This window comes from Lygodium microphyllum, chromosome 11 (genome assembly GCF_053477565.2).
Source record: "Lygodium microphyllum isolate KBCC chromosome 11, Lygodium_microphyllum_v1.1.10, whole genome shotgun sequence".
NCBI classification, from domain to species: Eukaryota; Viridiplantae; Streptophyta; class Polypodiopsida; order Schizaeales; family Lygodiaceae; genus Lygodium; species Lygodium microphyllum.
In genome coordinates this window covers 13,537,134-13,799,607 of record NC_141145.1, presented here as the reverse complement: position 1 = coordinate 13,799,607, position 262,474 = coordinate 13,537,134, and the positions used below count along the sequence as shown (strand labels likewise).

At 41.8% G+C, this 262,474-nt stretch overlaps 1 protein-coding gene and 2 pseudogenes across 4 annotated transcripts; 1 reads left to right on the top strand and 2 right to left on the bottom strand.

Annotated features, from left to right (window-relative positions):
• Positions 1-21,288: 21,288 nt before the first annotated feature.
• On the top strand, positions 21,289-136,571 carry LOC148028555 (Polynucleotidyl transferase, ribonuclease H fold protein with HRDC domain-containing protein). 4 transcript variants are annotated; one of them, XR_015692503.1, is made up of 14 exons: positions 21,289-21,714; positions 78,028-78,045; positions 78,453-78,694; positions 78,886-78,984; positions 109,402-109,485; positions 109,605-109,691; positions 109,773-109,884; positions 110,012-110,202; positions 110,292-110,348; positions 110,509-111,068; positions 111,205-111,694; positions 111,787-112,850; positions 129,516-129,601; positions 135,736-136,571. XR_015692503.1 is itself a non-coding variant. In XM_087688831.1 (14 exons), exons 2-14 carry the CDS (start codon positions 21,495-21,497, stop codon positions 135,806-135,808), a joined length of 3,297 nt encoding a protein of 1,098 aa, XP_087544957.1. In that variant the 5' UTR covers positions 21,292-21,331; positions 21,418-21,494; the 3' UTR covers positions 135,809-136,569. The 4 variants fall into 4 exon arrangements, 3 of the variants coding, with proteins under 3 accessions (XP_087544956.1, XP_087544958.1, XP_087544957.1); XM_087688831.1 differs by lacking the exon at positions 129,516-129,601 and having other exon boundaries at positions 21,292-21,331; positions 21,418-21,714; positions 135,736-136,569; XM_087688830.1 differs by lacking the exon at positions 129,516-129,601 and having other exon boundaries at positions 135,736-136,569.
• A 47,058-nt stretch (positions 136,572-183,629) lies between these two features.
• LOC148028554 (uncharacterized) lies at positions 183,630-188,506 on the bottom strand (annotated as a pseudogene).
• Positions 188,507-188,635: 129 nt separating this feature from the next.
• Positions 188,636-200,463, bottom strand: LOC148028553 (uncharacterized; annotated as a pseudogene).
• Positions 200,464-262,474: the final 62,011 nt, after the last annotated feature.

Here is a 262,474-nt window from a genome sequence, read left to right as displayed (position 1 = left end):
TAGAATGTTGGCTTGGCAATGAAGGCTTGCAATTCTTCAACAGTGGCAGGAACTCTACTATCCATTGATTTACTTCTTTTTCCACAGTGCCACTTCTTCCATTTTCAGCCTCTGTTTGTGCTTGTTGATGGCAGTTTTCCCCGGTTGCGCACCAAAAATATGGAGCCCCAAGAGAGATACCAAGGAAATAGGGTTTCTACTGCAAGAAAATCTATCTTGTCATCATCAACAAGCTTTTTTATTAAGTTTTATATGATCACAATGAAGAAAAGAACACCAGGCACAACAAATCTTCATGCAACATCATGTAGATCTCCCACGGATTTTATAAAATCAACCATAATCTTCATAATCTCCATCAAAAGAACAAAGAACACAATTAATACACCATCTTTGAATGGAAATAAATCACATAGTATTCATCTTCAATGTTTTCATAGTTCTCTCTCTCAATCTCTCACATACAATTACATTGTTTTGATAGAATTGACTATCTCTGACTCTCTCTCTCTCTCTCTCTCTCTCTCTCTCTCTCTCTCTCTCTCTCTCTCTCTCTCTCTCTCTCTCTCTCTCTCTCTCTCTCTCTCTCTCGCTCCATCAATAGTACATCATATCCTCACTACAATACTCAATAATCACACATAATACTCCTCTCTTAGGTCGTGGATACACCTTCCAAAACGTATGAATGGTATAAGGGGCACCATAGACTTCATAGTGTCCTGTGAGATCTGTCTTCTGTCACTGTCTTCTGTAACCTTCTGTGAATCTTTACCAGTTACTTCTTCACTTCAATTAGCTTCAATAGAGCTTCCATTCATCCTTTTCTAAGACAAAAACACTTTCCAAAATATCCACACATCCATCATAACACTCAACAGGAACAACAGAACAGAACCACAGAGCAACAGAAGTACAGAACAACATAGCTATAGAAGCTTATAGAACTTCACAGAAGATCAACAGAACCCATAAAAATCATAAAAACCAAAACAAAACCAATTCAATACTTCATAAACCTCTTCACACAACTTCAATCATCTCTTAAAACATTCATTCCACCATCTCTACTACCAAAACAGAAACAAAACAGAAGAAAACAGAAGAAAATCGGACCTTACAAAACCAAACATCCTCATCAAAAACCATCAAAAACCCTTCAAACTTAACCAAACACTTCAAAATAAACAACCATTTATCATAAAAAACAACAAAAAATCAATCCAAAAACCAACATATTTCACACTCAACATCTTCCAAGCTAGCTCTAATTTTCTCTCCAAGTTTTCAAAACTAGTCTCACCCTTGTTGGGGGTAAAGGCACCTCTACCTAGCCACCCGTGTATTACTACACTGACATTTACCGCCACTGCACATTGCAGGTGGTGGGCACCTATCACCGTCACTTTCTTCTTTATTCTTTTAGTGACAGTTTGAATAAAGGAAGGCCCAGTCACACATTGTGACTGTTGGAGTTCCCATTTCTAGTCTCTCCCTTTCTTGCTCTTGCTCTCCCGCCATAGCTCTCGAGTCCAATCTTCGATCTGTTGCTCCCTTTCAACTGGTATCAGAGCTTTGCTTTTCGACTCTTGAGCTTGGTTTGTGGCATTCTCAGCATCCCATCGACTCCCTACTTGCATTGGGTCTCCTTCCCGGCAGCCATATCCGACTCCTTCGAGCTCCCGTCACTCCCTGACTTCCCCAACACCTTCTCGGCATTGTTGGGCACCTTCAAGGCATTACATCAGAGGTATTTGATCATTTTCTTTAGGGTTTACTTCAGTTCTCAAGTCTCACAGGCTGTAAACAAGATTGGGGCAGCCACCATTGAAGCTCCCTTGCTTCATATCTCACTTGCCTTTGAACAAGACTTGCTTGAGCTTGTTTGAGACCTTCCTCGGCTTTCACCGGACCCCTCTGAAGCTTGGCCACCATTTTTTGCAGCCCCAAGATTAGCATTTACAGTTGGCAGAATCACGCAGCCCTCCCATATGTGTCTTCAGCATTTACAGTCACAACAACAGCTCTCCCCCTCCATTGGCACTTGAAAAGGCTCCATTTCGGGCATATGAACATGCTTTGATGCTTGGTTTTGATGGTTGATGTGTTGGCATAGCATTTGGACTGATTTAACACTATTTTGGGACTGTCATAACAGTCCACATGCAGTTTATGACAGTGTTACACTGACATTTGATGCTACAGCTTCTTTGGCATTGTCATTTGATGCTCGGTTGGTCCCGTTTAATGCCCGGATGTTAGGAGAATGTATGCCTATTGTTTGGCAACCATTTGGAGCTGATTTTGGTGCTGAAATTCTCACTTTTGAACAATAAATCACTGCTGTACACAGTTGGACTGAAGTCATTTTATTCATGTATACTTATGCATAGGCTTTTCAGGCTATGTTTCAAACATATATGGTGATGTATTGACACTTGGGGCTCGACATAGGGCTTGGTTTTGATTCGGGATCGTTGGTTGAGCTTGAGCTCGCTTTGCAAAGCATTTGGATGCTCCGTCTTGGATGTACTTATGGCATGTATGTTGCTTATGTCTGACCGGTCTTAACATGCTTAGCCTATGCCATTACTACATTCTAATTACATTGTTTGGAGCCTATTGCTACTGGAGCTCGGTCTTGGCTTGACCTTGGACACTTGAGCTACTTATTGGCTTGCCAAAGTTGTATCTTGGGATGTACCTGATGTCTTATATGCTTATGGATGCTACATACAGATGCTCTAGCGCATATATGTTCGGGATGTACTATTGATGTATTGTCTTGGACTTATGTCATTGGCATTGTGTCTTGCCTTGGCTTGAGCTCTTGAGCTCGTACATATGGCTTTTGTGCCAGTGGGAGCATTGTTGAATGCTTATCAGACATTGAGTAGGTGGTACTTTTATGCATTGAGCTGTTGCATGCTATTGAGCAGTTAGAGATACTTGAGACTTTGGGACTTCTTACCTTTTGGGATGATACATCATATGTCTTGGTTCACTGTATGCTTATGAGCTAAGTCTCAGTTTTGGATCCGTATATTTGTGAACTGACACCTACTTGTGTCATGTTTTGGTAGTGGCAAGAACACTTTGCCCCGTTGCTTGGGGGGTGTGCCTACTCACTAGCAGATGTTTGTATGACATACTTGGGTGTTGGTTTCATGCTTATCGACCGTCATATGCTTATGCTATGCCCACATGATGCCGGCTTTGGTCTTGGCAGTATCTAATTGCCTTGGGATCCGATTTTGGCACGATTAGCTCTCTTTTACTGAAATCTGAATTTATTACAACAAGCATATATGTATGGACTGGCATGGATTTTTCATGCTGAAACACTCTGAAATGATGTACTTTCACTAGTACTTGGTGGGCAGCAGCTTTGGTTTCACTTTCTTCGCCATTTTTCCCTGATTTTTGTGATTTTTTTGTCTTTTTTTTGCAGTAAACAACAAGCAGTTTTGAACTGTCTATAGTCTTCCAGCCTTCATTATGGCGAGTTCCTCCACTAATCATGCTATTTTCAACATCACTAAGCTTGATGGTATGAATTACTCTTATTGGAAGAGCCAGATTTGGCAGGTGTTGCTGCAGAAATCGCAGATCAAACCTTTGAGGTTAAGCGGGCATCCGCCTGCAACTATGCCAAATGAGGAATGGCTTGGCTTTGACAGTTAGAGACATGAATGATGGATATGGAAAGCATGACAGTGGTAGTGGCCGTGGACGGGATTCTTAGAAATCTCAGTCCAAGTCTCATGGGAAGTCACGTAGCAAATCCCGTGGCAGGAATGCAGATGTTACTTGTCACCATTGTGGGAAAAATGGCCATATTAGGCCACAATGCCATGAATTGCACAATGAAAGGCGCAAAGATAAGGGGAAATACAAAGTGTAGGATAAGTCTTCTGATCGTAGCATAGTACCTGCAAAGTCCAGTGTTAAAATTGAAGAGATCAATGTTATGCAGCCTGAGAATGTTGATGATGATGATTATATCCTAGCAGCTTCTTCTAGTGCTTCGCAGATGACAAAGATACACTCTATATATGTTCTGTGCACTTGGGTGATGACAGCTCTCTTGATATTGTGGGCATTGGTGATGTTAGGGTGCAGTTTCCTTCTGGTAGCAGTTTTGTTATGCAGGATGTACGTCATATACTTGCTTTGACACACAGTCTCATGTCAGCTGGATAGCTTGATGACACATGATATCATGTATGTTTTGAAAACTTTACATGGAAGATCACTCGTGGCAGACTTGTGATTGCGAGAGGTGCCAAGGCTGGCAGTCTCTACCCCTTCATTGTATCAGCTTCTTCCCTTGATCATGTTTTGTCTGTGGGTTCTATCCCACATGTATCTCTTTGGCATGCCCGTTTGGGCCATATGTCTTTGAAGGGAATGAAAATTCTTTCTGGTTTGCAGTACTTACTGCCCCTTAATTATGCATGTTTTGATTCATGTGAGCATTGTCTTTATGGCAGGTAGACTAGGTCTATGCATAAGAAGTCTGGCAGGCCACGCATGAGTGAGCCCTTGGCATTGGTACATTTGGATGTCTGTGGGCCAATGCCTTGTAGTCTATGGGTGATGCAAAGTATTTTGTTACGTTCATAGATGATTTTTCACGGAAAGTTTGGGCTTATCCCATTAAGCTGAAATCCGATGTCTTGGCTGTGTTTCAGAGATGGCTTGCATTGGTTGAGAACTAGTCTGGGTATAGGCTAAAATGCCTAAGGACAAATAATGGGGGTGAATATGTCTCACGTGCTTTTGAGCAGTTATGTGATGAGAGGGGTATTAAGCATTAGTTGACCACCCCCTACACCCCCCCAGAATGGTTTGGCTAAGCGAATGAATAGAACCATCCAGGAGCGTGTACGCAGTATGCTTAGCCATGCAGACCTACCATAGAGCTCTTGGGCTGAGGCAGTTAGTACAACTATGCATATCATAAACAGATCACCCTCTAGTGGTTTGGATTTCCAGGTTGCAGAGGAGGTATGGACTGGAAAACCTCCCTCTTATGCGTATCTCCGTGTCTTTGGACATGAGGCATTTTGCCATGTGCCTAGGGACAAGAGAAGTAAGCTGGATCCCAAGAGTGTCAAATGCATTTTCCTTGGTTATGGGGATGCGGGCAAGACGGGTTACCATCTCTGGGATCCGCAAGCGTGGAAAGTCATCTACAGTAATGATGTAATCTTCCATGAAGACAAAATGCATAGGCAGCCTAAGAGAGTTGTTGAGATCCATAGGGTCATATTTCAGGAGGAGTCGAGAGCTCCCGCACAGCTAGTTGGACAGCCTACAACTGCAGCAGATGCTCATGGTCAGGGTGTTAGACATGGAGCTGGGTAGGCAACAGAGCCTACCGTGAGAGGGTCTACTAGAGACAGACGTCCACCTGATAGATTTCAGCCCTCGAAGCATTATGTCTTGGTTACTGATGCAAGAGAGCCTTTCACCTATGATGAGGCTATGCGCAGGGGTGACAGTCACCCCTGGGAGAGGGCTATGTAGTCTGAGATAGACCCCCTGCATAAGAATGACACTTGATATTTGGTTTCCTTGCCTACGAGCACGAAGGCTTTGCCATGCAAGTGGGTGTACAAGCTAAAAAGTACCCCTGGACACTCCAAGCTGGCATACAAGGCTAGATTGGTAGCAAATGATTTTAAGCATGAGCATGGTGTGGACTTTGACGAGGTCTTTTCTCCTGTGGTTAAGATGACCACCATGCGCCTAGTCTTGGCTTTGGTTGCTCAGCTTGACTTGGATTTATAACAGATGGATGTCAAGACGGCTTTCTTACATGGGGACTTGCATGATGAGATTTATATGGAGCAACCTAAGGGCTTTGTAGAACCTGGCAACCAGCACCTAGTATGCAAATTGAAGAAAAGTCTTTATGGCTTGAAACAGGCACCTAGGGAGTGGTATCATAAGTTTGATGCATTTATGCAGTCACAGGGCTACAGCCGGAGTGCTATGGATCCATGTCTTTATACGAAGAAAGCCCATGATGGTTCTTTATTGATTTTGGTACTCTATGTGGATGATATGCTGATAGCAGGGAAAGCTCATGATGAGCTAGATGCTCTTAAGGCTCAACTCAAGAAGAGCTTTGAGATGAAAGATATGGGACAGGCCGCTCACATACTTGGTATGCGCATTAGACACGACAGGTATCAGGGACTCTTCTACTTGTCACAGAGGGAGTACATTCATAAAGTCCTTGAGCACTTCCGCATGCAGGACGTAAAGCCTATTGGTTGTCCATTGCCTTCATATGTGAAGGTATCACAGGCTGATTGTCTGCAGACAGATGAGGAGAGGGCCGAGATGGTCAAGATTCCCTATGCATCCGTAGTGGGTAGTCTTATGTATGCCATGATAGCCACTCGTCTAGATATTGCCTTTGCAGTTGGTGTTGTGGCACGCTATATGGCTACACCTGGCAAGAAGCATTGGGATACCATGAAGGGTATCATGAGGTACCTGAAGGGCACTGCATATGTGTGCATATGCTATGGTAGCCAAGATACAGGAGTCATGGGGTACACTGATTCTGATTATGCAGAACATGCAGATAGTAGGAAGTCCACTTCCGGCTATGTATTCACCTATGCTGGAGGTGCTGTTTCTTGGATGTCCAGGGTGCAGAAATGCACGGCCCTTTCTACTATAGAGGCCGAGTATGTTGTAGCCACTGAGGCTTGCAAGGAGGCCATTTGGTTGGGTCGTTTAGTTGCTGACCTTGGTATTGATGCTATCTCTACAGTGCATTCGGATTCTATGAGGTGCTATTCAGTTAGCCAAGATCTTCCATGCGAAGACGAAACACATTGAGGTGAGGTATCACTTCATACATGGGGTCATTGAGGACAAGTTTGTTGATCTTGTTAAGATCTCGACTGACCAGAATCCTGTAGATCTACTCATGAAAAGCCTCTCTATAGAGCGTTGTGCCTTCCTCAAGAGGTTGATGGGCGTGGGATGAGATGACGTCTTTCCTCATCCTGTTATACATGTGTACATGTTGTACTGTCTTTTTCTTTTTCTTTTCACTCCTCACTGGGACAGATTCGCCTTTAGGTGGGAGGTTGTTGGGGGTAAAGGCGCCTCTGCCTAGCCGCCCGTGTATTACCACACTGACAATCACCGCCACTGCACACTGCAGGTGGCGGGCGTCCGTCATCGTCACTTTATTCTATATTCTTTTAGTGATAGTTTGAATAAAGAAAGGCCCAGTCACACATTGTGACTGTTGGAGTTCCCATTTCTAGTCTCTCCCTTTCTTGCTCTTGCTCTCCTACCATAGCTCTCGAGTCCAACCTTCGATCCATCGCTCCCTTTCAACCCTGGCAAAGCCATGCATCAGAAACAACACAAGTGTGTGTGGTACCAACAGGGTGACCAATCTTTTGATGAGGAATATCTCATCCCTCAAGTGGACTACCATGCTGACCCTCCTCTTCATGTTCACATGTCTCTTTGGGCAAAGGATGTAAGCACAGCACTACCGGACTGGAGAGTCATCAGGGAGAGTGATCTCCACATACAGTGCTTGACCTTAAGCAAGCACATGCGTAGTGAGTGGCCACCACATTACAATGCCAAAATCTTAGAGAGCACCATAATGCCTGTTAAGATAAAGTTGTGGATAAGGATTAAAGTTTGGATAAGATAAGGACAAGTCAGTATGTGGACAAAATGATCTCATAGATATCCACTTTGTAAATATCTCAGATATTTAGAGATGGAGCTCACCTACCTCATTTAATGTATCATGTATATATACAACTACTAGCAATGAAATGTCCAACTGCAATTCACTCCTTTCTCTATATTGTCTCTATCTCTATCTCTTATTGTACACATTATCCTCTTATCTTTAAGCTCTTGGTTTTTACTACATGGTATTAGAGCACCAGGTCCTATCTTTCTAGCTTATCGTATTCTCCTCAACTTCACAAACTACTCGTCCTCCTTTACTCTCATTCTTCCAATGGCTCTCGTTAATGCCACCATCTCCTACAACCGACACATCAAGATTGACAAACTCAATGGCAACAACTATCAAGTGTGGAAGCTAAGGATGGAACTTTACCTATCTCAAGCAAATTTATGGAATATTATAAATGGCAAGGAAGACTGCCCTGAACAAGAAGGAGCAAACAATGAAGATTAGATGCAAAGAGATGCAGCTACAAGAATGGAAATACTTGTCCATTGTGGAGATCGACAAGCACAACTAGTGAGAACAATACCCACTGCAAAAGGCATTTGGGAATTCTTCAACAATACATATGAACACATAGATATTGTTTATCAAATGACCATGTTTAGAAAACTATCTATTGCCACTATGCATGAAGATCAATCTACTACTAAGTTCTTAGAAAAGTGGTAATATTTGCTAGATGATGAAACCATAATATCTAGTTTGGTCATCTCAGAAGAATTACAAGCCATGTTTCTACTCTCTTCTTTGGCTCTATCTTGGAGAGACTTTATTACTACTCAAACCTCCATTGATAAACTCAAGCTTCAGCCACCACTAATTAATAGAATCAAGCAAGAGCAAGTCCAAATAGATACTCTTTCTCCTTCTTCAAATCAAGAATCCAAGGCTCTACCTGTAACTACTTACAACCCAAAACATCTTCACAAAAGAGCTCAACACTTTCAACCAAAGCCCAAGTTTTCTTCTCAGTCTAACTTCAAAGGGATTCTTGGTAGTCCTCAACATAATCCCAACTCTTACCAGTCTTCTCAATCCCTATCCTTAATAAGAAACCCTCATTATCATCTCATATGTAATGCTTGCAAAAGACAATGTCATATTGAAAAGGATTGTCTTTAAAAAAATAGATACAACAAATATCAATCAAAAGGTCAGGCTCACTTTGTTAGCATCGACAATTATGACATAAAAGAGGAACGAGAAACAATCATCAGCCTAGCCACAAGTGTTTGGGCACCCTCATCAAACTCCAAAGAAGAATATACATGGTTTCTAGATTCTGGAGCTACTCATCATATGACTTTTCAAAAGGAATGGTTAGTCAACTTCAAAGAGATCCCTACTCCACTCCGTGTTACCATGGGGGACAACAGCATTCAACAAGCTCAAGGCTACGGCACAATTCAAGTGGATCTTCCCTCCAATCACATAATCAAGGTACATAGATTCTATTATGTTCCCAATCTCAAGAAAAATCTATTATTAGTGAGATCACTTCTCAATCCTCTCTCACTGCTCACTTCTACAAAGACCACTGCATCTTACAGCTGCTCTCGCCTTCTTTCAAACTTACCTACCCCAAAGTAGGTCGGCTTTATACACTTGGGTATTCACTACTACAACCTCCTTCAAATGCTTCAGCTGACTCCACTTCACTCACAAGTCTACCATAGAATGCACTCCTGTGACACTTTAGGCTCGGTCATGCCTCTCAAAATGTTCTCCAAAAATTTATTCATAAGAAGCTTGTCTGCGGCATTCCACCTTCTCTCTCTCAACTTTCATTTTTTCAAGCTTGTGCTCTCAGTAAAGCCACAAATCTTCCTTATCCCAAATCTTGCTCCATTACGACTCAACCACTTCAATTAGTACACTCCGACATTTGTGGTCCAATAAATCCTATATCTCTCACTGGAGTAAAATACTTTATGGTGATTATTGATGATTACTCAAGATGTCAAGATTGTGGGAGAGAAGGAAGGAGTCTCGCTTGAAGCTTTCTTGCTTGCACAATGGGGGAAGACACACAAGGGTGGAGGCTGAAAACAGTTTTTCTCTTCTTAGTTGTGTAAGCCAAAAGAACTCTAATACAAAAGAAATAGAAGAACCCTAGATATGGGTCTCAAAACCAAACTTAACTAACTAAGGTGGCATACTAACTGAGCCACGAACTAGAGTAGATAAGGATAGCTATCATGTAGCTATTATTCATGGGCGGTGTACCAACCGCGTCTACAACTGACAAGTCGGTGACATAAATACACAACGGTCACCCTGGCGTATCACGAGTGGAGCTCGATATCTCAACACTCCCCCTCGAGCTCAATCCCAATTTCTGCACACCAAGTAGGTCTCTGAACTTGCGCAGCTTCTCTGCGCCCAATGCCTTCGTGAATATATCAGCTACCTAATCCTCTGTGCTGACATAAACTAGATCAATAAGACCTAGTAAAACCCTCTCTCGCACATAGTGATAATGCACCTCAATGTGCTTTGTTCTAGCATGATAGACTGGGTTATTTGCCAAGTGTATACTACTCATGTTGTCACAGTAAATGATAACTGGCCCATCTGTAGACTGATGCATATCATAAAGTAGCTTATGCAACCAAGCTACCTCACATGCAGCCATTGCTGCACCCCTGTACTCAGCCTCTGTGCTCGACAAGGCAACTGTAGGCTGTTTCTTGTTGCTCCAAGTGACTGCAGCACTCCCAAAAGAGAACACATATCCACTGGTAGATCGTCTATCAGAAATACTACCAGCCCAATCAGCATCAGTGTATCCATGCAACTGTATCTGAACCCCAGTCTCATAAAATAGTCCATACTGCAATGTGGACTTCACATACCTGAGTATGCGTCTAGCCGCATCCAAATGTGGTTTCCTTGGAGCCTGCATAAACTGACTTACCAATCCAACAGCATAGCTCAAATCTGGCCTGGTAATAGTCATATAAATCAAGCTTCCTACTATGCGTCTGTACATAGTAGGGTCTTCCAGAAGCTCACCTGCATCTGTGCTCAGCTTCACATTCTGCTCCAAAGAAACTGAAATAGGCTTACAGCCTGTCATCCCATATTTGGACAGCATGTCCAATCCATACTGCCTCTGCAAGAGCTGTATCCCACTTGGTGATCTAATCACCTCAATGCCCAAGAAATAACGCAGCTCTCCCAAATCCTTCATCTCAAACTTCTGCTTCAATAGCATTTTCACATGAAGGATATCTTCATCACTGTCACCTGTCATAATCAAATCATCAACATAAATGACAAGTAGCATAATACCTTTCTCTGTTTTTCTCACATAAAGTGAGAAATCTGCCTTGGAAATCTGAAAGCCAATAGTGACAAGATACTGTCCTATCTTGTCAGACCATGCTCTAGGTGCTTGCTTCAAGCCATACAAGGCTTTCTTCAACCTGCAAACAAACTCAGGATGAACAGCATGCATATAACCTGGTGGCTGCTCCATATAGACCTCTTTTTGCAAATCACCATGCAAGAAGGCATTCTTTACATCCATCTGATGTAAAGACCATCCCTTTGATGCAGCCATAGCAATGACTGCTCTTACGGTTGCCATCCTTGCAACCGGACTGAATGTTTCTTCATAGTCAATGCCATATGTTTGTGCATACCCCTTGACCACTAATCTTGCCTTGTATCTGTTCACAGAACCATCTGCATTGTGCTTCACCTTATAAACCCACTTACAGCCAATTGCATTCTTACCTTTAGGCAAAGGTACTAACTCCCGTGTAGCATTTGCTTCCAAGGCATCCATTTCTTCATCCATGGCTTTCTCCCATTTTTCTTTTTCCATGGCTTGCTCAAAAGATGTGGGTTCTGGTTCCTGTATCACTTTGACCATATATGCATAGTGAATGGCTGTAAATCCATCATATTTCAGCCTATCCACAGGATACCTAGCTCTCGTAGACCTGCGCAAAGTAGGTTCACTCCCAGGTGCTCTCAAAACATCCCTGGTCTTCCTTACTCCAGGTGTAACAATAGAAGGGATACCCAACTCATCATCAATGCTCTGTTCTGAGCCACTGGATTCACCATCCACATAAGAGTGACCTGCATTCACATCAAACATGGGCTGATCAACCTTCTCTTTTCCTTTTCGTGATACCTGCATACCACTATCTGCATTGCTTTGAGAAGATTCTCCTGATCTCAATCTGCCTGTCCATGGCGAACAATGTGAACCATTGCTAGAGGACGCTCCAGGTCCACTAATATTTTGTGACTGCTGCTGTGAATTCTGTGCAGCATTACCATTTTGTGCATCTACATCATCAATCACATTTACTGGTTTATACCAGCTACTCATCTCATCAAAAACAACATCTCTGCTCACTGTAAACTTACGAGTAGAAGGGTTATAGCATCTATACCCTTTTTGCTGCAGAGAGTAACCAATAAAGATGCACTTCTCAGCTTTTGGATCCAACTTGGATCTTAGCTCATCTGGCACATGTACATAGGCAATGCAACCAAAAATTTTCAAATGAGAAATATCTGGTTTCCTACCAGTATACCTCTCCTCTGGAGTCATTCCATGTATCGCTGCAGTGGGAGTCCTGTTCATTATGTAGACTGCTGTAGCAACTGCTTCAGCCCAATAAAAATCTGGCAAGTCTTTTTCATTGAGCATGGCACGAGATACCTCTCCAATATGCCTGTTTTTCCTTTCTGCAATTCCATTTTGTTGTGGGGTATAACTGCATGAATATTGCTGCTTTATGCCATGCTCCTGCAAGAACTTTGCAAACTCATTTGAGAGGTACTCTCCCCCTCCATCTGACCTTAGGCATTTTATTTGCAGACCTGTTTCTTTTTCAGCCATAGCTTTAAGGGTTTTGAAATGCCCAAAAACTTCACTTTTCTTTTTCATAAAATACACCCAAACTTTTCTGCTATAGTCATCAATAAAAGTGACAAAATAATGACAGTCTCCAAGAGATGCAGCTTTAGTAGTCCACACATCAGAGTGGATTAATTCCAATGGCTTCTCACTCTCTTGAACATGTCTAGGAAATGGTTTCCTTGCCTGTTTTCCAAACTGACAGGCTTCACATACCTTATGCATTTCTGCAACCTTGAATTTCGGCAAACCTGCAACAATATTTTGGGCCTGCATTGATTTAAGTCGCTGTACATTAACATGACCAATGCGTTTATGCCAGATATCAATATCTGCAACTACACCGGTCCCATGTGCAAACATTGCTGCACTCAATTCAGACATGTCTGCATCCAACGTAAACATTCTGCCCTTCTTCTTTCCTTTTGCTATCAAGCGACCTTTATTTTTCATATCCTCAACAAAGCATCCATGAGGATTAAATCTGACCTGCAAGCCCTGCTCAACCATTTGACCAACAGAAACCAGATTCTTGGTGATATTCGGGACATGAAATACATCGGACAGGTATTTCTTTTTCCCATCCTGCATAGACAAGGGAATTTTTCCAATCTGCACAATAGGATGTGCAGTATCATCACCAGTCTCCACAAATCCTGGTTTTTCCATTTTCCTTGCATCCTCCATCCATTCTGCATGACCTGTCATGTGGTTTGATGCACCTGAGTCAACATACCATACATCATTGCTCTCTTCTGCACTTGTCACAGAATTGTTCATGTGCTGCACCATGAACAAATGCTCATTTCTGTCATCACCCTGTCTACTAGAAGATGCATAATTCCCTTGTTGCAGTTTTCCATTCATGATGTCATTCTGCTTTTTATAGCAGTCTTTAGCCATATGACCCATTTTACCACAGTAGTAGCATTCAACATTACTGTTTGCATTTTGACCTCTTTGCCATCCACCATGACCTCTTTGGCTCCCCCTGCCTCTAAAGTTACCACGTCCTCCTCCATAGGACTGGTTTTCTTGAGTTTGCTGTATATTCTGATTTCTACCACGGCCTCCAAATCGGCCTCCTCTACCTCTGCCTCTACCTCTTCCAGCATTTGAGTAGAAGACAGCTTCTTTTGAAGTTCCTCCTGAAGAAGATGCACCACCATTTCTCTGCTCCTCAGAAATTAGAAGAGCAATCAACTCCTCAAAATCAGGAAATCTTTCACGAACTGAAATGGATGTTCGAAACTGTGCATAATCCTTTCCTAGACCATTCAAGGTCACGGAAACTAAATCATCATCTTCCACTAGCGACCCAATGGAAGCAAGTGCATCTGCAATCTTCTTCACCTTCATGTGGTAGTCGTTGATGCTCATATTTTCTCTTTGCACATTGTGCAACTCTTGCTTGAGCTGCATTTTCCTGGCTTGCGTATTTGTGCTATACATTTTTGACAAAGTATCCCATGCCTCCTTTGGCGTACTTGCATCCTGAATATGCACAATCATAGAGTCTGAAATGCTGATAGACAGCCAGTACATAACTTTCCTGGCTCTCTCATGCCATGTTTTAAATGCCTGCATTTGCTGTTGATTGGGAACATCAGGAAGAACTGGTTCTTCTTCATTTCCTGCAACAAATTCCCAATATCCTTTTCCCATAAGGAAATTCGTCATTCTAAACTTCCATGCCTGGAAGTTGTTCTTGTCAAGCTATTCTGTGACAATCTGTGAAAGAGAATCAGACGCCATTACAGAATACTGCAAGAAATTATGTTACTGCAAAAAACACAGCTTCACCCTCACAAGGGCAAATCTGCAAAACTGGCGAAAGTGGTATTTGACCACACAGTCACTTCCTAGTGACGATTTTGCATAAACAGGAACCAAGGATGATTCTGAAACTCCCAATGTCTCTGCGCACAAGCATACGATGCAATTTCTACAGTAACTTTTCACCGACCTGTAGAACAGTGGCTGCACAGCATAAAACTGTGCCTTTTCCTGAGTGCGTGCAGAAAACTTCCATCTGCAAAACAGGCCCCGAAATGGCCTCAAATAAAAAAAACTAGCTCGCCTAGGACTAAAGCCCTATCCCGCAGCATATACTGCCCTCTTGCTTCACCGCGAAGGGCGTCTCAACCTGAGACAATGCACTCCTACAATTTTCGGCTGTGCTACCTGCAGAGATCTGCTCCCAAAACAGAAAATGAAAGCAACACTGCTCCTCTTACCAGACCACCGCGAGCTTGGCTTGCTTTCTTGAGCTCCTTACCACGAACAAGGCTCTGATACCATGTCAAGATTGTGGGAGAGAAGGAAGGAGTCTCGCTTGAAGCTTTCTTGCTTGCACAATGGGGGAAGACACACAAGGGTGGAGGCTGAAAACAGTTTTTCTCTTCTTAGTTGTGTAAGCCAAAAGAACTCTAGTACAAAAGAAATAGAAGAACCCTAGATATGGGTCTCAAAACCAAACTTAACTAACTAAGGTGGCATACTAACTGAGCCACGAACTAGAGTAGATAAGGATAGCTATCATGTAGCTATTATTCATGGGCGGTGTACCAACCGCGTCTACAACTGACAAGTCGGTGACATAAATACACAACGGTCACCCTGGCGTATCACGAGTGGAGCTCGATATCTCAACACAAGATATACTGTTGTATATTTTCTCAAGAGGAAGTCACAAGTCTTCTCCAAGTTCCAAGAATATAAGGAAGCAGTTGAAAATAAGCACGAGTTACGACTCAAAGCTCGTCGTACACACTTGTGACTTCCTCCAAGTTCCAACAATATAAGGAAGCAGTTGAAAATAAGCACGAGTTATGACTCAAAGCTCTTTGTACACACAATGGAGGAGAATATACTTCAAATGAATTTGAAGATTATTGCAAGGCCTTTGGCATTCAACATGAGCTTGCTAAACCACATCATCCACAGCAAAATGGAGTTGCCGAAAGAAAGAATCATACATTACTCAATGTTGCAAGAGCTATGCTATTACTAGCTCATCTGAGAAAAAACTATTAGGAGGAAGCAATTGCTATAGCAACATATCTTCAAAATAGGTTGTACTCCAACTCCCTACAAAATAATACTCCTTACGGATTTTGGTTTGGCCATCCTCCTAGCTTATCACATCTTAAAGTCTTAGGATGCATTGCATTTCTTGTCAATCAAGATCATAAATCCCAGTTTTCTCCTAGAGCCACACAACTAATTTTTACAGGATATGGAGAGCCACATGGTCATAAGGCCTATCGCTTCTATGATCCAACTGAGAAGGCCTTTATTTATGGCCAAAGTGCCATCTTTTATGAAGATAATCTTCTTCCATCCAATACAACACAATGTCCATCTTTCACACTTTTTCCCGTCAACGAATCTCTGACATTAGACATGCCTCATACAAGGCCCACCAAATCTTCACGACAGAATCCTCTCCTTCTAGTTCTAGCCACACTAGCTCTTCACATTTATCATCATCCTTATCTCATTTTAGAGGTTCAAAGTTCATTAGGTCATGTAAACAACCCTCATCTCCAAAATCTTCAAACCTTATTAAAATCTTCAAAAGCTATTAAACCTCCAGTCCGTTGAATAGTGAAAATCACGCATGCTGTCCATCCAAACGGCGCTGAATGTCAGACAACAACTTGCGTATTCAATGCCACACAGTAGCAACCATCGCCTTCATAGCATATGGACTCTTCAAACAATTCAAAGTTGCCATTTGCTCCACTCCACGCCAAGCAAGTACATGCAACTTCAATGACTACAAAACAGCAGCAACTAGTGCACCATGGCAGCTCGATCCAAACAACCAGCTTGCCACCATTTGTAATAAACACATTTACACTTAGTGCAATACTCTCTTATCTTCCTATCTCCCACAAGCTTCATTTCATCACGAAAACTCGATTCCTCTCCATGCCTCTACTCCACAATTAGCTCCATCCACTAATGAGCACAAATCTCGAAGGTCTGCTCGCATAGCAACAATGTCTTCAACATCAAGCAATACTTCACCTACGGCTCTCATTGTTACGACTCTACGGCCTCCATCTCTAGCTTCTCCATCAATGTTGATTACTCTATTCAGTACTTCCGACTCTGACACTAAAGAGGTACAATCACAATCAACTCCTTGCTTCAAAAACTTACATGATCTTCATCTTCAAGCCAACATTGCCCTTGGCCAAGCTCGAGATTCACCTCCAATCACTATTTCGAAAGCTCCAATTTTCCCTACTGTTACTCAAGCACTTCAAAGTACTGAAGCCTCTCAATAGCAAGCTACAATGGTTGATGAATACAAATCTCTACTTCACAATAACACCTGGAAATTGGTACCCCTTCCTCCTTGAGAATCTACAATAAGTTGCAAATGGGTACTTCGCAAAACGCTCAAACCGGATGGCTCCATCGACAAGTACAAAGCTCGACTTGTGGCTTGTGGTTTTGAAGAAATTGAAGGCCTCCATTACGGAAGTACATTCTCTCCTGTACTTTCTTTGTCCTCTTTATAGGTATTACTCTCCATGGTAGCTCATTTTAAATTAATTCTTCACCACGTTGATGTCAAAACTGCCTTCTTGCATGGTTACTTAGAAGAAAAAATCTATATGTCTCAACCACCAAACTTTGTTGATCCAAAATTTCCTACACATGTTTGCCTATTGCATAAAGCTCTTTATGGCCTAAAACATGCACCAAGGCTGTGGTACACTCGTATTCATTCTCACTTACTACACCATGGCTTTCGGTGGCTAGAAACAGATCACAACATTTATACTCTTCTCCAAGGAAATACTGTCATTATCTTAGGTCTCTATGTTGATGACATTCCTATTCTTGCCAACTCTCCTCACGCAATGTCCAAAGCCAAATCTATCATATCTTGACAATTTGCTATTACAGACTATGGTCCTATGTATTACTGTCTTGGCATTGAAATTGAACAATCACCCACATCCATCAAAATGCATCAATATACCTACATTGTGTCTATTCTCTCCCGTTATTCCATGCTAAAATATAATCCCATGGTCACTCCACTTGCCCAAAATCTCCAATTAAATCCATCCTCATATCATTCTCTTTCAAGTGATCACGCTCGTGAAATGGAGACTATTCCTTATATGGAAGCACTTGGATATCTTCGATATCTAATTACTTGTACCCATCTAGATTTATCTTATGCAAGACACATTCTCTCCAAAGCCATGCATCAACCCACTTATGAACATTGGAAGCAACTCAAACAGGTCTTACGATATCTAAAAGCAACATCAAATGTGGGAATTTGTTTTACAAAAGATAGCAATGATTTTATCTTACGAGCCTATTTCGATGCAGATTGGGGTGGTGATCTTGCTACCCGAAGATCTCTCATTGGTTTTATCATTACTCTAGTAGGAGTTCCCATCTCTTGGAGTACCAAACAGCAACACTCAGTTGTACTTTCTACTGTTGAAGCTGAATATGTGGCATGCAGCATGGCCGCCCAGGAAATAATTTATCTAAAGAAACTCTTGGAAGACATCAGTTTTGGGTATCAGCCTTAGCAAATTCCAATCTTCACTGACAATAAAGCATAAATCTTTGTCATTTAAGGCCCAAAATTAAGCATTAAACTCCGCCATATTGATATGAGATATCATTTTGTACGTGAATTAGTTGAAAGTTCCCATATCATCCTTCAATATGTACCACCATTTGATAATGCTGTTAATTTCCTCACTTGAAGCACAAAATTGCCGTGCAAATCCTTTGCATGATCTGATCAAGGGGGAAAAACATCTAGCTGAATTGATGAATTGAATGTTATCTTTTTTATTTCTCTACAAATACCTATGAAATCCTTTTGAGGGGGGATGTTAAGATAAAGTTGTTGATAAGGATTAAAGTTTGGATAAGATAAGGATAAGTGAGTATGTGGACAAAAGGATCTCATAGATATCCACTTTATAAATATCTCAGATATTTAGAGATGGAGCTCACCTACCTCATTTAATGTATCATGTATATATACAACTACTAGCAATGAAATGTCCTATTGCAGTTCACTCCTTTCTCTATATTATCTCTATCTCTATCTCTTATTGTGCACATTATCCTCTGATCTTTAAGCTCCTAGTTTTCACTACAATGCCATCAAACACAATGCATGGTATTGCAAAACTCTTATTGGTGAGCGATTCTCGAAGATGGCACCATCATCATGTGGCATGGATGCAATATGCTCGTCGTGGCTTTCACAGCTAGGCGGAGAAGGTAATGTCAACTACAAAAAACAATTGGAAGCACCCCTCATGAAATCATTACAAATTAATACAATTCATTGAAAGTAGAAACTGAAAGATAAATGAAACTTACAGTCCTCTTTGATCGTGTGCGTGGAGGGTCCCATTGGGGCCGAGCCTGCAAGGATTGACCCCTCATGCATGGTGCCATAACCAAGTGCCTATCAACCCTAAACCTGAACAAACATCATGATTCATATTACACAAGATAAGCGAACGATCAACCCTAAAACCCCAACAAAACCAAAGACCAAGCACAAAAGAAGAGAGGAATCAATGCTAAATCCCAATAAACCACTATCATAAACAAGAATTATAATCCATGACACACTCATGTTCGGCTGCTTTACCATCCTTAGAAGGCATACTTTCAATTTTGGGTTTACTTCTAGGTCCTAGGCAAATAAATTTCAAGCGAAAAAGGTAAAAGCTACACAACTTATAGTCATATAGTGTACTATTTAAACAAATACTACTTACATACCTTCTATAGCTTTCCTACCTCTTTCTACAAATTACTTTTCTTGTTGAAATGCTACATTCTTTAAGTTGTTTATCCTAGAGCAACAACTCATAAACATAGCAAGATCACACCCAAAGAGTTTTGAATTTGCAAAAAAGTAAAACATAGTAACTTTATACTTTGAACCATAACATAGTAACTTTGATTCTTTAAACCAAAACATACATGATTGATGTAAATAACTTGATTAGTTGAAATAGATTTCATTGAATGCCTCAAAACATAGGTGAATTATAAATGAACTTGATATAGTAAATCAAATAAATGTTCTTCCAAACAAAAACATAATGCATCAAGATTGTATAGTTGATGCATTGCACCAAGTCATGATGTTAGGTGAATGACTCTTTATGTTTTACACAATCTAGGTTCAAAAAGTTTATGAAAGTAATAGTTAAAAGGGAAACTTGATCCATATCATCAAGTTGGTTATAAATCCTTATGAGGATTTGGACTTCTTAGTACAAGTCATTGATATTACAAGAAATTTGTTATCTTTTACTATGATCTTGATGTAATGTATCATGTTAGAACAACCCAATTTACCATTCTCCAAGGAAATTTCATGTGGGTGCAACATGTTTTTAAGTAGTTTTTTAGATAGGGAATAAAAAATGTATCATGGTAATATGAAAGTTTACCATTTTTATGGAGGGAAGAGGTAAACCCAACATTTCAACCAAGTCTTAAATTAATCATGCTCCTCAAAATAGCCACTTGTTTTCATAAAGGGTATTCTTCTACTAACAAATACATCGCATATATATCACACACACACTACTCTACATAAGTAGCAATTTAGATACATTTTACATATCACATCATTTGGACACTACTCTAATTTTCACTTTCCACTTTCCCTCTTAATTTTCTAAATACATAAATCATACATGGTCACTACTCTATAAGGAAATTCCATGCTAGTCTAATGTTCTTGTACACTTGATTTCCACTTTCTCTCTTAATTTTCTAAATACATACACCATACATGGACACTACTCTATAAGGAAATTCCATGCTAGTCCAATGACAATGAAAAGTACGATAAAAAGGCTCAATGAAGATAAGTAAAACACATGATCCATAACCTCTGCTATCTGCGAGCTACGGGATCAATCTTGGACTCTTCACGAAGGACGACACAGAAGATGCCCCCCCGATTCGTAGACTGTAGTGTCACGACTGGCTTGTAGTCTCTGCCTTCACCATTTAGTGGTGCCCCTAGGCACTGGGCAGTTTGTAGGAGCATGTGACCTTGGGCAGTTTGCCAGGAGCGTGTGACCTCGAGTAGTTTACATGAGCGTGTGACCTCTTGCAGTCTGCAAGAGCATATGCATGACGAGCCTCGAGCTTGGATGGTGGACACAGGGGCATCTTGGATGATCCCAGCATGTGGACGAGCCTTTGAGCGTGGGCGAGCCTCGAGCCGCAAAGCAATCCTGCGAGTGCCAATGTGACAAAGGTGGCTAGTCTTGAGTGGGGGCGGAGATGGGGTGGAGATAGTCCTGAGCGAAGGCAAATATGGAGTTACGCGGTGCAGAGATGGGGTGAGAGGAAAAGAAATGACATGATGGAGTCTCCTCCATCTCGACCTCAACTCCAGTTCGCCCAATTCGCACATCAGTTGGTCACTTCCATGACGAGAATTACAAAGCGAGGACTTGCCAATCATGGTTAGTTAAGGCACGTTCGAAATTGCACCAGGAGTGGGGTCCACAAACGTCCGTCACTTTGCGACTGTATCTTGGGCACCTAGTTTTAAATTTGGGCACGGGGTTCTCAATTGCAATATGGGTTTACTTCTTCTCGAGGGATCAATTACCGATATCGAGGAGCATAACCGAGGTGGTTCGTGCACGGTGCACCGTTGATCCCATCTCTTGTCACTTTATGTCAAACCTTGGTATTTCAAGGAATCAATGTCATTTCAATTTTCCATTTCCAGACGTGCGACGACCGCCATTACCTCTGACTCGTTACAATTAAAATCGAGATCTGGAGTGTCTGTCCTTCCGACAAGCCATGGCAACCAGACAGCAGCAGACTGCTGCCATCTTAGGCTCGCTGGCCGCTGTGTCAGTTGCCTTCCTCTGCTACTCCTACCTCTATTACTATCGGAGGAGGCGAAGCAGGCTCTCTTCTGTTCTGTGGATAGACGACAAGCCCCAGCGCGCCTTCAAAGTGGTTCTCGCCGACAATTCGCCGCAGCCTTTCGTCCACCTGCGCCGGGGTGACACTTCAGGTTAGCTTCTGTCGACAAGAAAGAGTGCTGGAAGCAGGCCTTGTGAGTGGATAATGAGGTGCAAACATGCTTTGATAATACACTTGTGAGTCCATACATGCTAGAAACATGCTTGAATGTGTTGGAAACATGTTTTCCAAGGAAAGAGTCTTGGAAACATGTCTTTGTCCGTGAGTGCATACATGTTTAGGCGGCTGTTGAAACTTTCACATTCTCTTGAGTATGATAAGAATGGCCTTAACAACTTCCATGTGATTGCGATCAGACACATGCACATCAAACAAGATACTTGGGTTCAAAACCCCTTGGTAGGAGTGCAAGTCCTAATCAAGAGGTCCTGATTTTGACACATACTCTGATCATTTTGTAGATTGTCAATGGTATGAATGCTAACCGTAGCCTATAGGCTTTTAGTTTAGAAGATACTCTTTTAGTCATTCAATAGATCATAGTTGTCAAGTACGAAAGGTATGATACGGTACAGTACAATAAAATACGGTAGTAATTGGTACCTTATGATTTTATAAGGTACGGTACGATATTAGTACGAAAAAAATTAAGATGATTTTTTAAATAATAAAAATCATAAATCATTAAATGATAGATCATAAAATACATGTTTAAAGTGGAAATAGCCATTTCATTACAGAATAAGATGAATACATAAGAGTGACTATCGTGGTCGCATGGGCTACGCAAAACATGTGATACATCATAAAACTACAATCTAGTATATCCGACAAAAAAAAAGAGAGACCTATATCATATGAATGATGAATCTATGATGAGGCATCACTATCATCATCATCATCAGAACCATCTGAGTGCTCATCAAGAGAGTCTGAATGACTCCTCGGTATCCGATGATGAGACACACTCATACTTATCCTCATTGATGAGGTTACCATCATCATCAAATGATGGCTTCCTAGGTGGCGGCTGTGTAGGCAAGAGGGGGATGTCATCATGAGGCACAGGATGTGAGCTACTAGAGCCTTGCCTTACATATGTTTGCAAGCCACTCGAACCACCTCTTCTCGATGATGGAGGGCGTCGAATGACCATGCCCTTGCTACCACCTACTCGGACTCCTCACCCACGAGCATGCTGACTGCGAGTGTCACGAGTATCTGTTGCTATAAGCTCTCTATAGAGCTCTGCAAAAATCATCTCGTTCACCTCCTTATGTACACTCGAGAGAGTGTCGCCCATCAATTTGAATGTATCAACATTCACCTACACAATGCAGTGATGCACGTAAGATTGATCATAATTCATTGTAAATGCTAAAGTCTAAATTGTAAAGTATAAAGTTTAAACTTCAAAGTTCAAAGTTTAAAAGTTTAAACAACAAATTTTAAATATTATGGTTAAGTGTTTAAACTTTACCTGCTTCGGACTACCCATGCTCATCATAGCCCTCATCATGCATAAGTTAGTGCGGCAATAGACTAGCCGCTCTAACTGTCGTATACTAAGCCGATTGTGAATCTTTGTATGAATGAGAGAATAGGCACTCCAGTTTCTCTCACATACACCCGAAGAGCAATCCTGGGCAAGGACCCTCATGGCTAAGGGCTGAAGGGTCTCTAGTGCGTATCCAAAGTTTTGCTACCAAAATAAAGGCTTCACAAGTGACTCTCTCCTCCAACAAGTGGGAGAAGCAAAAGCCACATGCCCTCTCTGATCAGCATAGCATCCTAGCTTCTCTAGCACTGCATTGTGGTCATCAACAGGGACCACACGAGTCAAATAAGCAAGCTGGTATGAACGAAACTCTCTATCATCCATGACTGCCGGTGACTTGTAGGCTGGATGTACCAATGCGGCAAAACCATGGATGGGCTTATGCATGTATGTCCTTCTCCTCTTTGCTATCTTTAAAATATGTGCATGTTGTCTTTGTGATCACTGTACAAGCACGTGCCCCTGTCAATGCCGCTCTAAAGAAGTGAACGAGAAGGCCCATGGTGGACCCCTCGCAATTACTTATATGTAACACCTTATAAAAGGGAGTCACAACAATGACAATGACACGGACTTTTCGCCAAAACTGCTCATCAAGGCACAAGCGCTGCATGGCTTTGGTCTCCTCTGTCTCATGCTCGTTCCACTCATTCCATAGAGTGGACACCACTGTTTGGTGCAAGGCGGACCGCACCTCATAAAGGCGCTCTAGCAATAACCACATGTAAGCAAAGCGAGTTGAAGAAGGCTTCTTCAACTCCTGTGTGCTATGCTCACGATACATTGCAAGCACCTTTACCTTTATCGTGAATAATGTGACAATTGATGTAGCTTTGTGGACCACCCTCTTCACCCACTTGAGCTTCCCAATGTCCTCCATGAGCAAGTCCAAACAATGATTTGCATATGGAGTCCACACAATTGTAGGGAACTTGGCCTCAAGCAAACGGCCCATGCGCCGACAATTCGATGCATTGTCGGTAACAACTTGCACCACATTTGAGGGGCCCACCTACAACCACAATTTGCAAATTACAAGTTATGTATAAATCAAATTTCAATTATGAATCATGATATTATTGTAATGAAAGAAAGTGAAACAAATTTAAAATGCAAATTGCAATGTATACCTCAATGATAGCTTGTTGAATGTGGCGGTAGATGAATGCGCCCGTTGTTTTTCTCCCTCTCTTGCCGGTATCTACGGCCCGTAAAAAGCAAGTGCCAAGTGGACATGAGACGAGTATGTTGATGATGCCTCGTTTCTTACAATCACTCCATGTGTCAGTGAGAATGGAGCAACCATATTTTATCCATGCGGCCCGAATAGGATCAAGGGCTCTATCAATCCTCTCCTTCTCTTCATCAATCTTGCTCGTCCTCATGTTGTTGTATGTGACATCGGTCCATCCTTCACATGGACCCACATTGGCAATGGCTTTTACTATCTTATTCCATTGCTCTTGCTTTAGGACATTAAAATGCAAGATTGCACTCAATCACTGTGTGTGCAATTTCAATGTCCGCAAGTCATTGCTTTTCTCTAAGAAAGGCAACCGATCCAGATGCGGACGTGGAGCCCCCACCACCAATGGTAGAGGTCTCTCCCGCATCGGTTGAAGATACACCCACATTGGATGCTTCCTCGTTAGTAGGTATAGGGATTGGTGCCGATAAGCCACTTCCTCCTCCTCTTGTGGATCCCCCTCTCATCTTGGCGAGAATCTCCTTTGCAATGTTTTGAGGGATCTCCTTGCATGGAGCAACTTGCCCCCCCATCTTGGAAAGATGTTGGAGAACCCGAGATGCACCACTTGTATAGCGCTTCCCGCAATACTTGCATGTCTAATGGTGGGAGTTGGACTTCTTTGTGTCCCTCTCCACATGGATCGCATGCAAATTGAAGGCCTCGTGCTTCTTACAAGTCATGGTACCAATGATGAATAAAGAGGTCCGAGAGAGAGAGATAGAGAGAGATGCTTGAGTCTTGAGTCTTGAAAGTTGAAAGGAAGGGAGACTTGAGAGGCCTGAGGGTTGGGGTAAAGTTGTGGGGTAAAGTTGAAAGAGCAAGAGTAAGAGAGAAGGAATGGAAGATGAGAATGGCAAATGCTTTGATAGGGTGTGGGATAGAGGCCCGAGGGGATGGGAGATGAGATTTGAGAATGGCAAATGCTTCGATAGGGTGCAGGAAAGAGGAAGATGAGAACGGTAACTTGTAAGTGCTTGCTGAATTTGTGTGGAAGCATGGAGAGGAGTACCTTTTGTAGATGAGAGAAGGGTCAAAGTTCAAAGTTTAAACAGTCAAAGAGAGAAGGAATCCAAAGAGAGGGCTGCAAGTTGGAGCCTGGAAGGAATCCAAAGAGGAGCACCTTTTGTATGGTTGGAATTTGAAAAAGGGGGGTGGGATGAGGTATTCAAGGCTTCCCACCCTCCCAAAAAGCGCAACAGTGCAGGAAAAGTGCGAAATGCGGGACGTGGGGGCGCAGGAAACGTGGAACAAGGACGCGCAGGCCAGGTGGCTGAAAGAGCCCAGTTTTAATGTACGAAAGCGTACCGTACGGTATCGTATAGACCTTACCGTACGGACTGTTTCGTACAACGTAGAGGCAACTATGCAATAGATGGTCAATGTGAAATCTTGAGGATACTCGTTTAATTACTTTATAGATTATTATTGTTAACCCTTACATGAACAAGGTGGAGAATCCGGAGAGTCTAAAACAAAAGACAAGGCCAAGGCAAAATTGAAACGGAAGACGAAGGCACATCAAGAAAAGTCTAGAAATACAAGAAGTGTAAAAAGTCCTAAATCAAGGAGAGAGGCGCACAGGAAAAAGCGCAAGTCAATACTTTTGTAAAAGGGTGCAAGATGCACCATGATTTATTTTAAGAGTGCCGGGCTCTCATCCATGCAAATTGTAAAGGTAGATGGACAGTAGAAAGGAAGCTAGGAAGATAGGAGGACAATGGTAAAAAGGGCCTAGGCTATAGCTGGCCATGTAAAAAAATAGTAAGGGGATGACCATTCAAAAGGGATTTATGATTTTGTATATAAAGTTGAAAAGTGAATGCCATGTAAAAAAAAATGGTAAGGGGATGACTGTCCAAAAGGAATTTATGGTTTTGTATATAAAGTTGAAAAGTGAATGAGAAGCTCATTCTTGTGTGTGGCCAAAAGTAGCTCTTCTCTTCTTCTTCTTCTTCTTCTTCTTCTTGTTCTTGCTTGCTTAAGCTTGTGCTTGAGAGAGGGAGTGTGAGAGTGTGAGGGTGAGGGACCGTGGTGGAGAAGCTCTTCATCTTCTCCTCTTTTTTTCTCTTCTTTGCTCTTGTCTTGTCTTGCTCTCGGCAATGGAGCTTGGAGCGTAGAGCTTGAGGATCGAGCTCTCTTGAAGCTTGCACTTGGATTGAGTAGCTACTGGAGTGCTCGGGAGAGGAGGCTACTCGATCGGGCATGGAGGTACACTTGTAGAGAGAGAGCGTGTCGGCTATATGAGATGTAGCCATTAGTGCTCGGCTTGAAACACTTAAAAGAATAAGCGATCCGTAGGTCTTGGCGGTTGAGCTTGAGCTCGCCTCTACAATCATTGTGAAATTTTGAAGAATCTAGTTTAGTCATTTTGTAGATACCCTTCATCAATAGTTTAATGGTTCATCCATGATGGGCTACTAGAGCTAAAGTCAATTGAATAGAAATGGTGGTGGAAGCGAATATCTCTAGATAGTCACTTGTTGCTTGCTATGCATAGCCCTTGGATATAAGCTAAGCCTTTTAGCTCTGTAAGGTATCATTTGAACAACCTTGACTATGTAGAGGAGGTTAATGTACTTGTTATTGGGTACATGATCTTCTCATGTGTTAGAGTGACATTGTTGAACCAATGATGATGGTTGCATTGTGTATATATGACAGGTGGCACCATTATAATTGCTCTCTAACATGATGGATGTTGTACAAGGTATGGTGGGCTTTCTTTATAGGCAATGTTTGGAAATCCATATCTAAAAGGACTCAACAATATCGATGTTAGAGGAATACGAGCATAGTAACATGGAATGGGGGGTGAAAACATGAAGAGAACGGGGTTGGGGACAAGGGATGGCTAAAAGCAGGGAATAGGGATAGGGGAGGGGAGGACATACATGAATAGCATTTAAAAATGTATGCATGTGATGTGGTGGGTGGATGCTCTGATACCATGTCAAAATAAGTGACGGTGTAAAGAGACAGTAGGGTTTGTAGGGAGCAACATAGAGTATGTACGGCAAACACTGAGAGAGACAGTAGGGTTTGTAGGGAGCAACATAGAGTATGTACAACAAACACTGAGAGAGAGGAGAAACTTCAAAACATAGAAGAACACGGTGATGATGCATTGAACTATGCTATGAGAAGAAAGGCTGATACAATGGAGCCGAAGCTCAAAAGATAACTGCATTGTCTTGTTCGAATTAGGCGGTAGTACCTGTGGGAATTTGCACAGTGAAGGGAGTGAAATGCAGTACTCCTGGTAGTGGGCTATTAAAGTAATCAGTGGAAGGTGAAGGACATTTGTTGAGGGAGTGAACCGCAGTTGTCTAATGCTGTCGGAGATGTGGTAGATGATTACCAGCTACTATCAAGGGAGCGAATTGCAATCCTTTGATGCGAGGGAGTGACGTGGGTATCAAAATGCAAATCCTAGAGTGCCAGAGTTGCCAAAGTTCAAAGGTAGGGATAATAGCCTTGTTTTTTTTTTGCAAATAAAGTGTGGCTAATTATATTACTTTAGAAAAAATTGAATACAAAGAAGTGCTCATGCTCAACAGCCTAGTTGGAGATGATGTAGGGTCACAGATATATCAAGTATATAAGCTGCTTAGGGTGGTCTAGGGGGGATGGGGCAAGAAGCCATGGACGGGGGATGTATCGCCAACTGGGGCTGCTTGCCTGCATCATGAAAAACATGGCCGCCCCAAGTGTGCATGAAATGAAAACGGAGCTCCTGACGAGCTCGAGACTCACCCTGCACTTGGTCCCATCGACTGCGGAGGGAGTGGATGATGGAGGTTTAGAGCTTTGCCAAAATCGCCTGTATTGAAAGTCTCTCCCTGCCAAAAATTTCCTGACACCGCGCCTTTTAGATGTGCCATCCGGTAAGACTCCCTATGATCTCCCATATCTCAAAACGGTCTATTGTGGGCTTCAGTACCTGGCGGATGGGTAGAGCCTCCAAATTGACCACTGTGCAAGACCCATCCTCAATGATGATCGTGTCGTGCATCCTGGCCTCATACAAAAGGTGACGGCTCTAGCTGACTGCTTGCCAGCAGAAAGCTTCCCATGAGATACATCCCAGGCTGGGTGCTATATGATGGAGAATGCGGCACGCTCCTCTCCACACAAGCTGCTCTGCCTCACACGACCAAAGGCAGTGCTTTGGAGTTTCCAGAACTTGTCGTGTGCAGCATTTACAACCTCCATCCTTCTGCATCTGGGCTAACCAACTCCCCACCGCCAGGCCTCCATGTGCCAATAGCCACAATAAATATGACACCCTTCTCGGCCTCTAGCTGTCCCATAGGCGGCGCCAGAAAGTTCACCGGAAAGCATTCGTGATGCTGTGCTTCGCCCAGTACCTGTTGCGCAAAGGCACCCAGTCCATGTTTTCTTGCATCATTACGTGTACCAATCCTGGCTGTGTACTCCAAGAACCTTGGTGGCTTCTTGGCGACTGTAGTGGCCGGCCATAACCACTCTCTAGGGTCCCACTCTAGGTCATCGAGTGGTTTGCCCTTCCAATCCAGAGGCGCCACTCCCAGAGCTCCTTCCAGAACACATAAGGGTCCAGATGCCATGACTTTCCCTAAAGGCCAACCACCCGAATCCTCCTCCACGAAAGGACACATAACCTCTCATCCTGCTGCCCTCTGTCAAGGACTAGACGCCCCTCCTCCTGTATGGTGAAGAAAGTCCCATGTGGGGTGCCGCCTACTCTATTTGCCACCTGTAGGGGGATGCCGGTTGGTGAAAATCTAGTGGCCCATACCTCACCGGGCTCTACCGGCTCTCGTATCGGGGGGTCAAGCTACTCCTAAGGTATGGCTGCGTCGATCTCCCTTCTCCTCAACTCAACTCCTCTTTGGCAACCTGATGCCCGCTGCAACACCTCTTGGTCCGCCATCTTGTACCTCCTACATTTTGATGGTACGAGTTAGGCTGGCCTCCCAACCAACCCATTGGATGTGGGGGCGCTTGCCAATCTATACCTCCTTTGATCTCTGACATGGGGGTTTTAGATCACCAGCTGGTGGTCTATCTCCTCCTGGCAACTTGGGGGGCTTTGAATGAGGGTCTTACGGAGGCCCTGCCACACCCAAAGTAGGCTGCCGAGAAAGGAGGATTTGGGGGGTGTGATCTATGCCATCGTGAAGATCCACCTCAAGAACGGCCTCCGATCACCACCAAGCCTCGGTCTGCACTCTTGGAGGCCCTCTTGCAATAGGACCTTCCATGTTTGCCTACTTGGTGTGAGACCGCGGACTACTAGCTTGCCCAAAAGGGCGAGACTCTGATACTCTGGGTCTATGATCCCAAGCCCTCCCTCCGACTGATGCCATATGATGGTCAGCCACGCCACCTTGGCCCGGGAGTCCCTGGAACTGTCGGACCCGGCCTAGAGAAAATTCCGCACAAGGCAGTGAAGCTGCACTACATAGGATGCAGAGAAATACTAATACGAGGCAATGTACCAAGCTGTCGCTAGGACCTGGTTAACCACTAGGGCTCGGCCCGCTAGGGAAAGGCGAGCAGTACTCCAATAAGTTAGCTTCCTCCGAATAGAGTCGGGGATTAGAAGAAATTGTTGGGCAAGAGTGATGTCGAGTTCCACCTGGAACCCTAAGTAATGGATAGTTTGCCCTCTGCACACCCACCTGAATCCCAAGTGGACACCCCACTCCGTGCTAGAGTCTAGGTCCGTAAGGAAACCAACCGACTTTCGCTAGTTGATTTTCGCTCCTGCTGGAATACAAAACACCTCGAGAGCTAGTCTCACTCTCTCCAACATTAGCTCATCGTCCTCTATGTATAGTGGTGTATCATTTGCATCCTCTGAGTCTAGTAGCTCCGTCTCCTCTCTCACTGGAAGTGGGAGGCTACGTAACCCGCTCACACGGGACTTGAGGAACTAAGACCGCCTCTGCAAAGAGTAGGAACAGATATGAGGCCAGAGGGCAGCCTTGCTGGACTGATCTCTCCAGCCAAAACTCCTCCCTTCGCCTGCCACCTATTAAAACCCTGCTAGTAGCCGATCTATAAAGTGCCGAGACCTTGTGGATCCATGTGTGGGGGAAGCCTAACCTCACCATGGTGCCCTCTAAGAAGTCCCAATCAACCCTGTCATAGGCTTTCTTGAAGTCTAGGAGTAGTATCGCCAGTCCCTGACCACTGTGTTGGGCCCACTCTGTCGCCTCAAAGAAGGTGAAGATGTTGTCAAGGATGCTCCTATCCTAGACAAAGCCTGTCTGTGTGTCATGAATGATGTTTGGAAGTATAGGGTGGAGTCGCTTACCAATCATCTTGGCTAGTGCCTTATAGGCCACTGACAATAGGGTGATTGGTCTCCACTGGGAAAGTTCCAACCGGTCTCTCCCTTTGGGTAGGAGACTGATAAGACTTGCTGATAGACTCCCTGGCATTCGGCCTGAGCTGAAGATCTCCTGGAAGGCTAGAACTAGGGGTCTTCACCACCTCCCAAAAGGTAGTGAAGAAGGCCTTGGAAAGGCCATCCTCTCTCGGGCATTTTTGCCCATCCTGTGTGTGGAAAGCCTCCTCTAGTTCCTTCTCTGTGAATGGGGCGAAGGGAGTGCTCCATCTCTGTGACGAGGGACAGGATGTGGTCCCAGACCTGCTGTTTGCATCGCTGTCCTTTGGCTGAGACTGTCTCCTGCTGAAAAAGGCGTCTGTAGTAGTCAGTGGCAATCTCCATCACCTCATTTGGGCTAGAGCAAATCCTCCCATATTGGTCCCAGAGGCTGTAAATCTGCTCTCCAAAGGTGTGAGGCTGATGCACTTGGAAGAACTCCCTGTACATCATGTCCCCCTTCTGTGCCCAAAAGGCTGTTGAGGTGCGGAAAGAAAACTCGGAGCACTTGTCCTCTAGGCTAGCTAGGGCCACTCATATGCGCACCTCCTGTGCGTGGAGGATGGGATCCCTTGGCGCCTCCTGTAGGAGTCTCTATGTGGCTACTAGGTCCCGTCGGAATGCTCTCTCCTCCTCCCAGCTTTGCTACCTGGCTTGTAGGGTTGCCTCTTGGTAGGTACTGCTCGACTTGACTAGGGCCTCTGCAACCTCCTCTGCGATGTGATCTCTCTTGCCCCATTTCTAGTCCAAATTTGCTCAATCTCTCTCTTCACCTCCTCCCTCCTGTAGATTGAGTCGTCAAAGATCTGGCAAGATCATGCGTTTAGGGCAGAGGCTGGGGGATCAAGTGTGAGGAGAACCAGGCAGTGATCAAACAAAGTGGTGCCTGCCAACTGCCCTACCTAGCCTCCACGAGAGCATCCCTACTCTCCCACATAAAACCTGTCTAGCCTCTCCAACAAAACTCTGCCTAGCTGCCTATATCCCCAAGAGAAATCTAGCGACCTCTCCCTTCTGTGAAAGGCAGGGTCTCTCCAAGCATCATGTGCTTCTACTGCTAGTAGGAAGACCTCCGATGCCTCCTGCTCCTCCCTAGCTATACCCTGGTAGTTTCTGCCTCTGCCTTGCTGGTCCTCTAAGGCCTCTAGGTTGTTGAAGTCTCCTCCAACGATCCACGAGTCCACCTCTGGGAGTCCTGCTACGATCTCCACTCAAAACTTGCTGCGTGCCCTAACCTCAGTAGGGGCATATACATTGAGGACTCCAAGGCATGAGTCCCCTATGTCCAATCTAATCCATAGAACTCTTCTTGCCACAATCATCGCATGATCCCGTACACAGGCGGTGAGGCTCGGGCAAATAGAGGTGCATATGCCTCCACTCTTGCCGTGGGCACCGATGGCGTGCTCCCAATATGTGTGTGAACTGCTTGGGAGTACCTTCCCAACCCGTTGGGACTGGGCGGGAGTGAGCTTGTGCTCCTTAGAAGTAGGATGCCAATCCGTCCGGCGAGGGCAAGCCTCAGCTCTTGTCGAACAATCAACTTCCTAGAACCAGGTGCCCCGCTATAGTGGAGGCTGTTCACATTCCAAGATGCAAGGTGTAAACTCATAGGGAAACCCGCGGCTGATCGAACAAGCATCTGTTCGGTGTGGAAGCTGTTGATGAGGAGGAAGAGCTATGAGGTATGGGATACGCTTTGCTGCAGGCTTGGACGGTAAACTCCATTCCCCCATGGTAGCCCTTGGCTAGACCATGGGGGTGATAGATGCACCTGGTGGTACCACTAGGGCATCTATTAGCTAGGCTGAGAGGTGTGATGCTGTACATTGGTAGAAACAGGCCGCCGGTGCCACGGGCCACTCGATCACATACATCGGAGCTCTCCATTGTGGAGGGGCTCGAAAGATAATGCTCAGATGTGGAACCTCAGCCCCGGCCCACCAATTTATGTCCATCATACAACCTGACCACTGTTGGGAGAAGAGTGCTAATCCTCCTTCTCCCATCCATTGGGAGATGTGGTTTGCCACATGATTCTTCACCTCCTCCTCTATCTGTGTCATCGTCTAGTCTCTTGTATGAGAGGTCTGAAGGAAGAATGCATAGTTTGGTCCATCCGATGGTGCTAGTAGATGGACCTTGTTGCTCCTTGACTTGCGTACCACGAAGATTTCCACCTCTAGAGGTAGTGGGAACTCTCCACGCTCCACAACTCTCAGGTAAGACACGGACCACTGCGAAAAAACTCATGTGGTAGCAGCTATGTCTGTCTCAGAAAAGTGCGACGGGCGGTATGGACCGATGAGCTGGTGGCTATGTGGGGAGGTGGGGGGCTAGCTGCTGGTGAGTGGAGGATGTCGGTGATGGGGATTCTCACCTCTTGGGGGGGGGGGGGGGGGATGGGTTGGGGGGGTCACCTGTACTGGGTGGGGATCAGGGGGATTGATCGGCAGGGAGGGATGGTTGGGGGGGGGGGGGGGGAGTATCGAGGGATGGTGGGGGGGGTCGGTGACACAAGGCGGGTGTGGAGGGGAGCCAGTGGCTCTGGAGGGGGAGGGGTTGTGGGCTAGAGTTGGGGGGGGGGCCGTGGGAGGGAGGGGAGGGGGGGTGTGGGGGATGTGGGCTCTGGGGTGAGGTGGCTTGTGACGCCTCCGTGGGGGTTGGGTGTGGAGGCATGTGGTCCTATCGGGTGGGATGAGGAGGGGGGGGCTGCGTGGTGTTCTTTCGGGGGGGACGCTCGCCCTCTTGCTTCATGCTGCCATGGTTGTGTCCAAGGGACTGACTGCAGCCCCCCCTGCCATCTCCCTCTTTGTCGTCTTTGGACACTTGTAAAGCCATTCTCGTCCACCTGTGGGCCTGTCAGCAACGCTGCCTTGGCTTCAAAGCGTGTACAGTTTGCTGACTGATGCCCAAAGTCATGGCAACGGAGGCACTGCCCTGGTTACCCAGTCACAGTAACCTGCTGCCTAAAAGAGTGTCTGCGCCTGCCCCGATCTCCAAAAACTGTGGTATATTCTCTCTCTTTCATTGCCACCCATACCTTCGGGACTCTTGTTGTTGTCACTGCGTCCGTGAAGGAAGCGAGGACAGTACCGAAGAGCCATCCAAAGTCCTCAACTAACTGGCGATACTCTACCGCCAGTCCAGGGAAGAGTAGGGTGACCGCATGTCTGAAGAACCTGTTGTGGAGCGTGAATGCCTCCACTGTGAAGCCACTGTACTAGGGGACCATGTAGATGGCCCCCTTTGTGGAAGCATAGGGTGAATTGGCCACTAGCTCACGAGCTGCGTCTGCCGAGGTGAGTCGTACCATGAAGATCCCTTGCCCCATGAGAATTGCCTCCACGATTTGTGCCGTACCAATGTGCAGCATGGAGTGAAGCCAATCCGAAAGTTGAGCCTTGGATGGGGAGTGTCCTATGACCTGACCAAAGATCTTTGTTTCTTTTAGCTTGGCACGGACTGCTAAGAGCTGTTTCTCAGAGGACGATGCGCAAGGTATTTGACTGGGAGGCACTCGCAAAATGCACCGGCATCTGACTAGAGGTTTCCATTGCGTGTCCCTACTGAGAATCTACCGACCACATTTCTGTATTGCCAGAGGGGGAGTGTTGCTGCAAGTGGAGGAAGCAACTGGAGGGGGAGGGAAGGGTCTATTTTCTGATGGCGGTGGAGGCACCGAGCGCCGCGGGTGATTACGTCAGATTGGAGCTGCACAGGTGGGGGGCGTGGAGCCGTAGGATGAAGGATAGCGGGTGCTTGGGGTGTTAGACTAGAGCTGTGGAGGCTGGTGGGTCTGAATCGTCTGACACTTGGGGCAGCGCGGGGGAGATACCAGGGCCGGGGGGGGGGGGGGGTTTAGCGCGAATGGGGTATAGGCGGGAGGGTCCACAGGAGGCGGCATGAGCCACAGGGCAGGGGGGGCGCACGATGGCGAGGAGAGGGAGGTGTAGCGTGATGGCGAGAAGGGAGAGGCGTAGTGTGATGGCGAGAAGGGGGGGGGGCAATGTGATGGTGAGGAGACAAGTGAGAGGAACCCCGGGGGGGGGGAGGGGGGGGAAATGGCCAGTTAGCGGGGGTGCTGTTCGATGGCTATTCGATGGCGGAGGCAAGGGCAGCAGCGCATTGGTAGGAGCAGATTCATTTTTCAACCTTGTAGGGAGAGTAGCCTAGATATTGATGCCAAGTGGATAATGATGATGCCATATGATGGAGGATGAGTTGGACTGCAAAAACGTAGGTCCTAGCAGCCCCTCTCATAGACAAATGATGCTAGGTGATGGAGGATGTGTGAGTCTGGGCTATGTTTGATATTACTGGATAATTTAGGTATTTTATAGTGGTCATTTTAGTGATTATTTAGGCATTTATTACTGGCCGATCAGCATTAAATGTTGGCTGACTAGCTGCCATATTTGGCATATTTTGGGTCTATTTATTTTGTGAATCCCCCTCCTCTCATTTAGTCATTATCATTCTTTAGATGGTCTTTTTGTTGGAGAGAGGAGCCAGTCCGGTGCCCATGCAGCCAGTGACTCACTGTTGTACGCGTCATTCTCATGTTTGGTATATGAATTCCATTTCCCGAGCATATCTTTGAGTTCTCTTCCTTCACAATGTTCTTTTGTTCTTTTGTTCTTTTGTTTCCTTTCTCTTTTATCTTGTGTTCAACAGTTTATTTCAGCACTTGTCTATGCTTTCATTGCTGCATCACTTTTGACATGGTATCAGATTGCAGGATCTAGGTTCTTGCTATGATTTTTTTGTTGATTATAGGTCTTTCTTTCCCCTATTGATTAGGCTTGCGTTTTTCAGACCAGCAACCTGTGTTTTCAGTCTACCCTTGGAGTTCAGCTTGCAATCGTCAGCTTGTGGCATTAAATGCTCCACCAGCCTGCATTTTTCGTTTTTTGCCCCTAACCATGGCTGGGGTGATTGTTTGTATAGGCCGTTTTTGCTGTTTTTGACTAGTTTTTCTTCATTTTGCATCAGTTGACCTTCGTTTTAATGAGAGTTTTGGTTGCACTGCATTTGAGCTCTCATTTTGTGAAGTATTTGCTGTTGGTTTGGCTGTATTCCCTCTCCGTATACTCTCTATCTTCTATCTTCTCATCTTCTCTCCAAATGGCTCCTCCGTACACTTCTATAGATGATAAGTTACATGGGCTTGACTATCTTACATGGAATGTTGTGATGAAAGCTTGGTTTGTGCAGAAGTGGCTTTGGTACATTATATGTGGAGCTATTCCTCGTCCTTAGCGTCCTTTTCCTCTTCTCGACGATTTTAATGAGGACAACCATGAGAAAGCTGTGCTTACATGGGATTCGGACGATGCATGTGTGTATTCTACACTACTTTGGTGTATCTCTAAAGAAGTTTTACCATAGAAACAGGAAATAGCCGTTCCAGCTTGTAGGAATGGCCTAATGCGTTCCAGACCCTTGGAGAAGGTGAAACGGCCAGGGAATGTTCCTTGCTGTTTCCAAGGCCGTTCCTTGTTGTTCCCCCTGCCGTTCCATGTTTGGAAAAGCTGTTCCAGGCCTGTTGACAAAAAATTTACGTTTTTTCATGGTTTTTCTTATTGCTTGTATCATACTCCTACCACATGTTCACCCATCTCCATCACCTAATGTGCACACACTAATCTCTCTCTCTCTCTCTCTCTCTCACACACACACACACACACACACACACACACACACACAGAGAATATTCAAAGTGTCAAGACAACCCACAAGCTAATCAGGAGTCCATGCAAAGTTCAAATTTGATGCATTATAGACTTGCAAATCACAATCAAATTTCAGCCTATTCTTCTCAATTCCAAGGTAATCATCTGTTTATATTGTCTAATTTCAAGGGAAATTGGGATAATTGGGGCAATTTTGAGCAATTTGGAGCTATGGGGTTAATCAAGTCAATAATGAGACACTTGGGTCGATTTGGAGAATGAGGGGTATTGGGACAATTAGAGGGACATTCTTTGGGGCAACTTGGGTCATGCAGAGTATATTTGGGGCACTTAAGACATGTGCCATTCCCCGCGTTCTCGTTCCCCCACCTTGGACGCTCCCCCTTGTCACAACTCTATAGAAACAGATTTTGTATTCTTTTTCATTAATTTGTCTGTATAATGATTTATTAAATTTGTTTCCTTTGCACTAATTAGATATAAAGAAAAGTGCATTGGAGCTGGCCACTGATGAGTGGTCACAGGTTATGGTGGACCCACGCGGTGGGTTAGAGAAAAGATAGTTCACACTTCCACCTATATGGCCCGATTAGGCGCCTATGACCAGAACTCACGCATATCACGGTTAGACTCGCACACAGAAAGGATTGATGCCTTGAAGTGTGGGCTAGATCCACCAGAACAGACAGTTACAATCAACAAGATGGCATGATCATGAAATGCTTGTACAATGTGCACGTGTGGGCTGAAAGCTTGAAATGCACATTTCTTTGCATAGGAAAGTCACATGAAGATTTTGATACCGTTTTTGCGATGTACACGGAAAAAGCTTTCATATGACACCCATATTGGGGGGTCCCTAAAATTTAAAAGGTCTCTAAATTTTAGGAGCCTCGAATTAGCCTAAAAATGCTAGTTCTAAAAAATAGGAATGTCATTCTAAAAATAGTAAATTCTGTACTCCGACTGTGCTTACTAAATTTGGTTGTTTCTATTCTTGACAGTATTCAGCCCAAAAAGGAAGGCCATAGAGAAGAGACAAGTGTCAAGACACTTGTCACACAAGTTTCCAAGTGTCCCACCACTTGTCACATCTCATGACATGTGGCTGGACACTTGTCTTGTGCTACTCCACTTTCTCCTTTTGTACTAGCTCTTCCCTCTCCTATAAATAAGATCTCGTTTTTCTTCATTCAGCATCATTTTTCTTTGCTGTAAACTCATGTACAACACCCACAGATAGCCAGAAATTGGCCCCATCCATCCCCATCATCATCCCCCACTTCTCCATTATCAAATTCCTTCATATTCCCTTTTCTATCATTGTTGTTTTACAGGACAGCAAGCCTGAATTCCTTACAGCACCTCCTTCTCGAGCTCTTCCTTCCATTTTAACGATGGAGAAAGGCTGATTTCCCCTCTTTCTTCTCTCATACTGTAAAGAAATCAGTTCTTATCATTGCATAATAGATAATGCACGTGTGTTTGTACATCTTTGCATGATCTTGTGAGAGTGAGAATTACTTCTCCTCACTCTCAGATTGATTGTAACTGAGCTCTTCCCTAAGGGACTTGGGTTGAGCAGAAATACATTCCTTCCGGGGGGGGTTGCCCATCTTCAACCCTCAATCTTGTCTCCATTACTTTTACATTTTCATGGCTGTAATTTTGTGAGTAATTTTCATTTTCAGCTTTAAGTGTTCATTCTCTTTTATATTAAATCTCGAAAACAAGCGAATATCATAATTGTTAAGCATACTACGTTGTTCGGGGCGTTTACAGTGGTATCAGAGCTTTGGCTCGGTCCTCACCCCAACAGTGGTAGTGCTTACAATTATAAGTTTGTTTGTTTTCAGCCCTTGGATTGACTGCTTGAGCATATTTTTCTTAGAGTCTCAATGGATCAGTCGAGTGCTATCCTGCAAGCCATTCAAAGTCTTAGAGAGGAGAATCAGCAAATTCGTGAGCAACTTCTCAAACTAGAAATAGTTGAGAATCCCAAAGAATTCAAGGAAAGAAGCCCATTTGCTTCAAGGAGACAAAGCCATACCAATGAAAGGAGCCGATCAAGAAATCCAACTATTTCTAAGAGGCAGTCCCATTCTACTTCAAGACAAAGAAAGAGATCGCGTCGAAGCTCATCCTCTTCTTCAAAGTCATCTGGCGCCTACTTTGATGGGCTCTCTTCTAGTGACGAAGAGTCACACCCTTTTCGTGAAAGACCTCATCATCGTCAAAGGTGTTGACATTCTTCACCCTCGTCTCCATCTTCATCCCCATCAAGCACTTCATCATCTTCAACCTCAAGATTCGGGCATGGACGAAGGCATAAGAAGAAGAAGAAAACTAAGTCACTATCTCAACTTGAAAAGAAAATTAAGTTCAGTATGTATGATGGTTTCCAAAATCCTGATCTTCTTCTGAAGTTTATTCGTCAATTTCAAATTTTGTATGGTCGTGACAAGTATAAAGAAAAAGAAAAGATTAAGTTTGCAGCTTTCCATTTGACCGACTTAGCCCATACTTGGTGGATGGGGTTGGAATATGATCATGCTGTCCCAAAATCATGGCGGTCCTTTGTTCGCATGATACAAAGCCAATTTTTTCCTGTTCATTTTAAAAGAGATGTAAAAATGGAATGGGATCGGCTTTGGCAAAGGAAAAATGAGTCACTTGGTGACTATACCAAGAGATTTTGGGAGCTACTTTTGAAGGTTCAACATTTCAAGAAGATCAGCAGTTCGCAAAAGCTTAGGAAGTTTCAAGGAGGTTTGCATTTTAAACGTCATACTGCTCTTAATCATTATCATTGTTCTAGTCTCAGGGAACTCATTGACCATGCTGAGACATGGAAAATGGAGCACAAAAAGCAACAAATCATTCCAAAAGAATGATAAGAAGAGAGTAGCTGATAATGAGGAGTATTCAGCCCCAAATGAAGAACAAAAACAACGGCTAAAGCAGCCATTAAATCAAAAGAAGATGAAGCCCTATGCACCTCCTAATGCTCCTCATTTTCACTCCAATCTATATCCACAAGCAAAGCAACTTTCCGAAGAAGAAAAGCAACGCTTCATGAAAGAAGGGAAGTGCTTTAAATGTGGACAAATAGGCCACATAGCGAAACAATGTCCAAACAAAAGACAAAGCAAGGTTTTTGACAACAAGCCTAAGTCGCCAGTGAAAATCAATGCTATCAGTGATGTAGTTGCAAACACAACTCACACTCCAGAGATGCGCAAATCATTAAAAGCTTGGGAACAGCTGCAAGGTAAGCAAGCACTATTCTTGATAGATCTTGGGGCGAATGAAAATGTCATTTCCTTGCAATTAGCTAAAGAGCTTGGATTAAAGAATGAAGAGATGGACACTCCGGCAGAAGTGCGCCAAGCTTTAAATGCCGATGAAGGCGACACAGTGAAGACTGTGACACCCTACATTGGCAAGCTCAAGTTTCAAATTCAAGGCTACAGTGACGAAGATACCTTCTGTATCGGAGACCTTGATGGTTGCGATGTGATTCTTGGCATGCCCTGGAATCATAGAGTAGATTCAACCATCTTCTCTCAGAAAAAGAAGGTAGAACTCACCAACAAAGGCAAGAAGTACGAGATCCAAGCTGGAGTTTTTGGAGACACCATACCTATGGTAAGCCATATGCAAGTCTCTAGAGTAATTAAGGATTGTGTTCAATGTTGTTTGCTTTATGTCATTGATGTAAAAGATAATATGAATGCTGAAAACCAAGAGCGACGTCAGCTCTTGGAAAAGTAAAAAGATTGTTTTTCGAAAGATCTTCCTTATCAGCTTCCCCCAGAAAGGCCAGAAGACCATCATATTGATATTATTCCAGGCAGTTCTCCTCCTAATATAGCACCATACCGTGTGAGTTGTCCTCAACAAGAAGAAATTAGAAAGCAAGTCGAAGACCTACTCAACCGTGGGCTAATTAGGCCAAGTAGCTCACCATTTTGTTCATCGGTTCTTCTTGTTCAAAAGAAAGATGGCACATTCAGGATGTGCATTGATTATCGAGCCCTCAACAAAATCACCATGAAGAATTGGTTTCCTATTCCCACAATTGACGACATTTTGGATCGTCTAGGAGGCTCAAAGGTTTTCAGTCGCATTGATCTAAAGAGTGGTTATCATCAAATTAGGGTAATACCACAAGATGTACACAAAACTGCTTTCCGCACTTCATACGGTCTTTATGAAGTCTTGGTGGTTACTTTCGGATTAATCAATGCACCAGCCACCTTTAATCGAACGATGGAGCGCATCTTTAGAGAGTATCGACAATATGTCTGTACTTTCTTTGATGATATTCTTGTCTTTAGCATGAATGAAGAGGAGCATCATCAGCACTTGGAGATTGTTCTACAATTACTTTAACAAAATCAACTCTTGGTAAATGGTAAAAAGAGTGAAATTTTCATGCATAAAATAAATTACCTTGGGCATGTCATCTCTTTTGAATTGATTTAGATGGATCTTGAAAAGATCAAGATAATCCAAGAATGGCCTCATCTTCATGATGTACATGAGGTGCGATCGTTTCTTGGCTTATGCTCTTATTACCGCCGCTTCATTAAGCATTTTGCACATATGGCTTCTTCACTTCATGACCTTACAAAGAAGAAGACCTCTTTCCAATGGAAGGAAAAAGAGAAGGCAGCCTTCACAAGACTAAAAATAGCTCTTACTTCTGGACCTGTTCTTGTCATTCCAGATTTGGTAAAACCATTTGTGGTGGAAGCAGATGCTTACAGAGATTGTATTGGCGCAGTGCTAAATCAAGAAGGCCATGCCGTAGCCTTTGAAAGCCGCCGTCTAAATGACGTGGAGAAAAGGTATGACATTTATGAAAAGGAGCTCTTAGCAGTGGTTCATGCTTTGAAGATATGGAAACATTATCTTTTAGGCAATGAATTCCTTATTAAAACTGATCATCAGAGCTTGAAGTATTTCAAGACTCAAAAGCATTTGCAGGAGAAATATGCAAGATGGGAAAATTTCTTGTCTATGTTTCATTTTCAAATTATGTACACTCCAGGGAAACAAAATGTAGTTGTTGATGCACTTTTTAGAGTGCCTCGCATTGCAACTATTACAGTGGCTCATCATGAAGATTTTCAGACGATGAAGAATACTTATGATGAAGATACCGATTTTGCAGCAATTTGGTCAAATTTACAGCAAGGAGGTTCTCATCCAGATTATTCCATCAAAGACGGTTACCTTCTTATGAACAATTGCCTTTGTGTCACTCTTCCTGTTCGACAAAAGGTGCTTAAAGAAAGTCTTGAACCCCCTTATGCAAGGCATAGATGGAGGGCAGCTACTCTAAGTGCAATTGAGCGCTACTTTTATTGGCCAACATTACGAAGAGATACACATAACTTCATTGAGGCTTGTCTAGTATGCCAAAAATCCAAGTATGATAGGTAGAAGACTCCAGGATTGTTGCAACCTCTTCCAGTGCCCAAAGATCCATGGGAATCTATCACAATGGATTTCATCTTAGGTATTCCAAGAACACCTCAAGGTCATGATATGATTTGGGTCATAATTGATCGATTCAGCAAGCAATCACATTTTATTTCATGTCATAAAACATTGAAATCCGCACAAGCTGCAAGACTTTTCATTCAACATATCTTCAGATTACATGGTATGCCTTCTGAGATCATTTCAGATAGAGACTCCAAATTCACAAGTAACTTTTGGTGTGCTTTATTTGAGAATTTGGAAACCACTTTAAAGTTCTCCTCAGCTTTTCATCCTCAAACTAACGGCTAAATAGAGGTGATGAATCTCACTCTTTTGGATATGTTGAAAGCTTATGTTAGTGAACATAAGTCACAATGGGAGAAATATCTTCCATTATTGAAGTTTGCTTACAACAATATAGTGCACTCATCCACAGGTAAAGCTCCAAATGAAATAGTACAGGGTAAAGTGATTCCTCCTCCAATTATTCGCACTAAAGATAAGATTTTTGCTGCTGATGAGTTTGCTTCAGATTTAAAAGCCGCAATGGATCAAGTTCGAGCCACTATCAAAGTTGCCCAAGATCGACAAAAGAAGTAAGCAGATAAACGAAGAAGACCTTTGGCTTTTGAAAAAGGTCAATATGTCTTGCTAAAGTTTGATAAAAGCAAGCTCAAACAAGGTTCCAGTCAAAATTCATCTTTTCCAAAGCTCTCCAATAGATACTTTGGACCCTTCAAAATGATTGAGAAAATAAATGAAGTTTCTTATCGACTTGAGCTTCCTGCTCATTGGAAAATACACAATGCTTTTCATGTAAGTTTGCTAAAACCTTACATAGGACCAGAACCAAAGGAACCCATTACTGAAGATCCCCCAGAAGTTGAAGAAACAGAGCAACTCTTGGAACTTGAACAGATTTTGTTTCACAAGGATCGAACCACGAGAAGTGGCCTTGTGACACGAAAATTCTTACTAAAATTCAAGAATCTACCCACAACAGATGCACAGTGGGTAGATGAAAAATTCATGAAGAATTACCCAGACATTCTTCAGCCATATCAAGAAGCTTTTCAGCTGAGGATAGCTGAATAAAAGCCAGAGGGCTGTCACAACTCTATAGAAACAGAATTTGTATCCTTTTTCATTAATTTGTCTATATAATGATTCATTAAATTTGTTTCCTTTGCACTAATTAGAGATAAAGAAAAGTGCATTGGAGCTGGCCATTGATGAGTGGTCACAGGTTATGGTGGACCCACGCGGTGGGTTAGAGAAAAGATAGTTCACACTTCCACCTATATGGCCCGATTGGGCTCCTGTGACCAGAACTCACGCATATCAGGGTTAGACTCGCACACAGAAAGGATTGATGCCTAGAAGTGTGGGCTGAAAGCTTGAAATGCACATTTCTTTGCATAGGAAAGTCACATGAAGATTCTGATACCGTTTTTGCGATGTACACGGAAAAAGCTTTCATATGATACCTATATTGGGGGGTCCCTAAATTTTAGGAGGTCCCTAAATTTTAGGAGCCTCGAATTAACCTTAAAATGCTAGTCCTAAAAAATAGGGATGTCATTCTAAAAATAGTAAATTCTGTACTCCGACTGTGCTTACTAAATTTGGTTGTTTCTATTCTTGACAGTATTTAGTCCAAAAAGGAAGGCCATAGAGAAGAGACAAGTGTCAAGACACTTGTCACACAAGTTTCCAAGTGCCCACCACTTGTCACATCTCATGACATGTGGCTGGACACTTGTCTTGTGCTACTCCACTTTCTCCTTTTGTACTAGCTCTTCCCTCTCCTATAAATAAGATCTCGTTTTTCTTCATTTAGCATCATTTTTCTTTGCTGTAAACTCATGTACAGCACCCACAGATAGCCAGAAACTGGCCCCATCCATCCCCATCATCATCCCCCACTTCTCCATTATCAAATTCCTCCATATTCCATTTTCTATCACTGCTGTTTTACAGGATAGCAAGCCTGTAAATTCATTACAGCACCTCCTTCTCAAGTTTTTTCTTCCATTTTAGCAACAAGAAGCAAGTCCTATCCATGTACTGCTAATCAACGATGGAGAAAGGCTGATTTCCCCTCTTTCTTTTCTCATACTGTAAAGAAATCAGTTCTTATCATTGCATAATAGATAATGCATGTGTGTTTGCACATCTTTGCATGATCTTGTGAGAGTGAGAATTACTTCTCCTCACTCTCAGGTTGATTGTAACTGAGCTCTTCCCTAAGTGACTTGGGTTGAGCAGAAATACATTCCTTTGGGGGGGGGGGGAGGGGGATTTGCCCATCTTCAACCCTCAATCTTGTCTCCATTACTTTTACATTTTCATGGCTGTAATTTTGTGAGTAATTTTCATTTTTAGCTTCAAGTGTTCATTCTCTTTTATATTAAATCTTGAAAACAAGCGAATATCATAATTATTAAGCATACTACGTTGTTCGGGGCGTTTACACCCCTATTCTAGGGGGTCCCCTTTCTCCTGTTTCAGGGATTCCCGTTTCCGTTCCCGTTCCCATTCCCCATTTCAAGTAACTATGTGTTCTACTGATAGTTACCTCTTGTAGAACATCCCTAGAGGTCTAGTCGAAGCTTCAGATGTTGTACGAAGCATCTTTCCCTATGCGTGTTGTGACCCTTTATGGACAGCTTCAAGAGATGAAGTTTGAGTCCAAGAACACCATTTAGTCATTCTTGGTTCGTATTATACAGATACAGGATTAGCTTCGACACATGCAATTTGCCCTTCTAGAGGCACATCTAGTGGGCAAGCTTCCCTCCAAGTTTGATGGAGTGGCGAATGCTTTGAGCGTAGACATTCTCTATACTTGTGAGCTTTACACATATCCTCGACGCTGCTTGAGCATGAGACATCTTTGCATTTACAGGGATGGCTCTCATCTCATTATAGCAGATCCAGTGAGGCCTTTACAGCTTTAGAGAGGGGTGATAGGAAGAAGAAGTCAAAGGCCCAGTGCTAGCACTGTGGTAAGAAGGGTCACTTGTGGAAGGACTGCAAGGAGTTAGTAGCCTTACGGAGGAAGAAAAAGAAACGGGATGCGGCCTCCTCTGATACGTCATTCTCTTTCTTAGACTCTGATTCCGATCCTCTGGCCAAGACGGAGTCTGTGGCATAGAAGGGATGTAGTTCTTCAAATCGCGGGAAGGGCTTGATTGCCCCTTCCTCAACTGCTTTTTAATCTAGGTGGTGCGGTTATTTCTCACAAGGATGTTCTTGACGCATTGACTGAAGTGTGATAAGTTCAAATCTTGGAGTTGGGATTGACATCTAGGCTCATGATGAGCTGTTTATTTGATAGAGAGCGGGCTTGGCTTCTAGTCTTGAGTTCACATGAGGGGACAGTTTGGCGGTCTTGGCCAAAGGCAAGGCATCCATGGTCCATATGTTTAGAGGCATTTTTGACAGCCTCATGACTCTCTGGTGCTAGAGAGAGTGTGTGAGAGGGTGGTGTGATGGGGTCGATCGCCCTCATCTATACAGGTATACAGGTGTATAGGTTCCAAAGAGGGATGTCCTTGATGCATCGACCTTCTCATAACCTATAGAAAGCACCTTTCTCGATCCATGATCGAGAATCCTGAAAGAATGTGCATCAAACTCAATCAATAGGCCAAAAGTACAAATCTTGTGCACGAAAAGCAAATGGTAACCCAAGCCTGGCACATAAAGCACCTTGAGAGGATGAGTACCATCTTGTCCATCTAGAATCAGTTGCATGTCACCCCTACCTTGGATGGAAATAGAAGAGCTATCTCCTATGAGAATTTGCCCATGCGAAGGCCGCAAATGGGCAATATCTGCAGAAGAAGGGGTCATGTGCCAAGAGGCACCACTGTCAACAATCCATTTGTGGGTGTGTGGGGCTGTCAATGCAGTAGTAGAAGCCTTTGGGCTTGATGCCTAAACCACCTACAAATGGAGGAAAGTAGCTGATGAGGAAGCAACCACTGCTCCAAAATCCTTTGAAGCCTTCTCCTTCTTGGTGTCCTTATCCTTGTCGAGGCAATCCTTCTTTCAGTGACCTATCTTGCCACGGATGTGACAAGTAGATTCCTTCTCTTTGTCCTTCTTTGGTTTGTTGTTGTTGTTCTTCTTCTTGTCCTTTCCCTTTTTTTGAGAAGATTGACTTGTCAAATGCCTCTATCTTGGAAGCATTCTACCCTTTAAATTGTTCCTTTGGTCCAAGACCATAGGAAACAACTCCTCCTAGATTCCCGTCCTGAAGCAATTAAGGCAGAGTAAAAGGCACCAAACCTAGGTGGTAATAGTGACAGAAGAGTTATTGCCATGTCTTCGGATGTGATCACCTTCCTTGCATTTTAAACTTGCATTTCAAGTTGCCATAGCTTGTTCATATGTTTCTATATAGAAGATGATTTGTTAGGGTTCAACATCCTCATGTGTACCTCCAAAGATACCTGTTTCATAACAGTCATTCGGTTGTACATCTAATCCATGTCTTCGGATGTGATCACCTTCCTTGCATTTTGAACTTGCATTTCAAGTTGCCATAGCTTGTTCACATGTTTCTGCATAGAAGATGACTTGTTAGGGTTCAACATCCTCATGTGTACCTCCAAAGATACCTGTTTCATAATAGTCATTCGGTTGTATATCTAATCAAGCTTGAGCCATATGTGCCTAGCCACTATCAAGTACTCAATATGGACAATCACGGCTTTAGTACATGAAAGGAAGAGGAAATAGTGGATGTAGGCATTCAGTTTATCCCAACACGTTTGAGCTTGTGCCAACAACGCCTTATCTTTTACAGATAGTTTGGATTCATCCTGCGATGGACGGTCAATAGCCTCCATGACAAGCTCCACCAAATCATAAGACTCCAGGATGGTGAGCATCATAACTCGTTAGATGTGGTAGTTCTCACCATCCAGCTTTTGATCTATAGGAAGAGTTGGTAGGACGGGATCCATGATCATCTGAAATTGTGGATCGGTGTCAGAAGACATCTTCACTTGCTATGTTTGCAAAAACATGACGGTAGGCCCCTTTGACTCTAGAATGCAGCTTGCTAGGGGTCTTCTCCGCTTGTCGCGCATCTTCTTCACCTGTTGGAGGCGATGAAAAGGTAAAATCTGCAATTGAAGGCTCAAAATGCAGCCTTCCTCCCTCCCGAACAGCAAAAACTCGTGGTAGCATCAGCAACTTTGCTTCTTTCTGGCACACCCATGCTCACCTCAGCCTTGTTCCAATGCATAGTCCTCTTGCTTGCCCTTGAACACTAATAAGGCAGCCTTGTGTTGCGCTGAAAACTCCTCTTTAGGTCTGCTCACGATCAATTAGTCTTTGCGCTGCTTTGATACCATGTCAGTGTGCAATAGTGGGGAAGCGTATGACCGAGATTGAGAGATAGAGTGAACATGTAGAGAAGAGAGAGAGAAAGAGACAAAAGAACACATATCTGCAATATGAAGAATGCTGAATAAGGAATGTAGAGATGTACACGGGCGCAGTGCATATGTCTGCGTATCTCCTCTCGATGATGTCACCCTGCTGTACACCTCGAAGTCTGCTGCAATCTCCACGATCTAGCTTGGAAATCTGCGATCTGAAGTACTTGAGTGTGTGCAGGTAGGCAAATATATATAGGCCCAATATTTGGTGCAGATCGGCTGCATTAAATGCAGCTGATTGTGCAAAAAACTGATCGATTGTGCAGACAGACTGTTTGACTGCTGACGTGGCATCTTGCGCTAACTGCCACGTGTGACAATGCCTTGTGCTGCCACATGGCACTCCAACAATAAATGCGATGATTGTACAGGCTATACAAACTGCCACGTGGGACCTGCAGCTCACAAACCGTGACAAACTTCTCTTGGATGCTTGTTTGACATGAAAATACATGAACATTGCCTAATCTCTAGGGGATGACCATATCTCTAACACATTTTCCAATGGTATCCATAGACTGAAACATTGATCCATCCCCAAAATAACATGGATGAGTGGATAGTTGAGGAATTGTTTGCTTTCCACGAGGAATATGCTGCACATTATTCCCTAATGGACAATCATCCTGATGAACTGGAGTTCCTTGGGCATTGAACATTAGAGGTGCTTGTGTATGAAATACTTTTGGTTGAAAAGATTGCCCATGAGCCTCGCTTGTTTGTTTAGAATGCAAAGCAACCTTTTTCCCTTCAACATCAGGAATTGACTGCATAAATTCAGCAAATTGGGGTTGCTGAATTAATTGCTGCAAGTTGACAACAACACTTGCCAACTGTGCCTTGAACATTGCATTTGCTTCTTGAGCACCTCGGACTTGTGGAGTTACATGTGATTGAGTTGATGCTCACCGATCACATTTGTTGCTCACTGTCCTGAAGCATTTTCAGCATTCAATGGCCCAAAATGCATGCATTTGCTCCTCGAGACGACCACAAGCTCACCTCCTTCAAAACGATGGTGATGTTTGTCACGAAGATGTGTATTTTTAATGCTTACCTTTGGCATTATTAAGTTGTGCACATGTGAAATGCAATTTAGTTAAGTGACAGTGAGACTTTAGTAAACCCGGTGTTCAGCGTGGGCAACAACATTGGCAAAAGTTGTACAGAGTTATATCAGACACGTACTTGTGGGTGCCTAATGTTAGTTTGGGTCTAGGCCATTAATTGGGTTATTAAACGTCTAGTGGTGATGTTAGAGGGACAAATAATCAATTAATTGATTTTCAGATTAATTAAAGCTGGAAATCACTTTTGGAAAGTTGACAAGTGGCAAAATAGGCTGCTACTTGTTAGAACTTCCCATGCAAACTACAAGAGGGTTGTTTGGGGCCTGGCTGAGGGTCATTCCAGTATTTAGAGGTTAAAGGTGGATGTTAGCCAGTCATTTCCTGGACAGTCAGTGCCATGTCAGCACAGTACGGCAGAGGAGGTGCCACATCATCAGTGCCACGTCAGCAGTGCAGTCGGACTGCACAATTGGCCAGATTTCTGCTGTCGGCTGCATTTAATGCAGCCGAGCTGATGCTGTTTTTTAATTATTTCTTGGCTATTTATAGCTGGTTCCTGTGGCACACTTGATTATTCACTCTTTAGTGATTTCAGATTTTGAACTTGAAGATCTGTTGGCTGAGACAGACTGTGCTCAGGCTGACGGAGATCGAGGTCATCAAGTTGGAGACATACGCAGATATTTCCTCTGCCCCCTTGTGTATTTTTGCACTCTTATACAGCATACTACACCGCAAATTTTCTGTTTTTACACTGTCTCGTTCTCTCTCTCTCTCTCTCTCTCTCTCTCTCTCTCCTCTCTGTGTTTACTCTCTCTCAGTCTTTGTCCTACGCTTCCGCATCGCTGCACTTTGATATGGTATCAGAGCGGTGAAGATGGACTGACTGAGGGCTAAACCTATCTAAAGAGGAGATTTCAGCGTGACACAAGGCTGCGTTTCCAGGTTTCGAGGGCGAGCGGGAGGGCTGCGCATCGGATCAAGGCTGAAGCGAGTGTGGGCATGCGGGAAAGGAGTCTAATTGGTGAATTTGTTGTAGGTTATTGTTGTTCGAAGGGGAGGAAGGCTGCGTTTAAGGCCTTCCATTGCAGATTTTACCTTTTCATCACCTCCGGCGGGTGAAGAAGGTTTGGGCAGCGGAGGAATCAGTTCTAGAAGGCTGCTTTTCACAGAGGGTGCTGCTTTTGCGTTTGTGCAGGTATTGCAGGTTAACATGTCTACAAAGACTGATTTGGAGTTCCAAGCGATCATGGACAGGAAGGTGCTTGGAGGAGATTAACAGGCCCTCGGTGAGGGATGAGTCCAAGCTCTCTTCCAATGCTCGTGCAAAGTTGACCAAGGCCTAGTCTCATTGGGACAAATTGAATGCCAGGATTCGATCTTTTCTGTTTCAGTCTTGCACCACAACCGTGATAGCTCACATCGAGCACTTGATGATGGTTCGTGAGATATGGCTTGAGCTCGACCAGATGTACAACCGGATGACCTTGATGAAGAGGGTTTCTTTGGAGATGCAGATGCGGACTTTGTTCGTGAATAAGTCTTCTTTGCTTCGGGAATACATAACAAGCTTCGGCAGCTTCAGATACAGGTTCAAAATGCGTGGAAGTCTATTTCCTCCGAAGACATGGCGATCACTTTACTATCCCAGTTGCTGCCACGATTCTGTACTTTTTATTCCACTCTTGTTGCTTCAGGGCGGGAGTCGACTCTTCGGTGGGAAGAGTTGGTTCCTATGGTCTTGGACCAGGAGGAACAATTGAAGGGACAGAATGCTTCCAAATCGGAGGCATTGGTTAGTCAAGCCTCTCAGAAGAAGGGGAAGGACCAAAAGAAGAAGAAGGAGGACAACAAATCCAAGAAGGACAAGGAGAAGGAATCATCTTGCCATATTTGTGGAAAGACTGGTCACTGGAAGAAAGATTGCCCCAACAGAGACAAGAAGGATACCAAGAAGAAGGACACGAAGGACTCTGGAGCGGTGGCTGCACCCTCATCAGCTGCTTTTCTACACTAAGTAGTCATTGAGAACTCTACACCGACAACTTCTGATTCTGTGATGATAGCTCCCCAGGCTCGAGAGTGGATTGTGGACAGTGGTGCCTTACGGCACATGACTCCTTCCGTTGGTGTTGCCCATTTGCGAGTGTCTATTGCTGCGCGGGGTGAGATGCAACTTATTCCAGATGGACGTGGTGGTACCCACACCTCTGAGGTGTTGCATGTGCCAGGATTGGGATATCATTTACTTTCAGTTCATAAGATTTATGCTCTTGGCCTCTTGGTGGAGTTTGATAGTAATATTGTTCGAGTCCTTGATCGTGGATCGAGGAAGGTTCTCTCTGCAGGATATGAGGAGAATGGAGTCTACAAATTGAAGTCTTCTTCAGCTCTTACTTCTCTTCTTCTTACTTCTTAGACATAGTCCGAGCTATGGCATGCTCGATTTGGCCACCTGAACTACGAGTACCTTCGGAAGGCGTCGCGAGGGTCGTTTGTCCGAGGCTTGCTGGACATAGTGGTGAGCCATCAGCCATGTGTCTCCTGCATTCGTGGGAAACTACATCGGGATGCGATTTTCAACAAAGCTTCTAGGCGGTCTACTTCACCCATGGAGCTTGTATCTACGGATCTTTGTGGCATGATGAGGACCGAGTCCGTGAAGGGGAGCTTGTACTTCATGTTGATCGTAGATGACTACAGCAGGATGATTTGGGCCTATTTCTTGACTTTGAAGTCGGAGGCTTTTTCTTATTTCAAGGATTGGCTTCTTTTTAAGGAGAACCGTTCTGGTCGGCGACTGAAGGCCTTGTGTTCAGACAAGGGAGGTGAATTTATGTCTAATGAGTTTGCTCGTTTTTGTGCAGATAGGGGCATTCACCAGGAGTTTGCTAACACCAACACTCCCCAAGAGAATGGCATTTTGGAGCGGAAGAACCGAAGTGTGATCGAGATGGCATGCACCATGATGGAGCACTGACAGACATCTCAGTTTCAGTGGGCTGAGGTAGTGGCTATTGCAGTTCACATCCTTAATCGATCTCCCACTTCGGCCGTTGATAGGATGACACCTTTTGAGGCTTACTTCTGGACTAAGCCTGATGTCTCTTATTTTAGGATCTTTGGGTTTGACGCTTATGTGCACATTCCGAAGACGCAACGTGATAAGTTCGAGGCGGCTTCCTAACGATAGGTTTTTGTTGGCTATAGCTCCCAATCCCAAGGTTATCGTTTGTTCGATCCCGTTAAGCGGGATGTCTACATGAGCCGAGATGTGCGGTTTGTGGAAGTACCGGCCACAGAGGGGGGTGAGGAGCATCCCGTCCTTGGAGATCTAGGGGAGAGTTGGGCTCTCGAGACAGTTTCTTTGGAGCCAGAGCCTCTTGAAGGAGATTCTTTTTCGGATTCAGAGTCTTCTTTTCCACCAACCACCCCCGAGAAGCTTTCGCTGGTGGATGTTCCTGAGTCTTCAGCAGATGGAGAGCGCCAGGGAGAGGTTTGTCCTCCTCCTTGTTGGGCCCGTGACACCCTCCGAGATTCAGGGATCGAGGGGGTCCCTGAGGAGTGGGAACCGCAGGATAGACCGCGGAGGTCACAGAGGAACCAGGCACATTGTTCGGAGCTTGTTTGTTCCAACTAGTGTTTGCTGACCCATGTTATGCAAGATCAAGAGCCCGCTTTAGTGAAGGAGACTTTGCAGTCTAATCATTGGCGGAAGGCTATGGAAGTTGAGTTGGAGGCTATTGAGAGGAATGGCACTTGGTCTCTTGTGCCTCGTCCCTCTCACAAGAAGGTGATTGGTGTCAAGTGGGTCTTCAAGACCAAGTACCTTAGTGATGGTTCTTTGGGCAAGCACAAGGCTCGCCTTGTTGCTAAAGGTTTTGCTCAGCGCCCAGGCATTGATTTCCATGATACTTTTGCCCCCATTGCTCGTATGGCGACTATTCGAGCTGTTCTTGCCTTGGCTGACCATAGGAGATGGCTTGTTTATTAGTTGGATGTGAAGTCGGCCTTTCTGAATGGTGACTTGCAGGAGGAGATCTATGTTGAGCAGCCTCCTGGATTTGGCTTCTCGGATGGGAAAGTTTACAGGTTGAAGAAGGCCTTGTATGGCCTCAAGCAAGCTCAGCGTGCATGGAACGAGAAGATTGACTCGTTTCTTCAGTCGAAGTTGGGATATCGGCGCTCCAAGGCCGATTCGCAGCTTTATGTGCACACTTCCAAGGTTGGTCGTGTGTTGTTTGTGTTGTATGTTGATGATTTGATTTTGACAGGGGATCATGGACAAAAGGTCCAAGAGACCAAGACAGCTTTACATCAGACATTCGAGATGACGGATTTGGGGCTTCTTCATTTCTTCTTGGGTCACGAGATTTATTAGTCTCGGAGGGGGATTTTCATCTCTCAGTAGAGGTACATTCAAGAGCTCTTGGTGACTTTTGAGATGGAGACTTGTTGGCCCATTACTATTCCTATGGATTCAAATTGGAAGGCCACTTCACACTCAGATTCTCCTGTGATGGATGCTTCACTCTACCTTTAGTTGATTGGATCCTTGATTTGGCTTCTCAACACTTGTGTTGATCTTTGTTTTGCTGTGGGTCTTTTGGCAGGGTTCATGACGGAACCCAAACAGGTGCATTGGCAGGCTGCCCTGAGGATCCTTCGGTATTTGAGGGGGACCTCTGACCCAGGGATTTCTTATCCTGTAGGTATAGATGCTTTAGATCTAGTTCTTATAGGTTGGAGTGACTTGGATTGGGCTGGCAATGTGAACCACCACCGGTCTACTACAAGCTACTGTTTTCTCTTGGGTACAGGTGTTATCTCTTGGAATAGCAAGAAGCAGCCTGCGGTCACCCTTTCTTCTACTAAGGCGGAGTATCGGGCTACGTATTCCACCACATGTGAGGTAGTGTGGCTTTGGAGATTGTTGGAGGAGCTTAGCTACCCCCAGACTCGTCCTACTCTTTTGCAGTGCGATAATGAGAGTTGCATTGCCTTGGTACAGAATCCAATATTCCATGCTCGGATGAAGCACATTGAAATCCAATATCACCTCATCCGGGAGAAGCTTTTGGATGGGACCATTGATGTGGAGTATTGCAAGACAGAGGATAATCTTGTAGATTTGTTTACAAAGATGCTTCCCCAGGCTCTTCTTCGGCAACATTCCAGATCCCTCAGTCTTTTCACCTGTCCAGGATCTGAGAGGGGGTGTTAGCCAGTCATTTCCTGGATAGTCAGTGCCATGTTAGCACAGTACGACAGAGGAGGTGCCACGTCATCAGTGCCACGTCAGTAGTGCAGTTGGACTGCACAGCCGGCCGGATTTCTGCTGTCGGCTGCATTTAATGCAGCCGACTTGATGCTTTTTTATTATTATTTCTTGGCTATTTATAGCCGATTCCTGTGGCACACTTGATTATTCACTCTTTAGTGATTTCAGATTCTGATCTTGAAGATTTGTTGGCTGAGATAGACTGTGCTTAGGCTGACGGAGATCGAGGTCATCAAGTTGGAGACATACGTAGATATTTCCTTTGCCCCCTTGTGTATTTCTGCACTCTTATACATCATACTACACCACAGATTTTCTGCGTTTACATTGTCTCCTTTTCTCTCTCTCTCTCCTCTCTGTGTTTACTCTCTTAGTCTTTGTCCTACGCTTCCGCATCGTTGCACTCTGACAGTGGAAGGAGCTTGCTAGTATGACAAGATAGGGGCAGTAGGTTTCCTTCTCTGCCTCAGTGTGAGAGGCGGTGGTAGAAGCAGAGAGCTTGCTAGTTGCACCAGAGTTTTACCCCCTTTTGAAATTGGTGACACCATCAAAATTGCCATTAGAGGTACCCGTCAAAAGATACTCTTTTCAGCTAATTTTCTCTCTTCTTTACCAATTAGTCATCTTAGCAGTTCTTAGCCAATTTCAGCTCGGGGTGAAGAGCAATTGCAAAAATTGTTGTTGAAACTGGAATTTACAATAGAAATTAGGGTTCCAAGAGCTACATTGAGAATCATGCCTAATTACCGAAGACCCAGCACGTGTGTTGCAGCTCAAGGCAAAGAGATTTGCAGTAGGGGTAGCCCATTTACCAATTATTGTGGTCCACATGCAAGAGATTGTGACCCAATTTGAGCTTGGATTGTTGTATCATCAAGGGGCAAATAGTGTGCAAGTAGTGTTGGCCATTTTATGAGAGCCAATATATTGAGAATTGAAGGAGATCAACTTATATTTCATTGTACCTCAACCTTAGAGCAATACAAGATAAATAAATACTGCAACAAGGGGCACCAATTGTTGGGGCTAATTAGGTGTCGATTGTCCAAGATTAAGTGGTAAAGTGTATATTTTCAGATTTGTCTATTTATTGGTTACTATAATTTTGAGTTAAATCAGATTATAACCACTCTTGCCAAGAAGGAAGGCTGGTTTCAATATCGTAGCAACGGAATCGTGTAATTGGCCTTTGGAAGCCCAAAGGGCAGTAGACCACATATAGCAAACACTAAATTCAACAAGAAAAGTCTCCACACAGTTGAAGCTAGAATGCTCTTGCACCATAGATGACTCCTATTGGCTCTAAAGCTTGGCACCCTTGTTTGGTAATTGTTTAGATTACTGATATATGGTTGAAATTGGTTACAAATGGCTATATTGCAGCCATTACTCACAACACAATTGTTCCATAGGTCCATGACCTTGTCACCTTCAATGTTGGGCTCCAACCAACTATAGAGTGTTAAAAAATGTGAACGGACACTTCAACTTGCCAAACCCTAAAAATTATAGCTAATATTTGAACTCAATGTTGTGGAGCATTCACCTAGACAATTGTCCTACATAATTTCCATGCTATCCCATGTTGTCCCTCTCATAAATAGAGGGATTTTTTGTGATGAAACTGTGGGAACGTTGCTTTCTTCGTGACAAACTTACCCATAAAGTGCACTAGACTCGAGGTCTTAAGAGGAGAAGAGAGGATCTTAACTTGTAGTGCCGTAATAACCTGTTTTTTTGATATTTAGTTCAAAAACAGCAGCATATCTTGTTGTATATGTAGTTATAAGAGTGCCCAATGGAATCTACATGCCAAGAGGCAAAGATTGCCTATCGTCCACACTCCATTTATGTTGTTAGCTCATATTTCATGGCTGAAATCTGCAATTTTTGTAGCAAAGAAGAGAAGAATGGCCGTGTTCAAACTTGGGTTGCTCAAATTGAGAGTGGAGGACCTCGAAATAGTTAATATAAGCTCTCCAAGTGAGTAACCAATTGCTCCTTAATTAGATCTCGTTTTTTTATTAAGGGCTAATTAATAACTTGGTCATTGATCATAAGTGAGTTGTACATTGAATGGAACTTTGGCTCAGGACTTGCTTAATAACTTAAGCACCTTAAGTGAGTTACTTACTAGGTGAAACTTTCAATATGACTCTATTTTAAGGTGCAAGCTTTCAATTTAATGAAAGTTTCACATTGCACCTTGCTAATTTTCCCTTGCTCTTGTACCGTATAGCTTGTACACTTGTCCATTGGATGCCCAGTGTCAAATTCTTTATTGTTTATGCAATAGATGTCATGCCAAGAGCTAGGGATATCGGAATTAAAGTTCATTTTAATGAAAAATCTTCGTGAAGTTTAATTAAATCATTGGGTTCATTTCTCATTTTGGTGAGACTCTACCACCACATCACACCCCCCCATCCCCTCTAGTCCTCTTCCATCAGTTGAGAAACCCATTTGGTTTCACAATTATAGCCCCAAAAGGCTAGGCACTCTTATTCTGGAGTGCTACCCTAGATAGTCTAGTACCTATAAATAGGGCAGAGACTTCATTCATCAATACATCCTACACAAACTTCATTCATATTCTTTCTTCATGAGATTCACTTTTTCTTCTCCATCTCTCCTTGTCACAACTCTATAGAAACAGAATTTGTATCCTTTTTCATTAATTTGTCTATATAATGATTTATTAAATTTATTTCCTTTGAACTAATTAGATATAAAGAAAAGTGCATTGGAGCTGGCCACTGATGAGTGGTCACAGGTTATGGTGGATCCACGCGGTGGGTTAGAGAAAAGATAGTTCACACTTCCACCTATATGGTCCGATTGGGTGCTTGTAATCAGAACTCATACATATCAGGGTTAGACTCGCACACAGAAAAGATTGATGGCTTGAAGTGTGGGCTAGATCCACCAGAACAGACAGTTACAATCAACAAGATGGCATGATCATGAAATGCTTGTATAATGTGCATGTGTGGGTTGAAAGCTTGAAATGCACATTTCTTTGCATAGGAAAGTCACATGAAGATTCTGATACCGTTTTTGCGATGTACACGGAAAAAGCTTTCATATAACACCCATATTGGGGGGGGTCCCTAAATTTTAGGAGCCTCGAATGAGCCTAAAAATGCTAGTTCTAAAAAATAGGGATGTCATTCTAAAAATAGTAAGTTCTGTACTCTGACTGTGCTTACTAAATTTGGTTGTTTCTATTCTTGACAGTATTCAGCCCAAAAAGGAAGGCCATAGAGAAGAGACAAGTGTTCAAGACACTTGTCTCACAAGTTTCCAAGTGTCCCACCACTTGTCACATCTCATGACATGTGGCTGGACACTTGTCTTGTGCTACTCCACTTTGCCCTTTTGTACTAGCTCTTCCCTCTCCTATAAATAAGAGCTCGTTTTTCTTTATTCAGCATCATTTTTCTTTGCTGTAAACTGATGTACAGCACCCATAGATAGCCAGACACTGGCCCCATCCATCCCCATCATCATCCCCCACTTCTCCATTATCAAATTCCTCCATATTCCCTCTTCTATCACTGCTGTTTTACAGGACAGCAAGCCTGTAAATTCATTACAGCACCTCCTTCTCAAGTTCTTTCTTCCATTTTAGCGACAGGAAGCAAGTCCTATCCATGTACTACTGTTCAACGATGGAGAAAGGCTGATTTCCCCTCTTTCTTCTCTCGTACTGTAAAGAAATCAGTTCTTATCATTGCATAATAGATAATGCATGTGTGTTTGTACATCTTTGCATGATCTTGTGAGAGTGAGAATTACTTCTCCTCACTCTCAGGTTCATTGTAACTGAGCTCTTCCCTAAGGGACTTGGGTTGAGCAGAAATATATTCCTTCGGGGGGGGGGGGGGTTGCCCATCTTCAACCCTCAATCTTGTCTCCATTACTTTTACATTTTCATGGCTGTAATTTTGTGAGTAATTTTCATTTTCAGCTTTAAGTGTTCATTCTCTTTTATATTAAATCTCCAAACAAGCGAATATCATAATTGTTAAGTATACTACGTTGTTCGGGGCGTTTACACTTCTATGCACGGTGGATGTTTCTCATAGGAGTGGTTTGAGTGTTGCCGTTTGGAGCTTTCTACTTGCTACCCATTGCATTTGGAGTTGTCGCCATTATCAGTTGGCCGTTTACACTTCTATGCACGGTGGATGTTTCTCATAGGAGTGGTTTGAGTGTTGCCGTTTGGAGCTTTCTACTTGCTACCCATTGCATTTGGAGTTGTCGCCATTATCAGTTGGCTATCGCCCAGCCTGCCACACTATTCAGGACTGCTGCCCACATGTGTTGACATTATTAACACCTACGTTTTCCTCTTCAGCTCGGGCAGATTTGTGATTTGCTGTCCTGCCCCTTCTTGGCTTCGCTCTTGGTTCCCTTTCACAGTTTTCAAACTGGGCAGATTTGGGTTTTACTGCAGCAGACCTCCTATTGTTGTGCTTGCTGTCATAGCAAGCTGCCCAACTGTTTTGCACCTCTTGGAGCAGGTTGTGATTGTTGGTCATCATCTATTCCACTCCGATAGCCCTTGACAACTGTGTTTCGCTTCCTCTAGAGCTGGATATCCTTCCTTCTACAACGTTTGCTTCAATATCCTACTGCCCGGAGGATTGTTCCCTTCACAATGCGGATTCCCTACAGGTGCTAGTTCGCCTAATTAGCTAGGATAGTGTAGTCATCTTAAAGCTTTGCTCCATTGTGTCAGCATGATTTATTCAACATGATTCATTGTTCATTATTCTTCACTCTTCTTCTTCTCCTGTGTTTTTGAGTGTCTTTGTTAGAGTGCTTGCCGTACACTCTGTGTTTCTCCTTGTAGACCTTGCTATTTTTCTATACACATCCATTTCCCCCGCTCCTCTTTTTTCCTCCTTCAATATATGATGGAAGGCCTTTTTAACATAGATTTACAATGATAATTGTAAAGAGGTGGTTTTATGACAATATTCCAATGCATTCAAAAGCTTGAACAAAGTTGGCTTCTTTCTCCTTGACTCAGTAGAATTTGTCAGCAGTCGTGTGTCATGTATGGTGATCTCTTGCTTGTGAACCTTAGTTTGTGGTGTTTCTATCATTTCCATGCAAGTATTTATTGCTAGATGTAGGATGCATTTATTAGGCACAAGGAGCATTTTAATGCATTGCATCTGGCATTTTTAATGCATTAAATGCATCTTTTGCATCTCGTGCCGCTTGGGTGCCGTCCCTGATGCTTTGAGCTGCTTGCATGGTTGGCGGAGATCGGTCTTGTATCATTTAAATTTATGTCAATTTTGTTCCTTGCATTCCTTATATCTCCTCCTCTCGCTATGTGTTCATTGTTCCTTTCCGTTGTGCACCCTCACAAGGTATCATTCATCTAGGAGCCGAAGCTCACTTAGGAGTCTTCTTCGGAGTTGCATTTTTCTGGGTGGCATCAATAGCATGCTGAAGCGTGGGCGGCCATTCAAATTGCTGATTCTTCATCATACGAGTGTGGAAAAGCTGCGTTTACAGCATGGTGGCCGTTTTCCCATGCTAAATGGATCAGTTTTGGTCTTTAGAAGGTTGTATTTTCTGTCCAAGCCATCTTCTCCCCCCTGTGTTTTGCAGCTAAGCAGCTACATTTTGACTAATCAGCTTGGATATCAGATTTCTGCTATATAGCAGCCAGACGGGGCCCGGATAAGTCAACGTCATCCTTACTAGGTTGTCTACACCAACAGCAGCCCTTGCATTTTACAAGTTTTCTTGAAGGACGCAGATGGCAGACGAGCATAGCTTGTAGGATCACATGGATCAAGACCGCCAAAGCGATGATGGAGACCGAGAAGATTGGTGTTCAAACCACCATGACCATGAGGATTGTTGCGATGGACATAGAGATTGAGATAGAGATTGTAGCATGGATTGATAGGTAGGTTGTGACTAGGTTCCCTCCTAACCACTTGTATGTCATTCTCTCCTTGTCCACCTTACATGGCAGTCCATGATTGGCTATTATGTCACCAATTGTATAGGTGCCTATCCTACCCTCTCTTCTTGCTTTTGAAAAGCTGGATTGTATTCTTGATACTTTTGACCTATAGGAGTTCATCACAGTTCCTCATCATTGACCTACTAAAGATCCTCAAGTTGCAGTGACCTTGGATTTGATAGCTTTATGAGATCAACTCAATGCTAGAGCTCTCTCATTTCTCTTTTTGAGTTATATAGATTTTATACTTGTGCATGTGAGAGACGTGTATTGTTGTAGAGATCTGGATTTGATTGGTGTCCTTATTTCAAGTTTGGACATTTGGGCATCAGATGACCCTTGAGTTGAAGCTATGACGTCTCTATGTTACAAACTTCTCTACAATAAAGGACCACATTAATTGGAAGGAGGGGGTTTTGTGAAACCAACCTTCCTTTCATGGATGGGTGGTAATTCCCTAATTACAACTTAGTTACAATAGTAACATTTATTACAAAATTGAGAAATGCAAAATAACTTACAATCTTGGACAATGGACAACCCGTTGGCCCCAAAACTGGCGTTGCTTTCGGTATTTCTTTAACTTAATTGAAGAAGAAGTTGATGTACAATGGGATTCTTCCAATCCCCTTGCTATCCAAAATGACCAGTAAGTCTTCAATTTGATTTGCCTCTTGATTTGGGTAGTCAATTGACCTTCACCCGCTTTTGTGGAGATGGAAAATGCCCCAAATTCATTGATTTGCTGGTCCCTCCACTTGAATTTGACTGAAAACAACTTCATTCTTATTGAATTCAAGTCTTGGAGCTTTTAATTTTTGGCACACTTCTCGAGGTTGTTGCGAAACCCTAATCTTTGCTACAAATTAGGCTTTACAGTAGATAAATCTAAAATTTCTCAACCTTTGGTGATCTTAATGTTGTAATCTTTGGAGCAAGGCTGTGGAAAGTTGGGAGATGTGAGAGAATGTTGAGGAGAGAGAAAATTTAGACTTTCTTCGCGAATAATTGAAGAAAATCAGTCATTTATTGCTGGTATCTCTTCTCAACAACTTGTAGATGCAAAGAATTGAAGAAAATTAGTCATTTACTGCTGCTGCCCTGTCTCAATAACCTGTAGATGCTGTCACCTGTGCTACTGTTGATTGGTCTTCTCCTGCCTCTGGCTGCCTCAAAAGGTTCTTCAATAGCTGCAAATCAGACCAGCAACATCTCTTCACTCTCTCTTGCAGGCATAATGCACTAAAATGCCTCTCTCCAGCCTTTAAAGACGTTTTTAAGTGTTGCATGGGCATTTTTGACAAGTGGCAGCCTTTCCAAAAGGTTTTTCATTTTGTGCTAGGTTTCTTCCTTCTGCTTGTTGTTTGGATCTATACATAGTAGCATTTGATCAAGGACTTGATTTGCTTCTCTTTGTCTTCTAATTCTGTCAAAAATATACTCATCAATATGATAGAAAGCAACTTTATAGTCATGATCGGACCACTCAGGAAACATGAGCTCAAGATATTCAAACAATTCTTTAGCAGTATCTCCTGGTTGTAAGGAAGGCTAAAACAAACTAGGTTGTTGAATAGTAGTTTCACCTTTCAAGACAGACATAAGAGAAGGGCAATAAACCTGTTGTATCTCGTTAAAGCTTCCATTTGGATCCTCATCAGACTCATTAGAGTCTTGCCATTCGAGATTCAAGTCAGGCACAGAATAAGAAGTAGAAGGCATATCATGTGTTCCTTCACGAATTTTACTAGTGCCTTAGCGACAGTAAGCATTTTACTTTTTCCTTTAGCGGACACAGTGATAACGTGATGAATATCAAGGGAGCCTGGTGAAGGAGAAGAAAAGTATGAACTCCAGTCTTTTTGTAATCTCTTAGTAGAGAAAGAATTCCAATTAGGAGTAGGAGTGAGGGACAACAAGTTGAATGGAGAAGGATTAGTAGAAGAAGAAGCACTGCAAGGTACTGACGAAAATTGAACTTGTGCTTTGACTAACTACTGACATAAGACAACAATATTGTCATAGATTTGTTGTAGATTATTGACCTTCTCAATTAGACCTGTAAGTGCAAGGTGTGTCCAATTAGAAGCTTGTAATCCTGCTGTCCAAGAAGCAAAATCCTGTGGCCTTAAGTACGGAGCAACCTTGTACTTATTATTCTCATACTCAAACTCTTGGATGACATTGACAATGGAGGAGGAGACCTGTTCAATGAGTTTCTTACAATGTTGGCAAATTCCATGTATGATGTGAGCATGATCACATGGCTGGGTGTGAAATTTTAACACATTTGCTCTTTGTGATGGGGATACTTTGAGCTGCGGCTGACTTTAGATAGACAATTTTGGTAGAGCTTTCTCTTCTGTAGTTTGAGGAGTCATGTGCTGTGGAAGATGAAGGGTTTGACCTTTGATATTTTGTACTTTTATAACTCTAGGGGGTAGGAGTTTTTTTTTCTTGAGGGAAGAGATGTCCAATTGCCAGTCATGGGGTAGCTCAATCTCCGACCAATTCACACAATCAAGAAGAAAGCGTTGAGTACTTGTTGGGATGTAAAGGTCCTTTATTCACCTCCGTGTATTTTACACGTGTATTGTTATGTTGTACATGTGAATGCACCCTTACAGGCCCTAAGTATAAATACATTTTATTCTTTGTGTACCAACACATTGTTGGTACACCCAAATCTGTTCGTCACTCTTACTCTCACTCTCACTCACCTGTTCACTTCCTTTGCTGCAAATCTACACGCTTCCGCTACCCGCGCACTCCAACAATTGGTATCAGAGCTTCGGTTAAGGTGCTCGCGCTCCTCGGAGTCCGGGTGAGACATCTCTAGTGTTTCGCTCGCGCGAAATCAACAGGTCGTTTTTTGACCAGGCGACAGCAGATTCAGTCAGGTGACAGGTCGTTTTTGACCTGGCAGGCAGGGACAAGTCGTTTTTTGACCTGGCGGCAGCAAGACAGGTCGTTTTTGACAGGCGACAGTAGATTCAGTCAGGTGATAGGTCATTTTTGACCTGGCAGGCAGGGACAGGTCGTTTTTTGATCAGGCGGCAGTCAAACAGGTCACGAGCAGCCAGGCGCAGGCTGCACAGGTCAACGCTGGTCACAAAACTGCAGCGACAAGCTGTGTGGCATCAGGCGCAGGCTGCACAGTCATGCGATGCAGTTTCGTCACGTTTTTTGAGCAGGCGACAGCTCACGCAAGGCTGCGTGTCATCTGACGGGCAGCGCAGGTCAACGGTTGTAGTTCGACACATTTTTCCTTCCAGAAAATTTTAAAATTTTTCTAAGGTTTACTGCAAGCAACCCCTTTGCCACTGACGGGAGTTCGCACGCGCAAGCACAGTTCTCAGATTTGGTCAAATTTGAACCTAGAAATTTGGGGCTTTTCCCAGATTTGATGCTGTTTATGCTTGACAGTGACATCTGTGTCAGAAATTGCAGACATTGTGCGCATTGACCTCAATTAATTTGGGGATTTTTCAAAATTTGTTGGAATTTTGCTCATCCGAGTAAAATTTCTTGGCATTGGACCAAGAAAAATTGGGGCTTTTCATGTACATTGTGCGCATTGACCTCAATTAATTTGGGGATTTTTCAAAATTTGTTGGAATTTTGCTCATCCGAGTAAAATTTCTCGGCATTGGACCAAGAAAAATTGGGGCTTTTCATGTATTGATGTAATTTTGCCCAGCGGAGTCAGTTTGGCTGACATTTGTGCACATTTGGATCTGGAAATTTGGGATTTTGTGCAGAATTTGATAAATTTCTGCATTATTTGCCTGTGCAGTGGCTGGTTTATGTCAAAACAGCAGAGGATTATTGCTGGTTATGCAAGAACAGCAGTGTATTTGCTGATTTAGCTTGTGCTCTTGCAGTTCAGTGCTTTTATACTTGTACTTGTGAAAAATGGCTGCAACTTCTTCCAGTTCTGACATTAAAAGTTTGATGGAAATCAAGTGATTTGATGGTCAGGGCTTTGATCTTTGGAAAGATCGTATGCAAGGCATACTGTTCCTAAAGGATTGTGAGGATGCTTTGCAAATGGATAAACCCGCACAAATGTCTGAGGCGGATTGGGCCAAAGTCAATAAAAGGGCTGTGGCTTATATAAAGATGGGTGTCACTGATGACATTTTGATAGACATTAAGGGTTTAGACACTGGTTATGCAATATGGGAGAAGTTGAAGACTACCTATGAGATCACCACACTTGTTAATCAGGTGCATTTAATACGCAAGTTGGTGAATATGTGGCTGGATGAGTCCAAGCCTGCAGCTGAGCACTTGAGTGCATTTACTGGCATTTTAAATAAGCTCAAGGATGCAAGTTTGGATTTTGATGATAAGTTGAGGGCGATCTTTTTGATCATGACATTGCCTGACTCTTGGGAGACTTTGGTTGTTTCTCTTAGCAATAACCCCAATCTCACATATGATGGTGTGAGGGGTTCGATCTTGAATGAAGAAATTAGACGTAAGTGTAGTGGAGAAGGCAGCAACTGAGCTTATAATGTTAGAGGCAGGGCTGAAAAGAAAAATGCAAATGCTGGACAGAGAAGCAGGAGCAAGAGCAAAGGAAAAGTAAAGAGTGATGTTACATGCTATTAGTGTGGTCGGAAGGGCCACAAGAAGCCTGATTGCAGGTATTACAAGAAGGAACAAGAGAGAAAGAAGAATGCAGGAGACAAAAAGAAGAAAGAGGAAAAGACAGATGCATCTGAGGCAGGTAAAGGCAAGGAAAAGGCCAATGCGGCCTCTAGTGTTGTCATAGAGGAGCTCTCAGATGCAGAGGTTGATGTATTATGTGCAGTGGATTATGATGCCCTTGTATGTCACATGCAGGATATGCAGATCACCAAGGCTAATGTGATTGATGCACTTTTGTCAGTTGATGATTGTGTCACTCAGACTTGGATTGTAGACTCAGGTGTCTCTTTCCATGTGACTCCATGCTTGGAGTGTTTTGCTACTTTTGATGCAGGCTGTTATAGCAAGGTTTACCTTGGAAATAATCATGCTTGCAGCATTGATGGGATTGGCACCGTACACTTGTCTTTGGATAATGGGCAAGAACTTGTGTTGAATGATGTCAGATATGTGCCTGGCATCAAGAAGAGTTTACTATCTGTTGGACAGCTTGACTTGCATGGTTACACCACACTGTTTGGTGGTGGTTTGTGGAAATTAAAAAGGGGTTCCATGCTGATTGCTAAAGGAACCAAGAAGGGCACTCTGTATTGTCTGCATTGTAAAGCTTTGAATGGCAAGTTTCTTGCAGTTGCTGAAATTGGCTGTCATTTGGAGTTATGGCATAAGAGATTAGGTCATATGAGCCAGAAAGGTCTTGACGTTCTTACCTCTTTGAAGAGGGTTGATGGAAAAGGCTCTAAACTTGATTTTTGTAATGACTGTCAGTTTGGAAAGCAAATGAAAAATTCCTTTTACTCTGGTGTCTCCCGTAAGTCAAATGTATTGGACTTAGTGCATTCTGATGTATGTAGCATGCCTTTGAAATCGTTGGGTGGTGTTGCATACTTTGCCTCTTTTATTGATGATTGTTCCAGGAAGATTTGGGTTTATTTGTTGAAAAAGAAAAGTGAAGTGTTTGCTGTTTTAAAAACTTTTCATGCATTCGTGACCACTCAGACAGGTAGAAAGTTGAAATGTTTGAGAACTGATAATGGGGGTGAGTTCACGTCTAATGAATTTAAGTCCTTTTGTGACTTGCATGGGATCAAGAGGGAGCTTACAGCCCCTTACAGCCCTTCTTCAAATGGTGTGGCTGAAAGATACAATAGGACTCTATGTGAGAGAGTGCGGTGCATGCTGTCCAGTGCTAATCTCCCTCATGAATTTTGGGGAGAGGCACTTAAAACCGCGGTTCACATTTGCAACCGCTTTCCAAACAGGTCCCTAAATAATGGCATTCCTGAGGAGGTTTGGTCTGGCAAACCGGCCTCATATGACCATTTACGAATATTTGGCTGTGATGCTTTTGTGCATGTTAGAAATGAGCTGAGGAATAAACTTGACCCGAAATCCACCAAAGGCATTTTCATGGGCTATGGTGATGAGGGTGAATTTGTCAGAAGTGGAGCAGCAGTGGAAGCATAAACATGTGCTGAAATAAATTGCTGAAACACAAGACAAAAAGAGAAAAGAAAGAACACGATACAGATGAGAACTCAGATGTATGCACGGGAAATGGAATCCATATATCTGAACACGAGACAGTCGCATACAACAGTGAGTCACTGGCTGTGTGGGCACTGGCACTGGCTCCTCTCTCCATAGAGTCTGCAGATGGTGAAGATGAAGTGACTGACTGAGGAGGAGCCACTGAGTATAAATAGGCTGAAAAAGTGGGGAGCAATAATGCTGGTCGGACAGCATTAAAGCTGGCCGACTGGTGCATAAAATGCTCCACTGGCATAAAATGCCACACCAAAAAAATACCTAAAATACCTAATAAAAATGCCACAGCCCAGATCAAGCTCAGACTCACACATGAGCTGACAAATACTCTGCTAACACCCTCTCTCAGATCATGAGTGATCTGATACAATACAAAAAGGGATCAGAAACTATACAACATAGAACCACCAAGTAGAACCATGGATACCCAAGCAGTGGGTGATCAAGCCACCACCAAGGTGCCTCGGAGAGAACCTGATGTTGATGTCGATCGTACCAAACACTTGAAAATAAAGAAGATCATAGCATGTCTCTGTGTCCATCACCAATGTCTCGCAGTAGCATACAAGACCATCCTGTCAAACATGCCGCTGAACATATGTGACCATGGATTCTCCGCCTTTGGCCAGACCGCCAAAGTGTCCCCTCATGTGAGCTCTAGACGAAAGCTTCCCGCTCTTTGTCAGAGAACCAGCTCATCATGAACCTGGATGTCAATCCCAGCTCCAGGATTTGATTCCGCCAGACGAAAGTCGATGCGTCAGGGATGTCCCTCTCTGGAACCTGTGCACCTGTATAAAAGTATAGATGAGGCGCGGCTGCCCCATCTGAACACCCGCTCACACTCCCTCTCTGGCACAAGAGAGTCGTGAGGGATGACCTCATCACCATCACTAGAAAGAAGCCGAGGAAGGGGCCACCAAGCCCTTCCCGCGATCCAAAGAAGAGGATCCCTTCCGCACCTTGGACTTCTCCTTGGGTGGAGGATCGGAGTCGGAGTCTGATGAAGGAGAGGACTCATCGGTAGAGTCAGCATCCCGCTTCGTCTTCTGCTCCTTCTTCCTGGAAGCCGCTAACTTCTTGCAGTCCTTCCGCAAATGTCCCTTCTTGCCACAGTGGTAACACTGGGCCTTCGTCTTCTTCTTCCCGTCACCCCTTGCTGAAGCTACATAAGCCTCACCTCCATAATGTGCCGGAAGCCACCCCTGTGAACTCAAGGATGTCTCATGGTTGTCCTCATCAAAGTCTTCAGGAAGAGGAAAAGGACAGAAAGGTCGAGGAATAGCTCCACAGACGATGTACCATAGCCGCTGCTGCACAAACCAAGCTTTCATGACAGCACTCCATGTGAGATAATCAGGTCCATGTAACTTATCATCAGGGGAAGTGCACGGAGGAGCCATATGGAAGGTAGAGAGGAAACACAGCCAAAACACATGCACAGACTACAGAAAAGGAGAGTTCACATGCAATATAACCCAAAATCTGATCAATAGAAGACAAAATCTGCTGCAGAAAGTCAAAAAATCAGTCAAAAACTGCCAAAAACAGCCAAAACGGCCTGAAGTAACAGTCACCCAGCCACGAGAGATGCTGAATCAGCAAAACGCAGGCTGTAAATTGGAGAAAAACAGGTAGAAAACTGTCGCCAGCAGCTGTAGATGAAAAACGCAGGCAACAGAGGGTGTGTAGGCAGCAGGCAATGGTAAGACTGCAAAAAACGCAGGCTGAAAACAGCCCCAAAACAGGTCACCTAGCTGCGACAGCAGTCGTCTGATTAGTAGGGGTACAAAACAGTCCTGAAATCAGCAAGAAAACACAGCAGAAACACAAATCCTGAAAACTGATACCATGTCAGAAGTGGAGCAGCAGTGGAAGCATAAACATGTGCTGAAATAAACTGCTGAAACACAAGACAAAAAGAGAAAAGAAAGAACACGATACAGATGAGAACTCAGATGTATGCACGGGAAATGGAATCCATATATCTGAACACGAGACAGTCGCATACAACAGTGAGTCACTGGCTGCGTGGGTGCTGGCACTGGCTCCTCTCTCCACAGAGTCTGCAGATGGTGAAGATGAAGTGACTGACTGAGGAGGAGCCATTGAGTATAAATAGGCTGAAAAAGTGGGGAGCAATAATGCTGTTCGGACAGCATTAAAGCTGGCCGACTGGTGCATAAAATGCTCCACTGGCATAAAATGCCACACCAAAAAAATACCTAAAATACCTAATAAAAATGCCACAGCCCAGATGAAGCTCAGACTCACACATGAGCTGACAAATACTCTGCTAATAGAATTTGGCTATAGAGTGTGGCTACCTCAGTCCAAGAAAATTTTTCGCAACCGTAATGTTATGTTTAATGAGGCAAAGTTGTTGAAAAGTACTTTAGCCTCTGATGAAGACATGAAAAAGGTCAAATTTCAGAATTCGCAGCCACCTATTACTTCAAATGATGAGCCTCATGGTGCTGTACCACAGGCTGAAACTGATGATCAGCCGGTTATCTTTGAGCCAGATGATGATGGACAGTAAATAGAAGCACAGGGAGGTCATGGACAGCAAGATAGACTTGCTGATTATGAAAATGCAGGTGCTGGAAATGAAAATGAAGGTGCTGTACAGCATGAACAACATGCTGAAAATGGCTTACAGCAGCCAATAAATGCTGAAAATAACATGCCTCCAGATGTAGATCCGATTCCTGAGAATGTAGATCATTGGGTATGCAGGTCTACACGTCCAAGAAGGCAGCCACATGTAGATCATTGGGTACGCAGGTCTACACGCCCAAGAAGGCAGCCACATAGGTATGACCCCTCTTTGCATTATGTGATGCTTACTGATGAGGGTGAGCCTCTGACATATAAAGAGGCTAAGTCATGCAAATTCAGCAATAAGTGGGAGCTAGCTATGCAGGAAGAGATTAAATCTCTGTATGCTAATGATACTTGGGATCTTGTGTCGTTGCCCAAAGGAAGAAAGCCTCTTCCAAACAAATGGGTTTACAAAGTAAAGACAGTTGATGGGAAACCCAAGTACAAGGCAAGATTGGCTGCCAAAGGGTATGCACAGAAGGAAGGGATTGACTTCCAGGAGGTCTTCTCACCTGTCGTGAAGATGACCACACTACGTGTGCTTTTTGCTCTCACTGCTGTATTGGATTTAGAGCTGTACCAAATGGATGTGAAAACAATTTTTCTGTATGGTGACATTGATGAGGAGATCTACATGAAACAACCCGAGGGTTTTGTAGTTCCTGGAAAAGAGCAGTTGGTGTGTAAACTAAAACGCAGCTTATATGGGCTGAAACAAGCACCATGGCAGTGGTACACAAAGTTTGACACTTTTATGCTCTCACATGGGTTTACACGCAGCCATGCAGATCATTGTTTGTATATGAAAAAGGATACAGATGGCAGCCCTATCATACTTGTTTTGTATGTGGATGATATGTTGTTAGCTGGGAAGAGAAAGACTAGCTTGGATGCTCTCAAAGATCAGCTGAAATCAACTTTTTCCATGAAAGATTTGGGGAATGCAGAGCATATATTGGGCATGAGGATTCGTAGGGATAGAACGCAGAAATTGCTGTTCTTATCTCAAGAAAAGTACATTGAAAAGGTACTGGACAGATTTAACATGGCTGAAGCTAAGCCTCTCAGAGTACCCTTACCTCCATACCTTAAGCTTAGTAAAGCCAACAGCCCAAAAGATGACATGGAAGCCAATGCTATGAAGGGAGTCCCTTATGCATCAGCTTGTGGCTCTCTTATGTATGCTATGGTGGCTACTCGTCCAGACATTGCTCATGCAGTGGGAGTTGTCAGCAGGTTTATGTCAAATCCTGGCAAACCACATTGGGAGGTTGTCAAGAGTATTCTTAGATATCTGAAGGGTACACAAAGAAAGTGTATTTACTATGGGCAGGGTGCACTTAATCTGCAGGGTTATTGTGATGCAGACATGGCAGGTGACTTAGACACTCGCAGGTCCACTAGCGGGTATGTCTTTACAGTTGCTGGAGGGGTCGTCTCTTGGTGCTCCAGGTTGCAGAAGATCGTCGCATTGAGTACTATAGAAGTTGAATACATATCAGCTACTGAAGTTTCTAAAGAAGCTATTTGGTTGAGCAGACTCGCAGAGGATCTCGGCATGTCTATAAGTACTCCAGTGTTGGGATGTGATAGGCAGAGTGCTGTGTTTCTGGCTAAAAATGCCATGTATCATTCACACACAAAGCATATTGATGTGCGATATCACTTTATCGGACAGATTCTAGAGGATGGTCTAATCACATTGACCAAGATCAAAACACAGGACAACCCTGCAGATGTTCTCACTAAAAGTCTAGGCAAGGCTCAGCATGAGCATTGCATACGACTAGTGGGAGTTGGTTAAAGGTTCACTCCGGACCTTTAAGTGGGAGGTTGTTGGGATGTAAAGGTCCTTTATTCACCTCCGTGTATTTTACACGCGTATTGTTATGTTGTACATGTGAATGCACCCTTACGGGCCCTAAGTATAAATACATTTTATTCTTTGTGTACCAACACATTGTTGGTACACCCAAATCTGTTCGTTACTCTTACTCTCACTCTCACTCACCTGTTCACTTCCTCTGCTGCAAATCTTCATGCTTCCGCTACCCGCGCGCTCCAACAGTACTTTCATCTGATTTCATGATTATGGTTTGCCCTCTATCTTTAGAGGAGTTAATGCCTTCTACTACTTTGGGAATAGCTAATGACATACACCTAAAGACCATTCTATATTGAATTGCTAGATGAGCGGATGAAGCTTTCATTTGTAGATCCATAGTCCTAATATGCAGCATGAGTAATTCAAGGAGGTATGGATCATCCATAGCCATAGTTGCCTTTGTACAACGTACGGAACAGTCCGTACGGTACGAATTCGTACGTTAAAACAAGCCTATTTGGGCAACCTAGCCTATGCGTCCTCAATCCCGCGTTTCTTGCGCCTTCACGTCCCGCGTTTCTTGCACTCTTGTACTTTTTGGTGGGGGGTGGGAAGCCTTGGATATCTCATCCCACCCCCTTTTCCAGCCATGCAAACGGTGCTTCTCTTTCGATTCCTTTCATCTTGCAGCCCTCTCTTTGGATTCTTTCTAGCTTGTAGCCCTCTCTTTGACCGTTGACCTCTCTCTCTTTGACTATTTGAACTTTGACCCTTCTCTTATCTACAAAAGGTGCTCCTCTCCTTCATGCTTCCACACCAATTTAACAAGCACTTACCATTCTCATCTTCCTCTCTTGGATCTTGATTCTTGAATGGACTTGTGATTTGTCATTCTTGAATCTCACCTCCCATCCCCTCTTTCCTGCACCCTATCGAAGCATTTTCCATTCTCAAATCTCATCTCCCATCCCCTCTATCCCGCACCCTATCAAAGCATTTGCCATTCTCATCTCCCATTCCCTCTCTCTCACTCTTGCTCTTTCAACTTTACCCCAACCCTCCGGCCTCTCGAGTCTTCCTCCCTTTCAACTTTGAAGACTCAAGTTTCAAGAGTCGAGATTCAAGCATCTCTCTCTCTCTCTCTCTCTCTCTCTCTCGGGCCTCTTTATTCGTCATCGGCACCATGACTCGTGAGAAGCATAAGGCCTTCAATTTGCATGCGATCCACGTGGAGAGGGACACAAAGAAGTCCAACTCCCACCATTGGACATGCAAGTATTACGGAAAGCGCTATACAAGTGGTGCAACTCGGCTTCTCCAATATCTTTCCAAGACGGGGGGGCAAGTTGCTTCATGTAAGGAGATCCCTCAAAACACCGCGGAGGAGATTCTTGCCAAGATTAGAGGGGGATCCACAAGAGGAGGAGGAAGTGGCTTATCGGCACCAACTCCTATGCCTACTAACGATGAAGCATCAAATGTGGGCGTATCTTTAACCGATGCGGGAGAGGCCTCTACCATTGGTGGTGGGGGCTCCACATCCGCATTCGGCTCTAGTAAAAGACAAAGAGTGGAGGCTCATGTGGTGCCGGAGAGACAATTCTCTCTCTCTCAAGCTCCTGGTCATGTGCATGGATCGGTTGCCTTTCTTAGAGAAAGGCAACGACTTGCGGACATTGAAATTGCATGCACAGTGATTGAGTGCAATCTTGCATTCAATGTTCTAAAGCAAGAGCAATGGAAGAAGATGGTAAAAGCCATTGCCAATGTGGGCCCATGTGAAGGATGGACCGGTGCTACATACAATGACATGAGGGGAAAAAGATTGATGAAGAGAAGGAGAGGATTGATAGAGTCCTTGATCTTATTCGGGCCGCATGGATAAAATATGGTTGCTTCATTCTCACCGACGGATGGAGTGATCGTAAGAAACGGGGCATCATTAACATACTCATCTCATGTCTACTCGACACTTACTTTTTGCAGGCTGTAGATACCGGCAAGAGGGGGAGGAAAACGACGGGGGCATTCATCTACCGCCACATTCGACAAGCTATCATTGAGATATACATTGCAATTTGGGTCTTAAATTTGTTTCACTTTGTTTCATTATGATAATATCATGATTCATAATTAAAATTTGATTTATGCATAACTATCTATGTCCCTATTCCAATAATTAATTTCTTTGGAGTATCTATGATCTATCTTGATTCTCTCTTTCCCCTTGGGCTACAAGGCCCCCAATCCTCGAGCCCCATCCCTCTTCATTCTTGAATCTTGAAAGTTGAAACTTGAAAGGCTCAAATTTCAACTCTCTCTAGACTCTTTCTCTCTCTAATCTCCAATTTCCAAGTATTGCTAGTAATAAGTGTATTTAAGTCTTACTTGTAATTTGTAAATTGTGGTTGTAGGTGGGCCCCCCAAATGTGGTGCAAGTTGTTACCGACAATGCATCGACTTGTTGGCGCATGGGACGTTTGCTTGAGGCTGAGTTGCCTACGATTGTGTGGACTCCATGTGCAAGTCATTGTTTGGACCTGCTCATGGAGGACATTGGGAAGCTTAAGTGGGTGAAGAGGGTTGTCCACAAAGCTACATTCATTGTCACATTCTTTATGGTAAAGGTAAAGGTGCTTGCGATGTATCGTAAGCATAGCACACTGGATTTGAAGAAGCCTTTTTCGACTTGCTTCGCTTACATGTGGTTATTGCTGGAGCGCCTTTATGAGGTGCGGTCTGCCTTGTGCGAGATAGTGGTGTCCATTCTATGGAATGAGTGGGATGAGCATGAGACAGAGGAGGCCAAAGCCATGCAGTGCTTGTGCCTTAATGAGCAGTTTTGGGAAAAGGTCCGTGCCATTGGCATTGTCGTGTCTTCCTTTTATAGGATGTTACATATGAGTGATTGTGAGGGGTCCACTATGGGCCTTCTCATTCACTTCTTTAGAGCGGCATTGGTGGAGGCACGTGCTTGTACAGTGATCACAGAGACACAGCATGCACAGGTTTTAGAGATAGTAGAGAGGAGATGGGTGTGGATGCATAAGCCTATCCATGGTTTTGCCGCATTGATACGTCCGGCCTACAAGTCACCGGCGGTCATGGATGATAGAGAGTTCCGTTCAGACGAGCTTGCTTATTTGACTTGTGTGGTCCCTTTTGGATGATCACAATGTAGTGCTAGAGGAGCTAGGATGCTATGCAGATCAGAGAGAGCATGTGGCTTTTGCCTCTTCCACTTGCTGGATGAGAGAGTCACTTGTGAAGCCTTTATTTTGGTGGCAAAACTTTGGATACGCACTGGAGACCCTTCAGCCCTTAGCCTTCAGGGTCCTTGCCCATTATTGCTCTTCGGGTGTATGTGAGAGACACTAGAGTACCTATTCTCTCATTCACACAAAGATTTGCAATTGGCTTAGCACATGACAGTTAGAGCAGCTAGTCTATTGCCGCACTAACTTATGCATTATGAGGGCTATGATGAGCATGGGTAGTCCGAAGCAGGTAAAGTTTAAACACTTAACCATAACATTTAAAATTTGTTGTTTTAACTTTTAAACTTTGAACTTTGAAGTTTATACTTTATAATTTAGACTTTAGTATTTACAATGATCAATCTTACGTGCATCACTGCGTTGTATAGGTGAATGTTGATACATTCAAGTTGACGGGCAACACTCTTTCGAGTATACATAAGGAGGTGGATGAGGAGGAGTAGATGATTTTTGCAGAGCTCTATAGAGAGCTTATAACGGTAGATACTCGTGACACTCGCAGTCAGCGTGCTTGTGGGCGAAGAGTTCGAGTAGGTGGTAGCAGGGGCATGGTCATTCGACGCTCTCCATCATCGAGAAGAGGTGGTTTAAGTGGCTTGTAGACATATGTAAGGCGGGGCTCTAGTAGCTCATATCCTGTGCCTCATGATGACATCCCCCCCTTGCCTACACAGCCGCCACCTAGGGAGCCATCATTTGATGATGATGGTAATCTCATCAGTGGAATGAGTATGAGCGTGTCTCATCATTAGATGCCGAGGAGTCATCTTCAGACTGTCTTGATGAGCACTCGATGGTTTTGATGATGATGATGATAATGATAGTGATGCCTTATCGTAGATTCATAGGTCTCTCTTTTTTTTGTATTAGCTATATCATATACTAGATTGTAGTTGTATCATATGTTTTGTGCAGCCTATGCGACCATGATGGTCACACCCATGTATTCATCTTATTCTGTAATAAAATGGCTATTTTCACTTTAAACATGTATTCTATGATCTATCGTTTAATGATTTATGGTTTTTGTTATTTTAAAAAATTATTTTAATTTTTTTGGTACTAATATCGTACCATACCTTATAAAATCATAAGGTACCATTTAGTATCGTATTTTATCGTACCGTATCATATCGTACCTTTCGTACCTGACAACTATGTCCATATCTATAGCATAATTAGGGCGAAGCTCAAAGAAAATGGGACCGTTTGACAAAGGTGACACAACAGCCCCTACAATCATATCCATCAGTTCTACATGTCTAGTATCTGACATTGCAGCCATACATGAGACATTAAGACCTCTACGGAACAAAGGGATAACACCTATAGCGATATACCCTAAATGCAAATAAGGATAATCTTTCTTCTGTTGATGTTTTTGTATTTTGGGAAGGACTAGTGACAATAGATTAACATGTTGGTCTTTTGCTAATGTATCTCCCACCATAAGAATTTCTTGATCTTCTATATAAACTGTGGAAGCCTTGAACTTGAAAAGTTGATTCTCACCGTAAATATGTGTAGCACCAATGTCTGGTAAATCCATTTGGAACTGGGATGTGCTTCGTCCACAATGATAGTAGAATTTCCCAATGAGTTGTAGCGCTTGGATAGGGTCTTGAACGTAGAGCTGAACACATTGCCACTGGTCTTGGAGGAAGCCCATGAGGATTAATTGGACTTTTGAGGGCAAAACACTCAAACAACGGCACAACAAGCTGACTGCCTAACAACGAGCAAAACCTTACACGTCACTAATAACCTTACTTCTCTCAGATGGCGTTATGTTAATTGCTCTGATACCAAACATAGAGCGGTGTGGCGGAAACGGGAATACAGTGGAAAGGATGGCACAAAACACAGAGAGTACATGCTTCTGGGTATAGTGGAGATGAGAAATGAGACTTATATTAGCTTGCTGAGAGTTACAAGGCTTATAAGAAAGCTTGAGAGAGGATACAAAGCTTGAGTATTGAATGCTCTTGTTGCTTTCTTGTCTCAAATGAGTTACAAGGGATGTATTTATAGGCTCTGGTAGTGGAAACAATCATTGATGTTAGTGGGCTGTGAGTGCGTGCTTGCTGGCACATAGTGCGCATGGAATACTGTACAATAAGAAAAAGACTACAAAGTAGGTGGGTCAAGTGGTTGGCGTGACAAAAGGTCTGCCATGGTGTTGTGTATGTCCGGAATATGTTGAAAAGTTATATCAAGGGCATAAAAAAAGAGGGACCACCTTAGCAATCTCTTATTGCCGATCTTATTTGGTGTTTTTTTCGTGAGATAACTTGGCACATGTTGGAGATCTGTCCGCCGTATGGTGAAAGGGACAATGGTTTTAGTCATTGCCAAGATTTCTCTCTGATAGGATGGGTAGTTTTGCTGGGTTTTGTTGAATACACCTAATGCATATTGGCAATGTGCAGTGAAGGTGAAGTAGAAGGATTTTCTTCACATAAGCAAGTACTCTACCCGGAATTTGAGGCATCTGTGTAGAGGATAAGAGGTAATCCAATTAGTAGCCGAAGAGATGGTAAATGGCAAATTAAATTTTTAATATTTTGTACAACTACTATATGGAGAGGTTTCCATTGAAATTGATCTTTTCGCAGGAGAGGATATAGGTCTTTGGAGTAAAGGGCCAAATTTGGTTTGGCCGAGTTGATCCAATTTAGACACCCAAGTAGTTGTGTAATTGTTTCACACTTGTCAGTTCATCTGGCATGTCTAAAACCTCTGTCAATACATGTTTTTGTAGCTTGAGAGTACCATCATGTTGAATTTCTAAGCCTAAAAATTCAACTGTAGTGGTGAACATGATAGACTTTGTTGGGGGGAGTACCATTCCTGCGTCTTCCACTGCCTTGATAAACTGATATAGATGATCTATGTGTTCCTTAATAGTTTCAATGAACACTAAAATATCATCAATATATGCTAAACATAATGGAAATTTAGAAAAAACTGAATTAGTCCATCCCTGGAAGTATGTTGGAGCAGTTTTAATACCAAATGGCAGCACCATCCATTGATAGTGCCCTTGAGGGACACAAAAACCTATTTTATACCTGTCGTCTTTCTTCAGAGGAAGTTGCCAAAAGCCTGATTTTAAATCAAATTTGTTGAAAATATTGGCTTTTTTGAGCTTCTTAATTAGGAGGTCCTTCAGTGGAATAGGGTGACCATGGCCAATGAGATAAATGCTCGTAGTTGATCACCATTCTCTTTTTTCCTCTCTTTTGTTCAGAGTGTTTATTTACATAGAAGGCTTGGTATGCCCAAGGTGAGTTAGTGGGTTCTATCAATCCTTTATCTAGAGGAGTTTGAATTTCCTCTTTACATAGAAGTAAATCTTCTTCCTTCATTCTAGAATGGACGGCTTTGGTTGGGACGCCATTGGGTTTTAAAGGAAGGGGAATAGCATAAGAGACTCTTTTTTCTTTATACATAAGGGGGTCTTCATGCATAAAAGATTTGAGATGGTGTATTACCTTTTGAATTTCTTGGGAATATTTCTGTTTTTTTGTGTTAATCCATTGTTCTCTGGCAGCAATCTTTTGTTGAGAAGGGAGTTCTGAGATAGAGTAGTCCTGTTTATTTGAGTGGATCCTCGTGAATTAGGATTTGGCATATGGGACATAGAGACTCTTGGAAAGTTCGGTAATAATTAAGTTTTAGGGCTGTAATAAAGAGCTAATTAGTGTATAATGCATTTTTAGCTCAATAATTGTAGTGCTCTACAGGTGTTGTTTTCATGTGGCAGCCTCGTTTCTTCGTTTTTGAGCTTCTATCCCTTGCCACTTGCATACCCATTCTATGGCCCTTGGTCCTTGTTGCTCTTTCATGGTAGGTTACAGTGCCTTTGATAGCTCCTTGCTGTCGTTTCTCAGTGGGGTTATAGACTTGCCTCACCCATTTCTGACTTGATATCCCTAGAGTGATCCATTCGAGGCCTCTCCACTCCCAATGTTCTATGGTGGCTTGTGGTGGCCTCCTATCAGATTGGGCTTTCATCTAGGGAGGGGGTCTTACTCCTTGGCTGGCATTTTTCATCAATGGACCTCATGAGTCATTGGTAGTGGCACTCCTTATGCCATGCTCAGATTCATTTCATCTCCAAGATTTGAGGGGGGAGTTAGTAGTCCTTTGTGTTATGTATTGTCATCTCCCACTTGTGAGCCTCAGTTTGAGTTAGATGAGGACATTAGGAGCTCTTATAGTGTATTTGTCTATCAGTTTATTTGTCCAAACATTTTAGGTGGACATTTGTACCTGTGTTTGTCACTTGACAGCTTGTATTTGTCATTTCTAAATTCTAGGTACATTTATTGCTAGAGGTGAGAGACATTTTATTCAGCTAGATCTTACATGCTACAGGTAATGCAATGCAAGGTAGCATTGTTGAAGTTAAAATAGGCAATGGGATTGTACAATTCAGTTCGTAGTGATAAAGATAGTGGTTAATATGGATCAAAAGAATAAAGATCAGGTTGCCAGTTCTTCTTCTTTCCTTTTTTCTTCTTTTGGGTACGAGTTCAGATTCAATCAGATCTTTAATTGTACATGCAAATCTGAAATTAAACAAGTCTGAAACGGAATGGAAAAACATTTATCTTGTTTCTCGGAAATCTCTGGGCAAGGGAATTATTTGGATTCAATATTCACACATGCAAGCCTAAATTATGTGAACCAAACTGGAAGACTCGCAGTGGATGTTTGTGTAATCTTTGTTACATTACAACAGAGTCAACGCATCTGCATCCTTACCAATATGAAATAAGCAATTTGCTGGAGAATATTGAGACTGCACCTGTAATGATATCCACAGAATCAGGGCCACCACCTTTGACTGATTCTTATTCCTGGATTGAGACACGAGATCAGCTTATAGAACTTGCCCAAAATTTGAGTCAAGAAAATGAGTTTGCAGTGGATACAGAGCAGCACAATGTACGATCATTTTTGGGATTTACTGCTCTTCTCCAGGTATCCATCTTGTCTAGCCTATTTGTCATCCATAAATTTTTAGTTGAAATGGCAATATAGTGTATGATCATTTTTGGGATTTACTGCTCTTCTCCAGGTATTCATATTGTTTAGCCTATTTGTCATCCATAAATTTATAGTTGAAATGGCAATATTGTCACCTTGTGTATGATGGCTTTTTGTGCTTCTAGGTATCAACATGCAAGCAGGACTATTTGATAGATACTATTGCACTACATGATGACATGCACATCTTGCGGAATATTTTTGCTGACCCCAATATTCGCAAGGTACATTCACATTTTCTAGCTTCAGATTAGTACATTCAAGCCTTTTCATTTATTTCAAATTTCAGAAGTTTTTCTCATCTATCAATGGTGTAATACCAAGTTGACAAAAATATCCACACTTGGATTTGCTTGCATTAAAATTAGAATGTTATTTGCAGGACTTGATTAATTTCATAGCAGTGATGAAACTTTAAACGATCATTTTTGGCTTTATCATGCATTCTATAAAGAATAAAATGTTGCATCCTTATTGTGAAGCAATGATTGGCATGCAAGTGAAAATACAGATGAAGAGTGCACACAATGGGCAGCAGACCTCCATGTCATATGATGGGTATGGGTTTTCACTACTGATAGAATTACAATATTTTTTGTATGTACCAGCACTGAATGAACAACAGAATCAAAATAGAAAGGAGCAGAGATTGCACTCCTGGTGAATTACAAACAGAGACTAATACTTTTTGGGCAATTTGAACACTATGGGATTGCTTATTTTCTGAATAAGAAAAATGAGACTGTGTTTCCCCCGCCCCCTCTAGAGCACCCACACCCACCCACCCCCACCCACCCACACACCACCCCGCACACACACACACACAAAAAAAAAAGCACCTTGGTAAAAGCTCCCCAAGGTAATATACAAAGTACAAAATAGCTACATGAAGGATTCTAGGTACATTAGAACTATAATGGCTGGGTAAACAACTAGTCTGACGTGTTATGCCAGACCATATGTGGCTCAAAGTGGAAGAAGTGCAAGAGCCCATGTGTGAATAAAGATATTCCTCCTCCTCATATGCTCAGAGTCACCTGCAGCCTCTCCTGAGTCCCATCTTCCATAGATAATAGATTGTGTGCTAGATCTTTATCCAGATCCTAGAGAAAGCCAAAATGTTACATCTGAAAAGTCAGAGAATCTCCGAAGTCCCAAAATAGCTGTCATCTAATGCTACGATTAACTAAATAGAAAATAAACAGTAAACAATACATAGCTGATGAGTACAAAATGATGTCTAAGCTAGATACAATGTGGAACTGCTCACGAGGCACTCTCATCCCAGGATATCTCTCATGGGTCTATGTAGGGAAGAGGGAGACAAGAAAGAACTAGGGAATGAAGGAATGGGACTGAAATGATCTGAAAATGAATGCTGAATACAAGGCTGGGTGTTGGAACAAGTAGATAGAGGAAGAACAACAAGCTAAAAAAGAGAGTGCTGGCAACAGCTGAGAATCATAGTAGACTGATGAGGGAGAGGAAAAATTGACTGACCTGATTCTGGGCACATAAAATTGGCCGACCGTGCTGCCAATACTGCCCAGCCTGCCATGTGGCACAACTGAAATGCTTTCAGCCCCAGAGGTGTGAACACGGCTACAGATTGACCAACAACGCTGACAATGGAAATACAAATGCACTGAAGGCTGTTAGAGCTGCTTTGCCTTTGTTAGACTCTAACAAAGCTCTCAACTAGGAGATGGTATGGGTTTGTGCACTAACTTTGTGAGAATATATTTCCTTGTGATGTGCGTCTTGCTCAAGCACCATAGGGCCTAACTGCTTCAATGTGATGGAATCCTGTGTACAAGAGGTGAGAAGACTTGTATAGATAATAGAAGACATGATACTTGTTGAGCTAAAATATGCATTACTTGCTGATTAGCCTCTTAAACAGCCCCAAAACACACTAAAAATGCTATTTTAGAGTAAAACCCTAAAACGGGGAGCGGTTCGAGAGAGTTTAGTGGAAACCCTAAAACGGGTAGCGGTTCGAGAAAGTCCTTATTAGTGCAAACCCTAGCAATCTTTTTAACATGGTATGAGAGCCAGTGCTCTTGTAAAGAGTATCCTGCGGATATTGTTGAGAGCTAGTCTTTGTGCGAGGCAGATAATACGACTCCTAACTGAATCACAATGTCCCAGACACCTTCTTCTCCAGTTCCTATGATGTCTTATTAGGCTTCTCCATCAATGGAGGCCCTGAGATGGCATTATGGACTCGGTGAGGAGGACGACACTCCACCTTCACCAGATTTCACTAACATGACAGAGGAGGACTTTGAGGAGTACTATCGCAACAAGTACGGTGATGTTTACACCCCTCCTACCGATTTTGCTACCACATCCGGACGGGTTGGTGAGGCTGGCCACCTCTCCGATCGTGGAGGACATACGACATTCGGAACGTCTGGCGATCCATCTTCATCATCTTAGCCAGGTCCAATGTCACGTTTGTACAATTTTTTTGTATTGCATGAATCAAAACCTTCATGTGCTTCTTCTTTTGAGGTACAGGATCCGGATGGCTTTGCGTATGTGAACTTCAATAGAGGGGGGCTCATGAAGCAGACGGAATTTAGGTACATCTACAGCTTCTGTTTCATTTGAGCATGTCACACACACTTCTCACTTCCCTCCCATCCCACCCTCTTCTATATCACACCTTGATCATCTCTCATCATCTTTCCAAAATCTTGGATTACACTCCACATTTGCTTCACCCCATTCTCTATCTCTTTGCACCATGGTACTTCGTTGGGGGGAATGCCACCCTTTAACACAGTGCCTCTAGCCTTTCAGCAAATGAGCACATCCATAACTTTTGGGTGGACGGTGATGGGCATCTCCCTCACTATCCCCAGCTTCACATCTCCCATGACCACTCATACGCAGGGGTTTTCATCCTCGGCTTATGGTGCGTTTTCACACTCTCCTTGGGTTACACCTTTGTAGGGATTCCTATCTTCTGCTCCCAGTGTTCCCATCCCATCTCGTTGGGTTCCTCATGTGGCTATCATACCCATGCCTAGTCAGCCCATCCCTATCTATGGATCCACCTTGCACACTACCCGCATGCCTGGTGGGCACTCTAGGGCCCATTCCCAAGTGTACTTCACTCCCCTATCCTACCCCCACTACACTTTTTCACACTATTCATCTCCGAGCACTACCACTCTTGTTGCAACGGCCAAGAATGCCTTCACGGATAAGACACGTTTTAACGGGTCAAATTTCAATACTTGGTTGAATTTTATGCAACAAGTGCTTGAGTCTTAGGGTCTTTGGGACCTCATCATTGGTCTAGAGCCAGTTCTTAGTTTGAGTGCCAGTTTTTGTGTTACGCAAGGCTACATGATCAAGTCCACAAGAAATCCTCATCACAGCCTTATTCAGAGCAGAGGGGGTTAGTTGCCTCTTCTTCGGGAGGGAAAACCACCAATGGTAAGAACTTGCTAGATGCAAAGGCAAGCCAATCAAAGGGTGACTCCTTTTCCTCAAATGGAATCAAAGAATCATGATCTCTCTGGTATTCCCTAAGAAAAACCGGTTTTGCACACACTGCCAGAGAGCAGGCCATGTGGATGAGGAGTGTTGCTCTAAGGCCCAAGGTCTTCCACCTAAAAAGCCTCAGCAGACCGCTGCGACTTCACAGTCCAGTGGGGCTACGCCTTCCGCTGTTGCCCCATCTGCTCCTCCAGCCCCCATAGCGACTGTTGGACATGTGGCACCCGGACAGCCTCAGCGGCCATCCTTCTCTACTCCTGAAGGATTGGTTGATTGGTCTGTAGGTTTCGATCCCGTTGCACTTCATGCATCTATCTCACTTTCCTCTTGTTGAGATATCGAGCTCCACTCGTGATACGCCAGGGTGACCATTGTGTATTTATGTCACCGACTTGTCAGTTGTAGACGCGGTTGGTATACCGCCCATGAATAATAGCTACATGACAGCTATCCTTATCTGCTCTAGTTCGTGGCTCAGTTAGTATGCCACCTTAGTTAGTTGAGTTTGGTTTAAGACCCATATATAGGGTTCTTCTATTTCTTTGTATGAGAGTTCTTTTGGCTTATACAACTAAGAGGAGGAAAACTGTTTTCAGCCTCCCACCTTGTGTGTATTCCCCCATTGTGCAAGCAAGAAAGCTTCAAGTGAGACTCCTTCCTTCTCTCTCACAATCTTGACATGGTATCAGAGCCTTGTTCGTGGTAAGGAGCTCAAGAAAGCAAGCCAAGCTCGCGGTGTTCTGGTAAGAGGAGCAGTGTTGCTTTCATTTTCTGTTTTGGGAGCAGATCTCTGCAGGTAGTACAGCCGGAAAGTGCAGGAGTGCATTGTCTCAGGTTGAGACGCCCTTCGCGGTGAAGCAAGAGGGCAGTATATGCTGCGGGAAGAGGCTTTAGCCCTCGGCGACCTTGTTTTTTTTATTTGAGGCCATTTCGGGGCCTGTTTTGGAGGCGGAAGTTTTCTGCACGCACTCAGGAAAAGGCCCAGTTTTATGCTGTGGAGCCACTGTTCTACAGGTCGGTGAAAAGTTACTGTAGAAATTGCATCGTATGCTTGTGCGCAGAGACATTGGGAGTTACAGAATCATCCCTGTTGCCTGTTGATGCAAAATCGTCACTAGGAAGTGACTGTGTGGTCAAATATCACTTTCGCCAGTTTTGCAGATTTTCCCTTGTGAGGGTGAAGCTGTGTTTTTTGCAGTGACAGAATTTTTTGCAGTGTTCTGTAATGGTATCTGATTCTCTTTCACAGATTGTCATTGAAAAGCTTGACAAGAACAAGTTCCAAGCATGGAAGTTTAGAATGAGGAATTTCCTTATGGGAAAAGGATATTGGGAATTTGTTGCAGGAAATGAAGAAGAACCGGTTCTTCCCGATGTTTCCAATCAACAGCAAATGCAGGCATTTAAAGCATGGCATGAGAGAGGCAGGAAAGCTATGTACTGGCTGTCTATGAGCATTTCAGACTCTATGATTGTGCATATTCAAGATGCAAGTACGCCAAAGGAGGCATGGGATACTTTGTCAAAAATGTATAGTACAAATACGCAAGCCAGGAAAATGTAGCTCAAGCAAGAGTTGCACAATGTGCAAAGAGAAAGTATGAGCATCAATGACTACCACATGAAGGTGAAGAAGATTGCAGATGCACTTGCTTCCATTGGGTCGCCAGTGGAAGATGATGATTTAGTCTCAGTAACCTTGAATGGTCTAGGAAAGGATTATGCACAGTTCCGAACGTCCATTTCCGTCCGTGAAAGATTTCATGATTTTGAGGAGTTGATTGCTCTTCTAATTTCTGAGGAGCAGAGAAATGGTGGTGCATCTTCTTTAGGAGGAACTTCAAAAGAAACTGTCTTCTACTCAAATGCTGGAAGAGGTAGAGGCAAAGGTAGAGGAGGCCGATTTGGAGACCGTGGTAGAAATCAAAATATGCAGCAAACTCAAGAAAACCAGTCCTATGGAAGAGGACGTGGTAACTCTAGAGGCAGGGGGAGCCAAAGAGGTCGTGGTGGATGGCAAAGAGGCCAAAATGCAAACAGTAATGTTGAATGCTACTACTGTGGTAAAATGGGTCATATGGCTAAAGACTTATAAAAAGCAGAATGACATCATGAATGGAAAACTGCAATATGGGAATTATGCATCTTCTAGTAGACAGGGTGATGACAGAAATGAACATTTGTTTATGGTGCAGCACATGAATAATTCTGTGACAAATGCAGAAGAAACCAACGATGTATGGTATGTTGACTCAGGTGCGTCAAACCATATGACAGGTCATGCAGAATGGATGGAGGATACAAGGAAAATGGAAAAACCAGGATTTGTGGAGACTGGTGATGATATTGCACATCCTATTGTGCAGATTGGAAAAATTCCTTTGTCTATGCAGGATGGGAAAAAGAAATACTTGTCAGATGTATTTCATGTCACGAATATCACCAAGAATCTGGTTTCTGTTGGTCAAATGGTCAAATGGATGCTTTGTTGAGGATATGAAAAATAAAGGTCGCTTGATAGCAAAAGGACAGAAGAAGGGCAGAATGTTTACGTTGGATGCAGACATGTTTGAATTGAGTGCAGCAATGTTTGCACATGGGACCGGTGTAGTTGCAGATATTGATATTTGACATAAACGCATTGGTCATGTTAATGTACAGCGACTTAAATCAATGCAAGCCCAAAATATTGTTGCAGGATTGCCAAAATTCAAGGTTGTAGAAATGCATAAGGTATGTGAAGCATGTTAGTTTGGAAAACAGGCAAGGAAACCATTTCCTAGACATGTTCAAGAGAGTAAGAAGCCATTGGAATTAATCCACTCTGATGTGTGGACTACTAAAGCTGCATCTCTTGGAGGTTGTCATTATTTTGTCAGTTTTATTGATAACTATAGCAGAAAAGTTTGGGTGTATTTTATGAAAAAGAAAAGTGAAGTTTTTGGGCATTTCAAAACCCTTAAAGCTATGGTTGAAAAAGAAACAGGCCTGCAAATAAAATGCCTAAGGTCAGATGGAGGGGGAGAGTATCTCTCAAATGAGTTTGCAAGGTTCCTACAGGAGCATGGCATAAAGCAGCAATATTCATGCAGTCATATCCCACAACAAAATGGAATTGCAGAAAGGAAAAACTGGCATATTGGAGAGGTATCTCGTGCCATGCTCAATGAAAAAGACTTGTCAGATTTTTATTGGGTTGAAGCAGTTGCTACAGCAGTCTACATAATGAACAGGACTCCCACTGCAGCAATACATGGAATGACTCCAGAGGAGAGGTATACTGGTAGGAGAGGTATACAGGAGCATGGCATAAAGCAGCAATATTCATGCAGTCATACCCCACAACAAAATGGAATTGCAGAAAGGAAAAACAGGCATATTGGAGAGGTATCTCGTGCCATGCTCAATGAAAAAGACTTGTCAGATTTTTATTGGGTTGAAGGAGTTGCTACAGCAGTCTACATAATGAACAGGACTCCCACTGCAGCAATACATGGAATGACTCCAGAGGAGAGGTATACTGGTAGGAAACCAGATATTTCTCATTTGAAAATTTTTGGTTGCATTGCCTATGTACATGTGTCAGATGAGTTGAGATCCAAGTTGGATCCAAAAGCTGAGAAGTGCATCTTTATTGGTTACTCTCTGCAGCAAAAAGGGTATAGATGCTATAACCCTTCTACTCGTAAGTTTACAGTGAGCAGAAATGTTGTTTTTGATGAGATGAGTAGCTGGTATAAACCAGTAAATGTGATTGATGATGTAGATGCACAAAATGGTAATGCTGCACAGAATTCACAGCAGCAGTCACAAAATATTAGTGGACTTGGAGCGTCCTCTAGCAGTGGTTCACATTCTTTGCCATGGACAGGCAGATTGAGGTCAGGAGAATCTTCTGAAAGTAATGCAGATAGTGGTATGCAGGTATCATAAAAAGGAAAAGAGAAGGTTGATCAGCCTATGTTTGATGTGAATGCAGGTCACTCTTATGTGGATGGTGAATCCAATGGCTCAGAACAGAGCATTGATGATGAGTTGGGTATTCCTTCTATTGTTACACCTGGAGTAAGGAAGACCAGGGATGTTTTGAGAGCACCTGGGAGTGAACCTACTTGCGCAGTCGCAGGTCTACGAGAGCTAGGTATCCTGTGGATAGGCTGAAATATGATGGATTTACAGCCATTCACTATGCATATATGGTCAAAGTAATACAGGAACTAGAACCCACTTCTTTTGAGCAAGCCATGGGAAAAGAAAAATGGGAGAAAGCCATGGATGAAGAAATGGATGCCTTGGAAGCAAATGCTACATGGGAATTGGTACCTTTGCCTAAAGGTAAAAATGCAATTGGCTGTAAGTGGGTTTATAAGGTGAAGCACAATGCAGATGGTTCTGTGAACAGATACAAGGCAAGATTAGTAGTCAAGGGGTATGCACAAACATATGGCATTGACTATGAAGAAACATTCAGTCCGGTTGCAAGGATGGCAACCATAAGAGCAGTCATTGCTATGGTTGCATCAAAGGGATGGTCTTTACATCAGATGGATGTAAAGAATGCCTTCTTGCATGGTGATTTGCAAGAAGAGGTCTATATGGAGCAGCCACCAGGTTATGTGCATGCTGTTCATTCTGAGTTTGTTTGCAGGTTGAAGAAAGCCTTTTATGGCTTGAAGCAAGCATCTAGAGCATGGTCTGATAAGATAGGACAGTACCTTGTCACTATTGGCTTTCAGATTTCCAAGGCAGATTTCTCACTTTATGTGAGAAAAACAGAAAAAGGTATTATGCTACTTGTCATTTATGTTGATGATTTGATTGTGACAGGTGACAGTGATGAAGATATCCTTCATTTGAAAATGCTATTGAAGCAGAAGTTTGAGATGAAGGATTTGGGAGAGCTGCGTTATTTCTTGGACATTGAGGTGATTAGATCACTAAGTGGGATACAGCTCTTGCAGAGGCAGTATGGATTGGACATGCTGTCCAAATATGGGATGACAGGCTGTAAGCCTATTTCAGTTCCTTTGGAGCAGAATGTGAAGCTGAGCACAGATGCAGGTGAGCTTCTGGAAGACCCTACTATATACAGACGCATAGTAGGAAGTTTGATTTATATGACTATTATCAGGCCAGATTTGAGCTATGCTGTTGGATTGGTAAGTCAGTTTATGCAGGCTCCAAGGAAACCACATTTGGATGCGGCTAGACGCATACTCAGGTATGTGAAGTCCACATTGCAGTATGGACTATTTTATGAGACTGGGATTCAGATACAGCTGCATGGATACACTGATGCTAATTGGGCTGGTAGTATTTCTGATAGACGATCTACCAGTGGATATGTGTTCTCTTTTGGGAGTGCTGCAGTCACTTGGAGCAGCAAGAAACAGCCTACAGTTGCCTTGTCGAGGACAGAGGCCGAGTACAGGGGTGCAACAATGGCTGCATGTGAGGTAGCTTGGTTGCATAAGCTACTTTATGATATGCATCAGCCTACAGATGGGCCAGTTGTCATTTATTGTGACAACATGAGTAGTATACACTTGGCAAATAACCCAGTCTATCATGCTAGAACAAAGCACGTTGAGGTGCATTATCACTATGTGCGAGAGAGGGTTTTACTAAGTCTTATTGATCTAGTTTATGTCAGCACAGAGGATCAGGTAGCTGACATATTCACGAAGGCATTGGGCGCAGAGAAGCTGCACAAGTTCAGAGACCTGCTTGGTGTGCAGGAATTGGGATTGAGCTGGAGGGGGAGTGTTGAGATATCGAGCTCCACTCGTGATACGCCAGGGTGACCGTTGTGTATTTATGTCACCGACTTGTCAGTTGTAGACGCGGTTGGTATACCGCCCATGAATAATAGCTACATGACAGCTATCCTTATCTACTCTAGTTCGTGGCTCAGTTAGTATGCCACCTTAGTTAGTTGAGTTTGGTTTAATACACATATATAGGGTTCTTCTATTTCTTTGTATGAGAGTTCTTTTGGCTTACACAACTAAGAAGAGGAAAACTATTTTCAGCCTCCACCCTTGTGTGTATTCCCCCATTGTGCAAGCAAGAAAGCTTCAAGTGAGACTCCTTCCTTCTCTCCCACAATCTTGACACCTCCCCACCTCGTCAGGCGTTTCCTTGGCAGAGCCCTTCTACTGGACGTACGCGATGTTGGCCACCTTCTTAGACTAGCATGTCTCTAGGTCCTTTCAGATACCCTAGGTCAGTCTAGCATTCATTTTTCGCACTCTTAGAGTCGGCACCATAGGATTTTTGTCTCTACATTTTAAGTCTTCTGTTGCATTTACTCACACACACATACACATTTGTATCTTTGCACTTGTTCCTTCAGTTAGCTTTTCATTTTAGTTTAGTTTTGTTTTTGGAGCATCTCACTATTGACCTGTGTGATTGAAGGCTTTGATATTTTTTGCAGGCTTTGTTTTTAGTGTAGGGCTAACATGCAGGTTTGCCCAGTCCTACCTGGGCTGGAGACTTGGGATGTGCGCCGTTCCTTCATGTTGGGGGTAAAGGCGCCTCCGCCTAGCTGCCCGTGTATTACTACACTGACAGTCACCGTCACTGCACACTGCAGGTGGCGGGCGCCCGTCATCGTCACTTTATTTTTTATTCTTTTAGTGACAGTTTGAATAAAGGAAGGCCCAGTCACACATTGTGACTGTAAGAGTTCCCATTTTTTGTCTCTCTCTTTCTTGCTTTTGCTCTCCCACCATAGCTCTCGAGTGCAAGCTTCGATCCTTCTCACCTTTCAACTGGTATTAGAGCACGGCTTCCGACTCTTGAGCTTGGCTCGTGGCATTCTCAGCTTCCCATCGACTCCCCACTCGCATTGGGTCTCCTTCCCGGCAGCTATAGCTTATTCTCTTGAGCTCTCGTCACTCCCTGGCTTCCCGAGCTTCTTCCTGGCCTATTGAGGCACCATCAGGGCATTGACATTGAGGTATTGCTTTATTATTTTTGAGTTTTACTTCAGTCCATAGGTCTAGGTGTTTTTGTTGGGAATAAAGGGCCATCATGCCTTTTATATGTGCACGGGTGTGAACGCACCCTTAGCACACTTGTACTTTCATATATATCTATCTAAAAACCTAAAGTGGTACACACTCCAATTGTACCCAAGAACATCTTGCATCTCTCGCTCTCACTCGCTGCTGTTGCTCACGTGTTTGCTCTTTACCTGACATTTCATCGCCGGACATTGCATCTCTGCAGCGCATCACTCACTTCAAACTGGTATCAGAGCTTCGGCTAAGGTGTTCGCGCTTCTCGCAGTCCGTGCAGAGCTTCGGTTAAGGTGTTCGTGCTTCTCGCAGTCCACAGGTCACGTTTTTCAGCCAGGCGACATTTCCCAGGTTGCGCACAGGTCAGTCAGTCATTTTCTGGTCAGCTCGTCACTGTTCTTGGACAGTGTGCAGTCAGGCGTGCAGTTCCAGGCAGCGTGCAGGTCAGGCGCAGGTCAGAAGTGACGTGTTTTGCACAGGCGCTGGTCACGCAGGTCACGCCAGGTCAGTTCGTGACTTTCCAGGCCACGTGCAGCTGGCGGCAGGTCAAAACGCTGGCGGCAGGTCAAAACGCAGCAATCGTCACGTTACGGGACAGTTTTCGTCAAATTTCTCTTGCAAATTTTTTTTAAATTTTCAAAGGTTTACTGCAAGCTGCCCCCTTTGCCCACTGACGGGAGTTCGCGCGTGTGAGCACAGTTCTGTGTTTTGGGCAGATTTGAGCCACAAATTTGGGGATTTGTCCGGATTTGACACGAGCAAGACACACAGTGAGATTCTGTCTCAGAAATTGCAGGAATTTGTGACTTTTTGCCTCCGAAATTTGGGGCTTTTCATGTACATGTTAAAATTGGGCTGAAATTGACCCAATTTCTTGACATTGATGCACATTGGACCCTGTGCAAAATTTGTGCGCAAATTGGTCATTTTATGTACATGCGGGTTTAATTTCATGCAATTTGGACGCCCGACACTTGAAAAATTTGGGGGTTTTGCTGAAATTGCTTCATTTTGGCAAAATTGGTCTACTCTATGCACGTCAGAGACAGTGCAGATGTATGGTTGATGTTTTGAGCACAAAACTTTGGGGCTTTTGACCGTGCGGGTCAAATTTTATGCCCGTGGGTGCATTTACAACAGAAATTGCAGCTAAAATTTGGGACTTCTCATGTAATGTGATGTATTTGTCCTTGGAACAGCTGTCATCAGTTGTGGAGTGCTGTAGCACAACATTTGGTGCTTCTGAAAATTGATTTGCAGATCTGAAATTTTTGTTTTTAACTGGTACTTATTGCTGGTTGGTACTTGTTTGTACCTTGGTCACTTGTTTGACAGTTTGGGCCTGCATTTGCTGAATTTGTGGTCATATTTTGGACTGAAAATCATGGCTGGCAGCAGCGATAGCAGCCATCTTATGCACATCAAGAAACTTGAGGGTGCAAATAATTTTGCAGTGTGGCAAAAGCAATGCTACAATATCCTGTTGCAGAAGAAGCGGGCTAAGCCGATCAAGGCCAAAGGGGTAAAGCCCACAGATGTGGAACAAGGTGACTGGGATGAGTTGAACGAGCTTGCACGCTCGACCATTGAGCTATCTGTCTCTGATGCTCTGCTGTTTAACATAGAGGGTTTGGACACTGCCTATGCCATTTGGACTAGACTGGAGGAATTGTATGCTTAGAAGAGTGCAGCTAGTAAGGTGTATTGGCTAAAAAAGCTTATGGATTTGCGGATGAAAGAAGGAACTGCTATGTCAAATCATTTGAGTGAATTCAACTCAATTTTCAGCCAGCTGGTTGCTTTGAAGTTTGTCATTAATGACGAGTTTAAAGCTACCTTTCTGCTTTGCACTCTACCAGAGAGTTGGGATACATTCAGGACTACCTTGAGTAACTCGAATGCTATGCTTATGTATTCTGACGTGGAAAGCTCTTTGCTTATGGAAGAGATGAATAGGCAAAATAATGCATCAAGTAAGTCGTCTAGTGCCTTGCACCCCAGGGGCAGATCGCAGCAGAAGGGAAAATCTGATGGCAAGGGTCGCAGCATGTCTCGCGGCAAGAATGTGGAATGCCACCACTGTGGCAAGAAAGGTCACTTCAAACGTGACTGTTACAAGTGGAAGAAAGAGAAAGGGAAAGGCAAGAAGACAGAGGACAGCAAGGAAGAGAAGAAAGAGAGCCAGCCCAAGAAGAGTAGTGTCAAGATCGAAGAGGTGAATGTAGTCACTCAGGACAGTGACAGTGGGAACGATGTACTCTTCGTGTCTTCATGTTTTGATGCCCATGCGTTGGTTGCCGATTCGGCTGATGACATGCATACCTGGATTTTAGATTCGGGTGCCTCCTTTCATATCACCCCTTACAGAGATTGGTTTTCCGATTATACAGGCGGTCGACATGGTGTTGTCCATCTCGGGGACAACTCAGCATGTGATATTGCAGGCATTGGCAGTGTGCAGCTTCAGTTTCAGCATGGTTCTGTCTTTACTCTTCAGAATGTTCGTCATGTACCTGAGCTCAAGAAGAGCTTAATCAGTACTGGGCAGCTAGATGATGATGGTTATCATACCACATTTGGCGATGGAAAATGGAAGATCAGTATAGGATCTAGAGTCATTGCCAGGGGTTCAAAGAGTGATACTCTGTATCCTCTTCATGTATCTAGTGTGCGTGACCATGTTGTCGCAGTAACCGAGCAGCCAAGTGTTTCTTTGTGGCATGGCCGGTTAGGACACATGAGTCAAACAGGAATGAAAGTTCTTTCTCGTTTGGGTTACTTGCCTTGTCTCCGTTATGCTGATTTTGAGCATTGTGATCATTATGTCTATGGTAAGCATGCGCAGACATCTCATAAGAAATCTCTTTCTTTGAAATCTTCACCTCTAGAGTTAGTACATTCAGATGTATGTCAGATGCCAGGATTGTCTTTGGGGGGGAAGAAGTACTTTGTCACCTTTGTCGATGATGCTACACGGAAGGTATGGGTTTACCCCATTCGTAGCAAGGATGAAGTACTTGACAAGTTTAAAAACTTCTTGGCATTGGTTGAAAATCAGATTGATAAGATACTTAAGTGTCTTCGCTCTAACAATGGTGGGGAATATGTGTCCAAGGCCTTTCAGGCATTTTGTGACAGCAAAGGGATAAAAAGGGAGCTCACTGCCCCTCATAATCCACCCCAGAATGGAGTTGCAGAGTGTATGAATAGGACTATACAGGATAAAGTCCGTACTATGCTGTCTCATGCTGCATTACCCCATGGTTTTTGGGCAGAGGCTGTTATGACAGCCGCTCACTTGATCAATCGGTCACCAAACAGGTCTTTGGGGGGGGGAGTCCCTCAGGAAGCGTGGTCGGGCAAGCCACCTTCTTATGCTCATTTACGAGTGTTTGGCTGCGAGGCTTTTGTGCACATTCGTAAGGAAGACCGTAGCAAACTTGAGCCAAAGTCCTGTAAATGCATATTCCTAGGATATGGTGACGAGGGTGAAATGGGGTATAGATTGTGGGATCCCGTGAAAAGGAAAACAGTGCGCAGCAATGATGTTATCTTCCGGGAAGGTCGCATGCATAAACAGCCCGAAAAGACTGAGGAGGTTCGTAGGGTTGTATTCCGGGAAGAAGTACCTTTTGGACAGCAAAATGTGCCCGCTGTACAGCAGCAAATACCTGCTGTAAATGAACCTGCGAATGCAGAAAATGATGCTGGAAATGATCAGCCAGCCATTGCCCATAATGATGAGCCACTAAATGTGCAGGAACAGCCAGGACAGCAAGCTGTTAATGTTGATTTGCAGGCTGAAATGCCAGGACAGCAAGCTGTAAATGATAATATGCAGGCTGAACAGCCAGCAAACAATGATCATTGGGTTAGGAGATCGTCTAGGGCTACTAGACAGCCCGAAAGATTCGTTCCTGGTGCAAATAATGTGGCTGATTATGTCATGATCACTGACTGTGGTGAGCCGTCATGCTTCAAGGAAGCAATGGACAGACAGGACAGCAAGAAATGGTATAAAGCCATGCTGTCAGAGATGGAATCTCTTGAGAAAAACGGCACTTGGGACTTGGTGCAGTTGCCTAAAGGGCAGAAAACGCTTCCATGCAAATGGGTTTATAAGATGAAGGTCACTTCTGGTTCCTCGCCAAAGTACAAAGCCAGATTGGTTGCTAAGGGGTACAAGCAGGAACATGGAGTTGATTTTGATGAGATCTTCTCTCCTGTAGTCAAAATGACTACATTGAGAACCATTTTGGGCTTGGTTGCAGCTGAAGATATGGAGCTCATACAGATGGATATAAAGACTGCATTTTTACATGGTGATCTGCATGAAGACATATATATGCAGCAGCCTGAAGGGTTTGTGGCTAAAGGCAAAGAGAAGATGGTATGTAAGCTCAAACGGAGTTTGTATGGGCTGAAGCAAGCACCAAGAGAATGGTATCATAAGTTTGATACATTTATGCAGTCTCAAGGTTTTCAAAGAAGTCAAGTGGATCGCTGCTTGTACACCAAGAAGGCCGCAGATGGCAGCCTAATTATCTTGGTTCTGTATGTTGATGACATGCTGATTGCTGGCAGGGATACTCATGCCTTGGATTCGTTGAAGCAAAGTCTTCATGGCAGCTTTGACATGAAGGATCTTGGTGATGCAAATCACATTCTTGGCATGCGAATACTCAGAGATAGGTCCAAAGGATTACTCTTTCTATCTCAACAGGAGTATGTCTCTAAGGTTTTGCAGCGTTTCAATATGGAGGGGGGGAAACCAATTGGTGTTCCATTGCCTCCATATGTGAAACTCAGTGCAGAGGACAGCCCTACATCTGCTAACCACTCTCACTGCAAAGGCAATGTCAGGACGTGTAGCAACCATAGCATACATCAAGCTGCCAACAGCTGAAGCATATGGAATCTTGGCCATTTCAGCCTTCTCATTGCCTTTGCAGTGGGAGTGGTTAGCAGATATATGGCAAACCCTGGCAAAAAGCATTGGAAAGCAGTGAAAGGTATTATGAGATACCTCAAAGGCACAAGTGATTTGTGCATCTGCTTTGGAAAGCAGAAGGCATCTGTCGTTGGCTTTACGGATGCAGACTATGCTGGTCATGCGGACTGTAGAAAGTCCACTTCTGGGTATGTGTTTACCTTCACAGGAGGAGCAGTCTCTTGGATCTCCAGGCTACAGAAGTGTGTTGCATTGTCTACTACAGAGGCAGAGTATGTGGCTGCTAATGAGGCATGCAAGGAGGCTTTATGGCTTTCACGTCTGGTGGGAGATCTTGGCATTACAGAGTTACCCGTTCTTCATTGTGATAGTCAGAGTGCTATCATGCTAGCACGGAATCCCGTCTTTCATGCAAAGACGAAGCACATACAGGTGAAGTATCACTTCATCAGAGATGTACTTGACAGCAAGAGCATTGAGCTTGTCAAAGTGCAGGATAATCCTGCAGATCTTCTCACGAAGGGTCTTCCAGCAGAGCGGTTTGTGTTAGCAGAGTATTTATGAGCTCATGTGTGAGTCTGAGCTTGATCTGGGTTGGGCATTTTTATTAGGTATTTTAGGTTTTTTTTTGGTGTGGCATTTTATGCCAGTAGAGCATTTCATGCACCAGTCGACCAGCTTTAATGCTGTCCGACTAGCATTATTGCTCCCTACTTTTTCAGTCTTTATATACCTAGTGGCTCCTCCTCAGTCAGTCACTTCATTTCACCATCTGCAGACTCTGTGGAGAGAGGAGCCAGTGCCAGTGCCCACGCAGCCAGTGACTCACTGTTGTATGCGACTGTCTCGTGTTCAGATATATGGATTCCATTTCCCGTGCATACATCTGAGTTCTCATCTGTATCGTGTTCTTTTCTTTTCTCTTTTTGTCTTGTGTTTCAGCAGTTTATTTCAGCACATGTTTATGCTTCCACCGCTGCTCCACTTCTGACATGGTATCAGTTTTCAGGATTTGTGTTTCTGCTGTGTTTTCTTGCTGATTTCAGGACTGTTTTGTACCCCTGCTGATCAGACGACTGCTGTCGCAGCCAGGCGACCTGTTTTGGGGCTGTTTTCAGCCTGTGTTTTTTGCAGTTTTGCCCTCGCCTGCTGCCTACGCACCCTCTGCTTCCTGTGTTTTTCATCTGCAGCTGCTGGCGACAGTTTTCTACCTGTTTTTCTCCAGTTTACGGCCTGCATTTTGCTGATTCAGCGTCTCTCGTGGCTGGGTGACTGTTAATTCAGGCCGTTTTTGCTGTTTTTGGCAGTTTTTGACTGATTTTTTAACTTTCTGCAGCAGATTTTGTCTTCTATTGATCAGATTTTGGGTTATATTGCATGTGAATTCTCATTTTCTGTAGTCTGTGCTTGTGTTTTGGCTGTGTTTCCTCTCTAAATTCCATCTCTTCTCTACTTCTCTTCTTATCCTCTCCATATGGCTCCTCCGTGCACTTCCACTAATGATAAGTTACATGGACCTGATTATCTCACATGGAGTGCTGTCATGAAAGCTTGGTTTGTGCAGAAGCGGCTATGGTATATCGTATGTGGAGCTATTGCTCGACCTTTCCGTCCTTTTCCTCTTCCTGAAGACTTTGATCAGGACAACCATGAGACATCCTTGAGATTATAGGGGCGGCTTCCGGCACATTATGGAGGTGAGGCTTATGTAGCTTCAGCGAGGGGTGACGGGAAGAAGAAGACGAAGGCCCAGTATTACCACTGTGGCAAGAAGGGACATTTGCGGAAGGACTGCAAGAAGTTAGCGGCTTCCAGGAAGAAGGAGCAGAAGACGAAGCGGAATGCTGACTCTATCGATGAGTCCTCTCCTTCATCAGACTCCGACTCCGATCCTCCGACCAAGGTGAAGTCCAAGGCGCGGAAGGGATCCTCTTCTTTGGATCGCGGGAAGGGCTTGGTCGGCTGCTTTCTAGTGGTGGTGATGAGGTCATCCCTCACGACTCTCTTGTGCCAGAGAGGGAGTGTGAGCGGGTGTTCAGATGGGGCAGGCGCGTCTCATCTATACTTTTATACAGGTGCACAGGTTCCAGAGAGGGACGTCCCTGACGCATCGACTTTAGTCTGGCGGCATCAAATCCTGGAGCTGGGATTGACATCCAGGTTCATGCTGAGTTGGTTATCTGACAGAGAGCGGGAGGCTTTCGTCTGGAGCTCACATGAGGGGACACTTTGGCGGTCTGGCCAAAGGCAGGGACTCCATGGTCACCTATGTTCAGAGGCATTTTTGACAGGCTGGTCTTGTATGCTACTGCGAGACATTGGTGATGGACACAGAGACATGCTATGATCTTCTCTATTTTCAGGTGTTTGGTACGATCGACATCGACATCAGGTTCTCTCCGAGGCACCTTGGTGGTGGCTTGATCACCCACTGCTTGGGTATCCATGGTTCTACTTGGTGGTTCTCTGTTGTATAGTTTCTGATCCCTTTTCATTGTCCTATTGTATTGTATCAGATCACTCATGATCTGAGAGAGGGTGTTAGCAGAGTATTTGTCAGCTCATGTGTGAGTCTGAGCTTGATCTGGGTTGGGCATTTTTATTAGGTATTTTAGGTTTTTTCTGGTGTGGCATTTTATGCCAGTAGAGCATTTCATGCACCAGTCGACCAGCTTTAATGCTGTCCGACTAGCATTATTGCTCCCCACTTTTTCAGTCTTTATATACCTAGTGGCTCCTCCTCAGTCAGTCACTTCATTTCACCATCTGCAGACTCTGTGGAGAGAGGAGCCAGTGCCAGTGCCCATGCAGCCAGTGACTCATTGTTGTATGCGACTGTCTCGTGTTCAGATATATGTATTCCATTTCCCGTGCATACATCTGAGTTCTCATCTGTATCGTGTTCTTTTCTTTTCTCTTTTTGTCTTGTGTTTCAGCAGTTTATTTCAGCACATGTTTATGCTTCCACCGCTGCTCCACTTCTGACAGTTTGCTCATTGCCGACAGATGATGGGAGTTGGATAGATATATGTATTTCAGCTTTGTACATACTTAGAGTTAGCTGATTCTTTTCTCCTCTTAAGGCACATTGCCTTTAGGTGGGAGGTTGTTGGGAATAAAGGGCTATCGTGCCTTTTATATGTGCACGGGTGTGAACGCACCCTTAGCACACTTGTACTTTCATATATATCTATCTAAAAACCTAAAGTGGTACACACTCCAATTGTACCCAAGAACATCTTGCATCTCTCGCTCTCACTCGCTGCTGTTGCTCACGTGTTTGCTCTTTACCTGACATTTCATCGCCGGACATTGCATCTCTGCAGCGCATTACTCACTTCAGTTTTCACAGGTCTTGGAGCTTCCTTCACTTGGATCTTGCTTCCAGCCTATCAAGGCTTGCTGAGGCTTGGTGTAAGCCTTCTTTGGCCCCCATTTGTGCCTCCTTTGGGCCCCATTGTTGACACGTGGGATAGTAGACCCCCCCAGCTAGCTCACGTTTTTTTTGCGCCTGTTTCAAAATCTGGTAAAAAAAAAACTCTTTTTGTCAAATCTCGGGCATTCGGAATTTGATTCAGGCAAGGTAAGAGTCTAAGTTGGGATTTTGGTACTCTTCGGACGTGATAGTGATGTCGGATTTGCCAAATTTTGATGACAGAATATTCTGCAATAGATTTCAGGTTTGAGACAGCATGTATTTGTATGTCTATGCTTGTTTGGGCATGACTACATAACGAGTTTGATGCCTATTGCATCCCGATTGATTGGGGGATTGAAACTACACATAATGCTATGATTTTGGCCCGATTGTAGGGCTGGAAATACACAGTTTATAACAGTAAATGCATGCTGAATACTCTTGGGCTGAAGCTATCTTTCATGCTTTGACATATGCCTATTGGTTCCGGGTGTATGTCTTGGGTTATGCTGTGATGTATTGATCATCGAGGGACGACTTCGAGCTTGTCATTGGATCCGGATGCTTTTGGAAGCTCGAGCTTATTTCAGGCCGCACTTATTGGCATCGGTCTATGCTTGACAGTGGTCAGCGCTTTGACAGAGTTATATGCTCTTTGGGTACATGTTTATCCGACGCCTACGGCTTGATGCATTTGTCTTGGCACAGTGTACCATGTACCTGTTGAGCTTTAGTGCTCTCTGAAGACTTGGCTTGGATTCTCATTTGCTATTTCGGAATTTTGTATTGGATGTCATTTTGGTTGTCAGAGATCTTTATTGGGATGTATGTCTTGCTCATGGATGCTACCTACAGTCGCTCTCTAGCCGTCATGCTCTTGGAATGTTATTGAGGCATTGTCTTGGTTACCTATCTTTGGTACTTTGACTTGGTTTGATTGAGCTGTTGAGCTCGTTTATCCGCCTTTTGTGCTAGTGGGAGCATCTTGTATACTTGACCGACATTGAGTAGGAGGTTTATGCTATTTTGAGCATTTTGCAGATACTTGAGACTTTGGGATCTCTTACACTTAAATGTTGCATGGTTCATGCACTGATATCTTGGAGTTGCTTTTGACTTGAGCTTGGGCTTTGCACTCTAGTGAGCATACACCTACTGGTGTCAGGTCTTGCCAGTGTTATGTATACTTTGCCCTATTGTCTAGGGGGTATGCCTACTCACTGACAGATGCTTTGGTGACATGTTTGGGTATTTGCTCAGGGTCTTGATGATTGTTTGGTGTTGATTTATGCCCGTTTATGGCTGGTCATATCTTGGTTGTCATTTATTGACTTGGTGCAGTGATTTGGTCGAAAATTGACTCTCATAGTACCCTGCTGTCATTTATTATAGCAAGCATATAACTCCGGACTGACATGGATTTTTAATGCTGAAATATTCTGAAATGCTGTACTTTCACTAGTACATGGTGGGCAGTAGCTTTGATTATACTTTTCTCGTAATTTTCTCTCGATTTTGGTGATTTTTTGGTCATTTTCTATAGTAAACAGCAAGCAGTTTTGAACTGTCTATAGTCTTCCAACTTGCATTATGGCGAGTTTGTCCACTGATCATGCTATTTTCAACATCACTAACCTTGATGGTATGAATTACTCTTATTGGAAGAGCCAGATTTGGCAGGTGTTGGTGCAGAAATCGTAGATTAAACCATTGAGGTTGAGCGGGCATCCGCCTACAACTATGTCAGATGAGGAATAGCTTGAGCTTGATGAGTTATGCAAGTCCACTATTGTATTATCTCTCACAGAACAAGTTCATTACAATGGATTTGAGGAAGAACAGAGTGCATGGCAGTTGTGGGATAAAATCAAGAATCTCTATGACAAGAAAAGTCCAGCGAGTCAGATGTATTGGCTGAAGCAGCTTATGGATCCGCGCATGAAGGAGAATGTGACTATGTCTGCTCACTTGAGCCAATTCCATGCTATACTCAAGAACTTGACTCTGCAGGACATCACTTTTGCAGAGGATGTCACTCATCTTTTGTTGCTTGGTACTCTTAATGAGTCATGGGATGTATTCCGCACTGCATTATGTGCCTCTACTGCTACCTTGAAATTATCTGATGTTGAGAGTGTTCTTCTGCAGTAAGAGGTTAACCGTAATAATTTGGATGGCTCTCTGTATCGCATGCTATGATAATTAGAGGTAGGAATGATGGATATGGAAAGCATAGCAGTGGTAGTGGCCATGGACGGGATTCTTAGAAATCTCGGTCCAAGTCTCGTGAAAAGTCACGTAGCAAATCCCGTGGCAGGAATGCAGATGTTACTTGTCACCATTGTGGAAAAAAGGGCCATATTAGGTCATAATGCCATGAATTGCGCAATGAAAGGCGCAAAGATAAGGGAAAAGACAAAGTGCAGGATAAGTCTTCTGATCGCAGCATAGTGCCTGCAAAGTCCAGTGTTAAAATTGAAGAGATCAATGTTATGTAGCCTGAGGATGTTGATGATGATTATATCCTTGCAGCTTCTTCTAGTGCTTCGCAGATAATAGAGATACATTCTATGTATGCACAGTGTTGGCTCTTGGACTCAGGTGCGTCCTTTCATGTGACACCTTGCCGAGAGTGGTTTCATTCATACCGTACTGTTTTGGGTTCTGTGTCCTAGGGTGATGAAAGCTCTCTTGATATTGTGGGAATTGGTGATGTTAGGTTGCAGTTTCCTTCTGACAGCAGTTTTGTTATGCAGGATGTACGTCATGTATCTGCTTTGACACGTAGTCTCATGTCAGCTGGACAGCTTGATGACGCAGATTATCATGTATCTTTTGGAGACTCTGCATGGAATATCACTCGTGACAGACTTGTGATTGTGAGAGGTGCCAAGGCTGGCAGTCTCTATTCCTTGATTGTATCCGCTTCTTGCCTTGATCATGTTTTATTTGTGGGTTCTATCCCACATGTATCTCTTTGGCATGCCCGTTTGGGCCATATGCCTTTGAAGGGAATGAAAATGTTTTTTGGTTTGCAGTACTTACCGTCCCTTAATTATGCATATTTTGATTCATATGAGCATTGTCTTTATGGCAGGCAGACTAGGTCTATGCATAAGAAGTCTGGTAGGCCATGCATGAGTGAGCCCTTGGCATTGGTACATTCGGATGTCTGTGGGCCCATGCCTTGTCAGTCTATGGGTGGTGCCAAGTATTTTGTTACTTTCATAGATGACTTTTCACGGAAAGTTTGGGCTTATCCCATTAAGCTGAAATCTGATGTCTTGGCTATGTTTCAGAGGTGGCTTGCATTGGTTGAGAACCAGTCTGGGTATAGGCTAAAATGCCTAAGGACAGATAATGGGGATGAGTATGTCTCACGTGCTTTTGAGCAGTTATGTGATGAGAGGGGTATTAAGCGTCAGTTGACTGCCCTCTACACTCCCCCAGAATGGTTTGGTTGAGTGGATGAATAGAACCATCCAGGAGTGTATACGGAGTATGCTTAGCCATGCAGGCCTACCACAGAGCTTTTGGGCTGAGGCAGTTAGTATAGCTATGCATGTCATAAACAGATCACCTTCTAGTGGTTTGGATTTCCAGGTTGCAGAGGAGATGTGGACTGGAAAACCTCCATCTTATGCGCATCTGCGTGTCTTTGGATGTGAGGCATTTTGCTATGTGCCCAGGGACAAGAGAAGTAACCTGGATCCTAAGAGTGTCAAATGCATTTTTCTTGGTTATGGGGATGCAGGTGAGATGGGTTACCGTCGCTGGAATCTGCAGGCGCGGAAAGTCATCCGCAATCATGATGTAGTCTTCCATGAAGACAAGATGCATCGGTAGTCTGAGAGAGTTGTTGAGATCCACAGGGTCATATTTTAGGAGGAGCCGAGAGCTCCCGCACAGCCAGTTGGATAGCCTACAGCTGCAGCAGATGCTCATGGTCAGGATATTGGACAGACAGCTGGGCAGGCAGCAGAGCCTGCCATGAGACGGTCTACTAGAGATAGACGTCCACCTGATAGATTTCAGCCCTTGATTCATTACGTCTTGGTTACAGATGCAGAAGAGCCTTTCACCTATGATGAGGCTATGTGCAGGGGTGATAGTCACTCGTGGGAGAGGGCTATGCAGTCTGAGATAGACTCCCTACATAAGAATAAAACTTGGGATTTCGTTTCCTTGCCTACGGGCAAGAAGGCTTTGCCATGCAAGTGGGTGTACAAGTTGAAAAGTACCCCTGGATACCCCAAGCTGGCATACAAGGCTAGACTGGTAGCAAAATGTTTTAAGTAGAAGCATGGTGTGGACTTTGATGAGATCTTTTCTCCTGTGGTTAAGATGACCACCCTGCGCTTAGTCTTGGCTTTGGTTACTCAGCTTGACTTGGATTTATGCCAGATGGATGCCAAGATGGCTTTCTTACATGGGGACTTGCATGATGAGATTTATATGGAGCAGTCTAAGGGCTTTGCAGAACCTAGCAGGGAGCACCTAGTGTGCAAACTGAAGAAAAGTCTTTATGGCTTGAAGCAGACACCTAGGGAGTGGTATCATAAGTTTGATGCCTTTATGCAGTCACAGGGCTACAACAGGAGTGTTGTGGATCTGTATCTTTACACGAAGAAAGCCCATGATGGTTCTTTATTGATTTTGGTACTCTATGTGGATGATATACTGATCGTAGGGAAAGCTCATGATGAGCTAGATGCTCTTAAGGCTCAGCTCAAGAAGAGCTTTGAGATGAAAGATCTGGGATAGGCCGCTCACATACTTGGTATGCACATTAAACGCGACAGGCGTCAGGGACTCCTCTACTTGCACAGAGGGAGTACATTCATAAAGTCCTTGAGCGCTTCCGCATGCAGGACGTAAAGCCTATTGGCTGTCCATTGCCTTCTTATGTGAAGGTATCATAGGCTGATTGTCCACAGACAGATGAGCAGAGGGTCGAGATGGCCAAGATTTCCTATGTATCCGCAGTGGGTAGTCTTATGTATGCCATGATAGCCACTCGTCTAGATATTGCCTTTGCAGTTGATGTTGTGGCACGCTATATGGCTACACCTGGCAAGAAGCATTGGGATGCCGTGAAGGGCATCATGAGGTACCTGAAGGGCACTGTAAATATGTGCATATGCTATGGCAGCTAGGATACAGGAGTCGTGGGGTACACTACTCTGATTATGCAGGACATGCAGATAGTAGGAAGTTTACTTCCGGCTATGTATTCACCTATGTTGGAGGTGCTGTTTCTTGGATGTCCAGGGTGCAGAAATGCACGGCCCTTTCTACTACAGAGGCCGAGTATGTTGCAGCCATTGAGGCTTGCAAGGAGGCCATTTGGTTGGGTCGTTTGGTTGTTGACCTTGGTATTGATACTATCCCTACACTGCATTCGGATTCTATGAGTGCTATTCATTAGCTAAGAATCCGGTCTTCCATGTGAAGACGAAACACATTGAGGTGAGGTATCACTTCATATGTGGGGTCGTTGAGGACAAGTCTGTTGATCTTGTTAAGATCTCGACTGACTAGAATCCTGCAGATCTGCTCACGAAAAGCCTCTCTATAGAGCGCTTTGCCTTCCTCAGGAGGTTGATGGCGCGTGGGATGAGATGACGTCTTTCCTCATTCTGTTGTATATGTGTACATGTTGTACTGTCTTTTTTTTTTTCTTTTCACTTCTCACTAGGGCAGATTCGCCTTTAAGTGGGAGGTTGTTGGGGGTAAAGGCGTCTTCGCCTAGCCGCCCGTGTATTACTACACTGACAGTCACCGCCACTGCACACTACAGGTGGCGGACGCCCATCACGATCACTTTATTATTTATTCTTTTAGTGATAGTTTGAATAAAGGAAGGCCCGGTCACGCATTGTGACTGTTGGAGTTTCCATTTCTTGTCTCTCTCTTTCTTGCTCTTGCTCTCCCGCCATAGCTCTCGAGTGCAAGCTTCGATCCTTCTCACCTTTCACTTCATGGTTTTATCATCCTTGGAGTTTTGCTCTTCTACCAGCATAGAGGCTTTCCCTTCCGAGGCGGATCGTGCAACATCTCTCTTGTTGCTATCATGGCGGCGACTTCTACCTAGCTCTTTCAGCTGGGATGCTTCCTCCTCCTCTTCATTCCTTATGGTTCTCGATACCACACAAAGACCGACATCAGGCTCCTCTTCCTTCTTCGGCATCTACATCCAAGTTGAGAGGGGGTTCCTACCCTTCTTGGTATTCTACAAGCTTCAGCACTTTGTCTTCGATATCGGCTTCTTCCCCCTGTTGTATCTTACCCTTTGCATTGCATGATTTCATCATCTTTGTACTAGGGCGCTTGGGCAAGTGAACAAATTTTCCATGAGGGACACTGTCCAAGTGGCACCTGTTGCATGAGCATTCTTCAACATGTAGCATACTTTGCATCTCATTGCGCAGAGCACCACTTGAGTAGATCCTTAGCTTTTTCCATCTGCGGCTGTTGTTACCACACCACCATCCTTCTTCACCACGTGGATACCTCATCACCTACTTTTCCTCGTCATCAACACCTTGAGTGGATGGGCTAGGTTATACTGTTTTGTGATGTGCTGGGTGTACCCTCTCTACTCCCGTCTTTTGGGTCACTATTCCTTAATCGGCTGCATCCCATAAAATTTACTACACTTATTCAAAAAAAAAAAAAAAAAAACAACACACAAAAGTTCCATGTAGTTCCATCCGCCTTTGTAGGGCTTGGTAGGCCACTAGACAGCCGACGTGCACCCTTTGTCCGATGCCCTGTTCTCTTTGGGGTGACTATTTGGATTCCCTTGGCAAGATAACCATTGCCTCTGTAGTCTTGGTAGGCCACTGGGCAGGCGACGTGCACCCTTTGTCCGATGCCTTGGCTGCTTTGGGATGGGACGCCTTGGGGTACATAAATATTACTATGGTTGGTCTAACTTTTCGGCTCAGTTTTGGGCTTGAGAGGGGGTGTTGAGCTAAAATATGCATTACTTGCTGATTAGCCTCTTAAACAGCCCCAAAACACACTAAAAATGCTCTTTTAGAGTAAAACCCTAAAATGGGGAGCGGTTCGAGAGAGTTCAGTGGAAACCCTAAAATGGGGAGCGGTTCGAGAAAGTCCTCAGTGCAAACCTTAGCAGTCTTCTTAACAATACTTTGGTTATGGGACAGGTGAGAAAAGTCACAACTAGGTCCTCCTTGTGAGGAGAACGCTTTAGGGTTTGCAAAGAAAACACAAAATGTTTATGAACGTGACTAACAATTGAACTTAGAGAAAGACACAAAAAACACAAACAATGTAGGGTGAAGGAATGGCTTAATGAATTGAATGATACAATGTATGTTCAAAGAGCAGAGAAAAACTCAAACTATCGTCTATGAAAGGGCTGAGCAGAGAGAGTTGATGGAGGTGGCCTCTAGAACATCCCGAAGTAGCACATCACCAAAGCTCGGATGTCCGAGGATGGTAGACAGCTGAAGATGAAGAAAACACAGCTGTAGGTGGCCCAAAGGAGTGATCAGCAGCAAATGCAGCCTTTGGAGAAGAAAACACAGCTGTAGGAGAATTCAAGGATGCTAAGCAATAATAGAATTGAAGAAAATACAAACAATAGAGTGTCAAAGTTGATGACATCAGCCAACGTGGCTTGAATAACAACAAATACAACTATATTGGGTGCTGGAAATGCTGGACAGACAGCTGAAAACAGGTTGCCAGCTGATAGATTTTGATGTGACAGTTGGATGGCAGGAGGGTGGCCTTTTGTGTAGAAAGTACCACTTGTTTGGATGATGTGGTAACAGGTTATGGCAGTAGGTGGAGTAGTTGCTAGCAAGTGGAGGTGTAGGAGCAAGGTGATGAGTAGCAATTGTGTGGGATATAGAGTGGCTGGATGGATCCTCTATTTATAAACATGAGTCAACCAAATGTCTTGGCGGTGCTTGAGCACTCTCACTTTTGGTGCATTTAATATTTGAGTTATGGGTTTGTTTAAATGAGCTGAAAGAGGGTGATTAATGTTAATTAACCATTTGTTTTTAACACACACATCCATCCCCCCTATTATGTCCTTGAACATCCAGATTGACGCTAGTAGCATTAGTCACAGTGGTCATGAGGTGACTTAGTGCAAATGCGCTAAGGGCACCTTAGGGTTAGGGCATCTGAGTTCTATAAATAGGACTCAAGGCCCTATTGTGCACATTCATTGTGTGATCACCACTCTTGGACTCTTGGCCGGTTGGTCAGTGCATTCGTACACCGGAATAGTGTGGATTGGTAGAATGGGATACCACCCTTGGGATCTGACTGTGGCCCAGAGTGCTGCTAGCTCCTAGGCTTGGGGGTGAGCCCGTTTGGCTCTATAGCTCGAACGTGAGTTTGATATCTAGTCCCTTTTATGTTGAGTTTGGCTTGTGTCATGTCTCGTGTGTAGGTTGGATCCTATGGAGACGTTTCATTGGTATCAGAGCATCAACTTGCAATTGGGCTTGAGATTTGATGACGTGCACAAAACCACTTTTGCTCACGGAACCATGATGGTTCATGCTTGACAGGTACCCCCTTATCTCGTTAAGGGTGGTATGGGACACTGCTAGCGCGAGAGGGTGCACGGGGGGTACGTGTTGCGGGTGGTGGGTATGAGAGTAAGGTATGTTTTGTACCCTTGCTTGGGTTTTGTATTGACACAAACCCCTAAATTGGCCTATTGAAAATTGGAAATGCCATAAATGTTGACTGACCAGCATTTAATGCTGTTCATGGCATAAAAAATGCCTAGAAAATGCCAAATGACTGCCAAAAAATCTGATTGGCAAGGACAACGTCCGGCAGATGTGGACAACTTGGGAAATTGCCCACGAAAAACACACTGGAACTTGCCAAACAAAAGAAATGCACCTAAATAGCCACTCTAGAAGGAGTAGCTTTCCCCATCAAAACACATGACAAACCTGTCAAAGCTTCAAAGTCATTGTCTGATTTAGACTGAGACTCACAGGCAGGAGGTGACAAGGCATGATAAACATGATTGCTAACACACCCTCTTAAATCTTGGATGTGGTAGAAGGCCAAGGAAGAAACGGATTCTGGGGTGCCTAGAGAAATGCCACTGTCGATGAAGGATGTCAATGAAGAAGCTTCTTACGATGTTGGGAAGCCCCCTTTGAAACACTCGGGGCTAGGAAACCCACAACTGCATCACCAAGATCGTCCCCCTCTAAAAGGGATGGGGGATACGAGGGAACCACCGGAGGAGAGGGTGGGGGATGGGAAAAAACTTGTGGAAAAGATAGTGCACATGCGAGAATGGGTGTAGCAATAGATAATTGCCTCGGAGAACCCTGCATAAGAGAAGGGGAATGGGGCTTGTAAAGCCCACTCTCCTACCAACCTGTTGCGATCGCAGCCCTTGTAGAAGAATCCTCAATACAAACAGTCTGCTTGGTGAAGACAACTTGGGTACCAAACCTAGTAAGGCCATAAACTAAGAGGAGTGGAAAGGCCAAGTCCAAAACATAAAGAGCATGTGAAAGGAAGATCGATGCATGGTCGGGAAATAAAGACAAAGTGCCAATACCACAAATAGGCACTGATACATGTCACCAATAGTGATTGAATCCTCAGAAGGGCATAGATCTTGCAACAAATCACCTGGTGGAGTCATATGAGTAGAAGTTCCACTATCAACCAACCAAGGCCTCTCAGAAGATGAGGCAACCACTGAAGAAGGCTCCTCCAAGTCAACAATATGAAGGAACATTGACTCATGGGTAACTGCCTGGAGTAGAGGTAGAAGGCTTAGATGTTTTAGCTTCATCCTTCGCTCTCGGACGAAGGTGAGGGTACTTCTTCCAACATTTCTCCAAAATCAGTGTTTTGGAAATGTGGGCTGTTGCTCCTCGATGAAAACATGCTCTTCTACAAAAAATCTCAAGATTATGTCCTCACTCAGGATCTGATACCATGTGAGAGTGTGCAACAGAAGCGAAACACGAACACAAAGAGAGAGAGAGAGAGAGAGAGAGAGAGAGAGAGAGAGAGAGGAAGTAGAAGATGAGGGAAGAATACTGCATTGACTGAAGAAGAATGCCGATACAATGATGATGGACTGGTCAGTCCTTGCATGCAGCCCACAACGTCAATGAGGGCACTAGATTAGGCTAATGATGACGGCAGCAGCGGAGATGGAGGAAGATGACGGAGTTGGAGTGTGCACTTGCCAAGGAAGAAGAAAGATAATGATATGAATGATTGCCAAGTGGGGAATGGCTATAAATAGCCACAAAACCCCTAAACTAGCCTATTGAAATTTGGAAATGCCATAAATGCTGGCTGACCAGCATTAATGCTGGTAATGGCATAATAAATGCCTAGAAAATGCCAGATGGCCACCAAAAAATCTGACTGGCAAGGACAATGTCCGGTGGATGTGGACAACTTGGGAAATGTAGAAACTGCCCATGGAAAACACACTGGAACCCGACTAACAAAAGAAATGCACCCAGATAGCCACTCTAGAATGAGTAGCCTCCCCCATTAAAACACATGATAGATCTGTCTAAGCTCCAAAAGTCATTGTCTGACTCAGATTGAGGTTGACAGGCAAGAGATAACAAGGTATGATAGACATGACTGCTAACAGCTAGTAGGAGTGTCAACTCATGTGTGAGTCTGTGCATGCTTGATGGACTGGGCACATTTGTATGTATTTTGGGTACTTTATGCCAGTTGGCATTTTGTGCCAGTTGGCCAACATTTAATGCTGGCTGACCAGCTGCTGGTTATGGCCTGTTTATTGGGCTTCTCCTCCTCAGTGTTGATAGCTGAGTGAAGGCATTGCTAGGCTGTGAGAAGAGAGTACCAAGTTGGGACATCAATCAGAAGTTTTTTCAGTTCACTCATGCAAACCCTAGTTTCATGATGGCTTTGATACCATGTGAGGAGAACACTTTAGGGTTTGCAGAGAAAACACAAAATTTTTAGGAACACAACTAACAATTGAACTCAGAGAGAAACTCAGAAAGCACAAACTCCAAGAGTCCTTTGGACATGGGGATGTGAAGAAGACACTGGGTGCTGAAGGACAGCAGCAATAGGAGTAAAACGCAAACCTAAGGAGCTGTCGGTGATGAAGATGGTGAGATCAACACTCCCAAGTGTTCTCTACATGCAGATGACCAGCAAGGCAGGCTACCAAAGACAGAAACACAGCTGTAGCTAGTAGAAACAAGGCTAGCTACAAGGCCATAACCAGCAAATGCAAGGTGAGGTGATGTGGATGACTTTTAGAGGAGCCATGTAGGATGCTGGGTGGCTGCTGTGACTGCAAAACAGGGGCTGAACAGCTGCTGGTGCAGAAAATGCAGATGTTCGTGGGTTATCAAGTGGAGCAGTCACCAATAGGTGGAGAAGGCAGGGGATCGCATGTGTTTATACCGTTGTCAATTTTGAGAGGTTCATAATTTCAGCTCATTATTCTGGTGGCTATACGATTTTGTCAAAGCTTACTTTGTGGAAGAGGTTTACGTTTGGAGAGGTTAGGATTTCAGGCCACAACCTTAAAATTGATTTGAAATTGTTATCAAGATTGAAGTTTCATGTGATGTTTTAGTTAGAAACTCAAGGCACTGACATATATGATGATTTCAACTTTGTGCATGAGAATGACTTTCACACTATGGTTAACATACAGTTTATCTTTCTGTTTGACTGAGATGAGCTCCTATTCCAGGTCTTCCACGGCGCAGACAGTGATAGTCTTTGGTTGCAGAGGGATTTCCACATTTATATAGTGAACCTGTTTGATACTGCAAGAGTAAGGATACTGTTTTACCATTGGTTAAGTTTTGGATAGATATTTCAGTAAATTGCCAAACTCACGTATTTCAGTAAATTACCAAACTGACTGCCAGAGGTTAAAATCCTGGGTTACAGGCATGTGACATCCTTGGAAAGCCTCAACGGTCACTTGCTTATTTACTGCAGAACTACTGTGGTGTTTCCACAAACAAAATATTCCAGGTGGTTTCAATGTCTCAAGTCTCATGTTAAGTGCCTTTGGAAAATGAGTGGCTATTAAAAGTTAAGGCCTAATTATGACAGCGGGCTGATTGGCGATTGCGTCCTTTGCCTGAAGAAATGATTGAATATGCACGCATGGATGCACACTATCTTTTATACATTGCAGATTGCCTGCAAAATGAACTACTTCAAGGCAGGTTTGGTTACTATTGAGAAGATAATGCTAATAGGATATGGATATATTCTACCAATGAAAAAGCTAAAAGGACATGGATTGGTATTTTATATCTTCAATTATTTGACCGTTCCCTTCATGTCAGGTGAGAAAGCCATGCAAGATGCACAGAATGGAACTTCTTCTGTGGATGGTGCACTATTTGAGGAATGTCTTCGACGTTCCAATATGATCTGCTTGCAACTCTATGACAAGGATGGGAACATCACCTCACCTGCAGCAAGTGCAGCCTCTCTTATGTCACGTAATCATGGTTGTTTCGATGAGAAGCTGAAGGTAATGTAATTGTGCAAGATTTGGGCTCTTAAGTTTATGGCAACTGAAAACATGATGTTACTGTACTCATTCATGGCTCAACTCGACAGGAAGATGAAGCATTCCGTCAGAGACTATGTGCCTTATGTCAATGGAGGGATGCAATTGTATGATCATGATGTGGATAATTTCTTATACCTCGACTTACGCTATTCTGATTGCATAAAGTTTATGTTGCTAGAACTGTGTTGCTCATGTGTTTTAGAGCTACACTAAGTTCTGACGTAATGCTTGAAACAACTTAATCAATGTTTATATGATTGGCAGGCCAGGGCTGAGGATGAATCACCCCGGTTTCTGCTGTCTGATCGGTCAATTGTAGCACTTGCTGAGAATCCTCAACCAAGCATTGAGTCAATTTTAACTACAGTCGCAACAGCATATGAGGTGCAACCTATCGACAACAAATACATGACACCTTTTCCATCACCTTCTCCTGTCTTGATTCAGAATGTTAGATCCTTAGAGAATCTCTTGCAACATATGGATGTCTACAATGAAAATGATATGCAGAGTTTCATGACCTCATATTTAGGCAAGTCACATAACAAAAGAGGAATTGCAGCAAAAATACGGAGTCTGTTTGACCGTTCAAAACATGTTACATCAATAAAGGCTGTTCCAATGTATGAAGAAGCCAGGGAAAATCAGCTTGAGAAACGAGCAGAGCGTCGAACTCCTAGGAGGTGGAGAACTGGAGATTTCCAAGCCTCACGAAAACGCTTTGTGCAAAAGTTTTCTTGCAAAGCACCAGTGTACCATAACTGCAGAATATATGCTGGCGATGGTCGCTTGCTTTGCTATTGTGATCGCAAGAAGCTAGACTGGTTAGTGGAACAACCCTTCATTAAAGAGGATCATAAATGAATAGATAAACCTTTACAAGCGTAGAACTTTGTGTTGCAGCTCTGAGGGTAGTTCTTTTATATCTGTACTGACCGTGCTAAGAGGCTCATCATGTAGGTATGTGCAACGGGGATTGGCTGAATTTATGGATGAGAATCCACCAGCTGTCAAACTTCTTTTTGAGCCAAAAGGACGTCCAGAAGATGAAAATAATGATTTTTACATTCAAAGTAAGACGAATCGCTGTGTTGGATGTGGTGAAAGTAATCATTACTTACGATATAGAGTCATCCCTTCATGCTATAGGCAACATTTCCCAGAACATTTGAAAAGCCATAGGTCCCATGATATTGTCCTTCTATGCGTTGATTGCCATGAGGTTGCTCATCGTGCTGCTGAAATCCACAAAAAGCAGGTGGCACTTGACTATGGTGTTCCTTTGTTTGCCAGAAGGGTAATTGATTCCGGAATGATGGGGGAAACTGAGGCAGAGGTAGTTGATGGATTAAAGGGTGGTGTTTCACCTCTTCAGCTAAGAACAGCTGCCATGGCCTTGTTGCGTCATGGCTCGTTGATGCCAAAGGAGCGACGTGAACAGCTGGAAGAGGCAGGAATCTCTTTTTCTTTCTTATCTGGGTTGTAGAGATGCTTTTATGTCTGTCACTAATTACTAGAAAGCTTCACGATCTTGTTTGGCAGGTGGTACAAACTTATTATGGTGGCAGGAGTATCACCGAAGATGATATACAAGCAGCTCTACTTGTAGGCAAGGGGCCTCGTGAAATACGACGATTGCGTAAGAGGAAAGGTTTGGTATTTGATAAATACTTTAAAGACGGAGATTATGATTTTAGAGCAGGTGGGAACGTGGTCAAACTGTTTCAGGAAAATTTGGTGGAAGACAAACCAATTGTAAAATCTGGGCTTGGAGATGTAACAGGAGATGGTTGTAATTGGAACTCTTTGGAATCAACTGTGAATGAGAGGAAATTTGCTTTTAGGTCTGAAGATGTTGGCATGAACAAGAGCACAAACATGGACTTAGAAAGTAGCAAAGTACCAGTGGCACATGATGAGAGGCTGCTAGCAGCAGACATGGATTCTGTTGACCTTGAAGAACTAGACAAAACCAAGCTGGTAAATCTAAATATGGCTGATGGTGGCAAATCTGTTGTTACCAATTTGATAGTTGGGAATGTAGTTTCGATTTATAGGACTACTGAAGGTCCAGATGAAGACTCCATAATTGATGACGCCTTGTCACAAGATTTTCCACAATCATCTTTGGTAACCAGTAAGCCTCTACAAAATGGGGATTCCTTGGAAGAAAATGTCCCTTTGTTACGTGTGCGATTAGAGGAATCTTTTGCAGCAAATACATCTTCAGAAGGACATATAGAAGATATTTTGGTAGAGAATACCTCTTCAGAAGGACATACAGAGGATATTTTGGTAGAGAATACCTCTTCACAAGGACATGTGGATGAATCTTTGGTGGATAATACCTCTTCACAGGGTCATCCAGAAGATGATTTAGATATACTCCAAATACAAGAAAGTTCAATGAGATCTACAGAACACAGGAAGGCTTTGAATAGAGTCTCTTTACTAGGTCATGGTCCTCATGGAAGGAAAGTGGTAGAGACTTTGTTAAATCAGGAAGGAGAGGATGGAATCATGCGCTTCTGTCAAAGATGGAGGTCAGTCTTTGTTGAAGCAGTTAAACCCACTCACCTCCCTGCTGGCTGGGATGTTTCACACAGGTCTGTTGTTACTGCACCCTTTTCTGTTTACTAATAATAATTGTGAGCGTGAAAGAGAGATTAACTTAATAAAACAGAAGGTGTATTAATGGGTCATGAAGGACTTTGAGGGTGTGTGGCAATATGATTCCACATAAGATATTACATCGGCATTATGATGCTGGTGGGTCATAGAAGATTTATAACGATTGCAACATTTTCTTTTTTAGATGCGAATTTGTATTGTATCAAATAATATCCTGCATTTCTAAATAGTAAATACAGATCTGAGCTAATTAATAGCTCTGAGGATTTTAGCTAGATCTCTTTCACTAATCTACCCAGCTTACAAGATACTTTCCAAAACCATTGAACTTTGAAGGCTTCTTCTGGCTTGACATTGCCAAAGACCAATGCTGTGTGAGCTTCCCGAATTGCTTGTAATGTAAACAGCCAGGCAGGTTGAAAAGCAAACATCCTGGATTGAAGGCTTCTTCTGGCTTGACATTGCCAAAGACCAATTCTGTGTGAGCTTCCCGAATTGCTTGTAATGCAAACAGCCAGGCAGGTTGAAAAGCAAACATCCTGGATTTGCCTCTAGTTTTGCAATTCACCAAAATACCAAAAAGCATGTTTTGTTCATTGTGACATATGCAGGTGTGGCTGCTTCCAGGCTTCTTGGTCACACACCCATCCCAGAAGAGATGCAGCAGGGACTCCTTGCTTGCACAAATACACTTGCCATCTGTGATTCCTCCCTCTTATAACTTTTCACCAGATATTACTGCTCCTAATATTCTCCAAAGAAAAATTCTATCTTTGTGCAGACACTCTAGCATTCAGTTTTGCTCCAAGCAATCTCTGATGATTATTCCTCGTAATTTGAGACCCCAAAATTTACCATTATCTACTGCATCTTGATCATCTGCACACCATCCTGTGAGCACCTTGTTGGTTAGAGCCTTCAGAATCTTTTTACCCCCATGATCCAAGGCTCAAAAACGTTTACACTTATGACAACTGTTTCCCAGTGTAGCCTGAAAGAGTTGGACAGGCTCGCGGCTTCTTTTTCTTGCTTAAATGATTTTGGGCTGCCTTGTTGATTGAATCAATTGCCAAGTTTGCAGAGACCAAGCTTGCAAGTGAGATGCCTCTTCTTCCAACCATTTATGCTATGGATGGTTTAAAGATCCAAGACTAACACACATTTTCCTTTGCCTGCAGTTCAGTTGCAGGGTCCTCCCAATTAGGTTTGCTAAAAATCTTACCCAGGAATTGATCAGGCTGGCTATGTGTTCACTTGATTTTATTTTCTTCATAGCTTGCCAGGATCTCTTCAGCAGTGTTTCTCTCAGAACATCACTTCCACTTCTGGACTAAGTAGCTTCAATCTACCCTTCTCCTTGGTTTTCTTGAGGGATTGCATTGATATGGGAGCAGAATAGTTAGTCTTACATTCTCTCCTCCATAGAAATGTTCCCACCATTGAGTAAGTTGTTTTGCAAGCCCTTGTTTCAACAAATTAAGGGTAAGTAGAATGGTAAGACTGAAGTACATGAATATTTTGAGCACCTTCAGTTTGAGTGCAGCAGCCAGTTGTCAAACTCCAGCTTACGAGTTTCATCCTAATCCTCTCAAGGACCTAGTGAGATCTGTTAAGACTCTTTAACTTCTATGCCAATAGGATGCCCCAAGTACTTGAACATTCTCCCTGTATTGGTTACTTGACCTCTTCATTGTAGGCTGAGCAAGTCATCTTCAAAGACACTTATTAATGAAGATTTTTTGTTTTTTATGTTGAAGCGATTAGGAGTCATGTTTGCCATGCAGAGTTATCTCCTGCTTGTGAGCCTCATTCTAAGTTAGGTGGGACATTAAGAGCATCTTGCTTGCTCAATCAAGATGTTTTTTTTTCATGAGATCTATCACGTCTTGGGTTTATGTTATTACTATAGGAAGTATGTATGCAGGTTTGCTGAAATTGCATCTCCATTGCATGCTTTGTAGAAGAAGAATGTGCCATTTAGATGGACAACGACAGAAATTTCAGCATTTGTAAAGTTGAAGGAAAAGATGACTTCAGATCTTGTGCTTGTGTTGCCCAATCTAAGGAAGTCATTTGTGGTTCAATGTGATACATGTGGTAACACCATTGGGGCTGTTTGTATGTAGAATGGCTGAGTTGTGGCTTATGAGAGCAGAATTCTCCACGGTGCAGAGAAGAATTTGCAGGTCTATAAGAAAGAGCTCTTAGTTGTAATTCACGCATTGTCTACATGGAAACATTGCTTGTTAGGGTTTGATTTTACAATGCAGACAGACCATCAGACTTTGAGGTACTTTTTGACACAAGCAAAGTTGTCAGAGAAGCGTATGAGATAGGTAAATTTTATCTCTATGTTTTATTTTCAAATTGTATATATGGACGGTAAAAAGAATGTTGTGACTGATGCACTGTCACGTAAGTCACAAATTTCAGTCGTTAGCATGGATTATTACATTGAGTTGCCATGAAAGAGCAATATGCTGTTGATTCAGACTTTGACAATGTTTATGATCGGCTTTGCAATAGCCAGAGGTATGAGTACTTTGTGCTCAGAGATGGATTTTTGATGATGCATGGATGATTGTGTGTCATAAAGGAGTGAGGCTTAGAGTTATTACTAGAAGTCATGCCCCTCTATATCTAGGACGGAGAAGTATTGATGCCACACTCAAGACAGTTGAGCATTTTCTTTTTTAGCCAACTTTGAGGCATGATGTAGAGCTATCATGAAGACATGTATTTTTGAAACCTCACTTAACATGTGGATTAATTTTTAATCACATGGTTAAGTAAATGTTACATACATGAGGTGTAACTACAGTTAAGGTAAATTTACGAGCCTAGGATCCGAGGAAATCATGGAATGTCAAAGGTAAAAGTTGTTATAAGTTATGTCGCATAGGTACTTGGTGGTATTTGGTGTCAATTATTGACCTAGGTCATTCATTTGGCCATCAGTGTTAGTTGTCGATACTAGAGAAGTGACGTTTAATGGTACATAACGCCAATCTGATGGTCAAAGATTGTGTAGAGACACTTGGAAATGGAAGTTGCTTAGCCAATTTAATTATTGACCAATCAGATTATTTTTCAAGACACCAAAATAATTATTAGATTAATTTTCAATATTTAAAGACTAAAGATTAATATTTGATTATGGATAATGCTAGAAAAACCATTTGGGAAGGCTGTCACTTGTCAAAAATGGCCGTGCAAGGTTAAAAAACGTCTTTAGAGGTTGGAGAGGCATTTTTAGTGGATTCAGCTTGCAACAGAGAGGGAGGAGATGCTACTGGTTTGATTTGCAGCCATTGGAGGACCTTTTGAGGCAGCCAGGGATAGGAGAAGACCAATCAATAGTAGGTGACAGCATCTACAGGCTGTTGAGACAAGGCAACAACAGTAAATGATTGATTTTCTTCAGTTCTTTACATTTACAAGCTGTTGAGACAGTGCAACAACAGTTAATGACAAATTTTCTTTAGTTCTTCGCGAAGAAAGTCTGAATTTTCTCTCTCCTCAGCATTCTCTATCATCTCCTAGCCTTTTTATAACCTTACTCCAAAGATTACAACATTGAGATCACCAGAGGCTCAGAAATTTTAGATTTCTTTGCTGTAAACCCTTATTTGTAGTAGAAATTAGAATCTAGTAGCAACCTCGGGAGACATGCCAAGAATTGGAAGCTCCAAGACTTGGATTTAACAAGGCTAAAGCTATTTTTAGTCAATTTCAAGTGGAGGGACCAACAAATAATGAATTTGGAGCATTTTCCATCTCCATCAAGGCAGGCAAAGGCCGATTGGCTGCCTGAATCAAGGGGTAAATCAGATTGAAGACTTACTTCGTCATTTTGGACAGCAAGGGAAGTTGAAATACCGAAGGGGATTGGGAGAATCTCATTGTACATCAACTTCTTCTTTAATTGAGTTAAATAAATATTGAAAGGGCCATCAATTTTGGGGCCAACAGGGTGTCTCCAATGTTTAAGATTATATGGTAAAGTGTACATTTCAGTTTTGTGAATTTGTTAATTGTTGTAAATAGTGCTTAATCAGGTTATTTACCACCCTATCCGAGAAGGAAGGCTGGTTACATGGTTCCATTGCTAGGATACCACTTAATCCCTTGATTTGTGGGCCCGAGACACCTGATTGCAAGCCAAAGCTTGGTGCTAGTGTTGATTTTTACTCCCAGTTAAGAAATTACAGCAATGTCTTATAAAGTGAGATGGACTCGAGCAATGATGATGCCTCTCAGTGTCATGAGGACATGTATTTTTGAAACCTCACTTAACATGTGGATTAATTTTTAATCACATGGTTAAGTAAATATTGCAGATGTGAGCTGTAGTTGTGGTTAGAGTAAATTTTACGAGCTCGGGACCCGAGGAAATCATGGGATGTCAAAGGCAAAAGTCGCTATAAGTTATGCCGCATATGTACTTGGTGGTATCTGGTGCTAGTTGTTGGCCTAGGTGATTCATCTGGCCATAAGTGTCAGTTGGTGACACTAGAGAAGTGGCGTTTAATGGTACCTAATGTCAATATGATGGTCAAAGATGACGCAGAGATACTCAAGAATGGAAGTTGCTTAGCCAATTTAATTATTGGCTAATTAGATTATTTTTTAGGGCACAAGTTTTTTAAAAGATTAATTTTTAGTATTTAAAGGTTGAAAATTAATTCTTAGTTATGAATAATGCTGGAAAAACCATTTGGAAAGGCTGCCACTTGTCAAAAATAACCATGCAAGACTGAAAAACGTCTTTAGAGGTTGGAGAGATGCATTTTTAGTGTATTCAGCTTGCAAGAGAGAGGGAGGAGATGCTGCTGGTCTGATTTGTAGCTGTTGGAGGACCTTTTGAGGCAGCCAGGGGCAGTAGAAGACCAATCAACAGCAGGTGACAGCATGTACAGGTCGTTGAGACAGGGTGGCAGCAGTAAATGACTGATATTCTTCAATTCTTTGCATCTACAAGCTGTTGTGGCAAAGCAGTAGCTGCATTTGACTGATTCTTAGTCATTCTTCGCGACAAAACTCTGAATTTTCTTGCTCTATAGCTTTCTCTCTCATCTCCTAGCCATTTCACAGCCTTGCTCCGAAGATCTCAACATTTGGATCCTTGGAGGTTGAAAAATTGCAAATTTCTCTTCTGTAAATCCTAATTTAAAGAAGAAATTAGGGTTTAGCAGTAGCCTCAAGAAGACTGCCAAAAATAGGAAGCTCCAAGACTTAGATTTTTCAAGGTTGAAGGTGAATTTCAGCTAAATTCAAGTGGAGGACTAGCCAACCATTGAATTTGAGGCATTTCCATTGTCCATCAAAGCGGGTGAATGCCAATTAAGTGCTCAAATTAAGGGGCAAAATAGATTGAAGACTTGCTGGTCACTTTGGACAGCAAAGGGAGTTTGAATTGCGAAAGGATTGGGAGAATTCCATTTCAAATCAACTTCTTCTTCAATAAAGCTAAAGAAATACCAAAAGGGGTGCCAATTTTGGGGCTAATCGGGTGTGCATTGTCCAAGATCAGTAGGTAAATTTGTATTTTTAGATGTGCATTAATTGTTTGTTGCTGTAATTAAGTTGTAATCAGGGATTTAGCACCCATCCATGGAAGGAAGACTGGTTTCACTTAGTATGAACATTCGCATGGAAATGAAGGAAATGCGATGCCTGACCTTGGACAAGGCTTGACCATGGACATCAAGTTGAAAATGTTGCTGTTGGGCAAGATGCACGGCCGTTAGGGCATAAGGAGGCTAATGACCAGCAAAGTGAAGATGAATTTGATGACCAGTTCAAGAATAAGATGAGGACAATAGCAAATCTCTTTGCTGAATTGGCAAAGGATCCTCAATTTATTCGATTTTTGAATGCTCCATAGAAGGACAGTAAAGGCAAGAAGAAGAAGATATCTTTTACATCTTTGGGATAGCATGATATGATTTTTCATGCTATGGTTGAACAAGGACCACATACAGGAATGTATGGCATAAATCCCTATGGTATACAACAACCAATGTATGGTGTGCAAGGTCCAATGTCTTCGGGTATGGCTGGAAATATGCAAAACCCTATGTATTGCAGCATTGGCTTGATGCCTAGGGCACAAAGTAGCATGTTTGCTACTGCATTTGCACCCCCAAATGCTTATGGGGCTCAAGGAATGAATGCTGGTCATGCAAATGCTCCATTTGGCATTGGTTTTGATGTAAATTCAGCAAATGCATCCTTTTTGCAGCAGCCAATGTATGCCAACTTACCCCCAAAGGGGCAGTAAAAGACTATGATGAGGCTTCAAAAGCAGTGAAGTTTGAGTCCTTTAGTGGTGTACAAGATAGGCTGAAAGCTTTGATTTTCATTCAGCAGTTGGATGCCCCCTATTTAGGGGGGAACTTCATGGAGTCCTCGAAGGTTTAAAAGGCAACCACTTTCTTGAAAGGGAATGCATTGCAGTGGTGATCGACTCTTTTGATGTAAGTGAGAGCACTGTCAACGTGGGTACAATTCAAGCAAGTGTTTGCATCGAATTGGTTGACAAGTACCTTTGAGGTGGACATCATGACAGCTTGGAATAAGTTGAATGCCATGAAAGAGCAATATGTTGCTAATTCGGACTTTGCTAATGTCTATGATCAGCTTTGCAATGGCCAAAGGCATGGACACTTTGTGCTAAGAGATGGATTTCTAATGATGCATGGACTACTATGCGTTACAAAGCAGTTAAGGCCTAGAGTTATCACTGAAAGTCATGCTTCTTCAGAACACAAGAGGTATTGATGCCATAGTCAAGGCAGTGGAGCATTTCTTTTATTGGCTAGCTTTGAGACATGATGTAGAACAATTTGTTAAGACATCCATCATATATTAGAAGGTAAAGCATGATAGGCAAAAGATGTCGTGTTTGTTGCAGCCCTTGCCTTTTCTAGAGAGGCCTTGGCAAAGCATTTCAATGGACTTTATTTTTAGCTTCCTAAGATACCTATAGGGAATGATGGGATATGGACTATCAGTTGTAGGTTTAGCAAACAAGCCCATTTCATTCCAAGGAGGACAAAAATAAAGGTTGATTATATGGCACGATTGTTTTTGTAGCACATCTTTAAGCATCATGGTATGCTAGAGTTGATCTTTAGTGATTGAGACCCTTGGATGACCAGTTTATTTTGGAAGGGATTGTTTGAGAATATGGGTACCACATTGAAATTCTCATCATCCTTGCATTCATAGGTAGATGGTTAGTCTGAAGAAGCAAATTCTACAATATTAGATCTTTTGAGGTGCTATGTTTCAGACCACAAGACGTAGTGGAAGCAGTATTTGCCCTTGGTTGAGTTTGCTTACAACAGCATAGTGCATAGTTCTATGGGCAAAGCTCCATTTGAGGTGGTTGAGGGTGGCAAGAAGGTACTACCTATTTTGCAAACTAAGGATAAGATCTTTGAGGTTGATCGTTATGTGGAAAACTTGGATGTAGCCTATGCAAAGATAAAAGATGCACTTCAAAGATCTCAAGAAAAGCAAAAGAGAATAGGTGATTGCCACAGACGTGCTTTGCAGTTTGTAGAGGGTAATTATGTATTACTGCGTTTTGAAAAGGCAAGGTTGAAAAAGATAAAAGGAAGAGAAAGATTATATGCAAAGCTGAGTATGAGATACTATGGGCCCTTCCAGGTGTGGGAGAAGATCGGCCTGCCTATAAGTCTCTTTCGTCTAATGGTTAGGACATCATCTTTTCATGTAAAAAATACGAGTTTGATTCTTGTAGGGGATATAAAAAAGGTGAAACATTTGGGTTCGTATATAAATTTTTACCTTTACTAAGATTGATGGTTTGAACTTGCCAAAACCAACTATCAATTGCAAATCAATGATTCCATTTAACTCAACAGGCAAGGTGCAAAGAGAGCCAACAATTTTTGGCAATGAGTTTGTGATCACTTTGGGATCACATTTGCAACAGTTTGTGATTAGTTCTTAGACCAACAAGTGATTAGTTTATGATCAAATGTTGGGAATAAAGGGCCATTGTGCCTTTTATATGTGCACGGGTGTGAACACACCCTTAGCACATTGCACTTTCATATATATATATCTATCTAAAACCTAGTGGTACACTCGTCATTGTACCAAAAAACGTGCTCACACTCTATACTGCTTGCTCTCGCTCTTGCTGTGTGTGTGTGTGTGTGTGTGTGTCTCACTGCGCATACGACAATCTGCCTTGATCTCCGTGCCTAATCGATTCCTACAAACTGGTATCAGAGCCGGCAAGAGGCAGCGCGAGCAGGAATCGCTGGCGTTGCTGGCGGGAAACAGTCGGATAGAACGGGCAGTAGCAGGTGACGGGTTGCAGCTGGTCGGGGGCCTAGTCGAGCTGCGTGACAGGCGTGACGGGCTGCGACTGGTCGGGGTCCAGCGTGGACCACGGCGACTGCAACTGACGAGATAGGGTAGCGGGCAGCAGCCGGTGCGTGGCAGGCTGCAGAACGACGGGGGCTCTGCGATTGACCTGTGACAGGCGTCGTGTCCAGCGGGGCGACCAGCGCACGACTAACGGATCCGTCATCAAATTTTTCCTCTCTTCAAAATCCTTTGAAATTTCCCCCTCTAACTAAGGTGTTCGTGCATGCACGCAGTGTGCAAATTTGTGTAGATTTAAGGCCCAGAAATCTGGGGCTTTTCCTAGATTTGGGAAATTTGATGCACGACAACCAAATCTGTTTCAGAAATTGCAGGAATTTGTGACATTCTGTCCCCGAGATTTGGGCCTTTTCATGTACATGCACAAATTGGGCTGAAATTAACCCAATTTCTCGACATTGAGGCACATTGGACCCCGTGCAATTTGGGGCTTTTGCAATTTGGGCAAAATTTGTGCAGCATTTGGTCATTTTATGTACATGCAGGTTGAATTCCGTGCAATTTGGACATCAACACTTGGTGAAATTTGGGGGTTTTATTGAAATTGCTCTATTTTGCAAAATTGGACAGCCCTATGCATGACAGAGGAAATGCAGATGTGTGTTTGACGCTTTGAGCACAAAATTTTGGGGCTTTTGACCGTTCGTGTCAAATTTTATGCCTGTGGGTACATGTACAACAGAAATTGCAGCTGAAATTTTGGGATTTCTCATGTAATGTGATGCACATGCCCTTGGAACAGCTGTAATCAGTTGAATAATGCTGTAGCACTTGGTTTGGTGCTTCTGAAAACTTAATTACAGATCTGAAATCTGTACTTCTGCGTGGTCATTTATTGCTGATTGGTGCTTGTTTGTACCTTGGTCACTTGGGTGACAGTTTGGGCCTGCATTTGCTGGTTTTTTGGTCACATTTGGGCTGAAAATCAAAGCTGGCAGCAATGACAGTAGTAATTTGATGCACATAAAGAAGCTTGAAGGCGCACATAATTTTGCAGTGTGGCAAAAACAGTGCTACAATATCCTGTTACAAAAGAAGCAGACAAAGCCAATCAAAACTGAAGGGGCAAAGCCTGCGGACATGGATCGGGACGATTGGGATGAGTTGAATGAGCTTGCACGCTCAGCCATAGAGCTATTGATTTCTGATGCCTCGCTCTTCAACATTGAAGGTTTGGATTCTGCATATGCTATATGGACTAGACTGGAAGAACTGTATGCATAGAAGAGTGTTGCAAGCAAAGTGTATTGGTTGAAAAAGCTTATGGATTTGCGTATGAAAGAAGGTACAACAATGTCTACTCACTTGAGTGAGGTTAACTCCATTTTCAGTCAGCTGGTTGCCTTGAAGTTCATGATTGATGAGGAATTTAAGGCTACTTTCTTGCTTTGCACTCTACCAGAGAGTTGGGATACATTCAGGCTAATGCAATCCTTTTGTATGCTGATGTAGAGAGTGCTCTACTTATGGAAGAGATGAATAGACAGAACAATGCATCCAATAAGTCTTCCAGTGCTTTGCATACTAGGGGCAGCTCACAACAAAAGAGCAAATATGATGGCAAGGGACACAGTCAATCACGTGGCAAAGATGTTGAATGCCATCATTGTGGCAAGAAGGGTCACTTTAAACGTGACTGCTACAAATGGAAGAAAGAGAAAGGAAAATGCAAGAAGATAGATGATAGCAAGGAAGAGAAGAAGGACAATCAACCTAAGAAGAGCAGTGTAAAAATTGAAGAGGTGAATGTAGTCACTCATGACAGTGACAGTGGAAGTGACATACTCTTTGTTTCTTCACACTTTGGTGCACATGCTTTACTTGTAGATACAGATGATGACATGTATACTTGGATTTTCGATTCAGGTGCTTCCTTTCATGTCACCCCTCATTGTGAGTGGTTCTCCACCTATACAGGGGGTCGACATGGTGATCTTCATCTTGGGGACAACTATGCATGCGAGATTGCAGGTATTGGCAGTGTGCAGTTACAGTTTCAACATGGCTCTGTCTTTACACTTCAGCATGTACGGCATGTACCTCAGCTCAAGAAGAGCTTGATTAGCACAAGGCAGCTAGATGATGATGGCTTTCATATCACCTTTGGTGATGGAAAATGGAAGATCTGTAAGGGATCTAGGGTTATTGCCAGAGGTTGCAAGAGTGATACCTTGTATCCACTTCATGTATCTAGTGTGCGTGACCATGTTGTTGCCGTGACTGAGCAGCCAAGCGTTTCTTTGTGGCATGACCGGTTGGGACACATGAGTCAAATATGAATGAAAGTGCTTTCTCGTTTGGGTTACTTGCCTTGTCTTGGTTATGCTGATTTTGAGCATTGCGATCATTGTATTTATGGCAAACATGCATAGACGTCACATAAAAAGTCACTTTCTTTGAAATCTTCTCCTCTAGAGTTAGTACATTCAGATGTATGTCAAATGCCAGGATTATCTTTAGGGGGAAAGAAATATTTTGTCACCTTTGTCGATGATGCTACACGGAAAGTATGGGTTTACCCTATTCGTAGCAAGAATGAAGTGCTTGATAAGTTTAAAAAATTGTTAGAATTGGCTGAAAATCAGACAGATAAGACACTTAAGTGTCTTCGCTTTGACAATGGTGGGGAATATGTGTCTAAGGCCTTTCAGGCATTTTGTGATAGCAAAGGGATAAAGAGGGAGCTCACTGCCCCTCATAATCCGCCCCAAAATGGAGTTGCAGAGCGTATGAATCGGACCATACAGGATAAGGTCCGTACGATGCTGTCTCATGCTGCATTACCCCATGGTTTTTGGGTAGAGGCTGTTATGACAGCCGTTCACTTAATTAATTGGTCACCAAACAGGTCTTTTGGGGGAGGGGGGGAGTTTCCCAAGAAGCGTGGTCGGGCAAGCCACCTTCATATGCTCATCTGAAAGTGTTTGGCTGCGAGGCTTTTGTGCACATTCATAAAAAAAAACGCAGCAAACTTGAGCCAAAGTCTTGTAAATGCATTTTCCTAGGATATGGTGACAAGGGTGAAATGGGGTATAAATTGTGGGATCCCGAAAAAAGGAAAGTAGTACGCAGCAATGATGTTATCTTCCGGGAAGATCGCATGCACAAACAGCCCGAAAAGATTGAGGAGGTTCGTAGGGTTGTATTCCGGGAAGAAATACCTTTTGGACAGCAAAATCTGCCCGCTTTACAGCAGCAAATACGTGTTGTAAATGAACTTGTAAATGCAGGAAATGATGCTGGAAATGATTAGCCAGCTATTGCCCATGAAAATGAGCCATTACGTGTGCAGGAACAGCCAGGACAGCAAGCTGTTAATGCTGATTTGCAGGCTGAAATGCCAGGACAGCATGCTGAAAATGGAAATTTGCAGGAACAGCCAACAGACAATGACCATTGGGTTAGGAGATCGTCTAGGGCTACTAAACAACCTGACAGGTTTGTTCCTGGTGCAATTAATGTGGCTGATTATGTAATGTTGACAGACTGTGGTGAACCGTCTTGTTTCAAGGAAGCAATGGACAGACATGGCAACAAGAAATTGTATAAAGCCATGCTGTCAGAGATGGAATCTCTTGAAAAAAATGGTACTTGGGACTTGGTGCAGTTGCCTAAAGAGCAGAAAACCCTTCCATGCAAATGGGTTTACAAGGTGAAGGTCACTTCTGGTTCCTCACCAAAGTACAAAGCAATATGGGTTGCAAAAGGGTACAAGCAGGAGCATGGAATTGACTTTGATGAGATTTTCTCTCTTGTAGTCAAGATGACTACATTAAGAACCATTTTGGGCTTGGTTGCAGTTGAGGATATGAGCTTGAGGATATGGAGCTCATACAGATGGATGTAAAGATTGCGTTTTTACATGGTGATATGCATGAAGACATATATATGCACCAGCCTGAAGGGTTTGTTGAACAAGGGAAGGAAAAAATGGTATGTAAACTCCAAAGGAGTTTGCATGGGCTGAAACAAGTACTAAGAGAATGATATCATAAATTTGATACATTCATGCAGTCCCAATGCTTTCATAGAAGTCAAGTGGATCACTGTTTGTACACCAAGAAGGCAGCAGATGACAGCCTGATTATCTTGGTTTTGTATGTTGATGACATGTTGATTGCTGGCAGGGATACTCATGCCTTGGACTTACTGAAGCAAAGTCTTCATGGCAGCTTTGACATGAAGGATCTTGGTGATGCAAATCACATTCTTGGCATGCGAATACTCAGAGAAAGATAGAAAGGCTTACTCGAGTATATCTCCGAAGTTTTGCAACGTTTCAATATGGAGGGGGGGAAACAATTGCGGTTCCATTGCCTCCATATGTGAATCTTAGTGCAGAGGATAGCTCTACATCTGATGATGAGAAGGCTGAAATGGCCAAGATACCATATGCTTCAGCTGTTGGCAGTTTGATGTATGCTATGATTGCTACATGTCTTGACATTGCCTTTGTAGGAGTGGTTAGCAAATACATGGCAACCCTTGGCAAGAAGCATTGTGATGCAGTGAAAGTTATTATGAGATACCTCAAAGGCACAAATGAGTTGTGCATCTACTTTGGAAAGCAGAAGGCATCTGTTGTTGGCTTTACGGATGCAGACTATGTTGGTCATGCGGATTGTAGGAAGTCCACTTCTAAGTATGTGTTTACTTTCACAGGAGGAGCAGTCTCTTGGATCTCCAGGCTACAAAAGTGTGTTGCATTGTCTACTACAAAGGCAGAGTATGTGGCTGCCACTGAGGCATGCAAGGAGGCTTTATGGCTTTCACGTCTGGTGGGAGAGCTTGGTATCACAGAGTTATCTGTTTTCCATTGTGATAGTCGGAGTGCTATCATGCTAGCACGGAATCTTGTCTTTCATGTAAAGACAAAGTACATACAGGTGAAGTACTACTTTATTAGAGATGTACTTAATAGCAAGAGCATTGAGCTTGTCAAAGTGCATACAGATGATAATCTTGCAGACCTTCTCACCAAGGGTCTTCCAGTAGAGCGGTTTGCTCATTGCCGATAAATGATGGGAGTTGGATAGATATATTTATTTCAGCTTTGTACATACCTAGACTTAGCTGATTCTTTTCTGCTCTTAAGGCACATTGCCTTTAGGTGGGAGGTTGTTGGAAATAAAGAGCTATCGTGCCTTTTATATGTGCACGGGTGTGAACACACCCTTAGTACATTGTACTTTCATATATATATATATATATATATATATATCTAAAACCTAAAGTGATACACTTGTCATTGCACCAGAAACGTGCTCACACTCTACACTGCTTAGTCTCGCTCTCTCTCTGTCTCTCACTGCGCATATGACAGTCTGCCTCGATCTCCGTGCCTAATCGATTCCTACATCAGATTATGCTCGATTTTCAATGGTTTAGATCTGGTTTCATTGACAATAGCATATGTTATGGTGCCATTGATATTTTAGCCATGGTTTATGCTTGGTTTGCTATGCTATGGTTTGGTTTTGTCATATGAGTTGAGCTTATGAGAAACAGGCATGTCACATGATAATCTGGCAATGTTTTGAGATTCTTTGTGAGTCTTATGTTATGTCATGATTGATTGGTCGTTTTTAGCATGTGTTGAGTATATGGAATGATTGATGCCTCGTGGAAATTCCAATCAACTATTTTGCTTTTAATGCATCCGACAATGCAATCGAGGACGATTGCAAGGATTTTAAGAGGAAGGATTGTCATGAGGACATGTATTATTGAAACCTCACTTAACATGTGGATTAATTTTTAATCACATGGTTAAATAAATGTTGCACATGTAAGGTGTAACTGGGGTTGGAGTAAATTTACGAGCCCAGGACCCAAGGAAACCACGGGATGTCAAAGGTAAAAGTTGCTATAAGTTATATCGGATAGGTACTTGGTAGTATCTGGTGTCAGTTGTTGGCCTAGATCACTCATTTGACAAGAAGTGTCAGTTGGTGAGACTAGAGAAGTGGCGTTTAATAGTACCTAACACCAATTTGATGGTTAAAGATGATGCAGAGATACTTGGGAATGGAAGTTGCCTAGTCAATTTAATTATCAGCCAGTCAGATTATTTTTCAAGACACTCCGGTTGTCATGAGGACATGTATTTTTGAAACCTCACTTAAGGTGTGATTAATTTTTAATAACATGGTTAAGTAAATGTTGCACATGTGAGGTGTAACTGGGGTTAGAGAAAATTTACGAGCTGAGGACTTGAGGAAATCACGGGATGTCAAAGGCAAAAGTTGCTATAAGTTATGCTGCATAGGTACTTGGTGGTATTTGGTACGAATTGTTGGCCTAGGTCATTCATTTGGCCATAAGTGTTAGTTGGTGACACTAGAGAAGTAACATTTAATGATACTTAATGCCAATCTGATGGTCAAAGACGGCGCAAAGACACTCGAAAATGGAAGTTGCCTAGCCAATTTAATTATTGGCCAGTCAGATTATTTTTTAAGGCACTAAAATAATTATTAGATTAATTTTTCAGTCTTTAAAGACTGTAGATTAATATTTAATTATTGATAATGCTAGAAAAACCAAGGTTGCCACTTGCCAAAAATGCCTGTGTAAGACTAAAAACATCTTTATAGATTGGAGAGGCATTTTTAGTAGATTTAGCCTGCAAGAGAGAGGGATGAGATGCTGTTGGTTTGATTTGCAGCCATTGGAGGACCTTCTGAGGCAGCTAGGGGCAAGAGAATATCAATCAATAGAAGGTGATAGCATCTACAGGCTGTTGACATAGGGCAGCAATAGTAAATGTCTGATTGTCTTTACTTCTTTGCATTTACAAGTTGTTGAGATAGTGCAGCAGTAGTAAACGACAAATTTTCTTTAGTTCTTCGCGAAGAAAGTCTGAATTTTCTCTCTCCTCAATATTCTCTCTCATCTCCTAGCCTTTCTATAGCTTGGCTCTAAAAATTACATCATTGAGATTACTAGAGGCTCAGAAATTTCAGATTTCTTTGTTGTAAACCCTAATCTGTAGAGCAAAAATCAGATTTAGTAGCAACCTCGGGAAGTGTGCCAGAAATTGGAAGCTCCAAGACTTGGATTCAATAGGGCTGAAGATGTTTTTATATAAATTCAAGTGGAGGGACCAACAAATAATGAGTTTGGGACATTTTTCATCTCCATGAAAGTGGGTGAAGGCCAATTGACTGCCTGTATCGTTACTGTAGAATACACATGATTAATATCTTGGTTTCATGTTGTACTGATACTACATTGTTACATATGGTGGATGCTATAGCCCTTGGCTTAAGTGTTATTGGGGAGTGGACTTACTCCCATATCAAGAGGGCCATAGAGGAGATTGGGGACAACATGTGGTCTAAGTCATAAAGGATAATGGTTCAAATTGTGCCAAGATGGGTGAGTGTGTTGAGAGGGACTATTCCATGATTGTGTGGACTCCATGCATCTCACACTCACTTGATCTCATGATAAAGGATATGGCAACACTTTCTTAGGTAGAGCCAACCTTGGAGAAAGCCTTGCGTATAATCAATTTCATCACTCACAAATCATTGGCTTTGGCTCTATTCAGAAGTGTTTGCTACTACGACCTTGTGAAGTCGGCAAAGACATGTTTTGGCTACTTATTGCTTGTGCTTTATCGGTAAGTAATCATTTATGATTTTCATTATAAATTATAATTATTGTACGATACATCAATATGCACATTGAAACTTGACATAAAACAAATGTTTCAATTTTTCAAGTGTTTTGAGTCTTGTGTTTTGCTTTATGTGTTTAGAATGGTGCAAACAAAAGATTCTCTTTGTTGACTTGTATGTAGTGACGAGTGGAATGCATGGAGTAGAAGTCAAATAGTCAAAGCTTGAGAAATAACAACTTGCTTTTTGAGTAATGGGTTTTAATAAGGTGAAGGCTATCAAAGAAGCCATTGCATCCCTCTATTTTATCTTGCGGCTCTTTGATCATGAGAGATATATCATGAGCTTTATTATTATATATACGAGCTTTATAAGGCCATGCCATCTTGCCATACTTTATGAGTTGAGAGGTAAATACTAAATATTAATTTATACATTCATTTTGTAAAATTACTAATGAAAACTACTAATGATAGTTTTCATATAACTTATAGAGTTGGTGATCTCATTGATGTATGGAATGAGAGATGAGATCGGTTTCATAGACCAATTCACATTGTTTTATACCTCCTTCATTCTTTGTATAAGGATATAAACTATTGGTGTGATCGAAAGCTTATATCAGGTTGGACCCAGTATCCTGATCGAGTCTTTGAGTTGGAGAAAAGAGATTGGTAAGCTGTCTCTCTAGATTATAGCTTATAATTAATTGCTGTGTGTAACTTTGATCATTGGTAAATGCCTAATGGTGATCCTCAATATGTAATATATATTTTTTGTATAAACTAATTTTTAATTACTATTAGACTATGAATAGGATTGAGGATGAGGTGATTATTTTAGTCTATGATTGTGATCATTTTGTACGAGAGATTGCTTTTAGGCAAGAGAGAGGACGTCTTGTAGTGCCTTGGTGGGAAATAAATGGTCGTCTTACGTTCGAGGTGCAGTCCTTAGCTCTTCGTATGCTCTCCCAAGAGTGGAATAGCAGTGCAACAAAATGTATTTGCAACATGTGTAGATATTCATACCAACAAAAAAAACCAAGTAATTGTTTAAAAAAAAATTCATATTCGTACATTGATAAATTAAAATGCATTGTGCTTTAGTCGTGTAGATATTTATATCTAAAATCTCACAAATGTCAAAGCCTCCTTTATAAATTGAGCACATGCCAACTAGAGAAACTAGTCTATGTGAATGTCAATCTGCGCTTATTGGAGAAGTTACAAGGCCAGGATCTCGAGGGAGAATGAGTGCTTCTGTGGAAGGTAAAAGAGGTTTATGGTGAGGTTATTGCCAAGTTGGAGGAAACTTATAACGAGGAGAGGTAGTTGATCTTGTTTTTATCTAGAGATGGAAGATATTGGCTATGATTTTCTTCGAGAGGATGGTCTACGCTTCTAACGTGTGACCCGTGCCCATACACGTGCCATGGCTGCTATGACAAAGGAGTCACACTTATAAGACACTGGACAAGGCTCTTCTCCTTGTGAAGCAGATGATACACTAGCCTCCACTAGCACTGCCTGTAGATTCAAGGAGGCTCCTAGATGTCGTCGTGGCAGTGGTCGTGGCCATGGCACTTTATACATAGAGTAGGAGATGTTACCATTACCAAAGTCCTCAGATGAGATGGATCGAGCTACTTTATTTACTAGTGGCAATGATAGTGGTAGTGGTTCTTTTGATAGCTAGTAGTAGCAGCTAGTTGCTACATACATGATACTTATGACTTTATGATTGATGTCTTTTATGATTGGTCACTGGATTTTTGCTATAGTTTGTATTAGGATTCAGTTAGGAGCTTTAACTCTTAAGTCTTTGACTCTTAAGTTTTTTCTCACATTTTTTAATGTTTAAACTTTATGTTATGTTCTAACTATCTATCATCTATGTTGATATTATCATGAATCCTGACTCAATAATCTTAGTTTAATCTTTTCAGTCTTATTTTGAAGTTTGCATTATGTTAAATGGATTGTACATGTATGATCATATAAATTATAATGATTTCTTTCAAGAGGATGTGTTATTTGTGATTTTTGAATCATGAATGTCAAATTTTAAATGAGTATAATGTAGAATCCTGATGTAAGATGAAATGGATATTCATATTCTAGCCTTTTAGCTTTTAACTCTCGAGTCTAGGATGTAGGACTCAGGTTATAGCCTATAGGTACCTATAATCTATATATATTAATCAATAATTTTAATTATTATAATTAATTTTTTTCGAAACCTTGAGGTAGCTAGTAAAATGAAACGTGAAACGAGACCTTCAAATACGAAACATGATGAAACGTTTTTGGTGTCTATGGTTAGAGGTAAAGTTTCGAGGAGATACTTGGTGAAGTTTTATAGCTATTCACCAATGGATGCAAAGTGGATAGAAGAGGATGACTTGGTAGACCATCCTCAGTTGTTGCAACTTTACTTAGATGCCTTTCAATTAGAGCTGACTTCAGTTCAAGCTCAGCCAGGTTCAACACAGCTGACTTTACTTAGAGTCGACTTCAGTTCAAGCTCAGACAGGTTCAACACAGCCGACTTTACTTAGATTTCTTTCAATTAGAGCTGACTTAAGTTTAAGCTTAGTCAAGTTTAATATAGTAGGGATCCGGAGCACTACTTGATGCTGAAGGGGTAGATAGATGTCTTTCAATTAGAGCCTTCTTCAGTTCGAGCTCAGTCAGGTTCAATAGAGTAGGGGTCCGGAGCAATGCTTGATGCTGAAGGAGGAGGTAGTACTTCCATTCCACCATTTTGGACAGCTCTTGTATGTAGTGGATCTTAGATGTATTCGGTATGCATCCAAGGTACTACGGTGACAGTATGTCTACCATGAGGTCAATAATTAGTGTACTAGTTATTGTGAGATGTATGCACAAGAGTAGTAGTTTTACGCGGGTACTGAAACTATCCTTTTGCATCAGTTTATGATCAGTTTGGCATGAGTTTTTGCCTTAGTTTGGAGACAAGATTCTAATCAATTTCAGCTAAAATTTTGATCAATTTGGAGGATAGTTTATACTTACTTTTGGAATCAGTTTTGTGTCAGTTACTAATTAGTTTTTGCAATCAGTTTGGGGTCATATTTGCAGCATTTTGTGATCAGTCCTCAATCCAGCAAGTGATCAGTTTATGATCAGATTATGCTCACTTTTCAATGGATTACAGCTGGTTCCATGGACATCGGCGTGTTAGTAAATGCCATTGGCTGTTTCAGCCATGGTTTATGCTAAAAAAAATGGTTGATAGTCAGAACAATTGAGAAACATGAGTTATGGATGTATCCAATGGGTTTCTAGCAACAGCTCTAGACTATTTTTCACTTTGATCTGATGTTTATACCAACAATAAATTTTCGACAGGCCTGGGCATGTGGCATGGTTAGACAACAGTGGCCAATGTTGTGATTGTGATGCCTTACGGAAATTCTAGTATGGTATACTTTTCCTTTGGCACAATGTAGTGCAATCGATTTTATTGTAGGGATTTCCAAGGGGAGGTTTGTCATGGGGACATGAAATTTTGGGATGTTTTACTAATCAAATATGCAGTACAGTGTGTACTCAGTTGTACTATTGTTGAAACTTGACAGTGAGTCATTGTAGTGACCAGCAACTTGCAAGCCATGGCATCATCTTTGCGGGTCCCCTTGGCAACATCTTCTTGAGCTCCTACCCCTCATACCAGTGGTAGGGGTAGGAGATGCGATGATTGGTCAGGGTGGTGTGAGGTTGAGGCCGAAAGGCCAACATCAAGGGGTGGCTCAGGACATTGGAAATGTCCTTTTTGTGGCTATGAAAGAACGGGTGGGGCAAACAAAGTAAGGCCCCATTTCTTGAGAGAGTCTTGCCATTAGGTGCTCTTTTGTGAGAATGTCAGCCAAGAGAAGCAACAATTTCTTCAGCAAAAGGCTGCTGAGCAAGACGCCATTACAACACAGAGGAGAGCATCATGGCCAGTGGTAGTTGATCCACACTCATTTGGCCTTGCTACTACTACTACTACTGCTTCTAGTAGACCAGGTTCAACTAGGCCATCATCCACTGCAGCTCACACCACTAGCAAAGGTGGTGGTGCTTTTGAGATGCCTGGCTGTACATCTCCTGTAACACCTACTGTGACACATATTAGGCAGACCACCCTTGATGCACATATGGATGACAGAAAAAAGGAGAATGTAGATATGTCCGTTGCAAGATTCTTCTATGTGATGATCACATTGCATTTAATGCAGTGAGGCCAGAGTACTTTAAGCACATGTGTAAAAAGGTTGGAGAAGTTGAACTGTCCTATGTTCCACCATTCTCCGAGTCTTTGCGCACGACTCTTTTAGAGAAGGAGAGACATGTGGTGGAGATTGTTGTTGAAAACACAAGAAGTTTATGGCAATCAAATGGGGTGACTTTGATTGCAGATGGGTGGTCAAACACTTGAAGGCGATCTATTTATGGTATGGTTGCATATTCACATGGCAAGATGTATTTCATAAACTCTCATGATGCCATTGAAACTGGCAAGTCAACGAATGTACTGGCAATTGAGTGGATGAGCAGCATTGAGATGGTTGGCCCTGATTTGGTCACAAGACTTGTTGTGGATGGAGAGTCCGCAAATAGGGCTGCAGGTGATATTGTTCAACAACCAAATCTACACATTACAGTGTTGTTTTGCATGGCACATTGCTTGAATAATCTGCTAAAAGACATTGGTAAGTTGGGTTGGATTGAGCGTGTGATTGAGAAAGCAAATGCTATGGTGATGTTTGTGTTGAACTACCAGTTCATGCGTGCTGGGTTTCACAAGAGATCCAAAAGATTTTCTTGAAGTACTCAGAAACACGGTTTGCTTATAATTTTTTAATGGTTAGTCGCCTAAGCACATGCAGTGCTGATTTGCGACAGATCTTCATTAGTGACAAGTATTGTGCAAATGCACTGTTCTCCATTGCTGCAGTGATAAAATATGCTGAATGTGTAGAAGATGCCTCGTTTTGGTATGATGTGCATCGGATTGTTGCCATGATGTAGCTAGTGATGCATTTGCTGAGACTTATGGACAGTATGCAGCCATGCATTGGGAAAGTCTACGAGGCTATGGATAGAATGATTGAGAAGTTGTGTTCTTTCTTTCCTTTTGATGATGATGATGGGGATTTTAATATGGCACAGAGATATGAGAAATTACGTACTTTATGTGGTACATGATGGAATAGTTATTATTCTCCTTTGCATGCAACTGCATTTGTGTTGAATCCTAAGTTCCGTAGCTGGTGTGAGGATATATGGAGTTGTCCAATGGTGCATTGTACATGAAGAGACAGTTGTGCATCCATTTTTCTCAGGCAGATAACAAAGCCATCCGGGGATATGTGTAGAAGATTTTTTCGCTAGAAAGCCATCTACATCCTAAAATTGAAAATCCTTAGTAGGTGTCACCCATGTCCTGGCTATGTTTATCAAAATCTTGTTCAACCTGATATGCGGTTTAGCTCCTCTCAGCTGAGCTCCAAGTGAGGGCAATCCAAGCTGTATTGTAGTGGTGGGAGGTGATCCATGTAGCCATAACCATGCCTCTGTTCGAGCATACGAGCACTCAGTACCCCCCCTGTAATGCTAGCTTTCTAGATGACTCTAGTATCTATCTAGGCAAAAGGAGGGGGGAAAGGGGGGAAGGGTCATGTTGGAAGGGAGGGAAGTGGTCCAAGTCGATCCCATATCTCATGAGCCACTACTCTACATGTGCATACCATGAGCTCCCTTGTCCTTGAAGGGAGGGAACTAGTCCACGTTAGTCTCATATCCCATGAGCCAATACTCTACATGTGCATACCATGAGCTCCCATGCCCTGCCAATGCTAGCTGCCTGGAAGCCTGAAGCTCTCCTACACACACACACACTGTGACACACACACACACAGTGTGTGTATGTGTTCACTTGTCTCTAGGAAGAGAAGAATTGTTGATGCATATAATCCATGAGTTTAAAGAGAGATTTTTAGTAAGTGTTTGACTCCTTATCCAAACAAAAGAAGGATAGAATTGTTGAGCATTGTTTGCTGTGTCATTACGCGTATGGCTATAACCTTGCAACTAGGTGATGTTCTATTATGAGCAGGCGTGCTTTCTTGAGGGGGAGAGAGAGGAGGCGTGCTTTCTTGAGGGGGAGAGAGAGGTAATGCACTGCACGCTCTAGTCAAATTTAATATTATCCATGACAAGACTAAGAAGCCTAACAAGATGTAAACCAATAGCTTCTTTAGGTTAAAAGGCTAATGTTATCCATGACAAGACTAAGAAGCCTAACAAGATGTAAACCAATAGCTTCTTAAGGTTAAAAGGCTAAAGAACCCAAAGCATGAAAAAAAATACAAAACAAGTTAGGAAAACTAAATGTAGCAACGAATACACGTCAGCTTTGATGATATGCATGACTAAGTGTCAAATGTCCTAGCTTCCATCCCGATATATTTGGTAGATCATTTTCAAAGGACACAAGCTGATGAGGACCTGAAATAATGGCATTCTTTTTAAAGCTGAATGCCTTTCTTGGCATGATGTACTCCCAATGTGCAAAAGCGCTTATGTCAGACATAAGACAGGTCTAAGGCTGCAGACCCTGACAGGCTAGCATACAAGTTATGTAGTGAATGGTCATAATGAGCTTAACATGCATTGTTGACAAAAGATTTGAAGATAGAAACACGTGAGGTGTTGAAAATTGGCATGCTCACGAGTATCAGTTAATTTCTGAATTGGCCATTTCTCATATTCTGCTCTGATGCATTGTCTTTAAACAGTGGCCGCCGCGAATTTGGGGATTACAGTGTGTACAATCCTACAAAGAAGGAAGCAAAGAGCATGGCGGGATGAAAGAGCAGCTGCACCGGGAGCTGTGGGAATGCAGCTATCCAAGATTGAGCCATGTGAGCATCAAAGGTTCGGTTGTGCACAGGCCTGATTTTTGATGGATTTTGAAATATGCAAGTAGCTCATGAACTCTTGAAGGGTAACGTAGCATGTAAAAGTCTCACCAACCTTTATGAGAGACTGCCTGTCATGGTGGGATGCATGTACTTGCCCTTTCCATATGCATGCTTTTGTATAACGAGTCATATGAGACAATACCTCTGAAACGGACAATAAGCATCGCCATATTTTTCAATAATAAATGGCCACCATGCTATATCTCACAATCTTGTAATTGCGGGGAATAAGCATCGCCATAGCTGCATTCACGAACGCACACATACACACATTTTGCACGACTATACATTATTGTATGGTTATATGCCGAAAGGTGAAAGCCTACATGTCTTATAGAAGGTAGAATGGAATGCTAGGGGAAATAGTTCTAAAGCTAACTTAAAGGTTTTCTTTACCCCAGACAAAAAGCAAGTAACTGCTCTCTTGGTGATGTTTCTATGGTGACCAAGGCTCATACAAATGGACGATATAATCATGCATACATGAGCACTTTGTAGATAATGAAAGAAGCCCTTTTTTAAACTCATAAAAGTCAATTTAGTGATGGCCTTCGCCAATCACTTCCGACACACTAGGGAGGTTTATGTGTCCCTTTCTATGTGAACCAACCGGAGTCATACATTAATTTCCATCATCACATTGTTCATCATTTGTTAGCATTGCTTGTTAGAGCATGTGATTTATACTAAACAATAGTATGGTGGCTTGGTCTTGCAATACTAATCAACTTGATAAGCAACATGGAGATCAAAGCATTGCGTAAAATGCGATTGTTTTCTCTAATAAATGTGAAATGATTAACATTGTGCTTACCTTTTGCATTTTAACCTATTCTAATAATGTAGTTTCAATCTAGAATAACCATGAAGTATTTATGAAGCCCATGAGATTGAGTTTTTTGAAAAATAAGATAGTCACAAATTGCTTGATGAAAAATGTGGTAGTCTAATATGGTTCAAGGATGTTTTGCACCTTCGTTTTCTCATATCACAATGGCTCCAATGATAGGAGAAGAAAGGTATCGAAAATAATAGCTTCTCCAATTGGTCACTCACTCTCTCCTAGATATTTCTCTTTCAATCTCACTCTGTTGCTTATCCTCTTAACCTACAAAAGTTGAAGGGAAAGAAGAGGAGGAAAGCAATAAGAGAAACTTACCTTTACTTTGCAAATGCCTTGCTCAAGCCTTCATGCTCTATCACTCTCAGGCAATGGTGCACAAGAGGATAGGTAAGAAGTGAAAGAAGTGGATACTCCAAAAGTTTAAGTTCACACATTATATTAGGTTTGTCTTAGAGTTTCCACTTAAGTTAGACATCCTCGTCCTTTTTCCACCAATCTCACGATTGGTCATTTAGTTTGTATATACTTTGTCGGCAATCTTCATAGTTGTTATAGGTCTTGTAAATATAATCTTGGGTAATTATACTTTATATATGAGGGTAAGCTTGGTTCTTATTGATTAATGAATATATTGTTAGAATTTAGGGTGACATGTTCGTCGAGCAAGCTTGGAATTTCCTACCATTGATGTGCCTTGAACTTGTGAGGTGGAGAAAAAAGAGGCTAGGGTGTTAAGAGATGAAGTTGGTCGGTCAAGCCACCATGCATCCCTAATCTTGGGGATCCTTAAATATAGAGAATGTTGTGAATCTAATCTAATTGGGGTTTTTGCTCTCTTTTGATTGAATTTCTCAAGGAGAGATTGCAAAGTTATAAATAGCTATCCCTTGCTCACAAGATATTCCTTTAATGAATCTCGTATCATTATAGACCATTCTAAGGATGGACACGTGTTGCAAGCAAATCTATTGTCGACCATGTCTTCCAGTAGAGCAATGTAGTAAGTAGGACTATCGGTGATGATCAAACTTTGAGTCACGTATTGCAACATGGTCGGTTTTGATATGGACATTGAAGAAGAGTGGAGCTAGGCCGACTTCATATATGGTAGACTTTTGCTTTAATGATTTGATTAGTAATCGCAAGTGTCGTATAATAGCAATGGTTGGTTTTGGATAGTTGCTAAATTTTTGAATGAAGGTAGTAAATGAATTATTTTAGATCCCAGGTCGAAATATATATTTTTGTTTTGGATTCTCAATACAGATTTGGGATTTTTGAAAAGTTATATATGTGGTTGCCCTTAGGGTTGTAGCCTTGGGTAAGGATAGTAAAGTATGTTGGCTCTCTCTTGTGGTTAAGAGTAGTGGAATGCAAATCGAGTTTACTCATCTGCCTCTATCATAATGTAGCACCACCCAAGTTACATTCTCTACGCCTCTCATAGCTTCTTGTTGAGGTTGAATGTTTTGTTCCCTTGGAGCTGGCAAGCTTATTTGAAGGTTGTGGCATCCTATTGTTATGACCATTTCCTTGCAATGTTGGTAACCATCGTGATTGGGGCATGGATGGTATCAATGGTTAGAATTCGTCTAAACCTTGACTCTCGGGACACATTATAGTCAAATGCTACTATGAGGTTGAGTCTATTGTGCTCTTGATAATGTTGTAGTGCCTTCTCTTGATCCTCATCTCTTACTTTAGGAGGAGCTGAGAGATATATGGGTATGGGTTCCTTTGTCACTTTCTAGGTTTAGGCCAAAAGGATTTTCACCATCCAATTATAGCATTGTTGAGTGCTCATAGTATCTTTACTTGCTTATGGGGCCCTTGTGATGACTACATCCAATTCTTATGGCTTTGCATAGTCTACTAGCTGTGTTATGATTTTTGATCGTTCCAAGACTTCAATGGCTCCTCCTTCTAAGTCGTCGGATGAATACTTTGTATGGATGGTGTCTAAGACGATGTTGGTACTCAAAACCCCATTTCCTTTAACTTTTGAGTATTGCAACCAGTGAGCTTGGGATATTCACAAGTCTTTCCTTAGCTTACTTGTAAATGTGAAACTTGATTTTGTGACCAAAGTCTTGCTTTAAGTAGTCAGTAGCCTGAGTTACGCTTTCAGCTTTTCAACATTAGGTGTAGATAGTATGGAGGTAGAAAGGATTACATTTATATATTTATATAGAGCTTTTATTGTAGTAGTGTGTGCGTGTGTGTGTGACCATCTTCTTTACGGACTCCTTTCCTTCATGCACTCATTGTCTCTATTTTTGCACTCTTTGCTACCCCTATTAAGGTAGATTCTGTGACAACCTAAAGCCCTATGAAGGCTATCCTTTGCTGCCCCTATGACTATTGGTTCTCATGTATTTGCCTTGTTAACATGGCAAACATTGCCTTTTTGTGCTCTATCAAAATGCTCAACTACTCTACTAAGGGTACTCTCTCTTTTGCATATTTTCTTTGTAACTCTTCCATTTTTGTCACCTTAGCCTTCACCTCTTTTAGCTCTTTGGTTCTTTCCTCTAATCATATTAAAAAGTAGATGGTGCAACAAGTAGAATATGATTGAGATTTCACAACAAATTATAGAAGAATATAACTTTCTTTAATTTCAAATAGATTGATACAAGATGGCTCTATCTATCCATACACTAAAGCTTAGATGGAAATCTAGATAGATGATACATGAAACACTTACGGATAGTTAGTAGAACTTTGACTAGATGATCATGGCTCTAGAGAGATTCACCTTTTATACCCCGCGACAAAGGGAATCAGGTCGACATGCTTGACCTATTATATTATTAACCTTCGCTAGTTGGCTAGGGAATATTCTAGGGAATCCACAAAATAAGGTTCATGATATCTCCCACATATCGCAACTTGATGCAATATACTTGGAGCTGCTCCCATCTTAACTGCTATGTCTAATCCAAAGGCTAGATACACAAAGGTTATATTTTTGCTATCTGATTGCATAGACCTCATCTATTATATTAGTTAGGACCCAACCAATGTCCAAACTCACATGTGGTTTCTTCTCATAATGGGGGCCTTACAACTTTGAGCACCATGGATCATTGGTGAGGGTGGGGTATTGAGCATATCGAACACTATCATCATGCTTCTTGATTGCTTGGTTCTTATCTCACCAAAGCTCCTCATGGAGGCTCTCTAGAATATGTGGTTGCTCGCATGGATGCCATATTATTGGATCATTATCGTGAGTTATTGGTTGACCCAGTGGGTCATCCAATTTGTGAAGTGATTGCTTATATGGCCTTTCTTTTTTTTTCATTACATCATCCCCTCCTAAATAGATTGCACTATTGCTAGGAGCTAATAAGTCTCATTGTGAGAAACCAATGAAGGAGATTCCTCTATTGCATTTTTTTGCCCTTACTTTTGTAACAAGCGAGACATACACTGACTAGGGTTTAGACACCCAGTCACATTGATCGGGGTATATAAGGTGTAAGAGCCCCAGATTAGGGCAACCAGTTATTATCAAGATCATACTCTTCACCTTCATCTCTAGCTTCCATGGCTTCCTTCTCCCTTCTCCCCTCTTTTTTGTCTTTCTCTCTCCTCTTCTTCTTGCTCTCTTTCTCTCTCTTTAGCTCTTCCCCTCTCTCCTCTCAGCTTCATTCATTATAAGTGGTATTAGATCTTCAAGATTTGGTCCTTTTCTACTTTCTCCTTTTTTCCTTTTCAAATCCCAAAAACCCTAGTTACTTAGCTTACAGGTATAGGTACAGCAAGGACTTCAGTTAACTTTAGCTTTTCGGAGCAAGCAAAAGCTATGGCTTGAGACTCAGACATATTTGGAGGTAAAATAGTTAAAATAGTATGTTGTCACTTCTTTTTTAATGCAAATTTTAGGGGTCCCAAGGCAAGTTGGAGGTTCAGCAGTTTAGAGGAGGGGAAAACCACAGTTATTTTTTGTTCAAGACTTCTTCCTACTATAACCAGCCCTTAACCTCAACACTCAGCCACCCCACAAGCTTCTCAGGATCATTCCCTGCTTGGCAAACACCTTGGTGACCACCTTCAGCCCATCTGGGACAGCAAGCAATAGCCCGCAAAATGTGGCGCATTTTGCGCTGAGCTGCCTGCCTCCTCTAGCACTCCTGCCCTTCTCCTCCTGCTACCTTGCTACTCCCTACCACTCATGGGCATTGACTCAACACACTTCTCTCTTCCCCCTTGGAAATTTTGACCCCGGGAATTAACTCCCATGGTGGACAGCAGTTGGGACAATTTGGAATAGTTTGGGGAAGCCATGGATTCTTCAAGCTGACCCTGAGAACTCAAATCCCACAAGTCCTTCAGCTCGTGGATGATCTCTCTTGCCTGGATGAAGACATGGAGTTTAGCATGCATGGGAGCTTTGTGGACAGCCATGAAAGCTTCACTTGAAGCTTCCCATCTTTGAAGCTCAAGCTCGGGGACAAGCACGGGAGCCTTCCTCATCAGTAGGAGCATTCAAATGCTGAAATCTCCCTCCACGGATGCCTCCCAACCAACGAGACTTGATCGATGGAGCAATCGGGCATCATGATGATTTATGCTTCAAAGGTCTTCCCAAGAATTAAAGAGGTATGCCAATTTGATCTTAATCTCTCAATTTAGCCACTTGCTGAGCTTAATCCCTTGTTGGAGAGATTCAAGATTGCATAGGTTTAATAGTTCAATCCTCTTCGTGTGCATGCATCATACCTCTTCTTGAAATTCATTCTATTGACTGACATTAACCCCCATTTGGTATTGTGATCTTGGATGAGCCCAAAATGAATAATAGCCATTGTAAATTAGGTAAGTAGCAACCAGCGAGTCACTAGACTGCCAAGGTAATCCCTGCCCCAACCTTTGTCATTCCTTGTATCTCATGAAAATGCCCAATGTCTCCTTTCCAATGCATCTCATACTGATTGCTTAATAAAAATGTCTGCCATGTATACTCCAGCTGAGGAAAAAGGCCAATGCTAGGCAAGGTGGTAAGACAAAAGAGAGGTGACTCTCCCTTACCACTTAAGACCCTGAAGGGGTGCACAACCCAGCCCGCGGGGGAAACTTTGCCCAGCTCTCGGTGATCCGAGTCCGATACTTGTATGTAGGTGCAGGTACTTCCCATAAGTTCCACTCTCCCTGATGAAGTAATCCCCCTTGGACACCCCCACAATGCTAATGGCACCCATGTATGACACTTAAAGTGCATGTAATCAAAAGAGATTTATAGCAGTGAATGTACCTATGCTAATGGCACCAATGTATGACACTTGAAGTGCATGCAATCAAAAGAGATGTATAGCAGTGAATGTACTTATGCATTAATGGTAGAGCCAATGTGTTAACCCTAACACAAAGGAAGCAAAGGGAAATGAAAAAGACGCACGGCAAAGGCGGAAAAAAGGTAGCCTGACTGAAGAAAGAAGAGGAGAAAAGGCCAAAAGCGCAAGGGCAACCTTAAAAGTCCAAGGCAAATACAAAAGGGGAAAGGTGCATTTTAAAATACAAAGGCGCACAAGGAAAAGCGCAAGTCAAACTATTGTAAAAAAACGCAAGCACAAGCGTATCATGGTTTAATTCAAGGAGCGCCGGGCTCTCACCCGCCGTGCAATTTGTAAATGTAGACGGGCAATGGAAAGGAAGCTAGGAAGATAGAAGGACAATGGGAAAAAGGGCCTAGGCTACGATCGGCCATGTAAAAGAGGAAAAGGGGATGACTGCCCGGAAGGGATTTAGGGTTTTGTATATAAAGTTGAAAAGTGAATAAGAAGCTCATTCTTGTGTGTAGCCAAAAGTAGCTCTCCTCTTCTTCTTCTTCTTCTTGCTTGCTTGAGCTTGTACTTGAGAGAGGGAGTGTGAGAGTGTGAGGGAGTGAGTGTGTGAGGGTGAGGGACCGAGGAGGAGAAGCTCTCCATCTTCTCCTCTCTTTTTCTCTTCTCTTCTCTTCTCTTGTCTTGCTCACGGCAATGGAGCTTAGAGCATGGAGCTTGAGGATGGAGCTTGCTTGAAGCTTGCACTTGGATCGTGGAGCTACCGGAGTGCGTGGAAGAGGAGGTTACTCGAACGGCACGAAGGTAAGCTCACTACACCCGTAAGGTAGGCATTGCGCGTCGGTTATGTGAGAGGTAGCCATTAGTGCTCGGCTTGGAACGCTTGAAACAATAAGCGGTCTGTGGGTCTTGGCGGTTGAGTGAAAGCTCACACATTTTGGTTCCGTTGCCGGGACCAACGGATTCAAGCCTTGAGCGCTTGCGCGCTTCGAATCGAGCATTGGAGTAGGGTTTCCCCCGAACCAGTGCTTGAGATAGGTAGGGAGCGAGGGGTTTGAAGATGGTATTTGATCTCCTTGGCAAGTAGGTTTGTTGTTTTTCTTGAGATTTATGTTGTGAGATGGAGTAGTGTAGGTATTTACTTTGTGATTTGGATGCATTAGAGTAGGAGAAAACAAAGAAAACCAAAGAAAATAAGCTTTAGGGTTACTGTTGTAAAACATGACAGAAACATGGCAAGAATCGTGTAAAAGTGGTATAAAACTTACTCGTGATGCTTAAGATCGGTAAGTGAGTTATTGGGGGTGCCAATACCATACCTGGAAGAGGATATAAGGGCCAGAAGTGGCAAGAAAGGCCACATTGTGCATTGCAGGGTTTCAAGAGAGCAGGAGAGAAGAGGAAAGCTTGGCGAGGAAATCTGCTTCAATCTTGGCATCAGGGAGATCTTGGGCTAGCCCAGGTTATTCTACACCTCCCCCTACAGTAGTAGGACCAATTTGGAGTTGCGCGACAAGGGGGAAGACCCCCAGCGCCCTGCACGTCGAATTTTGCGAGCTGCGGCAAAAACATGCGCGGCGTTCAGCGCGTTCAAGTCACGTCGACTCTGGTTCGAGGCCCAGACTCGGCCCTCGGACCACCCGGTCCACTCGGCCAAACCCTAGTCGGCCTCGGGCCATCCGAGGAAAAACCCGTTTGAGACTCAAATTCGGGCCTCGGCCACGTCCCACATTTGGCCCTCGGCCCAAGTGCCTCGGCCCGGCCGAGTGACCTCGTCCGAATTCGTTCGAATCGTCCGAACTTAGCCCTCGGCCCGTGCGCCTCGGCCCGTCCGAGTGACCCACTCGGACCCTGCAATTCGGACCTGTTAGGCCGAATTTAGATTTTCTCAAATCTTAACGTGAAGACAGTGAAATTAACCGAGAAACCATATAGAGCCGAAACCATATCATAGATCCATTACCGGGCTGAAACAGAGAGTAAGTGGTTCAAATTTGGCTATAAACGGTCCTCCGAATTGTGCATGGCTTCTACCGTAACGACCCTGCGGGCCGGGGGGGACTGTCCCCCCTGGAACCCCGCAGAGGGGGCTCTGCCCCCTCCGCACCTCCCCCAAGTGGGTTGGAGAGAAACGTGCACCGTGACAGGTCCTCCAAATTGGACCCTAGTGTAGCAATGGCTCTACACGAGCATGGAGTCTCACTTGCAATAGAGTAACCAAAAGCCCATACCCGAACAGAGAGAAACAGAGACCCTAGAGCACCAACGGGCCAATCTAGCCATCAAGGGCAAAAAGGCCACACCACGAGAACACAAAGACATTGTGTTCAACCCGTGTCTAGTCAGAGCAGAATGCAACTTCAGCAAGCTACAAATGCGAGGATGACTAGACACGACACTCTTGACGAGAGATGTACCTTGAATAGCACTGCACTGACGATCCAAGAGAGCAGTGGAGAATCCACATCTGGTCGTGCAGTCGAGAACTTAAGGGCATCTGTCGGAAGGCTTAAATTTACAAGCCAAGACCTGGAAGATGAAGACATAGTACCACCGGCTTATCTTAGGGTCAAACTCACCGCGAAAAGAGAGCATACTATTGATGCTCTAATTGATGAAGGAGCAGATTTAATATATTGACCTATGAATCATGGACCCTACTAGGCCAACCAGAGCTCACACCGACTGATACAACTCTTAATCCTTACGGGGAACACCCACGAGCACTTGTAGGGAAGTGCAGAATCCTTGTAACAATTGAAACAGAAAGCTTGCCACTCCTGTTCTATGTTTCTTCCAATAGCGAGAATGGTGGAAAGGAAATCCTCCTAGGAAGGCCCTTCAAAAAGGCTACCAAGTGTGAGGCGGACTACGTAGCTCAGAGGATACGCTTGACTTTACCAGGTGTGAGGATAGTCACGACCTTTAGTAAGGGTGACCTCAACAAACCTCGAGGGAAAGGAAAGGAGGGTGCCGACGTAACATTCAATCCCATTAACGAGAACAAGGACTTGTTGGAAGAGTTAATACAAGCACAGGTCGAACAACGAGAGCCAGTGAGAGTGAGGCCATGCCTGAACCAAGAAGGTCAAGAGACAATGTCGAGGACGGGCTTTGGACTTACAAATATCGTAGAAGAGCCCAAAAGAAGCCCAAGCCTTGTAGACGCAAGCATCGATGGAGAGTTAGCACGACGCCACGATGGATATCCAAGGCGTGGCTTCGTCGGGCTCAAGGGTATTATGCAGGAAACCGATGGATTTGGGTGCCAAAACCCCTTGCTAAACCTCCGTGGTCGACTGAAGGCCAGATCGTATCAATAGCAAGGAAGCGTAGGAGGAGATCTAAGCTAAAAACCAAGTCTCGAGTCAACAACAGTGGAGGGATCGAGCCCCTCATGGTCGAAATCAAGAAACCAAACGGGACCAATCGGAGGGTAGATCCTCGGCCTAGCGTGCTTGACAAGCAGATGCCAGATGTAATAGTTGAGGATACGTCGAAGTTGCTAGTGCCCAAGGAGCCTTTGATTCCCCAAGAGGATAGCAAGCATCATAGGCACAACATTGCTCAGGGCAAGGTTGAGTGTTCAACAAAGCAAATAGCACAATCATCTAACAGCCACGAGCAAATCTCCAAGCCAGTGTCAAAGCTACTTAGGAGTCCAAAGTCTCCTACACCCTCTTCCCCTACACGGACACAGGAAGCACAATACTCGTCAGGTGCGGCTATTCAATCCCGATCTCGACCTACATCAAAGCTTCCAAATGTCCAGGAGGCAGGACACGATACCATCTGTAGCTCTCGGCCCAAGGATATGCCTATGCAACCTAAGGTGGCTAGCTCAACCGATACTCGGCCTACATGAGGGAATGCTCTAAGAGCAACGACCACTTCCGGTTGCCCTAAGGACTTGACACCGCAATCCACTAAGGGTAGCCAGCCCACTAAACTAGTTGCTACTACTTCCAATCAGGAATCACAACAGTCACAGCCCTTAGCCATGACAAGACCCCTTGCGGACGACGTCCTTAGTAGTATACTTATGGAGGAGGTGTCACAACCAACTTCCTTGAAAACTCTAGCACTTTCAGAGTGCCTAAAGCCTAGGCTAGAGGAGTTAAACTCAAGGGAGTTGGCTGAAGAGCTAGACTCTCCGAAAAGGGAGGTAATTGTGCTCTCACAACCTAGCAAGGCTATTCAGTAGGCCACGTCCATGTCCCGTAAGGACACACTAGAGGAAGAAAATGCTGAGGCCCAACCAAGCACATCAACGGTTAACCTAGTCCAGGGTCCCGAGTCGCTGTTAGATGCACCTACGTTGACTAAGAAAAAGAGGAGAAAGCAGAGAAAGCAACAACAATTGCAGGTGGTTGTGCACCCCAAGAACATTGAGACGAAGAGCGCCAGAGAGCCGATGAATAAAGCATCGAGTCCATCCACTAATGAACCCGTTAATGCCTCTCCTAATAGTGGTGAACCCTCAGACACATCCGTGTGCTCCGAAAAACCAAAGCAACCATTGCCATCAACAGTTGCTTACAACACTCTATCCACTGACAATAGAACTCGCATTGACCAATCAAGAGTGGATACAACGTCATCACAACAAGGTGACAAATCTGTACCAGCCACATCCGAGAAGAACCATGACAAAATAGCAGCAAAACCTCAGGAGAAATGTGAGAACCCCAAGAGCATAAGAAATCCTAGCGTTGACCAATCTTGCTCATCTAGGCCTGAGCCCCCAGCCATGCTAAAGCCTAAGGAAACTCTTAGAACTTTGCATGAGATAGCAACCGAGCAAGCCCTCGTTGAACATAGAAGTGTCACAGAATGCTTAACTGAGTTGGATGCTAAGCTCAAAGTGGTCCCATGTATCTACGTCCTTGCAGACATGGGCACAATCCCCAAGGAGCAGCTTGGAGATTACTTGTCCTTCCCCTTATCTTGGGAAGAATAGGAATATCTTAACGAGCACTATGACAGGCTCCTGTATGAACGCATGCAACTCATCTCTGACAAGGAAGCCAACGAGCTGCGCTTAATTGTCACGTTCAATGAAGTGCTCTGCCGACCGAATCTCGTAGACATAGAGCAACTAAAGCGACTGTTTGCAGACCAGAGTCAATTTGAGCAGCGTTGGTGCGAAAGCCGTGTCGTAATGTCTAAACTAGGGGCTCAGATCATGACGGTCTCAGAAGAGCGGTTGGCCAAATGGCGGTCTCAAAGAGACCCAACCTATGTGGCACCAACTTCCCTTCGAGTACTAACTGACATTCGGGGTATGGACTTAGCTGGAACTAGACTAGAGAGCCCTTTGATTGATAAAGTTCTCACTGAGGAGGAGTTACATATTGCCAGTAGACTTGGTCAAGGTTCCATGCTACTCGACGTGGCAAAATATCTATCGGTATTAAGTAAGCTGCCGTGAATACTAGATGCGTGTGCCATGCTCCAGTACAACCCCGACTTCTACAATTGGTTCTTATCCTTGTGAAGTGTCATGGATTCATAAATATGTCTATAAATAAACACTGATTTTTGTGTCACCATGTATAAACAATGTCAGTACACACAAGCAATGATAGTCAAGCACAGGGAGAAGAGTTGGGCCTGACAAACTAAGCTCCTCAAGTTAAAAGCCGTGTGACCATCCCCACCTGCAAGTGAAGGACATGCAACCCGCATTACCGCCATAGGAAGCCTTGACCAACAACTCTGATGGTGTAGACAGGGTGTAGTCCCTTTCTACACACCTTCTTCCCTTTTTGGTCTATCCTTCCCAAGATGTGCCCTGTACCACTCCATAACAACCAGCCCACACAAATTAGCATAAGCCAATATCTACTGATGATTGGAGGCAAGGCGAACATCATCATGGGGGCCATCCCCATACAACAAACACTGCGTGCCTCACCCCTCCCCTTCTTGTCATATGCGCTTGATGAACCACATTGAAATCCCTTCCATGCAAACAGTCGTATCCTATATCCAGGTCTAACCCTTGGATTGTATCCTTGTTGCAGGCCTCCTCTTTTGACAGAACACATGGAGAACCATGGACATCTGGCATGCAAAGACGCTCTTCACAGACGACGGGAGCATGTGGCACGTGCCCCTCCACCGGAGCGCTATGTGCCCACCCTCAAAAGGTATGCTAAGAAGCGAGGCCCTAAGCGACACCGTCCCGGACGAAGGTAGAAGAATCCTCGAGTCAAGAAAGTCGAGACTCAAAACGCGCAACAGGTGGCAACACTAGTGGCACAAACCCCCAACTCACGCTCGGGCACCAGATGCTCAAGGGCAGAAAGGGCAGCTCGAGAAAGGGAATAATTTAATGAATTGTTTATAGAAATTCTGCAAACGGTAGCGGCCCGGGACTACACCATTCATGTCTCGGCCGACATGTTCCCTGCCCAACCCCACGGGAGCCCCACACCAGCAGAGCCCCAATCACCCAGCCACCTAGACTCGTCCTGCCTTGTACAAATAGAGTAGCCCCATGTTGTACAAAGGCGTATCAAATGCTACCTGGCCATCACTTTTTGTCTTTAAATGGTTAAGTGTGACATGTTCTCGAATTGTATGAACTTTTCATATCTGCGTTTAATATATTTCACGTCTTTAGCAAGAGATAAAGCTAATCCAGTGTAGGTGATAAGTATCTAAGTCAACACCATAGAATTCAGATAAGTGATGCCTCCTTGCATTGCACTGGTTTATTATAATTGTGATATGTACCATGCATGTACTCTCATGAAGCCACAAATGAATATAGGATGAGACAGGTCTTTGGGCGAAAGTGTTCAATGCCCGAACATCGCAAAACCATCGAACCCACAAAGAGCCGCGACAAAGCCACACTGCCGACCACCCACATCACATGGCCCAAAGCACATTCATGGGTCATGCTCCCTTTTTGGGTGAAGCTCTATAGTTGGTTCACGGCAGTCATTACCTCGATCGTACCAACAACACGTGTGTCGCAAGGAAGTTGCAATATCTCAAGTGTGTCTCCCCATCTCTACAACGGCTTCTCTAACAACGAGGCTAGGGCACAATCAGCATTGTACTATCCATTTCCTGAGCCTTTGAAGCTTGACATTTTCCAACCCATTGAAAGGCTGATAGCCTCAAGATATTGTAATGGTTGTACAAAAAAAAAAAAAACGAATGAGAAAATAAGAAGCACCCACGATCACATGACAGCACCTAGGGGTCCTCAAATTAGGTTCGTCTCGTGACCTTGGTCGCCTGGCTTCGTCCCTAGTCCCCTAGCCCTCTAGCATCACCCACAATTGTTCAGGGCACATCAAGGGCAGGACATACCTAGGGCGCTTGTCTCGCCTATGGTTAGACCTGTCACCCTGACCCACTGGCACAATTCTCTCTTGCACTCTGCCTTAATACCATTGCAATCCGTTGTGGTAAGCACCGCATGATTGGCCATGAAATGTACACCGTCCTCATCAAGCAAGTCCAATAGCTTCCTGCTATACCGAAAGTGCGGTGTCCCTGTATTCAATTATGCTCCATCGTGCAGTCACAATGCAAAGGATGTCTCATATACCTTCACGTGTACTTCTTCTCAACATGGCACTTTGCTTCACCCACACGTTATGACAAACTAGCCCACGGTCTTCTAACTACGTAATATCTAAGTATGCACGAGCACTTACATAATATCTGCACCGAAGTATATACATAGTTTGGGTCCTCAAGTGCAGGACAATACTCTCAGCTTGCTTAGAGTTCGAACTGTCTCCCAAACTAATCAAATACGTCTTGTGCACGATAAGAAGACTAGCACTACCCCTTAGGGAGAGACCCCACAAGAGGTTTTCAAATTGCAGGTATTGAAGCCTCCAACGAAATTTCAGTCGCTCTTCAGCGACGCCCAACCCTGAATGCTTATCCCTTACCATCCGACAAGCCCGCAAAGAATCGACATGTGCAGAATCCCCAACAAACCAAGACTTGGGCTGGCCATCAATGCAATCCCAAACACAAATCAGCCCTATCGCCAACTCCCACAACCTTCCACCAGCCACCTTGGCCACCAATAGGCCCCAGAACCTTCTTCCACACTACCACCAACACTCCTCTACAGAAACCACTGGCGTCCTTGTTACCCACGTCTTCGGTGCATGTTATAGCTTGCTACCTACGACGGTGCATACCATGGGACTGGCACTCGTCTAGGAGGGGGGTAATGTTAACCCCAACACGAAGGAAGCAAAGGGAAATGAAAAAGACACAGGGCAAAGGCGGAAAAAAGGTAGCCCGACTGAAGAAAGAAGAGGAGAAAAGGCCAAAAGTGCAAGGGCAACCTTAAAAGTCCAAGACAAATATAAAAGGGGAAATGTGCATTTTAAAATACAAAGGCGCACAAGGAAAAGTGCAAGTCAAACTATTGTAAAAAAGCGTAAGCGCAAGCGCATCATGGTTTAAATCAAGGAGCGCCGAGCTCTCACCCGTGCAATTTGTAAATGTAGATGGGCAATGGAAAGGAAGCTAGGAAGATAGAAGGACAATGGGAAAAAGGGCCTAGGCTACGACTGGCCATGTAAAAGAGGAAAAGGGGATGACCGCCCGGAAGGGATTTAGGGTTTTGTATATAAAATTGAAAAGTGAATAGAAGCTCATTCTTGTGTGTGGCCAAAAGTAGCTCTCTTCTTCTTCTTCTTCTTGCTTGCTTGAGCTTGTGCTTGAGAGAGGGAGTGTGAGAGTGTGAGGGAGCGAGTGTGTGAGGGTGAGGGATCGAGGAGGAGAAGCTCTCCATCTTCTCCTGTCTTCTTCTATTCTCTTCTCTTCTCTTGTCTTGCTCGCGGCAATGGAGCTTGGAGCGTGGAGCTTGAGGATGGAGCTTGCTTGAAGCTTGCACTTGGATCGTGGAGCTATCGGAGTGTGCGGAAGAGGAGGTAACTCGAATGGCATGGAGGTAAGCTCACTACACCTGTAAGGTAGGCATTGTGCGTCGGTTATGTGAGAGGTAGCCATTAGTGCTCGGCTTGGAACGCTTGAAACAATAAGCGGTTCGTGGGTCTTGGCGGTTGAGTGAAAGCTCACACACAATGGGTATGCAGTGATGCTCGCGATCACGCTCAGTATTTATGCTCAGTATACTATTGATGTTGTTGATCACGTCCCTTGAACTATGCTCTATCCATGTAAGGCTTTGGCAATAAGGACAAGCAATGTTTTTGGTCACAGTCCTGCAGGACAACCACAGAGATCTTATTGCAAAAAATTATGTTTTGAATCTAGAAGTGAACCTTATAGCTCACCTTGAAGAGGGCTTTTTCACCTCTGTTTTGAATCAAAAACCTCCCCAATCGGAGCTATGGTTTGAAAGTTATGCCCATTTTTGTGCACTAGGGTCACTGTGGACAAGGTGTAGACCGCTCCAGGATAGGCACAATAAATCCATTATAGAAAATTCTGATCATTTTTTGTCACAAAGATTAATACCTCTTCTCGAAGAGGACTTTTTCCCCTCCAACTTGAGCCAAAAATCTCATCAATTGGAGTTTCCTACAAAGAGTTACGCCCCTTTTACTGACAACAGGTCCTGTGGATTGCATATAGATGGTTGACTAGAAAGGCAAAAGAAAGGCCCAAGAGGAACTACAAAGGGAGATGAGAGACTCTCGGACCTCCATGAATGAGGAGCCAAGCTCGGCATAGGATTATCATAGTGACATATAGGAGGAAATGCCTGAAACGGACCCGTACACCCTTCTCAATCACACCCTGTGTCACCATGAGCGTTGTTATATGGAATGACATAATGGCATGGTCACCAACCATTGCCAAATGATGTCCAAGTTTGATGAAGTGATCGAGCACATGGATCTCTCAAACTCGAAGACTCAACAAACCTTGGAGCAGCTCACTACTCTTGCTGCTCAATTAGTGACCGCTTCATCCTAAGAGAAGGCCAATGACTCTAGGCATGAGTCTAGATGTCCTCCACATCAGGAACCATCGTATGGCTCATAGGGTATACTTGGGGCTAAGTGAATTTCCCTTTCTACCTACGAGATTGGTGAACCCTCTCATGCACATGATGAGCCCTGTTGAATTCCCTTGTCCACCATGTAGCCAACATCCATTTGAGGCCTTCTCCCACCCTTGGTTGAATTTCCCCTGCTCTCCCTAGGAGCCCCCATGCACCCCATATGAATCAGCCCTATCAAGGAAATTATGGTATGAATGGCCAGCTTGGAAATCATGGACAGCATGGTTATAATGGACATCATGGGCTTAATGCACAACAGGGAATGTATGGATAGCAAGGCATGTATGGCCACCATGAGATGTATGGACAACAAGGGTTTCATGGGTAGCATGGTCCAAATGAATTGCGTGACAAGATCATCCTCACAAAGTACAATGGGCAATCCCCCTCACCATCTGACTTAGAGGAATGGACGTCCAAGTTGGAGTCCTACTTCAATATCTTCCCTCGTACAGATGATCAAAAAATCCTTTTTGCTTCTCTCCACTTGGAAGGAAGCCCACACATGGTGGCGCTATATTAATCAAGAGAATCAATAGTTCATTGGCTGGGATGATTTTAAAATGCATATGGTCCAAGTTTTTGTCTCTCCTGTGGAAAAAGAGCAGTTGGCAAGATGGTGGTATACCCTTGACCAACATAACCTCACTGTTATGTGAATACACAAATCAGTTCATGAACTTGACCATGTATGTGGAGAGCATTAGCGATGATACTAAATTGCACAAGTATATTTATGGATTGGAACCAAGCCTATCACAGGCACACGAGAGGCATCCAAATTCTTACGGTTAACCTCTTCCTGCAGAAGAGCACTCTCAACATCAGATAATTTCAAGGTAGCAGTAGAGGCACATAATGTAGTGCGGAATATATCCCATGACTCATTAAGAGTACCAAGCAAGAAAAGAGGAGTGGCATTCTCAGCAAAAGTGATGTCCTGCGAAGTCAAGTTCTTGAGTATAGCATGGAACTGGCTCAAGTGAGTAGACATAGTCACATTCTTCTTCATGCGCAGATCCATAAGTTGCTTCAGCCAATACGTCTGACTCGCTGGACTTTTCTTGTTATAGAGTTGTCATGGCTCAAAAACCTACCACACTATTTGATGCAATTGAATTAGCTAAGAGATATGCTAGAAAGTACCGTACAAATGAAAATTTTCAGAAAGGTGTTGGACAACTCTGCATTCCATCACAATCAGCCCCATACAGAGGTAGTTTTCACGGCACTTCTATGCCCAATACCAACCCCAAAGTACCCACTTACCCTCCCTTCCATGCTGAAAGAAAAATGGGCACTTTTGGGACAACATTTGGCTCTAATGTTGAGAATAAGTATGCTGAAAATAAATAGTCCACTGCATCACCTTCCCATGGATCTAGTAGCCAATGGTTCATCTCCCCAGATGTTGTGAAGGAACAGAAGGAAAAGGTCCTATGCTTTAAGTGTGGAGATAAGTACACTACAGATCATGCTTCCAAATGCCCGTACAAGACAGCCAAGGTCAAAGTTCATAGCATGTATGTCATGGAAGATTGGCACACTGAGGAGGATGACTTGCCCATTGACCAAGGCTGAGCCTATGGAGGATATTGATCAGCAGCAGTTCTATGACCCAGAGGATGGGTTTCCCTTCGGACCCAGGCGGTGATCCCTCACAGATACTCTATTTGACATCCCACCCACCTACCACTTCCCTTTGCTCGATCTCTTTGGATGCTTGGACGGGTTCTCGATGCCCCAGTACCCTACTCATTCAAGGTAGTATCAATGAAAAGCATGTCTTCGTCCTGGTGGATAGTGGTAGCACTCATAGTTTTGTCAATAAATCAGCCACATTGATTGGCTGAAATGCACCCCTCTGGCATTACACCACCCCTTGAAGGTCCAAGTAGCAAATGGAGAAGAAGAAACCAACACACATATATGTTGTGTAGTTCCCTTATGCTTGGCTGAAAATTATGTGGCATTGGTTAATCTGATTGCCCTAGATATGGGCCCCATTGATGTTGTCTTGGACCATGATTGACTGAAACAATTGGGAAAAATTGCTATGGACTTATCTCCGCTCTACATGGAGTTTATGATGTATGGGTAGCCTATCCACTTAGAGGGAATTCAAGATTATACTGATTTTTAGCTCATTACAGCAAAGCAACTCAAAAGGGAGTTTAAGAAATGCTCACAAATCTTTGTCTTGCAATTGAATAAGGACAACTCCAATCAACCCTCTACAGTATCTAATGATTCAGCCTTGTAGGCCTTACTTAAGGAATACAATGACCTATTTCAGATGCCTACAACCCTCCCTCCTAAGAGACAAGTGGATCCCCCACTTGACTTAGAACCCCATTCCAAGCCAGTAAACAAGCCCCCTTATAGACTCTCCAAGTGTGAGCATGAAGAGGTTGCAAAGCAAGTCAAGGAGTTATTAGAGATGGGTTTCATTGAACCAAGTTATTTCCCCTATGCATCCTCTGTCCTATTAGTAAAAAAGAAAGATGGCTCCTTTCGCATGTGCATCGACTACAGAGATTTGAACAAAATCACGGTGAAGAACCGCTACCCCATCCCAAGGATTGATGACTTGCTAGATGAGTTGAAAGGGGTATGCTTTTTCACTAAGATTGACTTGCATTCTGGCTACCATTAGACTCATATGAGGGAGGGAGATGAGATCAAAATGGCCTTCCGGACTGATCGTTGACTTTATCATTTTCTTGTGACGCCTTTTGGGTTGACTAACACCCTTGCCACATTTTAGAGCCTCATGAACAAAGTCCTACAACCCTTTCTGTTCAAGCTTGTGCTTGTTTTCTTTGATGACATCCTCATTTATAGCAAATTGTCCAAGGAGCATTTGACACATGTTAGAAAGGTGTTTGGCATATTGAGAGAGCATCGACTCTTTGCTAAGGAGAGAAAATGCACCTTCATGGAGACATCCGTGGAGTACTTGGGACACATTGTGAGCAAAAATGGCATACAGGTTGACCCGAAGAAGGTACAATGTGTTAAAGTTTGGCCCACTCCTTCCACCACCACTTCTTTGTGTGGCTTCCTTGGTCTCTCCTCATTCTATAGACACTTCATTAAGCACTATGCCACCATTGGAGCACCTTTGACTGATCGCTTAAAAAAGGAGTCATTCTTTTGCGATGCCACTATTGATCATAGCTTCAAACAATTAAGGGATGCACTCACTTTAGCCTCCATCCTTGTTTGCTGTGACTTCTCTAAGCTGTTTACCATTCATTGTGATGCCAGTGAGACCGGGGTATTGGTGCACTACTATTACAAGAGCATGGTGTGATTGCATTTGAGAGCCGCAAACTTGATGAGAAGGAGATGCAAATGAATGTATATGACCAGGAGATATTGGCCATCCTCCATGCCATCAAGAAATGACACCACTATTTGTGTGGTAGCCGCTTCTAGGTGAAAAGCGACCACCGAGTCCTCCAGTACTTCTTGACTCAGTCCACTTTGACTCCCAAGAAAAGGCGATGGGTGGGAACCTTACAGAACTATGACTTTGACATCTCACACACTCGGGGCAAGGATAATATTGTGGTTGATTCACTCTCTCGAATGTAGGCATGTACAGTATCCTCTATCTTTGAATTGCACAGTGATTGGGTTGAAGAGCTTCAAGAGGCTTACTTGTTAGATGATCACTTTAACCACATATTTTAGAAATTACAGTATGGGGTCATGGCTGAAAACTCCCAGTATCAGCTCAAGCATGGCCTTGTTTGGTCCCATGGCAAGATTGTCATCCCCCACCCTTCTCCCTTCACGCAAAAGATCATGGAAGAGATGCATTCTTTCCCCACGGATGGTCACTGGGGTGTTTTCAAAACATATGACAGGATTGCCAAGAGATTTCATTGGAAAGGATTATGGCGGGATGTCAAGGACTTTGTGACCAAATGTATTCCATGCCAACAAAACAAGGATAGTATACTTAGGCCCTCTGGCCTCTTGCAGCCTCTCCCTATCCCTAAAGGGAAACGGACTCACATCACAATGAGCTTTATCATTGACCTTCCCATGACCAAGAAAGGGTGGAATAGTATCTATGTGGTAGTTGATCGCCTCACCAAAGCTACCCACTTTATCCCCACTAAGACCCAATACACTGCCTCTCAAGTGGCCACTCAATTTATGGAAAATGTCTTCAAGTTTCATGGCCTGCCACAAGTCATAGTACATGATTGAGATGCAAAGTTTATGAGCAACTTCTGGTAGACAGTTTTCACCTCCATGGGGACCAAGCTTGCTCCATCCAGTGCATACCACCCTCAGATTGATGGCCAGACTAAAAGAGTGAACAAATGACTTGAGACATATTTGAGACACTTTTGCCATGATGTACAACACAGTTGGGATACGTGGCTCCACTTGGCTGAGTTTGCATATAATAAATCCACACACTTTAGCATTGGCGTTTCCCCTTTTGAGGCCTTATATGGGTATAAGGTTCCCCTCCCTACAGTCTTATTTAATGATAAGATCAATCCTCAAAGTTAGGTTGAGTTGGATCGCATGCAAGCCTTACTTTCGCAATGTAAAATGAACCTTTAGAAGGCCCAAACACACATGAAACTCTATGCTGACGAGAAACGAAGGCATTTAGAATTCCAAGAAGGGGAATTTGTTCTTTTGAAGGTGCCTAAGTCCCACTACTCGACTCTCAAAGAGGGCAGCAATAACAAGTTGGCCCACCGCTTCTATGGCCCATATCGGATCTTGAAGAGAGTTGGTGACTTGGTCTACTACTTAGAACTCCCCCCTACCACCAAAATCCACAATGTGTTTCATGTCAGCCAGATGAAATCCTTCGTGGACTCCTTAGTGGACTATGTGGAGGAAGAACTTCCCTCCATAGATGAAGAAGGCATCACTCAGTATATTCCTAAAGCAATCATCGGGCACCGAGATAAGCACTTAAGGTCTCGATCCATTAAATAATACCTCATCAAATGGCAAGGCCTACCCTTAGAAGAAGCGTCATAGCACCCAAAAACCATTGTCAGTCGGTGAATTCCCTTACCTCCATGAGGCCCCACAGCTGGAAGACTAGTCGGTCATGCCCCCTTTGAGCACCCTGTGCCTGCAAACTGCACACTATTTTAGAATAGGTTTGTACTTACCCAAATATCAGGCATGTGTGTCCTACATAGGCTGAAAGTACTCCTCATAAGCTCCATTTTGACATATGGTATGTCCTATTTGGAGTAGCCTATCAAAAGTTATGACCTGTTTACTTCAACAGGTTGCGGTCTTGGACAACATGCTATCCCTACTCTCTACCCACCCAATTTTCATTGTCAAAGGGCTCAGAGTAGTACTTTGCCACCCTCCCTTAGCCCACCCATCACTCCTCTCTACTTCTCCTTGTTTTTGAGGGAAAAAACCTTCAGGGTGGGGATGGATTTTAGCAAGCGGGACACACACTGACTAGGGTTTAGACACCCAGTCACACTAACCGGGGTTTATAAGGTGTAAGAGCCCTAGATTAGGAAAATCAATTATTATTCAGATCATACTCTTCACCTTTATCTCCAGCTTACATGACTTCCTCCTTCCTTCTCTCCTCTTTTAGTATTCTTTCCTCTCCTTCTTGCTCTCTTTCTCTCTCTTCAGATCTTCCACTCTCAGCTTCATTCATTACAACTTTAGAACTTTCTCCTTGTCTTACTCTATTCCGTCTCTGCTTGTTGTGTGTCAATAGATTCTTCTATCATCTTGTCTTCCTAAAAAAGGATAATTGCATGGCTATGTGAGTTTATCTTTACCCTTTTTGGAATGAGCACTATTTCTTGCTTCTATTTCTTTTCTTTACTCCTCCAATGCAACACTGAACTTTTGCTTTCTCAAATTCACTCCTAGCACAAGCCTTCTTCTTGGTTCTTATGTTCTATTCCTGGTCTTTGGTCTTGCCTTCCATAGATTTTGTTGCCTCTTCTCTTTCCCCATTCTAAGAAGATTCTCTCTATCTATTTTCCTCCTCTTCCCTCTATTATCCTCCTCCTCTTTTTAGTTGCTCACCTTCTTCTTGCTCTTGGTGACCTCCCCTCATGTTGCTCTTCTTGGTGGTTTCTCTCATGTTGTTCATCTTTCTCTTTCTCTTGGTCCAAAAAGAAGTCTTCTTCATATAACAATGATTCAAGTGGGAATCCTCTCTAATGGGAGATACAATAGTTGATTTACTATAGGCTTCATTAATGAGCCGAAGCACTCCCAAATGTGAGCATGTTATCTTTGACTTTGATTGACATTAGTACTTTGTCTTCCTTTGAACATTATCCTCTGTGTCTTGAATGTAGCATCTTGGACTAGCCCAATCCAAAGGTCATTGAGGTTTACTTTATTACATCTTAGATCTATTAGATATAATGAATATCCCTACCTTATAAGGTGCTAGCAATGATCCATGGTGCTTAAAGTTGTATGGCCCCCATTATGAGGAGAATCCATGTGTAAGAATGAATATTGGTTGAGTCTTGACTTGTATTTTGAATGAGACCTATGTGATTGGATGACCAAAAGGTGACATTTGCGGATCCAGCCTTTGGTTAGATAATGTAGTTAAGCTAGTAGCAACTCAAGGCACACTATACCTAGTTGTGGGTTATGGAAGTTTCTTAGAATCATGATCATCTAGTTAGAGTTCTTCTGGCTAGCCTTATAGTGTTCACCTATCATCTCACTAGTTTGCCATCTAAGCTTCACAGTGGAACTGCCTAGGTGGATAGAGCCATCTTTGTATCAATCAAGTTTGAAATAACAACTTTCTATTATTCTCTTATTTGTTGTGTAGTCTCTATTCTTTGCTTGGATTTTACACATTGTGCCGTGTAGTTTTTACATGGTATCAAAGTTGAGGGGGTTGTAGGGATTCAAGAGTACAAAAGAGGCAAGGGTTCAAAAGCAAAACAGAGCTATCAATATCTTCAAGCAATTTTGATATATTATGAAGCGATTTTGGTGCATCAAGGAGTGGTGCTACTATATTGAGCATTTAAACACTAAGGATTCATCCACCAACCTTCAGCGAAGGCAAGTTAGATGGCATGAGCTACACTTTGTGAAGTTTAAAAGTATAGCTATCCTTGATCCTTCTAAGCCCTTAGAGACAATACTGGGAATCAAGCCAAAACCAAAACTTAACCCTAACCTTTGAAATTTGAGTGTAATGATTTCTTAAAATGTTGATCTTCCATGAGCTTTGAAATAAAGGAATGTAAATCCATAGCGTATCTTACTTACAAGCTATTTTGATAGTCCAAGGTATAAGAGGCTTGAAATGTATTGACGAGTTAATATGAAATGAAAAACCAAATAAGGATTCATAACCTAAAGAATTAGTAGCAAAGAAATATATTGAAGGAGAGATAGGTAAAGCATTCATCACTCTGATTAATAATTTGTGTGACCTAATTTTTTGCACTGATTTTTATCAAAGATTCGCAACAAGGAGCTAACTTAATGGTGCCTTTAGATTTTTCCATCAAAGTTTGATGGACTAGTAACTACACTCAATAGTTACATAAGACCTCAAGTGTAGGAATTGTAGGAGTTGTAGCAAGCTCGAGAAGGAAGCAATAGTGGAGATGTTACATTCTTTGCCAACCTAGAAGGCGAAGGTGATTCTTCCACCAAATGTGATAGTGACAAAAAGAAAAATGGTAATAAGAAGAAGTTTCAAGGAGAGTGTTTCTTCTATAAAAAGAAATTCTTCTATAAGAAGAGATTCTTCTATAAGAAGAAATAACATGCAAGTACAGATTGTCATGTCAAGAAGGTTGATGAAAAGAACGATTCATTAAAAATTAAAGGAAAGGAGGCAATCAATATGACTGAAGCAGAGGTGAGTCCTTGGAAGAAAGAGTGTGTAAGGAACTGATCGAAATTATTCATAGCAGCAACCATTGAGGAAGTGTGCATTAGGGGAGATTTGGACTCACTTTTGGGCCTTTTAAGCTCTTTGGGATTTCAATGAATATTCCATGAGGACCAATGAGGATGAGGCTACTATTATAGAACTTCTGAGGTTACTTTTTTTTTCGGTCATGAGGCTATAACTTGAGTATATGAACTTCAAATTCTTCGAAGGTTGATGTGTTAGAATCCTCTCATCAAGATCTTTCCAATGATATATTACATGATATGATTTTGAGGTACAATGGATATACTTATCTATGGGACTCCTTTTTTTAATAGGACGATGACATGACAATTCTTACAAGGCCCAAAAGTGAGTTTCGAATCTCCATTAATGTTCCTTGATGCAAGAAGTATCTAGCCCACTGACTCATGGGTATTGGATAGCGGTGCCTCTCGTCATATGACCAACAAGAAAGATCTATACAATTCTATGTAGCATCTATAAGAACCCACCATTGTGATGATAGAAAACAATGCAAATTGTTATACTGAGGATACATGCTTTATTCTTTTATTGCTGTAAGTAGTGAAGTCAAAAATATTTTTTGAGGTGTTGTATGTTTCAGAGATGCTGAGAAATCTAATGTTAGTTTTCTCCATAACTGTTATTGGACATGAAGTTGGATTCACTAAGATAGGTATATAGATTCTTGACAATGATTGGTAGAGGAGAAACAAGAAACAAACTATATGAACTGAATACTCTTATAGCTATCATTAGAGTTGACACAAGTAAACTTTGACATGATAGATTTGGTCACATTGAATTTACAGTGTTAAGGGAGATGCACAAGTAAGGTGTGGTTGCTTAACTACTTGTAATGATTAAACTGAAGGAACCATGCGAAGCTTGTATGATGGGCAAGTAATAAAGAAATACATTTTCACAAGAAAGAAAAAATAAAGTGAACACTCCTCTAGAGTTTGTGTATGTTGACTTATGCAATAAGATGCCTATACAAGCCTTGTGAGAGCGGTTCTTGGAGCCAATTTTAAAATGCAAAAGTTGCTCGAGAGGCATAAAAGAGCAAATTTCCATGGAAAATGAAACAGTTATGGATCAAGGACCTGGAGGTTTTCTAGATGCATTTCAATGGTCGGAATCCAACGTAAGTGTCTGTTCATCAATCGGAGTCCGTTTGACCTTCCATTTAATGGCCGCAAGGTTTGGCGTTATGAAACAACTATTAGATCCAAAAGCCAGAAAGCATGTGATGGAGGCCAAACTAATAGATTTCAATGCCAAAAAGTTGCCCATCTAGTTGGATCGCAATTTTGAGCTCGTTCGCCCCCTCAACTGAGTCGGAATCACTTCCGATCAAGTGTGAACACCAAGAAATGAACTAGATAAGTTGCGATTTAATGGTAATCTTGATTAAAGAGGGAAAAAACTTAAAAAATGAAACATGATTGGGGGGGGGGGGGGGGCATTTTTTCGACGTCTCCTCAAATCCTCCAAAAATGGCATTTCGGATCTGCAACGATTTTCTCCCTACACTTGGGTCTGAGTTCCATCATTTTTTCATTCTTCATCACTTTGATTCTTGCAAAGAATGATGTAGTATTCTGCAACATTCAAAATTAGTCTTTCTCTCCCCTCTTTTTCTCTTGCCATAAACGTGGTTCATATGGGCTAAGAGAATGAGAGGGAATGGATATCAGTTCATGATGGAATGCAAGGGATAGATCGAGGAAGTGCCAAGGAAGCATCAGTGGATATACACAAGTGTCAGTGGCTTCCTGTTCTCGAATTATGAAGTGTAGGTATACGATTTTATGAGTTAGTGGGCTTCCTCTCATTTTTATGATGCATTTTGGTTTCCTATGGTTGAAATTGGTTTCTAGTGTTTGAAAATGATCTATTCTATTAGGAAATGTCAACATGAACAAGTGGATATACACAAGTGTCAGCGGCTTCCCGTTCTCGAATTATGAAGTGTAGGTATACGATTTTATGAGTTAGTGGGCTTCCTCTCGATTTTATGATGCATTTTGGTTTCCTATGGTTGAAATTGGTTTCTAGTGTTTGAAAATGATCCATTCTATCAGGAAATGTCAACATGAACAACAAGTCAATCATTTATATCCGTTATGTAAAACACATAAAACATGCAAAACATGTAAAGGTGTGGTTTTATGCTAATTATCAATTTTTTGAGTTCCATTATGGCAAATTGTGTTGGAGAGTACTGATGAATCTCAATATTCTTAAGTGTTTTATAAAAAAAGAAAAACCATAATTTTAATTACAAATAATTGTGAAAAATAGAGAAAAAAATAGATATCACACGTGAAAAATTAGGACTATGTTTGGGTAAGTATAATGGAGGTAGGGTATGAGGGTTTTCCTCAATTTACCCCCATTTGTATAATTTAGTGCGTATTTATTGCTTTTATTATTACGAAGAAACATATATGGAAACACCTCTAAACCTAGCCATCACAAGAAAAACCCTAAACAATAGGGAGAGAGGGGGTTTTATGTGCTGAATATGGTTCAAAATCTAATTTACTTGTTATACTTTTTGTATAGGTTTTGATCTTATTTTAAGTATTAAGAGGTATAGTGGCGTGGAGTAATGTGCCACTCCATTACCATTGTAGCAAAGTCATTAGTGGAGGAAAATCATGGAAAGAATAGTTGAGCACATTCACAATACTAATTTCATTTAGGTAAAATGTTTGTGCCCTCAAAGTCATTCACTTTGCATTGCATTGCATCGACATGGTATAAAGAGAACTATCTCTTCGATGCATAACACTTGTTTTCAAACTATTGATCCATGATGAGCATGAGGGTATGTATTCTATAGGTTTAGTATGTTGAGAAATGTGCAATCACATCCACCATAGCCTCTTTGTATGGGACAAACAAGGCAAAGAAACAAATTGCAAATAAAGCCTTAGACTAGGTCATGTATGCACGGTTTATTAAAACCACGGTTATTGAATACCATGGTCCCTTTCCACCTATCTCCACCTACCAATACCACCTATTGTAAGCCTATAAAAGGCACTCATCCCCACACTCATTTAGTCAGTCATTATCAATCAGTTGTACTTGCATTATGCTTGGATAATATTAGTTGTTCTTCCTTGTCAATGCTTTTGCATCATTATGATTGCCTATTTGCTCATCAGTGATCCTCCATAGCATGCATTCTCAGTATTTTAACATGGTATCAGAGCCCAGTCAGGCGTGGCACTACTTCTCCAACCTCTCTTGGTTCCTCTCAATCTTTGCCCAGCTCACATCCAGTTCAAGATTAGTGTATGACTTCATTTTTTTCAATTTCATCTTCAATTAAAGCTTGTGGCGGCCATAGCCAGATAGAACCTACTGCTGTTGGAGCTTCTTGATCTCCTTCTACAAGCCATATCTTAAGTTGATTTCTTCTACGAATATCTCCCCTAAGTTAGGGTGCTCCTCCTCATCACGACAAATCCCAACATTGGCTCTTCAACAGCTCGACATTATTGAAATTTGTTGTCCTTGCCTGTTTTGCGCCATATCCTGGTCATACAATTCATGCTGCCTCTACATGCTGTGATCTGGTCTATGACTATAGGGCATTTGAAGCTCCTAATATAAGCTCTCTCCCCACTAAGTATTGGCTTGAATTGCTGTGCTGACCGTCTGCACAAGCTGATTTAACAGTCGTTCAGAACCCTAAATAGGGACTCCATAGCCTTTGAGCTTCAAGCTCATAAACCACTTATTTTTCTTTTGCATGTTACACCTCCACCTTTTTTACCTACCCTAGACTAAGGCATTTATGCTTTATTACACCCACATCCAATTCTCCTCTATCTATAACCACTTTACCAACACAACCATACTTGTAAAAGACTTATTCCAATCAGAATCTACAAACTACTTCAGTAGTCTTTGTACTAAGAGCTCGACCTTCGGCTTGATTTGTCAAATCTTCTCATGCAAGCACAATATATGTCATATTCCATAAACCTATAGGCATAGTAGCAAAATCAACTACCCATTTGTAATGCATAGACAATGGATAAGTTGGTTGTTGCAATCCATCTCGATGCTTTACCGTGGAATACATCTGATAGACACTGCATGATTCCACATAATGCTCCATATCTTTATACATGTTTTGCCACCAATACTTCTCTTTGATCTTGGAAAATGTGCCCCAAACTCCTTTATGTCCAGTCCATAAGCTTTCATGAAACTCTTGCATCACTTGCTTTTGAGAAGCCTTATCTCCCAATATACGCACTCGAGCTCCTCTCTTTTTCTTTGCATGCTTCCATAAATATTAATCTTTCAAGAAAAATCCATAAGCTTTTCTTTTAATCCTTTTGAATTCAGCTTCAGAACACTCAACCTTCTTTGTCATGAGGCTGAGATATTAGCCTATTTTCAGCCAATCATCCCCATACAACTCTTCCAAAAATTGTGTTCTTATTGAAGCATAATACTGATTGATGATTTCTCTCATTATCCATCTCTTCTCCATGGCTGTAAGTTTTTTTCTTACTGATGAGATCATTGTTACAACGGTTGTACTTGCTGTTGTGACAATTGTACTTGCATTAATGACATATGTACTTGCTATTTTAAGATTTGTACCTATGGTAACAACAGTGCATACTCATTCCCTACTATCATAAAGTCATTTTCAGCACCTATCACATCGTCCTCTTCATCCTCCATCAACTCCTCTGCATCTTCAAACCTTGCTCCTGAAAGCATGTCAGGCCCACAGGATTTTCTCTACCTACAATATGCTGAAAATCAGGGTTAAGTGACTTTATATACTCAATCCACCATAACATGGCAATATTGGAGTTGAGCAATTTACTATTATGCCCAAAAGAGGTAGACAATCAGTCTCTACCACTACATGAGCTCCCATGAAATACTCCCTATCACACTTAACGGCTGCCACTACATCCCAAAGCTCTCTTTTGACTTGAGAATACCGCCATTACCGTTCATTGAGGACTTTTGCTCCAAACCGAATGGCATACCTATTTCCATCAGCATCATCCTGACCCACTACCCAACCAATGCCAATTGGGCTTGTATCCACGATGAGAATAATAGGTTGTCCATTCTCATAATTTGCTCTCTTTAGTGTTGGGGTTGAAATCAATAAGCTCTTTAACTTTTGAATTGCCTTCATATGCTATTTACCCCACCAAATTTTTTGCAATTTTCTTAAGAGCTGATATAAACTTTCAACCACATGAGCAAAATGCGGAATCCATATCAAGTAAAAGACACATGCACCCAAAAATCTTCTTACCTCGGATACATTTGAACATGTCTCTAGCATTCTTCTCATGGCATTGATCTTTATTGGTGAGGGATTTCTTCCATATGGTCCACACATGTACCCAACAACTAATACTTTTCTCCTTATAGAGTCAAATGCACTTCTTCAAGACGGCTCAAAATACTGTCACAATCAACAATATGATCACCCACAAACCTTCTACATCCCTGGTCCTTCAGCTCTTCATTTTTGTCATGGATATCACACCCTTTTATTATCGACACATCATCAAGAAAGGGTAAATTCAACTCAGGAATATAATCCCTCAAAACTTTATGCATAGCATTCATCATATGTGCCATTGAATTGGTTGCTCCTTGTGGAAGTGTACACATCCTAACCAATCCAAGTGGTGTCTTCATGGTAGTGATATCCCAACTTTCCAATGCAAGCTGGAAATGATCATATCCTAAATACAAATCACTTGTAGAGTAAATTGCCTTGCCTGCGAATGCTTCTACAAATTCATCCACTATCGGGCTTGATCCAACATTCCTTATGGTGACCTTATTAACTGGTTGTATATCCTGCATAAACCTCAAAGAACCATTCTTCTTTGAAATAGTAAACCACTGATTTGAATATGCAGCTAAAGGAGGCTCCAAAATCTACATTATGATCTTCTCATTCAAAAGCTCTAGCAGCTTAGGCAAATATGCTCAAGGCATTGGAATAGGCTTTAAATTCCATGGCACATGAGGTACTGTTAAGATCACCATAGGTGTAACTATGGTTGGATCAAGACATCCAATTTCATCTAGTTGAAATGCAAAGACTTTCCTATGCCTTGCAGGCGGTTCTTCCTCTGCCTCGGGTAGCGGCTCCCTGGCCACGACCAATTCCTTGGAAAGGCGCTTAGCGATGTCCTCCTCCAAGCTTGGGACATTGCCTCTTGAAATGACCGAGCTCGTTGCAGTGGAAACAACGGAGGTTTCGGCCATTGCCTTGAGTAAGGAAAAAGTTGTTGACATTATTAGTCCTTGCTTTCTTTCTTTGTCCCTGATTTTGACCTTAAACTCTCTTCATTTGAGGCCTATATGATCCTCTGTTCAGGTCATTATAAGACCAAGTTTTGTTACCTCTTGGCCTAGCCTGCACCTCCTGAATTATAGGCGTAGCTCAAATGAGTGCGTCTTGAAGATCTGATGGGTGCATAGAGTCGAGATGGGTATTCACTGGTGGGTTTAAACCAGCACAAAATTTTGACACCTGCTGTGTCATGTCCATCTGTGGCGCATACCTAAGAAGTGAGACAAATTTAGAGTAGTATGCGTCAAGAGTGAGTCCCAGCTGTTTTAGCTCGTAGAACTCATTCATTTTCTGTGTGCGATACGCAGGTGGTAAGTATCTTCCTTTCACGGCTTTCTTTAGTTTTTTCCAGGTAATGGATCCTTCCGCGATCCCTTGATCTCTGCACCATTGCTTCCACCAAAGCCTAGCTTCGCCGGTGAGCTTTAGCTTGGCGAGCATAGCTTGGTTGGCGGGTGCAGTACCGGCTGCTTCAAAATAATCCTCCATGGATTCAATCCAAATTTCAGCATCCGCTTGGACAGACCTGCCTTTCCCGTCAAATTCAGGCAGCTTAATCTACTTGAGAAGAAACTTCTTCTCCTGGATTACGACAGTATTTGATGTAGGAGGCGAACTGGGAATCTGTACCTGGGATTGTGCCTTGATAAAGGATTCTTAACGTTATAACTCGCTAATCATTATGATTTATATTACATACCCAAATTCAGCTATCAACCAAGAATCCTAGCCACTTAACTTTTTATCAATTCTCATGGACAAGAAAAACATTGATAAAAAGAAGTCTTATTGCATTCATATGGGCGTAGCCCTTTCGGAGTACAACATTTCCTGAGATGATAGGGCAACTATTACATTTAGTTTGGGGAGAATAATGTTGTATTACATTTATCTATGGGAATTAGATAATAGTATGGTTTCGGGTCATGAATCTTCAGGAATCAGTAAGTCATTGGAAGACTAGGGTATCCTTTCCTTGGGAACCCATTCTTCTCATAGCGCCCCAACACCTTGATCTTGTCGGCAGGGATTACACAGGTCACTTCCTCATATACATATGAGTTCAGCTTAACCTTTCAACCTCGAATATGTAAAGTTGAGTTTACGTGGGTCTCCACAAAAATGAAGAGCTTCACGATCTTCAGGTCTTCCAACCACTTGATCCTCTTTAGGTTGGTTTGAAGGTATGCAAACCAGTGGGCATCTATATAGTAGATTCCTCAGTCACTTGTCCATCTTCGTTTCACGTACAAAGGCGATGGATTATAGATACAATCTAGGATGTTCATCATTTCAACCCTTTGTCGATAGTCCGAGGAATGCATCACGGTCATAAACATGACTCGGAACACTAAGAACCTGTTCCATGCTTTATAATTCTGCAAGAAGACAGCATCAAAAGTAAGGAAATGTTTCGAACAACAACATTTTCTTTACTTCTTCTTATTAAGATTTCTTTAAAAAAAATCATTCGTTGGTTTGCTCTGATACCAACTGTAACGTGTCCACCTGTTCCTTTCAAGACACATCTTAGCAGTCCATCAGAAAGGAGGTCTAGAAAGCTCTGCCCAACACTCCCATGGAATGTCACGGGGTTTGCGATCTAGGACTTTCCGCGTCTGCCACGTAGCAGAAGTATTCTAGCTGTTCCCACTTAGGACCGACCTGAATCAGGGTTTTCCCTAATGGTCATTTCCTAAACGGCAACTAGCGTTGAACCCAAGCGAACTACTTTACGTAGAAACGTCAGGTCCGAAGCGGATTCACGCTGCACTTGGTTCAAGGAGAATGTGAAACGAGAGGGATGCAAAGCTCAATCTCTTTGCCATAAGGCATAGCTCCATTCCGTTCCCCTAAAACAACGTAAACCATGATTAATATAACCTAGAGTCTAGGTCAACGCCCTTGCTATTCATTTTCTTTGAAATGATCTTCTTGCTATCATTTATGATTGAGAAAAATTCCCGGCCAACTGGAACCGCCCATCCATAGGACGGACCCATGGCCACATCCATCGCACTTTTCTTAGGTTGTTTTAGTTGTCTAATTACCTACCGCATTTAGTTGGACATGCATCAAACAACTTCCTTAATTAGTCCGTTAGGCACCGGTTCCTTCACGTAATCATAGCACTTGACATAGAAAAGCAATGTCAAACAAGTTTCTTTTTCAACAGCTTATCATATTTATCTTTGGAATACATTTATAAAGTCCAGCCTGTAGGCTTATCCATAATCCGTGCCTGAAGGCTATCCAGCAATCCACAGGGATTATAATCCAAGATTCCACCCATAGACTAGTGGTCATTGGGTGGAATCTTGGATTATAATCCCACCCACAAACATTTCCAGTGGTCGTTAATTTGGCCAAACTGCTAAGGAGTGAATCCTTCTCTCCGAATGCATCCAACATTCGATCCGGGATCAATTGCGACTCAGCAAGATCCCCAAGGGTTTATTTGTTAACCCGCATGTCCTTGGGTTAGGGCCATACCCTATTAACCCAACTTAACCAATACCTTAAATTCTATTAACAGTAAGTATGTTGCTCCAAATTATTAATTGGTCCTTTGCTTCCAAGTAAATATCTAATCCCCTTGTCTTGGTCACTCAAGAAAGGTACTATATCAGGATGACTGCTCATCCTCTTGCAAGATAAACTTGCGCAAGAATCTTTCAATCTTATTCCGAGGAATTGGCCATTCTCTTGTGGTCAAACCACAAGATGATGCGACTCTGCAACTTGTTGCACAAGCGCCACATCTAATCCATGGGATTATTTTACCCATCGAACGATGTCTTCTAATCACAGAATCATGATTAGATAGGAAATAGGGTTAGGGTGTCCTCATATCCAATCCGTTTCTGATTGCACTAGGCCGACATTATCGGTCCTAGGGTTCCAATTTAAATCGAGTTTCATCCTTTTAGCGAGCGAACCTTAGGGTAAAACCCTAGATCGTTTCTCGCAAGTATGTCCTATTGTCCCTACATTCCGTGAATGTGGGCAGGTCTTTAGGGTATGAAAGTTTCAGCTTGGCAATAAGAGTGACTCGGTCACGTCCTCAATGTGATAAATCCTAGTTAGCACTTGCGATAACCACTTCTAAGCGAGTCCCTCACAGTTTAGGTGTTTAGGGTAAACCAATTTACTTGTCTATTCTTGAAGATATTTACGACACCATTCTCGTAATCACATGATTCATTGCCTACGTATGATTAGATTTACAAACCCTAACTTTTCTGGTTAAGATCAAAGCGTATATTAAGTTACGGCATAATCTTCATTGATACATTCACGACTCATGCTGCTAAGCTTTTAGGATTTATGTTAAAATGAACCATGTAGCCTTTTCTAACAACTACGCAATTGAACGAGATTTATGCCAATTGCCTAGAGTCTAATCTACTTCATGTAGCCCTAGAATCATTTCCATGCCTTGCAACTTCCTGCGGTTGTTAGCAATCTTCTTTAATGAATCATTGCAAAGAAAGAGATGTCTAATGATGCAACATGCAATTTTTATCTTTCCATGCATAATCGAAGTGTACAACAATAATCTCGACTTTGTAAAGATGATCATTAGTTGATCTCAATTCTTTACTTTGCAATGCACATAAACAACTTGCTAAGAATGCATAGACGTCTTATGTCCTTCTTTCATTCGTTTCTTCGAAAAATACAAATGATCAATTCTTCAATTATGAGTTATTTCCTTTAAAATAGTCAAAAGTGCATCCTAATTCCATAAATTATCCATGCACAATTGCAATATTTCGATGTAAACCAAAATTAGGAAAAAAACCTGGACTTGTGGATTCGGTGAAATGTCCACATGAATGTTAGGAGATGATCCTCCTGCGGTTGCGCCTTGTGCCTTTTTAGGGGCCATCGCGTATTCGACCTTCTTGTCTTGGTCGCAGACTTATGATCTTGGCCTGTCTCCCTCGCATGTGCAATTCCTTTTTGAAATAGGGATTCCTTGACCAATGCACCTTCTTGCGGAATTTGGGCTTTGGAAATGGGAGCTTGTGAACTACCCTTCTATTCGTAGAAGTTCTGGGAATACAAATTGATCTTCACGGAAAGGGGCTTAACCGTCTAGTGTGGGAATCTACGGAAAGGAAAAAAATAGCTTTGTAGTATGCAAGGGGGGAAAGGTTGCTTAAATTTCGGGGGTTATAAAGACCCCTTGGGAAGGGTTTATAAAAGTCCCCAAGAAGGGCTTTAAAAGGACTTGTGTGGGGGGAATCCACGGGAATGGCTTTGTGGAAATGCTAAGGGGAGGGATTTGAACAACCCGGCTATGGTGTCTTTTGGGGAAACCAAGGGGGGGAAAAGGGTTTAATTTTCGGAGTAAGGTGGACTTTAAGGGACTTGGGTGGAACCCCACCATGGGAAGGAGTGCTTAAATCTTGGGGGGGGGGGGGGGGGGGGTTATAAAATCTCGCTTGAGAGGGCAATAGGAAAGGTGGCTTAGAGAGCCCCCCCTTAGAAGCTTCTTGGAAGCTTCTGAACCTTTGTAACGTGGCGTGGGCTTGAGGACGGTAGCCAAACGAAGCAGGCGGCGGCGTGTAAATGGCTTCGAACATTGGCAGCGCCGCATCACATCAATGCCCTTCAGCTCCTCACCTCCACGGCCTGGTGCAGTCTAAGATCAAAGAGAGAGAAAGGCGGTGCTCTGACTGGAAACAGTGGCTCTATACGACAACTCCTCCCTCCTCACGACAGTTCGTAGCTCTCCTCTCTCACGGTCTGTCACAATCAGCACACGACTCTCTCTTTCAGCCCTCCAACTCTCCTTCCTCCACAGGGGTTTATATAGGATAGAGAGAGGAGTCCTCTCTCCCCCACGCGGCCAGTTGCATGGCCATTCTCCCTTCTATGACCTCCAGCAAGCGAGCTTACGCATCCGTGCTACACTCCCTCCCCTCCAACACGGCCTTTGCCTGGGGGGAAAGAATAATATTAAAAAAATTTACCATAAACCTAACCTTATCCACTTGACCTCCTCCCAAGAGGAGGTTCTCATGAAGATATGTGGGTTTTTATTAAACCTTAGTCTCGATTGGCCAGTGGAGATTGTACTATTTAAAGACCACATCGTCCGTGACCACAATGCCGGCATTGTCATTTGACCGAGACATCACATGGCCTCGTAATATTTTCAACAGAAATATTACAACTTCTTTGCTCAATTGGGTATTAAGTTGGCTTTAACATCATCCTACAACCCTGAAGGCAATGGAAAGAGTGAGAGAGGTCATCAACCTATTCTCAAAGCTCTAGTAAGGTCTTGTAGAGGAAAGATCAAAGAATGGCCTAAAATGCTACCTTTTGCATTATGGGTTGACTGGACTACTCACAGTTCAGTGATTGGCTATATGCCAAGTGAATTTATGCATGGACAACAACCAATTCTACCAATTGAAGAATCTGTTCTCACATGGAGTCTTCTTCCTTGGGAGGAAGGCATGAGTAGAGAAGAGTTGCTAAGTTTGTGCATATGGCAACTAGAAAGAAGGCTTGACGATGTTCAAGCAGCTATTGAGAAGCTAAAGACATCAAGACTAAAGAACAAAAGAATATTTGATAAGCGACATCGACTTTGGCCAAGAGCAATTCAAGAAAATGGCGAGGTGCATGACAATGCCACATATTCATTGGCTGAGTTGGATGGAACAAGCATGAAGATACCCATAGCCGGAAAAAGATTCAAGCTCTTCAAACGAAGAGAAAGTTCAACATATGAGCTAGAAGACTTGAATATAATTCAAGAGCATGAAGACATAAAGGAAGAAGAAGAGGCAGAAGATGAAGACATTGACATGGCAGAAGATACTTCTTCTGACACTGCAAATCCGTAAGACTTTGGCACATGCCAGAGAATGTGCAGGTTAGGAGGGGGTGAATGTCGTGCCCCTATGCGCACTATGTAAAAAAATCTAGAGTGTGGCTTCCTTTTAGATTTAGAGAGCCAATGCCACTTTAGACATTAGTATTAGTGTACATGGTTCAAAATATTAGATTTTTTTGGACAAGTTTTTAGTCATTTTTTGATATTCTAGATATTATCTCTTGTAAAGATCCATAAAACTATAGATAACTTCTCAATTAGGAGGACATGTAAAAGAAAGCATGTAGCTTTCAACCAATTTGAGAGGATTTTATGTAAAAAAAGAGATTAGCAAAATCACATGACGTGCGATCACTGTTTTCAGGCAGTGAACAGCACTCCGAAAGTGGGAGATGAAGAAGGAGTGATCTGGGAGGATTCTGGCCAGGCGTCCAAGTATTTAACCCCCCTTTCAGAGCCATTGGAAGCATCAGATTGGCGATCTGAGCAGTATAGAGGAATGTATTATTTTGTACATGTTTTTGTCTATTAGAGTTATATTTTCTCATAATGCTGAAAGAAACTGACAGGCTTCATCTCTGTTAGTATTCTTCTATATTTTCTAATTCTTTTTGGGAGTATTCTTCTACATCTTCAATCTCTTCAAACCCCTTCTCTTTCGTCTACTCCTCTCCTTGAATCTACCTATACCCTGCTGTCTCTTATCTTCAAGAACTTGGCTTGAAACCTTCAACCCTTCTCTTATCTCTACCATCTTGAAAGTCTAAGATCTTGAAACCCCATACATTCTTCTCTTGCCAAACCCCTATGGTGACCTTTAACCCTATGCGCTATGATAACGGCTTGATGGATTCCAAGAGAGCTCCTGGTCCGCTAAATCGAGCACTGATCTGAAGACATACGTGTAAAGATCTCCTATAGTTCCTCATCACTCATCCCTCGACTCATCGTCCTGATCTAAATATCCACAAAGATCACCTACACATACAAAAATTGATGTTAGCATAATCAATATAAATCAAGCAACACACGGTAATATAAATCTTTAAAAAATGATCTTACTTAAAACGCATATCTTATGTACCCTTATAAGCGATTCATCAATGAATTGAGTAGGTGGATGCTCCGAGTTTGAAGTATCCTATGGTCCCATGTCAATCTCCTGACACAACTCCACATACACTGAAAGATCAATAGACAAGTCACCACAAAAGGATGAGTCTACCTCGTTCTCAACAAAGGATTCTTGGACTCATGTATTTCCATCATTGTTACCCGATTCTTGCTCCTCTACATGCTCCAAGCTTTTGGCGGCCTCCACCCCTTGCAATATCGATGCCTCTATTTGATACTGTCCTCATGTATGTTGTTGGGAGCATTGCTTTGATCATATACTCTCGCACTTCAAGGAGCTGAAGGTATAACATACCACCATGGAGATTGTTGGGGGTTTGGATAGAAAATTACATATTCAAAATTACGTACAAGAGAGATTTAACTTTTGTGACATGTACCATGTCGTAATAAAATTTAAAAAAATATGAGTTCATGCACTTGTTCACAATGGCCTGGTAATACAAACGTGTAGCGCAAATCCATTCACCTTTTTTCGAAATCTATTTCGAGAAATCCAAATAGACCTTCTCGAACTGTTGCTCCAACTGCTTCAAGTACCACATTCAACCACTGCACATCAAATAGGATCATGGAGAAGCTACGATAATCCATCGTGATAATACTTTGCAAGTTCCCAAAATACTCCATCTCATCTATAATGGTGTTTGGATTCATTGCTCGTCGTTAGCTCTCTTGGTCAAACTTTGCCATGATACCATAATCTATTGTGGAGCGCATTTTGTCGATATGCTCCACATAGAAATACCGTCCATGTGACCACGTCGCACTATATATTTTGTACTATACATTGAAACACTCAATTAGTTGTTGTATATAAAATGTAGATACGATAAACCCTAAACATGTCGCTACCTTTGGACTACATCCCCTCGAGAATTCCCACTCCTCGGTTGAGATCTCTGCCCCTTCGTGAGATGCTACGGTCAAAGCTCCATGCAACCATTGCGTTGACATAAATCGTGGCATCTCCTCCATACTCTTGGGATATCAAATCGATCGATGGCGCATACTATGTTGAAATTTAGATTGCACTTCTTCCTAATCTTTCTTGGCTTGCTTATATCTAGCGAGCCACTTCTCCATGGAGGCATGGTGCAACATACAAAAGAAATTCACTTTCTCTTCCATTGCAACATCCACTCTTTTTTCTACCCCATTTCCAACCACCACATCTCCCATCAGTCTATCATCGTCCTTCAGTGACCATAGCATAATGTTGTCTAAATCCACCGTTGGTAGCCACTGTGAAATATGCACTAACATCTCAGACACCAACCAACCTTTAGCCATGCTACCTTTTGGCCGAGCTCATTGTCACACAAAGCCTTTCAGGGTTTTCATGAAGCACTCCAAGAAGAACATCCATCTCGTATGGACAGGTCCAACAATCTCCACTTCATCTACAAGATGCACATGAAGGTGGATTTGTATTATGAGCATGTTGATGGGTAGATATTTCTCAAAGAGATAGATCGTCTCCATTGCTCCCCGCCTTGCAAACTCAATAGAGGATGACTTGATCTCCTTCTGTGAGATCCATTGTACTAAATTTAACAACTTATAAATCACCCTGCGTATTTTTGAAGTAAGGCATTCTGCAATCGCGATTGTAGTACAAATTGCCACAAATGAAGAAGCGTTACGAACAATGACTACACTCCAAACAGCAAAATATGCAGGCCACTTATAATCCATTTGTAGTACAAACCTGTCATATCTTATGCCAATCATGGGATTTTTTCCCTGATAATTGGTTGTATTTAGAAAATGCAGACCTAAGAGAACGCATCATACTTGTCGGAGTGCGGATAGACTTGATAATTTTCTTCACAATGCGCTCTTCTTTAGTGGACAAAACCCAAGGAGTACGAGGTAGTTGCAAGCGACCATCAACACTCGATTGCAGACAAAGCGCCTCCATCTTGCCTACCTTCTTCAAATCCATTCGTGCCCTGCAGTGTCTCTCTTTCCTGTGATGTGGTCCCATAGTAAGCTGGCCACATTTTTGAAAATATATAGATCTGTAAGTGGGTCCAATACGGCAACTCGTAGAAAAGTGAGAATTGTCACATTCCGTTTGGATGTGACTTTGTGTGGACCAGTTTCAGCTCGTACAAGCTTTGGGCATTCATACATGCTAGAGGTTATCTAAGAAAACTTTCCCTCAGTTCATGACCCTCCGGTAAGAAAGCAACGTGTCCTTGATATATCATCTTCTTCATGGTTTGTGACTTTTGGGAGTCTAACTGTGGCCCACACAATGGACATCCATGATAACCTGAGGTAACCAAACTTGTCCCAATACCTCTATCGAGCTAATAAAAACTTGAATAAGCTATGATAGATATTACCAACGAGAACAGAAGCCTAATTACTTGAGCATTCCCTGAATCGTGGAAAGTCATGCATGGTCCTCATGAGAATGGCTCGAATATTGGCGGATCGTCAACCATCACGCTTTCTGATATCTTCCATGATGACCCCCTCCTCCCACAAAATCTTAAGCTCATTGACTAATGGACAAAGATACACGTCCATATTTTTGACTTTGTAGTGGCCGGGAATGAGCAAGCTAAGGATGAGGTGTCCTTTCTTTGTAGAAATCCATGGAGGAATATTGTAGTTGACAAGGACTATAGGCCACACACTATAAGAAGTTGAGCACAGACCGAATGGGTTCACGCCATCCATAACAAGACTAAGGCGAAGATTCCTTGGCTCTTGGACAAAGCCTTGAAAGGTAGAGTCAATGTGGTTCCATGCGCGTGAATCTGCTGATATTCATTGAACGACGTCTGTGGATCTATTCTGCGCATGCCACATTGTCAAGATCTCCATACCGGATGTACAAAACATGTGATTTATGCGGGGGATAAGCGAAAAGTGTCTAAGATTTTTTTGAGGGATGGTTTGCCCTTGAAAGTCCTGTCGATACCTTTGAGCACCACACTTTGGACATGTCTCCATAGTCTCGTATTCTCATCAAAACAATATGCAATCGTTGATACATGCATGGATGCTATTGTAGTCCATGCCAAGCTTTTGTAAAACATGTCACGCATCATCAAAAGACTCAGGCATGGTATTTGTAAGTGATAATATATGATACTTTAGTAGCCAAAAAAAAAATCATAAAACATCTTGAAAAAGCTCAATTGTTTTTTATGATAGTGTCAAAAAGAAATCAATGAAGCATACGTACAAGGTACCTGAATAACTCGGTCACACTCCCATCGCTCCACCTGTATTTTGCTTGCACACTTAGGAGTGCAAGCAGTGTCTTCAGGTGAGATACTCAGCACCCATCATATAATGGTATGGATGCTTTCTCTCTAAGCGGATCAGATGTCTCGACATCCATGAGTATCAATGCATCGATCATTGCCTCCATCTCAGGCTCCAAGATTATAGGAAAGTCTGGAAGGCTGCCTGTCTCCTCTAGTATTAAAGGTATAGATTGGGTAGTACCTTCCAAGTGGTGGATTGGCTCAGGCACTCCATCCATCGCGCGACCATGAACTCTTCTAACTAGCCACAAAGGGTGCACTCCTCCTTGGGATGAGACATCACCTCCTAATAAATTTTCCAGCCACATTCGATGTTTTTGTAAATGATATTCAATTAGTTTGCGAATATAATGCATGATTGATATACACTTTTCTTACCGTTTGCTTACAATCTGAGATCACCTGATCAATGATCTCTGATTGAAACTCACCGAAGTGTCATACGTATCTTGTAGACAATTGACGTTTTCATCTAATTTCCAACTTACATTGAGAGCAAGGACATGGTATACACTGATTAAGATATGCCTCGTGATCTTGAACATCATGATCTTTATTGTTTTCCATTTGGTATACATTACGACAAACAATTTGTTTTTTTATCATTCTTTTTTTCTTTCTTAAATTGTTTGAGAAGGGATTTTTTTCTCTTGTAATACAACAAAGTTAATGTATGTAAAGCCTCCACCCACCTACGAACAGATCTACAGTATGTAAAGTCTAATATGCTTTGCATGGGGACGAGGGAGTAGCTACCCTATGTCAGAGTGTTTCCCGTCTCGTGGTATTGTACCGGACCTTGCCACCTTTTTTCCTTTGTGTGTACCTTTAACAAAATCTCTCTCTCTCTCTCTCTCTCTACTACTACTACTACTATTACTACTACCACTACTATTACTAGTACTCGCCTTCCCGAAGTGTCGAACACACCCAAGAATCATCCTAAACAAAACCTCTCTCTCTCTCTTTCTCTCTCTATTACTACCACTACTACTACTAGTACTCGCCTTCTCGAACACACCAAAGGTGCACCTTTAACAAAACCTCTCTCTCTCTCTCTCTCTATGTACTACTACCACCACCACCACTCCTATTACCACCACCACCACCACCACCACCACCACCACCACCACCACCACCACCACTACTACTACTACTACTACTACTACTACTATTACTACTACTACAAATAAGAAAAGAAGAAGTTAAAGAACAAGATCTTACCCTCTCTTTGTTTTTTATCCATTCATTCTACTCTCTCCCTCCCTCCCTCTCTCTCTCTCTCTCTCTCTTTCTTTATTATGTTTTATGTTTATTCCGTTTCTCTCTCGTTCCTTTTTTTTTCTCTGTCTTCCTCTCCCTCTCTCATTTCCTTTAACAATATGTATATATATCTCTACTACTACTACTACTACTACCACCACCACCACCACCACCACCACCACCACCACCACCACCAAGAAAAGAAGAAGTTAAAGAACTACTACTACTACTACTACAAAAAACAAGAAATTAAAGAATATGATCTTACCCTTTCTTTGTTTTTTATCCATTCAAACTCCTCTCTCCCTCCCTCTCTCTCTCTTTCTCTATTTCTTTATTATATTTAATGTTTTTTCTCTTCCCCTCCCTCTCTCGTTCCTTTTTTTTTCTCTGTCTTCCTCTCCCTCTCTCATTTCCTTTAACAATATGTATATATATCTCTACTACTACTACTACTACTACTACTACTACTACTACTACTACTACCACCACCACCACCACCACCACCACCACCACCACCACCACCACCACCACCACCACCAAGAAAAGAAGAAGTTAAAGAACTACTACTACTACTACTACTACAAAAAACAAGAAATTAAAGAATATGATCTTACCCTTTCTTTGTTTTTTATCCATTCAAACTCCTCTCTCCCTCCCTCTCTCTCTCTTTCTCTCTTTCTTTATTATATTTAATGTTTTTTCTCTTCCCCTCCCTCTCTCATTTCCTCTCTTTCTCTCTCTGTACACATTATTTTTAACAAAAAAAACAAAAACAAACCAAGAGGGAACAATGCACTCACCGCAAAGGCCCGAGGATGGATTCAATGGCTCCTTTTCACAATGACGACTCTTCTCTGCCCTCCATGCACTTCCTCCTCTTCTTGGTAAACGGCGGCATCGACGGTGAGAAGCTCTCCTTCTCCCTCTTTCTCTCTTTCTCTCCCTCTCCTCTCAAACAAAAGATACAGTTCGATCTCCCTTTTGCTCCCTCTTTCACTCGTTCACGCAAAATACCACACTTGGGCTTTGGCCCACTTTTTTCCACCTGAGTACCATTGCTATTTGCATCACATTTGCGATGTAAATAGCGATGCTGCTAATTTGCGTCAGAAATGGCCGTCGCTATACTCCTATATCCTTGTAGTATGCTTCTCTCTCGCCCCCTCCATCTCTCTATTTCTCTCTTCCCCTCCCTTTCTCTCCCTCTTTGTTTCCCTTCTTCTCTTTCTCTCCCTCGTTCTCTCTTCCTCTCCCTCCCTTCTTTCCCCTCCCTTATTCTCTCTATTTCTCTCCTTCTCTTTCTCTCTCCCTCTCTCTCATTGAGACTCTCCACAAACAAAAATAATGAAAGAAAAAAAAACACAAAAATAAAGCAAGAAGAGGCAATGTGTCTACCTCAAAGGCTCGAAGATGAAACCCTTCACACCTCCCTTTTTCTTCCTCGCCTTCGTGGCTTCCTTTCCTTCTCCTTTGCACCCCTCTCCTTCTTCTTCCCATATGATGGTAGTGATAGTGGAGGCGGTGATGAGCTCTCCCTCTTTCTCTCTTTTTCTTCCTCTCCCTCTCTCTTTCTCAAAGCTTTGATCTCTCTCGCTCTCTCAGATCTTTGAGCTCTCTCGCTCTCTCTTTTGTTCTCTTTTACAAATGGTTCCTAGAAATGCCATGCTTGAATTTTTTATGCTTTTTTTTCTCAAAACACATCACTATCAGTGTCCCTATTAGCGTTGCAAATATAAATTAGCAATTTTATTTGCAACACAAATATTGACACTGATATTTTTAATAAAAAATGGGTGTGTGCTTGGGGTCCTCTTATAGGCAGCATAGGCAAGAACCCCTCCATCATTAGCTAGCGTGTTTACACATATTTGGGCAGTAGTTACCTTTGGTAGTTTGGGCACCTCTCCTGCCTCTCATATGGCATCTAACACTTGGTTATCCTTGGCACCCCAGCATTGGTTATTGGCTCTTGGCAATTGAATTTGGGCTTCCCATCTTAGCCATTAACTATGTATTTACAGTAGTTTACTATATACTACCTATGGAGGCAACAAGTATTAACATTGTCTTTACTTATGTGATGCTCTTGGGGCTTGGGGATGCTTTGGACTTCAACTGAGATCCCATTAGCTTATTTTTTACTATTATATCATTGTTGTTTATAATGGATAGCAAGCTGTTGTTTGGCAAAGATTATGCTCATTATGCTTCGATGCTACTTGAGTACCACATATTGGATGTATCGACACTTTGGCTGTCATGTACGCCCATAGACATGTTTATGTCATAGTTTTAAGCTAAGATTGGATCTTGGATGCTTTGAAATTGGCACTCATTCATTTCATTGGATGCTATGGATGCTACATTTACAGGCTTGAAAATCTTTACTAAGTTTGATGCTCTTGACCTATGCTACATGTATCTTGGATGTCTAGATGCTATTCACTTGATGTATTGGGATTGTTGCTCAATTGTAATTTGACTTTTACTTCAATGGGAGCTATTTGGCTTTATGTATTGAGCTTCTTACTTGATATTGGATGTTGTATTGCACTACCATTGGATTATAATCGAGCTTGGGCTCCTTATAGTGAGACAATGGGATCTTCACTTCATGTCTATGCTTTCTTAATGTTGTATGTATTGTAGTGGATGCCTAGTGGGTTGATCTAGCATTTGTCTTTGGGCCAGTACCTACCTCTGTCAAATCATTGTTAGTGATGCATACACCTGACATGGCTATGTATTAAGCTTCTATTACTATTGCTTAAACAATTTGCCTTTGGCAGGTCTCTTTTGTTACTCGTGAGATTTACTACATGCATGATTGTTATGCCTATGGGATATAACTCACTTTGACACTCAGAGATTGAGAGCTTTGGATATTGGTCACATGTTTGTTGATTCTTAGTTGTTTGTACATATCCTGGATTGTGTATGATATCCCTAGCAGTTACAGTTTCAAGTTTATAAATGATAGCTCATACTTGGCTTTGATTTCTCACTGTTGTACTTTGTTTATAGCATGCTATAATTACAACTCTTTGCACTATTTATGAGAGTAGTTATCTTGTCTTTATAGTCTTTTGCTTATAGTTTATGGAAAACTCATTACCTTGGTAGTATCTCTTGCCTCCCACTTGATTTAATAGTGGTTTTGGCCTAGCTAATTTGTAGGAAATTACAACATCCTAATATTTCCCTTCTGTGCACTTGCTTGGTCTCATTACGGACGGTCGGTGGTTCTTAGGATAGTGCTATCTTCAATATTGAGAAAATGGATGAGACCAACTATAGCTATTGGAAGACATATATACGTCAAATTTCAATGCAGAACTTACATGTTCGATCACTTAAAAAAGAGATGCCAAACTCGAAAATATTATGGCCAAGGATTGGTTTGAATTGGATGAGCTATGCAAGTCCACAATCATTTTATCTCACTTTAATAGGTTCACTACTATGTTGTAATTGAAAACCAGACTGCAAATGAGCTTTGGACAATCTATGTTTGCACATTTGAATGATTTTCATTCCATCATCATCGATTTAGCTTAATACATTTGAGTTCAAGGATCCTTTGCATCCTTTATTTATGCTTTGTACTCCACTTGAGTCACGGGACACATTCTATATGGTTCTATGTGCTAAGAATAGGATAAAATTATAGGATGTTGAGAGTTCCCTCTCAATAGAAGAGGTGAACAGAAATAATGTAGATGCTTCCTATACGTTGTTATGCGAGCGGTGATCAAGAACAAGTCTCACTCATAACCTGATAATGAGATGTTAAGGAGTGTTTGTTGGGAAAATTAACTTTGTCAGATGCACAATACAACACAAAAATTTAAATATTTCAACAAACACCACATGAACCACACACGAAACAAACGCCAAACAATGCCTCTTGTAGCTCAAAGCAACTTAAAACCCAAATGAAGTAGAGCATCACTCCAACACAAATTTTAAAAACACCAATAATTCAAATCAAACTAATGAAATATATTCTCCTACCTTAACAGCCTTGAGCCAAGACTTGGTGCCTTTACATCCAAATTCTTTGACTTCACAAGTTAGCACAACAAGAGTTTGCTCTCTCACATGCGACCCTCCTCTCACATCTCTCACAAGATACAAGACCAATACATAGGGAAAGAGCCCCTTTCTCTTCTCTCACCTCAGCTTATATAGTTTTTCTTCTACTCGCACACACATTAGGATTTTCAGGCTTTTTTCTTTCTTGAAAAGCCCTAGGCTTTTTAAAACATTGTTTTTCCTTCCATGTTTTTTAAAACTCCAAAAATCTGGTGCACAAATCGGACGCCGTATGCATGCATAGTGAGTGTCAGAAGGTCCCCAAGAACAAAAGAACTCTACTTTTTGCACAAAAAACAATGAAGAAAGCTTGCACGACATGAACAAGAGACCAATTGGGTGTAATCTCTCCCCATGCCTTGTGTGAGCGCTCCACAAAGCATATATTTTTATATATTATTCATCTTCAAGCTCAAAAAATAGCCCAATTTATAATTAGCACGCTTTAGCTTTTGTGTTTGCTTTTGTGCCACTAAAGAATTAAAGCTATTGGGCGCCCAAGAAGTCAGGCGGTACCCAAATACAATGTCCAATACAAATATTTAAATCATGCATCCATGTGCATAAAAAAATAATAAATAAATATCAAGCGCTTTAATAAATAAGCATGTCAAAATATGGACGCCATGCCTAAGATACACGCCCATAAAAAATTGATGATAATTTGAATATACGCTATCCTCCAATGCTTCCCACTGCCACAGTTGCTTGCTCTACACATCAACTGAAGCATTCACAATTGTTAGAAAAATAATACAATTAAACTAACAAAAGTGAATACCTAGCAGTCTTTAGCTACAAAAATAAATTGGTTAGAAATCAATCCTAACCTTAATTTATTACGAGTGCGCACTCTAAACTCATAAACGTTTATTAATTTAAATATGTATTTTGCGGAATCACCCGCTATGGAATCACCCACTTACACATTAAATTAACAAAACGCCCGAAAAGAATAGGTGTCCCCATTGACTTTTCGCATAAAGAATCCACCTTGTGTATGAGCCCCGGTAATAAAATTTTACGGAATCCACCGCAAAACCTCATGGAATCCACCGTGGAATATGCCTCTTGGCATAAAAAACTCTAGCCTTAAGGCTTTAACTAGTCAAATTGCATTTTAAAATGCCATCCCCGCCGTCTTCAAAATCAGCAATCGCCATTAAGCCTGAATGCCATTTGTGCCAATCGCCATCCTACTCAAAATTAATGGAGGTCGTTGAGGAAAATGCACATCATTTATTGTGTCATGATCGGTCAAACTCAATCCTATGCTTTGGATTATACCGCCACCATATGTGTTTCATTTACAGCCGTTTAGCTTGCATCATCCTATGTCTTCATCAACTGTTCTTATTGCTCACAGGCTGCCATCTAGAATTTATGATTTAAGATTATAACATTGAATGTTACAATCAGCCATTTCTTGCGATGTCTGCGTTTTAGCATGCCATTCAGCTCGTAATTAACATCATCATCTTGCTTAGAATTAACAGAGGTCGCCCTTTATTCGTTAGTCGAGTACGTTCAGAATGTTGACCACTGTGTCATTCGTCATCATTCAATATGTTGTCATCCTTCGACGTCAATTCTGCGATGTTGAATTTCTACCCACCGTCTGCCTACTTGAGTAGCTGTGTCAAATCAGAACCACTGTAGCCATCACACAAGCTAGCCACACGTTCAAAATCAAAATCATCCTCCACATTTTCACCTTTCAAAAAAATATGCAGTATGCTTGTCGACTCCTTCAAATCTAGCATTCCTACTTCAAAATCCTGAGGTAGTGGACGCAAGATTGCTTCATCCAAATCCATGGCCTATTGGTCGCTACAAAAACCATGACCCATGCTTTATGATCAGTGGTTGGTAAAGCCATCCCATAAAGCCATGAACTTGTCTTCATATTTGCTTAGGCTTCGTGGTCAGAAGCTCTTCACTGTCTTAGAAATCTGTCTACTTCTTCTATGAAAATGATAGAGGGTTGAAGTTTGTATGCTAGTGTAAAGACAATCGTCACCAATTTTTGTGCAATGCCAAGCCACTTGCTCCTCAGTGGTGCCTCCCTTACATTAATAAAGACTACACTAGATTTCTTTGCAATTACCTTCAGCAATAGTGTTTTTCCCATTCTAGAACGTCCATAGAGTAAAAATCCTTTTTGCAAACCCAATAGCTTCCCTTCTGTAGAGGAAGAATCACCAGGTCATGTAGTGATTGCTTTACCCCTTCAAGGCCTCCAATTGTTTCACATGTTACATTAATGTCATTAGGATTGATGACATCACAAGTAATCATATCCTTGTAGTCTTCCAAACCCCCCCAAGTCTTCAATGATTGATATTTCCTTTATATGTATCTGGATTTGTTCATGCAATGTGCCCTAATGAGTATGCTTCAAAAAATGTACGTTGTGCCCAATCTTCCACATGATTTGAAGAAGACATGCAATATAAAATTGATGCTATGCAACCATTCAAGTGATGCTTCACATGGAAATATGAATGCATAGAAGAATTGTTCCTTCCCTAACTACATGTGCTCGTGCGTCATGCATAATGCAAACAAAGTTCCTTGATTATTTGAATCCTTAACCTCAGCCCTCAACGCTCAGTAAGAAAATATGTACTTCGTTCCACCAAAATTCTCACAATCACTCAAGAAAATGATGGTCCTCAAGATGTTGGCCAGATAAGAATAACCTATCTCAAAATTTGCGGCGTCTTCATGACCCTCTATCTCACCCGACCACCTTATCCACTCATCCAGAGATTTCTAATTTTGTGATGAACATCCCAAATATAGTGCATGCAAGAAATATGTGTGCTCAATGATAGGTGCTCTCTCATGTGCATGTGCAACTAAGATTTACTACATATAGCTGCAGCAGGCCTCATGCCATGGTAGTGCTTAATGATGGTGCAAAAAGTGTATAATTTCAACCGTCATGAAAGTATTTGAACAATTTGGGAGACTACCCCTAAGTGCAGTGCATCAACAAGTGCAATGTGAAGTGTTCCTGAACCCATAAACCTTGTGATGTGCAAGAATCTCAACAAGAAAACAAACCTTGTTCCACAATGTTCAATATCTACTAACAAACTCCAGCTCCAACCTGTCCAAAAGAATACCAAGCTCGACCAAGGCTATCAAGTTTCCAAACTCAACAAACAAAAAAAAATGACAGAAACAAATCCTACGCTAGACAAATACAGAAATTCCAACTACAAAACAACAAAATAAATTGTCATGCAAACAACTAAACTAGCCAAAACCAAACCTATCTACATTTTGACTAGGGGTTTTGCATTTTCAGAAAAACACTTGACATATTTAGCCCTCCCCCTAGTCTGCAAACATTCATGTGTAGCAATTTCTATCATAAAACGATGCAATATTTATGAGCCAATCAAAGATTGGATCCAATGATCTATCCACAAGCTTCTCTACAAATTCAAATGGCACATCTCTCTCAAGCAACTCCTTTACAGATAAAGAAAACTCATCCATGAAATTCTCATCAAAATCCTTGAAGACAATCCTCACCATCTAAGGAAAATACATAATCCTCCAAATTCTTCAAATGTCAACCATAATCCAACATTTTCATACCCCTGAAATGGCTCGGGGGGGGAGGGGGGGGTGTGTGTCACTCATGAATATAAGTATATATAACGTGAGTTCAAATAAGGGGTTTTTAAAACACCATTTTTATACATTTTTTACATATAGAAGGGTGTCATATAAAGGGGTTACTTATAGATTTAATAGAAAAGGGTTGTGTTTTATTCAAGAAAAATTCACAGGTTAGGATATTTGTAAATAGGCCATGAACGCATGTTATATAGAGAATATATATATAGTGAACCCCCCGAGTCAAATGGCAACCACACTCGAAAATTTTCAAATCCCACCTATCCTCCTTAGGAAAAACCATGTTACTTCTAGAGTCTCTAAATAAAATTTTGACCCTTTCTTTGTTGCCAATCTCAAATTCATCCACTGATTTATCTATGCAATCATGAACAACTTCTCCCAAAGATACCATGCAAGGATCTCCCAACTCAATCTCCAAATCAAAGACAACATCAAAAGGAGTCAACTCTGGACTCACAATACCACAAGAACCAACAACATCCACAAATGGGGTGACTCTAGGACACCCATCCACACCACTTAACTCATCAACAATACAAGAATCCATCGAGTCTTTCACACACAAAGAGTGGTAAACACCTTCCATAGTATCCTTATAAGCAACCTCACAAGAAACTTTACAAGAAACTTTCATATCTATATCATCACAAACAACATCTTCACAATGCAACAACTTTGGGTCAATAACCTTAACCAAAGACTCCTCAACTACCAAATCCCCAACTACCTCCTCACAAATACCTTTAAGATCTAATTCCTTAATTTTGAACCTCTCATTCCTCAAATTTTCAATTCTTTTCAAAGCCTTACTCAAATTCTCTCTCACATCCTCATCAATGTCACTCTTAGGGTCCTCAAAACCCCAATCAAAGTCATCACAAACATTATCACAAACTTCAGGAGAACTCAAAGAAACCATAAGACTATCAAATGAAGTTTTCTCTTCGGCATTGTTGTCTAAACCAAGCAAACAATCATCCACATAACTATCAAGAAGCATGATGTTAGGTCTACTCAAAACCACATCAGCATCACCACAAATAGAAGCCTCTCCAGGGCTACTCAAACCATCACCAACCAACTCACAAGACTCATCAGAGTCAACAACACCAACATCAAAATCACAGTAAGAGTCAGAACCCAAAACCTCAGTACTTTCTTGATCAACAAACTCACAACAAATCTCAACAAACTCATCAGGCAACAAATTCGAACCCTCAACTTCATCTTGAAAACTTATAGTTTCTAAGCCCTCCCCCTCTTGGTCTTCTAACAAACTCAAAAATTCATAATCTATTCTCTCTTCTTCACTCAAGCACTTAGGTCCATCAATGTCCTCACTACTATCAAGGAAAAGAAGCTCACTCTCTAAATTGTTTCGAATTCTACTCTCTTCAATACTTCCAAGACTATCAGAACTTTCATCACACCTTCTCTCATCAGAAATATCAAAACTCTCTTGACTCTCATCTTCTTTCAAAGAACATGAAAACTCTTGGTCCTTAAAACAATCAGATCTCTCATTTTCTTCTTTACAACTCAATCATCTCTATAGTCCTCAAGCTCCAAAGTAATATCAATCGATCCCTCCTTATCACTAATCTCTAGACTAAAAACATCCATGGTCAATGTATATGAACTCATACTCCTAGATTCTTCACTCCAATTAGTCAAACAAGTATTTTTCTCCTCAACCACCGTAGGGAGTTTCTCCTCACAGACTTCAATTGATTCCTCGCAAGTCAACTCATCTCTCCTAAACAGAGAATATAGTATACCTCTCTCAGGATAGGCATAACTAACTCTCTTCTCCTCAAAAACTTTTCTCTCAACTTGCCTTGAACTCAACCTTTCCCTTGGTTCATCAAACCCTAACTCTTTTTTTCTTTTGGTCTTCCTCTCTTGATATTTAGCTATCTTCACCGCTTCCTCAAAAGTCTTAGGGTTCTTAACCTCCAATTTCACTCTCCAATATTCTAATTTCAACCCATTTACAAAATACATTATCTTCAACATAACTGGGGATATCTCACCTTCTAACAATGTTAAACTCCATTGATTCCACAATCTTTCAAACTCCCTAACAAAGTCCTCAATACACTGATCCTCTTTTTGAACACAAGTTTCTATTTTTGCCCATATCTCACTCTAACTTTCTCTTTTTTTAAACCTCGATAAAAGAGCATTTTTAATGGTCTCATAGTCCAAATTTTGTCTCCTAAATTTTAGGCTCTTCTCAAAGTCAAGCAACCAATTTCGTGCTTCTCCCTGCAATTGATACCTAAGAATATGGAGTTTAGCCTCAGGATTGGTCACTCTCCCTATCAAACAACATAGCTCTATTTTTTCTAAAAATCCTTCGGGATCTTCTTTACGATTACCATGGAACTCAAGAATTATCAGCCATTTTCAACAATCACAAGAAATCAAAACTAGGTCACATACAAGTAAAACAGCCAAGACAAAGTCAATTTCGGCACTTCTCGGCGAGGGCACAAAAAAAGAGATGTTATGTGAGTGGTGATCAAGAACAAGTCTCACTTACAACCCGATAACGAGATGTTAAGGAGTGCCAGTTGGGAAAGTTAACTTTGTCGGATGCACAACACAACACAAAAATTTAAATATTTTGACAAACACCACATGAACCACACACAAAACAAACACCAAACAATGCCTCTTATAGATCAAAGCAACTTAAAACCCAAATGCGATAGAGCATCACTCGAACACAAATTTTGAATGTTACAATCCGCCGTTTCTTGCGATGTCTGCGTTTTAGCATGCCATTCCGCTCATAATTAACATCGTCATCTTGCTTAATAGAATTAACGGAGGCCATCGCCACCCTTTGTTTGTTAGTCGCTTGCGTTCAAAATGCTGATCACTGTGTCATTCGTCATCACTTCAATATATCGTTATCCTCCATCGTCAATTCTGCGATGTTGAATAATTTCTACCCGCCGTCTGCCTACTTGAGTAGTTGTGTCAAATCATGAGAACCACTGTAGCCACCCATGATCACACAAGCTAGCCACGCGTTCAAAATCAAAATCATCCTCCACATTTCATCTTTCAGAAAAACCTGCAGTATGCTTGCACGCTCCTTCAAATCCGGCATAATTCCTACTTCAAAATCCCGAGGTAGTCAAATCCCAAATCCCATGGCCTATTGGTTGCTACAAAAACCATGACCTGTGCTTTTTGATCAGTGGCTGGTAAAGCCATCCCATAAAGACATGAACTTGTCTTCATATTTGCTTAGGCTTCGTGGTTTGGAGCTCTTCACTGTCTTAGAAAACTGTCTATTTCTTCTATGAAAATGATAGAGGGCCGAAGTTTGTATGCCAGTGTAAAGACAACCGTCACCAATTTTCGTGCAATGCCAAACCACCTGCTCCTCAATGTTGCCACCTTTACATTAATAAAGGCTGCATAGGATTCCTTTGCAATTACCTTGGCCAATAGTGTTTTGCCCATTCCAGAAGGTCCATAGAGTAAAACTCCTTTTTGCAAACCCAACAGCTTCCCTTCTGTAGAGGAAGAATCACCGGCTCATGTAGCGATTGCTTTACCCCTTCAAGGCCTTCAATTCTTTCAAATGTTACATCAATGTCATCAAGATTGATGACATCACAAGCAATCATATCCTTGTAGTCTTCCAACCCCCCCAAGTCTTCAATGTGACTGATATTTCTTTTATATGTATTTGGATTTGTTCATGCAATGTGCCCTAATGAATATGCTTCAAAAAATGTATGTCATGCCCAATCTTCCACATGTTTTGAAGAAGACATGCAATATAAAATCGATGCTATGCAACCATTCAAGTGATGCTTCACATGGAAATATGAATGCACGGAAGTGCTCGTGTGTCATGCATAATACAAACAAAGTTCCTTGATTATTTGAATCCTTAACCTCAGCCCTCAATGCTCAACAAGAAAAGATATCATACTCCACTCCACCCAAATTCTCACAATCACTCAAGAAAATGATGGTCCTCAAGATATTGACTAGATAAGAACAACCTATCTCACTATTGATGGTGTCCTTCATGAGCCTTTAACTCACCCAACCACCTTACCCACTCATCCAGAGGTTCTTAACTTTGTGATGAACATCCCAAATATTGTGCGTACAAGAAACGTGTGTGCTCAATGGCATGCTCTCTCATGTGCATGTGCAACTAAGATTTATTGCATATAGCTGTAGCAGGCCTCATGCCATGCCAGTGCTCAATGATGGTGCAAAGCATGTATAATTCCAACCCATGGCATGGAAGTATTTGAATAATTTAGGAGACGATCCCCGAGTACAGTGCATCAACAAGTGCAACGTGAAGTGTTTGTGAACCCATAAACCCTATAATGTTCAAGAATCTCAAGAAGAAAATAAACCTTGTTCCTCAATGTTCAACAGCTACAACTAACAAACTCTAGCTCCAACCTGTCCAAAAGAATACCAAGCTTGACCAAGGCTATCAAGTTTCCACACTCAAAAAACCAAACAAAATGACAGAAACAAATCCTAAGCTAGACAAACAAAGAAAGTCCAACTACAAAACAAAAAAAAAACTGTCATGGAAACAACTAAGCTAACAAAAACCAAACCTATCTATAGTTTGACTAGGAATTTGCATTTTCAGAAAAACTCTTGACAATGTCACATGCATTGATTGTGAAAGGTTGGCACGATGGAAATGGCTGTGGTAGAGAATCCCAAAGGTCTGTGTCTAGGACATGTGGACAATCTTGTAGTAAGTCCTATGGCTATAAGTTCGGTCTTACTTGTCATTATTTTGGGAAAGGAAGTCATATTTAACCACGGTGCCATAAAATGCACAAAGACAAGCGCAAGGAAAATGATAAAGTACATGACAAGAATGATGATTGTATCATTGTGTCTAGGAAGTTTAGCATCAAGATTGAGGATATAAATGTGGTATAGCTCTATGTATCTAATAGTCTCATGCCTCCCATGTATTAGCTACACTGACAATATCCCTACACTTGTACACTATATGTGGTGGTTGCCCATCCACTACAAGATTTAGGCCTTATACCAACGTTCAAAGCGACAAAAATGTTCATTAAAAAAATTTCCCCCGTCATCGTAAAAAACGTCGATATTAGCGACACCATAGATTATCGCTATTGCGTCGCTATCAACGTCACAAATGCGACGCTAATAGCGATGCAAATAACGACACAAACTACAACGCCACGTGCAGCTAAATTTGTGATGCTAATAGCACTATGTGCTTTATTTGGGCCATACAAAAGAGTTTCAGTAAAGTGTACAATGCTCGTCTAAATGAAGGAAAAGTGCACTTGAATCCATAAGATTGATACATAAAATAAATACAAGATCGCGTAATGAAAGCGACAGTACAATCATGGCAAGATACAAAGGATAATAATAATATAGTACATAGAAAATTCCTACATAAATCACATGACCAAAAAAGAAGAGAATCTATGCTTCGCGGATCGAAGGGTGAGCTATACATCCTCGCCATTCGAAAGCTCTTCCTGCCACCAAAGAAGCATTGAACGGACTCTACAAAAAGAGAAACAACTACACATTAGTCCACTATATAATAATGTATTTTAATTAAAATTAGTAACTATGGACAAGAAACATGAGTGACTTACTGGGCCGCCACGTCCATACAATCAGTCGATCAATGCAGTGAGACCGTCTCTCTCTACATATCGAGTCTCTAGGCCGATGGGATCGCGGTTTGTAATGGAGTGCTGCAAAGAAAACAAAGTAAAACTGTTAGAAACGTGATTGTCAATACAAGGGATATTGCGAAAAAAAAAAGAGCAAGTAGAACAAAAGAAAAACTTACAAAGTCCACAAGATAAGTTTTGTGGCCGCCGCTCCCAAAATGATGGACCACTCCTGCCTCTAGTCCTGCCCTCACCGCCTCGCGCTGGTATCTCCAACGTCCTAGAGAATTTGTAGCCTCCTCCTTGAGTCGGTGTCAGTCATCTGTGTTTAGCCACTCGAGCTTTGAGGCCCCACTCTTAAGTGCCTTGCGTACATCCGATCGTCTATGTGACATGTACGCACGCATGCACTCCATCATCTAGCCTATGGAAAACCTATCGGCTACGGTGGGTACCGAAAACTCCTCATGCAAGAATACTACTATTAGTCCTTGCTCCCCTCCTGTATGTTCTTCTAATGATCCAAGACCTTGTGCCGAAAAAGTTGTTGGCACAACTCTCTCATACGAGCCATCACCCTCCTCCCCTCATCATTCATGATGATGGCTCATGTCCTATCATCTACAAGGTTCTATACCCCTCTGGGTTTTGCCTAAGATGTGTCCTCTCCCACCTGTGACATGCTCCTGGGCATATCCAGGAGACCCTTGTACATTTGGTGTACCTACGAGGGTAGTATCTCTCAGAGTAGCACACATAGGGGTGCACCTGCAAATGGTTGAGCAAAAGTTGGAGTGACTGGAGTAGACGTTGGTAGGTGAATTGGGTAGTTGGCCTCTAACAACCCCCAAGACAACACCATAGGATAAAGACCGAGGATCTTCCCTCAACAAAACCCACGAGATGACTCCACTGAACATATGATTGAAAATTCCTGATCACTTTCTCCTTACTAAGACTTCAACTCAACACTTAAACAGTTCAAACTTTCAAGCTCAGATTTTACCACTTTTAGAGAAGATCTAATGCGGAAACAACCATGGTATAGACTTTGACAACAAGAGCTTTCAGATTCACACAACTCCTATTTTTTTGGGGACCCATGTAGCAAACTGCTCCACAAATCATGATCTCTTCAAGCAGTACAAAATCAATTGTAGACCCTCTCTGACATTCTTCCTTCAAAGCACGCATAAATACAAACCAAATACTGAGGGAATCAAAGCTTTAGATGAAAAAGTTTCATGCCCATTCAACTGCTACAAGCATTTCACAGCTATAGACATTCCATTACTATATCAAAACCATGTTTTCATTGATATATCAATGGATAATCATGATGAATTCCACGGGAAACCAAGTTGGTGTTGTAGAAGCTACTGAATCCACCTGTTTCCTCATAAAGCATGGAAATTACCTCATAAAGCACAAAAATTGCTTCATAGAGAATTACACATAGAATTGCTCATAACTTTCTAACCAGACCTCAAACCACCAAGCTTCAAGAAGGAAATTTGTAGCTCTCTTTCCAATCTACAACTGTTTAGAACAACTTAGAGTAAAATTCCTTGGTCTCATGTCCTGAAATAGCTCTGCACAGTCTGTAGTCATAAATTCATGCACGCTTTATACAACAAACACAACTTCTCTGTTCCAAAAGCACGATCTTGCATTGATGAAGAGTTGTGGGAGCTTTGAACTTTACAAACACTAATCCATCATCTTCTTCATTATCTTCTTGGCTGCAAATCCTTTCAGATTTTCCAATAACCTAAGCTCGTGTATTCAACATTCGACCATAATACATATTCCCTGTAACATACCCAGTTCCAGATATTGAGACCTTTCACTTCCATTCTTCTCTGCTTACGGGGAGCCTCACTCAATGACTAGCAAACATCACTTTCATTGTGAAAAAGAACAGCCCTCTGTTGTCTTTCACTCATATCCATACACCAGAATTGATCTGCAAACTCTCTAGCAGTAGAAGAAAACAAGACAAAAAGGAGACTCTTATTACCATCATCTGAGAATTGAGAACTCACATAAGCCCATTGACTTCAACATCTCTGCCATCCTGCTTCTCAGCTCCAATAACTTCAACTTCACGGTCTCTTTCTTTAGATAGTTTGTTTTTCTTCTTCTGAGCTTCAGATTTCTCCCTTCTTCAGTCTGCAAAATTCTTCTTCTCCCTTCCTCTCTCTCTCTCTCTCTCTCTCTCTCTCTCTCTCTCTCTCTCTCTCTCTCTCTCTCACGCTTGTTGTGTTGTATTGTGTCGAACACTTCTTTTCTCTTTTCCCCCAAAAAAAACTACTCATGTTTTTGCTTTTTCCCTTAATTTTTCAAGTTGCCCCCTGCTTCCCCTTAATTGCTAGATGGCAAACATGCCCTTTTCCATGTAAAATTCTACTTGGGGCCTCAAAATCGGAAATGAGAACACATTTTCTTCTCTTCTTGCATGAAGTGTGTGTCTCAAAACTGAAATATCTCAACCATGTGTCGAACATGCATGATACCACTTGGAATTTCCTTTTATCAACCCGACCCCCGCTATGGGTAAGTGTTAGAAAGACAAAAAATGATACTTGCATGTGTTACCCCACTTGACTTCATGGAGCATCATGTCCCTGGTTGCTCATTTTCACTCACCATGATTAGCCACCCCCCTGTTTTGGAACACAAAGTGCGAACAAATGTTTATTAAAAGATTCAAAAATATTTGACAAAGACAAACACCTTTTTCTGAAAATCTAATTCATAGAGCACATCATAGAACAGCTCATAACTTTCTAACCAAACCTTGAATCACTAAGCTTCAAAAAGAAAAGTTGTAGATCTCTTTCTAATCTACAACTCTTCAGAACAAGTCAATGTCAAATTCCTTGGTCTGTTATCCTAAAACAGCTCTGCACAGTCTATAGTCATAAATTCCTACATGCTTTCCACTTCAGACATCAACCTCCAGAGACAATAACTCTTGCATTCTTGCTTGGGTCAACACCAAACTGTTGAGATATTGAGTTCCACTCATGATATGCCAAGATGACCGTTGTACGTTTATGTCACCGACTTGTTAGCCAGATGCGGTTGGTACACTGCCCATGAATAATAGCTAGATGACAGCTATCCTTATCTACTCTAGTTCATGGTTCAGTTAATATGCCACCTTAGTTAGTTAAGTTTGGTTTGAGACCCATATATAGGGTTCTTTTATTTCTTTGTATGAGAGTTCTTTTTGGCTTACACAACTAAGAAGAGGAAAATTACTTTCAGCCTCCACCTTTGTGTGTATTCCCCCACTGTGCAAGTGAGAAATCTACAAGTGAGACTCCTTCCTTCTCTCCCACAATCTTGACAAGGTATCAGAGTCTTGTTCCTGGTAAGGAGCTCAAGAAAGTAAACCAAGTTCGCGGTGTTCTGGTAAGATTGCTTTCATTTTTCTGTTTTGGAAGCAAGTCTCTGCAGGTAGCTTAGCCGGAAAGTACAAGAGTGCATTGTCTCAGATTGAGACGCCCTTCCCGGTATAGCAAGAGGGCAGTATATGCTGCAGGATAAGGGCTTTAGCCCTTGGTTGCCCTGTTTTTTTGATTCGAGGCCATTTCGGGGCCTGTTTTGGAGGCGGAAGTTTTTCGCATGCACTTAGGAAAAGGCCCTATTTATGCTGTGCGACCACTGTTCTACAGGTCGATGAAAAGCTACCATAGAAATTGCATCGTATGCCTGTGCGCAGAGACATTGGGAGTTACAGAATCATCCTTGTTGCCTGTTGATGCAAAATCGTCACTAGGAAGTGACTGTGTGGTCAAATACCACTTTCGTCAATTTTGCATATCTGCCCTTGTGAGGCTGAAGCTGTGTTTTTTACAGTGACAGAATTTTTTGCAGTGTTCTGTAATGGCGTCTGATTCTCTTTCACAGATTGTCACTGAAAAGCTTGACAAGAACAACTTCCAAGCATGGAAGTTTAGAATGACAAATTTCCTTATGGGAAAAGGATATTGGGAATTAGTTGCAGGAAACGAAGAAGAACCAGTTCTTCTTGATGTTCCCAATCAACAACAAATGCAGGCATTTAAAGGATGGCATGAGAGAGCCAGAAAAGTTATGTACTAGCTGTCTATCAGTATTTCAGACTCTATGATTGTGCATATTCAGGATGCAAGTACGCCAAAGGAGGCATGGGATACTTTGTCAAAAATGTATAGCATAAATACGCAAGCCAGGAAAATGCAGCTCAAGCAAGAGTTGCACAATGTGCAAAGAGAAAGTATGAGCATCAATGACTACCACATGAAGGTGAAGAAGATTGCAGATGCACTTGCTTCCATTGGGTCGCCAGTGGAAGATGATGATTTAGTTTCTCTGACCTTGAATGGTCTAGGAAAGGATTATGCATAGTTCCGAACATCCATTTCCATCCGTGAAAGATTTCCTGATTTTGAGGAGTTGATTGCTCTTCTAATTTATGAGGAGCAGTGAAATGGTAGTGCATCTTCTTCAGGAGGAACTTCAAAAGAAGCTGTCTTCTACTCAAATATTGGAAGAGGTAGAGGCAGAGGTAGAGGAGGCCGATCTGGAGGCCGTGGTAGAAATCAGAATATGCAGCAAACTCAAGAAAACCAGTCCTATGGAGGAGGACGTGGTAACTCTAGAGGCAAGGGGAGCCAAAGAGGTCGTGGTGGATGGCAAAGAGGCCAAAATGCAAACAGTAATGTTGAGTGCTACTACTGTGGTAAAATGGGTCATATGGCTAAAGACTGCTATAAAAAGCAGAATGATATCATGAATGAAATATTGCATTAAGAAAATTATGCATCTTCTAGTAGACAGGGTGATGACAGAAATGAGCATTTGTTTATGGTGCAGCACATGACCAATTCTGTGACAAGTGTAGAAGAAAGCAACGAGGTATGGTATGTTGACTCAGGTGCATCAAACCACATGACAGGTCATGCAGAATGGATGCAGGATACAAGAAAAATGAAAAAACTAGGATTTGTGGAAACTGGTGATGATACTGCACATCCTATTGTGCAGATTGGAAAAATTCCTTTGTCTATGCAGGATGGGAAAAAGAAATACCTGTCAGATGTATTTCATGTCCCAAATATCACCAAGAACCTAGTTGGTCAAATGGTTGAGCAGGGCTTGCAGGTCAGATTTAATTCTCATAGATGCTTTGTTGAGAATATGAAAAATAAAGGTCGCTTGATAGCAAAAGGAAAGAAGAACGGCAGAATGTTTACGTTGGATGCAGACATGCCTGAATTGAGTGCAGCAATGTTTGCGCATGGGACTGGTGTAGTTGTAGATATTTATATCTGGCATAAACGCATTGGTCATGTTAATGTACAACGACTTAAATCAATGCAAGCCCAAAATATTGTTGCAGGATTGCCTAAATTCAAGGTTGCAGAAATGCATAAGGTATGTGAAGCCTGTCAATTTGGAAAACAGGCAAGGAAACAATTTCATAGACATGTTCAAGAGAGTAAGAGGCCATTCGAATTAATCCACTCTGATGTCTAGACTACTAAAGCTACATCTATTGGAGGCTATCATTATTTTGTCACTTTTATTGATGACTATAGTAGAAAAGTTTGGGTGTATTTTATGAAAAAGAAAAGTGAAGTGTTTGGGCATTTCAAAACTCTTAAAGCTATGGTTGAAAAAGAAACATGCTTGCAAATAAAATGCCTAAGGTCAGATGGAGGGGGAGAGTACCTCTCAAATGAGTTTGCAAGGTTCCTGCAAGAGCATGGCATAAAGTAGCAATATTCATGCAGTCATAACCCACAACAAAATGGAATTGCAGAAAGGAAAAACAGGCATATTGGAGAGGTATCTCGTGGCATGCTCAATGAAAAATACTTGCCAGATTTTTACTGGGCTGAAGCAATTGCTACAGCAGTCTACATAATGAATAGGACTCCCACTGCAGCAATACATGGGATGACTCTAGAGGAGAGGTATACTGGTAGGAAACTAGATATTTCTCATTTGAAATTTTTTGGTTACATTGCCTATGTTCATGTGCCAGATGAGTTGAGATCCAAGTTGGATCCAAAAGCTGAGAAGTGCATCTTTATTGGTTACTCTCTATAGCAACAGAAAGGGTATAGATGCTATAACACTTCTACTCGTAAGTTTATAGTGAGCAGAGATGTTATTTTTGATGAGATGAGTAGCCGGTATAAACCAGTAAATGTGATTGATAATGTAGATGCACAAAATGGTAATGCTGCACAGAATTCACAGCAGTAGTCACAAGATATTAGTGGACCTGGAGTGTCCTCTAGCAGTGGTTCACATTCTTCGCCATGGACAGGCAGATTGAGATCAGGAGAATCTTCTCAAAGAAATGTAGATAGTGGTATGTAGGTATCACGAAAAGGAAAAGAGAAGGTAGATCAGCCCATGTTTGATGTGAATGTAGGTCACTCTTATGTGGATGGTGAATCTAGTGGCTCAGAACAGAACATTGATGATGAGTTGGATATTCCTTTTATTGTTACACCTGGAGTAAGGAAGACTAGGGATGTTTTGAGAGCACTTGGGAGTGAACCTACTTTGCGCAGGACTACCAAAGCTAGGTATCTTGTGGATAGGCTGAAATATGATGGATTTATAGCCATTCACTATGCCTATATGGTCAAAGTGATACAGGAACCAGAACCCACTTCTTTTGAGCAAGCCATGGGAAAAGAAAAATGGGAGAAAGCCATGGATGAAGAAATGGATGCCTTGGAAGCAAATGCTACATGGGAATTGGTACCTTTGCCTAAAGATAAGAATGCAATTGGTTGTAAGTGGGTTTATAAGGTGAAACACAATGCAGATGGTTCTGTGAATAGATACAAGGCAAGATTAGTAGTCAAGGGGTATGCACAAACGTATGGCATTGATTATGAAGAAACATTTAGTCCAGTTGCAAGGATGGCAACCGTAAGAGCAATCATTGCTATGGCTGCATCAAAGGGATGATCTTTATATTAGATGGATGTAAAGAATGCCTTCTTGCATGGTGATTTACAAGAAGAGGTCTATATGGAGCAGCTGCTAGGTTATGTGCATGTTGTTCATCCTGAGTTTGTTTGCAGGTTGAAGAAAGCCTTGTATGGCTTGAAGCAAGCACCTAGAGCATGGTCTGACAAGATAGGACATTATCTTGTCACTATTGGCTTTCAGATTTCCAAGGCAGATTTTTCACTTTATGTGAGAAAAACAGAGAAAGGTATTATGCTACTTGTCATTTATGTTGATGATTTGATTATGACAGGTGATAGTGATGAAGATATCCTTCGTGTGAAAATGCTATTGAAGCAGAAGTTTGAGATGAAGGATTTGGGAGAGCTATGTTATTTCTTGGGCATTGAGGTGATTAGATCACCAAGTGGGATATGGCTCGTTCAGAGGTAGTATGGATTGGACATGCTGTCCAAATATGGAATTGCAAGATGTAAGCCTATTTCAGTTCCTTTGGAGCAGAATGTGAAGTTGAGTGCAGATGTAGGTGAGCTTCTCGAAGACCCTACTATGTATAGATGCATAGTAGGAAGTTTGATTTATATGACTATTACCAGGCCAGATTTGAGTTATGTTGTTGGATTGGTAAGTCAGTTTATGCAGGCTCCAAGGAAACTGCATTTGGATGCGGCTAGACGTATACTCAGGTATGTGAAGTCCACATTGTAGTATGGACTATTTTATGAGACCGGGGTTCAAATACAGTTGCATGGATACACTGATGCTAATTGGGCTGGTAGTATTTCTGATAGACGATCTACCAGTGGATATGTGTTCTCTTTTGGGAGTGGCCTCCAATGTTGATCTCCAAGTTCTCAATGACTCCCAATCATTTCACTTTTGAGCTATTTGCCATTTTAACCTTAAGCAGTGATTTCCCTATCATTTTAAGATGCATTTGCAACATTGCTTCTTCAGTGATTACACAAACTTGCGCACCACCATCAACATAAATTCGATAAATTTTCCTTCCATGTATCTATGCATCCATGACAAGTATAATGTATTTTACATCTGATAGGTATACCACTCCAACATGCCCAGCTTGGGTTTTTCCTTTCCTGATGCTAACCAAACCATGCCATTGCCTCCTCAAAAATGAGTTCATTTGCAGTAGCTGACCATATGTAACATCAGCCTTTTTACCTTTTAAATCCTCAAGTAGGTTGTAAGAAACTTGATTGACTCCCAAAGAAAAGTCCCCCATTTGAATCTTCCTTCGTTGTCTAGCTTTCCTACTAGTTCCTGGATCATCTGCAACTTGTTTTCCCTTTTTAATCCTTGCTGTCCTTTGAGTTTCAGTTTAAGTATTCCTCTCTCTGACTCTCTTATTAGCAAAAACATCTGCATTTTCCCCATCATCAGACACATTGGTTTCAATCAAATTCATACCCGATGTGCCTTCATTAGGTCTTCTTTCCAACTATTTCCTAGCTGGTTCAAGGGGTCTTTGTTCCTATTGAGGTCTAGTATCTTGCCTAGCATTCCCTTGTGGCATGGGATACATCTCCCCTCCTGTTCTTCTTGGATAAGGGTAATCAAGAGCAATATGGCCTCTCTCCCTGCAATTAAAGGATTCAAAGTTTTCCCATCTATTCCTTGGTCATCTAAATCTAGGTTGCATTTGAGGTTGCCTTGCCTGCAATAGGCTCATATTCAAATTCAAATTTTCCAATTGTTCCTATTTTTCAAATTCAAATTTTCTAATTGCATCTTCATATATATCAGGGTCTTTCATCAGAATTTTTTCTCTAATTTTAGTTTTGAGCAATGAAAAAAACTTGTCTTTTTGCAAGAACATCATGGGAGGTTGCTCCATACTTTGTGTAATTTCTATCCACTTTGCTTCAAATCTCGCTGCAAATTTAGACACTTTCTCATTTTCTCCATGAAATATCTTCTCCAAAGATTTCCATAAACTTTCAAGAGTTTTCTTAGTTGCAAACTTTGTAAGGAACTCATTTTTGACTTCATTCCAATTCACCCTTATCTCTTCATTCAGTGAGTTCCACCATAATCTTGCAGAACCTTTAAGCAGCATGCTGATCATTCGAAGCTTATTTGCATCAATGTCTCTTCGATCTTGGTAAGCCATCCACTCCAATCTCTTGATAAACTGATTAGCATCCTCATTTTCAGTATCAAAGAGGGTTCATATCCAAAAGCCGCCATGCTTGAGTTTGCGTACAGGTCGGTTTCCAAACCTTACACTTCCCAACTGATAAGATCAACAAGAGATCTTCAACATGGGAGATCCTCAACGGGGGCACTAATCTATGGTAGGTGAATTGGGTAGTTGGCCTCTAACAACCCCCAAGACAACACCACAAAGACTGAGGATCTTCCCTCAACAAAACCCACGAGATGACTCCACTGAACACATTATTGAAAATTCCTGATCACTTTCTCCTTACTAAGACTTCAACTCAACACTTAAATAGTTCAAACTTTCAAGCTCAGATTTCACCACTTTTAGAGAAGATCTAATGCGGAAACAACCATGGCATAGACTTTGACAACAAGAGCTTTCAGATTCACACAACTCCTATTTTTTTGGGGACCCATGTAGCAAACTGCTCCACAAAGCATGATCTCTTCAAGCAGTACAAAATCAATTGTAGACCCTCTCTATCATTCTTCCTTCAAAGCACGCATAAATGCAAACCAAAGACTGAGGGAATCAAAGCTTTATATGGAAAATTTTCATGCCCATTCAACTGCTACAAGCATTTCACATCTATAGACATTCCGGTGATTATTCATGCCACCCAATTTCACACATTGGAAAGATTCCCTTGTCCTTGTATGATAGCCAAACAAAGATTCTGACAGATGTATTACATGTGCCATCAATCACAAAGAATCTAGTGTCTTTTGGCCAAATTGTAGAGCAGGGGTTGTAGGTTCGATTCAATGCAAAAGGTTGTTTTGTAGAATACTTTAATGATAAGTGTAGGTTGGTCGCAAAAGGAAGTAGAGTTGGTTGCATGTTCACTTCAGATGCTGGAATTCTTGCAATGGATACTACTATGTATGCTAAAGGAAAAGGAGTAGTTGCAGATATTGAAATATGGCATAAACGTATTGGACGTGCAAATATGCAAAGGCTGAAATTAATGTAGTCCACAGGATTGGTTATAGGGTTGCCTTCTTTTAGAGTTGCAGAATTGCATAAAGTCTGAAAAGCATGTCAGTTTGGTAAGCATGCAAGACAAGCCTTCTCGCATGACAGATAAGTGAGTAGAAAAATACTTGATGTAGTGCATACAGATGTTTGGGGGCCTACATAGAATATATCTCTTGGTAGCAGCAAATACTTTGTCACATTTATTGCTGACTGTTCAAGGAAGTTATGGGTATATTTCATGAAGGAAAAGAGTGATGTGTTTGAGCACTTTAAATCTTTTAAGGCAGCTGGTTGAAATAGAAACTGGCTTAAAAGTGAAGTGCTTGAGATCAAATGGAGGGGGAGATTACCTCTCTAATGAGTTTAGTGGCTTCTTGAGCACCCATGGGATAAAGAGGCAATTTACTTACAGGTATACCCCATAGCAAAATGGGATTGCAGAAAGAAAAAATAGGCATATTGTAGAAGTTGCACGTGCATTAATGGCTGAAAAGAATACACCTAAATATTTTTGGTCTGAGGCTATCCATATTGCTGTCTACATTATGAACAGAACTCCCACAGTTGCAGTTCATGGGATGAATTCTGAAGAATGCTTTAGTGGCAAGAAGCCGGATGTATCGCACTTGAAGGCATTTGGATGTGTTGCATATGTTCATGTGCCAGATGAGCTATGGAAGAAGCTTGATCCAAAGGCAAAAAAATGAATTTTTATTGGATACTCTTTAGAGCAGAAGGGGTATCGCTGTTATAGCCTTGTCATAGGTGAGTTCAGAGTGTGTAGGGATATTATCTTTAATGAGATGGGCAGCTGGTATACACCTACTAGTGATGTATAGGATGATGATAATGATCAAGAAAGTTATGTGCAGAAAGAAAAACAAGAATCATGGAGTCTTAGTGGACCAGAAACATCATTTGGTACTATACCTACAATGAGCACTTGGTTTGGGAGACTAAGGAGTAGCCCCACATCTTCAGGTGGATCTATAAGTGTTGTTGTAGGGGAAGGACAAAGAAAAGAATAAAGTGTTGGATGGTAATGATGCATCTACCAGCCATTTCAGATTTCATGGAGATTCTAGTGGTTCGGAGAGTTTGGATGATGAGCTTGGTATTCCTTCAATCAGGACACCAGGTGTATAGAGATCTCATAGTAATGTAAAGGTTCCATTGAGTGATCAGGTGGTACGCAGATCTAGCAAGATCAGATACCCTGTTAAAAGATTTGGCTTTGAAGGCTATACAACTCACCATTATGCTTATATGGTGAAACTAGTTGAGGATGTTGAGTCCACTTGTTTTGACGATGTTGTTGGTCATGCTCATTGGGATGGAGCAATGGATGAGGAGATGGCTGCATTAGAAGCCAATAATACTTGGGATTTGGTACCCTTACCTAAGGGTAAGAAAGCTATTGGCTATAAGTGGGTTTACAAAGTCAAGCATAATGCAGATGGTTCAGTTTTAGCAGGTATAAGGCTAGGCTGGTTGCAAAAGACCATGCTCAAACACATTGCATATATTATGAAGAGACATTCAGTTCAATTGCTAGGATGGCAACTGTTAGGTGTGTGATTGCCTTGGCAATAGCCAAATGTTGGATTTTGCAACAAATGGATGTTAAGAATGCCTTCTTGCATGGTGAATTACAAGAAGAAGTGTATATGGAGTAGCTAGCAAGTTATGAGGATTTAGAGTATCCCACATATGCGTGCAGGTTAAAGAAGACACTCTATGGGCTAAAGTAAGCACATAGAGCATGGTCTGACAAGATTAACAATATTGGATTTTTTATTTATGATACTGATCACTTACTTTATGTGAGAAAGGGAGATGCAGATTTGGTCATCATAGTCATCTATGTGGATGACTTGATTATTATAGGTGACAGTGACAATGGGATTGTTGAAGTTAAGGACTTCGTGAAGAAAAAGTTTGAGATGAAAGATTTGGGTGAGCTGAGATACTTTCTTGGTATTGAGGTGAATAGATGTGATGACGCTATATGGCTATCCCAAAGGCAGTATGGCTTGGATATGTTATCCAAGTATGGTATGACAGCATGTAAGCCTCTTTCCATACCATTGGAGCACAATGTGAAGCTGAGTGCTGATGTTGGAGATGAGATAGAAGACCCTACTATGTTCACGATGATAGTAGGGAGTTTGATTTACATGACTATCCAAGGCCAGACTTGAGCTATGTTGTTGGCCTTGTTAGTCAGTTTATGCATATTCCTAGAAAGCCTCATTTGGATGTAGTTGGACATATATTGAGATATGTGAAGTTCACTTTACATTATGGTCTTTTTTATGAGGCAGGCAAGGATGTACATGTCTTTGGATACACATATGCAGATTGGGCTGGTAGCATGTTAGATAGAAGATCTACAAGTGGATTCATGTTTTCCCTTGGTAGTGCAACAACTACATGGAGCAGCAAAAAGTAACCTACAGTTGTTTTATCGAGTACAAAGACTGAGTATAGAGGTGCTGCTATGACAGGATGTGAGGTGGTATGGATGCAAAAGTTATGAGATGATTTGGATGTGCAAGGAGATGGTTCAATTGTCATTCATTGGGACAACATGAGCAGCATACAATTAGCTAGAAATCCAGTGTTCCATGCTAGAACAAAACACATTGAGGTGCATTATCACTTTGTGAGAGAGAAGGTACTTGTAGGAGAGATTGACTTGATATATCTCAGCACACAGAATCAGATAGTTGACATTTTCACAAAGGCATTGGGTGTAGAGAAGCTTCGAAAGTTTCGAAGCTTGCTTGGAGTTGCAGAGATAGAGTTGAGCTTGAGGGGGAGTGTTGAGATGGCAAGCTCAATACACGCAGACATTGATAATGGACCGCCTGGCTAGATGAGTCCGCACGTCTACACTTAGCATGTTGGTTGTCATTATGATACTCACGTGGCCACTGACTTATCACTTATTATATTTAGTTTGTTACACCTACCTACAGCTAGCAAAGATATAACACCAGTCGATGTGTACATTGTATAGTGTGTGGAAGAAGAAGAAGAAATCAGCAAGAAAATGTTTTGGCCTCCATCTCTCTTCTTGTGTTCTTGAGTGAGCTTCATTTTGTGTATATAGTGTGTATTTGACGCAGCAGCTCAAGCAAGTCTCCCTACCATGCCATTCTTGACATGTTGCACTATATATTTTATATTGTACTTTGAAACAGTTAATCAGTTGTTGTATATAAAATCTAGATATGACAAACCCTAAATACTCATCACGTTTGAATTACATTTCCTCGAGAATTCCAACTCCTCAGTTTGACAGCTTCGCCCCTTCACGAGATGCTATGGTCAAAGCTCCATGAAACCATCGCGTTGACATAAACCACGGAATCTCCTCCATGCCCTCGTGATATCAAATTGGTTGATGGCATGTACTACATCAAAATTCAGATTGCGCTTCTTCTCGATCTTTCCTGGCTTGCTCGTACCTAGCAAGCCACGTCTCCATGGAGGCATGGTGCAACATACCAAAGCGATTCACTTTCTCCTCCATTGCAGGATCCATTCTTTTTTCTATCCCATTTCCAACCACCACATCTCCAGTCAGTCTATCATCATCCTTCAACAATTTATAGCATACTGTTGTTTGAATCCACCATTGGTAGCCACCGTGAAATATGCACTAATGTCTCACACACCAACCAACCTTCAGCCTTGCTACCTTATAGCCAAGCTCATTGTCACACAAAGCCTTTTAGGATTTTCATGAAGTGATCCAAGAAGAACATCCATCCCATATGGACAGGTCAAGCAATCTCCACTTCATCTACAAGATGCACCAGAAGGTGGGTTTGTATTGTGAACATGCTGGTGGGCAGGTATTTCTCAAAGAGACAGACCATCTCCACTACTCCTCACCTTATGGATTCAATAGAGGATGTCTTGATATCCTTCTATGATATCCATTGCACTAAATTTGACAACTCATAAATTGCCCCGCATATTTCTAAAGTAAGGCATCCTGCAATTGCGATCGATAGTAAAAACTACCACAAATGAAGAAGCATTATGAACAATGACTACACTCCAAATAACAAAATACATAGGCCATTTACAATCCATTCATAGTACAAACTTGACATATCTTATGTCAATCATGGGATTTTAGCCGTGATAATTGGTCGTCTTTAGAAAACGCAGACTGAGAGAACGCATCATACCCGTCAAAGTGTGGATAGACTTGATACTTTGCTTCACAATGCGGTCTTGTTTAGTGGACAAAACCCAAGGAGTGCGAGGTAGCTGTAAGTGACCATTAGCACTCGGTTGCGGCCAAGCACCTCCATCTTGCCTACCTCCTTCAAATCCATTCGTGCTCCTGCAGTGTCTCTCTTTCCTGTGATGTGGTCCCATAGTAAGCTGCCCACATTCTTGAAAATATGCATGGGATCCAACAAGTGGTTGATTTGTAAGCTTCCCACATTCGTAGAACACCATGGAGGGATATTGCAGTTAACAAGAACTACATGCCACACACTGTAAGAAGTTGAGTGCAGACTGAATGGGTTCATGCCATCCATAAAAAGACCAAGCCAAAGATTCCTTGGCTCTCAGGCAAAGCTTGGAAAGGTAGAGTCAATGTGGATCCATGCACATGAATCCATTGATATTCGTTGGACTCCATCTATGGATCTATTCTGTGCATGCCACGTTATCAAGCTTGCCATGCTGAATGTACAAAACATGTGATTTATGGAGGGGATAAGCGGAATGTGTCTAAGAACTTTTTAAGGGATGGTTTTCCCTTGCAAGTTCTGTTGATACCTATGAGAATCACACTTTGGACATGTCTCCATAGTCTCGTATTCTCCTCAAAATAGTACACAATCGTTGATACATGCAAGAATGCTGCTATAGTCCATGCCAAGCTTTGGTAAAATATGTTGCGCATCATCACGAGACTCGGGCATGGTGTTTGCAATATATGAGACTTTAGTAATCTGAAAAAAAATAAATAAAACACCTTGAAAAAGTACAATTTTTTTAATGATAGTGCCGAAAAGAAATCAACAAAGCATACGTACAAGGTACTTGAACAACTTGGTCACACTCATGCTCCACCCGTATTTTTCTTTCACACTTAGGAGTGCAAGAAATGTCTTCAGGCGAGATACTCAGCACCTATCATATAATGGTATGGATGCTTTCTCTCTGAGTGGACCAGATGTCTTGACATCCATGGGTATCAATGCATCGATCATTGTCTCTATCTCAGGCTCCAAGATTGTAAAAAAGTTTGGAAGGCTACTTGTCTCCTCTGGTATTGATAGTATAGATTGGGTAACACCTTCCAAGTGGTGGATTGGCTTAGGCACTCCATCCATCACACACCCACGAACTCTTCTAACTAGCGCAAAGGGTGCACTCCTCCGTGGGATGAGACGTCACCTCCTTGTAATAAAATTTTCAGCCACATCCAATGTTTTTGTATATGATATTCAATTAGTTTGCGAATACAATGCATGATTAATATACACTTTTGTTACCGTTTGCTCAAAATCTGAGATCGCATAATCAATGATCTTTGAATGAAACTTGCCAAAGTGACATATGTGTTCTATAGACAATCGACATTTTTATCTAATTGCTAGTTTACATTGAGAGCAAGGACATGGGACACACTGATTAAGATACGCCTCGTGATCTCGAACATCACAGCCTTCATCGTTTTCCATTTGGTCTACGTCAAGACAAACAATTTTTTTTTAAAATAATTCTCTTTTTCTTTCTTAAATTGTTGGAGAAGGGATTTATTCTCTTGTAACTCAACAAAATTAACATATGTAAAGTCTCCACCAACCTACGAACATGCCTACAGTATGTAAAGTCTAATGTGCTATGTATGGGGACGAGGGAGTAGCTACCCTATGTCGGAGTGTTTCCCTTCTCATGGTATTGCACCGAACCTTGCCACCTTTTTTCCTTTGTGTGTACCTTTAACAAAACCTCTCTCTCTCTCTCTACTACCACTACCACTACCACTATCACTACCACTACCACTACCACTACCACTACTACTACCAGTACTCGCCTTCCCAAAGCATCAAACACATCCAAGATGCAACTTTAATAATATATATATATATATATATATATCTCTCTCTCTCTCTCTCTACTACTACTACTACCACCACCACCACCACCACCACCACCACTACTCTCTCTCTCTACCACCACCACCACCACTACTACTCGCCTTCCAGAAGTGTCAAACACACCCAAGGTGCACCTTTAACAAAACATCTCTCTCTCTCTCTCTCTCTCTCTCTCTCTCTCTCTCTTACTACTACTACAACAAATAAGAAAAGAAGAAATTGAAGAACTACTACTATTACCACCACCACCACCACTACTACTCAAACAAGAAAAGAAGAAATTAAAGAACTACTACTACTACTACAAACAAGAAAGTAAGAAATTAAAGAACTACTACTACTACTACTACTACTACTACTACTACTACTACTACTACTACTACAAACAAGAAAGTAAGAAATTAAAGAACTACTACTACTACTACTACTACTACTACTACTACTACTACTACTACAAACAAGAAAGTAAGAAATTAAAGAACTACTACTACTACTACTACTACTACTACTACTACTACTACTATAAACAAGACAACAAGAAATTAAAGAACAAGATCTTACCCTCTCTTTGTTTTTTATCCATTCATTCTCCTCTCTCCCTCCCTCTCTCTCTCTTTCTCTCTTTCTTTATTATATTTTATGTTTATTCTCTCTCTCTCACATTACTTCTTTCTTTTTTTCTCTTCCTTTCCCTCTCTCATTTCCTTTAACAAAAAAAAAATTATATATATATATATATATATATATATATATATATATATATATATATATATATATATATATATATATATATATATATATATATATATATATATATATATATATATATCTACTGCTACTACTGCTACTACTACAAGCAAGAAAATATGAAATTAAAGAAGAAGAAGAACTACTTCCACTACTACTACTACTACTACCACCACTACTACTACCACTACTACTACTACCACTACTACTGTTGCTGCTGCTGCTGCTGCTGCTGCTACTTTCACCACTACTACTATTAAAAGCAAAAGAAAAGGAGAAAAAACAAAAACAAACTAAGAGGAAGCAATGTACTCACACTGCAAAGGCCCAAGGATGGATTCGGCAACTTCTCTTTCCAATAGCGGCTCCTATTTGCGATGACTGCTCCTCTTCGCCCTTTGTGCACTTTCTCCTCTTCTTCGCAAACAAGGATAGCACTGGTCTGAAGCTCTCCTTCTCCCTCTTTCTCTCTTTCTCTCCCTTTCCCTCTCAAACGCACAGTGCAGTTCACTCTCGCTTTCGCTCCCTCTTTCTCCCTTTCGCGCAAAATGCCACGCTCGTGTTTCAGCCCGCTTTTTTTCGCCTGAGTATCATCACTATTTGCATTGCTATTTGTATTGCATATGCGATGCAAATAGAGATGCCGCTAATTTGCATTAAAAATGATTGTCGCTATACTCCTATATCCTTGTAGTGATCACTGTCACTTCATTGTTTATTCTTTTAGTGACATTTGAATAAGGAAAGGCCAACAGTGTGACTGTTGGAGTTTCCACATTCTCTCTCTCTCTCTCTCTCTCTCTCTCTCTCTCTCTCTCTCTCTCTCTCTCTCTCTCTCTCTCTCTTGCTTGCTCGTTCCACCATACCTCTTGCTTTCGCTAAAAAAGGATGAGCAAACAAAATGAAGTGTCTGTCCAAAATAGTGAGCGAGAAAGGTGAATGATATAGTAGAAGTGTTAAGTGTTGTTTAAAACTAAGATGGGGTTTTATGGAGTCTAGAACTAAGATAAATTATTGAGTATAGGAAATTATTAAGGATCCTTGATTCTAAAGTCTCATATTCCAACAAAAAAAATCATTCGTAAATTAATGTGAGTTCACATAAAGAAATCATTTTTCATATAAAAAACAATCTAGACATTGTTTCAAGAAAATGATTGGGAATAACTCCATCCCTTTTTCTACTCAATAAAACAAAGGTAACAAAGATATCTAGCCCTTTTTTAAAGCTTGTAAGTGAGATCTCTATATTGATTAATAAGAAAAAAGGTTATCATAATTTCATTGCTTATGAAACTCCTTATGCTATGAAGTGTGTTGTATGTAAGCTAATAAGCCACTACCTAACTAGCCATTTTCTCTTGCTTGCATAAAAAGAACTAAGATTCATGGTCAAGATTATATTCCATTATGTCTCAATGCATTTATCATCCACACAGGGACACTTTGATCTATTATTCTCCACAATATCCACATCTTACTTTGAACTTTGAGCCATAATCTCTACCATAGATCTTGCATAACATGGAAGAATACTATAGAAAACACACAACAAGAATAAGATACAATGAGTTGCTTTGTGTACCCAATTCTAAAATATGTAATGCATAAATAAATAACCAATGAGTTAGAATACAATAGAAATTCTATGCTTTTACATAATAAAACCACAATTCTCAAAACACATAGTAAGTCTTGCTAATAAAAGTGACAACAAAAAATAAAAGTATCTCCCAAGGTTTCATAAGTATTGGCTCACTAGTTATCATAGGGATTGTCCACAACTTGTACTTTGTAGGCATCTAATTCTAAGTCCTCATCAAAATCAAATCATGCCATATTTGCACCTACTTCTTCTACAAGAGGTCAAATCATCACATTAACTATATCTCGTTGAGACTTCAAGCTCAAGCTACATGTATGCCTGACATGCAAGTTATGTGTCCAACTGTCTCTAGCATGTGTGCGATAGTTAATAAGTTGGGTACACTTGACTTAACCAGAGTTAGTTAGTCAATGGCTAGTCGATCACTTAGACCTAGTGTTAATGTTTTGTAGTTGTATCAGAGTGAATGGAATAACAAAAAGGAAACGAGAGCTCTCTGGTCTCTGTTGCCCCATCTCTCTCTCATCTCTTCTAACATGGTATCAAAGCCATGAAACCTCCATGAAGTCATGAGGCCTTAAGAGTGAGTGAGATTCACATCAGCACTGGTATTGTGAAAGGCAAAGTTAGAAGAACATAGTCAACTATTATCTGCAACATAGTGAAGAATACTGCCCTTGCTACACACTGCATTCATTGCATTGCTTCAAGGTATTACTCATGTGGCTGGTGTGCTTGGATCTTGTTGAGGCCTTTTGAAGAGTCAATGGCATATGTCAGAGCACTTGGGTGTGCCTATTGAGGTCAAGGTCAAGCAAGGACAGATCTATACTTTTTTGGTTGTTGCCACCTATTTTAGAGGTAGTTTATACCTGCAAATCACTACTTGATGCTTGGTGGGTAATAAAGGTACAATGCTTGAGTGATATGCCACTTACATTGGCCAATGGTCATGGACTTAAATGCATGTGTGTCAGAAGTGAATCTGTGATGGAGTTCAATGTTGCATTAGATATGCAGAGTAGCAAGCTCAAGCAATCATGAATGGTATTGTGCCTTGGGATCATAAGGCACAAAGTTTATGGAGCTCTTGTACATGGGATTGAGAGCTCATATTGTACTAAAATACTAATTCTATAATCAACTTATGATCTGCAACAACATGCATTTATTAATAGCATGACAAGGCAGCATACACCAAAATCAAATCAAGCAAAAAAACAATCATGGTTGTACAATGCTTTGTGGGTTATAAAGCATAGACTTGAGGCTTACAAAGAACATGATACTTTCTTGATGTCTACGAATCATATTGTGGACTGAATACTATCTAAGTATACTGTGTTTTCATCCTAGAGATTGTACTTATGTTGTTTCCAATGTATGGGTAGCATTACTATTAAAAAGTCAAGCTTCTTATTGGTCTACAGTGGGTAGATGTGTCATTGGTTGGTTGGCATCATTGTATTCTTGTTAGAGCTTGATGACTACAACTTAGTAGAGTGACATGATAAAAATCTGCTCTTATGTATGACTGAAAGGACCAACCATATTCACTGATGACTAGTGCAAAAAGAATAGAACTTGGAAATTGAGCAAAATTTTTGGCATTGAACTTTTCATGTAACGCATGTGTTTGAATACTTAGGAAGACAAATTGGAGGAATAGTTGCAGGTCATTTGCTATAAGGAAATCTGGGCAGGTTGTTTTCTACTGCTGCCAATAGCTCATTGAAGCATGAGTTGATGCTCATACATGCTTGGGTGTTGCTATATGATTATGTCATGCTACATGAGTTGTTATGATCACAAATTGTGAGTTAAAGTAGTACTAAACACTACAACTCCCTACAATTTTTTTACTGCTTGAAGTTTTTTTTAAACATGAATATGAGAAGCTTGTGTTACTACTATGACTGTAATGCTTATGTGACGATGTTGCTCAACTAGAAGAAGTATACATGTTGGAACATGTTTGGAAAAGTTTGGAAGCTGAGATATTGTGCATACTGCAGTGAATTTATTGCTGAAAACTAAAGGACTAAAACTATCTTGAATAGACACTGAACATCAAATATTGTCCTAAGCAAAGTGTATCTTGGTTTGTAGGGTGTCAGGCGCACTGATAGTTTATTACTGCATTGAATACATAGAGCTATTGAGATGGAAAATGCAGAGAGAACAGATAATATAACTTAGATAGTGGGCAACAAACTCAATAACAACAATTATGTTATTTGGAAGTTTTGGATAGAGAACTTCCTCAAGAAAGGGTTATTGGAATTTAGTCACGGGTGTTGAGCCTGAACCCGAGTTTCCAGACAAAAATCCTAGAGTTGAACTGAGACGAGCACATCAAGCATGGATGGAAAGAGCCCAATGAGTGTTGTACTAGTTGTCTTTGTGCATCTTTGATGCAATGATCATGCAGATAATGAACTGCAAGTCATGAGAGGAGGCTTGGAATATTTTGATGCAGTATTATGGCATGACCACTAGTGCTCGCAAAATCCAACTAAAGTAGAAGTCCAACAATATTGACATGAAAGGTTGTTGCATACAGACTGTGTGATTGAAATTAAGACCATTGCAGATTAGCTAGCTCTAGTCAAAGCTCATGTTAATGATGAGGATTGTGTGGATGTTACCCTAAATGTTTTGAGACCCGAGTACAAATATTTTGACACCTCTATATCCATGTGGGTTGAAATGCCAGAATTCAATGAGCTTATGTCATTGCTAATTCATGAAGAAGTCAAATTGGAGTTAGCTACAGGATTAAGTAGCTCTAAAAGTAAAGCTGTTGTGTTCTATTCTAATCAATGAGGTCATGGCAGTCGTGGAAGAGGGTCTCCTTGTGGACAAGGAACACAATAGAATGTATTTCACAATAGTAATACCTAGTAGGGTTAGAATGCAAGAGGTGGTGGACATTTTAGAGTGAGGGGAAGATCCAGCCCTAGCTTCAGAGGATCTTGGCAGTTACAACATACTCATGAAAATCCAAATAAAGATAAGGATTGTCATTATTGTGGCAAGTATGGCCACATTACCAAAAAGTGCTGGAAAAAAGCAAGCTAACTAAAAAGGCAAACAATAGGGACACTATGCATCATCGAGTTATACAAAGAGGATGCTTCCACTAACAGACTGTTTGCCATGACGTATGTGTGGGACCATGTAGCTAAGGATACTAAAACAGATGATGTTTGTTAAAATGAATATGGAGCTTCGAATCACATGACACCTCATGGTGATTGGTTTACAGATAGACATGGTTCCTAAAGAGAATGGATATGTGTGGACGAGAGATGATACTCAGCTCACCATTGAGAATACGGGTGCAGTACCCTTGTTCATTCATGGTGGGCATAAGAAAATTTTGCATGATGTATTGCATGTGCCCTCATTACGAAAAACTTGTTATCAATTGGTTAGATGACTAAGCAAAACTTGTAGGTTCATTTTAATAAACATGGATACTTTATAGAAGAGTTTGGTAATGGATGTAAACTCATTACTCGAGGTCATAGACATGGTAGAATGTTCACATTGGATGCAACATTAACTCAGCTGAGATAAACCATGTTTGCTCATGGTCAGGGCACTCTTAGTGACTCGAAAATATGGCTCAAAAGGGTTGGTAATGTAAATATTCAACGGTTGTAAACTATGCAAAGGAAGCAGCTCATGGCAGGTTTGCCAAAGTTTGCATACAATGAGATTGGTCATGTCTATGATGCATGCTTGTTTGGCAAACAATCTTTCATTCTCTTTGTAAAGCATGTTTGAAACACTATGAGGCCATTGCAATTGATACATTTTGATGTACGGGGACTAGCCCATAATGCCTCTCTGGGAGGATCTAATAATTATGACTTTCATAGATGATTTTAGCTACACCTGGCTGTATATCTAAATATTATGACTTTCATAGATGATTTTAGCTACACCTGGCTATATATCTTGAAACACAAGGACAAAGTGTTTGCTATTTTTTAAGAGTTCAAGAGGAAATTTGAGAAGGAATTTGATTGCTTCATCTCATGCTTGAGATCTGACAGTGGTGGGGAATATGTATCTAATGAGTTTGACATATACTTAGCTAAAAAGGGCATTCACAGGTAGCAATTCACATGTAGTTACACTCCATAGCAGAAATGGAGTGGCTAAAAGAAAGAATAGAGTGCTTATGGAGACTGCTCGTGCAATGCTGAATGAAAAAAACATGCCACTGTACTATTGGGTTGAGGCTGCTATGACATCCATATATGTGTTGAATCGAACCCCCACCACTATAGGTGTATATGAGTGGAAGGCATATAAATGCTACACAAGAAATTGCACAGGAGAGGAAGGCATATAAATGTTGTGATCCATCTACTCAAGATTCAGTAGAGATGTCATATTTGATGAAATGGCTTCTTGGTATGCATCATCTACTACTATGCCTACTAATATGCCTTCAGACACTGGTTCTCATGTTATTTCACAATAGAGTGCTTCTTTGTCAGGGCCTGTAGGTGGCGTAGCTTCAAGTGTATCTCCATGGACTGGCAGATTGAAAATTTTTGCATCCCCATCCACTAACACCACTATGTTTGTGAGGGGGAGAAATGAGGTAGAAAGCGTAGGAAAAGGAACTCCTGGTATGATGACTTTTGGTTATGATTTGGCTGATAGCCTTAATAGTGAACTTGGAATTCCATTTGTGTTTACACCCAGTACTCGGTAGAGGAGGTATGTTCCACCTCATGAAAGAGGAGAATCAAGTAGTGCACCGCAGTTGAGATGCTCATAAAGGGTCAAATACCTAGTGGATAGACTCAAATATAGTGGATATTATTATGCAAAGCACTATGCATGCATGACAAAGCTTATGGAGTACAAATAACCTACTACGTTTGCTGAGGCAATGTTTGATAAGAATTGGTGCAAATCCATGGATGAAGAGATGGTTGCATTCACTAAAAATCCAACTTGGGATCTTGTTCCATCGCCTGAAGGTAAGAAGACCATAGGCTGCAAATGGGTATATAAAATCAAATGCAAGTCTGATAGCAACATAGAGAGATACAAAGCGAGACTGGTCTCCAAAGGATATGCTCACCAATATGGTTTAGATTATGAAGAAAATTTCAGCCATGTTGCCAAGATGGCAACCATCAGAACTGTAATTGCTTTAGCTATAGCAAAGGGCTGGAAATTGCTATAGATGGATGTAAAGAATGCATTCTTGAATGGTGACCTGGAAGAGGATGTATTCATGGATCAACCTAAAGGGTATGCACACCCACAGTTTGCTCATTATGTCTGCAAGCTAAAGAAATATATGTATGGGATGAAACAGGCTCCAAGAGCTTGGCATGCATGGATTAGCAGTTGTTGCAGAGTCTTGGTTTTATGGTTGGAAGGGTTGATCATAGTTTGTTTACTAAAAAGACAGATAGAGGATTGGCTGTGCTAGTCATATATGTGGATGATCTCATCATTATAGGTGATGATGGCATTGGAATACAAAATGTGATGAGTATGTTGAAATCTGAATTTGACATGAAAGATTTAGGTGAGCTAAAATTTTTCTTGGGAATTGAAGTGATGAATTCAGCCAATGGATTGTGGGTGATGCAAAAACATTATGCTTTGGGAAATGTTAAAAAAATATAGGATGACAGAGTCTAAACCACTTGATACACCATTGGATTAGAATATCAAACTGGACATAGATATTGGAGCTGAGATTGCAGATGCCACTATGTACAGGAAGATGGTTGAAAGTTTACTTTACTTGACTATCAATAGGCCTGACCTAAGTTATGTAGTTGAGCTTATAAGTCAGTTGTAAGAAGGATTATGCGATATGTCAAGGAAATGGTAGACCATGGGCTATTTTATGAGAAAGATAAGGCCTTGAAGCTCACGGGCTACACTAACGTGGATTGGATAGGATGTCCTTATGATCGCAGGTCTACTACTCGTTATGCATTTAACCTTCGCAATGGGATGATCGACTAGAGTAGTAAGAAGCAATCCACTATTGCATTATCTAGTACTAAGGCAGAGTACAAAGGTGTTGCTTTGGCTGCATGTGAGATCGCATGGTTGCTGAAGTTGATGGTGGCTGATTTGGATATGCATGTAGAGGCTCCAGTGACATTATACTATGATAATCTGAGTAGTGTACTTCTGGCAACAAATCATGTTTACCATGCTAGAATGAAGTATATAAAGGTACACTATTATTTCATTTGTAAGATGGTACTTGTAGGAAAGGTGGATCTCTTGCATGTGAAGATAGATCAGCAAGTAGTAGATATCTTTACCAAATCCTTAGGTAAAGATAAGTTCAATCATTTCAAACAGCTACTTGGTGTGTAGCTATTGTCTTGAGCTTGAGGGGGAGTGTTGATACTTCAAGCTCAAGATGCATCTATGCCCGACATGATAGCTATGTACCCAAGTTTCTCTAGCATGTGTGTGACACTTAATAAGTTGGGTACACTTGACTTAGCCGAAGTTAGTTAGTTAGTGATTAGTCGAAGTGATTAGTCGATCACTTAGACCTAGCATTAATTTTTTGTGGTTGTGTCATCTAAGTGAATGGAATAATAAAAAATAAATGAGAGCTCTCTGCTATCTGTTTCCCCATCTCTCTCTCATCTCTTCTAACATATCTTTACAAATATCAAATGAGAAGCATGGACAAGAAGATGCCTTGCATGCACACATTTGAGGTGTAGTGCAACACCCCATCTCCAAATCAACCTTGGCAGTGGACACAAGAGATTCAATAGATAGAGCGAGAACATAGGTGATCTTTGAATACCTCCACACCAAAGAGATGAAGAAGATGACCATGCCAATCTATTTTTCTCTAAAAGATAATGGGGCACATCCAGTGCGATGATCAAATATCAATAGAGAAGATTGACTCTACATAAACTATAAAGATTAGATATCTTCATCAAAAGAGTTATAATAGAAAATAATAAGAACACTTACTGATACCTATAGATTTATTTGGTTCCCATAGCCACATGGAAGCTTATCAAGCATAAAAACTCTCCTAACAACTTCAAGACCAAGCACATGTATGTAATTCTCAAGCCAAGACAATGCATCATCTATTTTGTCAAAGATAAATTTAATATCTTGTTTATTTAGGTTCTTATACTAACACACATTAACCTAGACAATATACCTATCCAAGTAATCCAAGTAACTAAACATTCATTGTCTCCCAAAGAGGCAAAAGAAACTATAGTTTCTAGTTGAATGTGTGCCTCCATGAGCATATTCCAAGTAGGTAATGTGATTCCTTTATCAATCAAACATCTAATAGGAAAGTCAATAAAGACAACATCACAAACCCATTTTACCAACTTTCCATTTCTTACATATGCCGTATCATCTTTAGCAAGCTTAGAAAAAAACTCATGTACTATTTTGTAAGCACCATTTCTTTTCCTTGCAACAAAAACTTAAACCTTAGAGAGATAGTCACCCACCATGCACCCATAACTAATCATGCCATCATATTTTTCTAAAAGCATATCATTTAGTATGTAAAGAAGAAACACATATGGAATGACCTTCTTGATAGCAACTCTTTACTCTACAATAAAAGAGAAGGATTTAAATATTTAATTAAAAAATAAAAATAATATATATGTGTATAAATTGGATACACAACATGTGTTGTGATCTCCAATGGTAAAGGTTGCAACACAAAGCATTGGTAATGCTTCACATAGCAATGAGAAAAAAAACATCACCAACATTGTGCCCAAAATATTATGGTACCATTACTTTCTTTTGTTGTCTCTTTTTGAGACTGCATATTACATCAATTGCCAAGAGGAGTACCAATATATTTTTAAAAATGAAATTTGTGTAATTCCTTCTGTTTTCCTAAGACATATCCCCTTCCAAGGTCCACCCACAAAGGGCAATGCTTGATCTCCCAATCATAGAGATTATCCATGCTCTTGGGATACATGCATACTTCCTTGTTATCTCTATCAATCCATCCATTGTAATGATCTAGAAGCCTAGTTATCTTCTTCTCTCTAATAAAGTGAAGTCAAAACCTTTTGAATCACACAATATGACCATTTACCAAAATAAAAAAAGATAAACTAAAGTTAAGCCCAATTATGATAGTAAAGCTACTTGCAAACAAGTCAATACACAGCCATAAATACTTCCTTCATCTTTCTTTGCTGGGGACCTTCCACCTTCTTTGATCCTCATGCATCCATAGCTTACTCTCTTTGTCTTACTAATACACATTTTTTTCAACTCCAATTAGTGAATTGACTCAATCTCAACCTTTTCTAGAAATCACTCTCATGTAAATCACCTTAATAACAAAAACATGATCGCCAAGCTTAGGATCAAGCACATTAAGTACTTGTTAAGCAAACATAAAAATTACATTTGAATATTCTACCTTTATGAAGAGCAGATCAAAAAGTGAAAGGTCCATACCATGCACATCTTGTCTGCCAATCTGTTATGTAACTTGGCATATTCTATTTTCAATGCCTTCTCTTTTTTCTCTGTTAAAGTTGAATTTGATACCAAATATTAAGTGTATTCAACCTTCAAAATAGAAGAAAACCAATAAATTTTTCCCTCAAAGAAAAAAAATTATCTGTTTCAATCACTTTTAATAACAATGGCAACAAATATTACCTAAAATACAAGTATTACCAAATACTCCCTTGTCAATAGGTACCATTTTTATTTTCCCTTGACACTACTGTCTTTTTCTGTCAAAGACTTGAGTAGTTTCACTTGATCCTAAGGTAAGGCACTCAAGAATGCATTGATGTCACACTTGAAGATATTATTGCAATTCCAAAAAACATCCAGTAAGCTAGGTTTCATGATGGCATACTCCTTCATACTTATTCATTGTAAAAAATTGTTAGTACACTTATCTATCAACTCTTTGAAGTCTGATGTCAAAAGTGCTTTTGGGTCAAGCCACAAATCCATGGAGGATCAAGAGTGAAGCAAGACGAAAGAGGTCACGAAAAATTGCACCAAGTACGAGATTGTGTGAATTGTAGAAACAAAACTTCTAGAATCAAAGTTAATCCTCCAAATGAATATTTGAAGTATAAATCCATTGACAATTCCTTTTTTAAAATAGAGCTCTTGAATTGAAGTTCATTGCTCTCAAGGAAAACTTATTTAGCTTCGTTGACATCCATGTCAATTTTAATGTCCAAGAGGAAAATAAGTATGGCTTGAGAAGGTTGTGATAGGTGATCAAGGAGATTTCCCATGGTCATCCACAAAGTGCTACAGAGGTTGAATTTGCACTAGTCTCACTTCATATACTTCATAAGGGAGCATGACAAATGGCCTCCATGCTTTCTTGTGAGTGTGTCCATCACACAGAGAGAAGTTGACACCATGCATGATCATTTAGTGACTGTAATGAGCCACAACATAATGTTCTTCATCAGAACTTTTGTTGTCTAGATTAATTTACTATCATCCTTGAGTTCACGTCTCATTCTGTCCATGTATCATCCATTTTCTTCTTTCCTTCACGATGATAAATAGTACTTTTGAAAGACCTTCAACCCCTTTTAATCCATGCTAGTTAAATGATGGTCTGCCACTTTCTTGAAGCTCATCACAAGATGGAAAAGGTTCTTCTTCATGTTCAAATGCATCATGGAAACAATTGTTGTAAATTGTGTGTCAGCGCATCTTCATGCACATGTTGACTCAAAACCACCAGTTTCTTGGAATCGACTACATGCTTTGTTTAGATATTTGCAATCACATCTACTTTAGTCCCTGTGTGAGGAGCAATGAGGGCTCAGGAACCAGAATCCCATATGCATAGTAGGAGAAAGTACCACCACTCAATTTCTATAAAGCATTGTACTTGCACTCTCTTTTTAATGAAATGATAGTAATCTTTTCATTCTAATAAAGTGTCAATGTCACTGTCCATACACAAGATTGTGTTTATGAGTCCAAGTCTCAATCTCGGAACCTAATTCACTTGTGTGACAATTTGTCTTTGTCAAGGTCAATGTATTCATGAGTTTCTTTTTCCTCTTTCAACCTCCATAGCTTTTGCATCTGCCATGCTCTAGGAAGATTAGACTTGGATTTAAAAAGAGTAAAGGATTTTGCAGATTTGGTGTTCATTGACACTCAATTAGTGTTTTTTAGCACTTGTGTCTCTCAACCAACTCTTCTGCTACTCAAATCTAATAAGTCTAAACTTGATTTGCTACTGTTCCCCTAAGTCTAACATGGGCAAAGACTCTGCAATACTGCTCGCTTCAAAGGAGTCGATTTTCACACCTAGCAAACCCGCATCAAACTCATCCTGATGAAGAAGGGCCTCTAGGCCATTACCACTGGAAAAGAAAAGAAGCCTCATGATGCGGATCTTGCTGTAACTTGGCAAAAGAACGATGATAAGGCCCAGGCCATTATCAAACTCGAGCTAGACGACAGCTATATCCACCATGTGGATAACTGTGAGACCTCATAGGATACATGGAAGAGACTTGACACCTTGTTCAGTGCACAGTCTAAATCATCAAAGTATGGTCTCCTGATTGAGTTTTTCAGCCCAAAATCTCTAAAAGTGTGGCTGGTATGCTAGATGCGAGGCCAAGAGTTCGGAATGGACATACCATGGTTAATTCCCAAGTGGATGAGACCACATGCCATAATGATATATCTAGTAACATGCATCGCTCTAGGATACATTGTTGCAATGGGCCTAGAATTGAATCCCTACTTAGTTTGGGTTGTGGCAGTGATATATTCAAAAATCCAAATAGGAAAGAGTCAAATGAGCCAAAATCCACAGATCTCTCTATAGGAGAGGTTTTTGGGAAGCTAGAGCAACCAGTCTATTCGGATGATAAGACATTCGAGCCCAATGAGACCATTCATTCAGTTACTAGCACACAAAGAGGAATAGCCCATACTGAGGTTATATTAGTAGGAAGGCTTGGACTTATCACTTTAGTTTAGCTTGGTTAATTTGATAAAATGCAATTTACATACAAGTAGACTATATTTGGCTAGAGCAAAATGATTTGAAAGTTCAAGGTCAGAATCAGGGATAAAGAAAGAAAGCAAGGACTAATAATGTCAACAACTTTGTCCCTACTCAAGGCAATGGCTGAAACCTCCATTGTTTCCACTGGAATGAGCCCGGTCATTTCAAGAGGCAATGTCCCAAGCTTGGAGGAGGACATCGCCAAGTGCCTTTCCAAGGAATTGGCCGTGGCGAGGGAGCCGCTACCTAAGGCAGAGGAAGAATTGCCTGTGTTGCCAACAAGGAAATGTGCGAAGAAGAAGATTCGACCATTGAAGCAGAGTTTGAAAGGGCGACAATCCATGCCCCTCTACACAAGAAAGGCCTGAATCTCCAGTTCTCGATGATTCACACACCGTCGGACTATCAAGGTAAAGGTTTCAAAACCTTGATTGATTGTGGCTGTATACATTCCTTTATCTCACCATCTTGTGCAAAAAGATTAGGAATAGTCACGGTAGAAGAACCTACCTTGCTTGTGGAATTAGCAAATGGTCATGACGTCACTTGTACCAGGCAAACTGCTAAGGTAGAATTATTCCTGGGAGGAAAGACGACTTCGATCAAATTCAGAGTCATAAACCTAGGCATCCATGAGTGTCTACTCAGAATGGATTGGCTTAAACCTAATGACGCCCACATTCATTGTGGAAAGGGCCAAATTTCCTTTCGAAACTTTGAAGGGAAATTGGTCACAACTCAAGGTGAGGCTAGAAAGCCAAAAATTCAATCAGCCAAAGCATCTCGGATTATAAAGGGAGTCAAAAAGGGACTAATTGTCTACTTAATTAAGCTCAATAAGTTAGATCAGAAGCAGGAGTCTAGTGAAGAACCTTCATGGCTAAAGGAATACGCGGACGTATTTCCTAAAGAGTTGACAGAACTCCCGCCTCAAAGAGAAGTCGATCATGAGATCAAGCTAGTGCCAGGAGCTATGAGAATTGCAAAGAGACTGTTGAGATGACAAGCTCAACACATGTGGACATTGATGATGGACCGCCTCGTTAGATGGGTCCATACATTTACACTCAGCACGTTGGTGGTCATTATGACTCCCATATGGCCACTGACTCATTACTTATTATATTTAGGTTGTTACACCTATTTATAGTTGGCATAGTTATAGCGCCAGTCGACTAGTGTAGTTAGTTATGCATTGTTTGACTTAGTAGGCCACTTTCCTTTATGTTGTATCTTATCTATACTTTGTGTACATCATAAAGAGTGTGGAAGAAGAAGAAGAAACCAGCAAGAAAACGTTTTGGCCTCCATCTCTCTTCTTGTCTCTTGAGTGAGCTTCTCCTTATGCATTCTGTGTGTGTTCGGCGCAGCATCTTGAGCAAGTCCCCCCACCACGTGATTCTTGACATGGTATCAGAGATCTGCCACTGAGAGAGGCTGATTTTGAAGGCTAAAGCGAATGAGAAGAAGGAAGGTTTGAGCAAGCAAGCCACGGGTAAGAAGCTCTCCCATTATTCCACTCTCTCTCTTGGATAGTGCCTGTGGAGACACCAAAAGTAGGGTCGAGAAAAAATCTCAGATTGCAGTGAGATTTGGTATGCGCAAAGAGCGCTGTGTATTTTGGGCATCTGAGGCCGTTTCAGGCCCTGTTTTAGAGCCGCAAGGTTGCGGACAGTAGTTTCAGGGTACACTGTGACTTCGATTATATTAACCGAAAGTGGGTGCACAAGTTACAGATTTTAGATCTGTAAGTTCAAAGGTGTTTACCAGCGAGTAAACACAAGGTTTATCTGTAAACTGGTTGCAGATTGCATGTATTGTTGAGCAGATAGTGAAAAAGGTTGTCTGATGTATTGTTGTGCACTACATGTCGAGGGTTGCAGAAAATTTGCTTGCTGTTGGTATTAATTTTGTGATAAAGGTAGAGAACAGTGGAAGCCCCATCATTGAGAAGCTCGACAAGAACAACTACCCTTCATGGAAGTTCAGTGTCACGAACTTCCTTATTGGAAAAGGCCTCTACGAGTTTGTTTCAGGTGAAGAAAAGGAGCCGAAGGTGAGTGATCCTCCAACTGCATAAGAGACAAAGGCACGGAAGGAATGGAATGCAAAAGATAAAAAGGTCATGTATAGGTTGTCTGCAGTAATTGACAATAATATGCTGGGACATATTAGAAATGCAGAGAATTGATATGTAGCTTGGACCATACTTGAAAGTATGTTTTCTATAAATACAAAGGCACGAAAGATTCAACTCAAGCAAGAGTTGAATACATTGAAGAAAGGGAAGATGTCTATCAATGAGTATGCACTGAAGGTAAGGAGCATTGCAGATGCATTGGCAGCGATTGATACAATGCCCGATCATGATGATTTGGTGTCATCTACCTTGGGTGGACTTAACAATGAAAAGGCTTGGAAGTCTTTTGTAACTTCTGTATATGTCAGAAAGCCATTTCTAGATTTCGATGAGTTGGTCTCCCTTATGATCACTGAAGAGATCAACATGCAGAGTGAGACATCTGAAAGAAGTGGTGAATAGGTCCAGGCTTTCTACTCTAGTTTAGGAAGGGGACGTGGCAGGTTCTCCTCAAGAGGTCATGGTACAGGACGTGGTAGTGACAATAAGCAAAACAGATTGAATCAGCAATTTGGAGATATGCAGGTTTCAGGAGGTCGTGGTAACTTTAGAGGCAGTTAGAGGAAGAGGTGGATGGCAGAATAGAAGTTCTAACAACTCTGGTATTGTGTATCACTACTGTGGTAAAATAGGTCATATTGTAGCCCAATGTTATGCTAAGAAAGATGATATCCGCAGTGGTCAGTTTTTGCAGCAAGGAAACTATGCATCGTCTTCACGACAGAATGAAGACAAAAATGAATGTCTGTTTGCTATGCAGCATATGATGAATGCTATTACAAGAAAGGGAACACATGATGATGTTTGGTATGTTGATTCAGGTGCATCCAATCATATGACCAGCCATGCAAAATGGTTTGGAGAGATGCAGGATTTGCAAAATGCAGGTTATGTGTAGACGGGTGATGATTCATGGCACCCAATTTCACATGTTGGAAAAGTTCTCTTGTCCTTGCATGATGGTAAGACAAAGAGTGTTTCAGATGTATTACATGTGCCATCTATTACAAAGAACTTGGTGTCAGTTGGTCAAATGGTAGAGCAAAGGCTGCAAGTCAGATTTAATGCAAAGGGTTGCTTTGTAGAAGACTTCAATGACAAGTGCAGGTTAGTTACAAAGGGAATTAGAGTTGGACGTATGTTTACTCTGGATGCTGGAATTCCTACTATGAATGCTGCTATGTATGCTTAAGGAAAAGGTGTTGTTGCAGACATTGAAATTTGGCACAAACGCATTGGACATGCACACAAAGGCTGAAATTAATGCAGTCCAAAGGGTTGGTTACAGGTCTTCCTACATTTAGAGTTGCAAAATTTCATAAGGTATGCGAAGCATGTCAATTTGGTAAGCAGGCAAGACAACCATTTTCACATGACAGAGATGTAAGCAGAAATATCCTTGATGTTGTGCATACAGATATTTGGGGACCTACACAAAATGTATCTCTTGGAGGCAGTTCATACTTTGTCACATTCATTGATGATTATTCTAGAAAGCTGTGGGTATATTTTATGAAGGAAAAGAGTGAAGCATTTGAGCACTTTAGAACTTTCAAGGCTGCAGTTGAAAGAGAAACAGGCTTGAAAGTAAAGTGCTTGAGGTCAGATGGAGGGGGAGAGTACCTCTCGAATGAGTTCAGTGATTTTTTGAGGTCTCATGGGATAAAGAGATAGTTCACATGCAAGTATACCCCACAGCAAAATGGGATTGCAGAAAGGAAAAACAGGCATATTATAGAAGTTGCACATGCCTTGATGGCTGAAAAGAATATGCCTAAGCATTTTTTGCCTGAGACTGTTCATATTGCTATTCATATTATGAACAGAACTCCCACAGCTGTAGTTCATGGTATGACTCTTGAAGAATGCTTTACTGGCAAGAAGCCTGATGTATCACACTTGAAAGTGTTTGGCTGCATTGCATATGTTCATGTGCCAGATGAGTTGCAGAAGAAACAGGATCCAAAGGCTGAAAAGTGTGTCTTTATTGGATACTCTTTAGAACAGAAAGGGTATCGCTGTCATAACCCTGCCACATGTAAGTTCAGAGTGAGTAGGGATGTCATCTTTTATGAAATGAGCAGTTGGTATGCATCTAGTGGTGATGCATTGGATGATGATGATGATCATGACACTCATGTGCAGGTTGAAAAGCAAGAATCAGAGACTCTTAGTGGACCAGAGACATCATCTGGTAGTCCTTGGTCTGGGAGACTAAGTGGTAGCTCTACATCTTCAGGTGCATCTAGTAGCACTACAGGTAAAGACAAAGGAAAGAATAAAGTGTCAGATGGAATTGATGCAGTTCTTGATGGAGACTCCAGTGGCTCAGAGAGCTTGGATGATGAGCTTGGCATTCCTTCAGTGAGACGACTCCAGGTGTGCAGAGAGCACGTGTCAATGCAAAGACTCCATTGAGTGATCCAGTGGTACGTAGGTCTAGCAAGGTGAGATACCCTATTAAAAGATTTGGTTTTGAAGGTTATGCAGCTCACCATTATGCTTATATGGTGAAACTAGTTGAGGATGTTGAGCCCACTTGTTTTGAGGATGCTATTGGTCATACTCATTGGGATGCAGCAATGGATGAGGAGATGACTGCATTAGAGGCCAATAAGACTTGGGATCTAGTATCATTTCCGAAAGGCAAGAAAGATATTGGATGTAAGTGGGTTTATAATATTAAGAACAATTAAGATGGTTCTATTAGTAGGTACAAAGCTGGGCTGGTTGCAAAAGGCTATGCCCAAACATATGGCATAGATTATGATGAAACCTTCAGTCCAGTTGCTAGGATGGCAACTGTCAAATGTGTGATTGCTTTGGTAGTAGCCAAAGGTTGGAGGTTGCAGTAAATGGATGTGAAGAATGCCTTCTTGCATGGTGATTTGCAGGAAGAAGTGTATATGGATCAGTAACAGGCTATGAAGATTTAAAGCATCCCACGTACGTGTGCAAGTTGAAGAAGGCGCTCTATGGGCTCAAGCAAGTACCTAGAGCATGGTCTAACAAGATCAGAGAGTATCTTGTCAATATTGGTTTCTATGTTTCTGATGGTGATCACTCACTTTATGTGAGAAAGGGAGATGCATGTTTGGTCATCATAGTCATCTATGTGGATGACTTGATTATTACAGGTGATAGTGGGATTGACTTGATTATTACTTTTGATAGTGATAGTGGGATTGCTGAAGTCAAGGATTTTTTGAAGAAGAAGTTTGAGATGAAGGATTTAGGTGAGCTAAGATACTTCCTTGGCATTGAGGTGATTAGATGTGATGATGGTATATGGCTCTCTCAAAGACAGTATGGCTTGGATATGTTGTCCAAGTATGGTATGACAACATGCAAACCACTTTCAGTCCCATTGGAGCAGAATGTAAAGTTGAGTGCTGATGCTGGGGATAAGGTAGAAGACCCTACTATGTTTAGGAGGATAGTGGGGAGTTTGATCTACATGACCATTACAAGGCCAGACTTGAGCTACGCTATTAGTCTTGTGAGTCAGTTTATGTAAGTACCTGGAAAGCCACATTTGGATGCAGTCAGACGCATATTGAGATATGTGAAGTCCACATTACATTATGGACTTTTCTATGAGGCAGGTACAGATGTACAGGTATTTGGATACACAGATGTAGATTGGGCTGGTAGTATGTCTAATAGAATATCTACCAGCAGATACATGTTCTCTCTTGGTAGTGCAGCAGTTGCTTGGAGTAGTAAAAAGCAATCTACAGGTGCTTTGTCGAGTACAGAGGCTGAGTATAGAGGTGCTGTTGTTGCAGCATGTGAGGTTGTATGGCCGCAAAAGTTATTGGCTGATTTAGATGTGCAGGTGGAAGGTGCAGTTGTCATTTATTGTGACAACATGAGCAGTATACAGTTGGCTAGGAACCCTATGTTCCATGCCAAGACAAAACATATTGAGGTACACTACCACTTTGTGAGAGAGAAGGTACTAGAGGTGAGATTGACTTGGTGTATGTCAGCACACAAGATCAGATAGCTGACATCTTCACGAAGGCATTGGGTACAGAGAAGCTTCAAAAGTTTCAAAGCTTACTTGGAGTTGCAGAGATGCAGTTGAGCTTGAGGGGAGTGTTGAGATGACAAGCTCAACACATGCGGACATTGATGATGGACCGCCTTGTTAGATGGGTCCACACATCTATACTTAGCACGTTGGTGGTCATTATGACTCTCACATGGCCACTGACTCATTATTTATTATATTCAGATTGTTACACCTATTTACAACTGGCATAGTTATAGCGCCAGTCGACTAGTGTAGTCGGTTATACATTGTTTAACTTAGTAGGCCACTTTCCTTTATGTTGTATCTTATCTATACTTTGTGTACATTGTAAAGAGTGTGGAAGAAGAAGAAGAAACTAGCAAGAAAACGTTTTGGCCTCCATCTCTCTTCTTGTCTCTTGAGTGAGCTTCTCCTTGTGCATTCTGTGTGTGTTCGCAGCGTCTTGAGCAAGTTCCCCCACCATGCGATTCTTGACAGAGACATTATAGAATGTCCATGCCAGAAGCAATTGAGCTGAAGGAACAACTCAAGCAACTTCTAGATTAGGGATACATCCATCCTAGCAGTTCACCATGGGGAGCTCCAGTACTATTCCAGAAAAAAAAAGATGGAACGCTTCAACTATGTAGTGATTACAGAGGGTTGAATCAATCAACTATAAAAAACAAGTACCCTATTCCTAGAATAGATGAGCTTCTTGATCGTCTTTAGGGTGCGAAGATATTCTCCAAGATTGATCTCAGGTCTGGTTACTATCAAATAAGGATCAAGGAAGAAGATATCCCAAAGACGGCCTTCAACACAAGATATGGACACTTTGAGTTTTTAGTTATGTCATTCGGGCTTATGAATGCGCCTACCACCTTCAACAGGTTAATGTAGGATATCTTTAGGCCATATCTTGATGACTTCGTACTCGTCTTCTTCGACGACACTTTATTCTATTCCAAACAGAAAGAAGATCATGAACCCCAACTTTGGATTGTCCTTGAAACACAATGAGAGCACATAAGCTCTATGCTAAGATGAAGAATTGTGCATTCTTCAAGCGTTAGATGGAATATCTGGGATTCATCGTATCAGTGGAAGGAATATCAGTGGATCCATCCAAAGTCAAAGATGTTCTAGAATGGCCAATACCAACAACTGTCAAAGAAATACGCAGTTTTCTTGGTTTGACAGGATGGTATAGGGTCTTCATAAAAAACTATGCTTTGATTGCAACACCTCTGACGGGGAGTTATCGAAGAAGCAAACATCCATTACATGGTCAACGGCCGAACAAACCAACTTTGAGAGATTGAAGCAAAGTTTGGTATCATCACCTATCCTAAAACTTCCAGACCTCAGTAAGGAGTTTGAGGTAGTAATTGATGCTAGCACACTTGCCTTAGGATGTGTGCTCATGCAGGAAGATCATCCTATAGCATACTCTTCAAGGAAAATAAAGAGCAATGAGAAGAATTATGCTACCAATGATCTAAAGTTGTTAGCTATCATCCATGCTCTAAAGCTTTGGAGACACTACTTATTGGGTAATAAGTTTTCTCTAGTGACTGATCATAAAAGTCTCAAGTGGATCTTTACCCAGAATGAGCTTAACATGAGGCAACGTCGGTGGATTGAAGTGCTGGAGGAATATGATTTTGAAATAAAATATCGACCTGGAAAGGAGAATGTAGTTGCCGATGCACTCAATCGCAAGGCATTCCTTAATTCTCTAGTCTTGCAAAATCCATCAACAACTAGATCTCTAGCCACAAAGGTGTCCATGCCAAACAACCCAATACTTGAGCTAGCTAGAGAAGAAGCATGCCATGATCCATCCTATCAAAAGATGCTAAGGGAGATCCCTATCAAGGACCAGGACCAAAAGCTACAGGCTAAGTATCATGAATTCTCTATCAATAATGGACTTGTCTACTGAAAAGTCACTTAAGCATAAGATATTGTGGGAAGCTCATGATTCCCCTTTCTTAGGACATTCTCAAATATGTCACTGAGTTTTTGTCTTGTCACTAAGCCAAGACTCTCAATGCAGTTAGGAAGAGCTACTATTGGGAGAGGCTTAAAGGTGACATTCTCAAATATGTCACTGAGTGTTTGTCTTGTCAATGTATCAAAGCCGAACATGTCAAAATGCCAAGAAAGTTACAACCACTCGACATACCCCAAATGAAATGGGAATTCATCAGTATGGACTTTGTCGTTGGCCTACCCCAAGTTCAAGGAGGATACAACTCCATTATGGTTGTGGTTGACATGCTTACTAAGGTTGCACACCTTATTCCAGTAAAGACAAACTATAAATCCTCAAACATTGCAAGGTTATTTATCAAGGAGATTTTCAAGCTACATGGGTTACCCAAGAGAATCATTAGTGATCGTGATTCTCTCTTCACATCACATTTTCGGAGAGCTATCTTTGAAGCCATTGGGACTCAACTCTATTTTAGTATAGCTTACCATCCCAAACTGATGGCCAAACCAAGCGAGTCAATCAAGTCATCGAGGATATGCTTAGGGCACACTACTATCGTGAACCAAAAAGGTGGATTCAATACTTGCCTTTAGTTGAATTTGCCTAGAATGTTTCTTACCAACAAAGCATTCAGATGACCCCTTTTCAAGCATTGTATGGTCATGACTGTCGAAGTCCCCTAAACTTTTCAGATCCAACCTTGAGGATTGAAGCTTCTAGGCAGATGTTGGAAGAGATGGATGACCAAGTAAAGTCAATAAGGCAGGACATCCAAGCCGCCAAGGATAGACAGAAGGCATATGCGGATTTGAAGCGTCAAGATAGAATCTTCGAGGAAGGAGACATGATCTTCATTCGTGTATGCCCAAAGAAAAGTTCTCTATCCTTAGGAGATTGCAAGAAGCTAAGTCCAAGGTATTGTGGACCATACAAGATCCTCAAGTGCCTAGGACCTAATGCTTATAGACTGCAACTCCCTGAGAACCTAAAGGTTCATAATGTATTCCATATCAGCCTATTGAAGAAGTATGTGCCAAATCCTAGTCATGTACTTGATGACCAACAAGTTGTAATGCCTAGCCAAGGAGTTTTTGAGTTATGGCCTGATAGGATCTTAGATGTTAGGGAGAAACAACTAAGATCCAGAACCTTGAGAGAATGCCTCGTCCAGTGGAAAGATTATCTTGAGGAGGATGCCACATGCATAGATGAAAGCACACTCAACCATCAATATCCCCATTTTATCTCGAGACGAGGACATCTCAATTCCTCCAAGGGGGAGAAAATGTAATATTTCTGCTAAAAATATTACGAGGCCGTGTGATGTCTCGGGCAAATGACAATGCCGACATTGTGGTCACGGATGGTGCGGTCTTTAAATAGTACACTTGCCAATAGAGACTAAGGTTTATTAAAAACCCGCATATCTTCATGAGAACCTCCGCTTGGGAGGAGGTCAAGAGGATAAGGTTACGTTTATGGCAAAAAAAAATTATAATCTTCTTTCCCCCTAGCCGAAGGCCGTGATGGAGGGGAGGAAGTGAAGCACGGATGCATAAGCTCTCTTGATGGAGGTCGTAGAAGGGAGAATGGCCATGCAACTAGCCACGTGGGGGAGAGAGGTCTCCTTTCTCTATCCTATATAAACCCCTGTGGAGGAAGGAGAGTTGGAGGACTGAAGGAGAGAGTCGTGTGCTAATTGTGACAGACCGTGAGAGAGGAGAGCTACGAACAGCCGTGAGAGAGGAGAGCTACGAACTGTCGTGAGGAGGGAGGAGTTGTTGCATAGAGCCACCGTTGCCAGTCAGAGTGTCGCCTCTCTCACTCTTTGATCTTAGACTGCGCCAGGCCGTGGAGGTGAGGAGCTGAAGGGCATTGATGTGCTGCGTCGCTGCCAACGTTCGAAGCCATTTACAAGTCGCCGCCTGGTTTGTTTGGCCGCTGTCCTCAAGCCCACGCCATGTTACAAAAGTTCATAAGCTTCCAAGAAGCTTCTTGGAAGCTTCTAAGGGGGGGGGGGCTCTCTAAGCCCCCTTTCCTATTACCCTCTCAAGCGGGTTTTTAAAACACCCCCCCCTTGGGATTTAAGCACCCCTTCCCATGGGGTTCCACCCAAGTCCCTAAAATTTCACCTTACTCCGAAAATTAAACCCTTTCCCCCCCTTGGTTTCCCCAAAAGACACCATAGCCGGGTTTTTCAAAGCCCTTCCCTTAGCATTTCCACAAAGCCATTCCCATGGATTTCCCCCACACAAGTTCTTTTAAAGCCCTTCTTGGGGACTTTTATAAACCCTTCCCAAGGGGTCTTTATAACCCTTGGAATTTAAGCAACCTTTCCCTCCTTGCATACTACAAAGCTATTTTTCTCCTTTCTGTGGATTCCCACACTAGACGGTTAAGCCCCCTTCTGTGAAGATCAATTTGTATTCCCAAAACTTCTACGAATAGAAGGGTAGTTCATAAGCTCCCATTTCCAAAACCCAAATTCCGCAAGAAGGTGCATTGGTCAAGGAAGCCCTATTTCAAAAAGGAATTGCGCGTGCGAGGGAGACGGGCCAAGATCATAAGTCTACGGCCAAGACAAGAATGTCGAATACGCGATGGCCCCTAAATATGCACAAGGTGCAACCGCAGGAGGATCATCTCCTAACATTCATGTGGACATTTCATTGAATCAACAAGTCCAGGTTTTCGTCCTAATTTTGGTTTACGTCGAAATATTGCAATTGTGCATGGATAATTTATGGAACTAGGATGCACTTTTGACTATTTTAAAGGAAATTACTCATAATCGAAGAATCGGTCATTTGTATTTTTCAAAGAAACGAATGAAAGAAGGGCATAAGACGTCTATGCATTCTTAGCAAGTTGTTTATACGCATTGCAAAGTAACGAATTTAGATCAACTAATGATCATCTTTACAAAGTCGAGATTATTATTGTACACTTTGATTATGCATGGAAAGATTAAAATCGCATGTTGCATCATTAGACATCTCTTTCTTCGCAATGATTCATTAAAGAAGATTGTTAACCACCCTAGGAAGTTGCAAGGCATGGAAATGATTCTAGGGCTGCATAAATTAGATTAGACTCTAGGTAATTGGCATAAATCTCGTTCAATTGCGTAGTTGTTAGAAAAGGTTGCATGGTTCATTTTAACATAAACCCTAAAAGCTTAGCAGCATGAATCGTGAATGCATTAATGAAGATTATGCTATAACTTAACATATGCTTTGATCTTAACCAGAAAAGTTAGGGTTTGTAAATCTAATCATACGTAGGCAATGAATCATGTGATTACGAGAATGGTATCGTAAATATCTTCAAGAATAGACAAGTAAATTGGTTTACCTTAAACACCTAAACCGCGAGGGACTTGCTTAGGAGTGGTTATCCCAAGTGCTAACTAGGATTTAGACATTGAGGACGTGACCAAGTCGCTCTTATTACCAAGCTAAAACTTTCATACCCTAAAGACCTATCCACATTCATGGAATGTAGGGACAATAGGACATACTTGCGAGAAATGATCTAGGGTTTTACCCTAAGGTTCACTCGCTAAAAGGATGAAACTCGGTTTAAGTTGGAACCCTAGGACCGACAATGTTGGCCTAGTGCAATCAGAAACGGATTGGATATGAGGACACCCTAACCCTGTTTCCTATCTAATCATGATTCCGTGATTAGAAGACATCGTTCAATGGGTAAAATAGTCCCATGGATTAGATGCGGCACTTATGCAACAAGTTGCAGAGTCGCATCATCTTGTGGTTTGACCACAAGAGAATGGCCAATTCCTCGGGATAAGATTGGCAGATTCTTGCACAAGTTTATCTTGCAAGAGGATGAGAAGTCGTCTTGATATAGTACCTTTCTTGGGAAAAGTGACCAATACAAGGGGATTAGATATTTTCTTGGAAGCAAAGGACCAATCAATAATTTGGAGCAACATACTTACTGTTAATAGAACTTAAGGTATTGGTTAAGTTGGGTTAATAGGGTACGGCCCTAACCCAAGGACATACGGTTAACAAACAAACCCTTGGGGATCTTGCCGAGTCGCAATTGAATGCATTCAGAGAGAAGGATTCACTCCTTAGCAGTTGGCCAAATTAACGACCACTGGAAATGTTTGTGCTTGTAACAGTTTAGAGAGCATTGTTTTCTTTGTTTGCTCAAGGAATTAAAGGATGAAAATATATCTAATGCTTCAGGTTGAAGGCGTGAAGGGAGTGGCAGCCTCAATTACCCCCGACTGTGTGCATGACCCTAACCTAAGGGGTTGTTAGCCGCGTCGGGAAGGTGGACCGAATGCGCCATGTGAGGTTTTTTCGTTGAGCTCTACTTGGACAGGAGGACGCTTGAGTGCCAGGGGGCTCTGGCCATAAATCCCTCACCTTTCGGGCCCTGCACAAGAGGCCAACGTGACTCGGAATTGGATCTTGAGGCCTGCATACTAGTCTATGGGTGGAATCTTGGATTAATAATCCCTGTGGATTGTTGGATAGCCTTTGGACGGATTATGGATAAGCCTACAGGCTAGACTTTATAAATGTATTCCAAAGATAAATATAATAAGCTATTGAAAAAGGAACTTGTTTGACATTGCTTTTCTATGTCAAGTGCTATGATTACATGAAGGAACATGTGCCTAACGGACTAATTAAGGAAGCTGTTTGATGCATGTCCAACTAAATGGGGTAGGTAATTAGACAACTAAAACAACGTGAGGAAAGTGCAATGGATGTGGCCATGGGTCCGTCCTACGGATGGGTGGTCTCGATTGGCCGGGAACTTTTCTCGATCATAAATGACAGCAAGAAGATTGTTTCAAAGGAAATGAATAGCAAGGGAACTGACCTAGACTCTAGATTATAATAATCTGGGTTTACGCTGTTTTAGGGGAACGGAATGGGGCTATGCCTTATGGCAGAGAGGTTGAGCTTTGCATCCCTCTCATTTCCCATTCTCCTTGAACCAAGTCCAGCGTGAATCCGCTTCGGACCTAGCGTTTTTGCGTAAAGTAGTTTGCTCGGGTTTGATGCTAGTTGTCGTTTAGGAAATGACCATTAGGGAAAGCCCTAATTTAGATCGGTCCTAAGTGGGAATGGCCAGAATACTTCCGCTACATGGCAGACGCGGAAAGTCCTAGATTGCAAACCCTGTGACATTCCATGGGAGTGCCGGGCAGAGCTTTCTAGACCTCCTTTCCAATGGACTGCTAAGACGTGTATTGAAGGGAACAGGTGGACACGTTCCACAAGTTGCGTGCCTCATCATCCAACTCTCCTCTATCTTTACCCACACAACCATATCTACAAAACACTTCTTCAAGCAAAAAATGACAAACAGCTTGAGTAGATTTGGTTGTTAAGGCTTTGCCTTAAACTTGATTGGTTAGATCCTCTCTTGCAAGCACTAAATACCGCATATTCCATATTCCTGTAGGCATGGTTATAAGATCAATAACCCATCTATAATGTATAGAAAAAGGATAAGTTGGTTGTAACCCATCTCGATGCTTGACCATAGAATACATTTGACACACATAATAGGTTTCAACAAAATGTGCTATGTCCGGATACATGTTTTGCCACCAATATTTTTCTTTGACTTTACTAAAGGTTCCCCATATGCCTCTATGGCTAGCCCATAGGCTTTCATGAAATTCTTTCATTACCTATTGTTGCAAACTTCTGTTACCTAAAACTCCGACAGGTGCTCATTTCTTATTCTTTGCGTGCTTCCATAGATGTCCTTCTTTAAGAAAAAAGTCATAAGCTTTCCTCTTGATATGTTTGAACTCTTCATCAGTCCAAGTCTCCTTCTTAATCTTCTTCATAATCTTCTTCAAGGAAATGAAATGAACTAGAACTTGAGCAATGCAATGAGCATGCTGGCTTCTAGTTGACCATCCTATTGTTTTCAGCTTTGGACCAGTATATGCAATAACTGAAAAGGTATTTTCAGCAGCCATGGAATGAAATTTAGCAAGTATAGATTCTTTAGCTCCATCTTCTTCCATCAGCTCTTCTTCATTGTCATATCTTGCACATGATAGCATGTCAGCAACTAGATTCGCCTTTCCTACAATATGCTTTAATTTGGGGTTGAGAGACTTAATATATGCAATCCATCTTAGCATAGCAATGTTGGGTGTAGAGAAATTGGAAATCATGCCCAAGAGTGGAAGACAATCAATTTCTACCACTACAGAAGCACCTATAAAGTATTCACAATCACACTTTAATGCTATTACAACTCCCCAAAATTCCCTTTTTACTTGTGCATACCTTCTTTGACGTTCATTGAGAACTTTTGCTCCAAAACAAATTGCATACCTATTACCTTCAAGATCCTCTTGGCCAACAGCCCATCCTATCCCAATGGGACTTGTATCCATAGTAAGGATGATGGGTTGACCATTTGAATAGTCAGCCCTTTTGAGAGTGGGGGCTGAAATTAATAGCTCCTTTAATTTACGCATAGTGAGAGTATGCTCTTTATTCCAAGAGAATCTTTGGCCTTTTCTTAATAATTGATAAATATTTTCGCTACATGAGAAAAATGTGGTATCCATATGAGATAGAATATACATGCGCCAAGAAATCTTCTCACCTTTAAAACATTTGTGCATTTTTCTTGCATTCTGCTAATGGCATCTATCTTGATTGGAGAAGGTTTGTATCCATAGGGGCCACATAGATGGCCGACCACTATGACTTCTTCTACTCCAAAAATCGACTTAGCTCCAGAAAGGGTACGATGTATCTCTTCTAGCCTTGTCAAAATCCTGTCACAATCATGAATATGGTTAACTACAAATGTCCTGCAACCATCTTTGTCAAGCTCCTCATTCTTTTCATTGACTTCACATCCCTTGATAGGTACATCATCAAGAAATGGAAGAGTATATTGTGGAATAAAATCCCTTAAGACTTTGTGCATGGCATTCATCATATGGGCTATAGAGTTTGTTGCACCTTGTGGTAGAGTGCACATGCGGACCAATCCAAGAGGTGTCTTCATTGTGGTAATGTCTCGGCTTTCTAATGAAAGCTGAAATTGGTCATATCCTCAATATAGGTCGCCCATAGAATAAATTTCTCTACCTACAAAAGCTTCAGCAAACTCATTAACAATTGGACCTGAACCAACATTTCGGATTGTGACATGATTGAGAGGCTGTAGATCTTGAATGAATCGTAAAGATCCATTTTTCTTAGGCACAATAAACCATCGGTTTGTGTAAGGTGTTGAAGAAGGTTCTAAAATCTTCATTCTGATCTTCATATTTAGAAGTTCCAATAATTTGGGCAAATGCGCCCTTGGAATGGAAATGGGCTTGAGGTTCCAAGGCACATGTGGGACCATAAAAATGACCATAGGAGCCACAATATTTGGATCCACACAACCTATTTCACTTGGTTGAAATGCAAAAGCTTTTCTATGTTTCATTAGCATTTGCATAGAAGAGTGTTTTTCAACCAGCAAAAGGAAAGAATTTTCACCTATTTTGAGCTCTTTTATACTTTTAGATGTGAACTTGTGAACAATGTTGGAAGGATCACGAAGACTTGGCTAGTTTGCTACCCTATCAGCGAGCCCTTCACTTTCAGGATGCAGTGGGACTACTACAGGTTTGACCTTCTTATCCACTATCTTGTATTTTGTCTCCACTTGTGCTTCAGCCTTGTTGAGTAAACCATTGTCTTCATGTTCAACAAATTCTTGAATTGTTTGATAAAAATCAAATGTACGTACTTCTATGGACTAATTTTCTACTTGATTTTTTGCATGAGCAACTGTATATATTTCAGCCAATATGTCAGTAGTAATCAGTCCAAAAAAATGCCCGAAATATCTTCATTTTCAGCCCCATCATGTCATAAGTTTTCAGCTCCCTTTTTACGTGACATAAATATTTTCTTTCAGCCTTAGTCATGGCCAGAAGAGACTTATAATAGCCCATACTATTGGCTGTATATACATATAAATTTGCTAGAAACACAGTTTCTGTTACATGAGGAGGTTTAATCTTTTTACATGACGCACTACCATAGCCTTCCTTTATAGTAGTGTAGCCCGAAAACCCTTGAATTCTCAGGCATTAGGAGGCACAAGATAATCACACAGTCAATCTCTATTTCGATGATGGTTAACACACATAGTAAGAAATTAGACAACTTGTTTATTATCCTTGCTTCGAGTTGGAGCATAGGAAGAACCATCATCAAGAGCTTTTATTTCCAAGCGGGCTTCAGAAATGTAAGGTTGCCCAAGAATGATAGGGTAACTACAAGAGTCTTGAACAAAAAAGTGAAATTTGTCTTTTATGTCTCCAATAGTTATCTGCATATTAGGACATGCAGCATATAACTCTCCAGAAGAGTTGTTTGCAGCTCTCATTCACCAACTTGGATCAACATCTATGGGCCATCTGGCACTTTCATAGAGACTCCTTGCCATGACATTTATCTTCGAGCCATGGTCTAAGAGTGCAATACATGGTGTTTCTTTTTCTCCAATTTTGATGACTGTCTCTGTTGTTGCTCTTGCTCAATGCGTACGGGAGTAGTGACTGCTTGGAATGAACCGAGCCTCTTCTTCCTCATGCATGTGCTGTAGACGGCCTTCTTTTTGAGAGGTGGGCTGCCCAATTGGTTTGGACCAACCGACCATTACATTTTAGCTTTCACTTGTTTAATTTTTGCATTCATGTTTTCTTTATATTCAGCTTCAATTGCTGCAATTAATTATTTAACTGCTTCAAGTTGAATTTCTTGTGAAGTCAGCTTCTCTTCATCCTGCACAAAAGCTCGAAGAACTTGCAAAAAAGCAGACATTGTTTCTTCATCACCAACATATTCTCTTTACCTTTTGATTGCATTAATAATTACATCATGGAATTCACATTTGGCAATTCTAAGAATTTTGCCTAAGGTAAATTCAATTTTGTTTCCTAGAATTTGTTCTTCTAGGGCTTGTTTGAGATCGGTTGCAGATTCTATGTCAGACTGCAATTTGTATCATGGATGCTTGCCTTTCTTCTTTTCTTCGGTTTTCTTTGTTTGTGGCGCATCTTCCATCTCTTGATCTGGGGTTATATTTTCAGCAAGCTTTGGTTGTTCAGGTATTCTTCTAGTTACCTGTTTTGGAGGGCTAGAAGAGGAAGGCCTTGGTTGTCATCTTCTCTTCTTCTCTTTTCTTCAACCAAGACTTCTTTATGATTGATGTTAGCTAAATGTGCAAAGGCAGAAAAAGAATCTACCAGCTCTTTCCAACCAGTTATTCCTCAAATATACTGACTGCCGTTAGCCAAATCTTCTTTGGCTACTTTACCACGTTCCATTTGATCTAGTGCATGTATCCATACTTTAGATTGCACATTAGCTTTACATGCATTAAAACTTGATTTAATTGGCTCAATTTGCAGCCCATAGGTAGCTTCATCAATTGCTGCATAGGCATTACTTACGGCTAAATCTTCTAATCTTTTCTTCATTCCACCATTGCCAAAATTTGGCTCCAGTGGACGACCGATTTCAGCCGCATGAATTTTTTCGTCTTTTCAAAAGACGAGCTTTTGTGCTTCAGCCTCACGGAAGGCAGAACACTCCCTCTTGTCATGTTGTTGGCTGTCACACCAAATACAACGCCTCTTAAAGCCTTCTCTCATGGGTCTTTGAGTTGATGCTCGTCCTCGCTCTTCGACTTTGACATCCAGCTTCTCTACTTTAGAACTAATTTTTGTAAGATTCAGATGAAGGTCACGCATGCTTTTAATGAGTTCATCCATTACATCATTTTTAGAAGGAATAAAAGAAGAAAGAGTTGGTTGACCAGTCAAAGGAATAGGGGATTTTGAAGGTGGAACAAGCTCCATCAATGGAGTTGTTGAAGTTGAAGTAGAGCTTAGTCGTATCTGCTCTCTTCGAGCAATTGTGTTAACTGCATCAGTAACATTTGTCCATATAGTCTTAACTCCTGATTCAGAGGTAGCATCTTCTAGGCGATCAACAAGCTTCTCTTGCAGAATGGGATCTGCAGCCTTAAGGAATAATTCAATCTTCTGACCTTCCATACTTTGTTGGTCTTTAGTATCAAGTTGTCCAAATTTACTTTCAAACTCATGGTATAGAGCTGTTGTAGAGCTAAACCTTTGTTGGGTTTTTTAACCCATTCAGTGAAACTTTTCTTCGTCATTAGGCCAGAGTCTTCTAAGAAGAATTTTTCGCGTAGGGCTTTTTTGAATGCAGCCCAATCCGCATCTTGTTGAAAAAGACCATGGATTCTTTCTTGAAGACCATGCTTGGCTAGTCTGGCAAAATAACAGCTCCATGCATATTGTGGTACACCAAAGCAAAGCATTTTTTCACAATATAAGCGAATAAAAACAGAGACATTTTGACATTAAATTATTTTAATTCACGCCCAACTTCCTCTAGGGCCTTAATAGCTGTAGAATCAATCTTTTCTTCATCTTGCCTTTGTTGTTGTTGTTATAACATTTGGATTTGTTGTTGTTGCTAAGTCTGTTTCAGTATGCGCACCAATTGTTGTAGAGTAACTCTTGAAGAATCCCCCATCTTGGAGTTCTCTTACACCGACCTTCACATCGGGTTCACCAATGTCATAGCGCGTAGGGTTGAAGGTCACCATAGGGGTTTTGCAAGAGAAGAATGTATGGGGTTTCAAGAGCTTAGACTTCCAAGATGGTAGAGATAAGAGAAGGGTTGAAGGTTTCAAGCTAAGTTCTTGAAGATAAGCGACAGCAGAGTGTAGGTAGATTCAAGGAGAGGAGTAGACGAAAGAGAAGGGGTTCTAAGAAATTGAAGATGTAGAAGAATATTCCCAAAAATAATTAGAAAATATAGAAGAATACTAATAGAGATGAAGCATGTTAGTTTCTTTCAGCATTATGAGAAAATATAACTCTAATAGACAAAAACATGTACAAAATAATAATACCTTCATCTATGCTGCTCAGATCGCCAATCTGATGCTTCCAATGGCTCTGAAGAAATGGGGGTTAAATACTTGGACACCTGCCAATCCTTCCAAATCACTCCTTCTTCATCTCCCACTTTCGGAGTATTGTTCACTTCCTGAAAACAGCAATCGGGCATTGTGTGATTTTGCTAATCTCTTTTTTTACATAAAATCCTCTCAAATTGGCTAAAAGCTACATGCTTTCTTTTACATGTCCTCCTAATCTAGAAGTTATCTTTAGATTTATGGATTTTTACAAGAGATAATATCTAGAATATCCAAAATTGACTAAAAACTTATCCAAAAAAATCTAATATTTTGAACCATGGACACTAATACTAATGTCTAAAGTGGCATTGGCTCTCTAAATCTAAAAGGAAGCCACACTCTAGATTTTTTTTACACGTGTGTGCATAGCGGCACGACACCATTCTGTTAGATCTATTTTGGTGCACTCTGATACTTCAGTTTCCAATAAAGGAGGTCGATGCTTCAGACTTGGGCCGGACAGAGGGAGTGGTTCTGGGGGATGTTGTGGAGACGTGGATGTAGTGAGCCTGCAATTGGCTCGGGATACAAGTGCTACTCCTTTCTTTCATGCAGGTCTGAGATGGGATGGCTCATGTGGTTTTTGTGGAGGTACCGAAGAAATGTCTCTGTCTTGTCATTCTTCTGGAGTTGCGTCACCTATGGGATTTATCACACTTGTGCGGATGTCTACTCTAGTCACTCCAGCTTTTGCTCAGCCATTTGCACGTGGCACCCCTATGGGTGCTACTCCGAGAGATACCACCCCTGTAGGTACATCAAATGTACAGGGGTCTCCTGGATATGACCAAAAGTGTGGTCGCAGGTGGGAGAGGACATATCTTATATCAAGAATCGCGTGGTGGGGGGACTTGCTTGAGCTGTGACGCCAAACACACACAAAATGCATAAGGAGAAGCTCACTCAAGAGACAAGAAGAGAGATGGAGGCCAAAACGTTTTCTTGCTGGTTAGGCCAAAACGTTTTCTTGCTGGTTTCTTCTTCTTCTTCACACACTTTACAATTTACACAAAGTATAGATAAGATACAACATAAAAGAAAGTGGCCTACTAAGTCAAACAATACATAACCGACTACACTAGTTGACTGGCGCTATAACTATGCCAGCTGTAAATAGGTGTAACAACCTGAATATAATAAGTAATGAGTCAGTGACCATGTGAAAGTCATAATGACCACTGACGTGCTAAGTGTAGACGTGTGGACCCATCTAACCAGGTGGTCCATCATTAATGTCTGCATGTGTTGAGCTTGTCATCTCAACACTCCCCCTCAAGCTCAACTGCATCTCTACAACTCCAAGTAAGCTTCGAAACTTTTGAAGCTTCTCTGTACCCAATGCCTTCATGAAGATGTTAGCTATCTGATCCTGTGTGTTGACATATACCAAGTTAATCTCACTTGCTAGTACCTTCTCTCTCACAAAGTGGTAGTGTACCTCAATGTGTTTTGTCTTGGCATGGAACATAGGGTTCCTAGCCAATTGTATATTGCTCATGTTGTCATAATAAATGACAACTGGACTTTCCATCTGCACATCTAAATCATCCAATAACTTTTGCAACAATACTACCTCACATGCTACAACAACAGCACCTCTATACTCAACCTCTGTACTCGACAAAGCAACTGTAGATTGCTTTTTGCTGCTCCAAGTAATTGATGTACTACCAAGACAGAACATGTATCCACTAGTAGATCTTCTATCAGACATACTACCAGCCTAATCTGCATCTGTGTATCCAAACACCTGTATATCTGTACATGCCTCATAGAAAAGGCCATAATGTAATATGGACTTCATATATCTCAATACACGTCTAACTGCATCCAAATGTAGCTTTCTAGGCACTTGCATAAACTGACTCACAAGTCCAACAGTGTAGCTCAAGTTTTGGCCTTGTAATGGTCATGTAGATCAAACTCCCCACTATTATCCTGAACATAGTAGGGTCTTCTATCTCATCCCCAACATCAGCACTAAACTTTACATTCTGCTCCAACGGGACTAAAAGTGGTTTGCATGTTGTCATACCATACTTGGACAACATATCCAAGCCATATTGTCCTTGGGACAGCTATATACCATCATCACATCTGATCACCTCAATGCCAAGGAAGTACATTAGCTCACCTAAATCCTTCATCTCAAACTTCTTCTTGACTTCAGCAATCCCACTATCACTATCACCTGTAATAATCAAGTCATCCACATAGATGACTATGATGGCCAAACTTGCATCTCCCTTTCTCACATAAAGTGAGTGATCAGCATAAAAAACATAAAAGCCAATATTGATAAGATACTCTCTGATCTTGTTAGACCATGCTCTAGGTGCTTGCTTGAGCCCATAGAGCACCTTCTTCAACCTGCACACATACGTGGGATGCTCTAAATCTTCATAACCTGCTGGCTGATCCATATATACTTCTTTCTATAAATCACCATGCAAGAAGGCATTCTTCACATCCATTTGCTGCAACCTCCAACCTTTGGCAGCTTCCAAAGCAATCACACATCTGTAAGTTGCCATCCTAGAAACTGGACTGAAGGTTTCATCATAATCTATGCCATATGTCTGGGCATAGCCTTTTGCAACTAGCCTAGCTTTGTACCTACTAATAGAACCATCTACATTGTGCGTAATCTTATAAACCCACTTACATCCAATAGCTTTCTTGCCCTTCGGCAATGATACTAGATCCCAAGACTTATTGGCCTCTAATACAGCCATCTCTTCATCCATTGCTGCATCCCAATGAGTATGACCAACACCATCCTCAAAACAAGTGGGCACAACATCCTCAACTAGTTTCACCATATAAGCATAATGGTGAGCTGCATAACCTTCAAAAATAAATCTTTTAACAGGGTATCTGATCGTGCTAGATTTGCGTACCACTGAATCACTCAATGGAGCCTTTACATTACTATGAGCTCTCTATACACGTGGTGTCCTGACAGAAGGAATACCAAGCTCATCATCCATGCTCTCTGAGTCACTAGAGTCTCCATCAAGAACTGCATCAATGCCATCTAACACTTTATTCTTTCATTTGTCTTTACTTGTAGTGCTACTAGATGCACCTAAAGATGTAGAGCTACTCCTTAGTCACCCAGACCAAGGACTACCAGATGATGTCTCTGGTCCAGTAAGAGTTTGTGATTCTTACTTTTCAGCCTGCACATGAGTGTCATGATCATCATCATCATCCAATGCATCACCACTAGATGCATACCAACTGCTCATTTCATCAAAGATGACATCCCTGCTCACTCTGAACTTACATGTGACAGGGTTATAATAGCGATACCCTTTCTACTCTAAAGAGTATCCAATAAAGATACATTTTTCTGCCATTGAATCAAGCTTCTTCCATAGCTCATCTGGCACATGAAGATATGCAACACAGCCAAATACCTTCAAGTGCAATACATTAGGTTTCTTTCCGATAAAGCATTCTTTAGGAGTCATCCCATGAACTGCAGCTGTGGGAGTTCTATTCATAATGTAGACAGCAATATTGAAAGTCTCAAACCATAAATGTTTGGGCATATTCTTTTCAGCAATCAATGCCCGTGCAACTTCTGCAATATGCATATTTTTTCTTTCTGCAACACCATTTTGATGTGGGGTATACCTGCATGTGAACTATCTCTTTATCCCATGAAACCTCAGAAAATCACTGAACTCATTCGAGAGGTGTCAAGATTGTGGGAGAGAAGGAAGGAGTCTCACTTGTAGCTTTCTTGCTTGCACAATGGGGGAATATACACAAGGGTGGAGGCTGTAAACAGTTTTCCTCTTCTTAGTTGTGTAAGCCAAAAGAACTCACATACAAAGAAATAGAAGAACCCTATATATGGGTCTCAAACCAAACTCAACTAGCTAAGGTGGCATACTAACTGAGCCACGAACTAGAGTAGATAAGGATAGCTGTCATGTAGCTATTATTCATGGGCGGTGTACCAACCGCATCTGCAACTGACATGTCGGTGACATAAATGCACAACGGTCACCCTGGCATATCACGAGTGGAGCTCGATATCTCAACAAGAGGTACTCTCCCCCTCCATCTGACCTCAAGTACTTTACTTTCAAGCCTGTTTCTCTTTCAACTACAGCCTTGAAAGTTCTAAAGTGCTCAAACGCTTTACTCTTTTCCTCCATAAAATATACCCACAGCTTTCTAGAACAATCATCAATGAATGTGACAAAGTATGAACTGCCTCCAAGAGATACATTTTGTGTAGGCCCCCAAATATCTGTATGCACAACATCAAGGATATTTCTGCTTACATCTCTGTCATGTGAAAAGGGTTGTCTTTCTTGCTTACCAAACTGACATGCTTCGCATACCTTATGAAATTCTGCAATTCTAAATGTAGGCAAACCTATAACCAACCCTTTGGACTGCATTAATTTCAACCTTTGTACATTTACATATCCAATGCGTTTGTGCCAAATTTCAATATCTGCAACAATACATTTTCCTTTAGCATACATAGTAGCATTCATAGTAGGAATTCCAGCATCCAGAGTAAACATACGTCCAACTCTACTTCCCTTTGCAACCAATCTGCACTTGTCATTGAAGTCTTCTACAAAGCAACCCTTTGCATTAAATCTAACTTGCACCCCTTGCTCTACCACATCTGACCGACTGACACCAAGTTCTTTGTAATAGATGTCACATGTAATACATATGAAAGACTCTTTGTCTTACCATCATGCAAGGACAAGGAAACTTTTCCAATGTGCGAGATTGGATGGCATGAATCATCACTCGTCTGCACATAATTTGTATTTTGTAAATCCTGCATCTCTCCAAACCATTCTGCATGGCTGGTCATATGATTGGATGCACCTGAATCAACATACCAAACATCATCATGTGTTCCCTTTCCTGTAACAACATTCATCATATGCTCCATAACAAAAAGACATTCATTTTTGCCTTCATTCTGTCGTGAAGATGATGCATAGTTTCCTTGCTGCAACTTACCACTGCAAATATCATCTTTCTTAGCATAACATTGGGTTGCAATATGACCTATTTTACCACAGTAGTGACACACAATACCAGAGTTGTTAGAACCTCTATTCTGCCATCCACCTCTTCCTCTAAAGCTCCCCCTGTCTCTAAAGTTACCACGACCTCCCGAAACCTGCATATCGCCAAATTGCTGATTCAATCTGTTTTGCTGGTTGTCGCTACCACGTCTTGTACCATGGCCTCTTGAAGAGGACCTGTCACATCCCCTTCCTAAACTAGAGTGGAAAGCTTGGACATATTCACCATTTCCTTCAGACGAATCACCCTGCATATTGATCTCTTCAGTAATCATGAGAGCGATCAGCTCATCAAAATCTAGAAATGGCTTCCATAGATATACTGAAGTAACAAATGATTTCCATACCTTCTCATTGTTAAGGCCACTCAGAGTGGATAAAACCAAATCATCATCATCCGGCATTGCATCAATCGCTGCTAAAGCATCTGCAATGCTCCTCACCTTCAACACATACTCATTGACAGACATTTTTTCTTTCTTCAAGGCATTCAACTCTTGCTTGAGTTGAATCTTTCGTGCCTTTGTATTTACTGAAAACATGCTCTCAAAAATTATCCAAGCTGCATGTGAAGTTTCTGCATTCCTGATATGTCCTAGCATAGTATTATCAATTAGTGTAGATAGCCAGTACATCACCTTTTTGTCTTTCATATTCCACTATTTTCATGCTTTTAACTCATCTGTAGTTGGAGGGATACCCACCTCTGGCTCCTTTTCTTCACCTGAGACAAACTCATAAAGGCCCTTTCCAATGAGAAAGTTCATCACACGAAAATTCCATGAAGGGTAGTTATTCTTGTCGAGCTTCTCAATAATGGGATTTCCACTGTTCGCTGTCATTATCACAAACAAGGATATAACACAGCAAGCTAGTCTTCTGCAATCTTCCACAACATGTGCACAGTAATACACCAAGCAACCTTTTTCACTGATTGCTCAACAGTACATGTAATCTGCAACTTGTTTACAAATAAACCTTATGTTTGCTTCCTGCAAACACCTCAAAAATTACAGATTCATAATCTGTAACCTGTGCACCCACTTTCGGTCAATACAGCCGAAATCACAGGGTACCCTGAAATTGTTGTTCGCAATCTTGCGGCTCTAAAAAGGGGCCTGAAATGGCCTCAGATGCCCAAAATAACTGTGGGAAAGCCCTAAAGGGCCGATCTACAGAATATACAGTGATCTGCTTACACACCAAATCTCACAGCAATCTGAGATTTTTGCTTGACCCTGCTTTCGATGCCTCCACAAGCACTATCTAAGATAGAGAGTGGAAGGATGGGAGAGCTTCTTACCCGTGGCTTGCTTACTCGAACCTTGCTTCTTCTCCTTCACTTCAGCCTTCAAAATCAGCCTCTCTCAGTGGTGTGGCTCTGATACCATGTCAAGAATCGCGTGGTGGGGGGACTTGCTTGAGTTGTAGTGCCAAGCACACACAGAATGCACAAGGAGAAACTCACTCAAGAGACAAGAAGAGAGATGGAGGCCAAAACGTTTTCTTACTGGTTTCGTCTTCTTCTTTACACACTTTACAATGTACAAAAAGTATAGATAAGATACAACATAAAAGAAAGTGGCCTACTAAGTCAAACAATGCATAACTGACTACACTAGTCAACTGGCGCTATAACTATGCCAGCTATAAATAGGTGAAACAACCTGAATATAATAAGTAATGAGTCAGTGGCCATGTGAGAGTCATAATGACCACCGATGTGCTAAGTGTAGACGTGTGGACCTATCTAACCAGGCAGTCCATCATTAATCTCCTCATGTGTTGAGCTTGTCATCTCAACAATTTAGGTTTACCCTAGAGGGGTATGGATACCTTGTAGATGATAGGACAGGAGCCATCATCATGATGATGAGGGGAGGAGGATGATGGCTCGTATGAGAGATTTGTGCCAACAAGTTTTTTGACACAACGTCTTGAATCATTGGAAAAACATATTGGAGGGGAGCAAGGACTACAGAGTAGCATCCTTGCATGAGGCGTTTCCAGTACCCGCCACATCAAATAGATTTTCTACAAGTTGGATGATGGAGTGCATGCGTGCGTACATGTTACACAAACGATTGGACGCATGCAAGGCACTTAAGAGTGGGACCTCAAAGCCCGAGTGGCTAGATGCAGATAACTTGCGCCGACTCAGGGAGGAGGCTACTCCAAGACATTGGAGACAACAGCACAAGGCGACAACGGCATGACTAGAGGCAAGAGTGGTCCATCTTCTTGTATTGACAATCGTGTTTTTAACAGTTGTATTTTATTTCTTTGCAGCACTCCATTATAAACTGCGATCTCACCGGCCTAGAGACTCAATATGCAGAGAGACACGGTCTCATTGCATTGATCAACCGATTGTATGGATGCGGCGGCCCTGTAAGTCACTCATCTTTCTTATTGGTAGACACTAATTTTAATTTAAAATATATTATTGTATGGTGGACTGATGTGTAGTTGTTTCTTTTTTTGCAGAGTCCATTCGATGTTCCTTTGCAGCGGGACGAGCTTTCGGATGGCGAGGATCTATAGCTTACCCTTGGATCCGTGGAGAGCACATGCTCTTCTTTTTTGGTCATGTGATTTATATAGGCATTTTCTATGTACTATGTTATTATCATCCTTTGTATCTTGCCATGATTATATCGTCGCTTTCATTATGTGATCTTCTTTTTTATATATCAGTCTTATGGATTCAAGTACACTTTGCCTTCATTTAGATGAGCATTGCACACATTACTAAAATTCTTTTGTATGGCCCAAATAAAGCACATAGTGCTATGTTTGATAGGGCAACTTGCTACCCTATCATTAAAAAAAACCCTATTATTGTCGCTATTAGCGTCACAAATTTACTGCACGCGTCGTTATTAGCGTCGCAATGTACATCGCAAAGCGTCGCTATTTGCGTCGCTGATAGCAATGCAAATAACGACGCTAATAGCGACTGTTCTATGTCGTCACTAATACTGACCCTTTTTGCAACGACGAGGCAAAATTTCTTTATGAACATTTTCGTCGCTTTGAACGTCGGTATAAGACTTGTATCTTGTAGTGGGAGGGTCAGGGACAGAAACAATGAGGAAGAGAGAGAGGGGAGAAAGAAACAAAGAGAGAGAAAGAAAGAGGAAGGGAGGGAAACAAAGAAAGGGAAAGAGAGAAAGAGAGGTGGGGAGAGAAATAGAGAGGGAGGAGAGATCAAAATACAGATGGGGAGAGAGAAGGAAGGGAGAGGAAAGGAGAACAGAGAAAAGAAAGGCAAGGGAAAGAGAGGGAGGGAGAAACAAATAAAGAGATGGATGAAAAGAGAAAAATAAATAGAGAGAGAGAGAGAGAGGGAAGAAGAGAGATATAGAATGATTGAAGGAGATAGAAAAATAGATGTGGAAGGAGAGAGAAAAATAGAGAGAGACAAAGAGGGAGGGAGAGGAAGAAAGAGAGGGACGAGAAAGAAATAGAGAGGGAGGGAGACACAAATAGAGAGATTCAGGAAAAGATAAAAATAGAGAGCGAGAGAGGGAGAAAGAAATAGAGAAACAAAGAGAGAATGAGAGAGAGGGGAAAGAGAGAAAAATAGAGGGAGAGGGGAGAAGAGAGAGATAAAGAGAGGGAGGGAGATACTGCTTCCCATTTCTTTGTTTTTTAAGTTTCTTATTTTCTCTCTTTACTTTTGTTTTTGGAGAGATGCATTGAGGGAGAGGGAGAGAGGGAGAGAGACAAAGAAATAGAGAGAGATGAGGGAAGAGGGAAGAGAAAGGATGAGGAAAACAAAAGCATATTGTTTTTCATAGCATAGACCAAATTGACAATGATGATGGCCGTGACATTCAAGATTGTGAGGCATATCTCAGTCAGCGTATTCGGTGCCCTTATACTCATGCAAGCTAGAAATTCGATGAAAATGTTGCTTTTCTATAGACAAATCACTTGTGATTCTTCCGTGAGTTTCAATGAGAGATCATTGACCAAGCAATCTTGGACTTTGAGTTAACGGTAAGAAAAGTGTATATTAATCATGCTTTACATTCAAACTGTAATTGAATATCATATACAATAATACTAGATGTGCCTATGAAATGTCCCAAGGAATGTAGCTATTGCAACTTGTAAGAAGAGTTCATAGGTGTGCAATAGATGGAGTATGTGAGCTGATAAACCCATTGGACACTAGAAGAGATGGTGGGCCTTTCAGACCTTCCTCAAATTTTAGAGTCTGAGATGGAGGTAATGATCAATGCATTAGTATCTATGGATATCGGGTCATCTAATCCATAGAGAGAGAAAGCGTTCTTACCATTATATGATAGATGCTGATAGATGCTGGGTATCTTTCTTAAAGATGCTACTTGTGCTCCTAAGTTTACAAGCAAAGTACAGATAGAGTGATACGAGTGTGATCGAGTTGTTTAGGTACATACTACGCTTCTTTGTCTTTGACTCCACTATAAGAATAGTTTTTACGCTCTAATTCAAAGATGCTTATTAGGTTTATTTCTAGGTTGCTAAAATATCAGATACTGCCATGTGGAAACACAATATTTGAGACTCATGATATGATGCACGACTGGTGTTATGGAAGCTTGGCTTGGATTACAATAACATTTATACATATGTCAAAAATTGTGTGCTATTTTCGAGGAAATTCTAAAACTATGGAGACATGTTGAACGTTTGGTGCTCATAAGTATCAACAAGACTTGCAAGGGAAAACCATCCCTCAAAAGGTTCTTAGATACTTTCCACTTATACTGCATATACGTCACATGTTTCGTATGTCATGCATGGTGAGCTTGACAATGTGGCATATGCAAAATGAATCCACAAATAGAGTCCAACAAATACTAGCAGATTCGGGAGCATGGAGTCACATTGACTGTACCTTTTTAGGCTTTGCATGAGAGCCAAGGAATCTTCAACTCAGTCTTGCTATGGATGGTGTGAATCCATTTGGTCTCCACTCAACTTCTTACAAGGTGTGGTCTGTATTCCTTATAAACTACAACATCCAGCCATTGCTTTCTATAAAGAAGGGACACCTAATCCTTAGCATGCTCATTCTTGGCTGCTATCAATTTAAGAACATGGATGTCTATCTCCATCCATTAGTTGATGAGCTCAAGATTTTATGAGAGGAGATTGTTGTGGAAGACATGAGCAAGCATGTTGGTCAACGGTATGCTAATATACAAGCCATTCTTATGTAGACTATGTATGACTTTTCGAGATTCTAGGAGTGCTCAGGTAAATGAGCTTCCATTCTTATTACTGATATCTAAGATGGCTCATTTATGTTTGTGTTGACTAGATGAAAATATTGTGATAGGTCTAGTTACCTCAAGTTATCATGCATGTCCATTGTGTGGACCATAGTTAGACTCTCAAATGTCGTGGATTATGAAAAAGATGGTATATCAAGGGCATGTCGCTTTCTTACTAGAGAGCCATGAATTGAGGACAAGTTTTCTTGGATGATAAGCATACTCATGATACAAACTCATCTCCTAATACATCTCGTGGATGAAGTGGAGATTGTAGGATCTATCCATACCCGATTGATGTTCTTCATAAAAAACCTAAAGGGCTTTGTGTGACAATGAGCTTGTCCAAAGGGTAGCATGGTTGAAATGGCTAGTGTCGGAGACATTGGTGTATTTTTTGGAGTGGCTACTAACGGTGGATTTAGATAACAGTATGGCATGTATGCTAAAGGATGATGATAGATTGACAAGAGATATGGTGATTGAAAATGGGATAGAAAAGAGGATAGATGGTGCCACGGAGAAGAAAGTGAATAGTTTTTATGTGTTGCACCATGTATCCATGGAGAAGTGGCTCCTTAGGTATGAACAGACCATAAGAGAACGCGAGGGAGTGCAATTAGAATTTTGACATAGCACATGTTATCGATCGGTTTGATATCTCGATGGCATTGAGGAGATGTCATGGCTCATGCATACAAGGTGGTTGCATGATACCTTGACTGCAGCTTCACTTGAAGGGGTAGAAGTCTCTAGGAATAAAGAGATAGGAGTACAAGATTTTTTTGAGAATAAAGTGGAATCCTCTTTTTGTGGAGACCTATGTATAGACTTTCCAGTATACATTGAGCTATGCGAAGAGCTTAACATGGAGCTGTAGGACCAGTTGTATTTGCGTCTACTTGTCAAATTCCTTGATAATCTTATTTTACTATTGATTTAATATATAGGTTTAGCTAACATTCTTTTTTGTAGAGTTATCTTATTATGCTTTACCTAAATCCTTATATTGATTATGCTAATATCATTTTTTGATTGTGCAAGTTACCATTGATGATACCTAGAGAGTAAGATGAGCAAGGAATGACAAATGAGGAGCTACAAGAGATCTTCACCCGTATGTCTTTTGATGATATGGCATGCCTCAGAGATATGGCAGACCAAGAGTTGTCAGGGTCATCGTGTTGGCATTTTGTATGGTATGCCTTAGTATACTCTGATGCTTCAATCTTGAGTAGGCAGAGTCGATGCTCTAGACTCCAACTACAGAGAGAGGCTTAGGGACTCTTTGCTTGACTGGTAGAGGAGGTGGTTATGGTGGTTCTAGCGGTGCTAAGGAGATGTAGATGTTGTGACTCCATGGTCAGTTACTACTCCTCGCCTTTTGTACTGGTTTTAGAGAGAGTGGCTCACATGGATGTTGTGGAGGCACATTGATGCAATATTCCTATCTCATGTATCAAGTGGACACTTATCACATGTAGGATTTATCACACTTGTAGATACATCTACTCCTACAACTCTACGTTTCACTCAACCGTCCATAGGTGGCATCCCTACATGGATGCTACTTTGAGAGATACCACCCCCACAGACATGCGAGATGGACAAGGGTCTCATGGTTTTGCCCAGGAGCGTGGTAGTAGGTGGGAGAGGATTACAAGGGGTTCACTCATAGTAAAGAAGACATGTCACCTACGTGCAAGGACTTCTAAAAAAACCCTATTTATGAAGCTTGTAAGACTAATATATCCCCCTATTTAAGCTTAGAAGATATATACATGTATGAATTTTTATGTATCCCCTTTCTTAAATGCAAGTCTTCATAGAACATATACTAACTTTCTTTTTAAAAGTTGGAATTATCCTAAGCAATTAAAAGTATCAAAATGGTCATATCACAAAGTGATTTATGTAGTGGCACTTGGATACCATCGAAGTATGTGTCAAAATGTTTTTGAGTGCCTATGCTCCCTTACCACATGAGGAGAGAGAGTAGGGGAATCGAACCCCTTTATACTTAAAGTGACTATACCAAGCGGACACCTAGCTCTCTTTGGAAGAAGGGGAGTTGAATCTCTCTACCAAAACCATGGGAGAGTGCCAACTCCCCCCATCCCACACTATGATTAATTCAATAACCCTACTATGTGAGGGTTTAGGGTTTTAACCTTACTTGTTAAGGTTCCTTGTATGCCATGGAAAAACCAATCTATGGAGAGAGGTGATCAAATGCATCCCTCCCTTCTCTTTTCCCTCTATCCCCTCCTTAAATTTAAGCTCAATATAGGAAATTAAGAGGGCTCTACCTCTAATGTATACGCTTAAGTGTCCCCTTTCAAAAACCCCCTCCCTTACACTCACGTGATACCATACAACATCTATAGTGAGTCCCCAGGGGAGAGGATGAACCTTAGATATACCCCACTAGGATACGGATCACTAATATTTGAGAAATAGGTGTCATGATTATGAATGATGAGGGGAGGAGGGTGATGGCTCGCATGAGAGAGTTGTGCCAATAAGTATTTAGGCACAATATTTTAGACCACTGAAAAAATATACCGAAGGTAAGCAATGACTATGTGGTAGCATCCTTACACAAGGAGTTCCCGGTATCTACAATGGCGGGATGATGGATTGTATGCGTGCATACATGTCACATAGACAATCCAATATACATATGGCCTAGTAAGTCATGCCTCTTTCTTGTTTTCAATCATTAGTTTTTTTGTGATGCATTAAGTATTGTGAATTAATCTTTGGTTGTTTATATTGCAAAGTTTGTTTGACACTCCATTGCGTCGAGATGAGCTCTTGGATGGTGAGGAGCTATAGTAGTCGCTTGGATTCATGGAGTACATATCCTTTCCTTTTATCGTGTTATGATCCATGTAGACTCTTTCTATGTAGCTTTCCTTGGATATATTTCTCATCCTTTGTATGGACTCCTATTTTGCTATATTTATGGATACGTTTTCTTGTTTATCATGGACTCTCCTCTTTATCGTTCCATGTAGTTCTATGAGTTGTCATCATCAATCTTGTACTTATTTTAATATTATATCAATGACCTTTTTTTCCAACATCTCATGATATGCGTGTTTTGATGACGATTGTATACTTGATTTATAAATACTTTATGGAATATTATTCAGCACATGATATTGGAAGGATAGCAGCGTAACAAGCCCTGCCATGTATTTTTTTTCTCTGTAATTGTTACTATTAGCATCACTAATTTACTGTGCATGTCGCTATGAGCATTGGTAAATACATCGAAAAGCGTCACTATTTGTGTCAAAAGCGATGTAAATAGTAACGTATCTATAGAGACATATATATCAACTTTTTTAGCGATGATAGGGAAAAAAAATATGAATGTTTTTGTTACTTTAGATGTCAGTATATGACATGTATCTTGTAGTGATTATATTTTCCTTAGGCCATAATACAAAGGTTACAATAGACATTAATCATTTGCCTATAAGAACATAAATAAATCTACATAACATAGTATCCAAAATAATAAGAATCTTGTGTACCAAATGTACTCCATTGATAAATAAAAAAATCATTGCAGTTGTAGAAGTCATTCTAATGATCTACCTACAAAAAATACAAAACACATCACTTTTGTGCCATTTTTCTATCTAGCACAATGTGACTAATGTTATACATATGTGTCTATAGAGTAGAGATAAGGCCATCAGATTGTGAAGGGAGCAATAAGTGTTTACAAGTAAAAATAAACTATATATTCAAACATATACAAGAAATTGTAGATCCATTTTTAATATAGTTATGACCTAACAAAGAGACACATCAAACACCTCTCATGTATCAATACTTGCCCAAACATACTAGAGGCTGTGTATGCTACAATAGAATAGATGTAATTATTCAAGGGTAGAACAATGCAAGGAGATAAGCTAGAGAACTTATGTGTGTGCATGTTTACATTTATGCATGAAACGCTTAGACTAATCATACATACACCCATCCATGTATGTTGAACTTTTATACTAAGATATGGATGCTTGTAATAATCCATTAGTGTTGATATATACACTTGGAGGGAAGTTGGTCATACTAAAGAGTATTCTCACAACCTCAATCATATTTGTGGACTCTTGTATCCCTTTTAATAAGTCCACTTGGTCTTGTGTTGAGAAGAAGTTTAGATTCTTATGAAGCAAAGGTGGTAGGAGGGATTTGATCCAAATTAGTTGGGATATTATTACCATTAATAAGGTGGATGGGCAACTTAGGTTGGAAATGATACAATAGAAATTATACAGGCTTTGCTTAGGCCTCCTCAAGTAGATTGAAGGGTCTCAATCATGTATGAATTTTTTCTTATGCTAGCCCTGTGCCCCCTCTCTTTTTCTCTCTCTCTACAAACATGTATCTCTCTCCCTCTCTCTCTACCATGTAATAATTGTCCTTCTTCTTCTAACATATATTTATTGACTCTTTCTTAAACACAATGCTTAGTTGTTATCAATGTACATCACATCATCAATGCACTTTTCGAGCCAATCTATAATATCACTTTCAATTTTATGCACTCTTTCGTTATCATGTTCAAGCCCTCAATGGTATCAATGATTCCATATGGGTTCTTCAAGGACAAAAAATATTACATAGGGTAGATCCTACACTCCTAAAGGAAGCAATAGAGAAACAGGTAATACTTCAACCTTTAGCCATGTCCTTTTCAATGGTGGTTTAAATCTCAAAACCTATTATGTTAATGGTTTATTGTATCAAATCAAAAGGGAGAAAAGATTTTTGGTATCAAATTTATAGAACATTGTATTAATACTAAAGATAATAGTTTTTCAATAATGTGCTAAGTAATATTACTTTTGGGAAAAAAATCATATTGGAGTCGATAACATTATGTTATCAAAATTAAAGTTAGAAGAGGCATAGAAGAACCTATGCATCAAGCTTTAACTAGTCTCTTGTAAATAAGATTTAGAAAAACCACATGGATTTTCCTAACCTTATAGCTATAGTGCTAGTAGAGACCTAAAGTTCTCTTTTTCTATCCCTAGGAGTAGCCATGTTGTTGCCAACAAAGGAGACATCATTCTAGATTTTTCAAATGAGCTTGAGGATCAAGGCGTTGACCATGTGCACTAGCTTCAAGGTCTCATCCTCTTCAAAGCTTGTTGAATCACCAAAAGGTATAGTCTTCATACTTAAATTATCTTTGAGATTTGGTAATTTCAACCAGATCTTGACTAAGGTCTAGACATGGCAAACTTGAATACATTCCCATGGAAAATGGATCAAAGTTTCCCAAATATCCATCCATCTAGTTAGGCCTTTCATATAGGTGTATTTGGAAAAATTGGAATACTCCATAGCTGGGGTAAATGGTAGATCATAAGCATGGGGCCTGTGCCATATATTGGGTAGCAGAAATGTGTTTGATTTGTAGCTCCACACCTATGATCAACTTGTCTCCTTCAAAAGAGCATCCCAACCATTCAATAGGGTCATTGATTTATCTTGATGGTATAGTGACTCATCAACACATCTCACCATCTTGCACCCGGCCAAGTATAACCAATAACCATTGCATCAGCATAAGAACAAAGTCATCCATGATTGAGACCGCTTAATCTACTTGAGGAGGCCTAAGAAAAGCATATATAATTTCTATTATAGCATTTCCAACCCAAGTTGCCCATCCACCTTATTAATGGTAATAATATCCCAACTAATTTGGATCAAATCCCTCCTATCACCTTTGCTTCATAAGAGTCTAAACTTCTTCTCAACTCAAGACCAAGTGGACTTATTAAAAGGGATACAAGAGTCCACAAATATGATTGAGGTTGTGAGAATACTCTTTAGTATGACCGATTTCCCGCCAAGTGTATATAGCAACACTAATGGATTATTACAAGCATCCATATCTTAGTATAAAAAATCAACATACATGGATGGGTGAATGTATGATTAGTTTAAGCATTTCATGCATAAATGTAAACATGCACACACATAAGTGTCTCCAACTTACCTCCTCTCATAATTCTACCCTTGAATAATTACATCTATTCTATTGTAGCATACAAAGCCTCTAGTAAGTTTGTGCAAGTATTGGTAGTCATCACCATCCGAAAGCTCATCCCGCCGCAAAGGAGCATCGAACGGACTTTGCAAAAAAAGAAACAACTACACATCAGTCCACCATACAATAATGCATTCTAATTAAACATGGTAACTACGAACAATAAAGATGAGTGACTTACAGGGTCGCTGCATCCATACAATTGGTCAATCAATGCAGTGACACCGTGCCTCTCTTCATATCGAGTCTCAAGGCTGGTCAAATCACGATTTATAATGGAATGCTGCAAAGGAAACAAAATACTAACAGTTAGAAACATGATTGTCAGTACAAAGGATATTCCAAAAAAAATAAGCAAGCAAAACAAAAGAAAAACTTACAAAGTCTTCCAGATATGTCCTATGGTCGCACTCCCAAGATGATGGACCACTCCGGCCTCTAGTCGTGCCCTCGGCGCCTCATGCTGCTCTCTCCAACGTCCTGGAGAATCCATAGCCTCCTCCCTCAGTCGACGCCAATTGTGCGTGTCTAGCCACTCGAGCTTTGCAGCCCCACTCTTGAGTGCCTTGCGTGCGTCCAATCGTCTATGTGACATATATGCACGCATGCACTCCATCATCTAGCCCGTAGAAAACCTATCTACTGCAGCTTGTACCGGAAACTCCTCATGCAAGGATGCTACTATGTAGTCCTTGCTCCCCTTCAGTATGTTTTTCCAATGATCCAAGACGTTGTGCTGAAAAACTTGTTGGCACAACTCTCTCATGCAAGCCATCACCCTCCTCCCCTCATCATTCATGATGATGGCTCCTGACCTATCATCTACAAGGTAGGCATACCCCTCTGGGGTATGCCTAAGATGGGTCCTCTCCCACGTGCAACCACGCTCCTAGGCTTATCCAGGAGACCCTTGTACATCTGTTGTATCGACCGAGGTAGTACCTATCGGAGTAGCACCCATAGGGATGCCACCTGCGGATGGCTAAGCAAAAGCTAGAGTGATTGGAGTAGACGTCCCCACAAGTGTGACAAATCTCAGAGGTGACGCAACTCCAGCAAAACGATAAGATAGAGACACCGCATTTGTGCCTCCACAGCAACCACCTAAGCCACGCTCTCTAGAACCACCACGAGGCCGAGGAGTACCACCTGTATCCCGAGCCAACCATGGACTCACTGCATCCGGATCTCTGCAGCATCCCCCTGACCCTGAAGCACTCCCTCCGTCTAGCCCAAGTCTGGAGTGTCGACCTCGTCTGCTCAAAATTGAAGCATCTGATCGCGCCGAAGTAGATCTAATAGAGCAGCATGACGATGTCCGAGACAACTCTTGGTCATGTCTTTGAATCTCACCATCTGATCTGGAGACATGCACGTGAAGATATCTTGCAACTCCTCATCGCTCATCCCTCGACTCATCCTGATGATCTAAGTATCCACAAAGGTCACCTACACAGACAAAAAATGATGTTAGCATAATCAATTCAAATCATACAAAGCACGATAATATAAATCTTTAAAAAATAATCTTACTTAAAATGCATATCTTATGTACCCTTATAAGCGATTAGTCAATGAATTGAGTAAGTGGATGCTCCAAGTATAAAGTATCCTATCTATACTTTGAGAAAAAAATTGGATGGCATCAACTTTTGTTTAGCTTTCTTTGAAAGTGGTCAACATTCATTGTGTAAGCATGAATTGTGCATGTGTCCTAAGTCCTAATGCAAAGTTAATCATTTTTTATCCCTTGATACAATATGTCATAGTAAACCATCTAAAATGCAATATCATCGTGGAAAATTATCAAGTTGATTGCCAGTTTTCCAAAATCTATAGCATTATTAAACATTGCAGTCTTTTTTCTGCCTCGGAACACCTGCCAATATCAAAATGTGCTTATTCACAAACACCAGAATAGATAGAATAGGGAGGGAGGTGTTTATTGTAAGCTTGATGGATTGGCTAGCGCTAGAGGTTAGATGGGAAACTCATAAGTGTTATTAGAGTTGGAGAAGAATTCCACCATCGTGCTCAGAAACGTATTCGGTCTTTGTATGTGAGTGGAATGGGCATTCTCAGGGGAAGTTGTGGCAAGCTTGGAGGGGCTAGGGTGGCGATTAGATCAGGAGAAGAATTCATAGCCTAAAAAGGATAATAATTTGCATACACCATGCTCAAGACATGCCCTCTCTTTTGTATGGGAGCAAGGAACATGATTCCCAGCTTATGTATTTCTGGGTTCTTTCTCAATCCTTTGTCTATGACTTTGTGCATATTTGGACCTTTGAAAGAAATGGCATGGTTCATTATGTAAAATGCAGTATTGTTTCTGTAAAATGGTCTTCAAATATTCAAAGTCGACAGCATCATCTATGAAACAAAGCGAGAGCATGAGGGGAGGGAGGGAGGCATAATCACTTGATTTCTCCCTCATTGCAGGGCAAGAAGATTCCTATGGCAAGAGAAGTTGAACACTCATTAAAAATATTCAAGAGTGTTCAAATAACTAGACATGCTGGACCCTCACAAGGTATCTGTAGCAAAATATATTGGGCAGATGAAAGAGCCCTTAAGCTATGGTACATTTACTTGGGCCTTAAAACAAAGATCAGCATTACTCCTACTCTAGACTTGGATGAGAGTGCCAATGAAGACTCGAGTGTTTTATGGATCGAGACTCAATCTATGAATGGAAAAACATCACGTCCACATCTAGGTTCTATCCCACCCTTCAAGTTCAAAAAGTGCATGGGGTTTGGAATTCCTGGCTTATTTAAAGGCAAACAAAACCATTGAATAGTTTGATGGAAGGCCCTCCCTTTTTCTATTTTGAAAATTTTGAGAACGTTCCCAATTCAGAGTGGGAGACCATCAAATGGAATTTTAATCGCATAGTTCCAGAGTTCACAGACTCTATATATTTTTCAGCATGCTTTAGGCCTCGTGTTTATGTTCATAACCTTCCAGTAGATGGAAGAAGGTTGATCCTTCCCCCTGCTCCCATGACAATCTTTGAGGTGCTTCCAAAAACAAAGAAGTATTGGCCCCCATGGGATCCAAGAGAGAAGTTGAATGGCATAAACACATGGCATGCCCCTAGCACTCTATGTGGACTGATCAGAAAAATGTTTTCTTTCCACAAAGAAACTGAGATACCTTCTTATCTTCAACAGGAGATTGTCCTAGCATGCAAAAGATGGAACTTGGACTGGGTTAGCCCAGGCCAAGCTGCCCCACTTGAACCCCAGGAGATTGAGCTGGTGCTTGGATATGATCGTGACCACACTCGAAGGCGGCTCTACCCTTTCAGATCGGTATGACGCATTGGGCAACTCATTTCAGGTCAATACTGTTGCGTACCATCTTTCACCACTGAAAGAATTATATCCGCAAGTTTTAACAGTTCTGTCCTTATTCTCACGCCTTGGTGGGGCAGAAGTGGCATTGCACAAATTGGGTATAATTTTGAAGGCTTTTGTTATTATGGAGATCAATGATAAATGTAAAAACATAATAGCCAGCTGGTGAAACAAAACTGGCCAAACATGCTGATTTCAAATGGAGGATGATGTTAGAGATCTTACTGATGATAAGTTGGCTGAGATTGTGGATGCAGTGGGAAAGATTGACCTCATGATTGGGGGAAGCCCCTGCAACAGTCTCTCAGGCAACAATAGAGTAAGCTACCAAGGAAGTCATTGAAGTCAAACCTATCAGTTTGTTATGTTTAAATGAATAGTTGTGAACTACTAAGAAAGTCATCAAAGTCAAATTTGCAAGTGATACATTGGAGCCAATATGCAAGGCTCTCTCTTTTTTTCTTTTCCGTAATAGGCTCTCTCTCTCTCACTCACTCACTCACTCACTCTCTCTCTCTCTCTCTCTCTCTCTCTCTCTCTCTCCATAATGGGCAATTATATTAATCACATGAGAAGTAAAAGTGTCACAACAAAGTGGTAGAAGAATTTGCCTGATGCCAAGAGACTAAATCTTCCCAAGGAAGAAGGCTAGCTTGTTGTACAAGATTTAGTTGCCAATGGAGTGACACAATTTTGAATCCTAGAGGTAGAATCCAAGATGAAGGCATTCGAGGTGACTTGGTTGTGCCAATAGGCTAGAATCTTAGAAAATGAAAAAACTTTCTTCATATGTGGTTGAGCAAGGGTGGGACATTTTGCCTTGCAAAAGACCTAATCAAAGGGATGCAACAAAGATCCCACCACTACCCTCAAAATGTTAGACAAGAGGGACCAGATCTTTCTTGCTAGTGGGCACAACATAAATATGTGGTGGGAAGATTCCACATTGGTAGTACAAAATAAACAATTTCCATTAGAAGTACAACACTTGAAAGGGTTAGGGCGAGGGGTAGACTACCGATTAGCATTCTCCAAAGAAAGAGTTTGCATTTGAATTAGAGTTTTACTGATCCACCCTTCCATAACAATAAATTTGCACTAGTCCTTGCTTTCATAGAGTCCTTAGATAGTATTGGCCTTGGTTACCTACCAATGACAGTCACTACTCGAGATGATAAATGAGGTTAATCAACACCTCCAAGCATAGGCCATTTAATATGGAATTTTTGTGTGCCCCACCCATCTCAAGGAGATGCTCACCATACTCAAGACAAGCTACATTGTTCTCTAAGAGCCCATGTATAAGTATTCTCTTAACATGCCAAAGAAAGGTGTCTACCACAATGTAAGAATTGAAATACCTTGCTAATAATACATCACCGTGAGTACCAATATTAAAATTATTTGCTAATACTACACCTTCAACCCATAGAAGTCCAAGAATATAATAAGATATATTGACTACTCTTGAGTGGAAAATTTGGATGTGGATGGCAAAAATGGAGTATAGCATGATACACATATCTAGATCCTCTTGTCATGTTCCTAATCAACATTAATTGAGCCTCCTCATCTCAATGCACTACCTCGATGCAAGATCAAGAGCACAACCACTTCTCCAAATCCTTTGGTATTAGCTCTATGTGGCAATGACAAGAGAGCCAACTCCAACATGTATCCTATCACCTTTGGTATGGGCCCTTTTGACACTAATGACTCTATACAACTTTGAAGGTCTTCTCAAAGATCCTTGCATGTCATCTGAAACCCCCATCATAATCGGTTTAGCTATATGCTAATGACTTATCCATTAATCATATAGTAGGCTAAATGATCCTCTTCTCTTCCTTTGCAAAATCCAAGAATCTATCCTCGTATAAGACCCCTAGCTAGTTAGGGTTTGGTCTTTATATAGAGAAAATTCTCTCGTTCTTAAGGTGCATAAGACATTGGTTCCCTTCTTAGCTTCTAGCAAACTCCACCATAAATGAGGTATACATGTCATTTTATTGCTTGATCATCTCTATCCATTTACTCGTGGTGTTGCTTGATCATCTCCACCCACCCACCCACAAATTAACGTATGTCGAGTGTTTCCTGTCTTGGTGTTGCAGCGGACCTCGCCACCACTTTCTCTTTGTTTTTTATCCATTCATTATCTCCTCTCCTTCCATCTCTCTCTTTTTCTCTTTCTTTATTATGTTGTATGTTTATTCCCTCTCTCTCGTTCCTTCTTCCTTTTTCTTTTCTTCCCCCTCTCTCATTTTCTTTAATAAAACACAACAACAACAACAAACAAGAAAACCACCACTACTACTACTACAACCATGACTAGGATGACTATGACTATGATCACGACCACGACCACGACCACGATCACGACCATGACCACGACCACGACTACGACTACAACTAAGACCACGACCACGACTATGACC

Bases quoted from the DNA above. Each gene is read 5' to 3' on its own strand.
- LOC148028555 (XM_087688830.1), top strand. From the start codon at position 21,495: ATGGCAACCAGACAGCAGCAGACTGCTGCCATCTTAGGCTCGCTGGCC. The intron at 109,486-109,604 runs GTAAGGATACTG...CCTGGGTTACAG, and splicing joins ACCTGTTTGATACTGCAAGA to GCATGTGACATCCTTGGAAA. The intron at 109,692-109,772 runs GTGGTTTCAATG...TAATTATGACAG, and splicing joins CCACAAACAAAATATTCCAG to CGGGCTGATTGGCGATTGCG.